Raw genomic sequence first — 281,118 nt, forward strand, 5'->3', positions numbered from 1 at the left:
GCCCCTTTGGGCCCTGCAAGGGGCTCTGAGCTCTCCCTGGATCCTTCTCCAGGTGAGCACCCCCAGCTCTCCCAGCCTGGCTCCATGGCAGAGGGGCTCCAGCCCTGGAGCAGCTCCGGGGCCTCCTCTGGGCTCTCTCCAGCAGCTCCAGGTGCTGCTGATGTTCAGCCCTGTTAAGACCCAATTAGTGGGAGATGCTTCTGCCTGAATTAAGCTGCAAATGAGACCCTATGCCAAAGCCAACAGTATGGATATTACTTAATGAATGTGAGCTAGAGAGATAAAGAAATAGAAAAGTGGAGAGAGGGGGAGAAAGAGAGAGAGAGAGTCCCACCTGTGGATCCAGCAGTGCCCCCTTGCTCCTTCTTCACCCCGGGCTCCTCAGTGCTGGGCTGGGGGGCCTGGTTTGTAGTTCTGCACAGAAAGGGGGCTGGCTGGCAAATCCTCAAAGCCCTGTCCCCACTGTCAAATCTTTTCCCTATTTAAACATTCTAGCCAACAAAGGAATTGGTGTCATTGGCTGCAAGTTACACAGTTCTCTTGTTAATTAGTGGTCTACCTTCCATTGGTTAAAGATGTTCCCTGCTTCTCATGCTAATTAATCCCCTGCTCAGTATTACTCTCCTTTTGCATCGGGGGTTTTTGGGTGTCTGGGCTGTGAGTCAGTGGTCACCATCTGCCCCTGCTGGAGTTACCCCTTCTGCTGCTGGGGCAGAGGCAGCTCAGCTCCCCAGCTGGTGTTACTGGTTTCTTCCTTCTCTCGGGGTTTCTGCTCAATGAACTCACCAGTGGCTGGTGAGTTCTTCATTCTTGCTATCCACCGCCAGGGGCACATCCTTCTTCCCAAGCTTTGTTAGCCCACCCTAGGTACAAGACCACTGAATTTATCTTCCTCACACCTGGGCACCAGTTCATCCAGTGCCCAGTTCCAGGTATCCACAGGGCGTATTTGGGAGTTTTGGGTGGCCATTGGTGGTCACAGCTGCCTTCTGTCCATAGCTGGGGCAGTGTTTGGCTGTGACTCGTGTTTGACACTTGCTTCTCTCCACACACTGCCGCACTGGGGATGTTTTGTCTGGACACGTTAAACCAGGATGTGCCAATCTCGACTCCTCCAGGCCTGGAATTGGCACCTTCCTGACACAAACTCCTCCCTTCTGTGGCCCTAATGGTGTTGGACACAGACACTTGTGCTCTTTAGCTCTGAACAGCCCCAGGGCTGGGGCAGCTCCGGGGTGGGGTCTCAGCAGAGCAGGGCAGAGGGGCACAGTCCCCCCCTTCCAGCTGCCCCGCCGGGGGATCGGCAGCACCGCGGCTCTGGGAGCCGTGTCCAGCCTCTGCCACCACGCTCTCCTCTGCCACCACGCTCTTCTCCTCTGCCACCACGCTCTCCTCTGCCACCACGCTCTCCTCTGCCACCACGCTCTTCTCCTCTGCCACCACGCTCTCCTCTGCCACCATGGTCTTCTCCTCTGCCACCATGCTCTTCTCCTCTGCCACCATGGTCTTCTCCTCTTCCACCATGGTCTTCTCTTCCACCACACTCTTCTCTGCCACCACGCTCTTCTCCTCTTCCACCACGCTCTTCTCCCAGGACTGCTCTTGAGCCCGCTCATGCCCAGCCTGGACTGACCCCGGGGTTTGTCCCAGCCCAGGTGCAGCACCAGCACTCGGCCTTTTTGTCCCTGTGAGGTCACCCTGGCCCTCAGCAGCACCCAGGTCCCCGAGCTGTCACCTGTCACAGCCACTGCTTGCCCACCCCATGTCCACCCACCAGCCCAGCGTGCCCTGGACCATGCTCCAGGCAATGGGGGAGCCCCAGGAGTCTCACCTGGTACCGCTCAGCTGGAGGGGAAACTGAGGCAGGAGCTATGCTGGGCAGTTACCTGACCCAGGGCTCACATGGCACAAATGGGGGGTCCCCGCCCACAGGAGCTGGGCTCATCCCACCAGCCCCCACACCTGGGACTGGGACCCCCTGGCACCCCGTTACTCATTGGGAGCCCGATCACCTCAGGGCTGGGACCCCACCACCCACAGGGACCCTGGTCCTCTCCAGGACTCCAGGATCACCTGAACTCCACCTGCCAGGGCCCCACCGTCACCAGGACCCCACCAACACCCGGATCTCGCCGCCCCCCAGGCCCCCACCACGACAAACAGACCACACAACCACACAGAGGGATTTTTTTTTTTTTCCTCTCTTTTTTTTTTTCCTCTTTTTTTCTCTTTTTTTTTTTTTGCACAAAACAGGACATTTATTCAAGTGTTCTCCAGCACAAGTACATTAGAAAGGAGCTCGTCTGTATTATATTCTTCTGGGCACCAAAGAAAAAGAAAAGGAGGATGGGATGGAAGCGGGACGGACAGACTTTCTACATCTGCTGCACGCATTGACCTTTATTAGTTCAGAACAGCTATGTCACGAGCAATACTCACACAGATACAACAGCGCCGGGCGCCCGCGGCACCTCCGGCCGTGAAATGCACAGTTCAGCGGCAATAAATAGAGAAGCGACCCTAAAAAAACAAACCAACAAAAAACAGGGGCAACGAACCGAGAGAGAAGTAGAAAATAAACCGGGGGGTTGGGGCTGGGAAAAGGGGAGGGAGAGCAGCCGGGGCGGCCGCGGCGGCGCCGGGAATGAGGCGGCGGAGCCAAATCAAAGGGAGGAAGGAGGGTACCAGCTCTACGCGCGTATTCCTCGGGATGATGAGTACATGATTCCCACAAATAGTTAAGCGTCAGCTACTTCAATGTCTAGGCTAAAACACATGAAATCTCTCGTTTAGTTTTCAAGTACAAAGTTAAAATGCCTTTTTCTTTTTTGTTTTTTTTTTTTAATAATAATATATAAGAGTAAAATAATAGTGCTCTTTGAAACTCCACTACGAGAAACAAAACAGTCATTGTCCAGACAGCAGACTTAATTTAACAATATATATTTTTAATAAAATGTTTTAGCACCGTGTTTGTCCCCACTCCCTCGGCGGATCTTAAGGAATTTAGGCCTTGCTGTGTTGTTTTGAGTTTTCATCTAGGGCTGTGCAACAGAATTTGTCTGGTTGTTTTTAAAAAAAGACGTGAGTCGGGTAGGTTAAAAACTGAACTCTTGCCCCAGGCATCCCCACGGTCCCCACCGCCGCCGGCACCTGTTCCCAGCAGGACCCTGCTCCCCTTCGGCCCGCGCCACAGCACCTGCTGGGACCCAGCCCCCAAAGGTGCGGCGGGGCCGAGGGGTCCCAGGAAGCGCTGCAGGGCTGGGCTGAGCCGGGGCGGCCCCCGGGGTCCGCTGGGACCCCCAAAGCCAGCGCGTGGCCGTGCAGAACCCGCCGGCAGTGCCGCGGGATGGGGCAGCACCGGCACCCGGAGCTGCAGGGCCACGCAGGGGCAGCACCCAGAGCCCATGGGGCTGTGCAGGACCAGCACCCAGAGCTGCAGGACCGAGCAGGGTCAGCACCCAGAGCCGCAGGACCGAGCAGGGTCAGCACCCAGAGCTGCAGGACCGAGCAGGGTCAGCACCCAGAGCTGCAGGACCGAGCAGGGTCAGCACCCAGAGCTGCAGGACCAAGCAGGGTCAGCACCCAGTGCCACAGAGCCATGCAGGACCTGCCAACAACGTTGCAGGGCCGTGCAGGACCAGCACCCAGCACCTCAAGGCCATGCAGGATCAGCACCCAGTGCCACAGGGCCGTGCAGGACCCACAGATGATGCTGTGGGACCATGCAGGACCCACATTTGCCACGGTGGGGCCACGTGGGGCCTGCAATCAGCACTGCAGGGCCACGCAGCGCTTGCACCCGGGTCCGTGGGGCCGTGCAGGACCCACAGCCAGAGCTGCAGAGCCCTGCCGGACCCACAGCCAGTGGCATGGAGCCATGCAGGACCTGCAGCAGTGCTGCAAGGCCATGCAGGACCCACAGTGCCCACCGTGCCCCACACAGGATGCCCAGGGCCACGCCAGCCCCACAGACGGGGTCGTGGGGCCAGGTGGGCTCAGACAGCAGCAGGCAGGACCTGCGCCTGGTGCAGCTGTCCCGTGCCATCCCGTGCCATCCCGTGCCACCCGGCCCCGGGAGCGAGCAGGAGCACCGGGGCCGGTGCCCTCCCGCCCGCCACCTTCACTCCCCGGCAACGCCAGGCCCCGCGGTGCCCCCACCGCGGCCGCCCGTGCTGGCTCAGCTCCCCATGCCCCCCGCGCCCAGAGGGGCCCCCAAGCCCCCAGTAGCACCAGGAGGGAGGGCAGGTGGGGGCCCCGTGGCCGCCCCTCGCCAGCCCCGCCGCCGTCGGTCCCAGCAGCTGAGAGCGCACGGGCCGCGGCTCGCTGCCATTAGCCAGCACCCCGCAGCGAGCGCGGCCCCGGAGCCCGCACCTTTCACAGTTAGAGAAGAGACGGCGACGGGCCCGGGCCCTCCGGGAGCCTCCCCGCGCCCTAGCACCATCCCTGCCCCACCGGCTCCGGCCGCCCCGCGGGCACCGCGGCCGCCACACCGGTAGCACCATCCACCGCACCTGCCCGCGCTCCGCTCGCACCGCGGCTCCCGGCACCTGCCGTGTCCCCGCGGGCACCGTCACCCCCGGCGGGGCACCGAGGGGACACGCTCGCTCCAAACCGCGCACGGGCAGGGGAGCGACGGCCCGGCAGCCGCGGTGACACTGCCAGGGTCCCGTCCCGGCTCACCGGAGCGTCGCCCTCCTGCCGCCAGCCCGGCCCCGCGGATGTAGCACCAGGGTCCGGGACCCGCAGCCATCCCCGTGCCATGCCGGAAGCGCCCCGGCCGCGCTCCGGCACCGGTGCCCCCCTGCCCTGCTGGCGTCCCTGCCACCGCCCTCGGCGAGAGCCTGTCCGCGGCACCGTGCCCCGCGCCGCCCCGGCGGGCAACGCCCGCGGCGAGGGGCACGGCCGGGGGCAGGAGCCCCCCGCCGCTGCCGGGGCACCGGGGCACACCCGGCACCGGCCCTGCCGGACGCCACGTACGCAGAAGAGCACCAGTACGCTGTGGGGTGGCGCCGGCCGGGCAGGGGGGCACCGCCGAGGCGCTTCCGTTCGGGACAGAAAAAGGTTATTGCATGACTCGGGATGGAGACGCTTCCGCCCGGCCGCCCCGGCCCTGCCGCTCGCTCGGAAAGGCCCGGCACGTAAGGCAACGTGGAAGCTGATGTCTCGACTCACCCCGCTGTGTAAAGCACCATTATGAAGTCAGGTTGTACAGTAGTAACAGTACCTTTTATATATATATATATCTATATCTCATATCTATCATATATATATAAACTGTAAACAAGAGGTAACAGCGGCTTCTAGGATCTGCTCTCTTCAAGGTTTCCGTGTGGTAGGCACCCAAAATACTGTAGAAAAGGTGTGTGTGTGGTGTGTGTGTTCCCGGCCTCCCTGCCGGGTTGGCTCCATGTCACCGGAGAGCGGTGCTGGTGGAACAGAGCGAGGCTCAGCCGCCGGGCGCTGGAGCCGCCGAGCGCTGCCGGAGCTGGGGCCGGGCCGGCCGGGCGCGAGCGCGGACGGAGCGGAGCGGTCTCGGAGCGGGTCTCGGAGCAGAGCGGGTCTCCTTTGCCTCCGCCTCCCTCCCGACTGGGCTTTCCCGCTGCCGTTTCCCCCTCTCCGAGAGCGGCACTGGCGACGGCATCTCGTCTCGCCCGCTGCTCCGAGAAGCGGAAACCAAACCGACAGGAAAACCCAGCCAGAAAAGAGCGGAAAATTAAAAGGTTACCCAAAAAAAAATGGTTTTGGTTTCTTTTTCTTTTTTTTTTTTTTTCTGTTTCGTCATCGTTTGTTTGCTTTCGCCGTCTTCGTCGTTTGTTTGCTTCTTGTGGTTTTTGTTTGTTTTTAAATAGCTAAAGCTGATCCTGGGAAATTCCGGAGAGGACACCGACCCCTTTCGCTCAGGGAGACGTGTGCTGGGTTCCCGTCGGGCTGCGAAATCCCGTCTCTCTTCTGGGTGCTGACTCTTCTCTCATTCCGTGTGTTCACTTCTCTTGGCGTGGATGGGTTTGTTACCGACTCGCTCCGTGTGACCAGTTCTGCCCATCTCTAAACGCAGGCAAAGTATTCCTTCAGGGGCGCGAAGAGGTGGCGGATCACCGGCACGCTCCAGGACCTGCCGAGCAGTCTCTGCCGGGCCAGGCGGCTCATGTTGGACACGTCCGTGTAGTGCACGGGGAAGCCAAAGACCCTGCGGGACGGACGGGGAGGGGTCAGGGGCGCGGCGCGGGCGGGACCCAGCGCGGCGCCCCGGCCCCGCCGCCGTACCTCTCCATCTCCGTGCACCACAGGATGTCCTCCTTCTCGTTCATGAACACGGGGAAGTGCTGGTCCTTGCCCTGCTTGATGGAGTTGGAGCGAGTGGTGATGGTTCGCACTTTGCTGAACTGCAGGAGGCACAGGCTGGTCAGGCTGGGGCGCGATGGAGCCCCCGACACACCGGGCGGGCGACTCCCGCCCTGGGAACCCCCACCCTGCACCCCTGGGACTGCTGGTGACAGCACTGGGACCCCCCTCCTGTCCCTTCAGGCACCCCCTCAGCCCCCAGCCCTGGCTGACCTTTGCTATCCTGCCGTGCTCCAGGCACTCCTGCAGCTCCAGCTTATCATTGACGGTGGACGCGAGTGGCCTGGGGGGAGAGGGGGAGAGATGGTGGGCAGGGGGTGGCAGCGCTGTGTCCCAGCTGGGCAGGTCTCCAGCTGGGGTTTGTGGGGGTCACAAGGCGGGCATGGCTCTTTTGGGGGTCTGTGGCAGGTGATGGGCAAGAAACAGCCAATTCCTGTGGGAGCCCATCTGTGGCCACTGGCTGTGGGCCACCGCAGCCTACATCCAAGAGGGACACAAAGGACATCTTAGTGCCACCCCTGCAGCACGAGGGAGCCAGGACAGGACCAGCTACCCCTGGACCACCATAGGTTTCCAGGGTGTGCCACCACCTCCTTGTGAGATTCCTGCTCTTGCCCAGCACTGAGCAGGATCAGGGGACCCCCGGAGCCACATCTGGGCTGAGGGAGGACCCAGAGGTGCAGCCCACCCTCCCAGAGCCAGGCCAGGGGCTCAGCCAGGGGCTGCTCTCACCAACCTGTTCATGCCGGGCAGGTTCCCCCAGAAGTAGCGAGCCCGGTGCGCTGCAGACACTTCTTTGGCATCAATCATGACGGGATTGGACTGAGGGAGGGAGAGAGGGAAAGGTCAGTGGGGCTGGGGAACCCCTCACTGTGGGGGTGGGAGCTGGGGGTCCCGGGGCCGGAGGGGGGTGACCCCAGGTGGGCACTGACCTCCAGGAAGCGCGAGATGTCCCTCTTGTCGCTCACCCCCATGGCCACCACGTTCTCAAAGAGCCAGAAGAAGGGCCGGTCGTCACCCTCCTTGGGCCGGGCTTCGTGGAGCAGGCGGTAGAACTCAAAGAAGAGGCGTCCAGTGCCCTCTGGGAGGGGAGAGGAGGGGCTGGGGTAAGGGCTGGGGGTCTCTGGCAGCCCTGGGGGGGCCCAGCCCCAACCCAGTGGAGCCCCAGCCCTCTCCTACCGTAGAGACCCTTCCTGGCCGGGTTGACGATGGACAGGTCGTTGCAGGGGCTCCCCCCAATCACCAGATCAAAGGGGCCCCACTCTTGTATCTGCAAAGGGAGAGGTGAGCTGGGGTGAGCCAGGGGTGCCACAGCCTGGGGACAGGGGGCACGGCGCTGGCCGAGCTCCCAGAGGAGGGAAGGGACCCTCCAGGACCACCGAGTCCTACTGGCTGTGCCCAGGACACCCCGGCACTCCCAGCCTGGGCCCGAGCGCTGTCCCAGAGCTCCTGGAGCTCTGGCAGCCGGGGCTGGGGGTGCTGTGGCCGCAGGGAGGGGGCCGGGAGCGGCGGGACGGGACGTACGTGTTTCTGGGTGACGTTGCGGACGTCCCCGACGTACATGATCTTGCCCTGGTGCCTCACCATGCCCACGGTGATGGAGTCCTCGCACACCTCGGAGGCGATGTACCTGTCCACCTGGATGCCCAGGTCCTTCAGCACCAGCAAGCCTGCGGGGAGCCGTGGGGAGTGGGCCCTGCGCACGCACAACGGGCCCCCAGCACCGTCCCTGCCTGTCCCGTGCCCCAGGGCTGGCCCCCTTCCTGCTCCCCCTAAGTGTGGGAGCCCCGGGGTGGACACGACAATGGGGGCTGCCCACGGGAACAGCCACACATCTGTCCACATCCTGAGACCACCGGCTGCTCTCCCCCAGCAATCCAATCCCACACGCACCCTGGGGGGCCCTGCAGGGGCCATGGGGCCAGGGACCCCCACCCACCTGTGGCAATGCCATCAAAGAGTGACAGCACCCGGATGGGCTTCCTCTTCTCAGCGGGCACCGGCGGGTACACCTTCGGTGGGTCCTGGAAGCCACAGCGTCAGCAGGGAAGGGATGGGGGTCAGCAGGGAGGGGATGGGGTCAGCAGGGAGGGGATGGGGGTCAGCAGGGAGGGGATGGGGTCAGCAGGGAGGGGATGGGGTCAGCAGGGAGGGGATGGGGGTCAGCGGTGAGGGGATGGGGTCAGCAGGGAGGGGATGGGGTCAGCAGGGAGGGGATGGGGGGATGGGGGTCAGCAGTGAGGGGATGGGGGTCAGCAGGGAGGGGATGAGTCAGCAGGGAGGGACACTCACAAACTCCTGGTCGTGGTTGTTGGCGAAGAACATCTGCAGGCGCGAGGGCCAGTCCTCCCGCCGCCGCAGCAGCCCGTAGACGCCCTTGTGGCCACACATGTAGCAGTTCCAGGGGTCCTCCTTGATGGCCGCCTGCGCCGCCCCCGGGCCCACCAGCAGGTCCACGCACTCCACACAGAAGCACCTGGCACAGGTGGGAGCCAGGGTCAGCAGTGGGGCTCGTGCCAGGGCGGTGACACCACCAGAACCCAGCAGCTGCACAGCACGCCTGGGGGGCAGCACCCACGGGGTCCCACAGACCTGTCCCCACGCAGCCGTGGCCCGAGACCACCGGCATCGCCCCGCTCCGTGCCAGGACCGGCGCGGTGCCAAAGCCTGCCCCAGCCCTACGGCAGGACCGTGGCATCACCAAAAACCTCAACATGAAAACCTCAGTCCCACAGCAGACCTGGGACATCACTGCAACTCCTGAGCTCCACAGCGGTACTGGAGCAGCGGCAGAACCTCCCCCAGCCCTGCAGGACCTCGTCACTCCCAAAACCTCCACACCTGGACTGGCATCATCCAAAACTCCATAGCACAACCATCCCATCTCCAGTCTGGGGCATTACCAAAACTTCCCCCAACCCCACAAACCAGGACCAAGGCACCACCAAAACCTCAAACCACGACTGGCATCACGCAATCCCTATGCCAGGACTGGCATCACAGGACCCCCAGCTCGATCCAGGTAGGACCAGGGCATTGCCAAAACTCCCACAGTCCCACACCTGGACCAGAACATTACCAAAACCTCCCAACCCTACACACAGGGACTGCAGCATCATTAAAACCTCCCAGTCCCAAACCAGGACTGGCATCATCAACAGCCCATGGCAGGAATGTGGCACTAGGAAAATCTTTCCAGTCCTGCACTGGGACATCAGAAATCCTCCCAGCCCCAAAGCAGGACTGGCATCACTGAATTCCTACACCAGGACTGAAGCATCATCAGAACTTCCCATGCTGGGACTGTGGCATCACCAAAACCTTCCCAAGCTCCACACCAGGACTGGCAGCACCCAATTTCCATGCCAGATCTGTTGCACTACCAAAACCTCTCTAGCTCCACAAAAGGACTGAGGTGTCACAAAATATCCCAGACTGGTGTTGAGGTGCATAAATCTGCTCCAGGTAGTGGGTCTGAGATGCAGCCTGAGCTGCAAAAGTTGAGCTCTGGGTGGAACTGCTGAGCTTTGGAATAACAAAGAGGATGAGAAAGGGTGACCCAGGCAGGTGAATGGACAGAGACACAGCAGGAGTCAGGCTAACATAACAAAGGAGATAAAGAGAGCTGCCTGCCAGCCAGGTGGATGGACAGGAGCTGAGCACTCTGGATGAACAGAGAGTGAGACTTGTAGAGGGGAACACTGAGGGGATAAAACTGAGGGGTTCTTTTGTTTGGATCCCTCTTTGGAGGCACCAGCTCAGGCTGTGTTTGTATTTCTGTGCCATAAATAAACGGCTTTACTGAACAAGACATCTGAGACTGCCACTGGAAACCTGGGCTGGAACACCAGGAATCCTGGTGAGGAAACAGGGTCTGACTGGCCGTGGGGAGCTCAGCAGGGCCAGGTCACTGGAGCTGCCACTGCCAAGGGGGGCCCTGCCCACAGCAGTGACAGTCTCAGGAGGCTCAGGAATGCTCAGACTGGGAAGTGTCCTTAATGACACCATCAAATTCCCATGCCAGGACTCTGCATCACCAGAACCTCCCTGTATCACACAGGACCAGCATCACTGACCATGGTGGGACTGTGACATCACCACAGCCTCTGGCATCACCAGAGCCTACCCAGACTCGTGTCAGGACTGGGACATCAAAGCCTGACGTGGGGACAGTGGCACCACCAGAACCTCCCAGAACCATGCCAGCTCTGGCATCACCATACTGCCTGCTCCACAGGCCCCTGTGCCACATCCCACAGCACTGCCAAAACATCCCAGCCCCAAACCAGGACCAGCACTGCCAAAACATCCCAGCCCCAAACCAGGACCAGCACTGCCAAAACTTCCCAGCCCCAAACCAGGACCAGCACTGCCAAAACATCCCAGCCCCAAACCAGGACCAGCACTGCCAAAACATCCCAGCCCCAAACCAGGACCAGCACTGCTCAATTCCTATCCCAGCCCCAAACCAGGACCAGCACTACTCAATTCCTACGCCAAGACTGCGGCATCACCAAAACCGTGTGGCAGGAACGTGTCAGCCTCATGCCAGGCAAGAGTGAGGCCCCAGCAGCAAAAGCTGCACGGTTCCACCCCAGCCCCGTGGCATCCCCAGCCCCACACCTGCAGCCCCCCAGCCCCATGGCACCCCCAGCCCCATGGCACCCCCAGCCCCATGGCATCCCCAGCCCCACACCTGCAGCCCCCCAGCCCCATACCTGCAGCAGTTGTTGTTGCCACACATGAGCACCTCGCGGCCGCCGCAGCAGATGGTGCAGTAGGACTGGTACCCATCGTCGTCGTACTGGTACGCACACTCCAGAAAGCAGTTCTGGGGACAGCCAGGGTGTCACTGCAGGCCTGGGGACACTGGGGACCCTGAGAGCCCCAGGCCGTGGCCCCTGGCCCGGTATCACCCCTTACCTTGCAGTTTTGGCACATCCCCCCGATGAACAGAGGGTGCTCCAGGGTCACGTTGAGGCTCCCGCAGGAGATGCAGATGTCTGGCAGAGAAGGGGAAACATCGCTCTGGCACCCCAGCCCAGTGTGGGGACACCCCGAGCCCTGTCCTGCAGTCCCCCAGGACACACTCACCCCATGCTGGGGTCACAGCAGAGCTGGGGACCAACCCTGGGAGAAGCAGGCAAGACTCCCACTGCCCTCCAGCCCCACATCCCAGAAGCCCTGGGCAGTGTCCTGAGGGCTCCTGCCACCATCCAGGGTGGGCCACTGCTGTCCCTGCTGCCAGCCAGGCTGAGGGATGGGACAAGCCTGGCCTTCTTTCCTTGAGCTGCCCCCACACTCCTGTGTCCCTGAGATGCCCAGACAGGGCAGGACAGACCCCCCAGCCCAGCCCTTCCACACGTGCAGGATGTGCCCCAGCGCTGCACTCACCCTCGATGTTCCTGCACTTCTGCCGGACCTCGTACACCAGCCGCTCTGGGGGAACAGGGCAGTCAGGGGGCCTGGCCCCAGCCAAGCCCCCTCGGGACTGGGGGAAGGGAGGGACTCCCCGGGAGGGAAGGACCCCAGGAGAGAAGGGGGCCTGGCCTGGAGCAGCTCTTGTCCCCCCTCTCCCCAGTGAGCATGGCCAAAGCAACCCCCCGAGAGAGGAGCGGTGGGCATGGGGGCACCTGCAGCCCCCCGGTACCTCGGGTGCGCTCGTCGATGATCTCCTTGACCTTGGGCTTCTCCTGGGTTGTGCTTTTGCGGGGTTTTTTGGCGGGAGGGGGCGGTGCGTAGGCAGCTGCTTCGGGCTCGACCCACATCTCTGTGTAAACTTCTTTGTAGGGGTTCCGCTCCTCTGCGGGACCAGGCGGCGTCAGCAGAGTCCCCCCATGGTGTCCCATCACCAGGGTCCCAGCCCCACAGCGCCTCCCTGCCCCGGCCTGTCCCACGCTGGTGACACCAGAGCTGGCAGCGAGAGACCCCCAGAACCCCGGGCACGTGTCCCCAGTGCCTCACCCCTCACAGGGCCTGCAGCCCCGCTCACCTTCGGGGGGCTCCAGCCCCTTGGGGCCGGAGGGCTGGAAGCCACCCAGGGCCCACTCGATCATCTGCTTGTTCTGGATCTCCACCACCTTGGACGTGTCCGTCTCGTCGTTCTCGGGACACGCGGGGAAGATCTTCCCAGCCCGGCTGCTGGCCACCTGTGGAGGTGCAGGTGTCACCCAGCCCCACAAGGGGGTCCCCATCCTCGGCCCGGGGGACTGCTCCTGCAGCGCCCATCCTCGGGGGGACCAACACGGTCAGGAACCTCCATGAGAGACCCCCAGCACTGTTGAGAACCCCCAAAGCCAGGATGTCCCCAGAAGAGACCCTCCCAGCAGCGCTGAGCAATGCCCTGAAACGCCTGAGCCCCAGAGACCCCCAGAGTCCCTGACCTCCTCCCCAGTCCCCCCACAGCCCTGCTGGGACAGGGGATTCCCAGACACCCCCAAAGCCTCCTTAGCGAGCACACGTGTCCTTAGGGGATCCCCCAGATCCCTCTGCCTTTTCAGAGACCTCCAGGTGGGGCAGGAGGGGAGGCAGGGCCGGGTCCTGGCAGGGTGGAGAAGCCCCTGCCCCGGGATGTCCCCCCTCACCTGCAGCACCTCGTAGATGGCCTTGCGGTACATGGGCTGCTTGTTGTAGGTGGCCTGGTGGAAGGCGCTGGCAAAGGAGCTCAGGGGCAGCAGCTTCTCCACGCACACCTGGGGACAGGAGCGGCCATGGGGACACCCGGAGCAGGGCTCCTGCCCCCCGGGCCCCCGCGCCACTTACCACCGAGAACTTGCCGTCCCCGAACCACATCACCCAGCGGGTGCCCTCGGCCGCGCGGCTCCGGCCCGTCATCCACCAGGACACGATGCGGCCGGGCCACCAGGAGAAGCCGCGCAGTTTGCCCCACACCAGCTCCCCGATGCCGAACCCGCGCCCGTCCTGCCGGGGGAACACGGGGGTCGTGGGGGGGTCACACGAGGGCCTGGCCCCGCAGCGGCCCCGCTCCGCCCGGCCCTGCCCTCACCTCGTACTCGGGCTCGTCGTCGGCGGATTTGGAGGCGTTCTTGTCTCCGGCGTCGGCCACGGCGGGCTCGGGTGTGGTGGCCACGCTGGGCGAGGCGGGGTCGGTGGGCTGCTGCGGGGCGGGCGGGGGGCTCGCCTCCTCCTCCTTCTGCGCCTCGGCCCGCGCCGGCTCCTCCACCACGTTCATCACGGCGATCACCTTGGCCTTCTTCTCCGCCTGCGGGGACGGGGCAGGGCATGGCCGCCGGCCCCCACCGCGGGGACACAGCGGGGCACGGCCCGGGCCCCGGGGGAACCCCCGGCCCGGCCGCCGGCACCCACCGCGGGGCCTGCGGGCGAGCTCCCCTGCCTCACTTTCCCCCTCCTGTCCCCCGGGACCCCCAGAACTTATCCCGGGAGCCCCGGGGCCCATCCCGGGACCCCCCGCACTCATCCCGTGACCCCCGGAGCCCGTCCGGTACCCTCTGTACTTATCCCGGGACCGTCGGAGCTCATCCCGGTTCATGTCACCCTCTCCGGGTACCCCCATCGGGCCGCCCCCGTCCCGATCTACCCGCGCGGCCCGGGCGCTCCCGGCCCGCGGTGGTCCCGGTCCCGGTCACGTACCCGCGGGGACCGGCCGGGCCCGGGCCGGGGCGGAACGCACGGAGCCGGAACGCGCGGAGCCGGCCGGGCCGGTGCGGGTCAGCCCGGCGGCCCTTTGTCTGGGCTCCGGGTCACGTGGTGCCTCCCGGCCCGGCTGGTTGGCTGCGGAGGGGGGGGAGGGGGGGGGCGCGCGGGGGGCACGGGCCGGACCGGAACCGAAGGGGAACCGAAGGGGCCCGAGTGGAACCGAACGGAACCGAAAAGATCCGAACACAATCGGAGTAACCGAGAGGAGCCGAAGAGACCCGAACGGCGGCCGGGCCGGTCCCGAAGGGAACGGAGGGACCCGAAGGGACCGGGCAGAACCGAAAGGACCGAGAAGAACCGAACGAAGCCGAGAAGCACGAAGGCAGCCGAGCGGTCTGCGGGACGGAACCGAGCGGTCCCGAGTGGAACCGAACGGTTCCGAGCAGAACCGAACGGAACTGAGCGGACTCCGGGCACAGAACCCAACGGAGCCGAACGGCCCCGAGCGGTCCGGCCCGGTCCCGGTCCCGGTCCCGCTTGCCCGGTGTCGTCCCGGTCTCGGCCCCAGTCCCGGTCCCGGTGCTTCTCGTCCCAGCCCCGCTGTGCCGCCGGTGCCTCGGTCCCGGCCCGTTCCTCCCGGTACTCACGGCCGTGTTCCGGTCCGGGCTGGGCTGCGCCTCACGCCGCGGGGCCGCTCCCGCCGCCTTTTGTCCCGGGGCCGCGGCCCCCCGGCCTTTGTGCGGAGCGCCGGGACGGGGCGGGGGCGGCGGCGCCCCGGGGGCCTCGCCCCGCACGGCTGGAGCCGCCCCCGCCCCCGCACCGGTGTCCCCAGTGCCACCAGCTGGGGATGGACCCCGGCCACACTGCCCCGGTCAGCCCGCTGCGGACACCCCCCCGCTACCGCATGGCCCGCTGCGGCCCGGTACGGACACCGGTGCGGGGCCGGTACCGGCCGGGCTGGCCCTGTTCGGCCCGGTACAGACACCGGTGCGGGGCCGGTACCGGCCGGGCTGGCCCAGTTCGGCCCGGTACGGACACTGGCGAGGAGCCGGTACCGGCCGGGCTGGCCCAGTTCGGCCCGGTACGGACACTGCCGTGGGGCCGGTACCGGCCGGGCTGGCCCTGTTCGGCCCGGTACAGACACTGGCGAGGAGCCGGTACCGGCCGGGCTGGCCCTGTTCGGCCCGGTACGGACACCGGTGCGGGGCCGGTACCGGCCGGGCTGGCCCTGTTCGGCCCGGTACAGACACCGGTGCGGGGCCGGTACCGGCCGGGCTGGCCCTGTTCGGCCCGGTACGGACACTGGCTAGAAGCCGGTACCGGCCGGGCTGGCCCAGTTCGGCCCGGTACGGACACTGGCTAGAAGCCGGTACCGGCCGGGCTGGCCCAGTTCGGCCCGGTACGGACACTGCCGTGGGGCCGGTACCGGCCGGGCTGGCCCTGTTCGGCCCGGTACGGACACTGGCTAGAAGCCGGTACCGGCCGGGCTGGCCCTGTTCGGCCCGGTACGGACACTGGCTAGAAGCCGGTACCGGCCGGGCTGGCCCAGTTCGGCCCGGTACGGACGGGACACGCCCGGGGGCCCTGCACAGCCCCTGCCCCCCCCCCAGCCCGGCGGGCCCGGGGGTCCCACGGCGCGGTGGCTCCGGGACCCCTCCGTGTGCAGGGGGGACAAAGGGCGCTGGTGTCACCCCGGGGGGGACCCCTGCCCTGCCACCCCCTGCTCGGGGGTCCTCGGGCCACCACCTCATCCCGGGACCCGGAGGGACCCCAATGCCACCCTCTGGGTGCTCCCCGGGTGACAGTGAGGTGACATCACCCGGTCCGTGCTCCCCCGGGTGACGCTGGGGTGACAGCGGGGACAGCTGGGGACACCCGCTTCCTCCAGCCCAGCTCGGGCTTTGGGGACACGAGTGGCGCTGGGCCAAAGGACACGGGGTGGGTGACCCCCGGAGTGTCCTGGGGCAGGGTGACAGCAGGGCCTCGTGTCCCTCCCCCAGCCAGTGCTGGTCCCACCGGCCCCGCTCTGCCCGGGGGGGACAGGAAATGTCCCATCGCCGGTCGTTAAGGGACATCGTCTGGATATCCCCGCTGGACAATTGTCCCAACCGATCCTTGCCCTGGGGCCACCGGCAGCTCTGCCAGCCCCGTCCACCCCCACCCTCATCCTCAGCTCCATCCCCAATCCCTGTCCCTGCCTCACCCCCACCTCATCTCCATTCCACCTGCATTCCCACCCCCATCCCCTTCCCCATTCCATCCCCATTCCCTGTCCTTGCCCCACCCCCAACCTCATCTCTGTCTGCATCTTCCTCCCATCCTCATCTCCATCTTCATCCCATCCTCATCTCCCTCTTCCTCCCATCCTCATCTCCATCTTCATCCCATCCTCATCTCCATCTTCCTCCCACCTCATCTCCATCCTTCTCCCATCCTCATCTCCATCTTCCTCCCATCCTCATCTCCCTCTTCCTCCCATCCTCATCTCCCTCTTCCTCCCATCCTCATCTCCATCCTTCTCCCATCCTCATCTCCCTCTTCCTCCCATCCTCATCTCCCTCTTCCTCCCATCCTCATCTCCATCCTTCTCCCATCCTCATCTCCCTCTTCCTCCCATCCTCATCTCCATCTTCCTCTCATCCTCATCTCCATCTTCCTCCCATCCTCATCTCCATCTTCCTCCCATCCTCATCTCCATCCTTCTCCCATCCTCATCTCCATCCTTCTCCCATCCTCATCTCCATCTTCCTCCCATCCTCATCTCCATCTTCATCCCATCCTCATCTCCCTCTTCCTCCCATCCTCATCTCCCTCTTCATCCCATCCTCATCTCCATCTTCATCCCATCCTCATCTCCATCTTCCTCCCATCCTCATCTCCATCTTCCTCCCATCCTCATCTCCATCTTCCTCCCATCCTCATCTCCCTCTTCCTCCCATCCTCATCTCCCTCTTCCTCCCATCCTCATCTCCCTCTTCCTCCCATCCTCATCTCCCTCTTCCTCCCATCCTCATCTCCATCCCATCCTCATCTCCCTCTTCCTCCCATCCTCATCTCCATCTTCCTCCCATCCTCATCTCCATCTTTATCGTCTTCCTCATCCCACCTCCATTCCATCCTCAGCCACTGTTCTTGCCTCATCCCCATCCCACTCCCACCTTCATCCTTTGCCATCCCCATCGTCCCCATCTCCCTCATCTTCATCCCAATGCCACGCCTGTCTCCATCCCCATCTCCACAGCTGGCACAGGGTGGCCACAGAGCTGCCACAGGACAGCACCTGTCCTGGATGTCCCTGTCACCGTGCTGTCCCCAGGTGTCCCTGTCACCGTGCCAGCTGCGCCCCTCAGAGGCTGAGGGGATGAGGAAGAGGAGGGCAGTCTGGAGGGGCTGGGTTGTCCCTGTGCCCACGTTAGGGGGGCCGGTGACCCCAGCTGGGACAGACAGTGGGGAGTGTCCCCAGACTGGGACATGGGCAGTGGGTGGCACAAAGGGGGTGGCCCCAGCAGCAGCCAGGGATGGGGGCAGCTGTGAATGGTCACTGGGCCAGCAGCCAGCTCTGCTCCCCAAAACCATGGCCCAGAAGTGACCAGTGACAGGTTTGGAGGTGCTCACGGCCCGGGGACCTGCACGGTTTGAGGAGTTCCAAGAGGAACCTGCCCGTGCCGAAGGCTCCGGTCTGGCGAGATGAGGCTGGACACGGGGGCTGTGCCTGGGGACCCCTTCCAGGAGGAGGGAGGGGGTCACACCCTGTGGGACAGCGTGAGTGTACCAGCTGTGCCCAGTGTCCCGTGGGGACGCTGCAGCCGTGTCAGCCGTGCCCTGTGCCCCATGGCACGGCCTGGCCACGCCAGCCATGCCCCGTGGGATGCCCTGGCTGTGCCGGGCTCCACGGTCCCTGTGGATGCCAGCAGCAGGGTGCCTGGCAGCAGGGTTGTAAGCAGTGCCAAGGAGGTGGCACAAGGGGACACGCTGCCAGGGAGACGCGCTGGCAGCGGGGGACAGTGCTGAGAAGGGGGTGAGGGGGGTGTGACCCCGGGGCACCCGCAGAGCCCCTGTCCCTGCTGGCCACGAGCGGCCGCCGGCACCGCGGCCTCCCCGTGCCTACGCCAGGCTCCCGCCGCGAGCCCGGCTGCGTCACGCGCCGGTTCCCCGGGAAAGCGGCAGGAACGGGCGGCACATCCCGCGGGAGCAGGAGCAGGACGGGCCCGCCGCCCGCGGCTGCGCACACCGGGGCACAGGGGCGAGGAGCGGAGCCAGACTCGGGTGCCAGGGACCCCGTGCGCCCACCCGAGCCCCCCGTGCGCACCGGCCGTGCCTCGTGTGCCCGCTCAGCCCCGGCCCCGCGCCACCGACGCCCCTGCACGGCCGTGGCAGCCTCGGCGGTGCCCTCACCTCCCGCTTCCAGCGTGCCAGCCACTCGTCCCGCTTCCTCTTGCTGATGTAGTAGGGGTCCCCGGCCTGGAAGGTGTGCCGCTGCATCGGCCGCTGCCGCAGGCTCGACTCCCAGCCCAGCCCGCCGCGGAGCCGCCCGCGCGAGCCCTGCGCCGACACAGAGAGAGGGGTCAGGGCACCGCCGTGGCAGCGTGGGGCGAGCCGTGGGGACAGCACAGGGGACACGGCAGCTGCCCGCTCCTGCCTGGCAAGGGGGCACCGCCTGCCTGGGCACACGTGCACACGGACGTGGCCTGGCCCGTGTGTGCACCAGGAGCTGGTGTCCAGAGATTCTGGGGAGAAATTCTTCCCTGTGGGGAGGCGATGCCCTGGCACGGGGTGCCCAGAGATGCTGTGGCCGCCACATCCCCGGGAGTGTTCCAGGGCAGACTGGATGTGCCTTGGAGCAGCCTGGGACAGTGGAAGGTGTCCCTGCCCGTGCGTGAACTTTGAGGTCCCTTCCAGCCCAAAGCAGCCCGGGATTCAATGACCTGGATGCCGTGGCATCACACCACACCCAGCTGCACCTTGGTGGGCACCACCGGCACCGTGCAGGCACAGATCCACCCCAAACAGATCTGAAACGCTGCCCAGAGGGCTGAGGGAACTGAGGGGAGGCAGGGGAGGGCTCAGCCTGGGCAGGCACTATCCCATGCAGGGCTGCAGCAGGGTCACTGACCCAGCACATCCCGGTGCCACCCCGTCCCCAGCACAGTGACAAGCGCTGCCCGGTGTCTGGCTGTGCCGTGGCATGGGAGCCCAGGGCCCCCATCCTGTGGGAATGTGGGCCCTGCTGCTCCCCCAGTGCCGAGGGAGCAGGGAGCGATGGTGCCCGTGGGCACGAGGAGCACTGCATCGGCTGTGGGGCTGTGCCCATCTCCTGGGCACAGCCTTGCAGGGTCCAGCCCCAGGCCATACTTGCCTCCATTTTCAGGGTGTCGAAGTTGTTTTCCTCCTTCTCGTCCTTGCCTGCACATGGAACAGAGAGCGGCCGTCAGCCGGCGGCGGTGCGGGGCCGCGGGGCCGGGACCCCGCAGGGCGATGGGGCCCACCCAGGAGCCACGGGGGACACAGAGCCCACCCAGGAGCCACGGGGGACACAGAGCCCACCCAGGAGCCACGGGGGACACAGAGCCCACCCAGGAGCCACGGGGGACACAGAGCCCACCCAGGAGCCACGGGGGACACAGAGCCCACCCAGGAGCCACGGGGGACACAGAGCCCACCCAGGAGCCACGGGGGACACAGACCCCACCCAGGAGCCACGGGGGACACAGAGCCCACCCAGGAGCCACGGGGGACACAGAGCCCACCCAGGAGCCACGGGGGACACAGAGCCCACCCAGGAGCCACGGGGGACACAGAGCCCACCCAGGAGCCACGGGGGACACAGAGCCCACCCAGGAGCCACGGGGGACACAGACCCCACCCAGGAGCCACGGGGGACACAGAGCCCACCCAGGAGCCACGGGGGACACAGAGCCCACCCAGGAGCCACGGGGGACACAGAGCCCACCCAGGAGCCACGGGGGACACAGAGCCCACCCAGCCCATCCAGGGGGGCCACCCTGTGCCGGCCGGGGTCTGCGGCGCTCCCGGGTGGGTGCTGCTCCTGGGACACGGTTTGGGGTCCGGGGCAGGGACCCCCCCGGCGGGCAGGGGAAGCGGAGCAGCCCCGCTGCTTCCTGTGCTCTCGGCACATCCGCGCCGCAGGTCGTGCCGAGGCGCTGCCAGGAAAGCGGCTAAAAATAACCCCGAGTGTTTCGGGGGCTGAGAACCGCCGGGGGCCGGGGGAGCGGGGGCACTGCCGGCTGCAGAGGGGGCTCCCAGCCGCTGCTGCCATCCCTCAGCACCTCACCCTGCCTGCTGGGCACTGGCCACCCTGGCACAGAGCCTGGGGTGGCCCCAGCCCTGCGTGACACCGGGACGGCACCCCCAGCCGGCACATGGGCACCCAGCCCCCCAGGGCAGTCGGAGCCCCCCAGAGCAGCAAGGCCAGAGAAGGAGAGCGGCCCAGAGCTCTGCTCTGAGTGCTGGGGGACAGCAGGGGAACCAGGGAGGCTCTGGGAGACAAGGGGGCACTCTGCAGGACACTGGGAACCTCGGGACACTGGGGAACAGGAGTGTGTGTGTGCTCCAGGTACGCCCAGGCATCCCATCCTCCCAGGGCTGCCCGCAGCCACGGGCATCTCAGGTGGGGAAACTGAGGCACGGCAGAGGGGGCCGTTCTGAGATGCTGGTCCCCTCTGTCTCCGGGACTGGTTAAACCGGGGGCACTGGCCGAAGTGGGGATTCGTCCCAGGAGCCCCGTGGAGCCCCGGGCCGGCCGGGAGGAGCAGGGGAGGGTCGGGCAGGAGCCGAGCCCGGCGCTGGAAACGGCTCCTTGCTGGGGGGAGCGAGCTCCCGGCGGTTTCACAGCTGCCCCGGCCCTCCCGGGGCTCACGGAGCCGCTGCGACACCGTCCCCAGCCGGCAGCGGCTGCGGCTGCCCCGCCGGGGCGGCCCCCGGCCCTCCCCGCTCCCCCCGAGCGCGGCTGCGGCGCTCCCGCGGCTGAGCCTCGTGACTGCGGCAGCATCTGCAGCGTGCAGCTCATCCATCCAGCCATCCAGCCATGCCTGCCTCTTCCTGCTCCATCCCTGCCTCTCCAGCTCCATCCCTGCCTCTCCAGATCCATCCCTGCCTGTCCAGATCCATCCCTGCCTCTCCAGCTCCATCCCTGCCTCTTCCTGCTCCATCCCTGCCTCTCCAGATCCATCCCTGCCTCTCCATCCCTGCCTCTCCAGCTCCATCCCTGCCTCTCCAGATCCATCCCTGCCTCTCCAGATCCATCCCTGCCTCTTCCTGCTCCATCCCTGCCTCTCCAGCTCCATCCCTGCCTCTCCAGATCCATCCCTGCCTCTCCAGCTCCATCCCTGCCTCTCCAGATCCATCCCTGCCTCTTCCTGCTCCATCCCTGCCTCTCCAGCTCCATCCCTGCCTCTCCAGCTCCATCCCTGCCTCTCCAGCTCCATCCCTGCCTCTTCCAACTGCATCCCTGCCTCTCCAGCTCCATCCCTGCCTCTTCATCCCTGCCTCTGCATCCCTGCCTGTCCAGCTCCATCCCTGCCTCTCCAGCTCCATCCCTGCCTCTCCAGCTCCATCCCTGCCTCTCCAGCTCCATCCCTGCCTCTCCAGATCCATCCCTGCCTCTCCAGCTCCATCCCTGCCTCTCCAGATCCATCCCTGCCTCTCCAGCTCCATCCCTGCCTGTCCAGATCCATCCCTGCCTCTCCAGCTCCATCCCTGCCTCTCCAGCTCCATCCCTGCCTGTCCAGATCCATCCCTGCCTCTCCAGCTCCATCCCTGCCTCTCCAGATCCATCCCTGCCTCTCCAGCTCCATCCCTGCCTCTTCCAACTGCATCCCTGCCTGTCCAGCTCCATTCCTGCCTCTCCAGCTCCATCCCTGCCTCTCCAGCTCCATCCCTGCCTGTCCAGATCCATCCCTGCCTCTCCAGATCCATCCCTGCCTGTCCAGCTCCATCCCTGCCTCTCCAGATCCATCCCTGCCTCTCCAGCTCCATCCCTGCCTCTCCAGCTCCATCCCTGCCTCTTCCAACTGCATCCCTGCCTGTCCAGCTCCATTCCTGCCTCTCCAGCTCCATCCCTGCCTCTCCAGCTCCATCCCTGCCTGTCCAGATCCATCCCTGCCTCTCCAGATCCATCCCTGCCTGTCCAGCTCCATCCCTGCCTCTCCAGATCCATCCCTGCCTCTCCAGCTCCATCCCTGCCTCTCCAGCTCCATCCCTGCCTCTTCCAACTGCATCCCTGCCCCTTCATCCCTGCCCCTTCATCCCTGCCTCTTCATCCCTGCCTCTTCCAGATCCATCCCTGCCTCTCCAGCTCCATCCCTGCCTCTTCCAACTGCATCCCTGCCTCTCCATCCCTGCCCCTTCATCCCTGCCTCTCCAGCTCCATCCCTGCCTCTCCAGATCCATCCCTGCCTCTTCCAACTGCATCCCTGCCTCTCCATCCCTGCCTCTCCATCCCTGCCCCTTCATCCCTGCCTCTTCATCACTGCTTCTTCCAGCTCCATCCCTGCCTCTTCATCCTGCCTCTTCATCCCTGCCTCTTCCAACTGCATCCCTGCCTCTCCATCCCTGCCTCTCCAGCTCCATCCCTGCCTCTTCCAACTGCATCCCTGCCCCTTCATCCTGCCTCTTCATCCCTGCCTCTTCATCCCTGCCTCTCCAGATCCATCCCTGCCTCTTCATCCCTGCCTCTTCATCCCTGCCTCTTCATCCCTGCCTCTTCCAGCTCCATCCCTGCCTCTTCATCCCTGCCTCTTCCTGCTCCATCCCTGACTCTCCAGCCCCACCCCAGCCTCTTCCAGCCCCCTCCCAGCTCTCCCCTGTCCCTCCCGGACCCTCCCTGGCACCAGCTCGCCATGGCCAGCCAGTCAGTCTGTGATGATTCCAGGCAGGCAGTGCCAGAGCTGGGAATGCTGAGAAGGGTGTCCCGAGGTCCAGAGGGACCCTCTAGGGTCCAGCCCGTGCCGTGGCCTCTGGTGCTGTCCCCCGGCAGCCCCGAGCGCTGGGCTCACCTGCAGACGCCTCCCTAGAGGTGTCACAGCCAGGGATCCCCGGGGCTCTGCAGCTCCCTCAGCCTTATCCCGGCAGAGCCGCTCCAGCCCTGCAGCATCACAGGCTGCTCGGCGGGCTCTCCCCAGCCTGTCTTGTCCCGCGTGTGCTGGGGAGCCAGCGCTGGGCCATGATCTACAGGGTGGCTGCACTACCTGGGCACCTCCTGACACTGCCCAGAAATGTCCTGGGACCCCTGGGACCCCCAGTGCTGAGCTGTGCCCAGCCGGTTTCTGGAACTGACCCCTCAGGGCGCTGGTTCCTCAGCCCTGCCCCGGCACCAGAGCCGGCTCCTCCTGGGCACCGTGCGCCCCCGGCAAGGGCAGGGCTGCCACAGGGGGCACACGGGCCAGGGAGCTCTCACAGGTGGCCAGGGAGCTCTCACAGTGGCCAGGGAGCTCTCACAGTGGCCAGGGAGCTCTCAGAGGTGGCCAGGGAGCTCTCAGAGGTGGCCAGGGAGGTCTCAGAGGTGGCCAGGGAGGTCTCAGAGGTGGCCAGGGAGCTCTCAGAGGTGGCCAGGGAGGTCTCAGAGGTGGCCAGGGAGGTCTCACAGTGGCCAGGGAGGTCTCAGAGGTGGCCAGGGAGCTCTCAGAGGTGGCCAGGGAGGTCTCAGAGGTGGCCAGGGAGGTCTCAGAGGTGGCCAGGGAGCTCTCAGAGGTGGCCAGGGAGGTCTCAGAGGTGGCCAGGGAGCTCTCAGAGGTGGCCAGGGAGGTCTCACAGTGGCCAGGGAGGTCTCAGAGGTGGCCAGGGAGCTCTCAGAGGTGGCCAGGGAGGTCTCACAGGTGACCAGGGAGCTCTCACAGTGGCCAGGGAGCTCTCACAGGTGACCGGGGAGGTCTCACAGTGGCCAGGGAGGTCTCAGAGGTGGCCAGGGAGGTCTCACAGGTGGCCAGGGAGGTCTCACAGGTGACCGGGGAGGTCTCACAGTGGCCAGGGAGGTCTCAGAGGTGACCAGGGAGCTCTCACAGGTGGCCAGGGAGGTCTCACAGGTGACCGGGGAGGTCTCACAGTGGCCAGGGAGGTCTCAGAGGTGGCCAGGGAGCTCTCAGAGGTGGCCAGGGAGGTCTCACAGTGGCCAGGGAGGTCTCAGAGGTGACCAGGGAGCTCTCACAGGTGGCCAGGGAGGTCTCACAGTGGCCAGGGAGCTCTCACAGTGGCCAGGGAGCTCTCACAGGTGGCCAGGGAGCTCTCAGAGGTGGCCAGGGAGGTCTCAGAGGTGGCCAGGGAGCTCTTAGAGGTGGCCAGGGAGGTCTCACAGGTGACCGGGGAGGTCTCACAGTGGCCAGGGAGGTCTCAGAGGTGGCCAGGGAGGTCTCACAGGTGGCCAGGGAGCTCTCACAGGTGGCCAGGGAGGTCTCACAGGTGACCGGGGAGGTCTCACAGTGGCCAGGGAGGTCTCAGAGGTGGCCAGGGAGGTCTCACAGGTGGCCAGGGAGCTCTCACAGGTGGCCAGGGAGCTCTCAGAGGTGGCCAGGGAGGTCTCAGAGGTGGCCAGGGAGCTCTCACAGGTGGCCAGGGAGCTCTCAGAGGTGGCCAGGGATGTGCTGGCAGCACTGAGCACAAGAACCGGTGCCCCTGCTCCTGCCGTCGGCAAAGGCGGTGACGGGGGCCGGGATGAGCGCGCGGGCGCAGCCCCCCACTCCGACCTGCTGCCCCCACCCCAAATCCCGCATGGCACCGAGGGGCTCAGCCCTTCCTCCTCCTCCTCCTCGTGCAGCAGCACTGCCCAGCCCGGAGCCCTCGGGGACCCCGGGGCTGGGCCCTGCAGCGGGGAGCCCCCAACGCTGAGCTCTTACTTTTCTCTGTGGCTTCCAGGAGTTTCCTCCTCCCGCGTTTCTTCTGGGGGTCGGAAGGGGCCAGCTCACCCTCATCGGCCGGGGCGTCCAGGCCCTCCTTGGGGGTGCAGCGGCCGTTCTCCAGCGCCCGGCCCGTCTCTCCGTCCGCCAGACTCTCCGTCTCGTCCTCCTCGGGCCGGCCGCCCTTGGGGCTCCTGGCCTCCTCCGCGTCCCCCTCCACGTCCCCGTTGGGCAGCGGCTCGGCGGGACTGGCCTCCGGACAGGGCGGGGGGCACTTGGGGACGGCCGCGGTGTCTTTGGGGGTGTCACTGCTTTCCGCCTGCTGAGAGATGGGGAGGGAGCTGCGGTCGGTGCTGGCAGGGGGGACAACGGCACTGAAAAGTCCCAGTCCCACCTCCTGCATCCCAGCCCTGACAGCCGCCGCTGCCTGCTGAGGGGAGCCTTGGGACCAGGGCACGGTGTCACAGCATCTTCAGGGCCAGGACACGTGGATGTGACACCCTCACGAGCAGGACACGCTGCTGTGTCACCCCGAGCACCGGGACACGGCACCACGGCACTCTCAGAACCAGAACAGCCAGGTGTGTGTGACAGCCTCGTGGACCAGGACACACTTCCACGAGCTGCTCAGGGCCAGGACACGTTACCACAACAGCCTCAGACCACGACACAACGGCACGGCACCCCCAGGACAGGGACAGAGTGACAAGGTACCTTTGGGACAATGACAAAAGGCCCTGACATCCTCAGGACCGTAACAAAAGGCGACACACCGCGAGGATCAGGACATGGAGCCACAACACGAGGACAGGACAGCACAGGACATGCTGCTGTGACACCCTCAGGACCGGACACAGGGACATGACCCTGCAGGAGAACCACACCGGGCCACCACACCTGCAGAGCAAGGTGCCACAACACTCTGGGCACCGGGCAGAGGGGACACTGGCACTGCCCAGCCTGCCTGGCACACCTGTGCCACCACCCTGGGCTGAGAGGACAGCGAGGGGACAGCAAGGGGGCCACCCCCACTGGCATGGGCACGTGGCACAGGCAGAGCCAGGCCCTGTGATAACATCATGGCACACATGTGAGCAGGTGTGGGTGTGTGACAGCTGGGGGTGTGGGGGTGTGTTTGTGTGTGTGTGTGTGTGTGTCACAGGTGTGTGTGTGATATGTGTGTGTGTGACACGTTTGTCACAGGTGTGTGTGTGTGTGTGACAGGTGTGTGTGACAGGTGTGTGTGACAGGCCACGGGCCCAGGATGGCATTGTGGCACCACACCATGCAGCCAGCTGTGTATGGCACAGCTCAGCACATCCTGGCACAGCTCAGCACAGCCTGGCACAGCTCAGCACAGCCTGGCACTGCTCAGATCAGCACATCCTGGCACAGCCTGGCACGGCTCAGCACAGCCTGGCACAGCCTGGCACAGCCTAGCACAGCTCTGCACATCCTGGCACAGCTCAGCACAGCCTGGCACTGCTCAGATCAGCACATCCTGGTACAACCTGACACAGCCTGGCACGGCTCGGTACAGCCTGGCACAGCCTGGCACAGCCTGGCACAGCTCAGCACATCCTGGCACAGCCTGGCACAGCTCAGCACAGCCTGGCACTGCTCAGATCAGCACATCCTGGCACAGCCTGGCACAGCTCTGCACAGCTTGGCACTGCTCAGATCAGCACAGCCTGGCACGGCTCAGCACAGCCTGGCACAGCCTGGCACAGCTCTGCACAGCTTGGCACAGCCTGGCACAGCTCAGCACAGCCTGGCACGACTCGGCACCGGGAGCAGGAGTGCGAGCGAGAGGCGCAGCGTGGCCCAGCCCAGCGGTTCCCAGGCAGAGTGGAGGTGCCGCTGTGGCACCGCGGAGCTGGTGCTGGCACAGCCCTGGCAGGGCGGCACAGCCACCACCGCCCGGCCAGCCCCGCTGGCACTGCCCCCGTGCCCTCCTGGGGGTGCCCTCGTGCCGGGACACCCGCTGGCACTGCCCCAGCGCCCTCCTGGGGGTGCCCTCGTGCCGGGACACCCGCTGGCACTGGCCCTCACCACTCCAGGCACCGGCAGCGGCCTCCTCAGGTGTCCTGCACACACACAGGGTGCCCACCCTGCTGGCACCCCAGCACTGGCACTGAGCAGCCCCAGACAGACACCCAGAGGTGCCACCGGGGTGGCACGGGGTGGAGCCAGGGCAGGGTGACAGGGTGGATCCAGGGCAGGGTGACAGGGTGGATCCAGGGCAGGGTGGCACAGTGTAGAGCCAGGGCAGGGTGACAGGGTGGCACAGGGTGGATCCAGGGCAGGGTGACAGGGTGGATCCAGGGCAGGGTGACACAGGGTGGCACAGTGTGATGCCAGGGCAGGGTGATAGGGTGACAGGGAGGCACAGTGTGGAGCCAGGGCAGGGTGACAGGGTGGATCCAGGGCAGGGTGACAGGGAGGCACAGTGTGGAGCCAGGGCAGGGTGACAGGGTGGATCCAGGGCAGGGTGACAGGGTGGCACAGTGTGGAGCCAGGGCAGGGTGGCACAGGGTGGCACGGTGTGATGCCAGGGCAGGGTGGCACAGGGTGGCACAGTGTGATGCCAGGGCAGCATGGTGGGTGGTTGGCACAGGGACCCTCCTGCCTGTCCCCAGTGAGCTGCAGGTCACACAACACCTGTTTGGTGACAGGGTCTGTGAGGGGACACGGCACTGAGGCACCCTCGAGGGGGAGGGCAGGTGCCAGGCAGTGTTTGCTCCCCGAGGTCCCTGATCCATGCCCCAGGGCACAGGACCCCCATCCCCGGCCTGGCACACGCCCCTGGCCCACGCTGCCGCTTCTCCGGAGCTGGGAAGGAAGGGATGAGAAGGCACCGAGAGGGGGTGGTGGGGTTCAGGGGGGTCTGGTGGCACTGCTGTGGCCTCCTCCCATCCTGGCTGCATCAGACCCGCCCCCGGGGAGGGCACGGTGCCCCGAGAGGCGCCGGTGCCATCGGGAGCGCTGTGCCGGTCCATGAACCGGGCACACCTGGGCTTCCAGGCCCCAAGGCCAGACCTTGGTGTGCCCGGCCAAGGGATGCTGCAGCTCCGGGAGCGCCACCGCGGGCAGGGGTGGCAGCGGGGACACGGCAGCGAGGCCTGGGAGCAGCGCAGGGAGCCGGGAGCAGGGCAGGACGGATGCCAGGGAGCGAAGTGTCTCCAGTCCCACGGCCAGCGGGACGGGTCCTGCTCCCGCTGCAGCCCCCAGAGCTCTCGGGGGGCCCGGGGCCGCATCCGCGCAGAGAACAATCGCAGGGGCCGTGAGGCTTCCCGGGAGGAAACGGGAAGGCCGGAGATGTGCTCCGGAGCAGAAGCAGAGGCCTCGGGGGCCGCGGGACGCTCGGGGCGGCCGCTGGGCTTTGGGGTGGCCGTGGGGCTCAGGGAGGCTGCGGAACTCAGCCCAACTCCCGGCCAGGATAGGCCCTGGGGGGCTCAGCTGCCGTGGGGGCACCGGGAACACGGAGGCACGGGCTCCCTTTGGTGCTGCCAGGCCTCGGCAGCGGCACCGGGGCTGACGCGGCCGCCGGGCCTGCAGCGCAGCCGGACGAGGCCAAGGAGCCCGGCAGGAGCGTCCCGGGGTGCTGGGCCCCTCACACGGTGTCCTGGCGGGACAGGGACACGCAGCACCACGGCCGCTGTGCCCTGCACGGCCCCATCCGTCCCACCCAGCCCCTCCAGGCTGCCCTGGCCAAACGTGGCGCCCCAGCTTCCCTACCTGGGCCAGGAGCGGAGCCCAGCTCGCCGGGCCCCCGTGCCAGTCCCGGTGCTGCCCAGACTGGGCCGGGGAGGTGCTGGGGACGGGGACAGCGGGACCCACCCCGGTGCCCGTCCCCGTCCCTGAGAAGGGCCGGCGGCGGAGCCTTCCTGCCCACCCACCCACCCGCTTCCTCTGGCCGCCGGGCCCTGGGAACAAGTGCTGCCTTTCTCCCGCTCCCTCCCCTCCGCTGGGCCCCCGCCAAGGACGCTGCTCTGCCGGGAGCCACGGGGCTGAGCGGCCCCGGGCCCCCCGCGCCGCCCCGGGGTGACACCGGGGACGCCTCCCTCAGGACGGGGGTCGCCACTTGGGGACTCTCGTGCCCACCCCAGCCCGGGGAAAGTGCCCCTGTCACCCATGGCACCACCCTCAGAGCCACCCCGCTGAGGGCTGTCCCTCTGCCAGGCACAGCTGGGGACACTGGGCTTGGCACCGCATGGTTCAGCGTGGCACAGCACACCTCAGGACAGCCCAGCACAGCCCAGCACAGCTCACTGATTCCGTGACACCGTCCCCACGGGGCTGTGCCCAGCCAGCCCCCTGCCAGCTCCCGCTCCGGCACCCTGTGCCCCCCCACTCTGCTACCCAGCCCCTCTGGCCACGTGTGCCCACCGGGACCCCGGGCACGGCGTGCTGGGGGTCCCCAGCCGGCACCCACAGAGCCAGCCTGGTGCCCCTGGCACGTGCCAGCTCCCCTCAGCCTGTCCCGGTGCCCCGGCAAGGCGGGCTCCCCTCAGGGAGGATATTTTTAGTAGCTCACGTCCAAAGGGGGTTCCCTGGCCTCCTGGCACTGCCCGGGGCTGGCCACGCCAGCTCTGCTCTCCTGGCACTGGGAGCTGCCGGCCAAAGGGCCAGCTCTGGCACCAGCTCTGGCACCAGCTCTGGCACCAGCTCTGGCACCAGCTCTGGCACAGTGCGGGTGTGTTGGAGCGCACAGGGACGGGCACCCACCCCGGCTCCAGGACAGGAGGTACCCGGTGCCCTGGCATTGCTGCCGTTCCTTTGCGGTGCCGGGGGGTTCCTGGGGCCGCCGGCTCCGCTGGCCGGAGCCCTCCTGGCTCCCAGGCCCCGGCTGTTCCTGAGAGTTCTCCGCTTGCTCCCGTGCCAGCATTGTTCTTGCAGCGCAGCCGCTCCCCCGCCCCGGCACGTTGCTCCCGCCGCCGGGGCCGCAGCCAGCGCAGCCCGGCCACCCCGCACACCCGGCTGCCACTGCCCGGCTTCCCGGTGCCCCTGGCAGCAGCTTGGCACGGATCAGGGACCATCGGGACAGGCAGCTCGGACCTGAAACGTCCCAGCACAGCTTTAACCCTTTCGGTTGCCAAAAACTTTTCCAAAAAGGATTTGCAGCCTTCTAAGAGTGAAGGTGCCTCAGCTGCGTTTGTCTCCCAGGCCCTGCTCTTTCCTGTGGCCCACTCATCACCCTGGGCCCCTTTGTCACCCCTCTGTCCCCTCCTGCAGGAATGAGGACTGGGGACGCTGTCTGAGCCTGGGAGACGTAAGGGCACCTTCCCTCTGGGCCTTCAGCAGCCAGAGGAACTCACACCTCCGCTCACACCGAACTGGGGGCAGCAGCCAGGTGTCACCCGGCCACCCTGCAAGGAGGGAGCCACTGTGGCTCCCCACTGGCACTGGGACACAGCATGGCTCAGAGCCAAGGGTGTCCTCAGTGCCCGGTGCCGGGTCCCAGCGAGCCCCCCACGGCCCCGAGCACGCCGTGACTCCCCAGCTGACCCCGGCGGGCACGGTGCCCGTGGTGCAGCGAGAGCTGAGCGAGCCCGGACTGCTGGGTGGGCACTGCCTGTGGGCAGGAGCTGGGGAGGCTCCCAGAGCCTCGGGGGCTCTGCACCCTGGGCCCAGCAGCCCCAGCATGAGGGACCAGGGCCCCAGCTGCCCAGGCAGGGAGCGAATGCACGGTGGGGCCTCGAACGGAGCCCCATGGAGCGGGACGGTGCCACCGGGCACAGGAGGGCTCGCTGGGGGCCAGGGGGGGACAGTCCCTCCGGCTGCTCTGGGAGCTCCTCTGGCTCAGCACCCTGGCACACAGGGCAGGACAGCCCCACGGGGGGACACCCACCGCCACCCACCTGGCCCTGGCGCCCGCTGGCTCACCTGGGCATGCTTGCGCTTCCGCCCGGGCCGCCCGGCTTTCCTCATGGGCGTCCCCGGCTCCTGCTTCTCCTCCTTGCTCGGGTTCTCCTCGGGCTCCTCTTCCCCCTGCGAGCCGGACACAGAGAGCGCGGTTACGCCGCCGGGCAGCCGGGGATGGGCACGGCTCCGCAGCCGCTCGGCGCTGGCACTGCCGGCACCGCGGGCACCGCAGGGACAGGCGCCTGCCCGGCCGGGTGGGACCACTGTGGCATCGTCGGGCCAGCGGCACCAGGACACTTAGAAGGGTGACAGTGGCTCCTGCCACACCTGGGCTGTGGCACGGGCCGCCGTGGTGCCACATGCCATGTGCCAGCTCGGGACACGCGCCCGCTGCTGCCACCCGGCAAACCCCGCACACGCAGGGCTGGGGGCTCCTGCACCCCACAGCACAGCGAGGCCGCGTGGACACAGCACAGCGCGGGCCTGCGGGCGGCCGTCAGGCTCCCTGGGACAAGGGCCGGCAGCAGCTGCCCGCTTTGGGGACCCCGCCGTGTCCCCGTGCCCTGTCCCTGGCGCTGGCAGCTCGTGTGTGCCAGCACGGCGGCGCGGCACGAACGCGGCTCCGGGAAATGAACCGGCTCCCGTGCCGAGGCCACCGCGGGGCGCTGGGGGCCCCGTCCCCGCTCGGGGGTCCCGCGCCCGGCACCGGGGGGGACGCGGCGGGCGCGGGGTCCCTTTCACCTGAGCCCCAGAAGATCCCGGCGGCGGCAGCCAAGCAGGAAGAGGCCGCGGAGGGGGAGCGGGGAAGGAGGAGAGGCCGGTGGGGGGCTGGTGAGGGAGAGGCCAGGGAGGGGATGGGGCTGGCAGCCAGACAGCGCCGGCATCCAGCTGCAGCCGTGCGGCCCCGCACCCCGGCGGGCGCCGGCACCGACCGCATTCCTGCCCTGCGCCCCCCTGGGCCGGGCGGCCGCACCATCGGGGTGCGGCTGGAACATCCCCGCGGGGCCAGCACGAAGATCCCACGCCACTGGGACACTCTGTGCTCCGGTGCCCCCTCCCGTGGTCCCCAGAGCAGCTTCCTCCGCGCCACCCAGCCCAGCCCCAGCTGCATCCCCCCCCTGTCCCCGCTGCTGCCCGCCTCCCCTGCCTGCTCTTGCTGCACGTGGGATGCACGGAGACACGGGTAGGTCTGACCCGGCCCCCGCCGTGTCCCCCTGGAACCGAGCTTGTCCCAGCCCCTCTGGCCTGCCTGTGGGGCCGGGCAGCCTCCATCCCCCTGCACAGACACCCCCAGCCCTGCAAGGACCCCCAGCCCCCTGCACAGACCCCCCCAGCCCTGCAAGGACCCCCAGCCCTGCAGGGACCCCCAGCCCTGGCACCTGCTGGCACCACCAGGGCTGAATGAGGACAGGAGACACCACAGCTTGCAGAGGCACTGCCAGGGCCGGGCCCCACTCCCCGTGCCATGCCGGCTGGAAAGTTTTGGGACAGGTCCAAGGGCGATGTCAGGATCCCAGATCCAGCACCATCCTGATGCAGAAGTCCCTGAGGGGGGTTCTGGGGGTCCCTGCCCCACAGGCCCCCTGTGCCTTGCTGTGCTGCAGGCAGCACCAGGAGCCCAGGGGTCCGGGCCAGCCCCGGGGAGACCCCAGCACCTGTCCCTTTGCCCCAGTGCCACCCTGGCTGCTGGCACTGCCCCAGCCACTCGTCCCTCACCGCAGTTCAGCTCATCCCGGTCCCGGCAGCATTTACAGCGGATGGACATGAAAGGTTTGGGGGTGTCACGCGCACCAGGTGGCAGCCAGGCCTCCCGTGGGCAGGAGAAGATGCAGCTGGCACGGACCCAGTGGGTGCCAGAGAGGCCAGGGGGGCAGAGCTGGAGGGACAGGGGGACAGAGGGAGGCTCTGGAGGGACAGAGCTGGCTCGAGGGCTGCCATGGTGGCGGGGTGCCAGGGAGATGCCCCCGGCACACATCGGGACAGGGAACCCAGCCCGGGGCACCCCAAAAGCAGGGCAGGAGCGGGGGTGCAGCCCGGGCACGGGCAGGGCTGAGCAAAGGGCTCCGCGGGGGCTCTGCTCCCCCCAGCCGGGCAGGGGGGCCGGTGCCGCAGCCCCTCGCCGCATCCCGCCGGGAGCTGACTCATCCCCATCCATCACCCCGTGCCCGCCGCCCGGAGCTCCGCGGCACGTCCCCGGTGCCGCTCCCGCGCCGCTGCCAAGCAACAGCGCGGAGGGAACGGCGGCGGAGCGCGGCGGGCCGAGCTGCGGCTGCCGCAGTGCCGGGCGCTCCGCCGCACCGCCAGCACGGCCCGGGAGAACCGGCCCCGGGCACCTGGCACGGGTGGCAGCGGGGCTCGGCGCCGCCGGGACCGTGCCGGGAGCCGCCGGTACCGGCCCGGCCCGCGGTGCCGGAGGCGTCGGGGCGCTCCTCCCTGGCGGCCCCGCGGGCAGCGGCCGCCCTCGGCGGGGTGACCTCGGCGCGTGGCCGCGGGGGAGGCGACGCCGCGTCCCGAGGGGTCAGCCCAGGACAGCGCTCGGCGGCCGCGCTGCTGCCAGCACAGCCCGGGCACCGCCGGGCACTGCCCCGCTCCCGGGGCTCCCGGGGCTCCCGGGGCTCCCGGGCACCGCCGGGCACTGCCCCGCTCCCGGGGCTCCCGGGATCCCGGGCACTGCCCCGCTCCCGGGGCTCCCGGGCACCGCCGGGCACTGCCCCGCTCCCGGGGCTCCCGGGATCCCGGGCACTGCCCTGTGCCCTGCATGTGCCCAGAAGCGCCCCAAAGCACGGGGGCTGCGCATCCACCCCGCTCCCAGCTCCTGCCGGCACACTGCGGGGCAAGGAAAGACCGAGCCGCCCCCGGGTGCCCGTGCCCACAGCTGTGCCGAGAACCCGGGTACGTCCCGGGGGACACGGGGACACATCCCAGCGGACACACCGGCCGCCGAGAGCAATGGCTGGAGGATGGGGAGCCCCAGTGTGCGAGCACAGTGTGACCCAGCCGGCTGGGAGGAACCGGGATGACCCCGACCTGGCGGTGCCCGCAGTGGGACGGTGTCCAGCCGGCCGCAGCCCCGCTGCCCACGCCTTGCCCAGCCCTGCCCTGCGCTGCTGGACACTCCGCCCCACAGGAACAGCAATGGCTTTGCCAGCCCTGGCACTGGGAGCGGCCACCCCGGCCCAGCACGAGGTGTCCCTCCTGAGCCTGGTGTCACACGCGGAGGAGGTGCGGGGACCCCCTGAACAGGCGGGACCCCCACGAGCGGGGAGCAGGGCTGGCACGGGGCTTACAGGGCCACCACGCGTCCCGAACAGCGCAGGGCACCAACCCAGCACACCCTCCAGGGCCAGGACATCCCCCATCCTGGGGGGCACAGCCCCCCTGGGGTCACCCCCACCCTGCCAGCCGCCTCGCCCGAGCTCTGCCCGCAGCCGGGAGGTGACAGCAGGTCTCTGTCCCCGTCCACTCCCCACGCTCCCAGCTCCAGGAATAGCTCAATCCCCGCTAATCCCGGCCGCGGCTCAGGCCTCTCCCTGCGCCCCCGGCCCCCCCGCCCGGCCCCGCGCTCCCCTCCGCCGCAGGGCCGGGCCGTGGCACGGGGGGCCCGCACCCCCTTCTCCTGCCAGCGGCAGCGGGAGCCGAGCCCCGGAGCCCCTCAGGGGCCCGTACCTTGTGCGTGTCGAGCGCCTCGCGGCTGGGCGCGGGGCTGCCGGCGTCCAGGGTCCCGCTGGACGGCATCGTGGGCCACGGGGGCGGGCGGCCGCCGCCTCTTCAGCGCCTGAGCGGACCCCGCTGCGCCGAGGAGGGGTCCGGGAGCCGTCCTCTGCCGCCTGCCTGGATCCTCCTGCCCCTGCGGGAAGGGACAGGGACGGGGGTGAGGGGGTGCTCCCGGCCCGCCGCCCCCCGGCCCGGCCCCAGCCCCGGCAATTATTAACACGCCACAGCCTTGACTCGGCCGGGCTGGGCTCCCCCTCCCCGCCATCGGCCCGGCAGGTGCCCGAGCCCGGGCCACGGTGTGGGGTGCACGGTGTGGGGTGCAGTCAGTGCAGGGCGCACGGTGTGGGGTGCACAGTGTGGGGTGCATGGTGAGGGGTGCACGGTGTGGGGCACACAGAGTGGGTACAGGGTGCACGGCACGGGGTGATTGATGGGTGCACAGTGTGATGTGGGGCACCCAGCACACGATGCTCAGTGTGGGGTGCCCTTTGCACGGGGTGATGGGTGCACAGTGTGGTGTGGGGCACCCAGCACACGATGCTCAGTGTGGGGTGCCCTTTGCACAGCGCAGTGCCCAGTGCATGTTTTGGGGTGCATCGTGCACCTTGTGAGGTGCGTGGAGGAGTGTGCAGTGTGGGCTGGGAGGGGTACAGGGTGCATTCTGTGGGGTGCAGGGTGCTGGGTACAAGGTGTGGGGCATGCAGGGTGCAGCACAGGGGCTGCGGGAGGTGCCCGGTGCAGGGGGCACAGGGCAGGGTTTGGGGCGCAGGGTGTGTGGGGTGCCCGGTGCAGGGGGCACAGGGCAGGGTTTGGGGTGCAGGGTGTGCGGGGTGCCCGGTGCAGGGGGCACAGGGCAGGGTTTGGGGCGCAGGGTGTGCGTGGTGCAGGGGGCACAGGGCAGGGTTTGGGGTGCAGGGTGTGTGGGGTACCCGGTGTGGGGTACAGGGCAGGGTTTGGGGCGCAGGGTGTGTGGGGTGCCCGGTGTGGGGTACAGGGCAGGGTTTGGGGTGCAGGGTGTGCGGGGTGCCCGGTGCAGGGGGCACAGGGCAGGGTTTGGGGTGCAGGGTGTGTGGGGTACCCGGTGTGGGGTACAGGGCAGGGTTTGGGGCACAGGGTGTGTGGGGTGCGCAGTGTGGGGTACAGGGCAGGGTTTGGGGTGCAGGGTGTGCGGGGTCCGGGTGCAGGGGGCACAGGGCAGGGTTTGGGGCGCAGGGTGTGTGGGGTGCACGGTGTGGGGTACAGGGCAGGGTTTGGGGTGCAGGGTGTGCGGGGTGCACAGTGCAGGGGGCACAGGGCAGGGTTTGGGGTGCAGGGTGTGTGGGGTGCGCGGTGCAGGGGGCACAGGGCAGGGTTTGGGGTGCAGGGTGTGCGGGGTACCCGGTGTGGGGTACAGGGCAGGGTTTGGGGTGCAGGGTGTGCGGGGTCCGGGTGCAGGGGGCACAGGGCAGGGTTTGGGGTGCAGGGTGTGCGGGGTCCGGGTGCAGGGGGCACAGGGCAGGGTTTGGGGTGCAGGGTGTGCGGGGTGCCCGGTGCAGGGGGCACAGGGCAGGGTTTGGGGTGCAGGGTGTGTGGGGTGCGCAGTGTGGGGTACAGGGCAGGGTTTGGGGCACAGGGTGTGTGGGGTGCGCAGTGTGGGGTACAGGGCAGGGTTTGGGGTGCAGGGTGTGCGGGGTGCACGGTGCAGGGGGCACAGGGCAGGGTTTGGGGCGCAGGGTGTGTGGGGTGCACGGTGTGGGGTACAGGGCAGGGTTTGGGGTGCGGGGTGTGCGGGGTGCGCGGTGTGGGGCACAGGGCAGGGTTTGGGGTGCAGGGTGTGCGGGGTCCGGGTGCAGGGGGCACAGGGCAGGGTTTGGGGTGCAGGGTGTGCGGGGTGCGCGGTTTGTGGTACAGGGCAGGGTTTGGGGCGCAGGGTTTGGGGCGCAGGGTGTGCGGGGTCCGGGTGCAGGGGGCACAGGGCAGGGTTTGGGGTGCAGGGTGTGTGGGGTGCCCGGTGTGGGGTACAGGGCAGGGTTTGGGGCGCAGGGTTTGGGGTGCAGGGTGTGCGGGGTGCGCGGTTTGGGGTACAGGGCAGGGTTTGGGGCGCAGGGTGTGCGGGGTGCCCGGTGTGGGGTACAGGCACGGGGTCTGCACGCTGTGGGATGTGTGGGGTGCTGGGTGCGGGACCGGGGGGGCCGGGGGATGCTGGCTGTGGGTGCTGGCTGCAGGGAACCGGGGGACGCTGGCTGTGGGGTCTGGGGGGCGCAGGGTGCGGGGTCCGGGTGCGGGGTGCTGGCTGCGGGGGGCCGGGGGCCGCTTGCGGGGGGCCGGGGGGGAGGCGCCAGCCGGCACCTGTTGCTATGGCAAACGCTGCATTCGCCATGGCCGGGGCTGCTGTTGCCTTTGGCACCGGAGCTGCAATTTGTTTCTAGAGCTTTCCAGCCGCAGCCGTTCCCAGCGGCGGGCGGGGGGCTCGGGGGGGCCGGGGCGGGCAGGATGCCGCTCTCAGCACCTCTCCCACCCCGACACATCCCCCCGGGCCGCGGCCGGTGCGGCGGGGGCTGCCGGGGGGCCGGGGGGGCTGCAGCCGCCCCCCGACGCGGGCACGGGGACCGCCGGGGTTTGGGGGGCCGGGGACAGGTGGGGGGGCTCAGCCCGCCCTGCCCCACTGCCCCTGTCGCAGGCTGGGCTGCGGGGAAGGTGCGGGCAGGGGGGCGGGGGCGCGGGTGCAGGCTGGGGATGGAGGGTTGGGGTGCGGGACCCGGGGGTGCAGGACACCAGACGGGGGTGTGGGGTGCAGGCTGTACCCCCAGGCACAGCCCTGTGCCGGACACCGGTCCCTCAGCAGCTCGGGGAGCCCCCGGGGAAGCCCCGGCCCCATCCTGTCCCTGTCCCCGTCCCCTTGGTGGCACAGGGGTGTCCGGGCCAGCCCCCCGCGGGCACACGCGGCCCCGACCCGGCACTTGGCCCCTGGGCACCGCGATGCCCGTGAGATGAGGGGCCAGGGCCGGCACCCCGCACCCCCCGCACCCCCCGGCCACGGCTCTCGGCCCCTCTGTCAGCGGTTCTGCCACCAGCCCACGGCACGGCACGGCACGGCACGGCACGGCTCGGTTCGGCACCGCTCGGCACAGCGCCCCGGCCCCACGTTCCCCTCCCGGGGTGCCGCTGGCGGAGCCCCCCACCATGGCAGAAGCCCCCCGGGACCCCGCGCCTCGGCACGGCCCCGGGACGGGCACGGCACGGCACGGCACGGCACGGCACGGCACGGCACGGCACGGCACGGCACGGCACGGCACGGCACGGCCGGACACGAGCGGCCGGGAAGCACCGGGGACACCGCGGCTGCACCGGGGACACCGCGGCTGCACCGGGGACGCCGCGGCTGCACCGGGGTCCCGCTGCCGGGGGTCTCTGCCGTGCCGCCGGCACCCCCTGGGCAGCGGGGTCCCTCCGGCAGCCCCGGGGAGCGGCTGAGCCCCCCCCGGCCCGCCCGGTGCGGCGGCGGCCGAGCCCGCTTGGCGCTGCCGAAGAGGAAGGGACAGCTCGCGGCTTTGATTCGCTTCCAGCCAACATGGTCTCCAAATGCTCTAAAAATAGTTGTTCTGCGCACAAACCCCGCGGCGGCTCCGGCCGCCGAACAAAGCCGGGGAGCCGCGGCGGCCCGGCCGCCTCCCGCTGCCCGCCCCGCGGGGCCCCGCCGGAGGGGCCGTGCGGGACCCGCCGGCGCTCCCGGCCCCGCTCCCCGCGCTCTTACCGGGCTGCGCTCGCCCGCCGCGGCGCTGCGGGACGGCCGGGACGGGGGTTCGGCCCCGAGCCCTCGCCTTAGGCCGGCGGGAGCGTCCTCGGCGGCATCCCCCGGCCGCCGCTCGGCTCGGCGGCGGTGACGGAGCCGCGCCCGGCGCTCCGGCGGGGAAGGAGCGGCCCCCGCGGCCGGCGCTGTCCCCGGAGGCGCTGACCCTGCGGCCGGGCGAGCGGGGGCCCCGGGCCGGCTGGCGCTGCCGCTCCCGCACGGCAGGACCGGCGAGTCACGCTCGCCGCGGCGGCAGAGGCGTTCCGAAGTGGGTTACCTGCGCCGGCTGGGCGAGACACGCGGCAGCCACCGGCACGAAAATGGAAAACCCACCCGAAATCCCGCCTTTTTTATATATTTAGGGACCTCGGCGGTGCCGTGCCGCAGCCGGGAGCCTGCAGGGACCTAACCGGCCATTTTAGGTGACGGCGAGCGGGGTCCCCCGCAGCCCCCCGTGCCGGTGGCGAGCGGGGGACACCGTCCCCGCAGTCCCCCCCTCCCGTCCCGAGGTGACCCCGCGTGCGGCGGTGACACCCCCGCCTTGGCCGGGGTCCCTCGTGCGCCGGCGGCGGTGGGGACGCACGAGGGACCCCGGCCAAGCGCCTCTCCCGTGACAAGTGCCGCAGCGTATTATTATTGTTGTTGTCACTTTGAGTCACTGCCACCACCGCGCTCCTCCTCCTCCTCCTCCTCCTTCTCCTCCTCCTCCCTCCCAGCGCCAGGGAACAACTCCGGGATTGACTCAGAGGGGACAGGAGCGGCGGCCGTGAGTCACCCCCACCCTCTGCGCCCCCCACCCCTGACTCACGGCGGGGGTGCCCCCCGGCCCCCCCAGCGTGGGTGCTGCTGCCGAGGGGGGGGTGCCGGGAACAGGGTGGGCGTCCCCGGGCTACGCAATTTCGGCTCCGACAGATGGTGATGCCGAAAGCACCGTGGCCTTGACCTCATCTCGGGAGTTGTAATTTAGGGGTGAAATATTTGGCCTCTGCGGGAGGAGCGCCCGGCCACACGTGCCTCGGCTCTGGGAGCCACCGCCACCGGGATCTGGGGGACTGGAGGGGACAGAGTGCCAGGGAGAGCCGGGGTGATCCTAAAAATAGACCTGGCCTGGAGGGGGGACCCTGCGGTGCTCAGCAGCACTGAGCCAGCCCCGTGGTGCACCCCAAGGATGGAGACACTGCACCCCACAGCGCCCCGGGGAGCGACTCACCGCACCCCATGGCATCACAGCACCCTGAGGAGCGATTCACTGCACCCCATGGCACCCCAGGGAGCAATTCACTGCACCCCATGGCACCACTGCACCCCATGGAACCCCAGGGAGCGACTCACTGCACCCCATGGCACCCTAGGGAGTGACTCACTGCACCCCATGGCACCACTGCACCCCATGGCACCCCAGGGAGTGATTCACCGCACCCCATGGCATCACAGCACCCTGAGGAGCGACTCACTGCACCCCATGGCACCCCAGGGAGTGATTCACTGCACCCCATGGCACCCCAGGGAGCGATTCACTGCACCCCATGGCACCCTAGGGAGTGACTCACTGCACCCCATGGCACCACTGCACCCCATGGCACCCCAGGGAGTGATTCACTGCACCCCATGGCATCACAGCACCCTGAGGAGCGATTCACTGCACCCCATGGCACCCCAGGGAGCGATTCACCGCACCCCATGGCACCACTGCACCCCATGGCACCCCAGGGAGTGATTCACTGCACCCCATGGAACCCCAGGGAGTGACTCACTGCACCCCATGGCACCACTGCACCCCATGGCACCCCAGGGAGCAATTCACTGCACCCCATGGCACCCCAGAGAGCGATTCACTGCACCCCATGGCACCACTGCACCCCATGGCACCCCAGGGAGCGATTCACTGCACCCCATGGCACCACTGCACCCCATGGCACCCCAGGGAGCAACACATGGCACCCCACAGCACCCCTGAGAGTGATGCATGGCACCCCACAGCACCCCATGGCACCCGAGGGAGTGATTTCCTGCACTCCAGGGCACCACAGCACCTCAGGGCACCCCGAGGAGCAAAGCACAGCACCCCATGAACGATACACGGCACCCCAGGGACCAACACGGGGCTGCACAGCACAGCCCACGCCAGGCACCCACTGCAGCCCCACAGCTGCATCTGTCCCAGCAGGAGCACTGGCAGGGCCAGGGCAAAAACCCAACTGCCCACGGGATGGGGTGGGATGGGGTGGGATGGGGTGGGATGGGATCCATGGGATGGGATGGGATCCATGGGATGGGGTGGGATCCATGGGATGGGATGGGGTGGGATGGGATGGGATGGGATGGGATGGGGTGGGATGGGGTGGGATGGGGTGGGATCCATGGAATGGCATGGCATGGGAGGGACAGTGATGTGTGTGTGAGTGAGACCCCAGCAGCAGGCTGTGGTGCAGCTCTGCAGGTGGGACAGTGTGGATGGACCCAGCAGGACAATGGGGAGGCTGCTGGAGCATTGGGAATGTCCCACCAGGAGCAGCCAGGAGCTCCACACGCTCAGTTCCTGGGGAGAGGACTCCAGGAGATGATCCTGGATCATCATCTGATCCCAGTGAGCAGAGCCCAGAGCCCCCAGGGACCCTCGGGCTGGTGGGAGCAGGGCAGGGAGCTGTGCCGGGGCAGGAGCCGAGCTGGAGCGATCCAAACCAGGATCGGGGATGGGCCGGGAGCTGGGAACGGCGGTTAACCGCGGGAACAGGCCCAACACCGCCGGCACGCGCCGAGCCCCGCGGCAGGGCAGCGGGATGGCAGCAGGGCACGGGTGCCAGGTGAGCGGAGTCTGCCGCCGGTTCCTCCCGCGCCGGGAGCCCAAACCGACCCGCGGCCTCGAGGCGAGCGGGACCCGGAGCCATCCCAGCAAACGTCGTGTGCCAGCGCCGCCGGCTCTTCCCTGGCGCAGCTGGCACAGCTGGCACAGCTGGCACAGCTGGCGCACCTGGCGCACGCGTGTCCCCGGCACGCGCCGGCCGCACCTGCCAGGCCCACGCGCTTCCCTCGGGGCACCGCGCCTCGCCTCGCCGGGCCACGGCCGTGGGAAGGCGTGGGGCAGGGATGTGCCAAAATAAAACTCCCTGCACGAAAAGCGCTGCCTGAGGGGCTCCGAGCGGCTGCCACGGTGTGGTGTGGCACAGCCTGGCACGGCACAGCTCGGCACAGCCTGGCACGGCTCGGCACAGCCTGGCACGGCATGGCACAGCACGGCTCGGCTCGGCACAGCCTGGCACGGCTCGGCAGAGCCTGGCACGGCTCGGCCCGGGGCTCCGGGGACAGAGCAGCCGCTGCCGCCGGATTTCAGGGGCACGGCCCGCCAGGGTCACCGGGGGACACCGGGCCACACCGGGCCTGCGGCCTCGCCACAGAGGCTGCTCCGCTGGGAAGTTTGGAGCTGACTCAGCACGAGGGGCCCGAGCCGGAGCTGCCGGAGCGGCGGGGCCGGTCCCACGCTCCGCCGGTGCCGGGGGGCTCCGGGGCTCACCGGCACCACGGCAGGCGGGTGCCCGGAGCGGCGGCGGGCACGGGACTCGGCCGGTCCCGCCGTGACACCGGCGACGTCACACAAAGGGCAGAAACACAGAAAGAGGAACTGAGCGAGGAGGAAAATCTCATTTGCCCACAGGTTTGCGCAGGCGAAACACCCCGGAAAGCGGGGGGAGGAAAGAGCGGTGGGAGGGAAAGGGGAGCGAGGGGGAAGGAGAAGGGAGGGGAGAGGGGAAGTGAGGGGGAAGGGAGACAGCAGCGGGAAGTGAATCGGAAGTGGGGAGCGAGGGGGAAGGGGGAAGTGAGTGGGAAGGGGGAGAAGCAAAAAGGAAAGGGAAATGATGGGGAAGGTGGAAGGAAGAGCGAGATAAGAAAGCAGAGGGACAGGAGAGTGAGAGGGTGGTGGGAAGTGAGCAGGAAGGGGGAAGTGAGAGGGAAAGGGAAGGGGGAAGGAAGGGGGAGGTGATGAGGGAAAGGGAAGGGGGAAGGAAGGGGAGGTGATGAGGGAAAGGGAAGGGGGAAGGAAGGGGGAAGTGAGAGGGAAAGGGAAGGGGGAAGTGAGAGGGAAAGGGAAGGGGGAAGGAAGGGGGAAAGGGAAGGGGGAAGGAAGGGGGAGGTGAGAGGGAAAGGGAAGGAGGAAGGAAGGGGAAGTGAGAGGGAAAGGGAAGGGGGAAGGAAGGGGAGGTGATGAGGAAGCGGGCAGTGAGCGGGAAGGGGGAGCACAGGTAGGGGTAGCAGAGCGTGAAGGGGGCAGCGAGCGGCAGGGGGAGGAGGAGAGAGAAGGGGGAAGAAGCCGTGGCCCAGCGGGCAGGATGGGCAGCACGGGCAGTCCCCCGCGCCCCGCCAGGCCCGTGCCCGCCCGGCCCCCGCTGCCCCGGGGGGATTTTTGCTGCAAAAGCCCCGAAGTTTGGGCAGGGCCGTCCCGGCCGCTCCCCCGGGCGGCCCCGCCGCGGGCAGGGCAGGGCCGGCCGCGGGCCCGCGTCTCCCCGGGGGGCACACGGCGGTGACACCGCGGGCCGGGAGGGGACCGGGGGGACACCCGGCGGTGCCACCGGGCCCCGCTGCCCTTCAGCCGCCCGCGCCGCGCTCAAGGACACGGCGGCGCCGCGGGGGCCGGGCCGGCCGGGCCGCGCAGCCACCCCCGCCCGCACGGCCGGGCCGAGCGGGCCCGGGTCGGGCGGGGGCGGCGCGAGGCCGGGGGGGCCCGCCGGGCCCGGCCCTGCCGTGTTTTCCTGCCGCGGGCCCGGGACGGCGGAGACACCGGGGCCGCGCCGGCCCGGGCCGAGTCGCGCCGAACCCCGCCGGAGGGAGCCGAAGTCCGCCGGAGGGACCCGAACCTCGGCCGTAGGGACCCGAACCTCAGCCGCAGGGACCCGAACCCCTGCGGAGGAACCCGAACCCCCTCCGGATGGGCCCGAGCCCTTCCGAAGGCACCACCCGAACCGAACCGGACGGAGCAGAACCGAACCGAACCGAACGGAGCCGAACCCCGCCGAATGCATCAGCTGAACAGAACCGAACGGAGCCGAGCGGACGCGAGTGTGCCCGAGCGGAGTCGAGCGCTCCCGAGCCAGGCCGGCGGTGCCGGTGCCGGTGTCCCGGCGGTGCCGGTGTCCCGCTGTCCCGGTTACCTGGGCCGGTGCGGGCCCGGCGCAGAGCCCCGCCGAGCCGTGCCGAGCCCCGCCGAGCCGCCGCCGCCGCTGCGCTGCCCGGCCAGGCCTCCTCCCGCAGCGCCGCCGCCTCCACTGCAGCACCGAGCCCGCCGCGCGGTCCTAGAGCCCGCCGGCAGCGCGCACCGGCACCGCCAGCCCGGCTCGGCTCGGCACGGCTCGGCTCGGCACCGCCAGCCCGGCTCGGCTCGGCTCGGCTCGGCACCGCCGGCCCGGCTCGGCTCGGCTCGGCACCGCCGGCCCGGCTCGGCTCGGCTCGGCACCGCCGGCCCGGCTCGGCTCGGCACGGCTCTGCACCGCCGGCCCGGCTCGGCACGGCACCGCCGGCCCGGCTCGGCTCGGCACGGCTCGGCACCACCGGCCCGGCTCGGCTCAGCTCGGCACAGCTCAGCTCAGCTCGGCACCGCCAGACCGGCCCGGCTCGGCTCGGCACAGCTCAGCTCAGCTCGGCACCGCTGGCACGGCTCGGCTCGGCTCGGCACCGGGGCACAGCTCGGCACTGCTGGCACAGCACAGCTCGGCTCAGACACGGAACTGAGCTCCTGCACCAGGGCTGGCACAGGGAGAGAGCCCGGTGCTAACACATGGTGTGCCGTGCCAAACCCTGCCGTGCCAAACCCTGCCGTGCCAAACCCTGCCATGCAATCCCAAACCCTGCCGTGCCAAACCTTGCATTGCCAAGCCGTGCCAGGGCATTCCATGCTGTGCCATGCCAGGCTGGGCCGAGCCAAGTGTGGCCAAAGGCTGTGCCATGTCAAGCCAAGCTGTGCCAAGCTGAGCTGTGCCAGTCCAGGCCAGGCTGGGCCGAGCCAAGCCGGGCTCAGTAAGGAGCTGTGCAGTGCCGTGCCAAGCCGTGCCAAGCTGTGCCATGCTAAAACCAAGCCAAGCCATTCCATGCTGGGCCAAGCCAGGCAGGGTCAAGCCAAACACAGTCAAGGCCTGTACCATGTCAAGCTAAGCCACGCCGTGCTGTGCCATGCCAAGCCAGGACAGGCTGGTCTGAGCCAAGCCATGCCAAGCTGTGCCATGCCAAGCCACACCGTACCAGATCAAGCCAAGCCAAGTGCAGTCAAGGGCTGTCCAGTGTCATGCCAAGACATGCCAAGCCTTGCCAAGCTGTGCTGTGCCAAGCCAGGCTGTGCCATACCAAGCCAAGCCAAGCCGAGCCGAGCCGAGCCGAGCCGAGCCGAGCCGAGCCGAGCCGGGCCGTCCCTTCTTGTCCCATCCCTCCTCCCCACACTTGTGCCAGCCGTGTCCCCCTTCTCCTGCTGCCAGCAGGTCTCTGGGCACTGGCAGGACATTTCTGAGGGTGCTGCCCAGCGGTTTCCCCACACATGGGGCCCCTGGACCCTCCCTGGGTGGGGGATGCCAGGCTGAGGGGCAGAGTGTCCCCAGTGCCATCCCTGGCTAGGGGATGCCAGGCTGAGGGACAGAGTGTCCCCAGTGCCATCCCTGGGAGGGGATGCCAGGCTGAGGGACAGAGTGTCCCCAGTGCCATCCCTGGGAGGGGATGCCAGGCTGAGGGGCAGAGTGTCCCCAGTGCCATCCCTGGGAGGGGGATGCCAGGCTGAGGGACAGAGTGTCCCCAGTGCCATCCCTGGGAGGGGATGCCAGGCTGAGGGGCAGAGTGTCCCCAGTGCCATCCCTGGCTAGGGGATGCCAGGCTGAGGGGCAGAGTGTCCCCAGTGCCATCCCTGGGAGGGGGATGCCAGGCTGAGGGACAGTGTCCCCAGTGCCATCCCTGGGAGGCTCAGCTCCTGGGGGAGCTCAGGGCTGGCTGGTGGGCACGGACAGCCGGGAATTTCAGCAGGCAGAGATCCCCAGCAGCGCATCCCAGGCCTTGGGAGCCGGGGGGGCTTTGGGGAAGGGGGTTTGTGGTTCCCTCTGACGGCTCTGCTGTGGTCGGGCGGAGCGGCGGGAGCTGGGCTGAGCCGGGCGCTGCCAGGACAACCCAGGGCTGCCGGGACGGGCTCGGAGCCGGGGGCTCAGGGCTGCACCTGGGGCACTCCGGAGGAGCCGGGGGGGCTGTGGGGAGCTCACGCTGCCGCTCCCAACACCTGGCACAGCTGCTGCTTTCGGTCCACACAAACCTGGCCTTGATCCAGGCCACGGCCAGCGCTGGCAGGTGCTGAGGATGGGGTGACTTTGGGAGGACCCTTGGAGCCTCCAGCACCACCTGGACACTGTGTGGGGTTCCAGGGCTGTGCCACAGACCCTGGCACGGGCATGGAAGGGCCCAGAACCGCCTGGCTGTGCTTTGGCAGCCCCATTCCTGCCTGGCTGTGCCAGGATTGCAGCCCCAGGAGGGGCCCCCTGGGCAGAGCTCTCCTCACCCTCAGTGCTGGAAGGCTCCTGGTGCACAGGGGGGCACTGCAAAATAACCCATTAATTAACAATGCTAATTAATGGCTGTCCCCTGGTGGGATAGGCCCTGCTCACTCCCATGTGTGTCCTGCAGGAGCCTCCTGTGGGTGCTGGGATCCTGGCTGGAAAGGGGCAGGTGCTCCTGGACCAGAGCAGAGGACTGGGATTGATCCCCCAAATCAGGGTCCTGCTGCGCTGAGATTAAACCCTCAAATCCCATGGGCAGGGTTGTGATGGGCTGAGACTGGGATTTACCCCCAGATCCCATGGGCAGGGTTGTGATGGGCTGAGACTGGGATTTACCCTCAAATCCCATGGGCAGGGTTGTGATGGGTTGGGATTGGGATTTACCCCCAGATCCCATGGGCAGGGTTGTGCTGGGCTGAGACTGGGATTTACCCCCAGATCCCATGGGCAGGGTCCTGCTGGGTTGGGATTGGGATTTACCCCCAGATCCCATGCTGGGGAACAGCCCCATGCTTGGCTGGGCTGAGCAGAGGAGGAGGAGGAGGAGGAAGGCCATGGGTCATCCATCTCCCACACCAGGTCCTGGTGTCCCCGTGCTCCTGCACAGCCGTCCTGCCCCATGGGAGCTGGCAGCTTCCATCCCTGCATGCTCCAAAGAGCCCCGCAGGGCTGAGGAGCCCCATGGCTGTGTCCCCGAGAAACCTCCGCGGCCTCGGAGCGGATCAGCCTGCAGCGCTCGGCTCTCTCAGCCCTGTCACCATGTCCCAGGGCCGGCTGTGTCCCCTGGAGCCCCCCTCAGCCCGGCAGAGCTGGGGGTCCCGGGGTCCCCCGACGCGGGGCACCCCCGGCAGCTCCGAGAGCGAGCGGCAGCACGGCCCGGGGACACGGGGACACGGGGACACGGGGACACGGGGACACGGGGACACGGGGACACGGGGACACGGGGACAGCTGCCAGGGCACAGGCAGGTCCCTGGCGGGGGGATCGCGTTAATTAATCTCGCCTGGAGGGCGGGCACCGCACGGAGCCGGCGCTGGTGACACGGCCCGGGCAGAGCCGGTGTCGCACGCCGGGCAGTGTCACCGTCCCCTCCCCGGGGACCTGTGCCAGGCCCTGGGGACACGGGGTGTGGGGCACGGGACGCTGCCAGGCCCTGGGTGACACGGGGCAATGACGGTGGCAGCGGTGCTGGCCAAGGTGACCAAGGCCGGATGGTGACCCGAGGGACGCGGGTGTGATGGCACCGCGATCTGAGGGACCCCGAGGGACCCGGGCACGGTGCCACCACGGCTCAGGTGACCCAGGGGACGCAGGTGCGATGGTCCCACAGCCGGAGGGACCCCGGGAGACGCAGATGTGGCGGCACGGTGGCCCGAGGGACGCCCCAGCTGCTGGCACTGCCACTGCCGGGCAAGGTCGTGGTGTCGCGTCCCGGTGCCACTCCCGGCGTGCGGCTCCCGCTGCCTCAGCCCGGGGAGGGAGAGCAGCTGCGGCCGCTCCCGCTGTCCCCGCTGTCCCCGCTGTCCCCGCTCCCCCCGCTCCAGCCTGACCTCGTTTCCAGCTCCGAGGGCTCCTCGTTATGCAACCACCGCCGAATTCCTGCACCAGCAGAAATGGCGACAGCCCCGGTACCCCGGGCCCGGCCGCGGGAGGAGCTGCTGCAAGGGGCTGGGGTCGCGTCCCCGAGAGCCCCCGGGGCTTGTGCCAGCCCTGCGGGAGCGCCGCTGCCACCGGGAGCGGCTGGCTCGTCCCTGGGGACGCAGCGTGTGTCACACGCGGGCCCGTGGGCACGGGGGACCCCCGGGGGGCGCATTCGGGCCACCCTGCTCGTGGCACCTGTGGCCACACCGTGGGGTCCCCCGGGGGTCGCGTCTGCCACTGCTGGGCGCGCTCGGTGGGGCAGGAGGAGGAGGAGGAGGAGGAGGAGGGCTGGGATGAAGGGCAGGGGGGTCAGCCAGAAAGGGATTGATCCGGGCTCGGGGGGAGCCGCAGCGGCCGGGGGGCCCGGGCAGGGGGACATTGGGTGGCCCCAGCTGTGCCGGGTGATGGAGCCGCACACGGGGCCAGCTGGGGCCGCCCTTCTCCCCAGAGCTGGGGCAGCCCTGGGGCACAGGGGGTCCCTGGGGACGCCTTGGGGTGCACAGAGATCCTGGGGTATCCATGAGGTGTTTGGGGTCCCTGGGGACGCCTTGGGGTGCACAGAGATCCTGGGGTATCCATGAGGTGTTTGGGGTCCCTGGGGTCTCCTTGGGGCGCACGAGTTCTCGGGCTCTGCACGGGGCTCCTGGGGTCTCCATGGGGCTCCTGGGGTCTCCATGGGGCTCCTGGGGTCTCCGTGGGGCTCCTGGGGTCTCCGTGGGGCTGAGCCCACCTGCTGCCCCCCACTCTGAGCGGGAGCTGCCCCTCCCCCGGCAGCTGGGAATAATCGGGATTAATTACGGCTCTAATGAGGTGTGAAAGGGTTGCGGCCTGTGGGATGAGCAGCGGGACAGGGACAGGGACAGGGACAGGACAGGGACAGGACAGGGACAGGGACAGGAGCAGGGACAGGGACAGGACAGGGACAGGACAGGGACAGGGACAGGAGCAGGGACAGGGACAGGACAGGGACAGGACAGGGACAGGGACAGGGACAGGGACAGGACAGGGGACAGGGACAGGGGACAGGGACAGGGACAGGACAGGGACAGGGCAGGGACAGGACAGGGACAGGGACAGGACAGGGACAGGGGACAGGGACAGGGACAGGGACAGGGACAGGACAGGGACAGGACAGGGACAGGAGCAGGGACAGGGACAGGACAGGGACAGGACAGGGACAGGGCAGGGACAGGGACAGGACAGGGACAGGACAGGGACAGGGACAGGGACAGGGACAGGGACATCGCTGTCATTGGGCCTGGCCGAGCCTGCACAGCACCCACGGCCCCGTGGGGGTCCCTCACCATGGGAGGGGGCCCCGGGTTGGGGCTGTGCCCACCGTGTCCCCAATCGGAGCCTGGCGGGGACCCGGGTGGGGACAGAGGGGACAGGGCAGGCGGTGCTGCGGGGCTGGCACGGGCGGGCAGAGCCGGGCACGGGTGGGCACAGCGGGGCAGAGCCGGGCAGAGCCGGGCACGGGTGGGCAGAGCCGGGCACGGGTGGGCACAGCAGGGCAGAGCCGGGCAGAGCCGGGCACGGCCGGGCAGAGCCGGGCAGAGCCGGGCACAGCGGGGCAGAGCCGGGCACAGCCGGGCACCGGTGGGCACACCGCACCGCTCAGCCGCCCCTGCGCTGCCCGGGCTCCCCCGCTCTCCTCTCTCCCTGCCGGGGGGAGCAGCTCCAGGCTCCGGGAAGGGTCTGGACCTTCCCACCGGGATGCCTAATCCAAACAGCCGAGGGGCGCCGGGAAAGCTGTGCCAGGCTGGGGCTGGGGAGCGGGGAGGACGCGGCCGTGCCCGGCTCCCCGCGGGTCCCGGGGATGAGGCTTCTGCCGGGTCCCTGACAGCGGTTCGGGACGGTCCGGTGCCCGGTGTCGCTGCTGGGCCTGGCGGCGGTGCCGGGCATCCCCCGGAGCCGGGGCCGGCTCTGAGCCAGTGCCGGGGGCCCGAGGCGAGCCCAGGGAGGCTCCAGCAGGGACCGGGGCTTCTGCTGCGGGTGTCACCACCTTGGTGCCCCCGAGCCCGCTGTCCCCCGGCAGATGTGCGGGCCGTGCGGTGCGGACACATCTGGCGGGGGGCAGCTGTGCCGAGGCCGAACACTGGCAGCTCTGTCAGCTCCCCCGAGCCGCGGCCGTGACCAATGCGGGGATCTCCGGCCCAGCCTCGGCAGCTGCTCCCGCCCCCAGCAGCCGCTGCCGAGGAAAACCCTTCTTCCCTTTTTTCATGAAATCCCTGCCTTTTCCACATGGCGAAGGGACAAGACACCCCGCAGGGAGGAGATGGATTTATTAAATATTTGGCGGATGACAGAACATGTCTCCCTGCTCGCAGGCTGCTGCTGGAAGCGTTCCCCGTGCGGCTTTGCCAGCATCCCCTGGGCCCGCAGGAGCGGGGAATTCACCGGGGCTCGGTGTGGCCCCCAGGGCACCCCCGGGACTCGGGGAGCCTGCGGTGGCCTCGGCCACCTCTGTCCTTGTGTCACCCGCAGGGCGGCCGTGGGGGCCCGCGGGGCTCCCGTGCCCGTTCCCTGCCCGTGGCAATTGGGATTTCCCTCTCCTGCCATTAACCCTGCCCGGGGATGCCCACGGCATAAACCCTTTTAGGGTCCTTCCCCTTTGGGTCGGTTTTGCCCTGGGGAATTGCAGATGTTAATCCCGATCTGGGGGTGCAGATGGCCTGAGCCCCGTGGCTCTGCCCCAGCCTGTGTTCGGCCCAGGGGACAATTAAAAAGGGGGTTAATTACCTCCCGAGTGACACCCTTGGGTGACGTGTCACAACAGCCTTCCCTGGGAGCCCCGGCCCCGCTCTGGGTGCTGGGGGGGCCCTGCAGCATCCTTCCCTTCTCCTGCAGGCGATGGATTTCCCCCACAGAGCCCAGGTGCCCCAGCTCTGCTGTGTCCCTGTCCCTGTCCCTGTCCCTGTCCCTGTCCCTGTCCCTGTCCTGGCAGTGCCACCGGCTGACCCCGGCAGGGCTCGGGTGTCACCCTGACACCCCCAGCCTCCCGCCTGCAGGAGCTGCTGGGAGAGCCCCCAGCCCCTCTCAGCTCTGCCTGGGGGCAAAGACCCCGACCCCTGTGACAGCCCCAGCTCCTGGTGGCCACCACCACCCCAGCCAGGCCATCGGGAAACCATCCCCATTTTCTGTGCTTGGAGCCACAACACAGCCAAGGATGCTGCACTCCTGAATGCAGCAAATTCAGCTGAAAACCCACAGAACATTGTCTCTATCTCTGTCCTGGTGCCCATCTCCCCATCCTCATCCCCATCTCCATTCCTATTCCTGTCTGCATCCCTCTCCCCATCCCCACCCTTATCTCCATTCCCATCTTCCATCACTGTCCCCATCCCTGTCCTTGTCCCCATCTCCCATTCCCCTATTCCCATCCCTGTCCCCTATTCCCATCCCTGTCCTCATCCCTGTCCCCATCCCTGTCCCTGTCCCCATCCCTGTCCTTATCCCTGTCCCTGTCCTTGTCCCCATCTCCCATTCCCCTATTCCCATCCCTGTCCTTGTCCCCATCTCCCATTCCCCTATTCCCATCCCTGTCCTTATCCCTGTCCCTGTCCTTGTCCCCACCTCCCATTCCCCTATTCCCATCCCTGTCCTTATCCCTGTCCCCATCCCTGTCCTTGTCCCCATCTCCCATTCCCCTATTCCCATCCCTGTCCCCTATTCCCATCCCTGTCCCCATCCCTGTCCCCATCCCTGTCCCTGTCCCCATCCCTGTCCTTATCCCCGTCCCTGTCCCTGTCCCCATCTCCCATTCCCCTATTCCCATCCCTGTCCCTGTCCCCATCCCTGTCCCTGTCCCCATCCCTGTCCCTGTCCCCATCTCCCATTCCCCTATTCCCATCCCTGTCCCCTATTCCCATCCCTATTCCCATCCCTGTCCCCATCCCTGTCCCCATCCCTGTCCCTGTCCCCATCCCTGTCTCCTTTCCCAGCTGCTGTTGGCTCCAGGTTCCCCTCGCTGCCCTCCCTTCCCGACATTCACATCCAGCCGAGCCTGTGGCCACCAGGTTTTTATTGTCCCTGTCCCGGGCAGGGTGAGCGCGCTCCCGGGGCAGGGCCGGGGGGGCTCGCAGGGTTCCTGCTCCTTTCATCCCTCACCCTCCATCAATATTTACAGATGCAGCAGGGCCCTCGGCTCCCTCCACTAAGAGGAACATTCCCGAGCAGCGCTGGGGAGAAGTGCCGGAACCACCGTGGCTGTTTTTGGGGTGCTGATGGAGCCCAGCGCGGGCCGGGGGCAGCTGCCATCCCCTGCTCCCTTTTTTCCCTCATTTCCACCAAAACCGAGCCCAGCTCCTGCTGCTCCTCACCTGGCCGCGCTCCTCCCTCAATTCCTGCCTCGGGACCTCTCCAAGGGCAGGGCTGGGAGCTCCGGAGCCCCCCAGCATCACCCCCGGGAGGCCGGGACCTCGCAGCCGGCTCCGGGTGGGGTTCTGAGAGCGGAATCCCCCCGGAGGGGCCGCAGCCCCTTTTTGTTCCATGCACAGAGGGACAGCGGTGGCAGTGAGCGGCACACAGAGCGGGGACAGCCACCGGCAGGCTCCTGCCAGCTTGGCATGTTTTCTTTTTGAAGCCTCCCGAGGCGGGCGGGACACGGGGGGTCCCGGCAGGAATCACACCGAGGGTGCATGCAATGGCCCGAGGGGCAGAGAGCGCTCGGTGCCGGCAGCAGGTGCTGGAGATCGGTCACAGTTCACGATGGTGATGGATGGGCTGGAACTGCCTCTTCCGAACGGGGGGAGACGTCCCTCGATCGCAACCTCCGAGCCTGCGGCACCAGGAACCCGGTCAGGACCCCCAGAGATCCCCAAGAGATCCCCCGGAGATCCCCCAGAGATCCCCCGGAGATCCCCGGAGATCCCCCAGAGATCCCCCGGAGATCCCCAGAGATCCCCCGGAGATCCCCAGAGATCCCCGGAGATCCCCCAGAGATCCCCAAGAGATCCCCCGGAGATCCCCCAGAGATCCCCCGGAGATCCCCAGAGATCCCCGGAGATCCCCCAGAGATCCCCCAGAGATCCCCCGGAGATCCCCAGAGATCCCCCAGAGATCCCCCGGAGATCCCCCAGAGATCCCCCAGAGATCCCCAGAGATCCCCCAGAGATCCCCAGAGATCCCCAGAGATCCCCCAGAGATCCCCCGGAGATCCCCAGAGATCCCCCAGAGATCCCCCAGAGATCCCCCAGAGATCCCCCCAGAGATCCCCGGAGATCCCCCAGAGATCCCCAGAGATCCCCCGGAGATCCTGCCCGGCCCCACAGCCACCAGTGCTGGGAGCTGGGAAGGGGCTGGAGCGTGTCCAGGGCAGGGAACGGAGCTGGGAAGGGGCTGGAGCCCCAGGAGAGGCTGAGGGAGCTGGGAAAGGGGCTCAGCCTGGAGAAAAGGAGGCTCTGGGGGCACCTTGTGGCTCTGCTCAAGTCCCTGCCAGGAGGGGACAGCCAGGAGGGCTCGGGCTCTGCTCCCAGGGAACAGGGACAGGACAAGGGGAAATGGCCTCAGGCTGGGCCAGGGCAGGCTCAGGCTGGATATTGGGAACAATTCCTGCATGGAAAGGGCTCTCCAGCCCTGGCACAGCTGCCCAGGGCAGGGGTCCCCATCCCTGCAGGGGTTCAAAGCCCTGTGGTTGTGGCACTTGGGGACAGGGACAGGGGTGGCCCGGGCAGGGCTGGGGGTGGTTGGGCTCGAGGGTTCCGAGGGCTTTTCCAGCCTCGGTGGCTCGGTGGCTCCGTGACCCCCCTGAGGCTCCTGGCTGGGGCTGGGCACCCCTGGGGCCACCCCTGGCCAGCTGAGGCCAGAGCCCAGGTGTGGCACCCAGCAGAGTGTCCTGCTGAGCCCACAGCTCCTCCCTGGGAGCCCAGGGAACCGGGAAACTCCCCAGGGTGACTCTGCAAGCCCAGGTGAGGTCGGGGCTGGGGATTTTGTCCCCCAGGCAGGATCTGCTGCCTGAAAGCCCCTGGTGCTGCTGCCCAGCTCCCCCATCACTGCTGGACACCAGCACCAGGCTGGATCAGTCCTGGCACCACACTCGGGCTTGGGAGGAACCTGAGGATCCACAGAATCACTGAGGTTACAAAAGAGCTCCGAGGTCACCGGGTCCAGTCCCCAGCCAGAGCCCAAGTGCCACCTCCAGGCCTTCCCTGGACACCTCCAAACCTCCCTGAGCAGCCCTGCCAGCGCCTGACCCCCCCTCCCACGTGCTGGAAGAGCCACCGCAGTGTCAAGGATTATTTTTGCTTTTCTTTTTGTCTTTCCCCATTCTTTCTGTGGGATCAGGAACCCTGACTGGTTCCTCTCTCGTTTTCTCAGCGCTCCTCAGCTGCTCCTTGCTGGTGCTGGAGGCCCTGCTGGGCTCCTCCTGTCCCGTCCAGCGCTGAGGGTGGCAGGGTCACACACACGTGTCCCCTCCCCAGAGCCAGCAGGGTCCCAGGGTCTGGGGAGAGGCCTCGCTCTGCAGGGCCAGCTGCCCCTGCTGCTCCCTCTCCAACGCTGCAATTTCACTCCTTCTTCAGTTACCAGATTGTTTCCCAGATGAGGCAGGACTTGAATTTCTAATGTAAAAAGTGTCAGAAAGGCTCCTGAGCCCCTCTGGGGTTCTCTCCTTCCGCTGCTGGGGCGGTGGGGAGGGCAAATCCCCTTTATCTCCTTTGAGGACGCGGGGTGGGAGCTGGGGCTGTGATCCCACAGGAGCGAGGTTTGGATCCAGCCCTAACCCTGATCCTCCTGGCCCCTGAGCACCCCGGGCTGGGGCTCAGCTGGAGGTGAAGCGCTTTCTCCTGCCTGGTCCCTGCGGTGAGAGGGAAGAGCCCCAGGGCAGGTCCCTCCTGTCCCCATCCCCTGCTGGGCCAGGCTGGCTGCAGCCACGGGAGGTTTTTCTGCTCCTTCCCCCGGGAACGGGCAGTGATGGGCACGATGGCAAACTTCCAGAGCGTGGGGAAACCCGAGCGGCTCCTCCTCGCAGCTTTTCAGGTGGGGGAGATAAAGATCTCCCTGGAGCCACTCCAGGCTCCAGCCCTGCCCCTCCTGCTCTCGGCTACACCTGTCTGTCTGTCTGTCCATCTGTTGTGCCTTGTTATCAACTTCAACCCCGGCTTCCTGGGGGGCAGAGTTGGATTTTTGGTTTGTCTGGACAGTGTCCATCACCACGGGCTCCCATCTCCTGGCTGAGGCCTCTCCTTACACAGGTGACAATAAAACGGGAGATGAGGCTGGGAGAGCTGAAGGGGACGGTGTTTTCCCAGTCTGGGGAGAGCTCAGAGCCCCTTGCAGGGCCCAAAGGGGCTCCAGGAGAGCTGGAGAGGGACTGGGGACAAGGGCTGGAGGGCCAGGAGCCAGGGAATGGCTGCCAGTGGCAGAGGGCAGGGCTGGATGGGATTTGGGGCAGGAATTGTTCCCTGGCAGGGTGGGCAGGCCCTGGCACAGGGTGCCCAGAGCAGCTGGGGCTGCCCCTGGACCCCTGGCAGTGCCCAAGGCCAGGCTGGACCCTGGGACAGTGGGAGGTGTCCCTGCCATGGCAGGGGTGACACTGGAGGGGCTCTGGGGTCCCTCCCCACCCAAGCCAGTCCATAATCTGTGGAAAACATCCTCTGGAACACAGCAGAGGGATGGGCAGCTGGGGACCCTCCTGGTGCAGAAACAGGACAGGGCAGGAGGTGACAGGAGCTGCTGGAGGTGGGACGTGTGTCCATCCTTACCTGAGCTGCTGTCCAGCCTGCGGCCTCTCCTAACCTGCGAACAGGGAAGAGCAGCTTGGTCAGGGGAACGTTTTATTTCCCTGCACATGAAGGGTGTGCCCCCATCCCTCAGTGCTGCAGTGGGAATGCCCCAGGACTGCACACCTGGACGTGCACAGCGAGTCCTCTGGAAATCCAGGCAGGCAGGAAAGTGCTCCTGACCCCCAAAGCTCAGGAATCCCGGCTGGGCTGGGCTGGGGCTGCCCAGACCGAGCTCCCAGGGCAGGGCAGCTCCCCAGGACCTTCCCCGTGAGCTCCGAGGGGCTCCCAGGGTGGACGTCCCACAGCCTCCAGGGTCAGCCTGGGCTTGGGGTAAAAACGTGGTTTTTATGTCCAAAGAGAATTTCCTTTATTCCAGCATGGGTCCCTCGTCCCCTCCCCAGGCACCACAGAGGAGATCCTGCCTCAGTTTCCCCGAGTCTGGCCCAGGAGTTATTCACTTGCTGTGACCCCTCAGCCTTTCCAGGTGTCACCTTTGTCCCTGCCAGGGTCCCCCCCTGTCCCTCGTGTCCTGGGGAGCTCCAGGGTGGCCTCGGTGGTGCCAGGCAGGGGGGGCAGCCCCGTGCCCTCCTCGCCAGGAAAGCTGTGCCAGCCCAGGAATGGCTGAGCCCGCAGGGACACGTGGCTGCCACCGGGTCACCGAGGTGTCCCCGGTCCCAGACTGGCCCTGCCAGGCCTGGGGTGGCCCCCAGCCTGTCCTGGACGTGTTCCCAGGACTTGGTCCTTTCCTGTCTGAGCTGCAGGAGCTTCTCCCAGGGCATTTCTGCAGCCTGGGGGGGTTCCAGGGGCACGGCCACCACTCCCAGCCTGGTGTCACCCAAACCTGCACCTCTGGGGACAGGGGGCTGCAGCACCTGGCCAGGATGGGCAGCTGCATTCCATGGAATCCCAGGATGGTTTGGGGTGTGAGGGACCCCAGAGCCCCTCCAGTGTCACCCCTGCCACGGCAGGGACACCTCCCACTGTCCCAGTGTCCAGCCTGGCCTTGGGCACTGCCAGGGATCCAGGGGCAGCCCCAGCTGCTCTGGGCACCCTGTGCCAGTGCTGGAATCCCACCTCAGATTGGATATTTTTGTCCAGGAAATGCAGTGGGTCAGAAAAGTGCATTTCCAGCAGTTTGAGCAGAACCCAGGTCTTCAGTCCCTCCTGAAGGGGTTTGAGGGTCAGAAAATGCAAATGGTCGGTGCAGGAAGGGACAAGGACACGGGGGGTCTCGGGTGGCACCGTCCTGGTTCACGTCCAGCCCAGCAAGAGGAAGGTGGTGCCTGGGGGAGGAGCAGCAGGACCTCACAAACAGGGACTGCAGAGCTGGAACATCACCTGGCAGAGGGGAGGGTGTGGATCCACAGGTTCCACAGGATGGCTGCAGGAGGCTCTGCCAGCTCCAGCCGTGCCCTGGGGACCTCGGGGACACCTCTGGAGGTGCTGCTGTGATCCCAAGCACGAGGGGTGCAGCTGACTGGGAACCTCCTGGGGGATTTCATCCCCCCAGAGCCACCCCTGCTCCATGGAAGGTCAGCCTCCCCAGCAGGGAGGGAGTGCTGGGGTTCATCAACTGGGAATAAGGTAAATAAATAGCAGGGAAATAGGAAATAACTACAGGAAGAAACTTGTGAGGAAGCCCAAGGATGGTTTTGTCCCTGTGCGTGGCTTTAAGTCAAAAGAAAGTCAATTTGGAATGGATTTTGGGGCAGGAATTGTTCCCTGGCAGGGTGGGCAGGCCCTGGCACAGGGTGCCCAGAGCAGCTGGGGCTGCCCCTGGATCCCTGGCAGTGCCCAAGGCCAGGCTGGACATTGGGACAGTGGGAGGTGTCCCTGCCATGGCAGGGGTGACACTGGAGGGGCTCTGGGGTCCCTCCCAGCCCATTCCAGGGTGATTCTCTGAATCCCTGGCAGGGCAGTCCCGGTGGGGAGCAGCCTCTCCCTCCCTGTGCAGGAGCTGGGGAACAGCTGAGCTGCTTTTTGCTCCGGTTCATCCGGGAGGAAAGCTCTGGGAGATGGGATGGGAGAGCTCTGCTGGGCTGGGGCTGCCCCCAGAGCTGAGCCCAGGGCAGGCAGAGCTCGCTGGGGTGGGGTCCCCACCCCTGGAGCCCCCTGGCCACCTCAGGGAACCTGGCCTTTGGTGCTGCCCATCCCTGATGTCCCCTGGAGCAGCTCCCCCAGGTCCCTGCAGGCTGCACTTCCACACTGATCATTCCTCCACCTCCCTGCCAGTGCTTCCCTCACCGGCTCTGGGACTGCAAGGAACCGCTTTTTCCCTGGCAGGGACAATATTTACATTCCACACGGAGCCTCTTGGACCCAGTTGTGCTCTTGGACACGTCTGGGCCGTCCCTTCCCAGCTGCTGTGATGAGTAACGGGAGAGTTTGTGTTCCATCTCTGCTCCCAGCATCGTATTCCAGCGCCTCGGGTCCCCCTTTCCCTGTTTCCCAGGCGAGACACAATGCATATTTGGAAAAAGCCACGAGGGTCATCTGGTAAGCATCTGAAATATTCCAGTGATGAGGAATGTTCTGGGCCAAAGAGGGTCCTGGGACTCGGAGCCAGGGCTGCTCCGAAAGCTCCCGTTCCAGCCAAAATCAAACTTGCCACGCTCCTTCCCACCAAGTTCAAACACTGGTGGGCAAAGGAACAGAGCAGTTGCAAACACCTGGATGCTCTGCAGGAGCCACTGGATGGGAAAACTCAGGGAAATGAGCTCTTCTGAGAGAAAGAGTGCAGCAGCTGAGCCAGCAGGAAATGTGTGTGTAACAAAAGCAGGCTCAGAAGTCCTGGTTTGTTGATGCTGGAATTGGGTTTGGCTCAAGCGAGACAAATGCCGGGGCTGATTCACACCCAGCCAAGGCTGTTCCTCGTGTTTGGGTTTGGAACATGGAAAGCAGAAGCCAAGAGAGCCCTGAGTGAGGTCCTGGTGGCTCCTGGAACGCGAGGTGAGGAGCAGATCCCTCCCTCGCTCCTGCTCCCGAGCCTGAAAATCCTGGGGGCACCAGGGTCCCTTCCAGCTCTGGGATGGCTCCAGTGGAATGTGCCAGGGATTCACCAGCACAGAGAGAAAGCCTGGGAGGGACCAGAGACACAGGGATGGGAGGGACACTCTGGTGACACTGATGGCACTGCCTGTGGGATCCCATCAGCACAGGGACACAGGGACACGAGTCCAGCTGAGGTCACCATGGGATCCCATCAGCACACCTGGTCCAGAGCCACCCACCTGGTCCAGAGCCATCTGATCCAGAGGCACCCAGAGGCAGCCACCTGCACCCAGAGGCCCTGGTGGGGCTGCAAAGGGAGCCAGAGAACCCTGAGTGAGTCAGGAAATGCTGCAGAGCTCTCAGACAGCTTTGTCCCCTCACCTCGGTCCTTCCCGTTCTGCAGCTTCTCTGTTTCTTCTTCGTCTTCTTCCTCTGCTTCAGAAAAAGAACAAAAAGAGAAAAAGCAGACATGAGACAGGTGGGTGAGAGAAGAGAGTAAACCATGGAATTGTTTGGGTTGGAAAATCCCTCGGAGCCCATCGGTTCCAGCTGTTCCCCCAGGACATCCAAGGCCACCAGTGCCCCGTGTCCCCAGGTGCCACATCCACACAGCTCTCAAAGCCCTCCAGGGGTGGGGATTCCATCACCTCCCCGGGCAGCCCCTTCCATGCCTGGCAGCCCTTCCCATGGGGAAATTCCTCCTGGCTTTCAGCTGTTTTCTGCTGAGAGCTGTGGCTTTGCTCTGTTAACCCAGGCCAAGCCCGGTGAGTTTATGGCAGGGTGTTTACACGGTGGGAGCAGAAGGTCACGGTCTGCAGGTGGTGGCTCTTATCCCATCCCAAACCTCAGTGAGAGCTGTGCAAACAGCTGCTGCTCATCCTGAGGCTGGTGTGAGCCCTGCCTCCTGCACGGGGTGTGAGAGCACAGCTGGAGAGCCAGAGGTGCTCAGAGGGACCCGGCACACGCTTTGGGAGCAGGGCGGTGACACACGGGGGTCACAGCTCTGGTGCATCCATGAAGCTGAGGGAGCTGAGCAGATCAGGGACAAAACCAGACACCTTTGGGATGAGCAGAATGGTGACCTGGAGCTCAGCTCTGGAACAAGCAGTACTGCCTCGGTTCCCTCCTGAAGCGCATCCTTTTGAGCTCAGACCGAGTGAAAATGGGAGCATTGTGGGATGGTGTGGGTGTGGCACCTGGGGACAGGGGCAGTGCTGGCCTTGGCAGTGCTGGGGGAACAGCTGCTCTCAGTGGTCTTGGAGCTCTTTTCCAACCTCGGTGATTCTGTGATTCTGTGACTCCAGCACAGGATTGTGGAATACCCTGAGTTGGAAGGGCCCACCAAGATCACCCAGTCCCACCCTGCCCTGCCCAGACCCCCCAGCAATCCCAGCCTGGGCATCCCAGAGTGTCCAAAGGCTCCTGGAGCTCTGGCAGCCTCGGGGCTGGGGCCATTCCCTGGGGAGCCTGGGAAGAACCTGGAATGCACCCAGCCCTCCCTGGCAGGGGAAGGTGGATGGGGCCACCAGGGCAGGCCTGTGAGGACGGGCTGGTGCTGCCCCAGGATTCCCTTCCCGGGAATCCTCTCTCCAGGCAGGGCAGGGCAGGGTGGGAGCTGCATCCCAGCCCTCCCTCCCGCGGCTGCAGGAGGTGTCTGTTCCCACAGCTCCCCTGGGACATGAGGTGTGAAATCCTGCTGGCTCCCATCAGCTGAGGATAACTCATGCTCTTCCCAATTTACACAAACGACACCATTTCAGACACTCTGGGGGAGCCTTCCTTGGTCTCTGCATCTCCTCCAGCAGGAGCCTGTCAGCAGCAGCTCCATTTTCCTCTCACTGCCTGCTGCTCCGTGTGGCCCTGCAGATCCCTGACACGGCTGGGGGCCAGGGATGGGCCCTGGCTGGAGCTGAGTCAGGGGATTTTGGGATGGAGATCAGGGAATGAGGGTGCTGGCACTGCCCAGGCTCCCCAGGGATGGTCCCAGCCCCGCGGCTGCCGGAGCTCCGGGAGTTTGGAGAACGTCCCCAGGTAGGGGCTGGGGTTGTTGGGGTGTCCTGGGCAGGACCAGCAATCCCTGTGGGTCTGGCTCAGGTCCTTCCACAATTCCATGGTTCTACAACACTTTTCTGCTCTGGAAGGCAGGCAGGAGTGAGTGCAGAGGTTTGTTCTGTGTGCTTGAGGCTCAGGGACAGAGCTGAGGTGATTTATGGGGGAGCTGATGGCCCTGCCCGGGCTGTGTCACCATCCATGGACAACTTCATTAACTCCCAGCTGCCTCTGCTGCCAGCCCACGGGCTGGGGGGGATTTACTGCTGGGGACTGGAACACCCACCCAGACCATCCCTGGGGTGGGGTGGGATGGGGTGGGATCAGTGGGATGGGATCAGTGGGATGGGATGGGATGGGATGGGGTGGGATGGGATCAGTGGGATGGGATCAGTGGGATGGGATCAGTGGGATGGGATCAGTGGGATGGGATGGGGTGGGATGGGGTGGGATGGGATCAGTGGGATGGGATCAGTGGGATGGGATGGGATCAGTGGGATGGGATCAGTGGGATGGGATCAGTGGGATGGGATGGGGTGGGATGGGGTGGGGTGGGGTGGGATGGGGTGGGATGGGATCAGTGGGATGGGATGGGGTGGGATCAGTGGGATGGGATGGGATGGGGTGGGATGGGATCAGTGGGATGGGATCAGTGGGATGGGATCAGTGGGATGGGATGGGATGGGATCAGTGGGATGGGATCAGTGGGATGGGATGGGATGGCAGAGCCTCGTGGGCCCTGTCACCAAGGGACAGACCTTTGTGGGGGATTTGTGCCACAGCTGCTGGGTCCAGCAGGGACCAGGAACGGACACAGGACACTTCCCTTTCCTCAGCAGCAAAGGCAACCCAGAAACAGAATCACAGAATCCTTCACCTTGTAACAGGGCACCGAGTCCAGCCTGTGACCGGTCCCCTCTTTGTCACCAGCCCAGAGCACTGAGCTCAGTCTTTCCTTGGGCCCCACCCTGGAGAGCCTTCACTGCCTGACAAGCTTTTCCATGAGGGAATGCTCCTGAGGGCGGGCTGCTGGAGCACTGCACGTCCCAGCCCTGCCAAGGGCCACGGGACACTTCCCTGGCTGCTGCAGGACCTGCTCCAGCCCCAGCGGGGTGCTCAGCTCCCCTGGCACAGGGAACAGGCACAGAGGGAGTCATTACCTGTTTTCCCCATTACTGTTTAACAACAAGGGATGAATGGGCCTCCTGTACAGTTATTGATACACATTGCATCATCTGCTGGAAAGTCACGGCAGAGGCTGCCCAGGTATTGCAGGACCCAGCAGGGATTTGGGGACACACTCCAAAAGCCCACTCTGCCTTGTGACTGTGGCATCAAGATCATCCCCAGCATTGCCCAGACCAGGGATGTTTGCCATAAAAATGATTTTGCATTGAGAACGTGGACGTATAACCTCACATCAGGCTTTAGCTTTAGCAAGAAATAGATCTGAGGACAAATCTTCAACCCGTGGTGTCCAGTTCTCCTTCTCGGGTGCCCTGAGCCAGCTCTTACCCGAGTGCAGCTCCTTCACCAGGGAGGACATGGTGTTGGTGATGGAATCAGCTGCCACCAGCAGGTCATTGCGGAGGTTCCTCCTCGTACCTGGGTGGGGCAGACACACAGGAATCAGGAAGGGCAGCCCTGCCAGCTCTGTGTGTGCCCCGTGTCCCCATGCTCAGCCTCGCTGTGCCCACCCGGGATGGCACCTGGGCACTCCCGGTGCCACCAGAGCAGGGGACAGGGAGTGACCCTGGCACAGCCCCGTGGCACCGGGGCACTGAGACCCCCCTGGCCCCCGTCCCCATCAGCAGAGCCGCTCCCAGGGCTGCTGGGGTGGGATAAAGGCTGCTGGAATTGTCACCCCCCTGCAGGCTGGACAAGGGAATCCCCAGGGCTGTGTGCTGGCCCCTGAGCTGCCTGGACACTCCCTGGTGAGCCAGGGCCAGGCACCATCACCAGTGACCACCAACAGCCCCAGCATGGCCACAGCTGTGCCAGAGCAGCCAGGAGAGCACAGGGACACACCTGGCACAGGGATCATCCCACAGGAACACACCTGGCACAGGGATCATCCCACAGGGAACAGGACTGGCACAGGGAACATCCCACAGGAACACACCTGGCACAGGGATCATCCCACAGGGACACACCTGGCACAGGGATTATCCCACAGGAACACACCTGGCACAGGGATCATCCCACAGGAACACACCTGGCACAGGGATCATCCCACAGGGAACACACCTGGCACAGGGATCATCCCACAGGAACACACCTGGCACAGGGATCATCCCACAGGGAACAGGATTGGCACAGGGATCATCCCACAGGAACACCTGGCACAGGGATCATCCCACAGGAACACACCTGGCACAGGGATCATCCCACAGGGAACAGGACTGGCACAGGGAACATCCCACAGGGAACACACCTGGCACAGGGATCATCCCACAGGAACACACCTGGCACAGGGATCATCCCACAGGGAACACACCTGGCACAGGGATCATCCCACAGGGAACAGGACTGGCACAGGGATCATCCCACAGGGACACACCTGGCACAGGGATCATCCCACAGGAACACACCTGGCACAGGGAACATCCCACAGGGACACACCTGGCACAGGGATCATCCCACAGGGAACACACCTGGCACAGGGATCATCCCACAGGGAACACACCTGGCACAGGGATCATCCCACAGGGAACAGGACTGGCACAGGGATCATCCCACAGGGACACACCTGGCACAGGGATCATCCCACAGGGACACACCTGGCACAGGGATCATCCCACAGGAACACACCTGGCACAGGGAACATCCCACAGGGACACCTGGCACAGGGATCATCCCACAGGGAACAGGACTGGCACAGGGAACATCCCACAGGAACACACCTGGCACAGGGAACATCCCACAGGAACACACCTGGCACAGGGATCATCCCACAGGAACACACCTGGCACAGGGATCATCCCACAGGAACACACCTGGCACAGGGAACATCCCACAGGGACACACCTGGCACAGGGATCATCCCACAGGAACACACCTGGCACAGGGAACATCCCACAGGGACACCTGGCACAGGGATCATCCCACAGGAACACCTGGCACAGGGATTATCCCACAGGGACACCTGGCACAGGGATCATCCCACAGGGAACAGGACTGGCACAGGGATTATCCCACAGGGACACCTGGCACAGGCATTATCCCACAGGGACACCTGGCACAGGGATCATCCCACAGGAACACACCTGGCACAGGGATCATCCCACAGGGAACAGGACTGGCACAGGGATCATCCCACAGGGACACCTGGCACAGGGATTATCCCAGAGGGTGAAGGACGATGCTGGTGGCCCCATCCTCTTGGATCATGGACATTTCCCGTTCCTGGAGGGTTCAAGGCCAGGTTGGAGGAGGTTTGGAGGAATCTGGGGTGGTGTCCCTGCTGTGGAACAGCTGGATAACGGCACCAAGCCCACCCAGACATCTCCTGGCTGAGATGCTCAGTTATTATATTAAGTGATAAAAATCGACATTTGATTCTGTTTCCTGTGTTCTCCACCGGCCTCGGCTCTGCCTGATTTCGTGTGATTAATATCAAATAGCACTAATTGTGCAGATTGCCTTTCCGGAAGGATCATGCCAGGGAAATGATTTCAGAGTCTGGTCACCACTTGGTTTGATCCTTGCAGGAGTTTCTCTGGTGGTTGAATCAGCCCCACCGTGGTTGTCACGAGAGGAACATTCCCCTTTCTGCTGGCACTGGTGGATCCGAGGATTCCCGAGGATTTCTTCTCTTTCACGATGGTCAACAGCAGAATTGATTTTCTGATCAGCTGATGGTTGTTTCACCCAGAAACCATCAGGGTGTTTTATTCTAAACCTGTCATGCCTGCTCATCATCCAGGTGCCAATCTGGGAAATCCTTCACTGAGTGGAAGATGAAGAGATCATCTAAGGAGGAAACTTTTCTAATCTCCAGGCTGTAAGGCCCAGATCTCTGGGATTCAGTTCTTCAAAGCTTCCCTGCTCCAGAGCTTCCCCCCGTGATGGGGCAGCTCGGGGAGGATTCATGCACTGGGAGGCAAAACTGGGTGTCCCTGCCCTCCCTGAGCCCCCCACAGCAGAGCTGGGGCCATCACATTTCTCAGCAGAAGCTAACTGAGATGTTTGTGGTAGGAATCCGTGTCCTGAGGGGTGTCTGTGGCTTTGTTTTGGTCCCCACCGGAACAGCGCTGCCGGGACAAGCCCTCCACCAACCCTCCACCAACCCTCCACCAACCCTCCACCAACCCTCCACCAACCCTCCACCAACCCTCCACCAACCCTCCACCAACCCTCCACCAACCCTCCACCAACCCTCCACCTCCTCCACCAACCCTCCACCAACCCTCCACCAACCCTCCACCAACCCTCCACCAACCCTCCACCTCCTCCACCTCCTCCACCTCCACCTGCCCTGAACGCTTTCCTGCAACACCTGGCTCCCTGCACCACGAATTTGAGGCGCTGTCAGGTGTTAAACACCCAGGAAAAACACAAGTTTTCCCTTTGGGCGATCTCAGCAGGTCCTGAGGAAGGGGCAGTCCTTGGGGAGAGGCAGCAAGGAGCCCTGGGTTGATTGAGGAAGAGCTGCTGTGGGTTCGCCTTGCCGTGGGTCTCCCCAGGAAATGCCAGATGGGCACACAGCAAACTGGAAGATGAAGAACGACCCAGCACCTTCGTGTCCTGCCATCAGCACGTGCTCCAAGCAGCAGGAACACCGTTCCCTCTCTTCTCCTCAGGAGCGGAGGGAAGGGGCAGCGATGGAACGGATCCCGTGGATCCCCCGGGGGCTGGCCGGGCTCAGGGTGCTGCTGTCCCAGGGAAGGGCAGGGAAGGGGATCCTGCCCAGGGGGAAGGAGAGGCAGCTGCCAGGGAAATCAGCGGAGAGCTGTGGCTGCAGCACCAAACTCGCTGTGGAGATGAAGAGGAGGCGACTGGACCACCCACAGCAACAGATGGAGCGCTCGCCTCTGGTTCTTGGCACCGTGCCTCCCCGGAATGCGGCTCTGCTCCGGGCCCTGGCAGGGTGCAGGCACGAGGGGCTCGCTCCCACCCTCGCCATGAGGAGAAGACATCCCCCAGCCCAGAGCAGGGCTCAGAGGGGCCGTCCCACGGCGTTCCCTGTGCTGAGGATGCTGAGGCCAAGCGCTCCTGGTCCTGCTGCAGCACCAAACCCCAGCCAAAGGCGCTGACGGGCACCAGCTGAGCGTTCACTGGCACTGCTGCTCCTCTGCTGCCGTTTCACAGCCTCTTCCCTCTCCTCCTTCTGGCAGCAGCTCCTTTAGGCAAGGGCAAAGATCATTCCAGAAGGACAGACCCACTGAGCACTGATAAACACAAACTGTTACCCAAAACCTGTTTGGTTGGGAGGAGCAGTGTCGGCTCTGGGAGGTTCCCTTTGTTTGGAGAGGGAACCTGGCCATCTGACAAAGGGATCTGATGCTCCTGTTCACAGTCTGCCCTCCCTGGAAGGAGAAAGCACCTGAGACTCCACCTGGGGTGACCTGCCAGCTGCTAAAGGAACCTCTGCATCAGCTGAGGGCTCCTGCCCTCTGCCCACACCGGCCACGGCACGTGATTCCCGCCGTGATTTCCCAGGGAGCACCACCAGGTCCACAGGGACAATCACAGAAATATTCCAGTTGGAAAAGCCCTCCAAGACCGTCAGGTCTGACCTTTGTGGATTGGTGTCCATCCCTTGGCTCTGCCCACACGGCTGAGTCCTCACCTGGGGCTCAGGAGGGTTTCCTGTCCTTTCTCTCACCGGCAGAGAGAGGAGCACAGGTGGATGTGCAGCTTCCAAGAGGTGATGTCCAGGAAGAACCTCCAAGTGTGCCAGAGACTGGCAAGACCAGGCCCTGCTGCTGTTCTGCTCCCAGCTCCACATTCCAGGATTCTCCTGGAGCACTAAGAATGAAAAGCTCCGGACCGAGATGGGCCAACAGGGAGAAAAGGGCGTTGAAATCCCTTCTGTTTTCCCTTGCAGTTCAACCACCAGGTTTGGAAACACGGCTGGTTTGTAAGGTGCTATTCTTGAATTATTTGTGGGCATGACTTCCCTTCAGGAAAGATCATCTTCACAGAAATGAACTTCATTAAGTTCAAAAGATTCCAAATGTGCCCCCAGATCTGGTCCAGGGCGCAGGAAAGGGGTTTGTAGTGATTGCCTTGACGTGGTGAGATACGTGTGTCCTGTACAGGGGATCAGGGAAGGGTTTGGGTGGGAAGGACCTGAAAGATCAAAACCTTCAGGGTCACCTCCCACTGTCCCAGTGTCCAGCCTGGCCTTGGGCACTGCCAGGGATCCAGGGATCTGCTCTGGGCACCTGTGCCAGGGCCTGCCCACCCTGCAGGGAACAATTCCCATCCCGTATCCTCTCCCCTCGCGTGGTGGCAACGCCCCACGGGTCCCACCTTGCGTGAAGGCGTCGTGCACGTCTCCCCCGAGCGCGGCCAGCGAGTCCTGGGCTCCGTGGGTGGGCGTGGAACCGGCCGAGGCCGAGCGCACGGGCACGGCCGGGGGGCGGCCGTGGGTGGGCGAGGGCTGGGCAGAGCCCCCGGCCTGAGCCTGTGGAGACACAGAGAGCCCTTGGCCAGCGGCTCCGGGCTCGGGGCCACGGCCAGAGCTGGGTCTGGGGAACAAACACAGACACAGCGGGGATTGAGCAGGAACAGATCCCCAGAGGGATGGGCAGGAACAGATCCCCAGAGGGGATTGAGCAGGAACAGATCCCCAGAGGGATGGGCAGGAACAGATCCCCAGAGGGATGGGCAGGAACAGATCCCCAGAGGGATGGGCAGGAACAGATCCCCAGAGGGGATGGGAGGAGCAGATCCCCACAGGGATGGGCAGGAACAGATCCCCAGAGGGATGGGCAGGAACAGATCCCCAGAGGGATGGGCAGGAACAGATCCCCAGAGGGGATGGGCAGGAACAGATCCCCAGAGGGATGGGCAGGAGCAGATCCCCAGAGGGATCGGGCAGGAACAGATCCCCAGAGGGGATGGGCAGGAACAGATCCCCAGAGGGGATGGGCAGGAACAGATCCCCAGAGGGATGGGCAGGAACAGATCCCCAGAGGGATGGGCAGGAACAGATCCCCAGAGGGGATGGGCAGGAACAGATCCCCAGAGGGGATCGAGCAGGAACAGATCCCCAGAGGGGATGGGAGGAGCAGATCCCCACAGGGATGGGCAGGAACAGATCCCCAGAGGGATGGGCAGGAGCAGATCCCCACAGGGATGGGCAGGAACAGATCCCCAGAGGGGATTGAGCAGGAACAGATCCCCAGAGGGGATGGGCAGGAACAGATCCCCAGAGGGGATTGAGCAGGAACAGATCCCCAGAGGGGATTGAGCAGGAACAGATCCCCAGAGGGGATTGAGCAGGAACAGATCCCCAGAGGGATGGGCAGGAACAGATCCCCACAGGGATGGGCAGGAGCAGATCCCCAGAGGGGATGGGCAGGAGCAGATCCCCAGAGGGGATTGAGCAGGAACAGATCCCCAGAGGGGATGGGCAGGAACAGATCCCCAGAGGGGATTGAGCAGGAACAGATCCCCAGAGGGGATGGGCAGGAACAGATCCCCAGAGGGATGGGCAGGAACAGATCCCCAGAGGGGATTGAGCAGGAACAGATCCCCAGAGGGGATGGGCAGGAACAGATCCCCAGAGGGATGGGCAGGAACAGATCCCCAGAGGGGATTGAGCAGGAACAGATCCCCAGAGGGGATGGGCAGGAACAGATCCCCACAGGGATGGGCAGGAACAGATCCCCAGAGGGGATGGGCAGGAGCAGATCCCCAGAGGGATGGGGTAGCAGAAGCTCCCCAGAACGATTCTCCCAGATCCTCACATCTGCGAGCTGGGGCTGCTGTGGGAGCTGCTGCCACAACGGGCAAAGAACTTAATTAACTTCTTTTAAACTTTTATCTACTTTTATCTCTTTGCATCTCTTTTTATCTCTTTTGATCTATTTTTTTTTATTTTTTTCTATTTTGACATGTTTTTATAAAACCACCCGCAAACATTTATAAATCCATATATTACATCGATATTGATACATTTATTGATATATCTATTGATATATTTATTGATTTATCTATTTATATATTTCTATATATTTATTTATATATTTATATATTATATGTTTTTATATTCTATTTTTTATATTATATATTTATTTCTATATGATATATTTCTATATTACCTATTTTATTATATATTTTATATCATATATGACATATTATTATATTATATAATATTATATTATATTATATTATATTATATTATATTATATTATATTATATTATATTATATATATGATACAGGAGATATGATATATGATACATTATACATTATATATTATATATTATATTTAATAATAAATATTAAATTATGTAATATATAATAGTATAAAAATGATATATAATATATAATAAAATTAATTTATATTTATATTATACATTTTATATTTATGTACATATGTATACATTGCATTATTTTCTATATATGTAATATGTACATATGTACATATGTACATATGACACATGTATATATTTATACTTTACATAATTATTTATATATATATTTTATTTTTATTTTTTATATTTTTATATAAAATATTTTTATATTTTTATTTTATGTATTTATATAAAATAAATTTATGTACTTTCTATATTACATATCTTTATACCTAAATTTTCATATATATTTATATGGCATGCATATTTATATATTTATATCCTACATGTGTAGATATTTAATGAGTTACATATCTAGGTATTTTAGGTGTTTTAAGATATTTATTATAATTTTGAGACTTGTATGTTTTAGATATATTCATCATTTGACTTATTGCTGAAAGAGGGAATTTTTACATCTCCTTTTACATTTTCTTCCAGTGTAACCCCGCCTGTTCTGGCTGTGCCATCACAGAGGTGACAGTGCTGTCCCCGTTCCTGCTCTGCCATCACAGAGGTGACAGTGCTGTCCCCAGCCCGTTCCTGCTCTGCCATCACAGAGGTGACAGTGCTGTCCCCAGCCCAGCTGTGCCATCACAGAGGTGACAGTGCTGTCCCCAGCCTGTTCTGGCTGTGCCATCACAGAGGTGACAGTGCTGTCCCCAGCCCAGCTGTGCCATCACAGAGGTGGCAGTGCTGTCCCCAGCCTGTTCCTGCTGTGCCATCACAGAGGTGACAGTGCTGTCCCCAGCCTGTTCCTGCTCTGCCATCACAGAGGTGACAGTGCTGTCCCCAGCCTGGCTGTGCCATCACAGAGGTGACAGTGCTGTCCCCAGCCTGGCTGTGCCATCACAGAGGTGACAGTGCTGTCCCCAGCCTGGCTGTGCCATCACAGAGGTGGCAGTGCTGTCCCCAGCCTGTTCCTGCTGTGCCATCACAGAGGTGACAGTGCTGTCCCCAGCCTGTTCCTGCTCTGCCATCACAGAGGTGACAGTGCTGTCCCCAGCCTGGCTGTGCCATCACAGAGGTGACAGTGCTGTCCCCAGCCTGTTCCTGCTCTGCCATCACAGAGGTGACAGTGCTGTCCCCAGCCTGGCTGTGCCATCACAGAGGTGACAGTGCTGTCCCCAGCCCGTTCTGGCTGTGCCATCACAGAGGTGACAGTGCTGTCCCCAGCCCATTCTGGCTGTGCCATCACAGAGGTGGCAGTGCTGTCCCCAGCCCGTTCTGGCTGTGCCATCACAGAGGTGACAGTGCTGTCCCCAGCCCGTTCTGGCTGTGCCATCACAGAGGTGACAGTGCTGTCCCCAGCCTGTTCTAGCTGTGCCATCACAGAGGTGGGAGTGCTGTCCCCAGCCCGGCTGTGCCATCACAGAGGTGGCAGTGCTGTCCCCAGCCCGTTCCTGCTGTGCCATCACAGAGGTGGCAGTGCTGTCCCCAGCCCGTTCCTGCTGTGCCATCACAGAGGTGACAGTGCTGTCCCCAGCCTGTTCTAGCTGTGCCATCACAGAGGTGACAGTGCTGTCCCCAGCCTGTTCTGGCTGTGCCATCACAGAGGTGACAGTGCTGTCCCTGTTCCTGCTGTGCCATCAGAGAGGTGACAGTGCTGTCCCCAGCCCGGCTGTGCCATCACAGAGGTGACAGTGCTGTCCCCAGCCTGGCTGTGCCATCACAGAGGTGACAGTGCTGTCCCCAGCCCGTTCCTGCTGTGCCGTCACAGAGGTGGCAGTGCTGTCCCCAGCTCAGGGACACTGCAGGTGCTGCTCTGTCCCCAGATCCCGCTGCCTTTCCCAGCAAACCCCAAACCCGGCCGGGTCCTGCAGGGCTCCCCTGGCCGAGCCCCCTCGGGGTCCCCGGGGGCTGGGGCCGGGTCTGGGCAGGGCAAGGACAGGACAGGGCTGGAGCTGTGGGCTCTGTGCTCCCAAAATAACGAGCCCTGCTCTGTTCCCGCTGTGTGCTGCCCACGGGCCCTGGCAGGGCTGAAAGGGCAAAGAATCCCAGACTGGGCTGGGAGGGACCCCAGAGCCCCTCCAGTGGCACCCCTGCCATGGCAGGGACACCTCCCACTGTCCCAGTGTCCAGCCTGGCCTTGGGCACTGCCAGGGATCCAGGGGCAGCCCCAGCTGCTCTGGGCACCCTGTGCCAGGGCCTGCCCACCCTGCCAGGGAACAATTCCTGCCCCAAATCCCATCCAGCCCTGCCCTCTGCCCCTGGCAGCCATTCCCTGGCTCCTGGCCCTCCAGCCCTTGTCCCCAGTCCCTCTCCAGCTCTCCTGGAGCCCCTTTGGGCCCTGCAAGGGGCTCTGAGCTCTCCCTGGATCCTTCTCCAGGTGAGCACCCCCAGCTCTCCCAGCCTGGCCCCCTCTCCCTGTCCCTGTCCCTGTCCTGTCCCTGCCCCTGTCCCTGTCCCTGCAGTCACATTTCAGGGATGTTTCAGTGTTTGGGGACTCCAGCCTGGAGCTGCCCGGCCCCGGAGCCACTCCCGGCTTGTGCCTTTGGTTTGTGGCCTTTTCCTGAGCGCCTTGTGCTGTGCTCCGGGTGACACCGCCAGGACCTGGGCCTGGTGACACTGCTGTGACCCTGTGCATGGTGACACTGCCAGGACCTGTGCATGGTGACACTGCCAGGACCTGGGCCTGGTGACACTGCTGTGACCCTGGGCATGGTGACACTGCCAGCCCCCTGTGCATGGTGACACTGCTGTGACCCTGTGCATGGTGACACTGCCAGGACCCTGGGCATGGTGACACTGCCAGGACCTGTGCATGGTGACACTGCTGTGACCCTGTGCATGGTGACACTGCTGTGACCCTGTGCATGGTGACACTGCCAGCCCCGTGGCGGTCCCACAGGAGCTCCAGGAGCAGGGTGCTGCTCGGGGTGGCCGTGGCTCCCCCTCTCCCCAGCCCCACGCTGATGTTTTGTATTAACACGAGAACGCAGCCGTGCGGAAAATTGTCATTTGGAAAGTGCATTAATAACCAGGGACTGAGGCAGGGCAGGGACACGGCAGGGACACGGCAGGGACAGGGCAGGGACAGGGCAGGGACACGGCAGGGACACAGCAGGGACAGGGCAGGGACACAGCAGGGACACAGCAGGGACACGGCAGGGACACAGCATGGACACAGCAGGGACACAGCAGGGACAGGGCAGGGACACAGCAGGGACAGGGCAGGGACAGGGCAGGGACACAGCAGGGACACAACAGGGACACAGCAGGGACACAGCAGGGACAGGGCAGGGACAGGGCAGGGACACAGCAGGGACACAGCAGGGACAGGGCAGGGACACAGCAGGGACAGGGCAGGGACACGGCAGGGACACAGCAGGGACACAACAGGGACACGGCAGGGACACAGCAGGGACACAGCAGGGACAGGGCAGGGACAGGGCAGGGACACAGCAGGGACAGGGCAGGGACACGGCAGGGACAGGGCAGGGACACAGAGGGGACACAACAGGGACACAATAGGGACACAGCAGGGACAGGGCAGGGACACGGCAGGGACACAGCAGGGACACAGCAGGGACACGGCAGGGACACAGCAGTCACCTGTGGCTGGACCTCGGAGGGGAGCGGCTTTCCCGAGGAAATGTCACCCCAAGGTGCGTGTGCCGCGGCAGCAGCTCCCCTTCCCTGCCCCCAGAGTGCAGATGACAGGCTGAGCACCCACCCCAAAGCACCCACACCGGGCCAGGCTCCGAGCACACCCAGCCAGGCTCCGAGCACACCCAGCCAGGCTCCGAGCACACCCAGCCAGGCTCCGAGCACACCCAGCCAGGCTCCGAGCACACCGAGCCAGGCTCCGAGCACACCGGGCCGGGCTCCGAGCACACCGGGCCAGGCTCCGAGCACACCGGGCCAGGCTCCGAGCACACCCAGCCAGGCTCCGAGCACACCGGGCCAGGCTCCGAGCACACCCAGCCAGGCTCCGAGCACACCCAGCCAGGCTCCGAGCACACCCAGCCAGGCTCCGAGCACACCCGGCCAGGCTCCGAGCACACCCAGCCAGGCTCCGAGCACACCGGGCCAGGCTCCGAGCACACCCAGCCAGGCTCCGAGCACACCGAGCCGGGCTCCGAGCACACCGGGCCGGGCTCCGAGCACACCCAGCCAGGCTCCGAGCACACCCAGCCAGGCTCCGAGCACACCGGGCCGGGCTCCGAGCACACCGGGCCAGGCTCTGAGCACACCCAGCCAGGCTCCGAGCACACCGGGCCAGGCTCCGAGCACACCGGGCCAGGCTCCGAGCACACCGGGCCGGGCTCCGAGCACACCGGGCCAGGCTCCGAGCACACCCAGCCAGGCTCCGAGCACACCGGGCCAGGCTCCGAGCACACCCAGCCAGGCTCCGAGCACACCCAGCCGGGCTCCGAGCACACCGGGCCAGGCTCCGAGCACACCGGGCCAGGCTCCGAGCACACCCAGCCAGGCTCCGAGCACACCCAGCCAGGCTCCGAGCACACCGGGCCAGGCTCCGAGCACACCGGGCCAGGCTCCGAGCACACCGAGCCGGGCTCCGAGCACACCGGGCCAGGCTCTGAGCACACCCAGCCAGGCTCCGAGCACACCCAGCCGGGCTCCGAGCACACCGGGCCAGGCTCCGAGCACACCGGGCCAGGCTCCGAGCACACCGGGCCAGGCTCCGAGCACACCGGGCCAGGCTCCGAGCACACTGAGCCAGGCTCCGAGCACACCGGGCCAGGCTCTGAGCACACCGGGCCAGGCTCCGAGCACACCCAGCCAGGCTCCGAGCACACCCAGCCAGGCTCCGAGCACACCCAGCCAGGCTCCGAGCACACCGGGCCAGGCTCCGAGCACACCGAGCCAGGCTCCGAGCACACCGGGCCAGGCTCTGAGCACACCCAGCCGGGCTCCGAGCACACCCAGCCAGGCTCCGAGCACACCGGGCCAGGCTCCGAGCACACCCAGCCAGGCTCCGAGCACACCGGGCCAGGCTCTGGGCACACCGGGCCAGGCTCCGAGCACACCCAGCCAGGCTCCGAGCACACCCAGCCAGGCTCCAAGCACACCGGGCCAGGCTCCGAGCACACTGGGCCGGGCTCCGAGCACACCCAGCCAGGCTCCGAGCACACCGGGCCACGGCTGCCTCCGTCTGCATCACTTGTGGCAAAAGGTGCCCACGCCCGGAGCGCTCCCACTGCAGCCCATGGGACACGGACGGGGACAAGGGCAGCTGTCACCTGTCCCATGGCTCTGCTGTGCAGGATCCAGCTCTGTCCTCCTCCTCCTCCTCCTCGTCCTGACTGAGCCTCAGCAGCCACTCAGGGGAGGGAGAACAGCCCGTGGAGATGGAAAAGAGGAGGAACCCCGGCCCTAACTCCTGCAGCAGAGATGGGCCAGGACCAGAGGTGTCCCTTCCCCAGGAGGGAGCCAGAGGTGGGGATGGCAATATTTTCTGTTTTGAAGCTCGTCCCCCAGGTTTCATCCCGTGTCCTGGGACCTTAGCACGTGCTGCTGTTACCCCCAGAGACTGTGGATGGTGGCAGGTGTGAGGAAAGGAAAAGTCCCAGAGCTTTTGTTGTTTTGAATCCCAGAATCACTGAGGGTGGGAAAGATCATCCAGTCCCAGTTGTGCCTGATCCCCACCTTGTCCCCAGCCCAGAGCTCTGAGTGCCACATCCAGGAATTCCCTGCACACCTCCAGGGATGGGGATTCCAAACCTCCCTGGGCAGCCCCTGCCAAGGCCTGAGCACGCTCCAGGTGGTGAGAGCTCAGTTCCTGGAGCCAGATCTCCGTGCTGACTCTGAGCCCCAAAACACGTCTGCCTAAACTGGGAGGGGACAAAGTTCTGACAAGCTCAGCCCAGCTCACGTGTCCCCACCTTGGCCACAGAACTTGGGCTTTGCAGAACATTGAATCCCAGACTGGTTTGGGGTGTGAGGGACCCCAGAGCCCCTCCAGTGTCACCCCTGCCATGGCAGGGACACCTCCCACTGTCCCAGTGTCCAGCCTGGCCTTGGGCACTGCCAGGGATCCAGGGGCAGCCCCAGCTGCACTGGGCACCCTGTGCCAGGGCCTGCCCACCCTGCCAGGGAACAATTCCTGCCCAAATCCCATCCAGCCCTGCCCTCATCCTCCTGTCCCATCACTCCTGGGACCAAGGGACACCGGGACCCCCAGACCCGCCCGGGCTGGCAGTGCCCGCTCCCCTCGATCCAGGCAAGAGGAAATCCTTGTCAGCATCATTCCTCTTGGAGACACGCTGCCTGCACTGACATTCTCAGAGAAAGTGCCCGAACGCCTGAACTCTTCATTTGAATGTTTTTAAGTGCCTGGCAGCAGCTGGCTGCGCTGATTTGCATGGCAGGGCCAGCGGAGCGCAGGGTTCCTGGAAATCCCAGAGCTGGTGAGAGCAGCCCCGAGGTCACAGCACATCCTGGGGGGCTGGGGCAGCACAGGGCTCCAGGGGATGCGAAAGCTGCGTGGGTGCAGCGGAGCCTGGCGCATCACCTTCCTCTTCCTCTTCCTCGAAACACGGAACACCAAACACAGAACACGGAACACGTGCTGGCCCCGGCAGCCCCTCGCTCCCCACCCACAGCTCCTGGCCAGGCCAGCCCTGGGCAAACACAGCAGCACTGAGCTTCCCCAGGACAGGCTGGAGCTGCAGAGCCACCCAGGCTGGAAAAGCCCTCGGAGTCCATCGAGCCCAACCATCCCCAGCCCTGCCCGGGCCACCCCTGTCCTGTCCCCAAATGCCACATCCACAGGGCTTTGAACCCCTGCAGGGATGGGGACCCCTGCCCTGGGCAGCTGTGCTGGGGCTGGAGATCCCTTTCCATGCAGGAATTGTTCCCAATATCCAGCCTGAGCCTGCCCTGGCCCAGCCTGAGGCTGTTTTGGGCTCAGTAACCCCTGGAGCTGAGGTGTCCCTGTGGCTCTGGGGCTGCTGGAGCCTGTCCAGGGCTCTTGGCTCAGTGTCCCGGGTCCCTGGCACAGCTGTGCTCGGCTCTGCTCCTCCAGGAGCTCCCAGCCTGGGAAACTCCAGGATTCCCAGAGCTGAGGTAGAGCTGAACAAGTTTGAAAACTCCTCTCTGACTCTGTTTTGGAGCTGCAGCCCCAGAAATGCAGGAATTACTGGCCCATTGCACGTCCTTCCTGGAAGCTGCACCGGGGAGGACACAGAAGATGGATTTCAATTTAGAAAAACCACGAAGGAAACCTCTGACCTGACTCCTGAAATGTTTGGGAGCCAACTTGGATTTATTGTCCCTGGCTTATCGAGTCTTGTATACAAGAGCTGTGAGGTTTAACCTGGAACACCATTTCCAGAGAAAAGAGGCTGAGCTGTGCCCTGAGCACGGGTCAGCTCCAGGGGAAGGGTTGGATGGAAGGGAAGCAGCACCCAGAAGAGCTTTCAGCAGCTCTCCAGGTTCAGCATCACCCCCCTCACCCCAGCAGTTTAGCTGGAGCCCCCCACCCTCTGGGGAGCTGCTGCCAAATTTCCTACAAGCACTGTGGCACAGGAAAGCTTTAAAGGAGAACGGGATGAAAAAAACCTTCAAAAATTTGGGTTGGAAGAAGCCTTGAAGGGGTTTTGCAGCAGCTTTTTGGAGCAAGGTCACCTCCACGGTGCTGCTCAGGCTGCTCTTCACCCCTCTGGGCAGCCTGCTCCAGAGTTCAGCCTCTCCCATGGGAACCCCTGCCCCAAATCCAGCCAGAAGCCCAAACGTGTGACCATGCACCTCTGGCAGGGGCTGGCTCTGCCTCCTCCTGCCTCAGGAGACACACGGGCACAGCTGCCCTTCCCTTGGTTTTCTCTTGGACTTCCCTTGGTTTTCTCTTGGACTTCCCTTGGTTTTCTCTTGGATTTCCCCTGGATTTCCCCTGGATTTCCCTTGGATTTCCCCTGGATTTCCCTTGCATTTCCCTTGGATTTCCCTTCCATTTCCCTTGGATTTCCCCTGGATTTCCCTTGGATTTCCCCTGGATTTCCCTTGGATTTCCCTTGGATTTCCCTTAGTGGATTTCCCCTGGATTTCCCTTGGATTTCCCCTGGATTTCCCCTGGATTTCCCTTGCATTTCCCCTGGATTTCCCTTGGATTTCCCCTGGATTTCCCCTGGATTTCCCATGCATTTCCCTTGCATTTCCCTTGCATTTCCCTTGCATTTCTCTTGCATTTCCCCTGGATTTCCCTTTTGCCTTCTCCAACAGCTCCTGCATCACCTTTAACACGGGTCTGTGGGACATGGACCCTGCAAAAGCTGCCCCAGAGAGGGACAGGACCCCCAGCCCTTAGAGGTTTCCAAAGCTACGTGAAGCCAGAACTAACCTGATCTAGTGCTAGTCCTGCTTGGAAGCATGGAATCATGGAATTGTTTAGGTTGGAGGAGACCTTTAGCTGAGCCAAATCATGAAGTTCATCTGCTTCAAGTGGAACGTTGAACCAAGGACCCCCAGAAGCCCCTGAGCCTGCAGATGCTCACTGAGAAATCCATGGATACTGATTTTATCACAAAAACGTCCCAGACTGGTTTGGGTGGGAAAAGACCTTAAAGCCCGTCCAGTTCCACCCCCTGCCATGGCAGGGACACCTCCCACTGTCCCAGGTGTGTCCAAACCCCAGTGTCCAGCCTGGCCTTGGGCACTGCCAGGGACCCAGGGGCAGCCCCAGCTGCTCTGTTCCATTGGAATATGGAGCTTCTTCCTAGGGAGAGATTAAAGTAAAAGGGATCTTGCACACACAATAACCCAAGAGCCAGCAGGATTCAGATAAGCAATTTAGACAAGTAAACATCTCATCATGCCCCAAATACTGCAGAAAATACAGCACAAGCAGAGCAAAGAGGAGAACACGAACACGTGGCCTGTGCCTCTCAGCTGTGGCCGTGTCCCTGCTGCGGGAGGGAGCAGCAGAGGCTTCCTGGCAGCTCAGGAAACCAGAGGTCCCCAGCAGAAAGGGCAGAGCCCTGGGCTCCTCACCCACACCTCAGTCTGTGCCTGCCTCCCCTCTCCTGCTCTCCTTCCGAAGGAGGGACCGGGCTGGTGAAGAGCTTTCATCCCATTCCCTGTCAGTGAATATTCCAGGGCTTTCCTCAGGAAACACAGCATCTTCTGGCCAGGTGCTGTCCCCATTGCCCAGGGGACACACCCTGAGCCCAGCCCCACACCCAGCACTGCCCTTGGCTTCCTGCAGCTCCTCTCGCTCAGCCCTGGGGCTCTCCAGGAGGGAAAAGCCTTCCCTGGCAGGGTGGGCAGGCTCAGGGAGCTGGGGCTGCCCCGGGCCCCTGGCACTGCCCACGGCCAGGGCTTGGAGCAGCCTGGGACACTGGGAATTGGGAATCAGATGAGAATTAATATCCCTTCCCACCCAAACCACTCCAGGATTCGCTGGCTCTATGACTATCACAGAAAACACAGTTCCAGCCACTGAAATAACACCAAGACTTGTGTTTTCTGCCGTTCCAGGAGTGGTTGTGCAGAGCTGCCCGAGCTGCTGTTCAGGAAAGAACAGAGCCACGGAGAACACGGCTGTAAGGAAACTCCTCATCCCCCAGCAGGGCCTGCTCTTCACAATCCCCTCTGGGAGATGTTCACAGACAGCTCTGAGGAACCTGCCCAGCCTGGGTGTCCCCAGCTCTGCACTGGGGCTGGTGGCTCTGCAGGGCTCTGCCCTCCTCTGCCTCCACCTTCACCTGAGCCTGGAGATGCCCAAACCTGCTCCAGGTCCTTCAGCACTGCTGCCTGAGCTTCCTCACCAGCCTCTTTGGGACTCCACAGAACCAAAAGGCTGGGCTGGGAAGGGACCTGAAAGCTCAGCCTGTCCCAAGCCGTGCCAGGGACACCTCTGAGCCCGGCCCAGCTGGCCCTGGACACTTCCAGGGCTGCAGCACCCCCAGCTTCTCCAAACATCCCTGCCATTTCTCACACAACCTCGCACTAGTTCAGGCTGGAAAACACCTCAGCTTTCAGTTCTCATCTCCAAAGGCCCAGCAATCTCCTCCTGCCTGATGCCAACAGCAAACCCAAGTCCCTCGCAGGAAGGCTGAATAGTAATTAATTCAGGACAGAAATAATGAACTACAGAGGAATTTCAATTTACACGTCTTTCTATTTTAACAGAAAACCCTTGACAACTGATTTTGGGGGAAAAAAAAAACTTCTCCAAGCACATTTAAAGCTGCTTTGCATGAGGCTGCTGCAGCCCACGCCGCACGGGAGGGAGCAGGAGTTTGCTGGGAGTGTCTGCACTGGGGATGCTCCGGGAAAAGCTGGAATGCTGCTGGGCCGGTCGGTGCAGGACGTGCCTCTTGTCCTCTCTGGAGGCTCCGGGTGGTGCTGGAAGCCCGGTGACATGGGAAAATCCCATTTCTGGGAGCCGTGTCCCAGCCGCTCCCGCAGCCCGAGTGCGCTCCGGGGCCACAATCTCCCTGCAGGGATTTCTCCAGCATCTGGGGCTGCCTTGCCTTTTGCCTTTTTTTTGTTGTTTTTTTTTTCCCCCCAGTAATTTAACAATTATTTACGTTAACCAGGAAGGGAGGAGAAGCCCTTCCAGAGCCGCACATGAAACTGCTGCTGCTGCTGCTGCCTGAATAATTCCAGCTCGATCGAAGCCTGCGCTAAAAATAATCCAACCCCCTCCCTGCGAACACTCTTTGAGGGAAATATTTAAACCAGAAAACAAGGCCCCTAAATCAGCCCCCCCAGCCGGGGCTGTTAACCCGATTGTTGCAGGGAAATTGAATTTCCCCGTCCTCCGCGGGCTCTGGGCTCCAGCCGCCTCCCGGAGCGAGCACGCCAAGGAATACATGAAAGGCTCATTAGTGGGGAAGGCTAATAACCTTTCTGAGGCATTAATAAAATCCCTGGCTGGAGCCGAGCGCAGGGACAGTCTCATGGCAACAGAGGCGCAGGGCAGGGTGTCCTCTCCCCTCCCCGATCCCCTGCCCTGCCCATCCTGCCTGCTCCCGGCTCCTTCCCCGCTGCACTGGCACGGGATGGGCACGGGATGGGCACGGGATTGGCAGGGATGGGCAGGGATGGGCAGGGGATGGGCAGGGCACGGGATGGGCACGGGATGGGCACGGGATGGGCACGGGATGGGCACGGGATGGGCACGGGATGGGCAGGGATGGGCAGGGATGGGCAGGGATGGGCAGGGATGGGCAGGGATGGGCAGGGATGGGCAGGGCACGGGATGGGCAGGGCAGGGGATGGGCAGGGATGGGCAGGGATGGGCAGGGATGGGCAGGGATGGGCAGGGCACGGGATGGGCAGGGATGGGCAGGGATGGGCAGGGATGGGCAGGGATGGGCAGGGCACGGGATGGGCAGGGATGGGCAGGGCAGGGGATGGGCAGGGATGGGCAGGGATGGGCAGGGCACGGGATGGGCACGGGATGGGCAGGGCAGGGGATGGGCAGGGCAGGGGATGGGCAGGGATGGGCAGGGATGGGCAGGGCACGGGATGGGCAGGGCACGGGATGGGCACGGGATGGGCACGGGATGGGCACGGGATGGGCAGGGCACGGGATGGGCAGGGATGGGGATGGGCAGGGATGGGCAGGGCAGGGGATGGGCAGGGCAGGGATGAGCAGGGCACGGGATGGGCAGGGCTGAGTGTGCCGGGAGCTCCCCGGACACACCAACCTGGGCACAAAAACTGCAGCTGGAGACGGGCTGGGGGCCTGGGGGACGCGCTGCAAACACCAACAGCGGCTCTGCACCACGCCTGCTTGGATCCAGCAGGAATTCCTGCCTGGAAAGGGAGCTCAGGCCCTGGCAGGGGCTGCCCAGGGAGGTTTGGGGTCCCCATCCCCAGGGAATTCCTGGATGTGGCACTCGGTGCCCTGGGGACAGGGTGGGGATCAGGCACGGCTGGGGCTCCATGGGCTGGGAGGGATTTTCCCCCCTGAATGGTTCTGGGATTCTGTGCTGTGCTTTGGATCCTGGCAGCTCCCCAGCGATGCCAGCCAGGGATCTCATGAGCCCAGACGGGTGACGGGATCATTGCATGGCCCATCCCACCAGAAATGCCACCCTGAGCTGTCCAGAGCAGATGATGAAGCCGGGCTGGCACCGGGGGGACACCCTGGCCCTCCGTGGTGTGAGTGGCTCTCCTGGGGACAGGAGGGAGCCGGGGGCCGGAGCTGGCCAGGGGCTGCCACCCCCCGAGGCTCCGTCTGCCCCGACACCAGGGTCAGTGAAAGGACAGGTTCCTGTGCCTGGCCATCCCCCCCAGGCACAGCCTCTGAGCATCCTCTGAGCAACCTCTGAGCATCCTCTGAGTAACCTCCGAGTAACCTCTGAGCATCCTCTGAGTAACTTCTGAGCATCATCTGAACATCCTCTGAGCATCCTCTGAGCATCCTCTGAGTAACCTCTGAGCATCATCTGAACATCCTCTGAGCATCCTCTGAGCATCCTCTGAGTAACCTCTGAGCATCCTCTGAGCATCATCTGAGCATCCTCTAAGCAACCTCTGAGTATCCTCTGAGCATCCTCTGAGTAACCTCTGAGTATCCTCTGATCATCCTCTGAGCATTTGAACAGGAGCTGGACAGGGGTTGGACAGGAGCTGGACAGGGGTTGGACAGGGGTTGGACAGGGGTTGGACAGGGGTTGGACAGGAACTGGACAGGGGTTGGACAGGGGTTGGACAGGGGTTGGACAGGGGTTGGACAGGGGTTGGACAGGAGCTGGACAGGAACTGGACAGGGGTTGGACAGGAGCTGGACAGGTTGGGCAGGGGTTGGACAGGTTGGACAGGGGTTGGACAGGGGTTGGACAGGGGTTGGACAGGGGTTGGACAGGGGTTGGACAGGAACTGGACAGGAAGGAACTGGACAGGAACTGGACAGGATCCAGCTCTCCCCTCCAGGCTCTGGGCACATCCCCGGGCTGCGCTGGCAGCTGCGGGCATTACTCAGCTCTTTCTGCAATTCCCTTTTTCAGCTGGAATTCCAACAGGGATAAACCCGGCCCTGCAGGACAGCTGTGCCTGCAGGCCTGGGCTGCCAGCCCTGTCCCCAGGGAGGGTGGGGACAGCAGTGTGTCCCCAGGGAGGGTGGGGACAGCAGTGTGTCCCCAGGGAGGGTGAGGGGACAGCAGTGTGTCCCCAGGGAGAGGACAGCAGTGTGTCCCCAGGGATGGTGGGGACAGCAGTGTGTCCCCAGGGAGGGTGAGGACAGCAGTGTGTCCCCAGGGGTGGGGACAGCAGTGTGTCCCCAGGGAGAGGACAGCAGTGTGTCCCCAGGGATGGTGGGGACAGCAGTGTGTCCCCTGGGAGGGTGAAGGGACAGCAATGTGTCCCCAGGGAGGGACAGCAGTGTGTCCCCAGGGATGGTGAGGACAGCAGTGTGTCCCCAGGGAGGGACAGCAGTGTGTCCCCAGGGAGGGACAGCAGTGTGTCCCCAGGGATGGTGAGGACAGCAGTGTGTCCCCAGGGAGGGACAGCAGTGTGTCCCCAGGGAGGGACAGCAGTGTGTCCCCAGGGAGGGTGGGGACAGCAGTGTGTCCCCAGGGGTGAGGACAGCAGTGTGTCCCCAGGGAGGGTGGGGACAGCAGTGTGTCCCCAGGGAGAGGACAGCAGTGTGTCCCCAGGGAGGGTGAGGACAGCAGTGTGTCCCCAGGGAGGGTGGGGACAGCAGTGTGTCCCCAGGGATGGTGGGGACAGCAGTGTGTCCCCAGGGAGGGTGAGGACAGCAGTGTGTCCCCAGGGAGGGTGGGGACAGCAGTGTGTCCCCAGGGAGGGACAGCAGTGTGTCCCCAGGGAGGGACAGCAGTGTGTCCCCAGGGATGGTGAGGACAGCAGTGTGTCCCCAGGGAGGGACAGCAGTGTGTCCCCAGGGGTGAGGACAGCAGTGTGTCCCCAGGGAGGGTGGGGACAGCAGTGTGTCCCCTGGGAGGGTGAAGGGACAGCAGTGTGTCCCCAGGGAGGGACAGCAGTGTGTCCCCAGGCAGGGTGAGGACAGCAGTGTGTCCCCAGGGAGGGTGGGGACAGCAGTGTGTCCCCAGGGAGGGTGGGGACAGCAGTGTGTCCCCAGGGATGGACAGCAGTGTGTCCCCAGGGAGGGTGAGGACAGCAGTGTGTCCCCTGGGAGGGTGAAGGGACAGCAGTGTGTCCCCAGGGAGGGTGGGGACAGCAGTGTGTCCCCAGGGAGGGTGAGGACAGCAGTGTGTCCCCAGGCAGGGTGAGGACAGCAGTGTGTCCCCAGGGAGGGTGAGGACAGCAGTGTGTCCCCTGGGAGGGTGAAGGGACAGCAGTGTGTCCCCAGGGAGGGTGAGGACAGCAGTGTGTCCCCAGGGAGGGACAGCAGTGTGTCCCCAGGGAGGGTGAGGACAGCAGTGTGTCCCCAGGGAGGGACAGCAGTGTGTCCCCAGGGATGGTGGGGACAGCAGTGTGTCCCCAGGGATGGTGGGGACAGCAGTGTGTCCCCAGGGAGGGACAGCAGTGTGTCCCCAGGGATGGTGGGGACAGCAGTGTGTCCCCAGGGATGGTGGGGACAGCAGTGTGTCCCCAGGGAGGGACAGCAGTGTGTCCCCAGGGAGGGACAGCAGTGTGTCCCCAGGGAGGGTGAGGACAGCAGTGTGTCCCCAGGGATGGACAGCAGTGTGTCCCCAGGGAGGGTGGGGACAGCAGTGTGTCCCCAGGGGTGGGGACAGCAGTGTGTCCCCAGGGAGGGTGAGGACAGCAGTGTGTCCCCAGGGATGGGGACAGCAGTGTGTCCCCAGGGATGGTGAGGACAGCAGTGTGTCCCCAGGGGTGGGGACAGCAGTGTGTCCCCAGGGGTGGGGACAGCAGTGTGTCCCCAGGGAGGGACAGCAGTGTGTCCCCAGGGGTGGGGACAGCAGTGTGTCCCCAGGGAGGGACAGCAGTGTGTCCCCAGGGGTGGGGACAGCAGTGTGTCCCCAGGGAGGGACAGCAGTGTGTCCCCAGGGGTGGGGACAGCTCCCAGCTGTGCTGCCAGCGCTGTCTCCCGTCCCCTTCCCCTCACATCTGGCACAAATCCCGTTCCCTTTCCAGAGCTGCTCCCTGCGGGGCTCCACAGCGATCCAGCCTGGATGAGGACAGGGAGAAGGGGGAGAGGGCCGGGAGAGCAGCCCTTGGCTTTTCCCTGGCTCCCAGCAGGGAGGATCCGTGTTCTCGGCGGTTCCCAGCGAGCAGCCCAGCTTTCCTCGGCCCAGGGCTGTGCTGCCCATGGCAGCTCCTGCCTTTCCCCGGCTGTGCTTTGCCATGGCTCGGCTTTTCCAGCCCCCCGTGCCCCCGGAGCTGTTTGAACTCCTCATTCACGGAACGCTGTTTGTTTTCATTCCTCTCTCTCCCCCCAGCTGCGGCACCGAGAGCAGGGATCAGGAAACAATAAAATCTCGGTTACCACACAGAATGCCGCCTTTTCCCTGGCTCCTTTCAAAGCCTGACATTTTTGCTTTCATCCGCCATCTCCCCAGTTCTGGGCCATGTGCTCCCCCCTGGAGCAGCGGGGCCTCGCCTGGGGGTCCCGGAGCTGCGCTCAAGATGGACCAGATTGTTCCATGGGCATCGCCTTCCCGGGGCTGCCACGGCCCCAGGCCCACCCTGCTCCAACAGCGCCCTGGGGAGCGAGGGCTGAGACACAGCCTCATCCTCCCCACTTATTCCGCTTTTGATTTCAGGCTTCTCTCTTGGCACTTCCCTGGGAAAAGCTCCAGAGTCACTGGAGGGGCTGCAGGAGCAAAACCTCCTGTTCTGGGAGCACCCAGGAGCAGAGGATTTCTCTCTGTGAGTGAAAAGCTGCAGCTCCCATTTCCCTGTCCTTAAAAAAGCAGCCTGGGAACTTCATCCAGGCTGAGGGGCAGCAGGGTGGGGAGAGTGTCCCCATTCCTGCTCTTCAGACAGGGCAGAGAGGCCATCTCCTCACCCAGAAAACATCATCAAAAGCTTGTATTCATGGAATGGGTTGGGCTGGGAGGGACCCCAGAGCCCCTCCAGTGGCACCCCTGCCATGGCAGGGACACCTCCCACTGTCCCAGTGCCCAGCCTGGCCTTGGGCACTGCCAGGGATCCAGGGGCAGCCCCAGCTGCTCTGGGCACCCTGTGCCAGGGCCTGCCCACCCTGCAGGGAACAATTCCTGCCCAAATGCCACCTGTCCCTGTGGGAATGGCTGTGGAAGCCACTGCCTGTCCCCCAGCCCGTGTGACAGCACAGGGGCTCCATGCCCACGCTGGGTGTGCCCATGCAGGCCAAGGAGCTGCTCCTGCTCCAGCCTTTCCAGGAAAACTGCGGAAAGAGCTGGGGACGGCGATGCTGGGCAGCGGTGAGGGAGGAGGAGCTGCTCAGCACCGGCCTGGTGACACAGGACGCGGGTGACAATGGCCAGCTGAGCCCCGGGATTATTTCCACCATCACCTTTTCCCCGCGGTGCTGAGGAGCAGAACTGCGGCTGTTCCGGGCAGCACTCGGGTCCCGTGGGCACATCCCATCAAAGAGCCTCGGGGATAAGGGCCAGGACGAAGGGCTTTGGGCAGAGGCAGCTCTCTGAAAGGCGCCGGTGGAGCTGTGGCGGGTGACGGGAGCTCGGGGCAGGCCGCGGCCTGCGGCTCCCCGGCAGGCCCAGCCCGGGGAACAGCGACAGAGCCACAACAAAGCAGAACCTCGGTAATCCGGGATGAGCCGTGCTGCCTTTTCACAGCGTGCAAAAAGAGCCCCAGGCTTCTGGGGGCCGGGGGAGACAAAAACACACACATCCAGGAGCCCCCGGTTAAACAGCGTGAAGGGCTGGGGACAGCCACGGCCAGGGACACACACGGGGACGCTGCTGGGGGACAGCAGGCCTGAAAGGACGGGCTGTCTGAAAGGATCACTGTGAGCAGGACACACAGGCGTGAAATCCCCCAGGCACCACGCAGAGCCACAGCCCCCGAGGACAGCCCTGTCCCGGGCACCCCGAGCCGGGCTCTGCTCCCTCAGGGGCTCTCAGCACAGGCCAGGGTGTGATGTGTGGCTCTGCATCCTCCTGCCAGCCAGCAGAAAACGGCTTCTGCTGGAAGAGAACCTTCCAGGAGGAATTCCTCAGGGATCCGGATTGTAATGAGGTGCACAAAAATAGCGGCGCTCTGGTGACACTTCCTGATGACATAAAGGTTGGGATGAGTCAGTGGCACGGAGCAGCCTCGCACACGCTCCGGAGGCTGGGCTGGCGTGGGGAGCTCACGAGCCGGAGCGGGGCCGGTGCCCACGGCCTGGCAGGGAGCCCAGCTCGGCTCCAGGGCGCTCTGCAGGCCCTGCCACGGATCCATCCTCAGCCCAAACCCCTGCAGAGCCTGCCTGCTCTGTCCATCCACACAGCAGCCTCAAATGGAAAAGGAGAATTCGGCGTGCTGGGGACACACAAACTCTTCTCTGTCTCAGCAGAAGTGAAACCAGGATCTCACAAGGAGTGGATCCCTGGAATAAAAGGTTTGTACAGAGGTTGCCAACGGGATGAAGCAGCACAGCAAGAGAAGGAGCCCCTGTTCAGGCACAAACTCCAAGGTGCAAAGTGAAGCTCAGCATTTCTGGAGGATTTCAGCTCAAGCTGGGTTTGCAAGAGCTCCCCAGGGAATTCTGCAAGTGCTTTCTCCTACCAGACCCCAGTCAGGATCAGCCCCTGCACGGGGACAAGGATGGAGTCAGAGCTGCTGGGGTAACTCATCATCACCCAGGGAGCAGCACTTCTGCCCCCTCAGAACCCCAGCACCAACACGCTGTCCCCTGCAGACATTCCCAAAGGCAGCAGCCTGGCCAGCGTGGGCCTGAGAGCCCCCAGGGAGTCCCTTGAAGAGTTTTTTGGCTCATTGATACCCATTTGTAATAAATCTTGATGTAACAGGGAAATTCCAGTGGCATAACAGCATTTTCTGGGGTAATCATAAAAGGAGAAGCGGAATGACTGGGAAGCTCACATCAGTCAGAAACAGGAAAAAGAAGAGAAGAGCTTGGAGAGAGGAGATTGGAACAGCAAAAAATGCCAGGATTGTGACTGAGGATGGGTATCAGGAGCTTCTGGTGGCTGTGGCAAAGGGAAGTGGAGCTGGGAATACCGAGAGGGAGAGGGGAACACCAGAGCCAAACACTTCTGGAGATCCAGGGTGAACACAGGCAGGCAGGAGAAGGTGCTCAGGAGGGAGGAACAGCCAAGCAGAGACAGCAGCTAAAGACTGGAACCGAGCTGGGGACATCGCCCCTCCCAGGCACCCGGAGGCTGGATGTGCTCACAGAACACAGAGATGGGCAAGGAAAGGTAAAATCAAACCCAGCTGGGGCCAGACATGAACAGCCTGGGCTGGAGACAACGTGTTCCTCAACAGCCTGGGACGCAGCAGAAACGGGAGTCAAACAGATGGATCCATTTCTCACGATGGCAGCAGGGATATTCCTGCTTCAAACAATGAATACAGAATGGAGCTCTACTGGATTCAAACCTCAGCTGGGGAATTGGCTTGGGCAAGTTTTTATACAAAAGCCCCATTTCCCACATTTAGAAACTTCCAATTTCTACACAAAACTGGAGAAGTGCATAAAAAGCAGCGGTAGTGGAGCAGTTGTCTTCCCGAGGAATGGAAATGTTTCAGACACTTTGAAAAGGCTGCTTTGAGGAAAAACCACCTGATTGATGGCAAGGAAGGTGACAAAACTACACATTATTGTTCCTTTCAAGAGAGAAGAGGCTGTGCACAGTAACACCCAATTACTGCACAGTCTGAACTCGGAGCTCGCAGCTCCCGTGTTGCTCCCGAAGCTGGAAGGAAACCACCCAGGAAAGGGCTGGGCAGGGAAGGAATCACCGGGGCTGGGAAATCCCTCCCAGAGCATCCAGTCCAACCGTGCCCAATGTCCCCAGCCCAGGGCACTCAGTGGCACCTCCAGGGGTGTTCAGGTCTCCAGAGACCCGTCCCACCTGCAGGAGAATCGCCCAGAGGGGCTCTCCAGCTCAGGAGGGGCCAGGACAGTTTGGGATGCTCCCCGCTCCTGAAGGGACCCACGGTGGCAGCTGGGGCGGGGAGGGAGGGAGGGAAGAGTAATTCTGGTTCCAAATCGAGCCCCCGGGACTCCTCTGACGTGTGCGGAGGAAAAAAGGTGTGGAGTCATCCTGGGGGAGAGCGCTGTGGGGTGGTGATGGAAACAACCGCTAACGAGGATTAATCATTAATTAACGATGTGGCTTCAGCTGCTGGAAGGGAGAAAACACTGGCTGGATTCACAGCGTTGCTCATCTGTTGTTCAAAGCAGGGCTGACACTGCAGGGAGGAAGTGTGAAAGCAGCTCCAGGGTGCTGCAGGACCTTGAGAACTGCAGCTCGAGGTTTGAGCCGGCTGGAAAAGAGGAGAGGAGGGAGCCAGCGAAGACAGAATGTGGGCGAGGACAGAAAACTCGGGAAAATATTTAAATTCCTCGTGGCTTCCATCATTTCCTGGAACACTTTCCCAATATTTTATGCAGTCCTCGAGGACGCTGGGGACTGTGCTTGGGAAGCTGTGTGCTGGAGATGAACAGTGCCAAGGCAGGTGCTGCTGCAGGCCAAGCTGATGCAGGGCTGTGCCGTGCCGGGCGTGATTCCCACGGGAACGCGGCTCTGGCTGCTCACGGGGGCTGGCCTGGGATGGGGGCCCTCAGAGCACACCAAGGCTCCAGGAAATGGCACCTGCAGGGAGCTGCTGGGATGGGCAAAACCCTGGGAAGATCCTGCATTATCCATGAGGGATGGGAGCCCTGCTGGCCCCGGCAGTGCTGGCACAGGCACCTGCAGCTGCAGAGAGAAGGGCACCGGCTCCTGGAGTCAGGACACGGAATTACCAAGTGTGGTCACCCCATTCCTCAGCCAAATCCATCAGCAGGCCTCAAACCCTCCCTGCTGGGGCTTTATGGGAGGCTTTGAGCAATGAAAACTGCGGGGAGTGAGCTCTGGTGGAGAGGAGGCACGGAACAATCCCAGCATGGCTGGGTGGGAAGGGACCTGAAAGCTCCTTCCATCCCAGCCCTGCCATGGCAGGGACATCTCCCACTGTCCCAGGAGCTCCCAGCCCCATCCAGCCCGGCCTTGGGCACTGCCAGGATCCAGGGGCAGCCCCAGATGTGCCCAGTGCTGGTGACACCAGTGGCTGTGAGCTGCTGGCTCAGGTTGTTCAGCCCCAGGAGAGGGATGGCCGGCAGCCCCAGCACCTCCCTGAGCAGCTGGAAATGCAGCTCCTGCTCCTCGAGAAGCTCTGCCAGCACAACTGAGAGAAGTGTGGGCACCCAGCTTTGGTTCCAGGGGTTGTGCTGCACCTCCTCACCCCGAGCCTCCCCCAGACTAAAGACCTAAATCCACAGAGAGTCACACTCAGGGGTTTCCAGTTGTGAAAATGGGCACAGAAGGCAAAATGCTCTTCCCTCTCCCAGCTGAAATGGGTCAGACCTGGAAGGGATCAGCTCTTCTCCCTGGCTGGAGAATCTGTGAGGAGCACCCGGCTCTTCTCCAGAGTGGGTGGGGAAGAGACTGCCCTGGGACCAAACTGCAGATCCTGCAAGGGAGAGAAGGGCCTGGGAATCGCCAGATCCGTGTCAGTCCTGAGCTCTGCAATGCCCTGAGCCTGAGAACATCCCGAGAACATCCTGAAAACATCCTGAGAGCATCCTGAAAACATCCTGAAAACATCCCGAGAACATCCTGAGAGCATCCTGAAAGCATCCTGAAAACATCCTGAGAACAACCCGAGAACATCCCATCCCGAAAACATCCCGAGAACATCCCGAGAGCATCACAAGGACATCCTGGGAACATCCCAAGAGCGTCCTGAGAGTGTCCCGAGTACATCCCAAGGGCATCACGAGAACATCCTGAGGACATCCCAAAAACATCCTGAAAACATCCCGAAAACATCCCGAGGACATCCCGAGAGCATCCTGAGGACATCCCGAAAACATCCTGAGGACATTCCGAAAACATCCTGAAAACATCCTGAAAACATCCTGAGAACATCCCGAGAGCATCCTGAGGACATCCTGAGGACATCCCGAGAGCATCCTGAGGACATCCCGAGGACATCCTGAAAGCATCCTGAGAACATCCCGAGAGCATCCCGAGAGCATCCTGAGGACATCCCAAGAACATCCCGAGAAGATCCCGAGGACATCCCGAGGACATCCCGAGGACATCCCGAGAGCATCCTGAGGACATCCCGAGGACATCCCGAGGACATCCCGAGGACATCCTGAGAAGATCCCGAGGACATCCCGAGGACATCCTGAGGACATCCTGAGGACATCCCGAGAAGATCCCGAGAACATCCTGAGGACATCCCGAGGACATCCCAAAGACATCCTGAGGACATCCCGAGAACATCCCGAGAGCATCCTGAGGATATCCTGAGGACATCCTGAGGACATCCCAAGAACATCCCGAGAAGATCCCGAGGACATCCCGAGGACATCCCGGACACCGCGGGTGATGTGGGGTCCAGCACAGGGCTGAAGGACAGAAGGAAACCTCTCTGGCCACAAACACTCTCAGCAATCGTTGCTCCCATGAAGATAAAATGTCAGAAGGTGAAGGAGGCAGAGCCCTGGAGGTGGGCCCTGGGCAGCAGCACGGAGCCCAGGAGCTCCACTGCTCCAGTCTCCTCCCAGACGAGGAACCCTGTCAGAGCTGGGATGTTCATCCACAGCCACAGCACCAAAAGCAGATCTCCAGCAAGATGGATCAGTCCCTGGCCGCGGCCTGGCATGATAAATGCAGTCCTAACAGGATCCAGAAATGGCATTTTTCTCTCAATAAACGCAAACCTAACACTGAATGATGAAACACGTGCACAGTTTGATTTCTGGAGCTACAAATTTCCTCAGAATAAAGCGGTTAAAAGAGATTAAATGAGAAATGAGGAGTGTGATGAGCAGGGCACGGCACAGGAGGAGCACAGCTGAAGGGAAGCATCTCTCAGTGCTGATGTAAAACCATCAGTCTCCCAAATACAGCTTTGAAAGCCTTTCCAGGGCAGGCTGTAACGAGTCTGACTGTAGGGCACTGATGGATGACATTTGTGGCTCTGAGGGTGGGTCTGTGCTCCAGGCCGACACCGAGGGCTCGCTGCCCTCGGCTCTCACTCCCAGCTCGGGGAGTCACGGGCTCACATTTCCATGGCTGAGGAGCAGCCTGGGCCTAGCAACATTCCCTAAAAATCCGAAAGATGTGTCATCCTTGTTTTGCCATTCTGGGCTCGTCAGCAGTGGCAGCACGAGCTGCAGATGAGCCGAGCTGCCCGCCAGCTCGTCACGCAGGGACCCCAACCCTTCCCAAGTGACATCCTCGGGAATCATCCCCAGCCACTCTGGCTGTGCCTCCACAGCCTGCGCCCACGGAGCGCGGAAACGTGAGGGGATGGCACAGGCACAGGCAGCAGAGCTGCTTCGTCACGGTGCAAACCTCACCCTCCTCCTCCTCCTCCTCCTCCTGCTCCTCCTCGTCCTCCTCCTCCTTCTGCTCCTCGTCCTCCTCCTCCTCCCTGCTCAGCGCTTGCAGTGATGCTCAGAGCTCTGTACACACACATTGTGTTCCCAGAGGAACCCCAGGATCCCTGAGGCTGGAAAATCCCTCCCAGCCCATGGAGCCCCAGCTGTGCCTGATCCCCACCCTGTCCCCAGCCCAGAGCTCTGAGTGCCACATCCAGGAATTCCCTGCACACCTCCAGGGATGAGACTGCAGCAGCTCCCTGGGCAGCCCCTGCCAAGGCCTGAGCTCCCTTTCCAGGCAGAAATTCCTGCTGCTGGCCAAGAAGAAGAAGAAGAAGAAGAAGAAGAATCAGGAGAGGCTGCCCCTCACCCTGCAGCAGAGCCAGGGCACGGGCTGGCCTTTGGGGTGGGAGCTGTTCCTCTGGGGAGGAACCCCCTGGTCCCCAGGACTGGGGGAGCCCCTTGGCTCCCACCCCACTCCCAGCACTCCTTTTCCCGGCTGTGGCTTTGGGTTTGGGGCTCAGCAGCCCCGGGGAGGGCAGACCGAGCCCAGCTCCCCCCGGCAGCCTGAATCCCACGAGCACAGCCCAAGAGCCAGCTCACACCTTCAGGAGGAGCTGTGAGCTTCAGCAGAGCTCGCAGCAGCCTGAGGAAGCGGGATCCACAGGAGGGACAGGCTGACACACGGGGTGGGGGGCACAGGGGGGTGCTGTGCCCCACAGCAAGATGCCCGTGCTGTGGGGCTGCCCCACAGCGCTCTGTAGAGGCAGCTCCTCGTGTCCCAGCACTGCAGCTCTGGTATCTGATCCAGCTAACGCAGAACACTCGGCCACGGAGCGTGACGGGCACCCAGAGCCCCTCCTGCCAGCCCAGCTCTGCCCGGGCTGCAGCAGCCCTGAGCAGGGCACCGAGCTGAGAGCTCCGTCCAGCCCCTGGCACAGAGCCCAGGGCACGGCCACGGCTGCTGGGACCCTCTGCAAAGGCCTGGGGATCACCCTGAGCTGCTGCTGCACCACCCAGAACCTGCAACCCACGGACCACAGCCCACGGCTCATGGACCAGAACCTGCAGCCCACGGACCACAGCCCATGGCTCATGGACCACAGCCCATGGCTCATGGACCACAGCCCATGGCTCATGGACCAGAACCTGCAGCCCATGGACCACAGCCCATGGCTCATGGACCAGAACCTGCAGCCCACGGACCACAGCCCATGGCTCATGGACCAGAGCTCATGGACCACAGCCCATGGCTCATGGACCAGAGCTCATGGCTCATGGACCAGAACCTGCAGCCCATGGACCAGGATTAGAGCTGGGCCTGGAGGAGACGGCGCTGGCTGAGAGTGCACACACACACACACACACACACACACACACACAGTGCACACACACAGTGCACACACACACAGTGCACACACACACACACACACACACACAGTGCACACACACACAGTGCGCACACACACACACACAGTGCACACACACACACAGAGTGCACACACACACACACACACAGTGCACACACACACACACAGTGCACACACACACACAGTGCACACACACGCACACAGTGCACACACACACACACACACACACACACACAGTGCACACACACACACACAGTGCACACACACACACACACACACACACACACACAGTGCACACACACACACACACAGTGCACACACACACACACAGTGCACACACACACACACACACACACAGTGCACACACAGTGCACACACACACACACACACACAGTGCACACACACACACACACACACAGTGCACACACACACACACAGAGCACACACACACACACACACACAGTGCACACACACAGACACACACACACACACACAGTGCACACACACACAGTGCACACACACACACGCACACACACACACACAGAGCACACACACACACACACACACACACAGTGCACACACACACACACACACACACACACAGTGCACACACACACACACACAGAGCACACACACACACACACACACACACAGTGCACACACACACACACACACACACACACAGTGCACACACACACACACACAGTGCACACACACACACAGTGCACACACACACACACAGTGCACACACACACACACACAGTGCACACACACACACAGTGCACACACACACACACAGTGCACACACACACACACACACACACACACAGTGCACACACACACACACACACAGTGCACACACACACACACAGTGCACACACACACACAGTGCACACACACACACACAGTGCACACACACACACACAGTGCACACACACACACACACACACACAGTGCACACACACACACACACACGGTGCACACACACACACACACAGTGCACACACACACACACAGAGTGCACACACACACACAGTGCACACACACACACAGTGCACGCACACACACACAGTGCACACACACACACACACACGGTGCACACACACACACACACAGTGCACACACACACACACAGAGTGCACACACACACACAGTGCACACACACACACAGTGCACACACACACACACACACACACAGTGCACACACAGTGCACACACACACACAGTGCACACACACACACACAGTGCACACACACACACACACACACACAGTGCACACACAGTGCACACACACACACAGTGCACACACACACACACACACACACAGTGCACACACACACACAGTGCACACACACACACAGTGCACACACACACACACACACACACACACAGTGCACACACACACACACACACACACACAGTGCACACACACACACACAGTGCACACACACACACACACAGTGCACACACACACACACACACACAGTGCACACACACACACAGTGCACACACACACACACACAGAGCACACACACACACACACACACACACAGTGCACACACACACACACACAGTGCACACACAGACACACACACAGTGCACACACACACACACACACACAGTGCACACACACACACACACACAGTGCACACACACACAGTGCGCACACACACACACACAGTGCACACACACACACACACACACACACACAGTGCACACACACACAGTGCGCACACACACACACACAGTGCACACACACACACACACACACACACACAGTGCACACACACACACACACACAGTGCACACACACACACAGTGCACACACACACACAGTGCACACACACACACACACACAGACACAGTGCACACAGTGCACACACACACACAGTGCACACACACACACACACACAGTGCACACACACACACAGTGCACACACACACACAGTGCACACACACACACACAGTGCACACACACACACAGTGCACACACACACACACAGAGCACACACACACACACACACACAGTGCACACACACACACAGTGCACACACACACACACACACACACACAGTGCGCACACACACACACACACACACACACACAGTGCACACACACACACACACACACACACACAGTGCACACACACACACACACACACACACACACAGTGCACACACACACACACACACACAGTGCACACACACACACACACACACACACACAGAGCACACACACACACACACACACACACACAGTGCACACACACACACACACACACACACACAGTGCACACACACACACACACAGTGCACACACAGACACACACACAGTGCACACACACACAGTGCGCACACACACACACACAGTGCACACACACACACAGTGCACACACACACACAGTGCACACACACACACAGTGCACACACACACACACACACAGTGCAGACAGTGCACACACACACACAGTGCACACACACACACAGTGCACACACACACACACACACAGACACAGTGCACACACAGTGCACACACACACACACACACCCACACACACCCCACAGTGACACTGAAACACTTTGGATTGAGTGTCAGGAAAAAGCAGATTTTCCTCTTTGAGATAAAAAAGCCGCTGGGAATGGAAGCTGTGGCTCAGCTCCGCTCCCAGCAACAGGCACTGCAGGCTGGGCCAGGTTACACCATCAGGGAATGGTTTGGGTGTGAGGGACCCCAGGTGTCCCTGTCCCATGGCAGGGACACCTCCCACTGTCCCAGTGCCCAGCCTGGCCTTGGGCACTGCCAGGATCCAGGGATGTGCTCTGGGCACCCTCAGGTGCCAGGGCCTGCCCACCCTCAGACTCTGCTCCCTCATTTCCCAGTCACAGATTCTCCCCCACCTCATCCTCAGGACAGGGCCCCAAGCTGAGAGCAACACAGCTGCCACATTCCTGAGATTTGGAACCTCTGGCATCCAGGTGGAACAGTCTGCTGAACACAAATGCTCTCCTTGAAGAGTGAAGTTCCCAGGCTTGGGGAAGTTTTTATACAAAACCCGAATTTCCTACATTTATTTTGAGGCATGGTGAGATGTTTACTTGTCTAAATTGCTTATCTGAATCCTGCTGGCTCTTGGGTTGTTGTGTGTGCCAGATCCCTTTCACTGTCCCTAGGAAGAAGCTCCATATTCCAATGGAACAGAGGGACCTGGACAATTCCTGGAGCAGTGACCTCCCATGGCAGTGCCATCCTGGAGGGAGATGGGGCTGGGGTCAGGTTCTGCCACCCTGGGCTCCCCTGGGCAGCCCTGGGAACGTGGGTGGCCTCAAGGCCAGCACGGCAGAACCTCCCCCAGAGCCTCCCACCTTCAGGGGGCTCGTGGATCACCAGCAGGGAGTCTGGAATCCAGGGATTCTCCCAAAACCCTGCAGTCACCTCCAGCTGTTAGGGCAGCACAGAGCTGGGAGGGACCTGGACACGGGGCCTGATCTCCTGTCACGTACAGCCACACCAAGCCATCGTGCCTCGTCCTGCCTGAGCTTCCCTGGGTGGCATTTGGGGCAGGAATTGTTCCCTGGCAGGGTGGGCAGGCCCTGGCACAGGGTGCCCAGAGCAGCTGGGGCTGCCCCTGGATCCCTGGCAGTGCCCAAGGCCAGGCTGGGCACTGGGACAGGGGGAGGTGTCCCTGGGTGGGATTTAAGGTCCATTCCCAGCCAGAGCAGTGGTGCCATGGTCCTGCTCCCGATGCACAGCCCGACACAGCTCAGCCCCTGTGCTGATCTCCTGGGTGCAGATCTCCTGGAATTCTGTCCCTCAGCTCTCGGATGGACTCGCTAATGCCGTCAGCAAGGCGGGATCAGGCTGCCAATGATGCGGGGAATGGAAGAGAACCTGGGATGCTTCCAAATGAGCCCCACGCTGGGAGGGGCAATGCTGACTCTGCTTTTCCAGGCCCAGGAATCCTGAGCTCTTTTAAAGCACCTCCCTCAGCCACACTCGGTGAAATTCAACAGAGCAAGGGGCAGAGAAAAGATAAAAACTGATAAAGGCACAGAAAACTGATATCCACCCGAGCAGGGTCTGCGTGGAATCATCCACTCCTGGAAGGGTTTGGGTGGGAAGGGAGCACAAAGCCCACCCTGTGCCAGGGCAGGGACAGCTCCCACTGCCCCAGGGCCCAGCCTGGCCTCAATGCTTCCCCTGAACTCCACCAGCTGGAAAACCCAGATTTTCTATTGCTCCCTGCTTTAATTCTTTGTGGATTTAAGCACATCTGCTTCAGGCTGGTGAAACTGGAGGGATATTTACAGCAGTAAATCACAGCTAAGTCACAAATACAATACCAGCACTTCTCTGTAAACCCAATTTGGATTACACGACGATTTGGGTCGTTGGAACAACTTCCATTTCACTTTGATAAATAAAAAACCCCAAGAGGTTTCAGGCTGAAAGCATCACGTGAGGCCAGAGCTGCAGCTGGAACTGATGTTCCACAGAGCCAGGCTCTTGGGTAGGACTGTTTTGGTGCAGCACTGTGGATAAATGGGTTCCAGGTACAGGATTTTCCCCTTCCTGGGGCACGGTGTGGTATTTCACCGGTGTCTGACAGTGGGGTTTTGTGATAGCAGGCTGTAAATCCGTGATGCCGCAGTGCAGGAGCCACCACGCACACGGGGAAGTGAGCCCTGTCCAACCTCAGCATTCCCAATCCATCTATCCATGGTATTTCTCTAATGCTGCTGTAGTTCCTGGGTTTATCTTGCTTCCAGCCTGCTTCAAATCAGCTTTAACTACCAAAAACCCCCCAGGAGAAAGGTTTTACTCTTCCAGCAGAGTAATTGTCCCATTTGTCACGGAGATCCTGGGCCAGAGAGGAGACACCCGAACCTTCAGCCACCGTCCCAAGGGGCACAGAGATCTCCTGGCTCTGCCAGGAGATGTGGGATGTGCCAGTGGATAACTGAGCAGGAACTGGGAACAATTCCTTCACGGAATTCTTCACCCCAGAGCCCCTCCAGTGTCACCCCTGCCATGGCAGGGACACCTCCCACTGTCCCAGTGCCCAGCCTGGCCTTGGCCACTGCCAGGGATCACAGCCCACCCTGCCAGGGAAGAATCCTTTTGCAATATGGAATCCAAATTTCCCTTCTTTCCGTGTGAACCCTCACCTCCTGCCCTGTCAGTGCAGCCCCCAGTGAATGGTCCCCGCAGAGCCCCCTCCCCTCCTGCTGAGCAGCCCCCACCTTCCCAGCCCACTGTGGCTCCCTGCAGCTCTTCCCCCTGCCCCAAGCCCCAGTGCCAAAGTGTTTTTGTGAGCTGGGGAGGTAAAGAACAAACTGGAGAGGGGCCAAGAGCGCTGAGGAAAGCACCGACTTCAAAAAGACAAAAGTTTACACGGCAGCGAGTAAAAGAGTGATTTATGCTCCACAGGATGGTTTGGTTGTGTCGGGCCCTACCTAAACCCTGCTGCTGCACAGAACATGCTTTAACAAGATGTTTCAGGGCTCCCTTTGAAAAAGACATCCCTTACAAAGAGATGAGGTGGAGAAAGGGATGGTTCCAGCAGAGGAAAGGGCCAAAGCAGAGCGATAAAGTCTGTGCAACAGATGATCATCGGAGCCCCAAATCGCTGCCATCTGTTCGCAACCTTTGCCCAGAGAAATGAATTTCATGTGAGGTCAAGAAATCCCAAACTGCCATTTCCTCATTACTATTAATAAGGGCCAGGTGCCACATAAAGCAGCAGTGGATCCAGATGTCCCTCACGTGGCTGTGATTACCCTTGCAGGCTGGGCAGTGATCCCAGGGAAAGTTCTGCACCCAGAGAAACGCGGGCACTGTTCGTTCCTCTGCCATTGAATTAGTGGCATTAGGGGCGTTCTCCACCCTCAGCCCACGGGGTCAGCTCCAGGGATGTTCTCCTGCAAGGAGAACGTGAAGATCTGTTGGCTTCTGCTTCCCATGACTGTTCACAGAAGGGTTTTTGTGAACTTCTTCCAAAGTCCACAAAAAGAGAAGTTTTTGAGGCTGCCCCTGGATCCCTGGCAGTGGCCAAGGCCAGGCTGGGCACTGGGACAGTGGGAGGTGTCCCTGCCATGGCAGGGGTGACACTGGAGGGGCTCTGGGGTCCCTCCCAGCCCAGTCTGTGACTAAAGCAATCCCTTCTGCAGGTGACAGCCCAGACACCAGCAGCATCTCACCTGAATTTCATCAGCACCTCCTGGACACTCCTGAGCAGCTAAACAAGCCCCAGCTCCCCCTGTCTCTGAACAGGACACGGCCCCTCCGAGCAGAGAAAACCTTCAGCTCTGCCCTTTGACAAAGCTGCTGAGACCTGGAACTGCTCTGTAAAAGGGCACACACTGAGTGTCTCACTCCAGCAGGAGCCACTTTTGATGGTGCCAGGCTGGAGGCTGGGGCCAGCAGCAGGAGCTGGGGCTGCAGGGGGCTCGGTGACGCTGGGTCCGTCCCCAGCAGCAGCGCTCGGCACCCCCAGCTCAGTTTCGTGCTGCAGCGCTTGACTGCGGGGTGAAGAAAGCATTGTTTCAGGAGAGTCAGCATGGCTATGAAATTCAGCAGGGAAGCAATAAATATTTCACATCCTGGACTGCACAAGGACGCTCATTTAACCACTTGCAGCCCATGCCCGAAGGAAACACGAGGGAGGAGATGATTCCAGAACGCTGTCGTGGCTCCTGCCAAACTCCTCGGCAGCGTCGCGTTTCCCAGGGACCAAACAAACAGCAAGGGAAGTCAGATCTTGCCAAAACAAATGCAAATCCTTGTGGAACATCTCTCCAGTCACCTCCCCACGACAGAAACACAACCGGGACGGGCTCAGGAATATCTGTCCCCAAGTGTGGCAACAAAGGATTGCTGGAAACGTCGAAGGGAAATGAGAAACGCCACCAACACATCCCAGGATGGCACCAGGAGCAGGGGACAAAGGGTGGGAACACCCAGCGAGGGGGAGAGTATCTCCAATAAAAATCCCACTCTGATCTCGCCAGTGAGAGCTTCAATGGGATCAGTGAAATGTCCCAGGCCAGGCTGGACACTGGGACAGGGGGAGGTGTCCCTGTCCTGGCAGGGCTGGCACTGCAGGGGCTCTGGGGACCCTCACACCCAAACCATTCCATCCTCCTGTGATTCCAGACCTGCCAGAGCCCTGTCCAGCCTGGCCTTGGGCACTGCCAGGGATCCAGGGGCAGCCCCAGCTGCTCTGGGCACCCTGTGCCAGGGCCTGCCCACCCTGCCAGGGAACAATTCCTGCCCAATATCCCATCCAGCCCTGCCCTCTGCCACTGGCAGCCATTCCCTGGCTCCTGGCCCTCCAGTCCTTGTCCCCAGTCCCTCTCCAGCTCTCCTGGAGCCCCTTTGGGCCCTGCAAGGGGCCCTGGAGATGCCAAAGGAGCCCCTGGCCTGCCTGGGGACCAGGGGAGGCTGGCACGGTGTGGGACACCCGGCTGTCCTGTGCCCCCCTCCCATGGCCCTGCCTGGGCTCTGCTGCTGCCAGGGCCTGAAATGAGGGAGAGCTGCGTGTGTGGAACCATCCTGGAGCCCCCCAGCACAGGCACTGCCCCCTCCATCCCCCACTGCCCCCACACATCCCAACACAAACCCCAGGGCATTCTGTCCTTCCCAGCCAGTGGGGAATGCACTGAGCACATCCCCAAACCTCCTATCCATCCCCAGTGAGCCCCCAGTGCGCCCCAGTCCTGCTGGAAACGCTCCCACCCTGCTCCCTTTCCCATCCTCGTTCCACAAACAACGCGCCTTCGAACAAAACAATACAAAAATTATCAGAAAGCTGTCTCCAGAGGTGAAAGTGGAGCCATTTCCAGGCAGGGAAGCCGCTCAGGAAATGGAGCCCACCCTGGGAGCTCCCCCAGGGCACCCCCTGCCCCTCGGGACAGCGGCTCCGGGAGCTGGCAGGGCTGGGAGGATGAGGAAGGGAACAAACTCCTGCCTGTCTGCAGCCCAGGGATCCAAAGGGTGATTAAGGGCAGAGGAATGTGATTGAGGGAAGGCATGAATGGAGCAGAGGCCTGGCTGCTCCCCAGCCCAGGAGAAACCACAGGGCCCTGACAGCGCTCCCCGGGCTGGAAAACACCTCTGGCTCCTCCAGAGCAGGACCAGAGCCAGCCCGGGGCTCTCTGCTGCTGTCCCCGTGTGCCAGCAGGGTCACACAGGCCAGCACACCCCGCTGCTGACAGCAGCAATGGGGCACGAGACCCCTGCACCCACAGGGACCCCCTCCCAGCCCTCCCAGCCCCTGCTGTGCCCACCCTGTCCCCAGCCTGGAGCTCTGAGTGCCACCTCCAGCCCTCCTTGGCCACCTCCAGGCTCTCCTTGGCCACCTCCAGCCCTCCTTGGCCACCTCCAGCCCTCCTTGGCCACCTCCAGGCTCTCCTTGGCCACCTCCAGGCTCTCCTTGGCCACCTCCAGCCCTCCTTGGCCACCTCCAGGCCTCCTGGGGCACCTCCAGGCTCTCCTTGGCCACCTCCAGCCCTCCTGGGGCACCTCCAGCCCTCCTTGGCCACCTCCAGGCTCTCCTTGGCCACCTCCAGTCACTCCCTGGCCACCTCCAGGCCCTCCTGGGGCACCTCCAGTCACTCCCTGGCCACCTCCAGGCTCTCCTTGGCCACCTCCAGCCCCTCCTTGGCCACCTCCAGCCCTCCTTGGCCACCTCCAGGCCTCCTTGGCCACCTCCAGCCCTCCTGGGGCACCTCCAGTCACTCCTTGGCCACCTCCAGGCTCTCCTTGGCCACCTCCAGCCCAGGGATGCTCCTGATGCTGCTCTGGGGCTGTTGTGGGGCCGTGGGACAGCCCAAGGACACCATCCCTGTGCTGCACATCCTCGGGAATCCCTGCGAGCTCCCAGCACGGAACACAGAGGGTTAAATGCACATTATCCAGGCTCCCCAGCAGCTGGGCCATGGAGAGATTTCCTGCTGGAAATTTGGGTTTCACTGGGACACAGCAATCCCAGCCCTGCTGGAAATTTGGGTTTTATTGGGACACAGCAGTCCCAGCCCTGCTGGAAATTTGGGTTTCACTGGGACACAGCAGTCCCAGCCCTGCTGGAAATTTGGGTTTTATTGGCTGGGACACAGCAATCCCAGCCCTGCTGGAAATTTGGGTTTCACTGGACACAGCAATCCCAGCCCTGCTGGAAATTTGGGGTTTGCAGGGACACAGCAATCCCAGCCCTGCTGGAAATTTGGGTTTCACTGGGACACAGCAATCCCAGCCCTGGGGGAAATTTGGGTTTTATTGGGACACAGCAATCCCAGCCCTGCTGGAAATTTGGGTTTTATTGGGACACAGCAATCCCAGCCCTGCTGGAAATCAGGGTTTTATTGGGACACAGCAATCCCAGCCCTGCTGGAAATTTGGGTTTCACTGGACACAGCAATCCCAGCCCTGCTGGAAATTTGGGTTTTATTGGGACACAGCAATCCCAGCCCTGCTGGAAATTTGGGTTTTATTGGCTGGGACACAGCAATCCCAGCCCTGCTGGAAATTTGGGTTTTGCAGGGACACAGCAATCCCAGCCCTGCTGGAAATTTGGGTTTCACTGGACACAGCAATCCCAGCCCTGCTGGAAATTTGGGTTTCACTGGGACACAGCAGTCCCAGCCCTGCTGGAAATTTGGGTTTTGCAGGGACACAGCAATCCCAGCCCTGCTGGAAATTTGGGTTTCACTGGACACAGCAATCCCAGCCCTGCTGGAAATTTGGGTTTCACTGGACACAGCAATCCCAGCCCTGCTGGAAATTTGGGTTTTATTGGCTGGGACACAGCAATCCCAGCCCTGCTGGAAATTTGGGTTTCACTGGACACAGCAATCCCAGCCCTGGGGGAAATTTGGGTTTCACTGGACACAGCAATCCCAGCCCTGCTGGAAATTTGGGTTTCACTGGACACAGCAGTCCCAGCCCTGCTGGAAATTTGGGTTTCACTGGACACAGCAATCCCAGCCCTGCTGGAAATTTGGGTTTCACTGGACACAGCAATCCCAGCCCTGCTGGAAATTTGGGTTTTATTGGCTGGGACACAGCAATCCCAGCCCTGCTGGAAATTTGGGTTTCACTGGACACAGCAGTCCCAGCGTGGCTCCAGGCTCCAGAATGACATCCATCTCCTCACGGGGCTCTGCTCCTGCCCAGCTCTCAGCAGAACTGCCCAGCCTGGCTGGAGAGCAGCTCTGAGCACAGGACCTGCTGCAGCACAGGGGATGGGAGAGTGGCCCTCTCCTGACAGGAATGAGGAGGCAGGGAGGGACCTGCAGCCCCAGGGGGAGGAAGAGCAGAGATTCCCAAAGTGAAGCCAGCATTGTGCTGCTGGTGCTGATCCACGGCTGCTCTGCTCATCCACCTTCACCCCACACTGCCACCCCTGGCCTGGGACAGCCTGGGACAGCCTGGGACAGCCTGGGACAGCTCCAGGGACAGCCTGGGATATCCTGCGATATCCTGGGACAGCCAGGGACAGCCTGGGGACAGCCTGGGATATCCTGGAACAGCCTGGGACAGCTCCAGGGACAGCCTGGGATATCCTGGAACAGCCAGGGACAGCCTGGAACAGCCAGGGACAGCCTGGGATATCCTGGAACAGCCAGGGACAGCCTGGGACAGCTCCAGGGACAGCCTGGGACAGCCTGGGACAGCCTGGGATATCCTGGAACAGCCAGGGACAGCCTGGGACAGCCTGGGACAGCTCCAGGGACAGCCTGGGACAGCCTGGGACAGCCTGGGACAGCCTGGGATATCCTGGAACAGCCAGGGACAGCCTGGGACAGCCTGGGACAGCTCCAGGGACAGCCTGGGACAGCCTGGGATATCCTGGAACAGCCAGGGACAGCCTGGGACAGCTCCAGGGACAGCCTGGGGACAGCCAGGGACAGCCTGGGATATCCTGGGACAGCCTGGGACAGCCTGGGGACAGCTCCAGGGACAGCTCCAGGGACAGCCTGGGATAGCCTGGGATATCCTGGGACAGCCTGGGACAGCTCCAGGGACAGCCTGGACAGCCTGGGACAGCCTGGGACAGCTTGGGATATCCTGGAACAGCCTGGGACAGCCTGGGACAGCTCCAGGGACAGCCTGGGACAGCCTGGGACAGCTCCAGGGACAGCTCCAGGGACAGCCTGGGACAGCCTGGGATATCCTGGGACAGCCTGGGACAGCCTGGGATATCCTGGGACATCCTGGGACAGCGGGAGGTGTCCCTGCCAGGGCTGGGGATGGAACACCATGGGCTCCAAGCCCCTTCCCAGCCGGAGCAGAGTGGGCTTGGCTGTTTCCATGGCGCTGGACCGAGCCCAGCAGCCTGTTCTGACCAGCAGGGTGCTCCCAGTGCTCTCCAGAGCTGCCTTTCCATCCCAGCCAGGTGCTCTCAGTGCTCTCCAGAGCTGCCTTTCCACCCCAGCCAGGTGCTCCCAGTGCTCTCCAGAGCTGCCTTTCCACCCCAGCCAGCCTCAGCCAAGGGCTCAGCCTGCCCTGGCATGTCTGGCTGCACCTTCACAGCAGCTCCAGCCACTGCAGGCCATGCAAAGGAAGGATGCAAAGCTTCAGTTCCTACAATGTCTCCTTCAGTAGGTCAAAACCTGCCTTTCTTGAGCTTCAAATCAATTGTGGCTCCTCCATCCCTGGTTCCAAAGGAATGGGCCCGGATGGAATGGCACTGCACTGATGTTATTTTAGTTTTGGCTCTTTCTCCTCCTCCTGGCACAGTGTTCCAGGGAAAAAAGGGACACAAAACTCATCAGCTCCTTCCCTGATCTGATATTCTCCCTTTTTCTGTCTGCACAATCAAAATGGAGCTCACAAAAGCACAGCCTTTCCCTGCAGAGGATTGCTGTGGGGAGGAGAAGGACACCCTGAGTGCCATGGAGAGCAGGGCTGGCCGTGTCCTGGGGCTTCTCCCTCCCCCAGGACACCCCTGAAGCTCCTGCTTCCTTCAATGAACCAAACCCCTCCCTGGCAGGCTGGGGAGGGGCTGGGCTGCCATTCCTGGCTCCTGCCCTGGTCCCTGGCAGTGCCCCAGGCCAGGGATGTGTCCCAGCCTGGGACACTGAGAGGTGTCCTGTGCTGTAACAGTGCCAACGCGACAATCACAATTACAGCACGTGGCATCCACGGCTTTGGTGTCCCTGGCAGCACCGGCAGGGGTTTAAGGTCCCTTCCCCCCCAAATCCAGGATTCTGTGGCCACCTGGGGGTGAGCTGGGCTCCAGTGGAAGGTGCCCCCTCACCCAGACTGGGTTAAAGCAGCCAAACCCAGCCAGGAGGCACCAGCACACGCCAAACTGAAATGTTCCCAGCAGCAGAGGCCACCCCAGGATGTGTTTCCCTGCAGCAAACAGGGGCTGCTGAGCGTGCCCAGCATCCAGAGGAGCAGAGGGTGCCACCCACCCTCGCTGGGCACCGGCACCGGGGTGCCAGGGAGCCACGTTCTGCTGGGGAGCAGCTGCTCAACATCTGGCTGCTGCCGAGGGAAGGAGAAGGGCTCCCTCTGGAGTGGATCCCGACACCCACACAGGCTGTGAGCAGGGAAAACGGGAATGGAGAGCAGCCAAGGGCAGGTGTCCTGTCCTCAGGGAATGGAGAGCAGCCCCAAGGGCAGGTGTCCTGTCAGGGAATGGAGAGCAGCCCCAAGGGCAGGTGTCCTGCACTCAGGGAATGGAGAGCAGCCCCAAGGGCAGGTGTCCTGCACTCAGGGAATGGAGAGCAGCCCCAAGGGCAGGTGTCCTGCACTCAGGGAATGGAGAGCAGCCAAGGGCAGGTGTCCTGCACTCAGGGAATGGACAGCAGCCCCAAGGGCAGGTGTCCTGGTGTCCTGCACTCAGGGAATGGAGAGCAGCCCCAAGGGCAGGTGTCCTGCACTCAGGGAATGGAGAGCAGCCCCAAGGGCAGGTGTTCTGGTGTCCTGCACTCAGGGAATGGAGAGCAGCCCCAAGGGCAGGTGTCCTGCACTCAGGGAATGGAGAGCAGCCAAGGGCAGGTGTTCTGGTGTCCTGCCCTCAGGGAATGGAGAGCAGGTGTTCTGGTGTGTCCTGCACTCAGGGAATGGAGAGCAGGTGTTCTGGTGTGTCCTGCACTCAGGGAATGGAGAGCAGGTGTTCTGGTGTCCTGCCCTCAGGGAATGGAGAGCAGGTGTTCTGGTGTCCTGCTCCTGTCCTGCCCTCAGTGCCCCGGGACTGCCCGGGAGCCCCGGCAGCACCGCAGGATGCGCAGCCATGCCCACAGTGTTAAATCATTCCTTGCTTTTCATGCGCAGCAAGGAGGCGAAAGAGAGGATTCCTGAAGGGACAAGGAAGCCCCCTCAGGCCGTGGAACCCCCGGGGATCTCCCACAGGAGGGGTGTGAGGCCAGCTGAGCATCCCCAGGCTCCTGGCCGTGCAGGATCCCACAGCAGCCCATGGCAGGGTTAACACCTCCCTGCACAAACCCTGCTCTGTGGCACCTCACACCGGCTGTGCTCCAGCTCCCAGGCACAAAAACCCCCCACCATTCCCAGCGTTCATTTGCATACAAGCCAATTAACAGAAAATGGATTTCATGCAGCAAGGAAATAAAAAAGAGAAGTCAGATCACCTACAAAGTGAAGTCAACTTACTGCCTGCTTTTGCTCTTCTTCCTGGAGACGTGGGCAAAAGGTGGAGAGAGAGAGAGGAAAGGTTATTTATGGTGTGAAAATGACAATTCTCCCCCAAAGCACACACTGAGGGGACAGCACGTGGTGCCAGGACACAGGGCTGGCTGGGGGTGACATTTGTCCCATTGTCACCTCATAGGGTGGTGGCCCCAGGCGCTCAGGTGGGATGGGGATCACAGTGGGGATCCCTGGCAGACAGGGCAGGATGTCCAGGGGTGTCTGCTCCTCCAGGAGCTGTCCCTGCCCACGCTGGGGGGAACTGGGGGGGCTCTGTGCTCCCTCCCAACCCAGCCTGTGACCCTGGCACACAGCAGAGCCATCCCCTGGCACTGCCAGACACAGGAATGTGCCAGCACAGAGCCCCAGCAGCAGCAGCAGCAGCAGCAGCAGCAGCAGCAGCAGCAGCAGCAGTCATCCCCTGGGCACTGCAGGACCCTGGGCACTGCAGGACCCTGGGCACTGCAGGACCCCTGGGCACTGCAGGACCCTGGGCACTGCAGGACCCCTGGGCACTGCAGGACCCTGCCCGGGGAACACTGCAGGGCAGAGCAGCCACGGCTGGGAGGGGACACGACACCAGAGATGAGGAGAGAGGCACAGACAGCAGCTCCTGGGCTGCAGTGTCCCAGCACAGACCCCTCCTGACTTGGAGGACAAAAAAAGGTGAAATATGGGTGGATTCCTCCCTGTTTGAAGCAGGGAAATGTCCCCTGTGAGTGGGCCTGGTGGAGGCACATCCTGCCTGCACTGCAGGAGGATTGCTGGGACTGTCACCAGGCCAGAGTCTCCTTGGTAATTCACACATTTCCATGGATTTTGTCCTCTCACAATTTTTGGGGGGAAATTTTTGAGCCTGTGTGTGACACAGGGCGCTGCTGAGCCTCGTGTGTCCCAAAGCAGCAATGCCAGCACGTCCAGGTGACCCCCTGCACACGGAGGGGGCAGCAGCAGCACGGCCCCCCAGAAATTCAGGTCATGGAATTAAAAATCCGTGGGATGAAAGCTCCTTCTGGCCTGGAAATCCATGAACCCGTTTATCAACCTCCCCTGGCTGATCTCCCGTCTGAGCAGGATTAACCAGAACCTTTCCCTTCATTTAAAGCAGCTTCTTCTCTCTGACCACTGGGAGCTGCTTTCCCACCACAGCCCGGGGGTTTGGGGGAGAATCCCACACTTTTGGGCAGATATTTTGGGGTTTGGGGGAGAATCCCACACTTCTGGGCAGATATTTTGGGGTTTGGGGGAGAATCCCACACTTTTGGGCAGATATTTTTGGGTTTGGGGGAGAATCCCACACTTTTGGGCAGATATTTTTGGGTTTGGGGGAGAATCCCACACTTTTGGGCAGATATTTTTGGGTTTGGGGGAGAATCCCACACTTTTGGGCAGATATTTTTAGGGTTTGGGGGAGAATCCCACACTTTTGGGCAGATATTTTGGGGTTTGGGGGAGAATCACACACTTTTGGGCAGATATTTTTGGGGTTTGGGGGAGAATCCCACACTTTTGGGCAGATATTTTGGGGTTTTCTCCCAGGACTCAGGGTTCCTTCGGGTGTGCCTTTGGTGCTGTTTGGCAGATTTCCCCACATCCCAAATCCCACACGTTTCCCACCAGGACTCACAGCACCAGATGGGGACCCAGGCCAGGGGAAAGATCTTAAATGATCTCCAATCCACAAAAAGAAGTTGTTAGTTTGAAAAAGAGGCCCTGGCATCAAGCCCAGATGTGCCTGAGCCCTGTCAGGAGGGACGGAGGGGGATAAATCACCAGAGCAGCCCCAGGAAATTCCCGTGGAGGAAATGGAAGCAGAGAAATGGGATGTGTCTGCTGCCTTTCCCTGGAGCCTGGGAGGAGCAGGCAGAGCTCCAGGGAGGGCTCATCAGAGCCACAGCACGGCCTGGGCGGGCAGGGACCCCAAATCCCAGCCTGCACCCACAGCTCCTCCATCCCAGGGGGCTCCAGGGGCTGAAAAACCTGGAAACTTCCAGGGATGGGGCAGCCACAGCCCCTCTGCCCTCCCTCCCTCCCTTCCCTCCCTTCCTGCCAGCCCAGCCTGTGACTCCATGAAATTCCCGTGTCTGGAACACAATTCCTGGGGAGGATTTGTGGGAACACTGGAAAACCCCAGAGCTGAATCTCAACAGCCTGGGGAGAGCCCTGTGAGAACAGCAGGGCAGGACCCCAGGGGGCAATTAACTCAATTAACAAATTACATCAATGGTCAGGAATCACAGGATGGGGATGGTCAGGAATCACAGAGCTGGAATGGTCAGGAATCACAGGAGGGAATGGTCAGGAATCAGAACTGGAATGGTCAGGAATCACAGGAGGGAATGGTCAGGAATCACAGGATGGGGATGGTCAGGAATCACAGGATGGGAATGGTCAGGAATCACAGGATGGGGATGGTCAGGAATCACAGGATGGAATGGTCAGGAATCACAGGATGGAATGGTCAGGAATCACAGAGCTGGAATGGTCAGGAATCACAGAGTGGGAATGGTCAGGAATCACAGGATGGGAATGGTCAGGAATCAGAACTGGAATGGTCAGGAATCACAGGATGGAATGGTCAGGAATCAGAACTGGAATGGTCAGGAATCACAGGAGGGAATGGTCAGGAATCACAGGATGGGAATGGTCAGGAATCACAGGATGGGAATCACAGGATGGGAATGGTCAGGAATCACAGGATGGAATGGTCAGGAATCACAGGATGGAATGGTCAGGAATCACAGAGCTGGAATGGTCAGGAATCACAGAGTGGGAATGGTCAGGAATCACAGGATGGGAATGGTCAGGAATCAGAACTGGAATGGTCAGGAATCACAGGAGGGAATGGTCAGGAATCACAGGATGGAATGGTCAGGAATCACAGGATGGGAATGGTCAGGAATCACAGGATGGGAATGGTCAGGAATCACAGAGCTGGAATGGTCAGGAATCACAGGATGGAATGGTCAGGAATCACAGGATGGGAATGGTCAGGAATCACAGAACTGGAATGGTCAGGAATCACAGGATGGAATGGTCAGGAATCACAGGATGGGAATGGTCAGGAATCACAGAACTGGAATGGTCAGGAATCACAGGATGGGAATGGTCAGGAATCAGAGGATGGGAATGGTCAGGAATCACAGAACTGGAATGGTCAGGAATCACAGGAGGGAATGGTCAGGAATCACAGAGCTGGAATGGTCAGGAATCACAGGATGGGAATGGTCAGGAATCACAGAGTGGGAATGGTCAGGAATCACAGAAGGGAATGGTCAGGAATCAGAACTGGGATAGTCAGGAATCACAGAGTGGGAATGGTCAGGAATCACAGGATGGGAATGGTCAGGAATCACAGGATGGAATGGTCAGGAATCACAGAAGGGAATGGTCAGGAATCACAGAGCTGGAATGGTCAGGAATCACAGAAGGGAATGGTCAGGAATCACAGGATGGGAATGGTCAGGAATCACAGGATGGGAATGGTCAGGAATCACAGGATGGGAATGGTCAGGAATCACAGAGCTGGAATGGTCAGGAATCACAGAGCTGGAATGGTCAGGAATCACAGGATGGAATGGTCAGGAATCACAGGATGGGAATGGTCAGGAATCACAGAGCTGGAATGGTCAGGAATCACAGGATGGGAATGGTCAGGAATCACAGAGCTGGAATGGTCAGGAATCACAGGATGGGAATGGTCAGGAATCACAGGATGGAATGGCCAGGAATCACAGGATGGGAATGGTCAGGAATCACAGGATGGAATGGTCAGGAATCACAGGATGGGAATGGTCAGGAATCACAGAACTGGAATGGTCAGGAATCACAGGATGGAATGGTCAGGAATCACAGGATGGGAATGGTCAGGAATCACAGGATGGGAATGGTCAGGAATCACAGGATGGAATGGTCAGGAATCACAGGATGGAATGATCAGGAATCACAGGATGGGGATGGTCAGGAATCACAGGATGGGAATGGTCAGGAATCACAGGATGGAATGATCAGGAATCACAGAACTGGGAATCACAGAGCTGGAATGGTCAGGAATCACAGATCTGGAATGGTTTGGCTGTTCCAGGGACCTTTGGCTGTCCCAGGCCCTTTCCCAGCTCTGACCCCAAGCACCACAGCGTGGGGAGAAGGGATGAACCTGCAGGGGACACCTAAGGATGGCCTTCCCCAGCTGGGCTTTCCTGGAGTCACGGAATGTCCTGAGCTGGGAGGGACCCACCAGGCCCATCCAGGGCAGCTCCTGCAGCTCTGGCAGCCTCGGGGCTGGGAGCATTCCCTGGGGAGCCTGGGCAGTGCCAGCACCTCTGGGGAAGAGCCTGTCCCTGATCCCCATCCCAAATCCCCTGGCTGTTCCCTGGCTCCTTCCCACAGATCAGAGCTGGAGCTGCCCCTCAGGGGAAGCTGCTGACACCTACAGGATCTTTCCTCACTCTCATTTTGAGAGGGATTTGAGGCCCCAAAAATCCCAGGCAAGAAGAGCTGGGTGAGCTGAATCCAGCCCTAAATGGGGAAATGAAGGCAGCATTAAAAATGTAAAAAAATACTGCATAAGAAAATGGAAAAAACCCATAAAAGCTTAACAGCTGATGTAAATTATACATGAGCAGTTCTGAAGAGCTCCAAGTGATGAGAGAAGCTAAAACCTGGCGGGGAAAAATCGTGTCTGGCAGGGCTAAAACCACTGAAAATGAGAGCTGGAAATAAACACCAACATCAGGAACAAACCAGAGCCTGGGGCTGGGGGTGAAATCCCGAGCAGGGGAGGAGGGAGGGAGGGATCCTGTGTCTGCCTCATCCCTTCCCCTGGAGTCTGCACCGGCAGACAGGGAGGCTCTGACACCAATAATGAGAAAAGGTGTCAGAAGTATCTACAAGAAATGATATTTTTAGCTCAGCAGGCTGGGGAATTTGCAGCTTAAAATAATTACCTGAGCCAGGAGCTACCTGGGGCAGGGCAGGGAGGTTGTGATGGATCTTGGAGTGCCCAGGGCTGGGGGTGGATATTCAAATAGGGAGGGGAGACAACTTAAACCAGAGAAGTTTATTGGGGTGACCTAAAAGGGACCTTGCAGGGCCCAAAGGGGCTCCAGGAGAGTGGAGAGAAGGATTTTGGACAAGGGCTGGAGGGCCAGGAGCCAGGGAATGGCTGCCAGTGGCAGAGGGCAGGGCTGGATGGGATTTGGGGCAGGAATTGTTCCCTGGCAGGGTGGGCAGGCCCTGGCACAGGGTGCCCAGAGCAGCTGGGGCTGCCCCTGGATCCCTGGCAGTGCCCAAGGCCAGGCTGGACACTGGGACAGTGGGAGGTGTCCCTGCCATGGCAGGGGTGACACTGGAGGGGCTCTGGGGTCCCTCCCAGCCCAAACCCCTCTGGGATTCTGGGATTCCTGGGATTTTAGAAGTCAGACATTGATGAGCTGAGCAGGAAAAACACAGAGCAGAACCAGTGGCTTCAGGAAAAGCAGAATTCCCAAACAGGGCCAGTGTGTGGTGCTCAGGGAATAAACCAGGCCCTGCTGAGGGGTGTTGGATCATCACCCCCTGTAAGGACAGCCCTGCCCCAGGATGAAGGGCAGGGGCTGGAATTCTGCCCCAGGATGAAGGGCAGGGGCTGGAATTCTGCCCCAGGATGAAGGGAAGGGGCTGGAATTCTGCCCCAGGATGAAGGGAAGAGGCTGGAATTCCAGCCCAGGATGAAGGGAAGGGGCTGGAATTCTGCCCCAGGATGAAGGGAAGGGGCTGGAATTCTGCCCCAGGATGAAGCCCAAGCTGAGGAGTGATGGCACTTGTGAGTTCCAGGGAATTCATTGTTCCCTCTGAGTGTAGAGAGGCTCTGAATTTCCCTGGAACCATCCAGATGTGCCTACAGCTGATCTGTCACCCCCTGTGCCACTGTCACCCCCCTGTGCCACTGTCACCCCCTGTGCCACTGTCACCCTGCCAGGTCTCTCCCTCCTGCCCCTCCCACAGCACCTCTGGGGCTCCTGGCCTTGCCCCAAAGGCTCTCCAAGGCTTTGCCCCTCGCTGCACAAACTCTTGTTTGATTTGGAGCAGACAGAACAAAGGTGTGACAGAATTTCCCAGCCCAGTCTCCAGCTGGGAGCTCGGCCCAGGGGGGACTCCAGGAAAAGAGTGAAGGAGCTTCCTGAGAAACCCAGCAAAGATGTTCTGTTGGAGCTCAGAGCCAGCACCAGAACCCCCAAACAAACCCCAGATGTGGCAGGGGCTGTGCAGGGTCACCAGAACCCCACACAAACCCCAGATGTGGCAGGGTCAGAACCCCAAACAAACCCCAGATGTGGCAGGGTCAGAACCCCAAACAAACCCCAGATGTGGCAGGGTCATTTCCTCACACAAACCCCAGATGTGGCAGGGGCTGTGCAGGGTCACCAGAACCCCACACAAACCCCAGATGTGGCAGGGCCAGAACCCCACACAAACCCCAGATGTGGCAGGGGCTGTGCAGGGTCACCAGAACCCCACACAAACCCCAGATGTGGCAGGGTCATTCCCTCACACAAACCCCAGATGTGGCAGGGTCATTTCCTCACACAAACCCCAGATGTGGCAGGGTCATTCCCTCACACAAACCCCAGATGTGGCAGGGTCATTTCCTCACACAAACCCCAGATGTGGCAGGGTCAGAACCCCAAACAAACCCCAGATGTGGCAGGGGCTGTGCAGGGTCATTCCCTCACACAAACCCCAGATGTGGCAGGGGCTGTGCAGAGTCATTTCCTCACACAAACCCCAGATGTGGCAGGGTCAGAACCCCAAACAAACCCCAGATGTGGCAGGGGCTGTGCAGGGTCACCAGAACCCCAAACAAACCCCAGATGTGGCAGGGTCACCAGAACCCCAAACAAACCCCAGATGTGGCAGGGGCTGTGCAGGGCCAGCTCCTCATCCCTGGCACTCTCATCCTGCCCTGCTCCCAGTTTGTTTCCCAGGGGGAGTGGGAATTATTCAGCCCCAGTTACCAAATCAAACTTTGTTAAACCACTCCAAATCTCAGTGTTTTACCCCCACAAACCTGGAAAAGCATGAACCCCCTGCACCCCACACAGAGCTGGGCTGGAGATGGCTCCTGGCAAACTTGTCCTGCTCCTCAGGAAGGGTTTTAGGGGAGCCCAGAGCAGCCGGGGAAGGGAGGGATTTGCTGCCTTTCCAACAGCAGATTCCTTACTTTGAGCAGCTTCATCAGCCCCTCCAGCTGCACCATCAGCTCTCTCCTGCTCTCCTGCAGCGCTGACATCCTCTGCTCCAGCTCATCCTTCCTCTGCCTGTGCCAGGGAGAAAGGCACAAAATAAACCCAGGGGTCTCCATGTTCCCAGGGAGTTCTGTGTCCAAGTGCCCCTGGGTCCCACCGCGGTCCTGCTCCCCACCAGAACACCTGGAGTGAGGCTCAGGGACACAGAGGGGACAATTCCCACTGGAACACCTGGAGTGAGGCTCAGGGACATGGAGGGGACAATTCCCACCAGAACACCTGGAGTGAGGCTCAGGGACATGGAGGGGACAATTCCCAGTGGAACACCTGGAGTGAGGCTCAGGGACATGGAGGGGACAATTCCCACCAGAACACCTGGAGTGAGGCTCTGGGACACAGAGGGGACAATTCCCACCAGAACACCTGGAGTGAGGCTCAGGGACATGGAGGGGACAATTCCCACCAGAACACCTGGAGTGAGGCTCAGGGACATGGAGGGGACAATTCCCACCACAACACCTGGAGTGAGGCTCAGCACCAGGGACATGGAGGGGACAATTCCCACCAGAACACCTGGAGTGAGGCTCAGGGACACAGAGGGGACAATTCCCACCAGAACACCTGGAGTGAGGCTCAGGGACATGGAGGGGACAATTCCCACCAGAACACCTGGAGTGAGGCTCAGGGACATGGAAGGGACAATTCCCACTGGAACACCTGGAGTGAGGCTCAGGGACATGGAGGGGACAATTCCTCTGAGCCAGGCCAGCTCCAGCTGCAGGCACAGGGAGGCCCTGCTGAGCAGCAGAGCAGGCAGGAAAAAGCTCTTTTGGTGTCTCTGAGCAGCAGAGCAGGCAGGACAAAGCTCTTTTGGTGTTTCTGAGCAGCAGAGCAGGCAGGAAAAAGCTCTTTTGGTGTCTCTGAGCAGCAGAGCAGGCAGGAAAAAGCTCTTTTGGTGTCTCTGAGCAGCAGAGCCCAGCATCCCGTGGAGCTCAGGCACAGCAGGGTGAGCTCAGGGAGCAAAGAGAGGCAGTGAGGAGGGAAAGCTGCAGGTGCTCGAGGAGAGCTCCAGTGCCCCTGGGGGAGCCAGAGCTGCTCCTGCTGCCCAGGAACAGCAGCAGAGCCCCAGTGAGCTCCCCCTGCCCTCCCTTCCCTCCCCTGGCTGCAGGAGCCAGGCTGGGCTGTGCTCACAGCCAGCAGGGAGCAATAAAGGAGCTGCAAGGCAGATGTGTCCCCACAGAGCCCAGCCTGGCTGGGAGGAATGAGCCAGGGAAAAGCAGGGAAGGTGGAAGGGATGGTTTATTCCTCTGCAGGGGTTCTGGGGGACACCAGAGTGTCTCAGCCCCGCTGAAACATCACCTGTTGGAACCCTCGAATGCCCTGGTGCTGCCACCCTGGATAACCCACCCTGGGAATTCCAGCAAGAGCTCTCTTTAAAGGGATAAGAAAAGCTCTGGGATATCAAACATTAACCACACTGGGGGTTTCTCTCTGTGTCTTTTTGTGTGACAGCTGCAGACTGTGGCTCTTAAATTAAGGATCTGGAGAGGCCTACAGGGAAACTGAAGTGGGAATCTTCACCAGGACCTGCAGGGCCAGGAGCCAGGGAATGGCTGCCAGTGGCAGAGGGCAGGGCTGGATGGGATTTGGGGCAGGAATTGTTCCCTGGCAGGGTGGGCAGGCCCTGGCACAGGGTGCCCAGAGCAGCTGGGGCTGCCCCTGGATCCCTGGCAGTGCCCAAGGCCAGGCTGGACACTGGGACAGTGGGAGGTGTCCCTGCCATGGCAGGGGTGACACTGGAGGGGCTCTGGGGTCCCTTCCCACCCAAACCCCTGTGGGATTCCAGGTTCCCGTGGTCCTGCAGGCAGGAGGAGGCAGGCAGAGCTGCTCTGCCAGGCAGGGATCTGCCAGGACACGGATCCAGGGCCTCTCCAAGGTCAGCAGAGCTGGAGCTGACTCATCCCCACGGGCTCCCTGCAGAGCTCCAGCCCCGGGACAGGATTTTCCATGGATTGTCATTGCCCTGCTTTCCCAGCCTGGCTTCTGTGCAGCACTGAGATCAGGTGCTGGCTGCTGCTCACAGACCATCCCATGTCCTGGTGCCATCCCACACAACCTGCAGCTCCTCAAGGAGCGAGGGCCTGGGCTGTTTGCTGTGCTCACGGGGGGACAGCCCAGGCAGGGACCCTGCAAAGTGCCTGCAGGACCCCCCAGTGCCGCTGACTCCCCCTTCCCACCCCCCTGAGCTCTGCCACCAGCATTCCCTTCAGGGGAGCCTCTTCCTTCCTCCTCAGCCCCCCAGCAAAGCTCAAGGTGCTGCCCCAGCCCCGGTGTGAGATGGCCCTGCCAGGAGCTGCCCCAGCCCAGCCCAGCTCATCAGCCCACCTGCCCAGCCCAGTAGCCCAGTAGCCCACCCCAGTGGCCCAGTGGCACTCACCGCAGCAGCCCCAGTAGCCCATCCCAGCAGCCCATCCCAGTAGCCCAGTAGGCCATCCCAGTAGCCCACCCCAGTATCCCACCCCAGTAGCCCAGTAGCCCACCCCAGTAGCCCACCCCAGTAGCCCAGTATCCCACCCCAGTAGCCCACCCCAGTAGCCCATCCCAGTAGCCCACCCCAGTAGCCCAGTAGCCCATCCCAGTAGCCCCAGTAGCCCCAGTAGCCCATCCCAGTAGCCCCACAGCCCATCCCAGTAGCCCATCCCAGTAGCCCATCCCAGTAGCCCAGTAGCCCATCCCAGTAGCCCAGTAGCCCACCCCAGTAGCCCATCCCAGTAGCCCAGTAGCCCATCCCAGTAGCCCAGTAGCCCACCCCAGTAGCCCATCCCAGTAGCCCAGTAGCCCATCCCAGTAGCCCACCCCAGTAGCCCAGTAGCCCAGTAGCCCACCCCAGTGGCCCAGTGGCGCTCACCGCAGCAGCCCCAGTAGCCCACCCCAGTAGCCCACCCCAGTAGCCCAGTAGCCCACCCCAGTAGCCCACCCCAGTATCCCACCCCAGTAGCCCAGTAGCCCACCCCAGTAGCCCATCCCAGTAGCCCACCCCAGTAGCCCACCCCAGTATCCCATCCCAGTAGCCCACCCCAGTAGCCCACCCCAGTAGCCCAGTAGCCCACCCCAGTAGCCCAGTAGCCCAGTAGCCCAGTAGCCCACCCCAGTAGGCCAGTAGCCCATCCCAGTAGCCCAGTAGCCCATCCCAGTAGGCTAGCCCAGTAGCCCACCCCAGTAGGCCAGTAGCCCATCCCAGTAGCCCAGTAGCCCATCCCAGTAGGCTAGCCCAGTATCCCACCCCAGTAGCCCAGTAGCCCATCCCAGTAGCCCAGTATCCCACCCCAGTAGCCCAGTAGCCCATCCCAGTAGCCCACCCCAGTAGCCCATCCCAGTGGCCCGGTGGCGCTCACCGCAGCAGCCCCAGTAGCCCACCCCAGTATCCCACCCCAGTAGCCCAGTAGCCCATCCCAGTAGCCCATTCCAGTAGGCTAGCCCAGTAGCCCACCCCAGTAGGCCAGTAGCCCATCCCAGTAGCCCAGTAGCCCATCCCAGTAGGCTAGCCCAGTATCCCACCCCAGTAGCCCAGTAGCCCACCCCAGTAGCCCAGTAGCCCATCCCAGTAGCCCAGTATCCCACCCCAGTAGCCCACCCCAGTAGCCCACCCCAGTAGCCCAGTAGCCCACCCCAGTAGCCCACGCCAGTGGCCCGGTGGCGCTCACCGCAGCAGCCGCAGCTCGGCCAGCAGTGTCGGGTTCTGCTGCGCTTTCTCCGGCGTGGGCTGCGAGGCCTGCTCGTGCTCCAGCCGCAGCCGCTGGATCTCCTGCAGGATCTCCCTGGCCGGGGAGGAACCGGCTCAGCCCGGGGGCACCGGCAGCACCGGCAGCACCGGGAGAGCACCGGGAGCACCGGGAGAGAACCGGGAGAGCACCGGGAGAGCACCGGGAGAGCAACGGGAGAGCACCGGGAGAGAACCGGGAGAGAACCGGGAGGGCACCGGGAGGGCACCGGGAGAGAACCGGGAGGGCACCGGGAGCACCGGGAGAGCACCGGGAGAGAACTGGGAGAGCACCGGGAGAGAACCGGGAGCACCGGGAGAGAACCGGGAGAGAACCGGGAGAGCACCGGGAGCACCGGGAGGGCACCGGGAGCGCACCGGGAGAGCACCGGGAGAGCACCGGGAGCACCGGGAGAGCACCGGGAGGGCACCGGGAGAGAACCGGGAGGGCACCGGGAGGGCACCGGGAGAGAACCGGGAGCACCGGGAGAGAACCGGGAGCACCGGGAGAGCACCGGGAGAGCACCGGGAGAGAACCGGGAGCACCGGGAGAGAACCGGGAGAGAACCGGGAGAGCACCGGGAGAGCACCGGGAGAGCACCGGGAGGGCACCGGGAGAGCACCGGGAGAGCACCGGGAGAGAACCGGGAGAGCACCGGGAGAGCACCGGGAGAGCACCGGGAGAGCACCGGGAGCACCGGCAGCACCGGGAGAGAACCGGGAGCACCGGGAGAGCACCGGGAGAGCACCGGGAGAGCACCGGGAGAGAACCGGGAGGGCACCGGGAGCACCGGGAGAGAACCGGGAGGGCACCGGGAGAGCACCGGGAGCACCGGGAGCACCGGGAGAGCACCGGGAGCACCGGGAGAGCACCGGGAGAGCACCGGGAGAGCACCGGGAGAGAACCGGGAGGGCACCGGGAGCACCGGGAGAGCACCGGGAGAGCACCGGGAGAGCACCGGGAGAGCACCGGGAGAGCACCGGGAGGGCACCGGGAGAGCACCGGGAGAGCACCGGGAGCACCGGGAGAGCACCGGGAGCACCGGGAGCACCGGGAGAGAACCGGGAGAGCACCGGGAGAGAACCGGGAGAGAACCGGGAGCACCGGGAGAGCACCGGGAGCACCGGGAGAGAACCGGGAGAGAACCGGGAGCACCGGGAGAGAACCGGGAGAGAACCGGGAGCACCGGCAGCACCGGGAGAGAACCGGGAGAGCACCGGGAGAGCACCGGGAGAGCACCGGGAGAGCACCGGGAGAGAACCGGGAGGGCACCGGGAGCACCGGGAGAGAACCGGGAGGGCACCGGGAGAGCACCGGGAGCACCGGGAGAGCACCGGGAGGGCACCGGGAGCACCGGGAGAGCACCGGGAGAGCACCGGGAGAGCACCGGGAGAGCACCGGGAGAGCACCGGGAGAGCACTGGGAGAGCACCGGGAGGGCACCGGGAGAGCACCGGGAGCACCGGGAGAGCACCGGGAGAGCACCGGGAGAGCACCGGGAGAGCACCGGGAGCACCGGGAGAGCACCGGGAGAGCACCGGGAGAGCACCGGGAGGGCACCGGGAGGGCACCGGGAGAGCACCGGGAGGGCACCGGGAGCACCGGGAGGGCACCGGGAGGGCACCGGGAGGCTCCAGCTCAGCGCTGCTGCCCTGCAGGAAGGGCTGCAGGGGGGGCTGCAGGGGGGGCTGCAGGGGGGGATGCAGGGGGGCTGGGACACGCTCCCCTCCCCTCCCCTCCCCTCCCCTCCCCTCCCCTCCCCTCCCCTCCCCTCCCCTCCCCTCCCCTCCCCTCCCCTCCCCAGCAGGCCCGGCTGCAGCAGCAGCAAAGCCCCGGCTCTCCCCAGGGCAGGGTTCGGCTCCCTGGGGTGGCCAAGGACGCGGTGCAGCGGGGCTGAAACCCTCCCAAGGGCACAGTGTCACCTCCAGCCTGGGCACTGCCAGGGGTCCAGGGACAGCCCCAGCTGCTCTGGGCACCCTGTGCCAGGGCCTGCCCACCCTGCCAGGGAACAATTCCTGCCCCAAATCCCATCCAGCCCTGCCCTCTGCCACTGGCAGCCATTCCCTGGCTCCTGGCCCTCCAGCCCTTGTCCCCAGTCCCTCTCCAGCTCTCCTGGAGCCCCTTTGGGCCCTGCAAGGGGCTCTGGGCTCTCCCTGGATCCTTCTCCAGGTGAGCACCCCCAGCTCTCCCAGCCTGGCTCCATGGCAGAGGGGCTCCAGCCCTGGAGCAGCTCCGGGGCCTCCTCTGGGCTCTCTCCAGCAGCTCCAGCTCCTTGTGCTGTTGGGATCCCCAGGGCTGGGGTCTCACCTGAGCACAGGGGCAGGGTCCCCCAGGAGGACTGGGGATTTCAGGGATCTCTGGGATTTCTTGGATTTCTGGGATTTCAGGGATTTCAGGCATTTCTGGGATTTTTTCAGGGATTTCAGGGATTTCAGGAATTTTTTGGGATTCCTGGGATTTCTGGGATTTCAGGGATTTCAGGGATTTTTTCAGGGATTTCAGGGATTTTTTGGGATTTCAGGGATTTCTGGGATTTCAGGGATTTCTGGGATTTTTTCAGGGATTTCTGGGATTTCAGGGATTTCTGGGATTTCTGGGATTCCAGGGATTTTAGGGATTTTTTCAGGGATTTCAGGGATTTCAGGGATTTCAGGGATTTCTGGGATTTTTTCAGGGATTTCAGGGATTCCTGGGATTTCTGGGATTATTTCAGGGATTTCAGGGATTTCTGGGATTTCTGGGATTTCAGGGATTTCTGGGATTTCTGGGATTTTTGGGATTTCAGGGATTTCTGGGATTCCTGGGATTTCAGGGATTTCTGGGATTTTTTTAGGGATTTCTGGGATTTCAGGGATTCCTGGGGTTTCTGGGATTTTTTCAGGGATTTCAGGGATTTCAGGGATTTCTGGGATTTTTTCAGGGATTCCTGGGATTTCAGGGATTCCTGGGATTTTTTCAGGGATTTTAGGGATTTCTGGGATTTCAGGGATTTTTGGGATTCCTGGGATTCCTGGGATTTCAGGGATTTCAGGGATTTTTTGGGATTTTTGGGATTTCAGGGATTCCTGGGATTTTTTCAGGGATTTCAGGGATTTCAGGGATTCCTGGGATTTCAGGGATTCCTGGGATTTCTGGGATTATTTCAGGGATTTCAGGGATTTCTGGGATTTCTGGGATTTCAGGGATTTCAGGGATTTCAGGGATTTCTGGGATTTCTGGGATTTCAGGGATTCCTGGGATTTCTGGGATTCCTGGGATTCCTGGGATTTCAGGGATTTCTGGGATTTCAGGGATTTCAGGGATTTCTGGGATTCCTGGGATTTTTTCAGGGATTTCAGGGATTCCTTGGATTTTTTCAGGGATTTCAGGGATTCCTGGGATTTCTGGGATTCCTGGGATTTCAGGGATTTCAGGGATTCCTGGGATTTCAGGGATTCCTGGGGTTTCTGGGATTTTTTCAGGGATTTTTTCAGGGATTTTAGGGATTTCAGGGATTTTTTCAGGGATTTCAGGGATTTCTGCGATTTCTGGGATTTCAGGGATCTCTGGGATTTCAGGGATTCCTGGGATTTCGGGAATTTCAGGGATTTCTGGGATTTTTTCAGGGATTCCTGGGATTCCTGGGGTTTCAGGGATTTTTTGGGATTTTTTGGGATTTCAGGGATTTCAGGGATTTTTTCAGGGATTTCAGGGATTCCTGGGATTCCTGGGATTTCAGGGATTCCTGGGATTCCTGGGATTTCAGGGATTTCTGGGATTCCTGGGATTTCAGGGATTTTTTCAGGGATTCCTGGGATTTCAGGGATTCCTGGGATTCCAGGGATTTCAGGGATTTTTTCAGGGATTTCAGGGATTTCAGGGATTTTTTCAGGGATTTCAGGGATTCCTGGGATTCCTGGGATTCCAGGGATTTCTGGGATTCCTGGGATCAGAGCCCAGCTCCCAGCTTTGCTGGCTGTGCTGATAACCCCGGGCTCCGGGGCTGGTGCAGGTGATTTGGAGATTAGAGAAGGTCAGCCCCTGGCCAGGATAATTAAGTGCCGTTAATGACCGATGGCTGAGCTGATGAGGGAGCTGCAGCCCGGCAGGAGCTGTGGGAAGGATGTGACCCGGGACAGCCCGGGCTGTAGCGCTCTGTACCTGTTCTTGTTCTCCAGCTCCGCGATCAGCTGCCGCTGCTGCCGGTTGGCATCGACACCGAACGGCAGGTCCGGCGGCGGGCGGGGCTGGGGACACAGGGACATGGTGACACGGGGACACTGGGGACACTGGGACACGGGGACACAGGGACATGGTGACACGGGGACACTGGGGACACGGTGACACGGGGACAGCAGGGACACGGGGACAGCAGGGACACAGAGGGACACAGAGGGACACGGGGACAGCAGGGACACAGAGGGACACGGGGACAGCAGGGACACGGGGACATCAGGGACACTGGGGACACGGGGACACAGAGGGACACGGGGACATCAGGGACACGGGGACATCAGGGACACGGGGACAGCAGGGACACTGGGGACACTGGGACACGGGGACAGCAGGGACACGGGTACAGCAGGGACACGGGGACAGCAGGGACACTGGGGACACTGGGACACGGGGACAGCAGGGACACGGGTACAGCAGGGACACAGGGGACACTGGGACACAGAGGGACACGGGGACAGCAGGGACACAGAGGGACACTGGGACACAGAGGGACACGGGGACAGCAGGGACACAGAGGGACACTGGGACACAGAGGGACACGGGGACAGCAGGGACACTGGGGACAGCAGGGACACAGAGGGACACGGGTACAGCAGGGACACAGGGGACACTGGGACACAGAGGGACACGGGGACACAGGGAGAGCAGGGACACAGAGGGACACGGGGACAGCAGGGACACGGGGACAGCAGGGACACAGAGGGACACAGGGACACGGGGACATCAGGGACACTGGGGACATCAGGGACACAGAGGGACACAGGGACACGGGGACAGCAGGGACACAGAGGGACACAGGGACACGGGGACATCAGGGACACTGGGGACACGGGGACACTGGGGACATCAGGGACACTGGGGACACTGGGACACACAGGGACACAGGGACACAGAGGGACACGGGGACAGCAGGGACACGGGGACAGCAGGGACACAGAGGGACACGGGGACAGCAGGGACACGGGGACAGCAGGGACACACACCAGTGACACCGACCCCTCACTGCATGCAGGGTTTGGAGCCAGCCCCAGAGCTCCCACCCAGGGGTCCCAGGGACTCCAGCCCTGTCCATGTCCCCAGTGCCCTGCCCATGTCCCCAGTGCCCTGCCCATGTCCCCAGTGTCACACAGGCTCCAGCCCTGCCCATGTCCCCAGTGCCCTGCCCATGTCCCCAGTGTCACACAGGCTCTCAGCCCTGCCCATGTCCCCAGTGTCACACAGGCTCCAGCCCTGCCCATGTCCCCAGTGCCCTGCCCATGTCCCCAGTGCCCTGCCCATGTCCCCAGTGTCACACAGGCTCCAGCCCTGCCCATGTCCCCAGTGCCCTGCCCATGTTCCCAGGTGTCACACAGGCTCCAGCCCTGCCCATGTCCCCCAGTGTCACACAAGCCCCAGCCCTGCCAGGCCAGGACAAACTGCAGCCACCTCATCCTCACTGGCCTCACCCTGGGAGAATTTGGGGTTCCTGGGACTGTGATGGTGAATCCCATCCTTGTCATAAACACAGGGATGGAATCCATCCCCACATTCCCAGGGTGCTGCTTGTCCTGAGGGGACCTCCTGTCCCTGTCTGTCCTGTCCCTGTCCCTTCCTGTCCTGTCCTGTCCCATTCTGTCCTGTCCTGTCCTGAGGGGACCTCCTGTCCCTGTCTGTCCTGTCCCTGCTGTCCCATCCTGTCCTGTCCTGAGGGGACCTCCTGTCCCTGTCTGTCCTGTCCCTGTCCCTTCCTGTCCTGTCCTGTCCCATTCTGTCCTGTCCTGTCCTGTCCTGTCCTGAGGGGAGCTCCTGTCCTGTCCTGTCCCTGCTGTCCCATCCTGTCCTGTCCTGTCCTGTCCCTGTCTGTCCTGTCCCTGTCCCTTCCTGTCCTGTCCTGTCCTGAGGGGAGCTCCTGTCCTGTCCTGTCCCTGCTGTCCCATCCCATCCCATCCTGTCCTGGAGTTGTGTGTCTGTTCCCTCCCCTGGCAGCATTCCCGTGCCAGGACCCTCGTGCCAGGCTGGGATTCCCATGCCAGGACCCTCGTGCCAGGCTGGGATTCCCATGCCAGGACCCTCGTGCCAGGCTGGGATTCCCGTGCCAGGACCCTCGTGCCAGGCTGGGATTCCCTGTGGGTTCAGCTCCCTGCCTGCCCTGCAGCTCCAGGGATTCACCCCCTGCTCCATCCCTGCCCCAGCATCTCCTCCAGCTCCAGCTGGGAGCACCAGCCACAATCACTAAAAACCCCAAACAACCCAACCTCTGCAAGGCCCAGCTCTCTCCCAGCAGGAAAATCATAGAATGGATTTAAATCTAAATTTAATCTTAAATTTAAGGCGTCCTGAACACCCCACAGGAGCAGTGGGAGCTGCCAGCACTGCAGTGGATTCCCCAGGACGGGCCTGGGTGATCCACACCTGAACCTCCAATTATTATCAATAATTCCATGAACTGGCCTTCACTACGATGTATTAACCTTTGCAAATGATTATTCGTCACAACTTTGAATTTGTACAATTTGTAATCACGTTTAAGTGCTCTTGACAGAGAGTGGTCAGTATATCAGAGTTCAGGCTTACACAAAATATTGAAATAGAGTTAATAATGGTAACTTTTGCAGGATGTTTTTGTGTTTGTGACTACAAACAGAAATTCTGAGAATTCTGACAATTATGAGAAGAACTCTATCAGTTTGTGGAAAGAGCTGAAGCTGTCTGGATGACTGGGTGACAATATTGAGGGACACAGGTGACGTGCAGAGAAAAGGGGCACAAAGGACTGCATTCCCTGGTAATTCCCTGGTGGTTGTGGGGAAATGGCACACACAGCTCCCCAAAATCAAATCTGCACTCCTGCATGAGCAGTCAGGGGTCAAAGCAAGCTCCAGGATTCCCAGAAGGAGTAAAAGAGCTCCAAGGAATGTTTGAATATGTATGACCTTCATGAATGTGCATTGAGCAAAGCAAGGAGAGGTGTGCAGGGGGGGTTGTTGAGGCTCTGGGGTTCACCAAACACCCCCACACTGGCTCCTGCCCCTTCTGCCCCTCACTGAAGCTCTTCAAGGGTGAGCCTTGCTCCTCTGCACACCAAGGATCACAGACTGGGGATTCCAGGATCCCCAGAGCAGGAGCAGAGCTCCCACAGAGCATCCAGGGATGAGTCTGAGCCACTCTGCCCCTCCCAGCCCTGCTCTGGGGGGCTCTGGCCAAGCCTGGGGGTCCTGGCAGCACATCCCAGATGCCAGGAGGAGCTGTGTCCCTGTCACCTGTGCCACAGCTCCTGGGGGCTGCAGGCAGAGGAAACAAGGGACAGCAAGGGCTCAGAGACCTCCTGCAGGAGAGGAGGGAGCCAAGGAGCAGAGTGCAGGTGGATCTAACGGGAGACCTGCATTACTCAGTCTTTGTTTTAAAGTGTTCTATCAAATCACGCCCAGAACCCGAAGGGAGGGAATGTCCCAGCCCTTCTTTAGGTGTGGGCAGCACTGGGGAGATGCCGAAGGGATGTGAGCAGTGCCCGGTGCTGAGGGAGGAGCAGCCCAGAGCAGCGTGGGGTCACACCTGGCTGCTGTGGCTCCTCCACAAACCTCCCCTCCATCACCTGTCTTCATCATCAGAGCCCCCGTCCAGCAGCTGCTCCTGCACTTCTGCACAGCTCGGGACAGCCCTGGGGGTCCCTGGGGCTGCCTCGCTCCCCCAGAGCTGTGGGGAGCACCAGGAACATCTGGCTCAGGATGGGGCTGGGCTTTCCGAGGAGAAAGCCTGAGGCTGTGGGAGCAAAGCTGGAGCTGGTGGCAGAGGGATGCAGGAGGCAGAAATGTTTGCAAAACAAACCAGAGTCAGCCCTGGGCTGTCCTGGACACTGCAAAACAAACCAGAGTGCTGACAGGGGTTCCTTTCTCCTGGAAATCTTGTCCTGAAGCACACAGAAGCCTTCTGTGGGTGTGCCAGGGGGAATCCTGCAGCTCTGCCCTGCTTGTGTCAGGACACAGCACCTGATGGCAACAGGAGATTGTTCCTCAGCTCAGGCCGAGCAGAGCAGCAGAGGGAGACAAACAGATGAAGCTGTGATTTAATCTAAGTTTGGATTGTTCTCTGGGGGTTTGCTGGGTGTATCCGTGCCCCAGCAGAACCAGCACTGCCCCAACAGAACCAGCACTGCCCCAGAACCAGCACTGCCCCAGCAGAACCAGCACTGCCCCAACAGAACCAGCACTGCCCCAACAGAACCAGCACTGCCCCAGCAGAACCAGCACTGCCTCAGAACCAGCACTGCCCCAGCAGAACCAGCACTGCCCCAGCAGAACCAGCACTGCCCCAGCAGAACCAGCACTGCCCCAGAACCAGCACTGCCCCAGAACCAGCACTGCCCCAGCAGAACCAGCACTGCCCCAGAACCAGCACTGCCCCAGAACCAGCACTGCCCCAGAACCAGCACTGCCCCAGCAGAACCAGCACTGCCCCAACAGAACCAGCACTGCCCCAGCAGAACCAGCACTGCCCCAGAACCAGCACTGCTCCAGCAGAACCAGCACTGCCCCAGAACCAGCACTGCCCCAACAGAACCAGCACTGCCTCAGCAGAGCCAGCACTGCCCCAACAGAACCAGCACTGCCCCAGCAGAACCAGCACTGCCCCAGCAGAACCAGCACTGCCCCAGAACCAGCACTGCCCCAGAACCAGCACTGCCCCAGAACCAGCACTGCCCCAGCAGAACCAGCACTGCCCCAGAACCAGCACTGCCCCAGCAGAACCAGCACTGCCTCAGCAGAGCCAGCACTGCCCCAACAGAACCAGCACTGCCCCAGCAGAACCAGCACTGCCCCAGAACCAGCACTGCCCCAGCAGAACCAGCACTGCCCCAGCAGAACCAGCACTGCCCCAGCAGAACCAGCACTGCCCCAACAGAACCAGCACTGCCCCAGCAGAACCAGCACTGCCCCAACAGAACCAGCACTGCCCCAGCAGAACCAGCACTGCCCCAGAACCAGCACTGCCCCAGAACCAGCACTGCCCCAACAGAACCAGCACTGCCCCAGAACCAGCACTGCCCCAGAGCCAGCACTGCCCCAGCAGAACCAGCACTGCCCCAGAACCAGCACTGCCCCAGCAGAACCAGCACTGCCCCAGCAGAACCAGCACTGCCCCAACAGAACCAGCACTGCCCCAGAACCAGCACTGCCCCAGAACCAGCACTGCCCCAGAACCAGCACTGCCCCTGCAGAACCAGCACTGCCCCAGCAGAACCAGCACTGTCCCAGCAGAACCAGCACTGCTCCAGCAGAACCAGCACTGCCCCAGAACCAGCACTGCCCCAGAACCAGCACTGCCCCAGAACCAGCACTGCCCCAACAGAACCAGCACTGCCCCAACAGAACCAGCTCTGCCCCAGAACCAGCACTGCCCCAGCAGAACCAGCACTGCCCCAGAACCAGCACTGCCCCAACAGAACCAGCACTGCCCCAGCTGAACCAGCACTGCCCCAGAACCAGCACTGCCCCAGAACCAGCACTGCCCCAACAGAACCAGCACTGCCCCAGCAGAACCAGCACTGCCCCAGAGCCAGCACTGCCCCAGCAGAACCAGCACTGCCCCAGCAGAACCAGCACTGCCCCAACAGAACCAGCACTGCCCCAGCAGAACCAGCACTGCCCCAGCAGAACCAGCACTGCCCCAGAACCAGCACTGCCCCAGAACCACCAGCACTGCCCCAGAACCAGCACTGCCCCAGCTGAACCAGCACTGCCCCAGAACCAGCACTGCCCCAACAGAACCAGCACTGCCCCAACAGAACCAGCACTGCCCCAGCAGAACCAGCACTGCCCCAGCAGAACCAGCACTGCCCCAGCTGAACCAGCACTGCCCCAGAACCAGCACTGCCCCAGCAGAACCAGCACTGCCCCAGAGCCAGCACTGCCCCAGCAGAACCAGCACTGCCCCAGCAGAACCAGCACTGCCCCTGCAGAACCAGCACTGCCCCAGAACCAGCACTGCTCCAGAACCAGCACTGCCCCAGAACCAGCACTGCCCCAGAACCAGCACTGCCCCAGCAGAACCAGCACTGCCCCTGCAGAACCAGCACTGCCCCAGAACCAGCACTGCCCCAGCAGAACCAGCACTGCCCCAGCAGAACCAGCTCTGCCCCAGAACCAGCACTGCCCCAGCAGAACCAGCACTGCCCCAGCAGAACCAGCACTGTCCCAGCAGAACCAGCACTGCCCCAGCAGAACCAGCACTGCTCCAGAACCAGCACTGCCCCTGCAGAACCAGCACTGCCCCAGAACCAGCACTGCCCCAGCAGAACCAGCACTGCCCCAGCAGAACCAGCACTGCCCCAGAACCAGCACTGCCCCAGCAGAACCAGCACTGCCCCAGCAGAACCAGCACTGCCCCAGCAGAACCAGCACTGCCCCAACAGAACCAGCACTGCCCCAGCAGAACCAGCACTGCCACAGCAGAACCAGCACTGCCCCAGAACCAGCACTGCCCCTGCAGAACCAGCACTGCCCCAGCAGAACCAGCACTGCCCCAACAGAACCAGCACTGCCCCAGCAGAACCAGCACTGCCCCAGAACCAGCACTGCCCCAGCAGAACCAGCTCTGCCCCAGAACCAGCACTGCCCCAGCAGAACCAGCACTGCCCCAGCAGAACCAGCACTGCCCCAGCAGAACCAGCACTGCCCCAGAACCAGCACTGCCCCAGCAGAACCAGCACTGCCCCAGCAGAACCAGCACTGCCCCAGAACCACCAGCACTGCCCCAGAACCAGCACTGCCCCAGCAGAACCAGCACTGCCCCAGCAGAACCAGCACTGCCCCAGAACCAGCACTGCCCCAGCAGAACCAGCACTGCCCCAGCAGAACCAGCACTGCCCCAGAACCACCAGCACTGCCCCAGAACCAGCACTGCCCCAGCAGAACCAGCACTGCCCCAGCAGAACCAGCACTGCCCCAGCAGCTCCCACTCCTCCCTGGGGAGGTTCTGGCTCCAGGGGACACGGGCAGAGCAGCCAGAGCTCCTTCAGGGGACACAGCCGGGTGCCAGGGGTGTCACTCCTGCGGGGAGGGGACATCTCCTCCAGCAGAGCCCTGCAGGAACAGCTCCAGGCTCTTATCCCACCCAGGAGGACACAGCTTTGCCCCAGGCTGCTGGAGCTGGGCAGTGTTTCAGGGATTCTCTGCACTCCCAGCAGCCAGAACACGTTCAGGAAATCATTCTGCTCACACCAACCCCTCTCAGCACACACTGCTCCTCCTTGGACAAATATTCCATAAGTCTTTATGATGTTTTTTCCCATTCCCCACTTCCATCAATGCCCAGATTGACAGAAAATCGCAGCTGGGACGTTTCCAGTCCATGCAGAGCAGGGCCAAGGCACAGAAAACGCTCAGGAACTGGTCTTGTGGAGCTCTGAACACCTCCAAGGAGGGAGATCCCAGTTCTCTGGCCAAACCTCGGAGAACAGCATCTGACCATTATCGTGGTGAGAACAGTCATTTCACAGCCCACAGACACCCCTGTCCCCATGGGTGTCACCCTGGCCCAGAGCCCGGCCTGGCCCAGGCAGGAGAGCTGTCCTTGGCAGGGAATAACGAGGAGCTGCCAGGAACCAAAGCCCTCAGAGCTGAGATCCCTCCAGAACGGGAGAAATCCTCCTGTTCCAGCTGCTGGCACTTCTGGGTAGGTGCTGGAGCCAGTCAGGAACTCCAGACTCCCATGGCTGAGCTCTGGCCACAACAGAAACCCCCCCTTGTTCCCCTGTGTGCCCCACAGCAGCCCCCGGCACTGCTCCAGCCCCTGCCCTGGATGGGGCTCAGGGAAGGAGCAGGAATTGCCCCCAGGGCCTTGGGGAGCCTCAGCAAAGCCCAGCTGCTGCTCCCTGGAGCCCCAGAGCTGCTCCAGCCCTGGCCACACCAGGCTGGGCTGATTCCAGCCTCTGGAACCTGCAGCTCCCCAAGTTCTCCACCTGCACAAGTCAAGCCATGACTAAGAGCTCTCCCAGCACCTTCCAGCGTGACAGTGACTCAGCACTCGGATTTTACAGGATTGCATGGAAATTTCCTCCTTTTCCACCTAAACCCAAGTTGGTGCTGTGTCCCCTCGATGGCTCAGCCCTGCTGGAGCACAGAGCAGCTCTGGAGCTGCAGCCCTGGGCACGGGGAACTGGCACTTGGAAATGTTCCAGCAGCAGCATCTCATCAGGGTTTGACACACAGAGCTGCCCAGGGAAACTGGGGAATGATCCCTGCTCTCCTTCCCTAGGGATAAAGACAGGGAGCCACCGTCCAGCTCGCCTGCAAATGTTCTGTGGGGTCCCAGAGCCTCTCCCTGAGCTCCTGCAGTTCTGTCAGGGCTTTTAGCAGCTGGAAACGTGTGGGCTTTCCTTTATTTCCTGCTGTAAGGAGCTGCAGACTCAAAGCCACCTTTCCCTCTGGAACAAAGCCACCCCCAGCACTCTGCCACGGTTTGTTGTGCTCACATTTATCTCCTGCAGCCTGAGCAGGGCTGAGCTGATTCCCACCCTGAGCTGACTGCCAGCACGCTGCAGGGGCACAAATGGGGATTGAGGGTGGTCTGGGAGCCTGTGGGGGCTGCAGGGGCACAAATGGGGGATCCCAGGCAGGTTTGGGGGCCCATGGGGCTGCACACACACAGATTGGTGACCCCAGGCAGGTTTTAGGGAGCCCATGGGGCTGCACACACACAGATTGGTGACCCCAGGCAGGTTTGGGAGCCCATGGGGCTGCACACACACAGATTGGTGACCCCAGGCAGGTTTTAGGGAGCCTGTGCTGCACACACACAGATTGGTGACCCCAGGCAGGTTTTAGGGAGCCCATGGGGCTGCACACACACAGATTGGTGATCCCAGGCAGGTTTTAGGGAGCCCATGGGGCTGCACACACAGATTGGTGACCCCAGACAGGTTTTAGGGAGCCCATGAGGCTGCACACACACAGATTGGTGACCCCAGGCAGGTTTTAGGGAGCCTGTGCTGCTGCACACACACAGATTGGTGACCCCAGGCAGGTTTGGGAGCCCATGGGGCTGCACACACAGATTGGTGACCCCAGGCAGGTTTTAGGGAGCCCATGGGGCTGCACACACACAGATTGGTGACCCCAGGCAGGTTTGGGAGCCTGTGCTGCTGCACACACACAGATTGGTGACCCCAGGCAGGTTTGGGAGCCCATGGGGCTGCACACACACAGATTGGTGACCCCAGGCAGGTTTTAGGGAATCCATGGGGCTGCACACACAGATTGGTGACCCCAGGCAGGTTTGGGAGCCTGTGCTGCTGCACACACACAGATTGGTGACCCCAGGCAGGTTTTAGGGAGCCCATGGGGCTGCACACACACAGATTGGTGACCCCAGGCAGGTTTTAGGGAGCCCATGAGGCTGCACACACAGATTGGTGACCCCAGGCAGGTTTTAGGGAGCCTGTGCTGCTGCACACACACAGATTGGTGACCCCAGGCAGGTTAGGGAGCCTGTGCTGCTGCACACACAGATTGGTGACCCCAGGCAGGTTTTAGGGAGCCCATGGGGCTGCACACACACAGATTGGTGACCCCAGGCAGGTTTTAGGGAGCCCATGGGGCTGCACACACACAGATTGGTGACCCCAGGCAGGTTTTAGGGAGCCTGTGCTGCACACACACAGATTGGTGACCCCAGGCAGGTTTTAGGGAGCCCATGAGGCTGCACACACACAGATTGGTGACCCCAGGCAGGTTTGGGAGCCCATGGGGCTGCACACACAGATTGGTGACCCCAGGCAGGTTTTAGGGAACCCATGGGGCTGCACACACAGATTGGTGACCCCAGGCAGGTTTTAGGGAGCCCATGGGGCTGCACACACAGATTGGTGACCCCAGGCAGGTTTTAGGGAGCCCATGGGGCTGCACACACAGATTGGTGACCCCAGGCAGGTTTGGGAGCCCATGGGGCTGCACACACACAGATTGGTGACCCCAGGCAGGTTTGGGAGCCTGTGCTGCACACACACAGATTGGTGACCCCAGGCAGGTTTTAGGGAGCCCATGGGGCTGCACACACAGATTGGTGACCCCAGGCAGGTTTTAGGGAGCCCATGGGGCTGCACACACAGATTGGTGACCCCAGACAGGTTTTAGGGAGCCTGTGCTGCACACACACAGATTGGTGACCCCAGGCAGGTTAGGGAGCCTGTGCTGCTGCACACACAGATTGGTGACCCCAGGCAGGTTTTAGGGAGCCCATGGGGCTGCACACACAGATTGGTGACCCCAGGCAGGTTTTAGGGAGCCCATGGGGCTGCACACACACAGATTGGTGACCCCAGGCAGGTTAGGGAGCCTGTGCTGCTGCACACACAGATTGGTGACCCCAGGCAGGTTTTAGGGAGCCCATGGGGCTGCACACACAGATTGGTGACCCCAGGCAGGTTTTAGGGAGCCCATGGGGCTGCACACACACAGATTGGTGACCCCAGGCAGGTTTGGGAGCCCATGGGGCTGCACACACACAGATTGGTGACCCCAGGCAGGTTTTAGGGAGCCCATGGGGCTGCACACACAGATTGGTGACCCCAGGCAGGTTTTAGGGAGCCTGTGCTGCTGCACACACACAGATTGGTGACCCCAGGCAGGTTCTGGGTCCCCACCCCCCCTGGTGCCCCCCAGGCCCCGGGGCTGGCAGGGATGGGTCACTCACAGCGTTGCCAGCCTCGGCAGCCAGGCGTGCGGCGTAGCGAGCGATGAGCCGGTGCTCCTCATCCAGCCGGCCTGGGCTGTCCAGGACACTGCAAAACAAACCAGAGTCACCCTGGGCTGTCCAGGACACTGCAAAACAAACCAGAGTCACCCTGGGCTGTCCAGGACACTGCAAAACAAACCAGAGTCACCCTGGGCTGTCCAGGACACTGCAAAACAAACCAGAGTCACCCTGGGCTGTCCAGAACCAAACCAGAGTCACCCTGGGCTGTCCAGGACACTGCAAAACAAACCAGAGTCAGCCCTGTGTCCCCAGGAGATGTCCCTGAGCCCCAGGAGATGTCCCTGTGTCCCCAGGAGATGTCCCTGAGTGCCCAGGAGATGTCCCTCAGCCCCAGGAGATGTCCCTGAGCCCCAGGAGATGTCCCTGAACCCCTGGGAGATGTCCCTGTGTCCCCAGGAGATGTCCCTGTGTCCCCAGGAGATGTCCCTCAGCCCCAGGAGATGTCCCTGTGTCCCCAGGAGATGTCCCTGAGCCCCAGGAGATGTCCCTGTGTCCCCAGGAGATGTCCCTGAGTGCCCAGGAGATGTCCCTGAGTGCCCAGGAGATGTCCCTGTGTCCCCAGGAGATGTCCCTGTGTCCCCAGGAGACGTCCCTGTGTCCCCAGGAGATGTCCCTGAGTGCCCAGGAGATGTCCCTGTGTCCCCAGGAGATGTCCCTGAGCCCCAGGAGATGTCCCTGAGCCCCAGGAGATGTCCCTGTGTCCCCAGGAGATGTCCCTGTGTCCCCAGGAGATGTCCCTGAGTGCCCAGGAGATGTCTCTGTGTCCCCAGGAGATGTCCCTGTGTCCCAAGGAGATGTCCCTGTGTCCCCAGGAGATGTCCCTGAGCCCCAGGAGATGTCCCTCAGCCCCAAGGAGATGTCCCTGTGTCCCCAGGAGATGTCCCTGAGTGCCCAGGAGATGTCCCTGTGTCCCCAGGAGATGTCCCTGTGTCCCCAGCAGATGTCCCTGGCGGGAGGGGATCCTCCTGCAGGCACTGGCAGCTCCTGCTGCCCCTGGAGATCTCCCTCCTCCTCCTCAGGGACAGGGGACAAGGACAGGGACAGGGACAGGGACAGGCCCCAGGACTGGGACTGGGACAGGGACAGGGACAGGGACAGGGACAGGGACAAGGACAGGGACAGGGACAGGGACAGGGACAAGGACAAGGACAGGGACAGGGACAGGGGACAGGAACAAGGACAGGGACAGGGACAGGCCCCAGGACTGGGACTGGGACAGGGACAGGGACAGGGACAGGGACAGGGACAAGGACAGGGACAGGGACAGGGACAGGGACAAGGACAAGGACAGGGACAGGGACAGGGGACAGGAACAAGGACAGGGACAGGGACAAGGACAGGGACAGGGACAAGGACAGGGACAGGGACAGGCCCCAGGGCAGGGACAGGGACAGGGACAGGGACAGGGACATTTCTCTGTCTATTCACTTCTTTAAAAAATACATCAATCATATGTCATATTGACAGAAAAGCTTCCAAACATCCCTGAGCAAGGCAGAGTTTGTAAGAAATGAAACAGGAAATAGAAAATTGTTTCTTTTGGCACTGAGGTGAAAATACAGATTTTAAGAGGGTTTCACACGTGGAGTAAAGATGGAGGAAAGAAGGTGTAGTTTTTAATCCTTCTTCTCCCTTCTTCTCCATGCTTCTGCAGTTTTTAGAAGCACAAAGAATGATTGGTTTAGAGTTGCATTTTTAATTATGTGAGTAAATATAGAAAACTTATTTGTAGAGATCTAATAACAATACACGTGCCTGTAGTTAATGGGGTAAAAATTGGTATAATTTTTATTATGTAAAAATATAATAAAACTATATTATTATATAAAATATAATAATATGTTATTATATAAATATTTTATATATTTATATTATTTTATGATATAAATTATTTTATTATATTATAATAATATAATAAAGTATAATTATTATATTATAATAATTGTAATATTATAACAATATAATAAAATATAATTATTATATTATAATAATTGTAATATTATAATAATATAATAAAATATCGTTATTATATTATAATATTTGTAATATTATAACAATATAATAGAATATAATTATTATATTATAATAGTTGTAATATTATAATAATATAATAAAATATAATTATTATATTATAATAATTGTAATATTATAACAATATAATAAAATATAATTATTATATTATAATAATTGTAATATTATAACAATATAATAAAATAAAATTATTATATTATACTAATTGTAATATTATAATAATATAATAAAATATAATTATTATATTATAATAATTATAATATTATAACAATATAATAAATTATAATTATTATATTATAATAATAATTTCTATTATTTTATTATATAAAATATTTTGTTATATAAAAATGATATATTATATTAGAATTATTATATTAAACCACGTGGTTTGGGGTTGATTTGTATCATCAGGACGGGATGAGCCAGGCTGTGGTGATTTAGGCTTGTGCCAAGTTTTGTAAGGATCCTTCAATAAACACCAGAAAACAGATTTTAATGAACCTGGGAGTTTTCATCCAATAATGAGTGAGATAAGTGGGACTCCCCACGAGGGAGGATCCCAGGGGAATTCAGCCCAAAGGAGGCTGAGAGAGGGGGAAAAGTGATATCCACAGGGAATTCAGCCCAAAGGAGGCTGAGAGAGAGACAAAAGTGATATCCACAGGGAATTCAGCCCAAAGGAGGCTGAGAGAGGGGGAAAAGTGATATCCACAGGGAATTGAGCCCAAAGGAGGCTGAGAGAGGGGAAAAAGTGATATCCACAGGGAATTGAGCCCAAAGGAGGCTGAGAGAGGGGGAAAAGTGATATCCACAGGGAATTGAGCCCAAAGGAGGCAGAAAGAGAGAGACAAAAGTGATATCCACAGGGAATTCAGCCCAAAGGAGGCTGAGAGAGAGACAAAAGTGATATCCACAGAGAGTTCAGCCCAAAAGAGGTTGAGAGAGAGACAAAAGTGATATCCACAGGGAATTGAGCCCAAAGGAGGCTGAGAGAGGGAAGTTACAGAAAGGAGAGAGGACTCAGGGGAGAGCAGGAACCAGAGCGGGTTTGGGGAGCTGCAGACCCCTCACACTGATTTATGCTGCAGTTTTGTGGTTAAACCTCCCCCAGCCCCACTGGTGCTGCTCTGCTGCTCTGCTGTGGGGTCTGCAGCAGCTGCCTCTGCTCTCCCCAAGCCTCCCACCCTTCCCATGCTCTCCACAACATCTCCCACTCCTGCCAGCTCTCCTCAGCACAGGGGATTACAGAATACCTGTTGGCAATCGCTGCCTTTCCTGGAAACAACCTGCAGCTTAGGGAACAACAATCCTTTGGGGTTTGCTTTTAGGAGGAGCTGGCAGCTGACAAGGAACGAGCTCAAGTTCATCTCCTGGCCAGGCTGCTCCATCCCCAGTGCCCAGCCTGGCCTTGGGCACTGCCAGGGATCCAGGGGCAGCCCCAGCTGCTCTGGGCACCCTGTGCCAGGGCCTGCCCACCCTGCCAGGGAACAATTCCTGCCCCAAATCCCATCCAGCCCTGCCCTCTGCCACTGGGAGCCATTCCCTGGCTCCTGGCCCTCCAGCCCTTGTCCAAAATCCTTCTCTCCACTCTCCTGGAGCCCCTTTGGGCCCTGCAAGGGGCTCTGAGCTCTCCCTGGACCCTTCTCCAGGTGAGCACCCCCAGGTGTGAGGAAAGGAGAGGGAGGAAAGGGGAAGAACAAAGCCAGAGCTCGGATGGGAGGAGGGTCAGGAGATTCTCTGGAGGGAATCCAGAGGGTTCCACAGCAGCAGAGGTTTGGAGAGGGCTGACACAGAATTCAAAACACAGTTCCAGGTGATGTGACAATGTTCTGCTCCTTCCACACTCGGTGCCTGGGCCCTCCCAGCCACCCTGGGAGCTCAGGGAACCGGGAATTGTGGAATGCTTCGGGTGGGAAGGGACATCAGAGCCCTTGGACACCTCCCAGCGCCCCAGGGGCTCCAGGACAGCCCTGGGGGGAGCTCTGAGCAGGGCAGGGCTCCACAGCTGGGCCTGCTGGCTGGGTGACAGTGACACTGAGGGGACACTGGAGCCACAGCTGGGCCTGCTGGCTGGGTGACAGTGACATTGAGGGGACACTGGAGCCACAGCTGGGCCTGCTGGCTCAGTGACAGTGACACTGAGGGGACACTGGAGCCACAGCCGGGCCTGCTGGCTGGGTGACAGTGACACTGAGGGGACACTGGAGCCACAGCTGGGCCTGCTGGCTGGGTGACAGTGACACTGAGGGGACACTGGAGCCACAGCTGGGCCTGCTGGCTCAGTGACAGTGACACTGAGGGGACACTGGAGCCACAGCTGGGCCTGCTGGCTGGGTGACAGTGACACTGAGGGGACACTGGAGCCACAGCTGGGCCTGCTGGCTGGGTGACAGTGACACTGAGGGGGACACTGGAGCCACAGCTGGGCCTGCTGGCTCGGTGACAGTGACACTGAGGGGACACTGGAGCCACAGCTGGGCCTGCTGGCTGGGTGACAGTGACACTGAGGGGACACTGGAGCCACAGCTGGGCCTGCTGGCTCAGTGACAGTGACACTGAGGGGACACTGGAGCCACAGCTGGGCCTGCTGGCTGGGTGACAGTGACACTGAGGGGACACTGGAGCCACAGCTGGGCCTGCTGGCTGGGTGACAGTGACACTGAGGGGACACTGGAGCCACAGCTGGGCCTGCTGGCTGGGTGACAGTGACACTGAGGGGACACTGGAGCCACAGCTGGGCCTGCTGGCTGGGTGACAGTGACACTGAGGGGACACTGGAGCCACAGCTGGGCCTGCTGGCTGGGTGACAGTGACACTGAAGGGGACACTGGAGCCACAGCTGGGCCTGCTGGCTCGGTGACAGTGACACTGAGGGGACAGGGGACACCCAGCCCCATCTGGCCCTGGCTGGGGGCTCTGCTGGAAGCACATCCTGCCCTGAAAGCCCGGCAGAGACCCCGGCTGGGGCAGCAGAGAGGAGACACCGCCGGATCCTGGAACAGCTCCCAGGGCCAGAGGGCAGGGCTGGATGGGATTTGGGGCAGGAATTGTTCCCTGGCAGGGTGGGCAGGCCCTGGCACAGGGTGCCCAGAGCAGCTGGGGCTGCCCCTGGATCCCTGGCAGTGCCCCAGGCCAGGCTGGGCACTGGGACAGTGGGAGGTGTCCCTGCCATGGCAGGGGTGACACTGGAGGGGCTCTGGGGTCCCTCCCAACCCAAACCCCTGTGGGATTCTCTGAGAAGACAGGACAGGACAGGACAGGACAGGACAGGACAGGACAGGACAGGACAGACTGTTCCAGGGACAGGACAGGACAGACTGTTCCAGGGACAGGACAGGACAGACTGTTCCAGGGACAGGACAGGACAGGACAGGACAGGACAAGACAGACTGTTCCAGGGACAGGACAGGACAGGACGGGACAGGACAGGACAGGACGGGACAGGACAGGACAGACTGTTCCAGGGACAGGACAGGACAGGACAGGACAGGACAGGACAGGACAGACTGTTCCAGGGACAGGAAGGGACAGGACAGGACAGGACAGGACAGGACAGACTGTTCCAGGGACAGAGGCCATCAGCACCATCAGGGATCCCCCAGCCCACACAGACGCTCTGTGTGAGATTTTGGAGATTGTGAAGACCCCGAGAAGTGACAGAGGATGTCCCCACAGATGTCCCCACAGATGTCCCCAGCCTCTCCCCTTGGGGGACACTGCCGTGCCTGGTGACAGGAGGACTGAAGGATTCCCTCCCTCTGGAAGTGCCAGGAACCGCTCTTGCTCCAGCAACAGCACCAAGAGACTTCGTTAAAGGAAAGGCCTGAAGCTTCTGGAAGCTTCTCTGGTGTCAGCTCTGAGCTCTGCCGTGTCCCAGGAACACCCGGAGGGGTCACCCGGAGCTCCAGGTGACAGTCACCCGGAGGATCAGTCACAGGATGGACACCACGGCCCCGGGGCCTTTCCCAAGGCAGGCACTGCGGGATCCTGGGACAGCCAGAGCAGCTCACCCTGCCCCACGCTCCCAGGAGAAACTGCTGAGTATCTGCTGAGTATCTGCTGAGTATCTGCTGAGTGTCTGCTGTGTAACTGCTGAGTATCTGCTGAGTATCTGCTGAGTATCTGCTGAGTAACTGCTGAGTATCTGCTGAGTAACTGCTGAGTATCTGCTGAGTATCTGCTGAGTATCTGCTGAGTATCTGCTGAGTATCTGCTGTGTAACTGCTGAGTATCTGCTGAGTATCTGCTGAGTATCTGCTGTGTAACTGCTGAGTATCTGCTGAGTATCTGCTGAGTATCTGCTGAGTAACTGCTGAGTATCTGCTGAGTAACTGCTGAGTATCTGCTGAGTATCTGCTGAGTGTCTGCTGAGTATGTGCTGTGTATGTGCTGTGTATGTGCTGTGTATCCGCTGTGTATCTGCTGTGTATCCTCTGTATCCGCTGTGTATCCTCTGTGTATCCGCTGTGTATCTGCAGAGTATCCGCTGTGTATCTGCTGTGTATCCTCTGTATCCGCTGTGTATGTGCTGTGTATCCTCTGTGTATCCACTGTGTATCCGCTGTGTATCCGCTGTGTATCCGCTGTGTATCCACTGTGTATGTGCTGTGTATCCGCTGTGTATCTGTGGTGTATCTGCTGTGTATCTGCAGAGTATCTGCGGTGTATCTGCTGTGTATCTGCAGAGTATCCTCTGTGTATCTGCTGTGTATCTGCAGAGTATCCTCTGTGTATCCGCTGTGTATCTGCAGAGTATCCGCTGTGTATCCACTGTGTATCCGCTGTGTATCTGTGGTGTATCCGCTGTGTATCCACGGTGTATCCGCTGTGTATCCACTGTGTATCCTCTGTGTATCCACTGTGTATCTGCAGAGTATCCTCTGTGTATCCTCTGTGTATCCACTGTGTATCCTCTGTGTATCCGCTGTGTATCCTCTGTGTATCCACTGTGTATCCTCTGTGTATCCACTGTGTATCCTCTGTGTATCCGCTGTGTATCCTCTGTGTATCCGCTGTGTATCTGCTGTGTATCCGCTGTGTATGTGCAGAGATTGCAGTAATGAAGGCGAGTGTGCCATTCCTGGGGGTTCAGGGTCTTGCTGAAGATGTTTTGGGCTCAGAGGGGCTGCAGGGGAGAGCGATTCAGCGCCCCAGGACCTGCCCTTCCTCCTCGGAGCAGCCAGCCCGGATCTCTGCTGGGACAGGGCTCCCCAAATCCTGTCTGGAGGGTGGAGGCACGGCCAGGGGGCAACAGCCGGAGCACGGCTGTGTCCATGGGACAGGAGAGCTGCTCCAGGGGAACCTCCCCTGCACAGACACAGCCCCAAACCATAAATGTGCAGAAGGAACAAGGCCAGGCAGGAGGAAGGGATTGTTCACAGTGTGCAGAAATGAGCCCAGGCAGAAGGAAGGGATTGTTCACAGTGTGCAGAAGGAACAAGGACAGGCAGGAGGAAGGGATTGTTCACAGTGTGCAGAAATGAGCCCAGGCAGAAGGAAGGGATTGTTCACAGTGTGCAGAAATGAGCCCAGGCAGGAGGAAGGGATTGTTCACAGTGTGCAGGAATGAGCCCAGGCAGAAGGAAGGGATTGTTCACAGTGTGCAGAAATGAGCCCAGGCAGAAGGAAGGGATTGTTCACAGTGTGCAGGAATGAGCCCAGGCAGAAGGAAGGGATTGTTCACAGTGTGCAGAAATGAGCCCAGGCAGAAGGAAGGGATTGTTCACAGTGTGCAGAAATGAGCCCAGGCAGAAGGAAGGGATTGTTCACAGTGTGCAGAAGGAGCCCAGGCAGAAGGAAGGGATTGTTCACAGTGTGCAGAAGGAGCCCAGGCAGAAGGAAGGGATTGCTCACAGTGTGCAGAAGGAGAGAGCCCAGGCAGAAGGAAGGGATTGTTCACAGTGTGCAGAAGGAGAGAGCCCAGGCAGGAGGAAGGGATTGTTCACAGTGTGCAGAAGGAGCCCAGGCAGAAGGAAGGGATTGTTCACAGTGTGGATGGTGCTCTGGGGAAGGGCAGAGCCACAGGGGCTGCACAGATCAGGGCAGGGCCAGCCTGGGGCTGCCCTTGGGCTGGGGAAGGAAAGAGAAGAGCAGGGACCGGTTACAGGACAGGGCTGGGAAAGAAATTCCGGGGGAAATCGTTCCCTAGAGGTGGAAGATGAGATTCCAGCACGGAGAGAGAAGGAAGGAAGGAAGGTGAGGGATTGAGCAGGGCTGTGTGAGGACAGCCCTGGGGAGATGGGCACTGACCGTGCCCCGCTGCGCAGGCGGCTGACGAGGGTGGCAATCAGGGCGTGCTCCTCTCGGGAGGGCTCGGGGCTGCTGTGCTGGCACCTGGGGCAGGGAGAGCAAACACAGACACCTGAGCCACAGTGACTGTACAAACTGTACAAACTGAGCCACAGAAACTGTACAAACTGAGCCACAGAAACTGTACAGACTGCACAAACTGAGCCACAGAAACTGCACAAACTGTACAAACTGTACAAACTGAGCCACAGAAACTGCACAAACTGTACAAACTGTACAAACTGAGCCACAGAAACTGTACAAACTGTACAAACTGTACAAACTGAGTCACAGAAACTGTACAAACTGAGCCACAAAAACTGCACAAACTGTACAAACTGTACAAACTGAGCCACAGAAACTGTACAAACTGTACAAACTGAGCCACAGAAACTGCACAAACTGTACAAACTGTACAAACTGAGCCACAGAAACTGCACAAACTGCACAAACTGTACAAACTGAGCCACAGAAACTGCACAAACTGTACAAACTGAGCCAGATAAATTACATAAATTACACAAACTACACAAACCATACAAACTGAGCAACATAAACTACACAAACTGAGCCACATAGACTGCACAATCTACACAAACTGTACAAACTGAGCCACATCAACTACACCATACAAACTATGCAATACAAACTACACAAACAACTGAGCAACAAAAACTACACAAACTATACAAAGTACACAAACTGAGCCACATAAACTACACAACATAAATTACACAAACTACACAAACCATACAAACTGAGCCACATAAACAACACAAACTACAGAACATAAACTACACAAACAACTGAGCAACAAAAACTACACAAACTATACAAACAACACAATACAAACTACACAAACAACACAAACAACACAAACTACACAACACAAACAATACAAACCACAACCTATACAACACAAACTACACAAACTGAGTGACAAAAACAACACAAACAACACAAACTACACAACACAAGCAAAAGCAGCACCAGGGACACAGAACAGAGCCCCAGGGCCAGGGGGTCCCAGGGACAAACCCAGGGAGGGGACAGTGGGGACAGCCCCGGCGCAGCTCCCAGGGGGGTTTGGGGTCTGGGGAAGGGCTGCAGGAGGCACTCAGTGCCCTGGGCTGGGGACAAGGTGGGCTCAATGATCCTGGAGAGCTTTTCCAGCCTCAGGGATTCTGGGATTCCATATATAAATAAATATAAATATTCATAATAATAATAAATATAAATATTCGGTGAGTGCAGCCTCCCAGAACTCCCAGCAGCATCTTTAGGGAAGAGACTCCTGGGCACAGCTGGGCACTGGAGACTCCCACAGCATTCCCTGCTCTCACAATCCCAGAATCCACAAGCAGGAAGGCTGGAAAAGCCCCCAGCCCACGGATCCCACCTGTCCCCATCCCCACCTTGTCCCAGCCCAGGACACCGAGTGCCACCTCCAGGGAAGGGGACTCCGTTGGATGGATGCTTTGGTTTGGTTTGAGGACTCATAAAAATAAAACTGCTGCACTTTGGAGTATTCCTACGAACAGAGATTGACTGCAGGAAATATTTGTGAGAACTAATCCGGAACCAGAAGCAGATCAGTAATAAATGACTGTGTTTCTGTGTTATCCTGGTGACAGCTCTCTGCAGCAGGATCCCAGGGAACGGAACAAAACCCCAGGAAAATGCAGCAAAATGTTCTTTTCTTAGCCCAGACACTGCACAACCCTTCCCTTCCCCAAAGGGACACAGCCAGGGCAGAGGGAAACCCTGAGCAGGTGGGATCACAGCTGGGCAGGGGGCACTGGGGCACCATTCCATGTGCCATTCCTGCCTGGAATTCCATCCCTCCCTCCCTCCCTCCATCCCCTGCACTCAATCCTGCACAACAGGACATTTAATTGGAGGCAAACAGAATCCCCCTTCTCACACACACACTCTGCTGATGTGCAGGGACACGTCGGGGACACAGCTTGGAAAAAAACCAGATTAAAAAAGGGAATTATCCACGTGGAGCCCCCCGGGCAAGGAGCAGCCTGTGGAATGAGGGGTTTGAACATTCCCCACCACGCCTGAAAAGCTCATTTGAGGTGTGTTTGTAGCTGTGGCACGGCAGATTCCAGGCTTTTCCCAGCTCCCTGCGAGGGCTCATTAAAAGCCCATCAGAAATGAGCAATTAGCAGCATTCCTGGGCTCGGGAGGGAAGGCAGAGCCCGCTCAATCAACGGGAGTGAGGCTGTCCCAGCCCGGAGCCCCTTCCCCATTTCTGCTTCTCCGTGCCCGGGGGTACCAGACCCCTCCAGAGCTGCCCCCAAAATACCGGGAATGATGGAATGGGCCAGGAGGATCTTCAGAACCAGCCCCTTCCCCTGTCCCACCCAGGGACACCTCCCACTGTCCCAGGGTCCAGCCTGGCCTTGGGCACTGCCAGGGATCCAGGGGCAGCCCCAGCTGCTCTGGGCACCCTGTGCCAGGGCCTGCCCACCCTGCCAGGGAACAATTCCTGCCCCAAATCCCATCCAGCCCTGCCCTCTGGCACTGGCAGCCATTCCCTGGCTCCTGTCCCTACAGCTCTTGTCCCCAGTCCCTCTCCAGCTCTCCTGGAGCCCCTTTGGGCCCTGCAAGGGGCTCTGAGCTCTCCCTGGATCCTTCTCCAGGTGAGCACCCCCAGCTCTGCCAGCCTGGCTCCGGAGCCTGAGATGGTTCCCAGGAGAAGTCCCCACCTCCTCCCCACTGCTGGAGCTGAATTCTGCATTAAAGCCTGGTTTTGAGGGATAATTTCCATATCTCAGCAGCCACTGAACACAAAGCCAGGGATCCAGCAGAGGGATCCAAGGGAGAGCAGGGAACCCACGGTGCCCTGGGGGGAGAGGGAGGAGAGAATCGGGGTCACAGAGCCTGCCCAGGGCCCTGGGACTCTCCTGGCTCTGCTGCTCAGCCTGGGCTGGAACAGGAACACACACACCTGGAACAGGCACTGGGACCTTCCCTGGGGCTGGAACAGGAACACACACACCTGGAACAGGCACTGGGACCTTCCCTGGGGCTGGAACAGGAACACACACACCTGGAACAGGCACTGGGACCTTCCCTGGGGCTGGAACAGGAGCACACACACCTGGAACAGGCACTGGGACCTTCCCTGGGGCTGGAACAGGAGCACACACACCTGGAACAGGCACTGGGACCTTCCCTGGGGCTGGAACAGGAACACACACACCTGGAACAGGCACTGGGACCTTCCCTGGCTCTGCCCCAAAGCTCAGCCCCAGACTGGGCTCTGCTGCTCCACAGCAGCTCAATAAATTACAGATATTTAAATGGTGCTTTTGGTGCCTTAAATCCATTCCTGTTCTGCAAATCTACCAGGAAAGCCAAGCCAGAGAGACAATTTAATTTAAATCCTGTCATTTCCACCAAGAAATCCCTGGAAATGTCTCTTCTGCTGGCTCACACCTTGGGAGATCCTCACAGGACTCACGGTGCTGCTCTGGCTCCCGGGAAGGGAAGAGCTTTGGGAAGGGAAGAGCTTTGGGAAGGGAGAAGCTTTGGGAAGGGAAGAGCTTTGGGAAGGGAGAAGCTTTGGGAAGGGAAGAGCTTTGGGAAGAGCTTTGGGAAGGGAAGAGCTTTGGGAAGGGAGCAGCTTTGGGAGGAGCTTTGGGAAGGGAAGAGCTTTGGGAAGGGAGAAGCTTTGGGAAGGGAGAAGCTTTGGGAAGGGAGAAGCTCTGGGAAGGGAGAAGCTTTGGGAAGGGAGAAGCTTTGGGAAGGGAGAAGCTCTGGGAAGGGAAGAGCTTTGGGAAGAGCTGCCAGGATGGAGCCCAGAGGGGTCCCTGGTGCTGCCCTGCTGCTTTCCTGTGGGATTTCAGGAGAAGCAGAGGCCACAGAGGACAGACACCCCTGGCATGAGACCAGGACAGGAATTACCGGGTCACTGGGAGTCATTGGGAGTCATTGGGAGTCATTTGGAGTCACTGGGAGTCACTGGGAGTCACTGGGAGTCATTGGGAGTCATTGGGAGTCATTGGGAGTCATTGGGAGTCACTGGGAGTCATTGGGAGTCACTGGGAGTCACTGGGAGTCATTGGGAGTCACTGGGAGTCACTGGGAGTCACTGGGAGTCACTGGGAGTCATTGGGAGTCTTTGGGAGTCTTTGGGAGTCTTTGGGAGTCATTTCAGAACCAGGGCTGTGGCAGCAGCTGGCCTGAGGGCTGGGTCCCAGGGAAGCAGCACATCCCTTGGGATCACAGTGGATCCCAGGGCAGCAGCACATCCTTTGGGATCACAGCAGCACATCCCTTGGGATCACAGCAGCACATCCCTTGGGATCACAGCAGCACATCCCTTGGGATCTCACAGGGTCCCAGAGCCACCGAGGCTGGGAGAGCCCCCCGAGGTCACCGAGTGCCACCTTTGATCCCCTCGGGGCCCTGGGCAGGGACAAGGGGGGGATCAGGCACAGCTGGGACCCCACAGTCCTGGAGGGATTTTCCAGCCTCAGGGATCCCGGGATCCTGGGAACGAGGGAGATCAGCCCGGGGACAGCAGCTGGGAAAACGGGAGAGGGAGAGGGAGAGGGAGAGGAAAAAGGGAAAGGGAAAAGGGAAAAGGGAAAAGGGAAAGGGAAAAGGGAAAAGGGAAAAGGGAAAAGGGAAAAGGGAAAAGGGAAAAGGGAAAGGGAAAGGGAAAGGGAAAAGGGAAAGGGAAAGGGAAAGGGAAAGGGAAAGGGAAAGGGAAAGGGAAAGGGAAAGGGAAAAGGGAAAAGGGAAAAGGGAAAAGGGAAAGGGAAAAGGGAAAAGGGAAAGGGAAAGGGAAAGGGAAAGGGAAAGGGAAAGGGAAAGGGAAAGGGAAAGGGAAAGGGGGAGCCACAGGAGAGGGGCAGGAGCTGGGCAGGGGCAGAGAGAGCAGGGAGGGTCAAGGGTGTCCCCAGAGCACCCTCGGGATGAGCAGTGACTGTCCCCACACAGTGACCCTGTCCCCATCACAGTGACTGTCCCCACACAGTGACCCTGTCCCCTCACAGTGACCCTGTCCCCACACAGTGACTGTCCCCACACAGTGACTGTCCCCACACAGTGACTGTCCCCTCACAGTGACCCTGTCCCCACACAGTGACCCTGTCCCCACACAGTGACCCTGTCCCCATCACAGTGACTGTCCCCTCACAGTGACCCTGTCCCCACACAGTGACCCTGTCCCCACACAGTGACCCTGTCCCCTCACAGTGACTGTCCCCAACACAGTGACCCTGTCCCCACACAGTGACCCTGTCCCCATCACAGTGACCCTGTCCCCACACAGTGACTGTCCCCTCACAGTGACCCTGTCCCCACACAGTGACTGTCCCCACACAGTGACTGTCCCCATCACAGTGACTGTCCCCACACAGTGACTGTCCCCATCACAGTGACTGTCCCCACAGAGTGACCCTGTCCCCACACAGTGACCCTGTCCCCACACAGTGACTGTCCCCACACAGTGACCCTGTCCCCAACACAGTGACTGTCCCCTCACAGTGACCCTGTCCCCAGCACAGTGACTGTCCCCACACAGTGACCCTGTCCCCATCACAGTGACCCTGTCCCCACACAGTGACCCTGTCCCCACACAGTGACCCTGTCCCCAACACAGTGACTGTCCCCTCACAGTGACCCTGTCCCCACACAGTGACCCTGTCCCCATCACAGTGACTGTCCCCACACAGTGACTGTCCCCATCACAGTGACTGTCCCCACAGAGTGACCCTGTCCCCACACAGTGACCCTGTCCCCACACAGTGACTGTCCCCTCACAGTGACCCTGTCCCCAGCACAGTGACTGTCCCCACACAGTGACTGTCCCCATCACAGTGACTGTCCCCACACAGTGACCCTGTCCCCACACAGTGACCCTGTCCCCAACACAGTGACTGTCCCCACACAGTGACCCTGTCCCCAGCACAGTGACCCTGTCCCCATCACAGTGACCCTGTCCCCACACAGTGACTGTCCCCACACAGTGACTGTCCCCATCACAGTGACCCTGTCCCCACACAGTGACCCTGTCCCCTCACAGTGACTGTCCCCACAGAGTGACCCTGTCCCCACACAGTGACCCTGTCCCCTCACAGTGACTGTCCCCACAGAGTGACCCTGTCCCCACACAGTGACCCTGTCCCCACACAGTGACTGTCCCCACACAGTGACCCTGTCCCCACACAGTGACTGTCCCCACACAGTGACCCTGTCCCCACACAGTGACTGTCCCCATCACAGTGACCCTGTCCTCAGCACAGTGACCCTGTCCCCACACAGTGACCCTGTCCCCTCACAGTGACCCTGTCCCCAGCACAGTGACCCTGTCCCCTCACAGTGACCCTGTCCCCTCACAGTGACCCTGTCCCCAGCACAGTGACCCTGTCCCCACACAGTGACCCTGTCCCCAGTGACCTGCCCGTGGCTCTGGCTCTGTCCCCAGCCCCAGGGCTGTCCCCAGCACAGTGACCCTGTCCCCAGTGACCTGCCCGTGGCTCTGGCTCTGTCCCCAGCCCCAGGGCTGTCCCCAGCACAGTCTGAGCTCAGCCTCATCCCCACCCCAGCGTTTCTGCTCTTTCTCCCCACATTTCCCCTGATCCCCTGTTGGAGGTACTGGGACGCTCCCCTGCCACCCTCCCCTGTCCTGGCCTGTCCCTCTGTCACCTGGGACCTCTCCTGTCTCCACAAAGAGGGATTTGTGTCCCTTTTCTGACAATAAAGCCCGTTTTGCTGTTAGGAAGGGCTGTCCTGGCCCCTGTGGGGTGCAGGATGGCTGATGGCACAAAGCTGCCTACACCCCTGCACCCAAACCCTCTGCCCCAAAACCCCGGAGCTGAAAGGATGGCTAAACAGGACCTGGGATCTCCAGGGGTCCCAGAGGCTGAGGAAGCTGAGTAAAAGGGATTTTCCCCACCTGTGTCCATGGAAAAAGGCAGTGCCAGGAGTGCAGCCCCCTCAGGGGAGGTCAGTGTGGACGAGGGAAGGCAGGGAAGGCACACTGGAACCTGCCACAAGCACAACTGAGCTGCCAAGCAAACCAAAACCACTCTGGGGGACACAAATCAACCCAAGGGACAGCCTCAGTGGCACTGAGAGGGGGGAGCCAGGTTCTGGGGGTGCTGCTCCAAAGGCCTGCAGACCCCCAGGGCTGCAGGACAAAGCAGATAAAGAGCAGCAGAGCATCAGGGAGTGCAAATAACCCCAGGCAGGGTGAGTGGCAGGGGAATCTCTGCAGGCAGGGGGCTGTGGAGAGGTGTCCAGGCAGGTGCCATCACATCCCCCCATCTGGGGCTGCAGCCCCCAGGCACGGCCTGAGCTCTCCAGGCTCCTGGGAAAGCAGGGAAAGGAATGCAGCCTTTGTTGTGCCACAGGCAGCCCCTGGGGACAGCTTTTGTGGCTTGGGGCTGAGCAGGAGCTGTGGGTGCAGACCCTGCCCCGGCCAGGGAGGGGAGGGGGCCCTGCAGGGCTGGCCCAGAGGGGACACGGGGGTCCCTGTGCTCTGTCACCCTGGCAGGGCCCTGTCCTGGAGCAGGGACATGGCTGGGATGGGATCGATCCCACACATTCATGGGGCCCACAGAGAGCACAGAGCTCCCTGGGAGCACCGTGGGATGGTCCATGGGGTCACAGACTGGGCTGGGAGGGACCCCAGAGCCCCTCCAGTGCCACCCCTGCCATGGCAGGGACACCTCCCACTGTCCCAGTGCCCAGCCTGGCCTTGGGCACTGCCAGGGATCCAGGGGCAGCCCCAGCTGCTCTGGGCACCCTGTGCCAGGGCCTGCCCACCCTGCCAGGGAACAATTCCTGCCCCAAATCCCATCCAGCCCTGCCCTCTGCCACTGGCAGCCATTCCCTGGCTCCTGGCCCTCCAGCCCTTGTCCCCAGTCCCTCCCCAGCTCTCCTGGAGCCCCTTTGGGCCCTGCAAGGGGCTCTGAGCTCTCCTGGATCCCTCTCCAGGGACCCTCCTCCACTTCCCAGCAGATTGCAGGAGCAGTTCTCCGTCCCAAGGAATTCCCAAGGTGCCCTTTTACTCCTAATTCCAAAACTCCCTTCAAACAAACTGATGCACATTTGCTCCACATTTTGGGGAAATCCTCCTGGATTTCCTGGTGTCCTGCTGGGAGCTGGAGGAGCTCTGATGGAGCCACAGACAGTTCAGGATGCCCTCGGGATGGGAAGGCTTTCGGCAGGACGTGAGCTCCGGCTCCCAGTGTGAACCAGAGAGATCCAGGAGGTTTCTGGGAGTCTCTGCTGAGCTTTTCTGATGCCCTGTCAGTGTTTCTCAGGGCTGAGGGGGCTCAGGGATGGCTGCAGCTCGCTCCTCCAGGTGAGCATCCCTCTCTGTGCGTGTGGCTCCATCGCTCACGGAGCAGCAGCTGCATCCCAGCCGTGCACCCAAGCTCCCTTTCCAGCAGAATCCAGGGCAAGTGGCTGCTGGGAGCAGCTCCAGACACAGAAATGCAGCTCCCAGCCCCCTCCAGCTGCAATTGCAGGTGCCAGGATGTGCCAAACCCTTTCATTTCAGTCAGTGCTGAGCCCCTGCAGCAGGGGCAGGAGGAGCTGCAGTAAATCCTGGGGCCAGCTCCGTGCTCAGGCCGGGCTGTGGGACACGGGGACACACGGCAAGGAGTGTGTCCCCTCCCTCAGCTCTGTCCTGCCCCGGGCTGCAAGGGAGGGGGATGCCGGGGACAGAGCCAGTGCAGTGATGGATGATCCCAAACCCGGGAAATTCCACCCCAAAAAGCGGGTGGGGATGTGCTGAGACACCCCTGGAGCCTCCTGCAGGCTGGGCAGGAGTCAGGGACTGCAATTCCCTGGCACTGCCGGCTCCCCAGGGCTGCTCCCACCCGCCTGGGGGACATGGAGGGCCAGAGGGAGTCCCTGAGCCTGGGAATGGCACAGCCAGGGATCCAGGGCACCCTCAGCAGCCAGAATCCCTGAATCCCAGAATCCCTGAATCCCTGAATCCCATAGTCCCTGAATCCCTGATTCCCTGAATCCCTGAATCCCAGGATCCCTGAGTCCCTGAATCCCTGAATACATGAATCCCTGAATCCCAGAATACATGAATCCCTGATTCCCTGAATCCCTGAATACATGAATCCCTGAATCCCAGAATCCCTGAATACCAGAATCCCTGAATCCCAGGATCCCTGAGTCCCTGAATCCCTGAATACATGAATCCCAGAATCCCTGAATCCCAGGATCCCTGAGTCCCTGAATCCCTGAATACATGAATCCCTGAATCCCTGAATACATGAATCCCTGATTCCCTGAATCCCTGAGTCCCTGAATCCCAGGATCCCTGAATCCCAGGATCCCTGAGTCCCTGAATCCCTGAATACATGAATCCCTGAATCCATGAATCCCTGATTCCCTGAATCCCTAAATCCCAGAATCCCAGAATCCCAGAATCCCAGAATCCCTGAATCCCTGAAGCCCTGAATCCCAGGATCCCTGAATCCCAGGATCCCTGAATCCCAGGATCCCTGAATCCCTGAGGCTGGAAAAGCTGGAAAATCCCTCCCAGCCCATGGAGCCCCAGCTGTGCCTGATCCCCACCTTGTCCCCAGCCCAGAGCTCTGAGTGCCACATCCAGGAATTCCCTGCACACCTCCAGGGATGAGACTGCAGCAGCTCCCTGGGCAGCCCCTGCCAAGGCCTGAGCTCCCTTTCCAGGCAGGAATTCCTGCTGGATCCCAGCACAGCCGGGCTGGCAGGGAGCTCCCAGGGCTGGCTGTTCCCACTTCCCACGGGGAAGCTCAGGCTCCGTGTCCAGGAGCACCCCAAGAGTCCCCAGGGACCCCCAGAGCCAGGGCACAAACCCCATGGAAGGATTTACAGGCAGCCTGGGGAGAATTTCAGTGCAGGATCTTTGGAGCCCCAGATGGGACTCGTTTTATCAAGGAGAGCAGAAGGAAAACCCAGGAATCTCAGTTCTGCCTGGAGCTGCTGGAAATGTGGGCTCTGAGCACCCCTGGGCACTGGAAGGGCCGGCTCAGCTCCCCATTCCCTGCAGGAATGTTTATTTACTCCTCCCCAGCTCTGCCAAGCTGCTCCCCTTGGATCTGTTCCTTAGGAGAGGAAAGTGGAATTCAGCATTCAGGGCTTTTCCTGCTCACTCACACACCTGATCCACACAAAATGCAATCCCAGCTCAGCCCCAGCCCAGGCAGGGCAGGGCCACCGTGAGAGGTGACACAGCAGGACAGCCTGGGACACAGAGCCAACCTCTCCCAGCTCGGGGAGTCAATCCCAGTTCGAGGAAAGCCAAAATCCATCCGGGCATTTCCTCCCCCACAGCCATGTGCCATCAGCTCAGTCAGCAGAAAGCACTCCTTGGAGAGAACACAGCAACTCCTGCACAGGATCCTCCCTCAGGAGAGCTGGAGCAGCAGGAATTCCATCCCTTCCCAGGAATAACCCCAGCCTGAGGCTCCCCTACCTTTTGGTTGGCGTGGGCGCTCCGGAGGAGACGTGGGTCACCATGGCCTCGTTCATGTTACTCACGGGCCTGGGGGGGCTGCAAGAGACAGACACCCTGTCAGGGGGCAGAAAAACAATGGGAACAGTCCAAAAGTGACAGGGATCCTGTCAGGGGGCAGAAAAACAATGGGAACAACCCAAAAGTGACAGACACCCTGTCAGGGGGCAGAAAAACAATGGGAACAGTCCAAAAGTGACAGACACCCTGTCAGGGGGCAGAAAAACAATGGGAACAGTCCAAAAGTGACAGACACCCTGTCAGGGGGCAGAAAAACAATGGGAACAGTCCAAAAGTGACAGACACCCTGTCAGGGGGCAGAAAAACAATGGGAACAACCAAAAACTGACAGGGATCCTGTCAGGGGGCAGAAAAACAATGGGAACAACCCAAAAGTGACAGACACCCTGTCAGGGGGCAGAAAAACAATGGGAACAACCCAAAAGTGACAGGGATCCTGTCAGGGGGCAGAAAAACAATGGGAACAACCAAAAACTGACAGACACCCTGTCAGGGGGCAGAAAAACAATGGGAACAACCCAAAAGTGACAGACACCCTGTCAGGGGGCAGAAAAACAATGGGAACAACCAAAAACTGACAGGGATCCTGTCAGGGGGCAGAAAAACAATGGGAACAACCAAAAACTGACAGACACCCTGTCAGGGGGCAGAAAAACAATGGGAACAACCCAAAAGTGACAGGGATCCTGTCAGGGGGCAGAAAAACAATGGGAACAACCAAAAACTGACAGGGATCCTGTCAGGGGGCAGAAAAACAATGGGAACAGTCCAAAAGTGACAGACACCCTGTCAGGGGGCAGAAAAACAATGGGAACAACCAAAAACTGACAGACACCCTGTCAGGGGGCAGAAAAACAATGGGAACAACCAAAAACTGACAGACACCCTGTCAGGGGGCAGAAAAACAATGGGAACAACCCAAAAGTGACAGGGATCCTGTCAGGGGGCAGAAAAACAATGGGAACAACCAAAAACTGACAGACACCCTGTCAGGGGGCAGAAAAACAATGGGAACAACCAAAAACTGACAGGGATCCTGTCAGGGGGCAGAAAAACAATGGGAACAACCAAAAACTGACAGACACCCTGTCAGGGGGCAGAAAAACAATGGGAACAACCCAAAAGTGACAGAGACCATGTCAGGGGGCAGGAAAACAATGGGAACAACCCAAAAGTGACAGGGATCCTGTCAGGGAACACAAAAACAAATGGGAACAGTCCAAAAGTGACAGAGACCATGTCAGGGAGCAGAAAAACAATGGGAACAACCAAAAACTGACAGGGATCCTGTCAGGGGGCAGAAAAACAATGGGAACAACCAAAAACTGACAGACACCCTGTCAGGGGGCAGAAAAACAATGGGAACAACCCAAAAGTGACAGACACCCTGTCAGGGGGTAGGAAAACAATGGGAACAACCCAAAAGTGACAGAGACCATGTCAGGGAGCAGAAAAACCAATGGAAACAGTCCAGCACACACAGGGATCCTGTCAGGGAACAGAAAAACAATGGGAACAACCCAAAAGTGACAGGGATCCTGTCAGGGGGCAGAAAAACAATGGGAACAGTCCAAAAGTGACAGGGATCCTGTCACGGGGCAGAAAAACAATGGGAACAACCAAAAACTGACAGGGATCCTGTCAGGGAACAGAAAAACAATGGGAACAGTCCAAAAGTGACAGGGATCCTGTCAGGGAACACAAAAACCAATGGGAACAATCCATTATTGAGAGGGATCCTGTCAGGGAACAGAAAAGGGAAAGGAAACTGCCCTGCACACACAGGGATCCTGTCAGGGAACAGGAAAACAATGGGAACAATCCATTATTGAGAGGGATCCTGTCAGGGAACAGAAAATCCAAAGGAATCTGCCCAGCACTCGGGAAAAGCCCATCCCTGTGTCCCCTGGCAGTGCCAGGAAGGAGCAGCAGCAGGAGCTGCTTCCAGGACTCCTGGGGAGGGCCTGAGCACTCCCAGCCTTTATCCCCTGATATTCCTGGTGCAGCCACAGGGATCCTGCTCCTCCTTCCTGCAGAGCCCAGCTCAGCTCTCCCCACACCTTCAGAGCCCAGGCATGCACAGACACACCAGCACAGCAGGGAACAGCCCCTGGATGTCACACACCCCGGATCTCAGAGCATCTCTGCCCTGCAGCAACTCCTGCGCCTTCTCCAGCCAGGATTTCAGGGAAAAACCACTTCCCATCCTGACTCAGGGCAGGTTTGCCCTGGAACAGTTACACTGCACGTTCCATGCTCCTCCAAACACAGCCTGCCTCCACCAAATGGATCTTCCTGTCCCATTAGGCTGGGATGTTCCTCCAGAAGAGATCCACGATTTCCCTGGACGCAGAAACAGCTCCTCAGTATTTGTGAGACAATGGATGCAATTCCCTGTTTGCTTTTATTGGACATTTCCACAGCTGCTCCTGGCCCTGAGCCCCCAGTGTCCCCGCTTCTCCAGCTCAGTCCTTCCCAGCAGGGATAAAGGCACAGGGAAAACCCCTGGAACATCTGGTTAAAGGAGTCCAAGATGAAGATCAAAGGTTTGACTGGACCTTGGAGGCCTTTTCCAGCTTTTATATTAATAATAATATAATATTATTAATATAATATTATAATATTATAAAATATCACTGATAATTAATAATTATTTAATATTATTTTAAGTAATAATTATGCACTATTATTAATATTTAATAATTATTTAATATTATTTAATATTAAATAATATTAATTTTATATTGTTGGCTTTTTGCAAATATTAAAATGAATGTTATCTGTATAAGAATGGGAAATTTTGTTGTATTAATATAGTTTTCTTTATTTCTGTTACTGATGAAACTTAGAAATAGTGGTATAATACATGTATGTTAGGTTATGGCATAGTATTAAAATAAAAACTGCTTTTGTTTGTGTAACCCAAAGACTGAGAAACAAAAAACAGCTGGAGAACTCCTGCATCTGTAAACTCTCTGATCCAGATGAAGCCAGCAGTGCCCAGAACTCGGGGGGGAGGAATTTATTGCATTTCTGCTATCAGGGAATGTAAATCTCAATGGCACCAAGAAGATTGATCTATTGGGAAGGGGGCAAGAGAAAACTGAACAGAAGAACCCCAAAGATCCTGAGAAGGATGTCTGAATATGTGTGAGAATTTATGGATATTTAGTAGGGTTCTGTTTTTAAGGGACAATCCTTTCTTAGTGCAGAGACACTTGGCCAAATTTGTATACTTTACTTTATTTTTTTCTCCTAATTGTTTTTTTATTAAACTTTTAAATTGTATAGAAATGATGTGAACCTCGTTTTTCACACAGCTGAGGCAATTCTGCAGCTGCACGTTCTGACTGTCCCAGCCCCCCCAGGCCTGGGCATCTCCTGAGGCCATTGATCCATTTTTGGGGAATATCTTCTGGAAACACCTGGGTTTGCTGGGATGAGCAGGACAGCAGGGAATGGGCAGCAGGGAATGGTCAGCAGGGAATGACCAGCAGGAGAGTGACCAGCAGGGAATGGTCAGCAGGGAATGGTCAGCAGGGAATGGTCAGCAGGGAATGACCAGCAGGGAATGGTCAGCAGGGAATGACCAGCAGGGAATGGTCAGCAGGGAATGGGCAGCAGGGAATGGTCAGCAGGGAATGGTCAGCAGGGGAGTGACCAGCAGGGAATGGTCAGCAGGAGGGTGACCAGCAGGAGAGTGACCAGCAGGGAATGGTCAGCAGGAGAGTGACCAGCAGGAGAACAGGGAGCAGAGAGCTGCCATGTGAAGGGTGATTTCACAGGTGATATTTCACAGGGTGATTATACAGGGTGATTTCACAGGGTGATATTTCACAGGGTGATATTTCACAGGGTGATTTCACAGGTGATATTTCACAGGGTGATATTTCACAGGGTGATATTTCACAGGGTGATATTTCACAGGTGATATTTCACAGGGTGATATTTCACAGGGTGATTTCACAGGGTGATATTTCACAGGTGATATTTCACAGGGTGATTTCACAGGGTGATTTCACAGGGTGATATTTCACAGGGTGATATTTCACAGGTGATATTTCACAGGTTGATTTCACAGGTTGATTTCACAGGGTGATTTCACAGGGTGATATTTCACAGGGTGATATTTCACAGGGTGATATTTCACAGGGTGATATTTCACAGGGTGATTTCACAGGGTGATATTTCACAGGGTGATATTTCACAGGGTGATTTCACAGGGTGATATTTCACAGGGTGATATTTCACAGGGTGATATTTCACAGGGTGATATTTCACAGGTGATATTTCACAGGGTGATTTCACAGGGTGATTTCACAGGGTGATTTCACAGGGTGATTTCACAGGTGATATTTCACAGGTGATATTTCACAGGGTGATTTCACAGGTGATATTTCACAGGGTGATATTTCACAGGTGATATTTCACAGGTGATATTTCACAGGTGATATTTCACAGGGTGATATTTCACAGGTGATATTTCACAGGTGATATTTCACAGGGTGATATTTCACAGGGTGATATTTCACAGGTGATATTTCACAGGTGATGTTTCACAGGGTGATATTTCACAGGGTGATATTTCACAGGGTGATATTTCACAGGTGATATTTCACAGGTGATATTTCACAGGGTGATTTCACAGGGTGATATTTCACAGGGTGATATTTCACAGGGTGATTTCACAGGGTGATATTTCACAGGGTGATATTTCACAGGGTGATATTTCACAGGTGATATTTCACAGGTGATATTTCACAGGGTGATTTCACAGGGTGATATTTCACAGGGTGATATTTCACAGGGTGATATTTCACAGGGTGATTTCACAGGGTGATATTTCACAGGTGATATTTCACAGGGTGATTTCACAGGTGATATTTCACAAGGTGATATTTCACAGGGTGATATTTCACAGGGTGATATTTCACAGGGTGATATTTCACAGGTGATATTTCACAGGTGATATTTCACAGGGTGATTTCACAGGGTGATATTTCACAGGGTGATATTTCACAGGGTGATATTTCACAGGGTGATATTTCACAGGTGATATTTCACAGGTGATATTTCACAGGGTGATATTTCACAGGTGAGATTTCACAGGGTGATATTTCACAGGTGATATTTCACAGGGGGATATTTCACAGGGTGATATTTCACAGGGTGATTTCACAGGTGATATTTCACAGGGTGATTTCACAGGGTGATTCCACAGGTGATATTTCACAGGGTGATTTCACAGGGTGATATTTCACAGGTGATATTTCACAGGGTGATTTCACAGGTGATATTTCACAGGGTGATATTTCACAGGTGATATTTCACAGGTGATATTTCACAGGTGATATTTCACAGGGTGATTTCACAGGGTGATATTTCACAGGTGATATTTCACAGGGTGATTTCACAGGGTGATTTCACAGGGTGATATTTCACAGGGTGATTTCACAGGGTGATATTTCACAGGGTGATATTTCACAGGGTGATATTTCACAGGGTGATTTCACAGGGTGATATTTCACAGGTGATATTTCACAGGGTGATTTCACAGGTGATATTTCACAAGGTGATATTTCACAGGGTGATATTTCACAGGGTGATTTCACAGGGTGATATTTCACAGATGATATTTCACAGGTGATATTTCACAGGTGATTTCACAGGGTGATTTCACAGGGTGATATTTCACAGGGTGATTTCACAGGTGATATTTCACAGGGTGATATTTCACAGGGTGATTTCACAGGGTGAGATTTCACAGGGTGATATTTCACAGGGTGATTTCACAGGGTGATATTTCACACGGTGATATTTCACAGGGTGATATTTCACAGGGTGATTTCACAGGTGATATTTCACAGGTGATATTTCACAGGGTGATTTCACAGGTGATATTTCACAGGGTGATATTTCACAGGTGATATTTCACAGGGTGATTTCACAGGCTGATATTTCACAGGTGATATTTCACAGGTGATATTTCACAGGCTGATATTTCACAGGGTGATTTCACAGGGTGATTTCCCAGGCTGATATTTCACAGGGTGATATTTCACAGGGTGATATTTCACAGGGTGATATTTCACAGGGTGATTTCACAGGGTGATATTTCACAGGGTGATATTTCACAGGGTGATTTCACAGGGTGATTTCACAGGGTGATTTCACAGGGTGATTTCACAGGTGATATTTCACAGGGTGATATTTCACAGGGTGATATTTCACAGGTGATATTTCACAGGTTGATATTTCACAGGGTGATATTTCACAGGGTGATATTTCACAGGTGATATTTCACAGGTGATGTTTCACAGGTGATATTTCACATGGTGATTTCACAGGGTGATATTTCACAGGGGGATATTTCACAGGGTGATATTTCACAGGTGATATTTCACAGGGTGATATTTCACAGGTGATATTTCACAGGGTGATATTTCACAGGTGATATTTCACAGGGTGATATTTCACAGGTGATATTTCACAGGGTGATATTTCACAGGGTGATATTTCACAGGGTGATATTTCACAGGTGATATTTCACAGGTGATGTTTCACAGGTGATATTTCACAGGGGGATATTTCACAGGGTGATATTTCACAGGGTGATTTCACAGGGTGATATTTCACAGGGTGATATTTCACAGTTGGGAATTGCGGGTGATGGAATCCTGGGGCAGCTCAGCCAGAGCAGGAGCCCAGCCAGGATCCTCCTGTCTCTGGAAACTCCTCCAGGAGGGCTGAAGTGCCCCAGAACCACAAAATCATGGAATCATGGAAAGATTTGGGTGTGAGGGTCCCCAGAGCCCCTCCAGTGCCACCCCTGCCATGGCAGGGACACCTCCCACTGTCCCAGTGCCCAGCCTGGCCTTGGGCACTGCCAGGGATCCAGGGGCAGCCCCAGCTGCTCTGGGCACCCTGTGCCAGGGCCTGCCCACCCTGCCAGGGAACAATTCCTGCCCCAAATCCCATCCAAATGCAATCCCTGCAGAGCTCAGCAGTTCCCTGGGCACTGGATGTGCTCGGTCCCAGCAGCTTTGGGACCTGCACCGATCCCTCCCTGCCCTGCTCCCCTCCTGAACAAATCCCTGCTCTCCTCCAGGAACATTCCCTGGCTTTTGCTGGATCAGCCCTTGTCCTCCCAGCACTCACACACCTCATGCAGCAGGTGGAAATGAAGGCACAGCTCCTTTTGTGTGGGGAATATTACAGAACAAAGCCTTTTTTTTGTTTGTTATCCCAATCTAAGGAACATCTCCCGCTGCCTCTGCCTGTCCTGCGCTCCAGGATAAGGATCAACACCAACAGGAGGAGACCAGGACAGGACAGGAAAAACCTTCTGAGAGGTGCAAGAGCTGAAAATGAGCAATAAAATTCACACCAGAAAGGGGAGAAGCAGGGCTGGAACAAATCCTTCCCAAAAAGTGAACAATTTCCAGAACCTGGACTTGGGAAAAGCGAGTGGGGCTGGAGCTGCTGTGGGGCAGGGCCCAGGGAAGGGTGCCCAGAGCAGCTGGGGCTGCCCCTGGATCCCTGGCAGTGCCCAAGGCCAGGCTGGGCACTGGGACAGTGGGAGGTGTCCCTGCCATGGCAGGGGTGACACTGGAGGGGCTCTGGGGTCCCTCCCAGCCCAGTCTGGGGTTCAGGAGCTCTCCCAGCTGAGGGAGGAGAGGATCCAGCAGCAGGGACAGAGCACACAGATCCAGCTGTGCCAGCTGTGCCAGCCTGGGACAGGGACCCAGAGCACGGCTGGGAGTGCCCAGAGCCTGCAGCCAGACCTGGGAACAGCAGCAACAGCCCCTGCTCTGGAATTCAGGCGTTTCAAAGTGCCACAAATCCACCCCAAGGGAATTTGCTGCTGCTGGAGCAGCTGGACTTCCCCTGGGACAAGGGATGTGGCTTTCTGGCTGTGCCACAGGGGAAACGTCCCTGGAACTGCAGGAGCTGTGCCTGGAAGGGACCCTGGCCTGGGGAGCAGTGCCAGGAGCTGCATTCCAGGGAAAACCTCCTGACACTGACAGGGCAACCAGGAATTCCTGACCTCTCCCCTCCTCTCTGCTGTGCACAAGGGCTGGGATCCAGGGAGCCACCTCTGAGACCCCACAGCAAAATCCCCCAAAAAGCTCCAGCACAAAGGGGGATTGCCTGTCTGTTATTGCTCCTGCTCAATGAAGAGAGGCTGTTTAAGGTCCAGCACAGAGCAGCTCTGGGCTGCTGGGACTGCCTCAGTTTCTTTTCTGAGCCAGGAACAAAATCCTCCCCGAAAATGGGGGTAACCTGAATTTCCAGGCTGTGCAAACCAATTAATTCTGCACATGGAATTAACTTGCGGAGGGAAGGGTGTTCGTGGTGCCCCTGGAGGGCAGAGGGTGGCCAAAGCCCTGCAGCCCCCACCTGTTCCTTCAGCCCATCCTGCAGAAGTTCTGCGTCCAGCCCTGTCCCCACTGTGCTGGAGTTGGAATATTCCCTAGGGATGCTGGATTGCAGCTGGAGTGAGGGGTGGGAGCGGCTCCAGGAGGGCACTGAGCGCTCCCCTCTGTGCCATTCCCAGCACAAACACCTGCCTGCAGCTCCTCCTGGAACTCACTGCTTCCTGACAGAGCATTTGGGAGGAAAAATCAGGGATTGTTTAAAAATAGCACCCAGCACTCCTGCAATGAGAGCACCAAGGGCAAACACATCCCTGGGCATGCTGAGCCAGCAGCACATTCCCTGTAAATGGGAATACAGCTCTGGTACTGGTCTGGATCTCATCACCTCATCCCAGTGCAAATCGTGGGGGAAACCTCCAGGAAAGCCCCCCTGGAAAGATGGAAATGCTGCAGATTCTGCCCTGCTCTGTTCAGCTGTGGAAATCAGACAGTTCTGGGACTGAGAAACATCTCTGCTTCCCTGGACAACCCCAGAACCCCAGGATCCCTGAGGCTGGAAAATCCCTCCCAGCCCATGGAGTCCCAGCTGTGCCTGATCCCCACCCTGTCCCCAGCCCAGAGCTCTGAGTGCCACATCCAGGAATTCCCTGCACACCTCCAGGGATGAGACTGCAGCAGCTCCCTGGGCAGCCCCTGCCAAGGCCTGAGCTCCCTTTCCAGGCAGAAATTCCTGCTGCTGGCCAAGCTGAGCCTGCCCTGGCCCAGCCTGAGGCCATTTCCCCTTGTCCTGTCCCTGTGCCCTGGGAGCAGAGCCCGAGCCCTCCTGGCTGTCCCCTCCTGGCAGGGACTTGTGCAGAGCCACAAGGTCCCACCGGAGCCTCCTTTTCTCCAGGCTGAGCCCCTTTCCCAGCTCCCTCAGCCTCTCCTGGGGCTCCAGCCCCTTCCCAGCTCCGTTCCCTGCCCTGGACACGCTCCAGCCCCTCCAGGGCTCTCCTGGCAGGAGGGGCCCAGAGCTGCCCCCAGCACTGGAGGTGCCCCAGCAGTGCCAGCACAGGGGACGGGCACTGCCCTGGCCCTGCTGCCACCCCAGAGCTGGCACAGCCCAGGGCCAGTGGCCTCTTGGCCACCTGGGCACTCCTGGGTCATTCTGAGCTCCCCAAGTGCCCCCACAGAGCTGCTCCAGCTGCGTTTTCCCGGTGCTCCCGCTGCCTCTCGGCAGAGCCCAAAGCCATCCCGACAAAGGAGACACAGAAAATCACAAACAACTTCTAATCCACCAACAATGTAGATTAAAAACGTCTAATCCAAAAATAGCAGCCCAAATTTTTGCCAAAGGGAAAGATTTCAAACATGTTGGGATCTGACAGTGCCTCTCTACCTGCCTGTTCCACGTGCCTGGGCAGGAGACTCAGGGATTGATCTCTGTCCTCTGGAAAACTGCAAATTGAGGGGATTTTAGCAGCAGGAATGACAAATTTCAATGTTAATTTTACAGGGTTTGCAGTAATTTTAAAAAGGAGTTGAAAGTGATTCTGTTCAGGCAGTCAGAAATAAATTAAAGAGAAGCTAAAGAACAATCACAAAGCTGAGAATATAAACAGGTAATTGGGGTTTTACAGATGAGGACTGAGGAAAATCAACCCCTGAGGAGTACAGCTACACCTGCTGATGATCAATACAATGCTCTGCACAGACTGGCGAGTTTCTGAGCACTTTTAGCACCAAAGCTGTGCTGGTTTTTATCAAACAGCCAATTCCTGTGAGTGCCGCATCCCCAGCAGGGCAGGGAGCAGCTGTGCCAGCCCAGGGGTTCCCGTGTCCCCATCCCCTTCCTGTGTCCCCATCCCCTGTTCCTGTGTCCCCATCCCCTGTTCCCGTGTCCCCATCCCCTGTTCCCGTGTCCCCATCCATCCCCTGTTCCCGTGTCCCCATCCATCCCCTGTTCCCGTGTCCCCATCCCCTGTTCCCGTGTCCCCATCCCCTGTTCCTGTGTCCCCATCCCCTGTTCCCGTGTCCCCATCCCCTGTTCCCGTGTCCCCATCCATCCCCTGTTCCCGTGTCCCCATCCATCCCCTGTTCCCGTGTCCCCATCCCCTGTTCCCGTGTCCCCATCCCCTCTTCCTGTGTCCCCATCCCCTGTTCCCGTGTCCCCATCCCCTGTTCCCGTGTCCCCATCCCCTCTGCCCTGTGCCCATGTGGCTGGGAAAGCCCAGGGCAAAGCCAGGGGGGATTGGGGATGGAGCCGGCAGAACCCGCAGCAGCCTCGGGCTCCTGGGGCGATCCCTGCCCGGGACCCCGCTCTGTCCTGCCCTGCCCATCCCTGCCCCGCTCTGCCCATCCCTGTCCTGTCCTGCCCTGCCCATCCCTGTCCCGCTCTGCCCATCCCTGCCCCGCTCTGCCCATCCCTGTCCTGTCCTGCCCAGCCCATCCCTGTCCCGCTCTGCCCATCCCTGCCCCGCTCTGCCCATCCCTGTCCTGTCCTGCCCAGCCCATCCCTGCCCTGCCCATCCCTGCCCCGCTCTGCCCATCCCTGCCCTGCCCGGGACCCCGCTCTGTCCTGCCCTGCCCATCCCTGCCCCGCTCTGCCCATCCCTGTCCTGTCCTGCCCAGCCCATCCCTGCCCTGCCCATCCCTGCCCCGCTCTGCCCATCCCTGCCCTGCCCGGGACCCCGCTCTGTCCTGCCCTGCCCATCCCTGCCCCGCTCTGCCCATCCCTGCCCTGCCCATCCCATCCCTGTCCTGCCCTGCCCATCCCTGCCCCGCTCTGTCCATCCCTGTCCTGTCCTGCCCATCCCTGCTCTGCCCATCCCTGCCCCGCTCTGCCCATCCCTGCCTTGCCCTGCCCCGCTCTGCCCATCCCTGCCCATCCCAGCCCTGCCCCGCTCTGCCCATCCCTGCCCATCCCAGCCCTGCCCCGCTCTGCCCATCCCAGCCCTGCCCCGCTCTGCCCATCCCATCCCTGCCCTGCCCATCCCAGCCCTGCCCATCCCTGCCCCGCTCTGCCCTCGGCTGCCTCGGGGGAACGGGAACGCTCGGGGTGTTCCCGGTGCGGGGCTGCCCAGAGACCCCGAATCCATCCTGATCCCATCCCGAGTTCATCCTGATCCCATCCTGATCCCATCCTGAGCTGATCCCGAGTTCATCCTGATCCCATCCCGAGCTGATCCCGAGTTCATCCCGAGCTGATCCCGATCCCATCCCGAGCTGATCCCGATCCCATCCCGAGCTGATCCCGAGTTCATCCTGAGCTGATCCCAATCCCATCCCGATCCCATCCCGATCCCATCTCGAGCTGATCCCGAGCCCGTCCCGATCCCATCCCGAGCTGATCCCGAATCCATCCTGATCCCATCCTGAGCTGATCCCGAGTTCATCCTGATCCCATCCCGAGCTGATCCCGATCCCATGCTGACCTGATCCCGAGCTCATCCCGAGCTCATCCCGATTCCATCCCGAGCTGATCCCGAGTTCATCCCGAGCTGATCCCAATCCCATCCCGAGCTGATCCCGATCCCATCCCGAGCTGATCCTGAGTTCATCCCGAGGTGATCCCGAATCCATCCCGATCACATCCCGAGTTCATCCCGATCCCATCCCGACCTGATCCCGAGTTCATCCTGATCCCATCCTGAGCTGATCCCGAGCTGATCCTGATCCCATCCTGATCCCATCCTGAGCTGATCCCGAGTTCATCCCAAGCTGATCCCAATCCCATCCCGAGCCCGTCCCTGTCCGAGCGGACCCTTCACCCCCCGAGCAGCCCCTCCACCCCTCTCCAGCTCTCCTGCATCCCTTTCCGGGTGGCCCCTCCATCCCTCCAAGCTGGTCCTGCATTCCCGTCCCAGGTGATCCTCCTGCATCTCCCGGAACCGACCCTACAGAGCTGGGGGAGCTGATCCTACAGAGCTCGGGGAACTGATCCTACAGAGCTGGGGGAACTGACCCTACAGAGCTGGGGGAACTGACCCTACAGAGCTCGGGGAACTGATCCTACAGAGCTCAGGGAACTGATCCTACAGAGCTCAGGGAACTGATCCTACAGAGCTGGGGGAACTGACCCTACAGAGCTGGGGGAACTGACCCTACAGAGCTGGGGGAACTGACCCTACAGAGCTGGGGGAACTGATCCTACAGAGCTGGGGGAACTGACCCTACAGAGCTGGGGGAAATGACCCTACAGAGCTCGGGGAACTGATCCTACAGAGCTGGGGGAACTGATCCTACAGAGCTGGGGGAACTGACCCTACAGAGCTGGGGGAACTGACCCTACAGAGCTCGGGGAACTGATCCTACAGAGCTCAGGGAACTGATCCTACAGAGCTGGGGGAACTGATCCTACAGAGCTCAGGGAACTGATCCTACAGAGCTCAGGGAACTGATCCTACAGAGCTGGGGGAACTGATCCTACAGAGCTGGGGGAACTGACCCTACAGAGCTCGGGGAACTGATCCTACAGAGCTGGGGGAACTGATCCTACAGAGCTCGGGGAACTGATCCTACAGAGCTGGGGGAACTGACCCTACAGAGCTCGGGGAACTGATCCTACAGAGCTGGGGGAACTGACCCTACAGAGCTCGGGGAACTGATCCTACAGAGCTCGGGGAACTGATCCTACAGAGCTGGGGGAACTGACCCTACAGAGCTGGGGGAACTGATCCTACAGAGCTGGGGGAACTGATCCTACAGAGCTCGGGGAACTGACCCTACAGAGCTCGGGGAACTGATCCTACAGAGCTGGGGGAACTGACCCTACAGAGCTCGGGGAACTGATCCTACAGAGCTCGGGGAACTGATCCTACAGAGCTCGGGGAACTGATCCTACAGAGCTGGGGGAACTGACCCTACAGAGCTCGGGGAACTGATCCTACAGAGCTCGGGGAACTGATCCTACAGAGCTCGGGGAACTGACCCTACAGAGCTGGGGGAACTGACCCTACAGAGCTCGGGGAACTGATCCTACAGAGCTCGGGGAACTGATCCTACAGAGCTCGGGGGCTGCCCAGGGCTCCGGGAGCTGTTCCAGGGCTGTTCCCACTCCCGCATCCCCTCGCCGGTCCCGCCGCTCCCACAGCCCGACCCCGAGCGGGACGGAGCGGAGGGACCCCGGGCCCCCCGGGAGGGGACAGGAGGGGACAGGGAGGGGACAGGGAGGGGCCCCGGGACCGGCAGCACCAACCTGCGCGGCGGAGCCCGCCCGGTGCCCGCTCCCGCTCCCGCTCATGCCGGCCCGCGGCTCCATCCCGCAGGATGCGGCTCCATCCCGGGGGATGCGGCTCCATCCCGGAGGATCCGGCTCCATCCCGGAGGATGCGGCTCCATCCCGGGGGATGCGGCTCCATCCCGCAGGATGCGGCTCCATCCCGAAGGATGCGGCTCCATCCCGGGGGATGCGGCTCCATCCCGGGGGATGCGGCTCCATCCCGGGGGATGCGGCTCCATCCCGGAGGATGCGGCTCCATCCCGGGGGATGCGGCTCCATCCCGGGGGATGCGGCTCCATCCCGAAGGATGCGGCTCCATCCCGGGGGATGCGGCTCCATCCCGGGGGATGCGGCTCCATCCCGGGGGATGCGGCTCCATCCCGGGGGATGCGCCCCTCGCTGTCTCCATGGCAACGCGGCCGCCGCGTGACCGCGCATCTCCCGGGCACCGGGAGCGCATCCCAAAAAATCCCCGCGTTCAGGCGGCTCCGGCCGGCAGCGACAGCCTGAGGGGCTCTTAAATACCTTTTTAATGTTATTATCGTTTAAATTGGTTTTTCAACCTTTTTTTGGTTGGTTGGTTTTGGTTTGGTTTGGTTTTTTGGGGTTTTTTCTTAGTTTTAATTTTTATGCTTTTTAAGTTTTGATTTCTTAAAGATATTTTATAAATGTACCCCACGTTGCTCTGTTGGAGGGAGGAGTTCTTTAACAAATAAACAAAGAAAAAAAGGATCACAGAATGACTTAGCTTGGAAAAGAGCTCATAGAGTCCAACCTGTGAGTGCCCACTCCATCCTTCCCCTTGAACGAGTTCACAGAGAATAAATTAATATAAAAGTACAAAACTTACTCTTCTAAAGCCAACGTTCATCAAGAGAAACGTGAGAAACATGAGCACACCAAAGAGAGCTGGGAAAGCAGCTGGGCTTTAGGGGAGGAACGTCGTGGTTCTCTTGAGCCCATCCATCCCAGCCCTGCCAACCCTCCCAGTGTCCAGCCTGGCCTTGGGCACTGCCAGGGATCCAGGGGCAGCTCTGGGAATTCTGTGCCAGGCCCACAGGGAAGGATTCCTTCCAGCAAATTAATGATCCATAAACTGCCAGGATAACAGAGATTATTACTGCACCATCAAACGTGGCCTCTGGCACCACAAACCAAGCAAATGAAAACCTGAACCCCACCCACTGCCTCCAGCTGGGAGAAGCTCTTCAGGTTTGTCCAAAGCCCAGATTTGAGAATAACATTTAATAACAATAACAATTTAATAACAATCATTTGAGATTTGGGGTACCAGAAGCACCAGGTCCCACAAAGGGCTGGGCTGGAGGGGACCCTGGAGACCCCTCTAGCTCAAACCCCCTTCCATGGGCAGGGAATTTCCAGTGGATTTATGGCACTAAAGAGGAGAAGTTACAACTTCCCTCGGTTGTTTATTCCATCTCTGTCTTGATCAGGAGATTCCAGACTGGAATTTGTCTGGCTTCAGCCTAAGGATGAAGGCAGGGCTGGGTTTCTTTTGAAGGAGAAAAGGTTTCTGTGCAGTGCTCCGTGCTGTGGCCCTGGGAAACAGGGATACTGCATCCCATGGCTGAGGGTGAGCATGGAAATTGAACTGATATTGGCCACTTCACACAGCACTGCCAGGGAAGTGGCACCAGGGAAGGATCGTGGCGAGAGTCAAAATAAATCTGAAATAAACCCCCTGGGAATGAAACCCCAGCACTGGGGGTCTCTGTTCCTCCTCCTGGGGATATCCCAATAAATAGCCCAATAAATAAATAGCCCAATAAATAAATATCCCAATAAATACCCTGATAAATATCCCAATAAATATCCTAATAAACATCCCAATAAATACCCCAATAAATACCCCAATAAATAAATATCCCAATAAATAGCCCAATAAATAAATATCCCAATAAATATCCCAATAAATACCCCAATAAATAAATACCCCAATAAATAGCCCCCTGTTAAGCCCATCTGCCCAAGTTCCAGGATCATGTTTAATTTCTCTAGGATTGGGATTTTCAGAGTTATCCAACCATTCCTTAGCCCCTGGGGGTGTCCCCTGCATTCCCTGAGTGCCTGGCTGGACAGCTGCCCACACCCCCAAACGTGTTTCCAGCCCCTGAACCATCTCCAGTGACCTCAGGCCCTTTGGTTCTTCCAAATCACCATCCTTGGTTACAAAACCCCCCTGAAATGCACCTTCAGCCACCTGCAGACCATGACCTCCAGTATCTGCTCAGCACATTTCCCCTTCAGTTGGCTTCATTCCCAGTATTTCCTCACTCCCTCTGTTTTATTCCTTCTCCTGCTGGTGGAAAGGAGTGTTAATGGCACAGAACTCTGCCTGAAAGCTCCTTCCTCCTGCAGCTCCACTGGGGCCAAGGGGATAAACAATTTCCATGGAATCATGGAATCCCAGAATGGACTGGCCTGGAAGGGACCTTAGAGCTGACCTTGTTCCAAACTCCCATTCCTCCCCATCTCCTGTCTGGGTGGGGTTTGTTTATTGTCTTCTCAATCTTCCAGTGCTCATAATTAACACAACAACCCACCAGAATTCATTTGCATTTCATTAATCAGGAAGGGCCCTGGGGGCTGAGGGGGGCTGCAGGTGCCCCGTTCCTGCCAGCCCAGCCAGGCAGCTCTCCCTGCCCACCAGCCCTGTCCCAGTGGGTCCCAGTGAGCTCCTGGCCTGTCCCCAGGGGGTGACATCACCTGGATCTGCTGCCAGGGACCTCTCCAGTGCTCCCAGCAGAGCCCAGACTGGGAAATGACCTCACAGTGCAGCTGGGACTGAAACCACACAGAGCAATGCAGCATCCTGCTGGGTCACAGAACCCCAAAATCACCGGGGATGGAAAATCCCCCCCAGCCCATGGAGCCCAACCTTCCCTGCACACCTCCAGGGATGAGACTGCAGCAGCTCCCTGGGCAGCCCCTGCCAAGGCCTGAGCTCCCTTTCCAGGCAGAAATTCCTGCTGCTGGCCAAGCTGAGCCTGCCCTGGCCCAGCCTGAGGCCATTTCCCCTTGTCCTGTCCCTGTGCCCTGGGAGCAGAGCCCGAGCCCTCCAGGCTGTCCCCTCCTGGCAGGGACTTGTGCAGAGCCACAAGGTGCCCCCGGAGCCTCCTTTTCTCCAGGCTGAGCCCCTTTCCCAGCTCCCTCAGCCTCTCCTGGGGCTCCAGCCCCTTCCCAGCTCCGTTCCCTGCCCTGGACACGCTCCAGCCCCTGGGAAGGTGAGTCCTGCTCCTGGCACCATCGCTGCTCCTGTGCCAAGTCACAGCCTGGAAACGACAGCACCAACTTCCAACTCCTGGTTCGCATTCCTTGCTCCCCATTTTTGTGTTTCCTGTCCCCGGCAAAGAGCACAGCTGGGATTTTTTCCCTTCCAAGCCTTGTTTTCCCTGGAACTTTTGGCCAAGTATTGTTAAACTGCCCCTAGTTATTAAGATTTTCATTCTTTATTTACTCAGCTGGAGCAGGTCTCTTCCAGAGTCTCTCCCCCAGGATTTATCTGTAGGTGCTGATTCCTTTACACGAATCAAATACAATCAAGCCCTGGTCCCTGACACCCCAGGAGTGTCAGGAGGGGCCTGGAGCGATTTCTGTTTGTTCCATCAGAAAATCCCCACTGGCTACAGCCCCTCTCACACCCCAAAACCACGGGAGGGGGTTCATTGTCATTTTTGCTGCTTCAGGGGTACCACAGAACCCCAATGTCCCTTCCATAAACCCCAGTGGCTCCTCTTTGTCGGTGTCCCTGTGATTTCCATGGGATCTGGTGCTGGATATAAATCCCCTGCTTCCAGAATTTCTGCACCAGCTGAGTGGCTGCTGTTCCCAGAGCTGTCCTTGGACCACCAGGGCCTCCTTCCCAACCCTGGCGCTTTTTAGGGCGTTGTTTTTTACATTTAATTAAAGTTGTCAGCACAGAGCAGATGTCCCTGAGCTGCCAAACTGCTGCCAGGAGTGTCTGGGCAACTGTCCCAGTCCCTGCAGGAGGTGTGACATGTCCCCATGTCCCTGCAGGGGGTGTGACAGGTCCCCATGTCCCTGCAGGGGGTGTGACAGGTCCCCATGTCCCTGCAGAGGGTGTGACATGTCCCCATGTCCCTGCAGAGGGTGTGACAGGTCCCCATGTCCCTGCAGGAGCTGTCCAGCCCTGTCCCCATGTCCCTGCAGGGGGTGTCCAGCCCTGTCCCCATGTCCCTGCAGAGGGTGTGACATGTCCCCATGTCCCTGCAGAAGCTGTCCAGCCCTGTCCCCATGTCCCTGCAGGAGGTGTGACATGTCCCCATGTCCCTGCAGGGGGTGTCCAGCCCTGTCCCCATGTCCCTGCAGGGGGTGTCCAGCCCTGTCCCCATGTCCCTGCAGGGGGTGTCCAGCCCTGTCCCCATGTCCCTGCAGGAGCTGTCCAGCCCTGTCCCCATGTCCCTGCAGGGGGTGTCCAGCCCTGTCCCCATGTCCCTGCAGGGGGTGTCCAGCCCTGTCCCCATGTCCCTGCAGGGGGTGTCCAGCCCTGTCCCCATGTCCCTGCAGGAGGTGTGACATGTCCCCATGTCCCTGCAGGAGGTGTGACATGTCCCCATGTCCCTGCAGGGGGTGTCCAGCCCTGTCCCCATGTCCCTGCAGGGGGTGTCCAGCCCTGTCCCCATGTCCTCATGTCCCTGCAGGGGGTGTCCAGCCCTGTCCCCATGTCCCTGCAGGGGGTGTCCAGCCCTGTCCCCACCTGCACATTCCCAGGGCCATCCAGTCCTGCCGTGCTCCCGGGATCCTGCCCTGAGCATTCCCCAGCTCCTGCCCAGCTGCTCCCTCCATCCAACAGCCCCTGGGAAAGGAACAGTGCCAGGCTGGGAAGGGAAAGGGATGGGAAAGGATGGAGGATTGGGAAAGGATGGAGGATTGGGAAAGGGATGGAGGATTGGGAAAGGGATGGAGGATTGGGAAAGGGATGGAGGATTGGGAAAGGGATGGAGGATTGGGAAAGGGATGGAGGATTGGGAAAGGGATGGAGGACTGGGAAAGGGATGGAGGATTGGGAAGGGAAAGGGATGGAGGACTGGGAAAGGGATGGAGGATTGGGAAGGGAAAGGGATGGAGGACTGGGAAAGGGATGGTGGAATGGGGAGGGAAAGGGATGGTGGATTGGGAAAGGTGATGAAGTGTTGGGAAAGGAACACTGGCAGGCTGGGAAGGGAAAGGCCAGGAAGTGCTGGGAAGGAACAGGCAATGCTGTGGCCAGCCCTGCCCTCGGGGTGTGATGAGCCATTGGTTTGGAGAAGGGGATGAATTCCTGAGAGCTCCAGCTCTGAACTGAGCAGCAGCAGCAGGCCTGACCCCTGAGCTCTTCCCAGCCTGGGTGCAACTGCCCCAAGGAAAGCAGGGCAGGATTTATATTCCATGGAACCAGAGCAATCCCTGCACAGCACCAAAGCCAGCCTGGGAGAGGTGGGGACTCCTCAGGGAGGCAGGAACTGGAGGGAACAAGCACAGAGCAAAGCAGGAATCAGCTCCAAGCTGGGCTGGGACGAGCCTGGAGCAGCAGGTACCGCTGCAGGTCTGGAGCTCTACGCTGCTCACACCAGGAAGCCACACTACAGAAAGCTCTGCAGGTCTCACCTGTCCAGCACTTTGGCAATTTAGCCTCCAGCTGTTCCTTAAGGAATGGCACACTGTTAAAGGAGCGAGCAGAAGAGGCAGTCAATGGAACCATCGGGATCTGACCCCAGAGCAGCACAGCCTGGCCGGGGTGGGCAGAGGGCGAGGGACAGCCACGTCCTGACTGGGACACAGAAACCACTCCCAGGAGAATCTGCTACTCAGGATGCCAAATAAAACCAGAGCAGTGACTCCCTCACCCTCAGACTGCAAATGCTCCACGCTGATGGAAATGGGAGTGCTCCATGTTCCTGGAATTAGATCCCAGTGCTGCTGCTCCTCACTCTCTCCCACAGGTGTGAAGAGCTTTCCTCCAGCCTCTGCAGGACACTAGGATTTACTGGAGACTAACCTCAGATTGTTTGGGTCTTTTCCCCTCAGTTTTCACTCTGGAGGTGAAAACTGACAAAGTGGGGAAGCAGAGTGACCTCAGGCTGCTCAAACCAACCCCAGTGCAGCGGTTTTCTGTCCAAACCATCCCAGCAGGTGCACAGGGAGGTCCCAAGAGCAGGGTGACAGCAGTGCCATGGAGAGAGGACAGGGATGTGAAGCCAAGGCCCCAGGCAGCAGCAGGAGCTGACCCCTGCGATGGGCCTGACACATTTCTATCATTTAATTAACCAGGAATGAGAGAACAGAGCCTGACCCGAGGCAGGGACACATGGGAGGTGCCACTGGTGGGGACAGGGAGGTGCCAGAGCTGCAGGCAGGACACAGCCAGGCATGGCTGCAGCTGCACCAAACACCTCCTGCAGCTGAGACTCCTCTCACAACCACAGCAGCTGATGATTCCCAGAGAAACATTTATATCACAGCACTGAAAACCATCACACCCAGCCCAGGGCTGCTCCCTGCCCTGAGCCCAGGGCACAGCAGGGGCTCAGGGGGTACTCACACCATGGGGCAGTGCCCAGGGGGGATGAGATCAGGCTCAGGGGTACTCACACCATGGGGCAGTGCCCAGGGGGGATGAGGAACAGCCTCAGGGGTACTCACACCATGGGGCAGTGCCCAGGGGGGATGAGGAACAGGTTCAGGGGTACTCACACCATGGGGCAGTGCCCAGGGGGGATGAGGAACAGCCTCAGGGGTACTCACACCATGGGGCAGTGCCCAGGGGGGATGAGGAGGGGCTCAGGGGTACTCACACCATGGGGCAGTGCCCAGGGGGGATGAGGAACAGGCTCAGGGGTACTCACACGATGTGGGCGAGGTCCAGGGGCTTCTCAGGCTGCTCTGGGAACAGCGGCCGGGGCGGGTCCCTGCTGGGCACGCAGCCCAGGGATTTGCTGATGGCGTGGCTCAGCTTCTTGGCCGGGGATTTCTGGAGAGGGGAACAAGGACAGGAGGCAGGTGAGGCTGGGGAAGGGCAGGGTGCAGCCAGAGAGAGCTGGGAAATACAACAGTGAGGTGGAAAAGGGCAGAACATGCAGAAATCCCTGGTCCTGTTACAGCATTCCTGGGAAATCAGCGCAGACACTGCACTGGGAACAAGTTCTGGGAGGCTTTTAAGTGATCTGATACTGACAATTGAAAGTTTTAACAAAATTATGTAAGATTAGGAAATAAACCAATTACCTGGGGGTTCTGTCAGGAATTAAGCCCGGGGCAATCCCCTCCCATTAAGGGATTTTTACACTCACTCTCTGAACACATCTTGAGGGCAGGAACAGTCACATCCCCATTTTCTGTCCTTTCCAGGCAAAGCCAAGGTGCTGGGACAGGCAGGAGTGACTTTATCCCCTTCCACTTGTGCCCTCACTTGTGCTAAATCAGTGATCAGTGATGCTGGAGCCTTGGGAATGCTGCTGGCAAGCGCTGCCACACCCACAGGAATGGGGACCTGCCCCAAGTCATGACCAGAAAATGGGGTTTAAACCCATATTGACTTCCAAAATTAAGTCTGGAAATGATGCTGCACCCACCGAGTTCCCATGGGAGCCCGTGGTCTTTTCCATTCCATGATTCCATGGCCAGGGGAGCTCAGCTCCTTTGACCTGGCAGCTCCTTGTGCTGCTCTGCCTCACTGACATCCCAGCAAAGTGTAACCCTGGCTAATGACTCCTGGGGAATTCCCTGCTGCTCCTGCACACCATTCCAAACTGGAGCTGCACCAGGTCTCAAGGGACGCTCAAACTAAAATTCAGGTTAACGCTGGTTCAAACAGGAGCCCTGGACAGGAGTTACAGCCAATTACCAGGCAATTACTGCCAATTAGCACCACTGACTACCAGTGCAATCAATTCCTGCTGATGTCCAACCTGCCCCTGCCCTGGAGGTGCAGCCTCACTCCCATCAGGTGCTGCAATTTTTATTTATCAGCAACAGCTCCATCCTGGAAAGCAGCAGGATTGTGGGAAGGCCCTGGAGGACACCTCATCCAGCAGCCTCTGGATCCCAGAGAATGGGCACCTGGTCCTCCCGGTGTCACCAAATCCTGAAATGGTTTGTGTTGGAAGGAGCCTTAAAGCTCATTCCAACCCCCCTTAAATTGCTTTGAAATCCTATGAAAATCACAATTTTACTCTGTACCACTTACTGACCCCACAGAGAATTTAAATCATGCACACAGAAGTGACTATTCCAAACTCAAAGTTTCCCTAAATTCTTCACGTGCTGAAAATGTCCACGTTTATTTCTCTCTGAATTTGTTCATTCCCACAGATCTGAGGGACCCAGCAGGACCTGCAGGGCCAGGAGCCAGGGAATGGCTGCCAGTGGCAGAGGGCAGGGCTGGATGGGATTTGGGGCAGGAATTGTTCCCTGGCAGGGTGGGTAGGCCCTGGCACAGGGTGCCCAGAGCAGCTGGGGCTGCCCCTGGATCCCTGGCAGTGCCCAAGGCCAGGCTGGGCACTGGGACAGTGGGAGGTGTCCCTGCCATGGCAGGGGTGACACTGGAGGGGCTCTGGGGTCCCTCCCAGCCCAGTGTGGCATGCCACAATTAAACACTAATTAGCAATCAGGAACAGCTCTGGGATGAACCCGTGGCTGCTGAGCCCAAGGAAGTCAGGCACAGAAATGAAAAATGGACACGAGGCCTCCCTGCCCCTCCTGGAACTGTTCTGCCTCCAGGATGTTCACAGAGCAGCCCCCTCCCCTCCCCTGCCCGTGCCAGGGCAGCAGTGCAGCAGGGCAGCAGTGCAGCAGTGCAGCAGAGTGCAGCAGAGTGCAGCAGTGCAGCAGGGCAGCAGTGCCAGGGCAGCAGTGCCAGGGCAGCAGTGCAGCAGGGCAGCAGTGCAGCAGGACAGCAGTGCAGCAGGGCAGCAGTGCAGCAGGGCAGCAGTGCAGCAGAGTGCAGCAGAGTGCAGCAGAGTGCAGCAGAGTGCAGCAGGGCAGCAGGGCAGCAGTGCAGCAGAGTGCAGCAGAGTGCAGCAGTGCCAGGGCAGCAGTGCAGCAGTGCAGCAGAGTGCAGCAGAGTGCAGCAGAGTGCCAGGGCAGCAGTGCCAGGGCAGCAGTGCCAGGGCAGCAGTGCCAGGGCAGCAGTGCCGGGGCAGCAGTGCCGGGGCAGCAGAGTGCAGCAGTGCAGCAGGGCAGCAGTGCAGCGGTGCCGGGGCAGCAGTGCCGGGGCAGCAGTGCCAGGGCAGCAGTGCCAGGCTGCTCCTCACCACGTCCCCAGGGCTCTGGGGCACCCCTGGGTCACCCTGGCCCAGTAGGACCCGGCAGTGCTGGGGACAGGGGCACAGCCCCAGCTCCCTGCAGCTGCACCAGGGCAGGGAAGGGCTGGATTTTGGGAACAATTCCCACCTGGAAAGGGCTCTCCAGGGCAGGGAAGGGCTGGATTTTGGGAACAATTCCTGCATGGAAAGGGCTCTCCAGGGCACAGAAGGGCAGGATTTTGGGAACAATTCCCACCTGGAAAGGGCTCTCCAGCCCCAGAACAGGCTGTCCAGGGCAAGGGTGGGGTCCCCATCCCCAGAGGGATTTCAAAGCCCTGAGGATGTGACACTTGGGGCCATGGGTCAGTGGTGGCCTGGGCAGTGCCGGGGAAGGGTTGGACTCAATTGTCTCACAGGGCTTTTCCAACCCAAGTGAATCTGGGGTTCTGTGACTTTTATAAATTTTACAAAAATCATACAATCAGCTTTCTGAGATCCCTTCTTCAGCAAACTCACGGTCTTTTCCATAATAAAACTCATGGCAAAGGTTTGCCACTTGTTATTGTAAGGGTTCAGGGAATCAAGAATTCTTCTAAACCTTTCCAGACTGCAGCAGCTCCCTGGGCAGCCCCTGCCAAGGCCTGAGCTCCCTTTCCAGGCAGAAATTCCTGCTGCTGGCCAAGCTGAGCCTGCCCTGGCCCAGCCTGAGGCCATTTCCCCTTGTCCTGTCCCTGTTCCCTGGCAGCAGAGCCCGAGCCCTCCTGGCTGTCCCCTCCTGGCAGGGACTTGTGCAGAGCCACAAGGTGCCCCCGGAGCCTCCTTTTCTCCAGGCTGAGCCCCTTTCCCAGCTCCCTCAGCCTCTCCTGGGGCTCCAGCCCCATCCCAGCTCCGTTCCCTGCCCTGGACACGCTCCAGCCCCTCCAGGGCTCTCGTGTCAGGAGGGGCCCAGAGCTGCCCCCAGCACTGGAGGTGCCCCAGCAGTGCCAGCACAGGGGACGGGCACTGCCCTGGCCCTGCTGCCACCCCAGAGCTGGCACAGCCCAAGGCCAGTGGCCTCTTGCCCACCTGGGCACACCTGGGCACACCTGGGCTCCTGTCCAGCTGCTGGCACAGCACCCCCAGGCCCTTCCCAGGCTGCTGGGGCTGTGGATCCCCTCCCTGGGATGGCATTTCCAGGGCTCCTGGTGAGGATCCCGTGGCTGCTGGGGCTGGGCAGGGCTCAGCCCTGGGGCCACCGAGGGGAGATGGAACCAGGCAGGGCCCTGTGAGTGAAACCCCCCAGCTGGGGATACCAGACCCTGTTCTCTTCCAGGGGAACCCTTCCCACCCTAAACCCTCAGATCCCAGCCCAGGGATGGGTACCCAAGCCTGGAATTTTGGGTGACAGACTGTTGAGTGTCACAGAGCAGCCAGAGCCTGGATAATCCTCAGGCTCCAGCAGGAACCACCCAGCTCTGGCTCCTGTGACCAGCCCTGGAACCAAAACTGAATCAGCCCAGAAATGAAAAACCGGGAAAGCTTTCAAGGTTTTCACCCCTCCAAACGAGCAGTGGGTTCAGGCAGCAAAAACACTCCTTCAAAAATAGGTTTTCACCTATTATTTATCCACATAAAATCACTGTGGTTACAGATTTTAATGTATTTCATCACTATGCTAAAGATACAGATATAAATCAAATATCTCAATACTACATGGATCAAAAATTTATCAAAGGTACCTCAGAATTTCAGGGAAAAGAAGCTGTAAGTATGTAAATAATAATATATTATATTATAAATATAAATATATAAATAATATATTATTATTATTAATAATATATAAATAATAATATATTATATTATAAATATAAATAATGTATTTATAGACACAATACTGTTATCAACAAGTATATTGATCATATTTATCATAACTATGGAGATATCTATTATTAAGCTCATTCTGGGTCGTAGGGCTCTTTGAAAATACACCAGGCAAGAGTGAATTAGACTGAAACTGCCCCTGGGGTTTCACCCCAGCAGTTATTGCAGGGTGAACTCCCTGAACCACCAACGCAGGCCAAACACAAAAAAAAGAATTTTTTCTTTTAACTAAGACTCAATATTCATAAAATTAACATGAAAGATGTGGGGAAGTTGAAAAAAAAAATAAAATAAAAGATGAAAAGGATGGCACTGGATGAGCTTTAATGTCTCTTCCCACCCAAAGCATTCCATGTTTCCATCACTTAGACCTCTCTTTGTACTAAAAATCCCAGCCTGGATTTATATGCATTTAAGGGAATAATCAGCTACTCTTAGCTGGGATTAAACATTCCAGAAGTTTATTACCCACAGAGTTATAAAAAGGACAATTGCATTTTCCTTTGCCTCCCAACTCCTGCCTGGTATTCAGCCCAATTCTCTAAATTAAACCTTAATGCTTTAATGGCTCTTCCTTATGAAGATAACTATTAATTATAATCCTATCATCAGCTGAACTTCTCTCTGAGTAAGTGAAAGGTTGGGCTTAATCTTTTGCCATAAAATAGGTTTTCCCCATAAAATTGTCTATTACTGCTGGAGCTGTGATGATCCCCCTGCTCAGATATTTCTGTAAGCTCCTGAACTCCGAGTTTTCCAGGCATTTACAGCTGGCAGGAGGAGAGGAATGCAGTGTTTGTCACAGTAATGCTTTACAGGTGTCACTGCACAAGGGTCCTGCTCACTGCTTTGGCTCTCTGGGGAGATTAGGAATTACAAAAACCAGCATCAGGTGTAATTCCAGACTCACTGAGGCTGGAAAAGCTCTCCAGGATCACAGAGTCCAACCTGTGCCTGATCCCCAGCTTGTTCCCAGCCCAGGGCACTGAGTGCCACCTCCAGGGACTCCAAACCTCCCTGGGGGCTGTGCCAGGGCCCTCTGGCCCAGCCTGGAACATTCCAGGGGCTTGTGGAGAGCCAGGGGCTGGACCTGGCCCTTGGCCTTGCTGGTCGTCAGCCCATGGATCCATCCAGCCTGTGCTGAGCCCTCTGCAGATCCACATCCCACCCCCCTGGGGCTGTCCATGAGCTGGGCCAGGGTGGTGCCCTCCATCCCCGTGTCCAGAGCATCCATGGAGGTGCTGAGCAGGCCTGAGGCAGCCCTGAGCCCACTGGTGCCCGTTCCCAGCTGGATGTGCCTCCATCCCCGGGTTTATCCCAGCTTTGTCCCCGTCAGGAATGAACAATAAACCCAGTCCAATTCCCCTTTTATACCCTCTGGTGTTTGCAGAACTGGGAAAGCCCCAGGGAGCAGTTCTGCTCCAGACCCTGAACGCTGCTGAGGGAGCCCAGAGAGGCTGCTCCAGATCCAGTCACCCAGCAGGAACACCCCTCACCCAGGAATAACACCCCTCACCCAGGAATAACACCCCTCACCCAGGAATAACACCCCTCACCCAGGAATAACACCCCTCACCCAGCAGGAACACCCCTCACCCAGCAGGAACACCCCTCACCCAGCTGGAACACCCCTCACCCAGCTGGAACACCCCTCACCCAGGAATAACACCCCTCACCCAGAAATAACACCCCTCACCCAGCTGGAACACCCCTCACCCAGCTGGAACACCCCTCACCCAGAAATAACACCCCTCACCCAGAAATAACACCCCTCATCCAGCTGGAACACCCCTCACCCAGCTGGAACACCCCTCACCCAGCTGGAACACCCCTCACCCAGCTGGAACACCCCTCACCCAGGAATAACACCCCTCACCCAGGAATAACACCCCTCACCCAGCTGGAACACCCCTCACCCAGCTGGAACACCCCTTACCCAAGATCAGTGCCCTTTCCCAGGAGGATGAATGCCCTTTCCCAGGAGGATGAATGCCCTTTCCCAGGAGGATGAATGCCCTTTCCCAGGATGAATGCCCTTACCCATATCAGTGTCCCTGCCCAGGATCAGTGTCCCTTTCCCAGATCAATGCCCTTTCCCAGGATGAATGTCCTTACCCAGGATCAGTGTCCCTGTCCCAGATCATTGTCCTTTCCCAGGAGGATGAATCCCCTTTCCCAAGATCAATCCCCTTTCCCAGGAGGATGAATGCCCTTTCCCAGGAGGATGAATGCCCTTTCCCAGGAGGATGAATGCCCTTTCCCAGGAGGATGAATGCCCTTACCCACGAGGAGTGCTCCTTCATCTGGTGCTGGTTGCTGTGGGTGCCGCTGGCGTGGCCCCTCCAGAAGCAGCTCTGGCACAGCTGGTAGTTGTGGCACTGCTGGCACCGGTACCGGAAGCCCATCATGCTCTCACAGTGGCAGTACGAGCACTCCACGGGGTGGAAGACTGGCAGATAGGGAAAAAAAACCCAAATAAATGAAAGGTTTCAGTGAATTTTAGGTAAAGCTGGAACATCCCGTTTCTCTGGAGTGTGCAGACCACCCCCAGGTCCCTCAGTGCTCCGTCTTTGGGCAGGATTTTGAGGGCAGAACAGGGAATTTTGGTATCATTAACCCTCAGATGAAGTTGATGATAACAGCAGTTCTACCTGACAGGTTCCCACAATATTCCTTCAGATGTCTCCCTCCCTGGGCACACTCAGTTCCCCAGGGAAATCCAACAGAGCACAGGGGGAGCGGCAGGGAAGCAGCAAAGCTGCATCTCACCGGGAGGATTTGGCTGGATTCTGCCTCAGGAGATCCCTGGGGCCCTGTCACCTCTTCAGAAAGGCCAATTCCTGGTCCAAACCCCCTCTCACCCCTCCCTCCTGCACCTCCACAGCTCCCAGTGTCCCTCTGAATGTGAACATCCAGAGAACTGCAGAGCTGAACCCAGTTCACACCCTCAGGGGTGGGCTAAAACAAACAGCAACAAATGCTCCTGCCCTGTCCTCCCCAGGGATGGACAATCCTGCTCCACTCCAGTCTGGAAGAAACCAAGGAGGAAAGTGAGCATGAGGGGAAGGAGATGAGACCTCCCCATGGGAAATGCACCCTGAAACACGAGGGACAAAACACAACCGGGGCCTCCCCATCCTCATCAGCAGGAATTCCTTCCCAATATCCCTAAATATCTATATCTATTAATATCTATCAATATCTAAATCTACCCTTTTCCAGCTTAAAGCCATTCCCTGGCTCCTGGCCCTCCAGCCCTTGTCCCCAGTCCCTCCCCAGCTGTCCTGGAGCCCCTTTGGGCCCTGGAGAGGCTCTGAGCTCTCCCTGGATCCTTCTCCCAGCCTGGCTCCATGAGAAGTCCTCCCCCAGCTTGTCAGAGCTGTCCCTTCTCCTCCCTGGCTGGTGCAGGAGCAGAGATTGCAGCTGATAGAAGGGAACAGAAGCAGCAGAGAGTGCAAACCCTGATATCCTGATGGGGGAAGCAAGAACAGATAACAAAGCACGAGGCACGGCAGGGACAGCACTCAGTGTCCTGCACGGCCTCAGAAGGATGGATAAGACTGGAGCAGCCAGGATCAGGGATTATTAAATCAGGCACCAGGAAGATGGCAACAAAAGAGGTGGGAATTGTTCTGGTTACCTGCAGGGTTGTTTTTTCTTGTTTTGGGTTTTTTGTCTGTTTCAGTTTCTGGTTGTTTTGTTGGTTTTTTTCCTTGTGGTTTTTATTTTCTGTTGTTTTTTTTCTTGGGTTTTCTTTGTTCAGGTTTTTGTGGGGGTTGTTTGTTTAGGTTTTTTTTTGTGGGGTTTATTTGTTTACATTTTTGTTTCTGGGGTTTTTTTGTGGTATTTTTTTTGTTTGTTTTCATTTTTCTGCAAAGGCCAAAGTTCAACACTGGATGGGAAAGACCCAAGTGAAGAGGAGCAGCCAAGCTGGTCCCACCCTGCTCCTGGCTGCTGCCAGGGAATGCCAGCCTCAAATCAGGATCCCCTTTTCCCTGGAGTTCATTTTAACATTTCCACCAGACCAACCTCCTCACCTTCTGGGCACCATTTCCCATAGGGCCTGACACGAGAAAATTGCCACCATCAAAATTCATTTAAAAATTCCAGGATCCCTGAGGTTGGAAAATCCCTCCCAGCCCATGGAGCCCCAGCTGTGCCTGATCCCCACCTTGTCCCCAGCCCAGAGCTCTGAGTGCCACATCCAGGAATTCCCTGCACACCTCCAGGGATGAGACTGCAGCAGCTCCCTGGGCAGCCCCTGCCAAGGCCTGAGCTCCCTTTCCAGGCAGAAATTCCTGCTGCTGGCCAAGCTGAGCCTGCCCTGGCCCAGCCTGAGGCCATTTCCCCTTGTCCTGTCCCTGTTCCCTGGGAGCAGAGCCCGAGCCCTCCTGGCTGTCCCCTCCTGGCAGGGACTTGAGCAGAGCCACAAGGTGCCCCCGGAGCCTCCTTTTCTCCAGGCTGAGCCCCTTTCCCAGCTCCCTCAGCCTCTCCTGGGGCTCCAGCCCCTTCCCAGCTCCCTCAGCCTCTCCTGGGGCTCCAGCCCCTTCCCAGCTCCCTCAGCCTCTCCTGGGCTCAGGAGCATTCAGAGAATGTGGATTTTCTTCCACTGGCTGCTGTAACACTGAAACCCATCAGGTTTCACCCCCAGGCAGAGCCCATCCCTGAGCTCTGAGCCCAGCCAGCTCTGGGATGCTGTGGGACAGCACAGGGGGAGGCAGGAGGTGCTGGGGACATGAGCAGGGACAGAGCATTCCCATGTGTGAGCAGAGCACACACACACACACACACAGAGCTAATAACAACACAAATATTCCACGTACCATTCTCAACGTGGGCGAGTCTGTGCATGAGGGGCAGCCACACAAGGCACTGGGGAGGAGGGTCAGCCATCAGCGTGTCCAGGAACATGTTCAGCATCACCTTCTTCTGCAGGGGGAACACAGGCAGCACTGCAGTGCAGACAGCAACATCCATTTCCTACTGCAAGGGCTTCTCCAGCCTTAAAACTTCTCTGGGACACAAACTCTGCCCGCCAGGAATATTTCCTGTATTGTCATAGTCACGGAATCAGGGAATGGGTTGGGTGTGAGGGAACCCAGAGCCCCTCCAGTGTCACCCCTGCCATGGCAGGGACACCTCCCACTGTCCCAGTGTCCAGCCTGGCCTTGGGCACTGCCAGGGATCCAGGGCCTGCCCACCCTCCCAGCCAGGAATTCCTTCCCAATATCAAATGTAAACCTGGAGCCTCATTGATTCTGAAATCAAAGGCTGCTTCCTACTGTGTCATATTCCAAACATGCTAATTGCTAATTAACTTATATTTAGTCACTATAAATTTTACATCAAATGCTACAGAAATGATTCTTCTGGAGCATCATCATGCCCAGAGTCTAAACATTTAATTTTAGGCCTAAGATCAATCAAGTTCATGTTTACAGTTGATTGAAGGATTAGTTATGTTATTTACATTACCTCAAACGAGAAACAAATCATTGAACAATTAAAATACAACTGCAATGGATTTAAAAACTAACTGCTGCACAGAAGGTGTTTATTTTGAACAGATCCTGGAAGTGACTTGTTGAAACTAATTGTCTTAACACAGTGAAAAAGCTTTGAAAAATCAAGGGGAAATAGTAAAAATGGCATATTTTATGTTTTGGAAAAGAAATGAGTCATTCCTGCTCTTCTGGTGGGGAACAGGGGTGGCCCTTCAAGGAGGGGAATCAACTGAAATGCCAGAAAACCCTTGAACTGCTTATTCTGGACTGTTTCAAAGTGCTGGGGTGGTACAGGGGACCTCAGTGACCCCCAGCCCCAATGCCCTGGGAATCCCAAACCTCAAATCCCAAATCCCAGATTCCAAACCCAAAGCCCCAAACCCCCAGTCCCAAACTCCAAACCCCAGTCCCCAAGCCCCAAACCCCCAGTCCCAAACCCCAAACCCTCAGTCCCAAACCCCAAACCCTCAGTCCCAAACCCCAAACCCTCAGTCCCAAACCCCAAACCCCAAACCCCAGACCCCAAGCCCCCAGTCCTGACCTGCTGGGGGAAGCAGGTGCGCACCGAGTGCTCCGTGTAGCCGAAGGAGGGGCCCTCGAACACGGCCGTGGGCAGCTTCAGCACTTCCCTCAGGAACTGGTCAAACTTGGTGAAAATCATCAGCCCGTTGGAATCTGAGATCTGAGAGAAAATATCTGTAAGAAAATACAATAAAACCCCCCAGTAAATTTGGGTTCGCTGTGGGAAAACGCCCCTCCCTCTGCACCCCGAGCTGTTCCTTTGTGCTTGACTCTCACCAGTCTCTGATCACTGCCAGCAAGGATTTACCCAGGTCAGTATTCCCAAAATTCCCCAATTCCTCCATCCCATCAGGGCCAGAGGAAAGCTCCTGCCATGAACTGGGACAGTGAGGGAGCAGGAGAATTCCACAGGAGCACACCTGGACCCCAAAACTACAGAAACCCCTCAGAGGGGGCTCCCAGAATGAAAACCAGAGACAGAGCCAAAGCTGGCACAGCTCCTGGGAAATGTGTGCACCAAGGGCATGGGGGATGGCAGGAGCCAACATTCCAGGATCCCTGAGGCTGGAAAATCCCTCCCAGCCCATGGAGCCCCAGCTGTGCCTGATCCCCACCCTGTCCCCAGCCCAGAGCTCTGAGTGCCACATCCAGGAATTCCCTGCACACCTCCAGGGATGAGACTGCAGCAGCTCCCTGGGCAGCCCCTGCCAAGGCCTGAGCTCCCTTTCCAGGCAGAAATTCCTGCTGCTGGCCAAGCTGAGCCTGCCCTGGCCCAGCCTGAGGCCATTTCCCCTTGTCCTGTCCCTGTGCCCTGGGAGCAGAGCCCGAGCCCTCCTGGCTGTCCCCTCCTGGCAGGGACTTGAGCAGAGCCACAAGGTGCCCCCGGAGCCTCCTTTTCTCCAGGCTGAGCCCCTTTCCCAGCTCCCTCAGCCTCTCCTGGGGCTCCAGCCCCTTCCCAGCTCCGTTCCCTGCCCTGGACACGCTCCAGCCCCTTCCCAGCTTTACCAGGAACCTTTGGAAGCCAAAGGCACTGACCTCAGGCCCAGGCACTGCACAGCTGGGCAGTGGGAAGGGGAATTGGATCCCATTTTGGATCTGAGGTTTGATCAGGAATTGTTCCCTGGCAGGGTGGGCAGGCCCTGGCACAGGGTGCCCAGAGCAGCTGGGGCTGCCCCTGGATCCCTGGCAGTGCCCAAGGCCAGGCTGGACTCTGGGACAGTGGGAGGTGTCCCTGCCATGGCAGGGGTGGGATTTAAGGTCCTTTCCAGCCCAACCCACTCTGGGATTCTGAGAACGTTTGTGATGAGAGGAGTTTACACTTTTTAAGCAGCTCTGAAGGGACAAATGTGCTCCTGGAAGCAAAAAGGGGCTGAGCAGATGTTCCCTGATGTTTGTAAGGACAGAGGGAGAGGAGGGAGGTGCTGCAGGTGTCCCAGTCCCTGTCCCTGCTCCTCTCTCTGAAGGACAAAGCCTCCCAAACCCCTGATCCCCAGAGCTGCCCTGCCCCAGCCCCAGCTCTGGTGGCCCAGCCTGACAGGAGAACGATGTCCCAGGAAACAGAACTGCCCTGGCATCCCAGGAAAGATCTCTCAGACAGCCAGGGGGGCCCTGCTGCACCCCCAGAGCTCTGAAGGGAGGTTCCACCAATGGTAACAAGACCTAGAATTCCCCAGGATGTGACAGATCCCAGAACTCCTCGGTAGCACTGAACCCTCTCTGCTGTTATTTCAGGCACCATCAGTAATTAAACATCAAAAAGCTCATGCTGGCAGAAAACAACCTTCATTTCAGTGATCAAAACCAGCTTCAGAAAAAAAAAGACACTTTTGGAAAGGCATGTTTCCAGTAAACTGCAGAAATTATCCCAATTTCCTGAAAGAATGAGCTCAGGAAGAAGCCTGCAATGCCTCAGAAAAGAGGGACAAAGCTACCTGGAATTTGTATCACTGATTAAACAGAGCAGCTTCAACTGAAGGTCTCTTGAGCAATGTTATAAAATAAAACATATTAGGAGAAATGGGGGGGAAGAAAAATATATTTTAAATGGTGCATTTCTATATTTCAGAAAAATACAGAAGCCAGAAAAATTAGACTTAACCTGGAAACAGAATATGGGAAAAAAAAAGTCAGGATGAAAATGCCCACAAAATGAAACCAATGTGAAGAACTTGATTAGAAAGGTAAAAATCCAGAACCCTAATGCAGAATCCCTGCAGAAGTGACCCCTGCAATGGACCTGGCAAGGAGGGATGGGTAGGACACAATAATTGCATTTAAAACGGGCTGGAAACTCCTGGGTGTGCTCAGAACCTTCATCTGAGCTGAGCAGGCAGCAGGAGTCAAGTGATCCTAACGAGAGAGAAATGAAAGGTATGGAAATCTGCATATGCAAATGAGAGAGAACAGCCCAGGCTGTGCCAAGGGTAAATGAAGATTCCCTCCAAACCAACGTTTGTGCTGCAGGTAAAATATTGGGTTTCTTGTCAAAGTGGGAAACTTCCACATGGGGAATTAGCTGGGAAATTGGACAGGATAAAAAGCAGGATATAATTCCATCCTTTCAAGGGAAACTGGTGACAGGAGGAGGGGGAACTCAGGCTGGGCCAGGGCAGGGCCAGGCTGGAGATCAGGAGGAATTTCTGCATGGCAAGGGCACTCAGGAGGTTTGGAGTCTCATCCCTGGAGGTGCCCCAGGAAGGCCTGGACAGGTGGGCACTGGGCACAGCCTGCACTCCATGGGCTGGCAGGGACTGTCCCACCTCAGAGATCCTGCACAAGGAGCTGCTCTGCACGGAGAGCACACCCCAGGAAATTCCAGAGGCTGGGAAGGGCCCCACTGAGCCCCCCAGTCCATCAGGGACACTGCCACAACATCATCCTGCCCCAGCAAGGGCACAGACCCAGCTCCCATCACTCACAGGGACCGTGGGATGAGAGAACAGCAAAAATACAACTCCAGCATTTCCAGAGAGCTCCAGCCTGCTCAGGGAAGGGAGGCTGGGCTGGGATCCTCCTGGACAAGGAGATTCTGGGGGTGAAGTGTGTCAGTAATCAGGGAGACACGCAGGGAAGGAAGGGAGAACCCAGAGCAGCACAATGAGAAGGCTCAGAAGGAATCAGGGAAGAGCTGAGGCAGGGAGATGAGGAGCCTGTTCCTCCCTGGAGCAGATGGCTGGGGCAGGCACATCCCTTCCTCCCTGGGATCCCTGGGCACTCAGCAGCCTTTCATGGATCTGCCTTCAGTGGAAGTGGCTGCAGGAGCAGCCGGGGGCTGAGGGTGTTTGATACCCACCACATCCTCTGGGAAAGTTAAAGCAGAATTGCTCTCTGCTTCTCCATCTGTCACTGCTCATTCCAGTGGCTGCCCCGGGGTTCCTGTCCTGGAAGGGGAAGGGAGCAGCTGGAAGGGAAGGAGCAGCTGTTTGCAATTCCCCATCTTGCTCAGGATTTTACAGAACCTTCTTCCACCACCAGTTTTCTCTCCAGCTTGAGGAACCCTGCTCTGTGTCCTGGCCCAGCAGGATTTGGGGTTTGGATCCTGGGTCAGTTCCATCAGCCCAGAGCTGCTGGAGACAGGTGGGAACCTGCTCAGAGGGGACAGGGACTGAGCCCAGGAGGGCTCAGGGGAAGGGACAGGGTTTGGAGCAGCCTGGGACAGTGGGAGGTGTCCCTGCCCATGGCAGGGGGGACATTGGATGGGCTTGAAGGTCCCTTCCAACCCAAACTATCCTGGATTCCACCTCAGAAGCTGGAATTACAGAGTGAGAAGGTGCAGAGAGTCTCAGGGGAAGCACAAGATTCACAGGATCCTCAAAGCAGTGACATGGTGACAGCTGGGACATTCCTATTGGAAAATCACCCCTCAAGTTCTCCATTTCAAGAAGTGCCCAAGAGCTTAACCTAAAGAAATGGGCTTGGGGAGCCTCCTGAGTCTGGGCTGGGGATAACCAGGAGCTGGAACATGGAACAAAACGACCCTGGAGGTGTCCAGGAAGGCCTGGACGTGGCACTCAGGGCTCTGGGGACAAGCTGGGGATTGGGCACAGCCTGGACTCGATGGACTGGGAGGGATTGTCCCACCTTAATGACCCTGGGATTCTGGGGTTTGCAGCACAGCTCCAGGTCAGTTTAAAGATCCCAGAATCAATAAAAAACAAAGCAAAACGCCTCCAGAACTCAATACAACGAGCACAGGAGAGGAAACAGTCCACAAACACTGGGATTGCTTGGGAGTACTCACATCTGAGCTTGTCCAGGATCTTCCCCCCACACATGGTGGCCAGCATGGCTTTCACCGAGAACACCGTCAGCTTCCCGCGGCCCTCGCTGCAGGGAAGAGCAGCCGTGAGCAACTCCCCAGGGAAGGGAGCAATTCCAACACCCCAGAGCGACCCAGGAACAATGGGAATAGCAACAATCACCCCCACTAACTGCCAGTGCTTCAAGGAACTGAAACCAAACGTGCTGGACAGGGAATTTGTAGTGGCATGGAAAACACAGCGATGGGGAAAGCACAGGGTGGGTGTGGGCAGAGCTGGAAAAGCAGAATTCTCCTGAAGGGAGGCTCTGAGAGAGCTGGAGAGGGGCTTTGGACAAGGGCCTGGAGGGACAGGAAATGGTTTGGGTGGGAAGGGACCCCAGAGCCCCTCCAGTGGCACCCCTGCCATGGCAGGGACACCTCCCACTGTCCCAGGGTCCAGCCTGGCCTTGGGCACTGCCAGGGATCCAGGGACAGCCCCAGCTGCTCTGGGCACCCTGTGCCAGGGCCTGCCCACCCTGCCAGGGAACAATTCCTGCCCCAAATCCCATCCAGCCCTGCCCTCTTGCCACTGGCAGCCATTCCCTGGCTCCTGGCCCTCCAGCCCTTGTCCCCAGTCCCTCTCCAGCTCTCCTGGAGCCCCTTGGGGCCCTGCAAGGGGCTCTGAGCTCTCGCCACACTCAGAGTGAGACCTGTGTGACACTGCAGCAGCACAGGGATGCAGTTCCAGCGTGGATGGGCAGAGTTTACAGAAGGCTGCCTGCCTGCCGTGCTGCTGAGCTCCTGGAGAGGGAGCCTGAGCCCAGGGCACAGGGAGGCAGAGCAGCTGCTGCCCCTGCTGGGATCCAGGAGCTGCTCCCACATGAGGCACAACTCCAGGGCTGGGGGACAGTGGGGAACAAAACCCTGCCTCTGTCTAAAGCCTCCATCCTCTGGGGCAGCTCCTCCAAACACGCCCATTCCTGGGGCTAAATCCTGTGTTCTTCGGTGTGAGCTGTCTCAGAGGGAACAAACTTGTCTCAACTAACATTAAAGCAGCACTGAATGGAACTCCCCTGGGTTCTGCTGGCACAGAACCTGCTCTGAGCCCCGTGCTGGTTTTATTTGTCCTCAGTGAGACAGGGACTGCCCTCAGCTCTGGGCTCTCTGAGGGACACACTCAGTGTCTGTGAGGTGACAAAAACAAATTGTCCCATCAGGAGAGCATCAAAGTCTGGACATGACAAACAGAACATCTCTTGGGCACACTCAGGGCTGGGTAAATCCGGGGTAGAAGCAGAAACCAAGGTGGAAAAAAAGCTGATTTGGAGAAAGGCAAGAGTAAAAGTAAGAAATGGCAACCACAGCAAAGGACCTGCAGCTGCTGCTCAGAGAACACTAAGGGCACAGCTACTCAGGATCAGCTGCAGGGAGGGCCTGTGAGAGAAATGCAGAAAGCTGGACACGAGGAAATGCCCAGACAGAACCCTGAGCAAGAAACGAGCTCATTTTCCAGCCAGGAAATGAGAATCAGCTCTATGGGGTCACAGCACACTGGAGGGGGCTGCAAACAGGGCTGAGTTTAAAAAGGGTCTCTCTGAGCAAGAGCCAACAAAACACGCTGGCTTCCCAAGCCCTGAGCCCCCAGGGTGTGCCAGGCCCAGCAGAGAACAGGGCTCCCAGCAGAGCCAGAGGCTGCAGCTCCCCCAGAGCAGCCCAGGGGTGCAGCAGGAGCAGGAGGCAGTACTGGCCTGTCGTAGGCTGCTACCATGAAGTTGAGGAGGAGGCTGATGGACTGCTCCACGCTGATCTGGTGTGTGGAGGGCAGGCGCTTGTTGAGCTGGTAGTAGATGGAGGAGATGATGGTTTCCAGGCGGGACACGTTGATCTCAGCCCCGTGATCCAAGGTGTTAAGGCCGTTGTCTCGGAAGGCTTCGATCATATTCCAGATATCAACCAGGTGAACTGAAAAGGAAGGGAAAACAATTTACTGCTGCTCTGCAAGGCTGCGAGCCCGCTGTGCTGGCACTGCCTGTGAACAGGGTCAGCTCCCCTCGGGCAGGAGCGGCTGCTGGGCACAGTGAGACACTCAGCTCGTCCCCACAGCTCCTCAAGGGACACTGCAGGGCTCAGACGTGGCTTTTATTCCACCCTTCCACACCTGGGTCTCTGTCAGAAACAGTTCCTGAAGGAGCAGAGCCCTCTCCCCTGAGCATGCAGTGGTTTAGGCACCAGAATTGTTCCCTGGCAGGGTGGCAGGCCCTGGCACAGGGTGCCCAGAGCAGCTGGGGCTGCCCCTGGATCCCTGGCAGTGCCCAAGGCCAGGCTGGACACTGGGACAGTGGGAGGTGTCCCTGCCATGGCAGGGGTGCCACTGGAGGGGCTCTGAGGTCCCTCCCCAAACCCAAACCAGTCTGGGATCTGATGACACTCTAAATCCACTACAAACTGTTGACAGTTTTGTTGGATAAATTTTGAACACCCTCGTGCTGACTCGCAGAGTACTGAAGGAGGAACTTGATGTTCCAGTTAAACTCTGGGTGTTTCCAGCTGATCCAGTTCCCAAACCCAGAGTATAATGTTTGTTAAACACAGGTCTGGGGCTCCAAAGCGTTCCCCCAAATTTCCCTGCTGGATCTAAGGAGTGTTAACAACGTGGAGAAAACCTTTTCCAAACCACAGTAAGTGATCTGCAGAACCACATTAAACAGTATTTCGAAATGTTTCCAAGCTTTAAGGTTTGCAGGAGGGTGGAGAAGACACCTGAGGATCAGCAGCCACCCAAACCGACCCTGATCCAGCACCCAGAGAAGGGTGAATTCATGGTGAATTCACGGTGAATTCACTGCTCACCTCCCCCCAGGAGGGTCTGCAGTGAAACTCGTGCCTTTCTTACACTGATCTCGTTTTGTATTTCTCCCAGAAAACCTCCCCAAGGAGCAAAGCCAGGCTGTCCCCACCCCCTGGAGCAGCCTGTGAGCAGAGAGAGCCCTGAGCTGTACCCCAGGCCAGGGTGGCAAAGGGCCCAGGGCTGGTGTACAGAGCTTGGGGGCTGGCACTGCTTTGTGCTCCCTGCTGGAAAACAGAGATTTCATCCAAAACCTGCAAGTGCAGCCAGCAGCTGACACTGTGCCCAGGCTGAGCAAAGGCAGCTGGCCATGGCCACCACAGCCCAGGGACACGTGTCCCCCTGGCCACCTCCCCAGCCCTTCTGCTGACCTCCTCCTCCTCAACTCTTCTGCTGGCCTCCTCTTCCTCCCCAGCCCTTCTCCTGGCCTCCTCTTCCTCCTCCCCAGCCCTTCTCCTGGCCTCCTCTTCCTCTTCCTCCTCCCCAGCCCTTCTCCTGGCCTCCTCTTCCTCCCCAGCCCTTCTCCTGGCCTCCTCTTCCCCCTCCCCAGCCCTTCTGCTGGCCTCCTCTTCCTCCTCCCCAGCCCTTTAGCTGGCCTCCTCTTCCTCCTCCCCAGCCCTTTAGCTGGCCTCCTCTTCCTCCTCCCCAGCCCTTCTCCTGGCCTCCTCTTCCTCTTCCTCCTCCCCAGCCCTTCTCCTGGCCTCCTCTTCCTCCTCCCCAGCCCTTCTCCTGGCCTCCTCTTCCTCTTCCTCCTCCCCAGCCCTTCTCCTGGCTTCCTCTTCCTCCTCCCCAGCCCTTCTCCTGGCCTCCTCTTCCTCTTCCTCCTCCCCAGCCCTTCTCCTGGCCTCCTCTTCCTCAACTCTCCTGGCCTCCTCTTCCTCCCCAGCCCTTCTGCTGGCCTCCTCCCCCTCCTCCCCAGCGCAGGCACAGTTGCTGTGCCCTGGATTAGGGATCTCCTCCCACACCTGTCCTGCTGGGCTCCTTGCTGTGTCCAGCCCAGCAGGACAGGGCACCAAGTGCATCCTGCTCCCCTGGGATCCAGCAGTGCCCTGGAGCTGTCCCGGCCCAGGGCAGAGAGGGGACAGCCTGCAGTGCCCAGAGCTCTGCATGGCACACGTGTCCCCTGTGCTCCCTGGGGTGCTCTGGGTTCCCTGCCAGGAGACAGCCCTCTCACAGCTCGAGACAGCTACACCCAGCTCTGAGGGCAGCCAAACACCACAGCTGCCCTTGGACTTCACATCTCCTGAAGAGCAAACGTGAAGATACCACAGAGGCTCGGGCCAGGATCGCTGCCCCTTTTTAATTCCACATTTAATTGTGTGTTAGACCTCTGCTGAAGGCAGAGCTGGCAGGGCCTGACCCCAGTGCAGAGGGGCTGGGGCAGCACTGCAGCAGCCCTGCAGGCAGGAGCAGGGTGTGAGCAGGAGCCTGGACACCACTCACGGTTGCACCTCTTCTGCACGAAGCGCAGCTTGCAGGCGGTTCTGTACGTGGAGAGCCGGATCACGTCGAAGTTCTGGGCTCCTGCAACAAACCACAGGTTTGGAGCTTTGCTTCCCTCTGCAACACCCAGCAAACCTGATGCTGCTGAGAGGAGGACTTGGAAAAAGGCTCGAGGGTCTCCTGTGACACCTCCCCAGCCACAGCACACACCAGGGACCCTGTGCTCAGGTGAGACCCCAGCCCTGGGGATCCCAACAGCACAAGGAGCTGGAGCTGCTGGAGAGAGCCCAGAGGCTCCAAGGTGATCAGAGGGATGGAGCAGCTCTGCTGTAAGGAAAGGCTGAGAGAACTGGGATTGTTCAGCCTGGAGGGGAGAAGGCTCTGGGGTGACCAAACTGCAGCCCTGCAGTACCTGGAGGGCTGGAGAGGGACTGGGGACAAGGGCTGGAGGGACAGGACACGGGGGCAGGGCTGGATAGGATTTGGGGCAGGAATTGTTCCCTGGCAGGGTGGGCAGGCCCTGGCACAGGGTGCCCAGAGCAGCTGGGGCTGCCCCTGGATCCCTGGCAGTGCCCAAGGCCAGGCTGGACACTGGGACAGTGGGAGGTGTCCCTGCCATGGCAGGGGGGGAATGGGGTGGGATTTAAGGCCTTTTTCCACTCAGACCACCCCACGATTCCACAACAACGCCACTCTGGAAACAAACCAGTACAAATATGCAGTTTTAAACTGGAGCTCCCTCAGTCTGGGACTGGAATTTAGGACATGTTGGCCTAATCCAGAAACTCCCTTCAGCCCCTTGCAGGACAGCAGGATAATGTGATGTCACACAAACACTAATTCTTAACTCTTCCAGAGTTGGATCCTGCACAAATCAGCCCCCACACCATTTCTCAAGTCACACCAGCATTGCAGGGCCATCTTTTATCTTTTTTTAAGGCCCAGGGTGCTCTGTCTGTTGTCACTATTCATTTAAATAGTTGCCCACAGACCTCAGGCATTGGCACCGACGAGAGATGTGACCATTCCCTCAGGAAGGAGCTTCCCAAAACCTAGGGATAATAATGACCTTCCCAGGCAGCTGGGACTGCCCTTGGGCATCTCCTGATTTTCCCTGCATGGGGCTTGTGGGACAGGGCAGGGATGATCTGGTGCAGCTGTCACAGGGAAGCTCTCAGTGAAGAATAAATGACATTATGTCTTCAGATTTCCTACTTACTCATTTCCATGAACAGCTGCCTCTTCTCTGCCATGGTCCTCCTCCTCTTCCCACTCTCCTCAATCATTCTGGAGACAAAAATGGCAAAAAACGCTGTTTGTGTTAGAATTGCTGTCACAAGAGCGACTTGCTGTGAACAGCAGGATTCTGTCCCTCAGCAGGAACAGTCTGCTTCTGTTTGGGAATTCCAGGACACACACAGACACCTCTCAGCATTATCCCATTCCACACACACACACCTCAGGCTTGTTAACACCTTCCAAGGCACAGGAAACATCAATTCTCAACACCTGAATTTAGTCTGAAAAGCTCAGAGCTGCGTTAATACAGCAGAAATATTCCAGAAGGAATTCCTTTGTGTTCCAAGGGACTTTGTTTGCAAAACACAGAGGGAGTCAGGAGCAGGGGAGATGTTGGAGACCTTGGCCAGGAGGAACAAGCTGATCCCATTCCCTGCCTGGCTGACAGGGGCCAGTGACCCCTCTTTTCTGCAGGATCACAGAATCCTTTAGCTGGGAAAAATCCCAGGATTTGTGGGGATGCTGGGTTTGGGCTTTAAACAGAACTTCTTAAAATTCATTTAACTTTGAGCCCAAACACCTGAGGTCAAATGGGATTTGTCAGGGAAGTAAAGAACTTCCAGCTAATTAAGCTGGAAATAAAAACAGTTTGGTGACAGAGGCCTCCCTTTGCCAGGAAACCAGATTAAAAGAGGAACAGGAGCAGGGAAGAGCTTGTACTCCAAGGTAAGGGGGCACAGGGACAATTCAGTAGCTCTCAGGGCTTATTTCACTACACAGTCCTAAAAGATGCCAAATTTCAGTCCCCTGCAGCAAAAAAAAGCCCAGTTAATTCAGCATCAGTGTAAAATCTAATTTATATTTCAGTTAATGATTACATTATTCTCTGTTTACCAGATTCACCAACTCAAAATCCAGTAAGTATAGGTTTAATGTGTCTAACCCCCAAAACAGACAAAAATCCCAAACAATCCTTCTCCAGTTCCATCCAGACCTACAGGAGGCAGCTGGCTCAGCCTCCCCAGCCCAGCCTGCAGCAGGAGCAGCAGCAAAGTCGTGCCTTGGCCCTGGCACACGTCCCTGAGGAGCAGCCTTGGCACAGCTCTGGCACTTCCACATTTCCTGCTGGAACCCCACAGCCTGCAAACCACCAAAGGCTTTTTGCTTTTCAGAAAGGAAAGCAAGCACATGGGCTCTGACCTGAAAATACACTGCATTTCCTTGGCTTTTCCTGCTTCAGAAAGCCATAGCCCCAGAACCAATGTGCTGCTGTGTTCTTATTGGGTTTATTTAACACAAAAAAGGATCAGTGGTGCTTTTTATGACTTGTAAAGTTGGGAGTTTTGGGCACACAAGCTTCCAGTCCCATCTCATTCTGCACAAAGCACCTGACAGCACCATGACTTCTGTCCCCAGAGATTCCTCACTCATGGAATCCCAGGATGGTTTGGGTTGGAGGGACCCCAGAGCCCCTCCAGTGTCACCCCTACCATGGCAGGGACACCTCCCACTGTCCCACTGTCCAGCCTGGCCTTGGGCACTGCCAGGGATGGATCAGCCCCAGCTGCTGTGCTCAGGCTGGCACAGAGGCACCTGCACGTGCCAGGACAGGAGTTCCAGGGATCATTCCCAGAGCCAACGCTGCCACACACAATTCCTGGATAATGAGCTCAGCGTGACCGAGACAGACCCAATTCCATTCCAGAGGAGCTGAGGCTCACCCTCTGTGCCCTCTGCAAGGAAAAGGAGGGACTCAGCTCCTGCCTGAAATGAGACCTGAATGAGGGATCTGCTCTCTCCATGATCCCAGAATCCTTCAGCAGGAAAATCCCTCCCAGCCCATGGAGCCCCAGCTGTGCCTGATCCCCACCCTGTCCCCAGCCCAGAGCTCTGAGTGCCACATCCAGGAATTCCCTGCACACCTCCAGGGATGAGACTGCAGCAGCTCCCTGGGCAGCCCCTGCCAAGGCCTGAGCTCCCTTTCCAGGCAGAAGTTCCTGCTGCTGGCCAAGCTGAGCCTGCCCTGGCCCAGCCTGAGGCCATTTCCCCTTGTCCTGTCCCTGTGCCCTGGGAGCAGAGCCCAACTCCCACATTACCGCCAAATACTTGGAAAAGTGGTGGAAATTAGGTTCTATCAGAATAATTGACAAACCTGTTTTTAATCCCTGAACCATCAGATCCAGAAGGATCCCTCGGTGATGAGGCTGGGAAGAAGGAAGATGGGGAGTCTTTCTCGAGTTCAAAACAGGAATGAACCAAACCCACAAGAACTGCAACTATGTTTGGGATGCAAATTACAGTGCTCAGCTCCCAAAACAGGGAAGGGAAACAGCAGCTTGGCCTGAGCTGGTTTGGTTTGTTAGGTTGGGTTCTTTGAAGGGGCTGGGGAGGCAGGGTTTGGGGTTTGGTGAGGATTTTTGGGGTGGGTTTTGCCTCCTTGTTTGCAGGTTCCTTGCTTTTTAAAAAATTGAAGCAAAATCCATGAGCAAAGTGCCAGGAAACACAACAGGGCTGGGATGATGTGGCAGCCAAGAATTCCTGAGGTGGCTGCTCACATTCCATGGGCACATGGAGGGGAAACCACTCCAATACAGAATCCCAGGATGGGTTGGAGGGACCTCAGAGCCCATCCAGGGCCACCAGGACACCTCCCACTGTCCCAGGCTGCTCCCAGCTGAGTGTCCAGCCTGGCCTTGGGCACTGCCAGGGATAGGAGGTCCAGTTCTTTGGAAATCCCTATTGAAAAGCAAAGTTCAGCTAAAAGCAGAAAGCAATGCAGCACCTTAGAAAACTGCAGCTGACTGTGCCTGATGTGAACTTCCAAGATTTTCTAGTTTCCCTTCATACTCCCACCTCTCCCCCCTTCAACAGGTCCAACACTTGTTTGGCCTCAGGAGCACCCTGTGACAGAGTGAACAGCAAAGTCAATTTATAAACTCCACACCAACTACTGTGGGAAATCCTGCACTCAGCCACCACCTAAAATCCCTTTAATATCCTGACATTTTTCTTGTTTCCCTTGGTTGACACCTTTTTTCTCTCCCTGTTTCTGCCCCACTGCTCTGTGCCAGGGCTGTCCCTGTCAGAGCTGTGCCCAGGTGAGATTGGTACCCCCCTGGCTGTGCTGTGCTGGCTGTGCCCCCTGGCTCCCTGCAGGTGCCCCCAGCTTCAGGCCAATACTACAGGACCTTGCTTAGCAGGTTTCGCTCTTCTTGGAGCTCATCAGCTGTAGGTAACGGCCCAGGGACGGCTCCACAGGCACAGCTGTGCCACATGGCCTCCTCAGCCACACTGCTGCTGCCTCCCCTTCTTCTGCTTCATTCTGGAATTCCACCTACAAGGAACACTCCAAAGGAGCTGCTGACCTTTAGGGCTTGAGAGCCACTTCCAGACCTTGCTTTGCACCGAGCCGCAGCCTCGTCAGCAGGAACAGAGAGAGAAAAGTTCATTTACCACTTATTAAATCTGACTTGCTTCAGCTTCTTGGTGTTGCATGTCATTAGAGAAAAAGTATTTGATGTCACTGATTAAACTGCAGTTGCTGCACGAGGATAAAACTGTGCCCACACCTATTTATGGTCAGAAATAACTTGTCATTAAAATAAACCAGAAAACCGGTTTGGGGCATGGGCTGATCTGAGCCGTGTTTGACACATGGAACGAGGTTCAGTGACTTTCTGTCATTTTCCTGATCAGAAGAAACAACTATTCCTGGTGTTTCAAGGAAATGCTTTCCTCCTTTGTCACTTCATTCACTCCTGAAAATGTAACTTTAATAAATAACATAACTGGGATGAAGATGCTGAATAAAAATTGAGGGCATACCTGTGCTGGCAGAAAAAGTTACTGGTGTCCATTGGCCTTGGCACTTCCTTGCTTTGGGCTTCTCAACTCATCTGGCTTCAACTGACATTTGATTGAAATCATCTAAAATAATTTCTGAACTGTCATAAATGTTTTGTTAAAGTATAAATTTAAACTTACTCATAACATAGAAGTGCTTATATTTGCTCAACTCAGATTTCAATAAAAACATGAAGTATTTTTCCTTTTTTTTCCTAACTTGAACAAGGGCCCCACAATGACTGATTGAATCCCCTCCTCTCCCTCTGTCTATCCAAAATATCTGATGCTCTTACTCATTTCTGTGTTCTCCTGCTTCATATTCTGGATCCCTCTCCTCAGCAGTCAAACATAATTAATCAGAAATACTCCTTTGTTCCCCTGTGCCTTTTCCTAGGAAGAGGAGTGACCTAGAAGTGATTTCAGGGGGACACACCTGACCCCTGGAAGAGAAAAGACAAACTTTTCATGCTTACTCAGACTGGCAACATCTTTTAAAGCACATTTTAACCACTTCTGACAATTCTTCTAATTTATCTTTACCATTTTAAACCCTGTTCTCATCATTTATAGGATAAGTAACCGAAGCAAAAGCAACTGTGCACAAAAAATACCCTAAAATGTTATTTCTGTATCTCCAGCAAGTCCAGGAAGATCTTTGGGAAGCACCATGCACCTTCCAGCAGCAGCTTCCCCAAAACCCAGAGGTTTGGATCTCTCACTGATGTTTGTACATGTCCTGCACTCAGATGATTGTGCAAGATCTTTACAAACCAAAACTGACTCCAGCCTCGGAGGGTGGAAGGAAAAACCCACTTGGCTAAGAGCCAGGACATGGACTGTAACTTCCCAGTGATTACAGCTCTGCAGGGAAATTCTAAACAAGTCAATGGTTCCTTTTTTTATCTCCAGAAATCCAGTGGATCCAAAGCTGCTCTGGAAGATTCTGCAAAAACCTGCCCAAATAATGCAGTTTCATTAAAAATTAATCCAATAGTTTAGGAAAACAAATAGTATTGAAGCATAAAGCTTTCCCTCCTGCAGGCCTTGCCATTTCTGCTGGAACTGCGAGGTTCTTCCAAGGCACAAGAAGCCATCTGGTTTGTTCATGCAGGACACAGCATTTGGCAGCACAGCCCCACAGAGCCCTGAGTTACTGGGCTGGAAAATCCCTGATGGACAGGGACACTCCTGGCTGGGATAAACCCGGGGATGGGGGCACATCCAGCTGGGAACGGGCACCAGTGGGCTCAGGGCTGCCTCAGGCCTGCTCAGCACCTCCATGGATGCTCTGGACACGGGGATGGAGGGCACCACCCTGGCCCAGCTCATGGACAGCCCCAGGGGGGTGGGATGTGGATCTGCAGAGGGCTCAGCACAGGCTGGAGCCATGGAGGGTCAACAAGGCCAAGAGCTGGGTCCTGCACTGGGGTCACACCAACCCCATGGAATGCTGCAGGATGGGAAGGGAACGGAGCTGGGAAGGGGCTGGAGCGTGTCCAGGGCAGGGAACGGAGCTGGGAAGGGGCTGGAGCCCCAGGAGAGGCTGAGGGAGCTGGGAAAGGGGCTCAGCCTGGAGAAAAGGAGGCTCCGGGGGCACCTTGTGGCTCTGCACAAGTCCCTGCCAGGAGGGGACAGCCAGGAGGGCTCGGGCTCTGCTCCCAGGGCACAGGGACAGGACAAGGGGAAATGGCCTCAGGCTGGGCCAGGGCAGGCTCAGCTTGGCCAGCAGCAGGAATTTCTGCCTGGAAAGGGAGCTCAGGCCTTGGCAGGGGCTGCCCAGGGAGCTGCTGCAGTCTCATCCCTGGAGGTGTGCAGGGAATTCCTGGATGTGTGTCCTGGGGTGACACTGTGATCCTGGTATCCCAAATCACCTGGTTTATGTTACATATTAAGTTCTGCACCTTTAAGCCTGGCTCTGAGAGTGAGGTGGGGGAAGAAGCAGCTGCAGTTTGTGTTCAGAAGGAGCCCTCACTCCCCCACATCCTGCTCCTGCTCCTGGACTGCAGCACGGACAGACAGCAGGACAGAGCTCTCCTTTGCTGTTAGTCTTTAGCTGGCTGAGCTTGGGGCTCAGAGTTCCCTGGGCACAGGTTGCACTTAAGAGGATTTTTACAATGGAAATAAATCATTCTGTGATTCCAGAAAAAGCCCCTGGTCTAAGGCCCAGGGTGAGCCAAACAATCTCACCTGCCCACCTGGTCAGAAACTGATAAAGATTGAACTGGATTCAAGTTAAACAAAGATGGAACAAGTAACAATATTTAATCAGAGGTTTCTTTGAAAGCCTTCCAAAACTTTGAACACAGGTTCCCTCCAGACAAAACAGAACAAATTCAAAGCCAGGAGAGTTCCAAAGCACCTGAGTTTCTGTGACTTCACATCTCTCTCAGTCAGCTGAGTGCCCAGAACAGAGAGATGTCCCAGCCCTGAGGAACCTGCAGGTCAGGGTAAGAATGCTGAGGGTGACAGTGGCACTGCAAGTCCCAGCCCCGATGCCAAGGTGTTGTTTTAAGCTCACAGCTCCATAGATCCATTTTCAGTCCCCAGGGAATCACTCAGGCTGGGCCAGGAGCTCTGCAGGCTCTTGGGGACAGCACTGAGTGTCTCAGCACAGATTCTGGCACTGGTCAGGTCTGTTCTCCAGCAAACACACCAGGGTGCAGAGCAGGCAGGACACTCAGTGCCCACAGCACTCAAATGCTCTTCTGGAGTATCCAAACTCTCATCTTCCTTTACTGCCCCAAAGCCTGAGGAGTAGAAATGGGATTTTACAACCTGCCTGCTGCTCTGCAGGCTGAAGTTAATGTCTGTCTGTGGGATTTGCCATGGGCCTGCAAACAAGAGCAAATCCAGCAGCTGAAATCATTTCCTTGAAATAAAGCAGTGCTCCTGTTGGATGAGAGGAATTAAATATTTTACAGGAGGATTTTTGAGCAGCAAGAAGCTGGAAATGGTCTAATTAAGAGCTTACCCCCATCTCAGGTAGGGAAGATTCTTTTTTGTGGAGGGGATTTCTGAGCTCTCAGTGCTTCCAAGAGAAGCTGGCAAAGCCTTCCCTCTCCATCTCACCCTGCAGGCCCCAGCACTGCCTACAGAGCACAGGAGAGAGCTCTGGAACTGCCTCTGCAGCTGAATACAATATCCATTATTAGCAAGAGCTCCGAGCTGCATTCTTGCCCTTTTCCCCATTAAGCAGCCTGGGAGATGGAGCAGGAGCAGGTACCACACACCTGGCAGCACTGGCAGGAGCAGCCCCAGAGAGCTCAGAGCTCTCACAGCCCTCCTGGCACACCTGGGGAGGAGGGAAACTCCAGCAGGGGCAGTGAGAAACACCTGGAAACAGGAGCTGCTTTCCCCAGCACAACTGACTTCAGGATAAAACATTTTTTAATTCATTAACTTCCCCTCCTACATTAACTTACAATATGAAATCTTCCTCACCAGCTTCACAGGTCTAAACTAAAATAATTCTAAGTTTGTGAAGTGTTGGATATTACTGAAAGGGAACAGGAGTACCGAGGCAGGAATTGCCATTAATCTGCATTTAAAAGTCTCTCTGCCACTGCCCCAGGCAATGGGAACTGAACACCTACACAGGGCTAGTAATTTTAACTTTGAGCTGCCAGACACACACAGCACCTTCTTCAAAAGCCTGGCTGCACCCAAGCTACTCCTCACTACTCCAACTGTGGCCACAAACAAAGGGGTTTCTTTCTACAATAACATCATGAGCCTGAACTCAAAGCCCAACTGATGGCACTTGCCATTCTGTAAAACTAAGAGCTTTTACCCCTTAGTTTTTTCACTTTCTCTTTTAAAAAATAAATTTTAAAAAAAGTGAGGGCCTCAGCTCCTTCCCTGTTTGCTTTATGCCAGAACACCCCTTTGCTCCCCAGCTCTTAAAGCACAGAACCACTGAGGCTTTTGGTCACCCAAGATAAATAAAGGTAAAAGCTGCACTGAAGAAGACTGAAAAATACCTCACCTTGCAGTCAGTCAGTAACCAGTTACTAAGATTTCAAGTGTTTTGTAGCCACAACACATCCTTTAGACATCCAGCTCTTCAAACTTAGTGATGAATTGGCACCTGCTGTAATAATTCCATTTGTTCCACGGGAACACCTGGCCAAATATAATGTGTTCCCTGCTGTGGAATTTTTAGGTCTCCTACTGTTTCTTCTGGATCCAGGCTGCCTAAAACTCTTCATTACATCAGTTTTTAAATAAATCTGTATTACTTAAGCACAGCTGAGAAGTTAAAGCACTTCAGTCCTTAAAGCCCAGAGGACTGGGAAAGGCCCGTGAAACAATTTAAGTATAGGTACAGTTTATCAACAGAAATCTGTTTAAACACTAAACCAGAGACAACAAAATCACAGTTTCTTCTCCCTGGTACCAAGGGGAAAACAATTAACCTAATAAAAATATTATGAATTCAAATCCTTATCACCTGAATCACCTTATGTGATTCCTTCTTTAGGCTCTCTAAAGCTCCCCCAGAGCAGCCCACGCAGCCAGGCTGAGCGTGGAGCTCACGGCAGCTCAGGCACCAACCCAGCCCAAGGCCTCAACTTCCAGCAGCGTCCTCCTTCCTTCTTCAGAAATGTCACAGCTTCCACAACCCACAGCTGCAACACCCACCCTGGGCTGCACAGCTGCACCCTGAACTGCACAGCTGCAACACTCACCCAGGGCTGCACAGCTGCAACACCCACCCTGGGCTGCACAGCTGCAACACCCACCCTAAACTGCACAGCTGCAACACCCACCCTAAACTGCACAGCTGCACCCTGAACTGCACAGCTGCACCCTGAACTGCACAGCTGCACCCTGAACTGCACAGCTGCAACACTCACCCAGGGCTGCACAGCTGCAACACCCACCCTGAACTGCACAGCTGCAACACCCAACCAGGGCTGCACAGCTGCACCCTGAACTGCACAGCTGCAACACCCACCCAGGGCTGCACAGGACTGGAAGTTCTCATTCCCACCTCACCTGTGCTGTGTGTGATGCAATTGAACTGCTGGAAAAGTGATGTTTTTGTGCTGCTGCAAAAGCCCTTTTTCTTGCATTATGGCAATAATGCAAGCCCCCTCCACCAGCCAGCACTCCCTAAAACATGTACTGCTGTTGGGTCCTGGAATGAACCACAGGCCTGACTGCATCAGCTGCAACACAGCCAACAAGTAAAGCCATTTACTGCTCCAAACACCCCCAGCCTGCTCCAAACCCAGGGAGTTTGGGACAATGCTGGCAGGGCTGCTGCATTCACCACCACAGGAACTGCAGTGAACAATGAGGGTGTCCCATGGAGCTCACAGGAGGTCCTGGATGTGTCCCCTGAAATACAGGATTCTGGAACTGGTAGGAACCAACTCTGGCAGCCCAGCCTGGGAGCAGGGAGCTGCTCCCTTGGGACTGACTGGGACCCCAGCAGCAGATCTGGGATGTCCCAAAGCCCCCCCAGAACAAGAATCCTGTGTGTGATGATGGCAACAAGAGAAACACAAAGAGGATTTAACAGGATAACATGGTCAAGGAAAAGGGTTAAGGCTGACACCTCTGGAGCAGCATCCCACACACAGAGAAGCATTTAAAGGTCAAAGGAAACTGGAACTGAAACTTGTGACCTTTTGAACCACTGGATCAGGCACCTGGAATGGTCTGTCACTGGGCAGCTGCAGCAGACAGAGCAGAGAATGAACAAAGCTTTGAGTGGGAAGGGACCTTAAAGCTCATCCAATGCCACCCCTGGATCCCTGGCAGTGCCCAAGGCCAGGCTGGACAGGGCTTGGAACACCCTGGGATAGTGGAAGGTGTCCCTAACCATAGAAGGGGGTGGAATTAAATGTTTGAAGTTCTTTCCCACCCAAAGCATTCCGTAATTCTATGATTCACCTTCCCCAGACGAGGGATGTGTTGCACAACAAACATAATTCTGAAGGAATTTTAAACAGTGGATTCCAGCTTTTTACATGATTCCATATTTTTTCATGTCCAACACATAAAACGCAAAAATCACTGCTACACGACACAAGTTTGTCATAAATGAAAAATGTCAGTATTGGTTTGTGAGTGTAAAAAACAGGCAACAGGACATACAAAACCCAAGATTTTAAGGTCAACACCACAGTAAATGGCAACAGATCCCGTTACCTGAATCACACTGAGAAGTCTCTCAGGGCAACTTCCACTTTCCTGAGCTCCCTTCCTTCTTCAGACATTTAAACGACAACCTAAAGAGAAGCGAAAAACACCGAGTGAGCTTTTTCTCCAGGAAAACAGCTGGTTTTCCACTGAAAAATTACACTGCCTTATTCCACAACACGCTGCTGCTTCTGCTCCCGGTAATTCCAAAGCAAGACCCGCACATTCCGGCTCTCCCGTTAACTCCAAAGCAATGGAGCCCGCACAATCCGGCTCCCTGCCAGCAGCTGTTCTGCGGCCGGGAGGAACACCGGGCCACGGCCGAAGCAGCGGTCTCAGCCGCAGCCCGGTGGTCCCGGCCCCGCTGGGCGCTCCCCCTGTACCTGCGCCGGTGCCGGGGCTCCCGGGGCTCCAGGGGCGGCCGGGCCGCCTCAGCCGCCGCCGCCGCCGCCGCGCTCCAACGGTCCCGGCCGCCGCCGCGCGGGGCCCCGGCCAATCAGGGCCCGCCTCCGCCGGGGGCGCGCGCCCCCCCGCCAATCCGCGCCCGCCCGGCCCCGCCCGCTCGCCACCCTCAGCCAATCGGCGGCCGGCACCGCCTGGCGCGCTCCCGCCTCCGCCCCAGCGCGCGCGCGCCGCGCGGCGCTCACCCCGGGGCGCGGCGGGACTGCGCAGGCGCAGCGCGAGCCGCCAGGGGGCGGCACCGGCCCCGGCCCCGGCCCGCCCTGAGGGGCTGGGGCTGCCTGGGGGAGCGGGGCGGGCGGAGAGAGCGGAGCGGCAGTGCTGGGGGCTCTGTCTGCTATGGCTGTCCCCTCAGAGTCATCTGTAAGCACCGGGTCAGCTATTGCTGTCCCTTCACAGCCATCCCGTGACAGCTATGGCTGTCCCCTCAGAGCTATCCCGTGTTAGCCATGGCTGTCCCCTCAGAGCCATCTCTAAGTACCGGGTCAGCTGTTGCTGTCCCCTCACAGCCATCCCTTGACAAGCTATGGCTGTCCCCTCAGAGTCATCTGTAAGCACCGGGTCAGCTATTGCTGTCCCCTCACAGCCATCCCGTGACAGCCATGGCTGTCCCCTCACAAGCATCCCGTGACAGCTATGGCTGTCCCCTCACAGCCATCCCGGGTCAGCAGCCATTGCTGTCCCCTCACAGCCATCCCGTATCTACCATGGCTGTCCCCTCAGAGCTATCCCGTGTCAGCCATGGCTGTCCCCTCAGAGCCATCTCTAAGTACCGGGTCAGCTATTGCTGTCCCCTCACAGCCATCCCGTGACAGCCATGGCTGTCCCTTCACAGCCATCCTGTGGCAGCCATGGCTGTCCCCTCACAGCCATCCCAGGTCAGCAGCCACAGCTGTCCCCTCACAGCCATCCCTCAGCACCGTGTCAGCCACAACCATTCCCCTCCCAGTTGTGAACAACAGCCATTCTTCAGAACAGTCCCCTGACAGCTGTGGGCCACTGCTGTCCCCTCGGCACCAGCTACAGCCATTGCTCAGCTCCATCCCCTCAGCTGCCAGGGCTGCGGTTCCTCTGCTCTGGAGCCAGGCCTGGAGAGCTGGGAATGCTCAGGCTGGAGAAGAGAAGGGTCAGGGGAGAGCTCAGAGCCCCTCCAGGGCCTGAGAGGGCTCCAGGAAAGTGGAGAGAAGGATTTTGGACAAGGGCTGGAGGGCCAGGAGCCAGGGAATGGCTGCCAGTGGCAGAGGGCAGGGCTGGATGGGATTTGGGGCAGGAATTGTTCCCTGGCAGGGTGGGCAGGCCCTGGCACAGGGTGCCCAGAGCAGCTGGGGCTGCCCCTGGATCCCTGGCAGTGCCCAAGGCCAGGCTGGGCACTGGGACAGTGGGAGGTGTCCCTGCCATGGCAGGGGTGACACTGGAGGGGCTCTGGGGTCCCTTCCCACCCAAGCTATTCCATGGATCGCTGTTTTGAGGGGCTGGGAGTTCAGCTTAGGCTCGCAAGGACCGTGCCCTGCTGCAGGGGAGGCTCTCACAGCTCCTGCCGTGTCCCGCAGCTGCCCTGCGGCAGCCACAGCTGCTGTGACAGTGACAGTGACAGTGTCCCCTGCCCCACTGCGTGACCGTCCGCGTGGACAGAGCCCTCCGTGGGCACCGGGGCTGTCCCCGCTCGCTCGCCGCCGGCCACCGGCAGCACCAAGAGCATGGGCAGTGCTTCCTGAGGAGGAGCCGGCAGCACGGGCTGGGCTCCGGGCTCCTCTGCCCCTCTGGAAATGTCCCAGCGCTCCTGCACAGCAGCGGGGCAGAATTCCCCAGCGAGTGCGGGGCGCAGGGAGCGCTCCCGGTTTGCACGGGGCAGGGAATGGCCGGTCAGGAAACGGGAGATGAGAGGGGACGGTGCTGCTGGGACCGCGCTGTGGCGGTGCTGTCTGCGAGCTGTGTGTGCCAGGGACGCTGCTCCGTGTGTCCCGGAACCTCCTCGGGGTGTCCCGGAACCTCCTCGGGGTGTCCCGGAGCCTCCTCGGGGTGTCCCGGAGCCTCCTCGGGGTGTCCCGGAGCCGCCTCCGTGTGTCCCGGGGCCTCCTCGGGGTGTCCCGGCGCCTCCTCGGGGTGTCCCGGAGCCGCCTCGGGGTGTCCCGGAGCCTCCTCGGGGTGTCCCGGAGCCTCCTCGGGGTGTCCCGGGGCCGCCTCGGGGTGTCCCGGGGCCTCCTCGGGGTGTCCCGGAGCCGCCTCCGTGTGTCCCGGAATCTCGGGGTGTCCCGGAATTCCGCAGCCAAGCCCCCGGCCGGCAGTGGGACCGAGTCAGGGAGGTGATTCCTCTGATTCCTCTGGAGGTGATTCCTCTGGAGGTGATTCCTCTGGAGATGATTCCTCTGGAGATGATTCCTCTGGAGGTGATGCCTCTGGAGGTGATGCCTCTGATTCCTGTGGAGGTGATTCCTCTGGAGGTGATTCCTCTGGAGGTGATTGCTCTGGAGGTGACTCCTCTGGAGGTGATTCCTCTGGAGGTGATTGCTCTGGAGGTGATTCCTCTGGAGGTGATTGCTCTGGAGGTGATTGCTCTGGAGGTGATTGCTCTGGAGGTGACTCCTCTGGAGGTGACTCCTCTGGAGGTGACTCCTCTGATTCCTCTGGAGGTGATTCCTCTGGAGGTGACTCCTCTGGAGCCGATTGCTCTGGAGCCGATTGCTCTGGAGCCGATTGCTCTGGAGGTGACTCCTCTGGAGGTGATTGCTCTGGAGGTGATTGCCCTGGAGGTGATTCCTCTGGAGGTGACTCCTCTGGAGGTGACTCCTCTGGAGGTGACTCCTCTGGAGGTGATTCCTCTGGAGGTGATTGCTCTGGAGGTGATTGCTCTGGAGATGATTCCTCTGGAGGTGATTGCTCTGGAGATGATTCCTCTGGCTGCATTTCCACCCTAACGCAGCCAAAGGGGCATTTGGAAAATCCGTCTGCCGTGGGCTGCAGGGACAAGTGCTGGAACCTGGAGAAACACCAGATGGTGCCATGGCTTTACTTATTTCTTTATGGCTCTGGGAGCTCAGGCTTCCCTCTCCTCTGTGGGCTGTGCCCATCCTCCTTCTTCCCAAGGGAATTCGGCCTTGCTAGGGGAAAAAAGAGTTTTACTTATTGAATGAGACAGAGCCATTAATTAGTCACACGGATTAAAAAGGAGAATGAATTAAAGTCTAGTGATGCCACCAAGATGCCGCCTGAGGGCTGGGGTGGATTATTCCCACTGGCAGGTCTCCAGCCCCTTCCATACTCAAAATACAGAATTGGTGATACTTTTAATGCATTCAGGGAAAAGAAATCCCAGGCTCTTCCAGGATGAGCTGATTTTATCGAGCTGTTAAGTGCATTCAGAGTTTTCCTGTCAGAAATCAGGTGAATTGGTTACACACCTGTTTCTGTGAATCTCTGCACTTTAAGGAAAATCAAGTTCCTGACACTTGATACAGATTTCTTCCTGTTTCTTTCTTTCCCCACATTTACAGTTCCATACTCCTCAAGTGTCTTGGGACCCCAAGAAGTGAGGGAACTGCAGAATTTATTAAGGCTAAGTAACAAACCAACTTTTTCCCCTTCAAATGTGCCAAAAGAAAATTTAACAGATGTCCACAGCTTGTAAAGCCAGGGAAGTGCAGTTCCCTGTCAGGGGAGGGCAGAAGGAAATCCCTGAAAGCCTCCCTGAGACCACCCCAGACGGTTCCAGTGAGCAGGAGATGGACCATGGCCATGGAGCACACGTGTGTGCAGGGCTGAGGAACCACAGCATCCTGAATTCCCTTCCAAACGGGGCCTGGGGCAGGAGGAGGAACAGAGTCTGGGGTAGGACATGAGCCACAGGGAAGGGTTTTGTGTCCTGAGGGCACAGATATTCCAGTGCCAGGTCGAGAATGGGCTGTTGGGAGCAGCCCTCGGTTCCCCCTCTGAGACATTGAGGTGGAATTTTATACACATATATATAAAAAAATAATCAATATATATATATATATATCTCCATGTGTGTCCCCCAGGCATTGCTGCTGGGCTGCTTTAAATGCCCAGGAATCAGCTCACTGAGCTGAAGGTGATCCACAGCCCAGCCCTTTCCTGCTTTCAGTGGGGCAGGCCGGGGGCTGGCAGTGACCCAGGGGTCCCACGGAGTCGTTCTGTGGGCTCATCCTCGATTAAATGTGTCTGTGAGGCTGCAGGAAGCAGCCATGCCAAAGGGACAGGTGGATCCATCCTGCAGGGAAGCAGCCCTGCAGGAGCTGCAGCACATGCATTATCCCTGGATCACATCTCTGGGTCTGGGCTGGAGCAGGATCCTCCAGAGGTGAAACTCTCAGCCCAGCTCTGCCACTGTAAAATCCAAAATCGGCATCAGAGGAGCCTGAACTGAAAGGGACAGGAGAGCAGTTTGGTTCAGTTTTGAGCTGGGAGGGAAGGGCTGGGAGATGCAGCAGCAGCACTGGAATGAGGAATGTTTGTTTGGAAGTGCAGCAGCTCCAACACTTTACCATTTCATATTTCATCTCACCCACGTACCTTAAATCAACTCCCAAGGCTGTTGTTCCCTCTCAGGTGCGAGGTGGCTTTGCAGGAGGGGAGAGAGCAGGGATGGTGAGGCCTGGGATGAAGGACAGGGAGCCGAGGCCCAGCAGGAACTGCCCTCCACAGCCTGTGCTCAGCCCCAGCGGGGCCCTCTCAGTGCAGGGGTGGTTAAAGCCCATCCTGTCCCAGCAGCTCTCAGCTGCTGCCAGTTTGGCTGTGCAGGGTGCACATTCACAGTGCCAGTTTGGCTGTGCAGGGTGCACATTCACAGTGCCAGTTTGGCTGTACAGGGTGCACATTCAGGCTGCCAGTTTGGCTGTACAGGGTGCACATTCACAGTGCCAGTTTGGCTGTGCAGGGTGCACATTCAGGGTGCCAGTTTGGCTGTGCAGGGTGCACATTCAGGGTGCCAGTTTGGCTGTACAGGGTGCACATTCAGGGTGCCAGTTTGGCTGTACAGGGTGCACATTCACAGTGCCAGTTTGGCTGTGCAGGGTGCACATTCAGGGTGCACATTCAGGGTGCCAGTTTGGCTGTACAGGGTGCATATTCACAGTGCCAGTTTGGCTGTGCAGGGTGCATATTCACAGTGCCAGTTTGGCTGTGCAGGGTGCAAATTCAGGGTGCACATTCACAGTGCCAGTTCGGCTGTACAGGGTGCACATTCAGGGTGCCAGTTTGGCTGTGCAGGGTGCACATTCACAGTGCCAGTTTGGCTGTGCAGGGTGCACATTCAGGGTGCCAGTTTGGCTGTGCAGGACATCCCAGTAACCACCAAGGACAGAAGCTCCAGTTCTGTGTCTTCCCAGGGTTTGTTTTTGTACCTTTAACCCCGACATGTTCACGCTGCTCCTTTTCCCACCTCACTTCCTCCCCTGCACGTCCCAGGGACAGAACTGCTGACCGCAGCTCTGGGTTACAGAGGGATCACAGGAGCAGTTTTCAATGGAAAACTCACTGGATTCAATGGAATAAAAGTGATTTGGGATTCACCTGAGCCAAGAAGGGCAGCGCAGAGCAGGGCACGAGGCTGCTGCAGCCACCTCAGGGCTCCAGCCTGCTCCCAGCAGGAGCTGTGGCTGCAGCCTGGGGCCAGGCACTCCGGGGCTGCAGCTCTCCTCCTGCTTCCCAAAGGGGCACCCCAGTGCTGCAGGGCCCAAGGGAGAGCTCCAGGAGCTGGGATTTACAGCCCACGGAGCTGTGTCTGCTCAGCCCCCTGAGCTGCTCTCAGTGTCCCCCTGGGACCCCCCTCCTGACAGGAATTCCCTCCAGTGCCAAGAGCTGCACAGATGGATCCACATCTGCAGGGAGATTTGCACAAAAAGCCCTGCAGGGTAAAAAATTCCCCTGTTTGGGGTTCCCTTGGAAGCACTGACCGAGGTTTGGTGTCTGAATCCCCCGTGGCACCGTGAGAGGCTCCCGCAGGGCCCTGTCAAAGTTTGGATTCCATGAGCTGGGAGGTCTTTTCCAGCCTAAATGATTCTGTGGAGAACCAGCCCATTTATTCCCACCCCAGGGCTGGAGCAAACCTCGGGCTTTGGTTTGGTTGGGTTGGGTTTGGTTTGGTTTGGTCGGGTTTGGTTTGGTTTGGTCTGGTCTGGTCTGGTCTGGTTTGGTTGGGCAGGTTTGGTTTGGTTTGGTTTGGTTGGGTTTGGTTTGGTTTAGTTTGGTTTGGTTGGGTTGGGTTTGGTTTGGATTGGTCTGGTCTGGTTTGGTTTGGTTTGGTCTGGTCTGGTCTGGTTTGGTTTGCTTTGGTTTGGTTTGGTTTGCTTTGGTTTGGTTTGGTTTGGTTTGCTTTGCTTTGCTTTGCTTTGGCTGTGTGGGTTGTGGCTGTGGGGTGGATCCATCCCAGCTCCATCCTGGGCAGTCACGAGGAAAACAGAACAATTTATGGCTCTCAAAGTGCTGAAGCCTTCCCAAACCCTCTGCTCTGGGCTTGTGCTTCCCTGAGCAGCTCCCACCCCCTCTCCCCCAGGCTCCTTTCCCTCGTTTTTGTGTTTTCAAACATTGTTGCATCTCAGATCCAACCAGCTCAAATACTTTTTAATACATTGAAAATGTAAAATAAAGCATATACGAAGTACATACAGTATATATATATACACATATTTCAAATACTTAAAATTCTTATGTAAAATATGATTTTTTTTCTATATTATTTGTGTAAAAATACATTTTCAAATGGTGTCACCTCGATTTTGCTGTACAGACCCTCAAGCCCAATCGAAGTCCCTTTTAAAAAGGCAAAAGACAAAGGTTTAGGATTTTTGGAACTGTGTTTACAGGCCTGTTGTCCACACAGGAAAAGCCTCTGGGAAACAGTATTGGATTGCTTCTTTATGAGAATTCCCATTTTTATTGCATTAATGGCAGGAAACCTTTTCAGTTGTGCTGCAGTAATCCCGCTGGCCTGGCCGAGGAACTGTCCCCGGTACCCTGTCACCAAGCTGGGAACCCCTCCTCTGTCCCCTCTTCTCAGCTACTAAAATATATATTACTGTAAATATATTACTGTAAAGATATTCCTGTAAAGATATTCCTGTAAAGATATTCCACTCGCTCGGCACCAACAGCAAACAGAAACATTAAAAACAGCCCAGGGCCAAGAGCCCACAGGGCCACTCCTGCTCCTGGCCTGGGGACACACGGGGGACACACGGGTGACACACAGGTGACACATGAGTGACACATGAGTGACACACGAGTGACACACAGGTGACACCAGGTGTGCTCATCACAGGGACCCTCCCACATTCCCGCTGTGGGAACCCCGGCACCTGAACCATCGGACGGAGCCCCCTGGACGAGAGAAGCCCCAAAGCTGCTCTGATCCACCCTCCTGCCCCGGATGGTCTCTGCTGCCTCCCCCTGAGGATCCCCCCCAGGATCCCCCCGAGGATCCCCTGAAGATCCCCCCAGGATCCCCTGAGGATCCCCCTGAGGATCCCCCTGAGGATTCCCCCAGGATCCCCTGAGGATTCCCCCAGGATCTCCTGAAGATCCCCCCAGGATCCCCTGAGGATCCCCCCAGGATCCCCCCCATAAGGACCTGACCAGGAACTGCTGCTCCAGCAGCTGTTTTGTGCAACCAGAAAAAAAAATAAAAATCCAACTCCCCAAACCAGTGCAACTGCTTGGAACCTCCTCTTTCCTGTAAATTCCAGGAGGGAAAGTAAAATTCCACACCAAATTCCTTCCCTTGCTGCCCACCTGGCTCAAATCCCGCGCCCCCAGAGCCACAGCCTGTCCGTGGGGTTTGGGGCTGGGAGGTGAATTCCAGTTCTGTGTCCTGGAAAGGGAAACTGAAGCCTCCTCCCTCCCCGGGTTCCTTTCCCTGCCACAAACACTGACATCAGGCTTTGGAAATCCTGCATTTCTGACGCCGCCGTTCCCTGCTGTGCTGCTCAGCTCATTCCTGGGGGAGCCAAGTCGAAGGGATCACGGCACCCCCTCGGCTGGATCCTGTCTGGAGGTGGATTCACTGTCTGTGGGAAGGATCCTCTGCAGTGGGACGGGCTGATCCCACCCCGAGAACGCCACAGGATTCCCCTTCTGGAACCATCATCCCACACCCAGCTGCAGCACACACCAACCTTCCAGGGCTTTATCCCTGCTCCAGGGAGTGCTTGCAGGGATTGTCACACCCAGCCCGTTATCCTGAACCATTTCCTCACGCTCGGAGATGCTCCCCAGGCTGCACCTCAGAGCACGCCAAGAACTCATTTCCTTAAAAAGAAACGATAAGAGAAGTAGCCCAAGCCAAGTGTTGATCCATGAAATGGAACTAAGGCACTGACAGGTGTAAAGTCCCGAGCCAGCAGCACAATCCCACCCTGGCCAGCCCGGGGTCGCTCCGTGTCCAGCGTCCCCGGCTGTGCCAGCCCCTCCTGGGCCACTCGGGGCCGTGGGATGGCTCCAGAACAGCAAACCCAGGCCGTGCTCCACAGGAACAGCCGGCAAATCCCGCAGGAGGCACCGGCTGCGGCCACAGCCGGCCGCCGACACTTCGGGAAGGGCCGGGGAGCTCTGAGAGAGCCTTTGGGAAGGGCTGGGGAGCTCTGAGAGAGCCTTTGGGAAGGGCTGGGGAGCTCTGAGAGAGCCTTTGGGAAGGGCTGGGGAGCTCTGTGAGAGCCTTTGGGAGGGCCAGGGAGCTCTGTGAGAGCCTTTGGGAAGGGCTGGGGAGCTCTGTGAGAGCCTTTGGGAAGGGCTGGGGAGCTCTGTGAGAGCCTTTGGGAAGGGCAGGGGAGCTCTGAGAGAGCCTTTGGGAAGGGCAGGGGAGCTCTGAGAGAGCCTTTGGGAAGGGCCAGGGAGCTCTGAGAGAGCCTTTGGGAAGGGCCAGGGAGCTCTGTGAGAGCCTTTGGGAAGGGCCAGGGAGCTCTGTGAGAGCCTTTCCAGCAGCAGCTGCAGCAGCCAAACCCTCCCAGTGCTCGGGGTCACAGCTCCCTCCTCATCCTCTGCCTCCCCCTCTCCAGCAGCCTGGAACAACACCCTGAGAGGAGCCCAGGAGAGGCAGAACTGTCCCAAGGGTGCAGTGAAAGCTCTGGCTCCTCTCAAGCCTCTGGCCGTGTTGTGCACCCAGAGCTGCCCTCGGCCTCTCCCGGGCTGCCCCAGCCAGGAATGGAAGTTCTGCCAGGACCGGGGGAAGGAATTTCTCTCCTGTTTAGGTGAGGCCTGAGGGAGAAAGGGACAGATCCTGCTCTCAGCTCCAAACCAGCCCACGCTGCCTCCCCAGCTTTACAGAAATGCGGGATCTCCTCTTCCTGAACAAGAGGGAATGGCAGGAACAGGCACAGCCCGGGGGTTCTTGGGCTACCACCACCAGTACGGGTGTGAGACGCTCGTAGGGACAATTTTGTGCAACTTCTTAGATTTAAAAACTGGAGTGAATTTCTAATCCCTAATTTCTAATCCCTAAATCACCACGGGATGCTGGAGCAGCGATGTGGAATCCCGGCAGTGGGGGTCACTGCTCTGCAGCAGATCTGAGATGACACCACCCAGATGCCGCAGCTCCTGCTGCTCCCTGGGCAGGGAAGGAAACGCTCCCTGCTCCCACAGGATCAAGTCTGCAACTCCCTTTTCCTTGTCATCACCAACTAAATCATGGAATATCCTGTGCTGGAAAGGATCCACAGGGCTCATCCAGTCCAGCTCCCGACCCTGCACAGAAACCCCAGCAATCCCACCTGTGCCTGAGAGCGCTGTCCAAACGCTCCTGGAGCTCCGGCAGCCTCGGAAAATCACCCAGGGAATTATTTCTGCTCCTCGCCACCAGTGCCGGGCTCCCGGGGAGAAGGGGAGGGGAGCAGTAGTACAAAGGAGAGGGGAAGGGAAGGCTGAGGACCCCGTGCACCACTCAGCTCTGGGAATATTGCTTCAGCTTAAAAAGGCCTTTGGATTAAAAGTGAATTCAGTGCTTTTCCATCAAAAAACATACATAGCTCTGTTCCCTGAGCAGGATGCAGCACGGCCCCCGCCCCAGGAGGGGAACAGCCCTCGAGTGACTCTGCTCCATCAGCCCAGGAACATGGGGCCACTGTGCTTTGATTTCCTGCAGCCCAAGGGAAGGAACCCAGGAACTGTCAGAGAACACAGGTGCCACCAGCTGTCCCCAGCCAGCTCTGAGGGGCTGTCCCAGCACCCCTCCCTCAGCTGAGCTGAGCTCAGCCCAATTTGGTACTTCAAACACAAAGAGCCACCCAGCAAGGCCCAGGCAGACACTCATTTGCCTTTCCCTACACCCAGGAAATAGAAAATCTTGGATAGAAAGTGGAGATGTCTGACCATGGGGGCGTTTGGATGAGCACAAAACGCTTCCCAGAGCGCGGCAGGACCTGGGGTGACGCTCCGTGCCCTTCACCCGTCCCCGTGTGCCGAGAGCAGCCGGCTCTGGGCCGTGGGATGGCAGCTCCCAGCTCCTGGGGATGGCCAGGAGCAGATCCCTGCGGAGCTGTGTGAGCCCTGCTCCCGCTGGCACTGCCATGCTCAGCACAGCTCCTCAGTTCCACGGCCGGACACCTCCCCCGGCTCCGGGACAGGGGGATCTGCAGGGCACAGCCCTGGAGCCTTCTGCAGCGGGCAGCTCACCGGGAAAGGCAGCGGAGCATCGCCAGAGCCTCCCAGTTCCCAGGGATCTGAACTGGGAGCAGCCGAGGGAGGAGCTCAGGGCTCCTGGCTCGGTGCTCCATCACCACACACGGCTGGACTCGGATTATCCCGCTCCCTCTGCCAGGAGAACGGGCTATGGGCTGGATCCCCCCGGCACAGCAGAGCTCAGCAAACGTGCTCAGAGCAGGCTGGGGTCACTGGAACTGCGGTACAAGTCAAACACTATCTCCTAAAAGACTGAAAAAATATCTTTAAACAAAATATTGTGGCATATTTACATAATTCCTTAAGTGCAAACTCTTGTCACAATTCACGTAGTCGAGCGCGATTTCGACTCCCTGTACAAGAAGGTGCTCTTTCGTTAATGAAAGAAGGACTCTAACTCTGTATTCCTGATTCAGTAACGTGTCTCTTGTGCAAGGCAGTAAAATTCCTGTTTCTTCCCAAGATACTTCTGAGAGCGGCCCCCGGCGGGAGCCGTGCTGCGCCCCCGTTACCGCACCACGAGGCAGGAGACGCACAGCTTGGAGGGGCCGATGCAGTCGTCGTGGCAGAAGGCGCCGCAGCCCTTGCACATGATCATGGCTTTCAACCTGCAGTAACATTTGGAAGGGGGATCCTCCATGCCGCCGTCCTCGGCGAACGCCTGCACCGGGAGGCTCTGCCCGTGGCCGCCGGAGCTCACGGCCTGCCCGGCGGGGATGGTGGTGACGGTGACGGAGAAGGACATGACGTTGCCCATGGAGCTGGCCAGCTGGTTGCAGTCGGACAGCCCGGTGACGAGCGAGCCCTGGCCCACGTCGGGCGAGGTGGAGACGTTGATGGTGCCGCTGTAGCTGGGCCCCAGGAGCTGCGGCCCGGAGCTCCCCGGCAGCTTCGGGGGGTGCGGGGCGGGGAGCAGCGGCGGCTGCGCCGAGTCCGGGGACGGGGCCCCGAAGAGCTCCGTGCTGCCGTGGCCCTTGCCCCTGATGGCGTGGGCCATCTGCTCCTGCGCCGCCTGCAGCAGGTCCCGGGCCAGCGCGCTGCCGTCCAGCGCCGGCGCCTTCTCCTTGGGGCCGGCCGCCGGCGGCACCGGGAGCCCCTCGGCCGTCGCCCCCGGGGAGCCGGGGTCCGTGGGGCCGTGCGAGCCCCGCTCCTTCTCCCCCTGCCCCGCCCGCGGCTCCCCCTCGGCGCCGATGCGCTCCCGCTCGTCCCCGGAGCTCTCGTCGTCCGCGTCCTCCTCGCTGCTGCTGCTGCTGCTGTCCCGGTCCATCATCTCCTCGGGCTCTGCCCTGGCGCCCTCGGGCAGCCCCAGGCGGGGCTCGGCGCTCAGCGAGAAGCCTCTCCTCAAGCTCTCGGAGCCGCGGCCGTAGGTGGAAATGTTGAGCAGGTAGTGCCCGGACATGGCAGGCTTGGACGTCCTCCTGCCCGTGAAGCCCAGCATGAATCTCTGGCTGGTGGAGCTGTTTTCCACCGGGAAACCTGAGTGTGGGAGGTTCAGCTGCGAGGGCTGAAGGACGGGCAGCAGGTTCTGCCTCTGCACCCTCTTGATGAGAGTCTGCAGGATCTGCTCCTGGGTGGACTTGCTCAGCGCCTCGTGGCACTGCTGCTGCTCAGGAGCGGGCTCCTTTCCCGAGGGGAGCGGGAAGGTCCTTGCAGTGTGAGGCAGGGGCCTGTTCTGGCAGAAGATCTTCCCGAGCTGCTGCGGGGGCAAACTCGACGCTCTGTCCCCCGCCTCGGCGCCGTTCCCCGCTGCACCGGGGGCTGCTGCCCCCTTCTCTTCCTGAGGAGCCACCGGGACACTTCTCATTTCTGCTTTGGTGAGCGGCTTGGGCAGGATCTGCTCCAGAGGGACGCTCTTGCCCTGGAGCAGCTGGGTGACCAAAGGGTTGTTGGCAGGAATGCTGGAGCTGGCTCTGGGCAGGGCCCCGGTGGGAGCAGGTTTAAGGCTGGGTGCTGCTGAGGAGCTGCTGCTCGGTGGGACGGGCACGGCTCCGGGGCCCGTGGCTGGCAGCGGGGACAGCAGCGGGGAAGGAGATTGGCTTTTGGAGGGGTCACAGCCGGTGCCTCCCGGGGTTCCGCTGCCGGAGGCCGTGCCCCCCGTGCCCCCCGTGCCCCCCGTGGCCGTCCCTAGCGCCGGGGCTGCCGCCCGGGGCCCTGGCTGTAGCTGTGCTCCAGGAGGATGGCGAGCAGCTCCCGGCTCCGCCTGCCTCTCCACCTGGGCACGGGGCCCCGGGCAATGGGGAAGAAACCTTCTCGAACCTCCCCCGCTTCCAGTTCCTGCCAGTTCCAGTGCGTTTGCTCCAGTTGTGCTTTGGGGGGCTCCGCCGGGGTCTCCCCCCCTGCCCGGGGGTCTCCCCCCGCCCGGGCCGGGCCCCGGCACGGCTCCCCCGGCCGAGGCGGCGGCGGCGGCGGCCGCTGCCCTCTGAGCCTTGGCCTGCTGCGCTCTTGCCTTGATGTCGGCCAAGGTCCTGGCCCCTGTCCTGCCCGGACTGCTGAGGGACAGGGGGAAGCGTGCCCTGGGAGAGACCTGGCCCGCAGGAAATGGCATCGGGGAGATTCTGGACACGGGAATCTGCAACAGAGCAGGAGAAAAGCGCAGCTGAGACACGGAGAACGCTCCACCCACAGCTGGGAGTGTTTGCAGCTTCCACTTGGAGAGCTGCTTGTGGCTGGGGATTAGAAATTCCCCTGCAGAAACCCCTCCTGTCCCTGCCTTGAGACCCTCGGCCGCCTCCCGGGCGGTTTTAGGGTGGTACAAACCCTGTGGAGCTCATCCCTCACAGTGAGACCCACTGACACCATCACCCCAGAGCCCCCAGGCTCCCTCCCTGAAGGGCTGATCCAGCCCCCAGCCCTGTCAGCCCCTGTTCCTCTGTTTCACATGATTCAGCTGTGATTTCTGTCCTTTGAAAGGTGTCACCACCCTGCTGGACTCAGCCTTGCTCCTCCCCCCTGCTCACCCATCATTTGTCTCCTCAGTGCCTTTGTACAAAGCCATAGTGATCCACTGAGCTGGAGACAAAATGCTGATAATTTACTCTTTCCTTCTAAAACATTTCCCCCAATGTTCCAGCTGACTTTCCCCATGTTTGCTCTTCCCAACATAAGTTCTGAGCCCTGCACTGAGCCTGCTGCTGCCCTGTTTCCCTGCAGACATCTCAAGGAGTTGATTGGAGGTTACATTTATTTTCTGTATCCATAAAATCCTCACTGGATCCCACTGAACTCTGCTCAACCACTTCAGCGCTTCATTTTTGGGGAATGACACATCTTGGGGACATGTCTGTCCCCATTTTTTCCTGGTTTGGTGGGGAAACTCTTCACCATCACCTGCAACTCACTCTGCTGTTAAATTAAATCCCACCTTTACTGCCCTGGCAGGCCAGCCCTCCCTCCTGGTATTCCACACCCCTTTTATGGACAATTTCCCCAGTTCTGTGTCACTGACAATTTCACTGATGCTCTCCTGCCTTCGTGCTGTTCTTATTAACACGGTGACAATGATGAGCTGCTTTTAAAGTCTGGAGTTCGCAGCCTTTTAGTACAAAAGGATATGAGCAGGGGAGCAGAATTCCTGGGACATACAGGAATTAAGCTTCTGTCTAAGGCCCCAGAGCAGCAGGTGCAGCAGCAGCTGCCTGGTCCTGACCTGGCTCTCAAACATTCCTGCAAAGCCTGGATTGTTTCTGTCCTGCTGCCTCCCCCTGCCCATCCCAGCAGGGCCCAGTTCCCCTTTCCCTTTCCCTCCCCTTCCCCTTCCCCTTCCCCTCCCCTTCCCCTTCCCCTTCCCCTTCCCCTTCCCCTTCCCTTCCCTTCCCTTCCCTTCCCTTCCCTTCCCTTCCCTTCCCTTCCCTTCCCTTCCCTTCCCTTCCCTTCCCTTCCCTTCCCTTCCCTTCCCTTCCCTTCCCTTCCCTTCCCTTCCCTTCCCTTCCCTTCCCTTCCCTTCCCTTCCCTTCCCTTTCCCTTTCCCTTTCCCTTTCCCTTTCCCTTTCCCTTTCCCTTTCCCTTCCCTTCCCTTCCCCGGGCTCAGCAGTGTCTGCTCCCGAGGCCTGCAGCGCTGCCAGGGGCTCTCAGCAGTGTCAGGGCTGCAGTGCTGCCATCTGCTCCTCTGCCCTGCTGTGCCGCTGCACCTGTGTCCCCCCAGCCCTGCAGAGCCCTGCAGCTCTCCCTGTCCCACGGGACGGGCTCTGGGGACCCTTCTGACCCAACCCCTGGGGTTCGGTGGCCGTGGCTGTGTCCCCGCCCTGCTCACCTTGAGCGGGGGCACCCGCGGCACCGTGCCGGGAAAGGGCTGCTTCCGAAAGGCCTCCTGCTGCTGCTGGCAGGGCTCGGCCACGCGGGGCTTCTTCTCCGGGGAGCCCGGAGCTCCGTCCCCGCTCTCCGATTTCCTCTTGTGGGGCTCCGCACCGACCTCCATGGCCTCGCTCCCGGGGCCCTTCGCGTCCGGGGCTGCCGCGGGGCTTTGTGGCTTGGCTGCTTCGGCCGCCTCGGGGCTCTTTGGTTTGCCGGGGGTCCCCGGAGCCTCCTTCCCCTCCCCGGGTTTCCCCTGCTCGTGTGTCCCGTGGCCGGTGGCTCCGCGGGGAGGCTCGGGCAGGGTGTCCCCTCGGGCTCCGTCCCGGCCGGGCGCGCAGCGCTCCCCGGCTCTGGCCGCCCGTCGCTCCGGGGATGCTCCGGCTGCCTTGGGCTGCGGGACCTCTCCTCCCTCCTGCGCTGCTCCTGTTCCAGCTCCTGCCCCGGGGCCCGGCCGCGCTGCGGGCTCCGCCGGGGACCAGCCCTGCTCCCGCTGCGGGCCCGGGGGGCTGCGGGGCCGGGCGGGCTCTGCCTCCGTCAGCCGCTCCGACTCCTCGGGGCTCAGCCCGGAACTGCCAAGGAAAACAGAGGCTTTGCTTTGGAAAACATCCCTGCTAAACCGTCCCGGCGAGGGAAACGGAGGCAGGAGTCTCTAGATAAACTCCCCAAATAAACGTCTCACACACCCGATTCTGAGAACCTTCCCTGCCGATAATCCTCCCCCAGGAAACAGAAAGCAGCGTCAGAGATTAAAACCAGCTAAATGCAATACGTGGAACACTGGGTAGCTGCAGGCCTTTTCCAGACACCGGTTTTCCAAGGGTTTCCAAAGGGTTTGGCCAGCAGTGAGGATCTCCTGTGTGAGCCCCAGAGCCCCTCTGCAGCACGGGACAGCCCCGGCTCACACGGTGACACTGGCAGGGAGGGACACTGCCAGGGCTCCCACCACCTCTTCAAGAGGAACATGGAATCTAATTCCCAGAGCGATGTCTGGGAAAAGTTACTCCAAAGCTGGCACAGCACAGGATTAGAAATTCCTGTTCAGTTATTTACACGTGTGTGCTCCTGTCCAGGTGTCTCAGTAACTCACACAGAAACCCCAAAGGATGGGGAAATCCTGAAGCAGGAGGAGGCACAGAATAAAAGCTTTGCAGATCTGGGGGTTTACCCAGGTGCTGTGGGATTGGAGATGTGGGAAGGCAGGTCCTGACCCTGAGGTGGGACACGCAGCTCCAGAGCCCCAGCTCCAGGAGAATCCAGGGGGTGGCTCCAAGCAAGGAGGGGGAAGAGGTGTGGAAGCCCTGGACACACTGCACTGGATGGAGGGTGAGGCAAACACCTCACACCCGACCTGGATCCCGCTGGCATTTCCCCGTTTCCTGGAACCAGCTGAAGCCAGGAACCTTCAGCTTCCAGGGCTGATGAAACCCAGTGTTCATGGATGGAGAAGCCCAGAAGGCAGCTGAGCTCTCACCTCTGCCCGTAGTAGCTCTCAAAGAAGTGCTCCTTCCACAGCTCCACCTTCTTTTCCTTCTCGATTTCTTGCCGGATCCGGAGCTGCATTTCCGGGGTGAACTCTCCTGTGGGATGCAAAAGGGATTTGAGCCAGGAAAGGGCTGGGTAACGGGGCACAGGCCCAGCTGGGTGTCCCAGGAGCTCTGGATGCTGCACCTGCCCTCAGCCCCGAGCTGAGCCCCAGGGGCTGCTCCAGTGGGATGGGGCAGCCAAGGGAACGGAGCTGGGAAGGGCTGGAGCGTGTCCAGGGCTGGGAACGGAGCTGGGAAGGGGCTGGAGCCCCAGGAGAGGCTGAGGGAGCTGGGAAAGGGGCTCAGCCTGGAGAAAAGGAGGCTCCGGGGGCACCTTGTGGCTCTGCACAAGTCCCTGCCAGGAGGGGACAGCCAGGAGGGCTCGGGCTCTGCTCCCAGGGAACAGGGACAGGAGGAGAGGGAACAGCCTGGCCAGACTTGTAAGGGCCTCACCACCCTGACAGGGAAGAATTTTCCCCCAATATCCCACCTAAACATCCCAAGGGATGGCTCAAAGGACTGAGCACCCTGTGCTGGTGACACCGTGCTCTGCCCTGGAACAGAATTTCCCTTCTCTGTCCCCTCAGCAGTGTCTGTGTTTAGGTGCCAAAACTCCAGAATGCCCCAGCTCTGCTGCCAGTTCAGGAGATTTGAAACACATTTTTCCTTCTTTCCTCATCTCTTCCAGAGATTTGCTTTGTCATTTCAACACAGAACTCCTCCTGCAGCCCCCTCCAGCCTGGAGCCCCCCGGTTCTGGGCTCCCGTGCCTGCAGTGAGGCCCTGCAGAGCTCCAGCTCCTCCAGGAACATCCCCCAGGCTTCCCCAGGCGCTCCCCGGCCGTGGGGACACGTGGGGAGCCTTTACCTTCCGACAGCCTCTCCTTCCAGCCCTGGGCAGCCGAGGTGAAGAACTCGTTGTTGAGCGCGGAGCTGCTGAGCCTCATCAGCCCGTCGGCCCCGACCTGTGAGAGACACAGCCCCTGGTCACCTGCTGGCCACAGCCCCTGCTCACCTGCTGGCCACAGCCCCTGCTCACCTGCTGGCCACAGCCCCTGGTCACAGCCCCTGGTCACAGCCCCTGGTCACCTGCTGGCCACAGCCCCTGCTCACCTGCTGGCCACAGCCTCTGGTCACCTGCTGGCCACAGCCCCTGGTCACAGCCCCTGGTCACAGCCCCTGGCCACTGCTGGCCCCAGCCCCAGCCCCAGCCCCAGGCCACTGCTGCGGGGCCGGTGTCCCCAGGCCCAGCTGGAGCACAGCCTGGGCTCACCCAGGACCAACACAGCAGCCCCAGCCTGGCTCTGCTGGGCCCTGTTTGTACCCTGCTCAGTGGGGCTGACATTTGATCACACAACTGACCAGAACAAAGCAATGCCTCGGTGGGTGACACTAAAACACAGTGCTGGGGGGTTATTTCTCCAGTTCTGGAGGATTTGGGAACACTCCCACCATCCCAGGCTGCTCCCAGCCCAGCCCAGCCTGGCCTTGGGCACTGCCAGGGATCCAGGGGCAGCCCCAGCTGCTCTGGGCACCCTGTGCCAGGGCCTGCCCACCCTGCCAAGGAACAATTCCTGCCCCAAATCCCATCTGGCAGAGGGAACCATTCCCTGGCTCCTGTCCCTCAGGCCCTTGTCTCCCTTCAGGTCCTGGAAGGCCACGAGGAGCTCCCCCAGGGCTGGGTTCTCTCTCGCCGGGCTCGCGGGGGCCCTGCAGCGCTCACCTGTCGGTCGACGTCGGGCAGCAGCAGCAGCAGGCGCTGCTGGCACTCGGCAGGCAGCAGGGAGAAGGTGTGTTTGTTGATCAGAGCCCGCAGGTTGGTGTTCACCAGGATGGAGTCCGGGGTCTCCACGTCGATGTCGGCGCAGCGCGCTCTCTTCAGCTGCCCTGCGGGGAGCACACCCCGCTCACTCCCTGGGCTCAGAGCGAGCCCTGAGCTCCTGCTGCTGCACCAGGGAGCCCACCAGGCCCGGGCACAGGGCACCCCCTCCCCACCCAGCCCCCTCCCTCGCCACCCTGCCAAGGAGGGCTCGCAGGAGCCTTCCTACAACCCCCGCTGGCCACGGCAATTTGCTGCTTTAGGTCTCCAGCTAAGGTGAGTTTGTTGCTGGGGGTTTCTTTTGGAGATTCCTGCCCTCTGGAAGTGCCTGTTTTCCACACTGACAGTCTGGGATAGACACCTCAGAAGGAGGGAGCACCTGGATCTCAGGAAAGGTTCTTCCCCAGAGGTTCCCAGGCTCCCCAGGGAATGGCCCCAGCCCCGAGGCTGCCAGAGCCCCAGGAGCCTTTGGACACTCTGGGATGCCAGGCTGGGATTGCTGGGGTATCCTGGCCAGCACCAGGAGCTGGATTCCATGATCCTCGTGGGTTTCTTCCCCCCCAGGACATTCCAGGACTTTGTAAGAATATCCTTAAATTCACCATGGTCAATCCCACCCTTGGAGAACGTAAAAGGAACCAGGAAGGTCGGGAGGGCTGAGCAAGCCCCAGCTCCAGCAAAGCCTGGGAGCCAAATCCAGCGGGGTCTGAGGGACAGAGATCCAGGGAGGAACTTCTTTTCCTTTTTCATGTTATTGGAGCGTGTAAGTACATTAAAAACCCATAAATAATGCAGGTCCTTTTGTGCTCTCCAAGAGCTGGGAATCCCCAGGAGAGGCCCAGCTGACGAGGCCTGGGAAGGGCTGATCTGAACATGGCACTATGAATTATTTATCCCAATTCCCAGCAGGCTGGCAGCACCTTCCAGGGTCCCTCAGCAATGGAATTAGCACACTTCACTCCATTTTTGCTGTTTTAGGCTTCTGTCCTGGCACTGGAGCAGCCAAACCCTGGGAAAGCAGGGAAATCCATCTCTTACGTGCGTGGAGCCTGTCGGATCTCGGGAAGGGTTTCTTGCCCAGCCCTGGCAGGGAGTTCTCCAGCTTCACCGAGGGCGAGGAGCTGGACGTGGAGTTTGGGGGGCTGCTGGAATGTCCATCCTGCTTCCCTTCCCAGCCTGCAGGAGAGGGAGACACTGCAACACGGGCATGCACAGAGGGATCCTGCACCAGGATATCCCTGCAGGGAATGGAGGGTCTCCCACACCCAGAGCCACCCCTGCAGCTCCAGCAATTCCAGGACAGACATTCCTGTGCTCCTGGAGTGCCTCCTGCCCAGCAGCTGAATGTGGGACATCCCTTGGAGCCAGCAGGGCATCCCAAAACAAAGGCATGGACAGGCACATCCATTTCCCAGTTAATCCCCATTTATTTCCCACCTAATCCGGCCCAGGCATGGTCCCATGAACACTTCCAGGGCTGACAGAGCTCCTGGCAGAGCTCCTGACAGGGAAATCTCTCCACACCTCTCATGTCCTTGCTGAACTTCTCCCTCTACTGCAGCTTTTGTCCTTGCCCACCCTGGGGAATTCCTCCTCCTCTTCCCAGCGCTCAGTCTCCCGTCCTGGCTCCCCTCCCTCCCTTCCCTTCCTCACACAAGCTGTTCCAGCTCTGAATCAATCCCTGAAATTGTGGAATCTGTGCCTTTGCTTTCCACTAAACGTTGTTCCCTCCCCATGCCCATTTCATTTCCTGCTCTCTGCCCACACCTGCAGCTGCCCCTGCTGGGAGCTGTCCCTGTGCAGCAGCTCAGGGATGGGGAAAGGGATTTCCTGGAGAAACACAGCCACGAGGAGCCTTCCAGGCTTGGCAGGGAGGGATTTACAGCCTGAGGGGCTCCTGAACTCGCTGATCCCACCTGGAAGCAGGAAAAGATCCTGGCCTGAGCCTAAGGAAAGCATCCTGAGGCTGGGGTTCCATGGCAAGACCTGCTGGTCTCTGCTCACTGCAGGGAGGAGGGAATTCACCGGGAATGAATCCCAGATCCTGCCCCAGGACAGGCTGGGGGCCAGGACAGCTCCCAGGCACTCCCAGCTTCTCAAGGCTCCTGGAAAATCCTGCTGTGAATTTCCGTGGGGCATTCCCACAGTTCTCCCCAGATGTGCCAATGCAGATGTTTGAAATGCTGACCCCGGGAATGGGAACACCGGGAATTTCCCTGGCACAAGCTGGCCCTGCTCCACATCCCAACTGCCTGCAGGGACTGAGGGGGGGATGCTGAGCCCTGCCAGGGATTGTCTGGGACACTGAGCCAAGCCAGAATTCAGCAGGTGCCAGGGAACTGGGCAGCAGGGACTGCCCGAGTCCCAGCTCCCGTGCCCGCTGCTTTGGCAGGGAATAACCAGAGGCAGATGCAGAATTCCTGACTCCACAGGCAGCTGTCCCTGCTCCCAGCACAGCTCCTCAGCTGAAGGACTGACAGCTTGCAAGGGAAGGCGTTTTGGGACTGGGATGGGGTCAATAATTAATATTAATGAATTACCCACAGCACCAGGCTTTACTGGAGAGCTCGATGGCTGAAAAACCCTTGGGATTTGGGACTGGAGATGCAGTTTTGTTGGGATCTGGATCAGGGCTGGGAGCAGCCTAGACAGGGGGAGGTGTCCCTGCCATGGCAGGGGTGGCACTGGAGGGGCTCTGGGGTCCCTTCCCACCCAAGCACTTTGGAATTTGATGGTTCTGTGGCTCAGAACCTGCACCTTGGCAAGGCACTCAGTTACTCTGGAATGAGATCAGGGAAAACTGGCTGGAAATAACCACCAAGAATTTGGGATACCATGGAAAATCTGGTGCTGGCAGGGGAGCTCCTGCCCTGCTGCAGCAGCCAGAGCACAGCAGTGACCTCACTGATTTCTGACAAATTCTGGAAACCCCTCAGGGATCTTCCAGATCAGAACAGGGCATGGAACCCACCCTGCAGGATGAGGAGCCACATTGGAAAACATAGATAGCAGGAGAAATCACTAAACATAAACATCAGGAGAAATCACTAAACATAAACACCAGGAGAAATCACTAAACATAAACACCAGGAGAACCCCAAACAGGAATAACCCGGAGAAACCCCCACACATAAACACCAGGAGAAACCCCCACACAGAAACACCAGGAGAAGGTTCCTGCATGGGGTGCAGGTGACTGGGAAAGTCACTGAGCACTGGGAGCAGCTTTTCCAGCCAAAGGCACGGTCAGATCTATCCCAGATGCCCCTGAGGTGTGTCCCAGCTCTGTCCTGAGCTGGTGCATCCCTACCAGAGCCAAGCCCTGAGGCAGAGCCCCAGGGAAGCTGCAGGCAGGAGGTTTCCCAGCCCTGTCCCAGGATCAGATCCCACTCCTGTCCTCACGTACCCGACTTCCCGGGCGCGGCGCCCTTGGCCTTGAGCAGGACGTGCTGGCTGGAGGGCAGCGCCATTCCCGGCCCCATTCCCGGAGCCATTCCTGCCCGGCACTGCTGCTGCTGCTGCTGCTGCTGCTTCTGCTGCTGCTGCTTCAGGGCCTGTGGGGACAGGAGCACCGGGATCAGCCCCCCAGAGCCTGCGGACACGGCCCCGGCTCGGGAACGCCACCGCGACCGAACCAATCCCCTGCTGGAGCAGCTCCAGCTCCCTGCAGCATCCTGGGCATCCCCTCCTGTGCTGCCTCAGGGACAGGGTCTCTGAGAGGAGCAGGGAAAGGATCCTGGGGCTGGAGCTGGCTCCAGAAGTGACTGCACACGGAGCTGTGAGGTGAAAGCGGCGCCCTGGAGCTCATCCCTTCTCCTGGAGGGAGCAGCGCCCCAGGGCCCGCCAGGGAAGGGCTGGGACCAGCAGAGTAACAAAGATCTGAACGCTGAACAGAACAAAACTAAAACCTTTGGTTCAGGAAAGACTCAAAGCAGCACCAGGGGCTCCCACTGGAGGGTTCAGTGGAGCTGCAAACCAAAGGTTGTGTTTGCAAAAACCAAAATCCAAACCCAGCTGACCTCAACGGCAGAAAAATGGCAACAGATGAAGGATCCCATGGGATTTCAGAACAGGAGTAACAGGGTGTCTTGTGCTGCATGGACACAAAGGAGGGGCACTGTTAACTAGGGATCATCCCTGCCCTAAATAATAATATTAATAATATTAATGATAACAATAACAGCAAGGACAGCAATAATAATGCAGCCAGAACTGGGAGAGGGAATGAATCCGTGGAGGAAGGTGCAGGAGCTGCTCCTGGGGAAGGCATAGCCCAGCTGAAAGTCAGAGTGCAAGGCAGACTGACAGACTGGGATATCCAAGGGACCCCCTTTGGATCCTGTTTTCCTTTAAATGAACAGTTCCTATGCATCCCCTTCCCCCAGAGCTTGGAGAAGTGTTCAGCGAGATGGAAACACGGCAAAATTGAACTGACCTCTTGTTATTGAGGTCAAAAGCTTTCTAAGGAGAGAGATAGAAAGAGCTCTGGCAGCCACAGAATCAGCAAAATGCAGCAGCAAGGTCAGGAAAGGCTTTCAGAGGCTGCTGGTGAAGCCCAGGGAGCAGAGAGCACCAGGGAGGTGCTGGCACTGCCTGCTGTGCCCAGCTGAATGCCACTCTGCCACCTCAGGCTTTTCCTGCCTGAGGGAACACAATTCCAGCTGTGCTCCCTGTGTCCCCTCAGCTCCTGGAGGTGAGGAGGAAGCTCCTTGGATGGATCTTTAAATTCAGTGTCATCCTGATCTCTGTTAAAAACATCTGGGGGTTCTTTGAATCGAAATTATACCGAGTCCTGTCACAACAGGGGGATGGAGCACTCTCCTCTGGGAAAAGGCTGAGAAAACTGGGATTGTCCAGCCTGAAGAAGTGAAGGCTCTGGGGTGACCTAACTGTGACCTCCCAGGACCTGGAGGAGCTCCAGGAGAGCTGGGGAGGGACTGGGGACAAGGGCTGGAGGGCCAGGAGCCAGGGAATGGCTGCCAGTGGCAGAGGGCAGGGCTGGATGGGATTTGGGGCAGGAATTGTTCCCTGGCAGGGTGGGCAGGCCCTGGCACAGGGTGCCCAGAGCAGCTGGGGCTGCCCCTGGATCCCTGGCAGTGCCCAAGGCCAGGCTGATGGGGCTGGAGCAGCTGGGACAGCGGGAGGAGTCCCTGGAATGGGATGAGCTTTCAGCTCCCATCCCACCAAAACCATTCCATGGATCTGTGACAGACACAGAATAATTCTGGTGGGAGAGAACCTCGGGAGTCTCCAAGTCCTGCTCAGCCAGGGCCTCCCTCAGGTCTGGAAAGCTCCAAGGATGGAGGGGACACAACTCTCGTGTCCTGATCCACTGCTGGGCTGTTCCCAGGGGGAGGAACCTGAGCTTTAACTTGTGTTCTGACCCCCTCAGCACCAAAGGGACGTGAAATCCTCAGGATTCAGAATCCCTGTGGATGTGGCACTTGGGGATGTGGCCAGTGGGACTTGGCAGTGCTGGCAAGGGTTGGACTCCATGGGCTCTGAGGGCTTTTCCAAAACAAACCATCTGGGAATTGTGGAACCTCCAGCAGGATGAGCCAATTCAGTTCTGACCCTGCAAACCTCCAGGTCAGGATTTCTCCAGAGGATTTAAGGAATGCAGGGGAGGTGGGCATGGCACAGGCCCTGCCCAGCTGCACTGCCCAGGCTGAACCAAGTCCTGGTTTCTGGAAGAGCCCCATCCACACTCCCAGCCCAGCAGCAGGTGGATTCTCCCTCAGGAATCCACTCCCTCTTCCCTCAGGGAATGTTGTCATTCCTGGAGAGGGGAGGGCTGAGCCCAAGCAGCCCCCAGCAATAATCCAGGGCACAGACAGGATTAAGGCCATGGGAGTTCCTTTAATTCCCCTTTCACTCACAGTGTGGAGTTTTCCAGCCCTGTCTCTCCTTCCCACCATCCCAATTTCCTCTTTTTAGCTACTTTTTATAAGTTCCTGCCATGGCAGGGACACCTCCCACTGTCCCAGGCTGCTCCAAGCCCCATCCAGCCTGGCTGGGGCTTCCCTGGGCACCTGGAGCAGCCTGATCCCCCTGGCAAGGGAAGAGCCTGTGGGGATGCTGGGGAATGTTTGCCAGCCAGGATTAACGAGGGCTGGGGAATGCAGAGATAATTAATATCCTGCTCAATTAGTGGGAAGCAATTTTCTGGGGATCCAGATGGAAGTGGGAGCTGGGAAGTTCAGAGGAAAGCCTGGCTGCAGTGCCAGCCCCAGCACACACCGAGCTCCTGGTGGGGAATCAGCCCCAGGGAACAGAAAATTCCCAGGAGCTGGCACCTCCCTTGGCACCAGCTCAGCTCCCGTTCATCCTTCCCTTCCCTTCTGCTCCCCTCAGGAACAGCCCAGAACCAGCGACTGCTCCCTCCCTGCAGATCCCTTCCCCATCCCGAGTGTCAGGGAATCAGGCTGGGCTGGGAGAGCACCCCGTGATCCCACTGTACCTGATCCATGATTCCTCCCACACCTTCCCTCTCCCAGGGAGGAAATCCAGCCCTGATCCAGCAATTCCTTCCCAAGGATCCCGGGAGCCTGAGCAGAGCAGCCAGGGGAACTCCACACTCGGGAATAATTCAGCTGGAATTCCTCGGCAGGAGGAGCAAAGCTGAGGCACAGACAGCTCCACTCCCTGCTGGGCACACAGGGAACAGGATCCACTGCAGGCATGGAAAAGTCACTCCTGCTCACAGAACCCGGGACAGGGGAGAGACAGTGTTCTCCTTCCTTCTCCATGGAATTCCTGTCCTTCCTTCTCCATGGAATTCCTGTTCTTCTTCCTTCTCCATGGAATTCCTGTTCTCCTTCCTCCTTCTCCATGGAATTCCTGTTCTTCCTCCTTCTCCATGGAATTCCTGCTCTCCTTCCTTCTCCATGGAATTCCTGCTCTCCCTTCTCCATGGAATTCCTGTTCTCCTTCCTCCTTCTCCATGGAATTCCTGCTCTCCTTCCTTCTCCATGGAATTCCTGCTCTCCTTCCTTCTCCATGGAATTCCTGTTCTCCTTCCTCCTTCTCCATGGAATTCCTGTTCTCCTTCCTCCTTCACCATGGAATTCCTGTTCTCCTTCCTCCTGTTCTCCTTCCTCCTTCTCCATGGAATTCCTGTTCTCCTTCCTTCTCCATGGAATTCCTGCTCTTCCTTCTCCATGGAATTCCTGTTCTTCCTTCTCCATGGAATTCTTGTTCTTCTTCCTCCTTCTCCATGGAATTCCTGTTCTTCTTCCTTCTCCATGGAATTCCTGTTCTTCCTCCTTCTCCCTGGAATTCCTGTTCTTCTTCCTTCTCCATGGAATTCCTGTCCTTCCTTCTCCATGGAATTCCTGTTCTTCTTCCTTCTCCATGGAATTCCTGTTCTTCTTCCCTCTCCATGGAATTCCTGTTCTTCTTCCTTCTCCATGGAATTCCTGTTCTTCCTTCTCCATGGAATTCCTGCTCTCCTTCTTCCTTCTCCAGACCCTGCCCATGGAATTCCTGTTCTCCTCCTCCAGACCTTGCCCATGGAATTCCTGCTCTCCTCCTCCAGACCCTGCCCATGGAATTCCTGCTCTCCTCCTCCAGACCCTGCCCATGGAATTCCTGCTCTTCCCTTCCCCTTCCCTGCATGTGGACATGCAGCAGCCATGGAATTCCCTGGGAGGGAACTGCTGCCCACCAGAGGAGCAGTTTCAGTGCGTTTTCCCCCAAAGAGTGAATTTCCCAATCCCATTTCCCGGGAATGCAGGAAGCTACGGGATCTCATCAGAGAACTGGGGATGAGAAATGACTTTCACAGTGATTTTCACAGATTTTCTTTCACAGCCTTCCTGTAAAAGAAACACTCTGGAAGTGCAGATGGTTTTTGGGGCAGAAGGAAAGAACTGAAGAGCACACTGCTGCCATCAGCCCCAGGAGCTCTGGGATTCCATCCTGGGATTCCATCCAGGGATTGCATCCTGGGATTGCATCCTGGGATCACATCCTGGGATTGCATCCTGGGATTCCACCCTGGGATTCCATCCAGGGATCCCATCCTGGGATTCCATCCAGGGATTGCATCCTGGGATTCCATCCTGGGATTCCATCCAGGGATTGCATCCTGGGATTGCATCCTGGGATTCCATCCTGGGATTCCACCCTGGGATTCCATCCAGGGATCCCATCCTGGGATTCCATCCTGGGATTGCATCCTGGGATTCCATCCAGGGATTGCATCCTGGGATTGCATCCAGGGATTGCATCCTGGGATTGCATCCTGGGATTCCATCCTGGGATTCCATCCTGGGATTCCATCCTGGGATTCCACCCTGGGATCCCATCCTGGGATTCCATCCTGGGATTCCATCCTGGGATTCCATCCTGGGATTGCATCCAGGGATTGCATCCTGGGATTGCATCCTGGGATTGCATCCAGGGATTGCATCCTGGGATTGCATCCTGGGATTCCATCCTGGGATTCCATCCTGGGATTGCATCCAGGGATTCCATCCTGGGATTGCATCCTGGGATTCCACCCTGGGATTCCACCCTGGGATTGCATCCTGGGATTCCATCCTGGGATTCCATCCAGGGATTCCATCCTGGGATTCCATCCTGGGATTCCACCCTGGGATTCCATCCTGGGATTCCACCCTGGGATTGCATCCTGGGATTCTCTCCTGGGATTCCACCCTGGGATTCCACCCTGGGATTGCATCCTGGGATTCCACCCTGGGATTCTCTCCTGGGATTCCACCCTGGGATTCCACCCTGGGATTGCATCCTGGGATTCCATTCCATTCAAACGCTGGTGTTGGAGTCAAACACAGAGTGTGTGCCCTTGTTTCTGATACTTAGTTCTAAGATCCAGAAGAACACTGAATTTCATATAACATGAAATTCACGAGCATGTTTTCATGGTGATACATGAAAACAACTGTTAAAGTTAGATAGAAAAAGCTAAAAGTGTGAGTGTGTAGATTAGAAAGTTTTCTTAAGTCATTGGGTGAAAAAGTTAGTTTAAAGAACAGGAGACAAGATTGAGGATTTAGGGCGTTGTCTCTTGTCCCTTCTTCTTTCTTCATCTTCTTCTCCTGGAGGTTTTTGGGTGATAGTGAGTGATTGGTCAGAAAATGCCGCAGTGCAGCACAGAGGTGATGGGTCATTGGGTCATTAAGAAAAATAATATACGTGTCTATTGTTAATTGGGTAAAAATAGGTATAAAGATAAAAGAGCGGAGTTAGGGTTTTCCTTTTATTAAATAGTTCCTATGCATCCCCTCCCCCCAGAGCTTGGAGGAGTGTCCAGTGAGATGGAAACACGGCAAAATTGAACTGACCTCTTGTTCAAAGGTCAAAAGCTTTCTAAGAAGAGAGACAGAAAGAGTTGTTCAGAGCTATTTTGTGCTATCAAACATGAAGTGAGGCACAAGGCCTTGTTTGTACCATCAGAAGAAAGAAATGTACCAGATTGCAGTGATTTAAATTGTGCAGTCAGTCTGGAGAGACCTGCCAGGTTTGTGATCACCTTCTAACAAACATGAGAAACAAGATTCTAACGAGCTCAGGAGTTTTCTTCAAACCTAAAGAACTGAGAGAGGCAGGGCTCCCCATGAGGGAGGATCCCAAAGGAATCCAAAGGAGACTGAGAAAGGCAGGAGAATTCACTGACCTGTTTGAGAGCCTTCTTGCTGTGTTTCTGAGAGGAGGAGAGGCCCTTGGCAGGGATGGATGGCGAGGGGCAGCCGGGCTGGGCGGGGGCTGCCGGCGCCAGGCGGGACGAAACTGCAGAGAGCACACGGGAAAATCAAATTAACACAGGGCAAACCTCGACAGGAACACAGCACAGATGGAAATGGAATAGAAATTCAATTAAAATAAAATAGAAAATGAAATAAATATAAAATAAATATGAATAGAAATATAATAAATATATAAATAACAATATATAAATAATAGATAATGCTATAAATTAATGAAAATAATATACAGTATTATTTTCATAATACATATTATAAATATAATATAATATAATATAATATAATATAATATAATATAATATAATATAATATAATATAATATAATATATAATACAATAATAAATTATTATATATAATACCATGAATATTACATATTATATATTTTACTTTATATATTATTATACATAATGTATAATGTATAATATATGTGAAATATGTATTAAAGATATAATATAATATGATATAATATAAATTATAATATATAATACCATGCATATTATATTATATATTATATATAATACATTATATATTAATATACATAATGTATAATGTATAATATGAAATATTTATTATATAATATATATTACCTAATATATATTATATTACATTACATAGTATATATAATAATTAATATATTGTATATAATATATAATAAATATATATAGATATAGTTAGGAATATATATATTTTTATATCTTTATATATATTTAATATATATTTCTATACATCTATCAATTTATATAAATCTAAAATCTAACTATAGATATCTATATATATATAATATATATAGATATATAATACAGACATATAAAAACATATATAGATATAAATATAGGCACAGGATGCCAGCTTGCCCATGCCATGTCAGAGCAGCTCAGGAGCCTCCTGGGAGCAGCAGCTCCAGCAGGTGTGGAGATTCCCTCCTGTGCCAGGAGCTGTTCCCAGCCTGGCCCCTGGCCCCTGGCCCCTGGCCCCTGGCCCCTGTCCCCTCCCCTCCCCTCCCCTCCCCTCCCCTCCCCTCCCCTCCCCTCCCCTCCCCTCCCCTCCCCTCCCCTCCCCTCCTCTCCTCTCCTCTCCTCTCCTCTCCTCTCCTCTCCTCTCCTCTCCTCTCCTCTCCTCTCCTCTCCTCTCCTCTCCTCTCCTCTCCTCTCCTCTCCCCCTGCAGAGGCAGGAAAGGCTCCAGGGCCGCCCTGCAGCCGGGGCTGTGCCTGGCTCTGTCCCTCTGCAATCCCAGAGCCTGGAGCAGCTCCAAATCCACACCGGGAATGTGCACAAGGGGCACAGCAAGAGGAGAGCACCGCCACTGGCTCCTCTGCCAAAGGAAACACGGGCGCACACAGGATATCCCAGGAAATTAAAGTGTATTCCCAGCGGGTGAGACGTGGAACGAGTCCAGTCCAAGCCAGACAGAGTCCCTGGAGCACAGCCTCCAGCTCCAGGTGATTTCATCTTTGACAGCCTCACTACCAACAGCTAATTGGGGATGGGAATTCACCAGCAGCAGCTTGAGTCGCTTGAATGAACCTGCTTGGGACAGGACACCCTAAATCTCGGGATCTGGGGTCACCTCCCACTGTCCCAGTGTCTAGCCTGGCCTTGGGCACTGCCAGGGATCCAGGGGCAGCCCCAGCTGCTCTGGGCACCCTGTGCCAGGGCCTGCCCACCCTGCCAGGGAACAATTCCTGCCCCAAATCCCATCCAGCCCTGCCCTCTGCCACTGGCAGCCATTCCCTGGCTCCTGGCCCTCCAGCCCTTGTCCCCAGTCCCTCTCCAGCTCTCCTGGAGCCCCTTTGGACCCCAGAGGGGCTCTGGGCTCTCCCTGGTGCTCTCTCTCAAAGAGAAAATTCAGAGAAGTCAGCAAATTCCTGAATGTCTCAGGCCAGGAGTTCAGGAGGTGACAAAACCCCCATGGGATCAGGGGAACCAAATGAGGAAGGTCTGGTGGTGGGGTGGCCCTGCACAACCAAGAGTCCCACATATGGCAATTATTAAAAATAAAAAACCACTTCCTGAGCAATCAGCTCCCAGCACAGCAGCACAAGGCAGGGAAGGAGCCAGGAGATAAGGAGGCAGCTCCTCATTAACTGCAGCCAGCAGGATCCTCTCAGTGCCCAAGGAGAGGGGAACCTCCCCAGAATAATGCAGCATCCCAGTGAAACACACGGGATAAGAAGGAATTCCAAGCCCCAAAGCTCTCCGGTGTGCCTGGAGAACACATCCTGGGAACAGCAGGATCTGGGGGCACACACAGCACAGAGGAGGCGATTCCAGCCCCTGAAATGCCAAATGACACAGTCTGGGGCAGAAATGGCTCATTCCCTGCCCATGGAAAAGGTGCCAGAGCACAGGATCACCACTTTGAGGGCCCCAAAGGCTGTGTCCCTGCTTGGAAGGGAAGGTTTCTAAACCAGATCTGGCTCCTGCTCTGGGGGGAAGTGAAGGTCAATAAAATGCTGGAAAAGTTCAGGGTCTGAGCAGCACCTGGAGAGGTAAAGCAGGTCCCAAACTCCCTGGGATTCTCTGGACATTGAATAAAGAGAAAAGAAAATCTGCTGTTAAAAGAGTTCCCTCACAGTTCCCTAGAATTTCAACAAAAGGCTGCTAAAAACTGTTTGGCTATTGTTTAAAAACAAAGATGCTGGCAAAGAGAGACCTCAGAGCCCTTTCCAGGACAGATGTGCAAACCCAAAAGCACTGCTCACACAATTCTCCCCAGTGCAGAGATGAAGAATCCGGGCAGGAGGGGCAGCAGCAGGATCCATTTCCTGAGAGTTCACTCAGGAGGATGATGAGTGGATAATTCCTGCAGGGAGCTGCTGCAAGGAGCAAACCCAGGATGGATCCAGGGATGCCTCGGACCTGGGGAGGTCAGATCTGCTCCCAGGAACAGGGACAGGGTGACAGGGAATGGCCTCAGGCTGGGCCAGCTGGGATTTGGGGGAAAATAAAAATCCCTGGGGTGAGTCCAGAGGCAGAGGAAGAGCAGAGCTGTGCCCACGCTGGGTCTGTGGATCCTGGCAGGCTGTGACTGAGCTGCAGTGCTCACACTGTGCTCCTGCAGATCCTGCATCTCCTGGGTGTCTCCTGTGCTGAGAGATGGACCTGGGGTCAGCCCCTCCTGCAAATCATCAGATCATTGGAACCACAGAGCCCTGGAATGGGCTGGCAGTGTCACCCCTGCCACGGCAGGGACACCTCCCACTGTCCCAGTGTCCAGCCTGGCCTTGGGCACTGCCAGGGATCCAGGGACAGCCTGTCCTGAGCTGCTCCAGGGCTGTGTTCATGGCCATGGGTTCATCTGCTTGACCTCTGCAGCTCCAGATGGAAAAGCTGCACTTTACTCATTTGGGCTCAAAATAAAATCAAGCTGAGCTAAAAATATAAAATCCCCCCTCAACTGCGCAGTCATGAGCTTAAAATATCCTAATTTTAAACAGCTAATGGGATCCAGATGTGTGACATGAAAAACTTGGAGGGAAGTCATTAAAACACACTTTGAGGAGCACGGAAATAAAATAAAATAGTCTCTGGTTAATCACAGAATCCTGGAATGGTTTGGGATGGAAGAGACCTTAAAACCCCTCCAGTGGCACCCCTGCCATGGCAGGGACACCTCCCACTGCCCCAGTGTCCTTGGGCACTGCCAGGGATCCAGGGGCAGCCCCAGCTGCTCTGGGCAGGGCCTCCCTTCTCTCTCAGGGAAGAATGAGTCAATGTCCAATGAATTATTCATTAGCTGAAAAATTAGCTAATAGTTAAAGAATGAGTTAATAGTTAATCCTCCCCTCTCCTGACCTGCAGAGGAATCCCAGCTCCTGCAGGTGCTCAGGGAAGGTGTTGGGGGCTGATGGCTCTGGGACTTTCCCAATCCCTGATATTCCCACAGCCAGGTGACATTGGTGCTGCTGGCTCAGAGCGGAGGGAGGGCAGGGCTGTGTGTCCCTGCCTGTCCCTCTGCTCTGTCCCTGTCCCAGCAGTGCTGGTGGCAGCCCCAGGGCACACAGAGACTTCCCCTTGGTTCCCCAGCAGCACATCCATGGGGGTGGGAGTGCCTGGAACACCCATGGGGGTGGGAGTGCCTGGACACATCCATGGGGGTGGGAGTGCCTGGAACACCCATGGGGGTGGGAGTGCCTGGAGCCCAGCTCTGAGAGCCCTTCCTCTCCTGGCCAGCTCCACTTCCAGCTCCTGGCTCCTCTCAGCAGCCACTGCAGAGAGCAGAGGGGAAGGGGTGGGTTTGGGCTGTTCCCAGCTGTGCTTTCCCAGAGCTGGACACTGCCATGGGCATGGCCAGGACTGGACTCTGACTGTTTGGGGCTCTTTGGCTGTGTCATGTCCAGCTCCAGGGGACAGCTCTGGGGCTTCCCAGATGCCTCAGATCCATGGAAATCAGTCTGGGCTGTGAGCAGGAATCGCTGCTGGCAGCCAATTCCACGTGCAGACCTTGCTGTTCCTGAGAGGATCAGGAAGAGTTAATTCCCAACTGGGGGAGGAAGAGCTGGAACAGCTCCCTTGGACGGGCTTTGACAGTGGCAGCTCCAAACTGGTCCCTCAGTGGCAAAGAAAAACCTGAATTTAGTCTCAGCTGATCCCTGGCAGTGCCCAAGGCCAGGCTGGACACTGGGACAGTGGGAGGTGTCCCTGCCATGGCAGGGGTGACACTGGAGGGGCTTCAGGCCCCTCCCAACCCAAACCACCCCAAAACTCTCTGAACTCCTGTCCTGGAGATGCCAAATCCTGAGGGCACAGGGACTGTCCCAAGGCTGTCAGTAAGGGCAGAGGTGTTTGGAACATTAATTCCTGCTCTCCACTTCAGAAGATTTCATTTCCCACAAGTGATGGGAACACAGACAAATCTGTCTGGAAGGAAAGCCTTGCCAAGAAGCCCAAGTGAAAAGTGCAGCTCCCTAGGAGAGCTGCTCAGAGCATCAGGGATCTCAGGGAATGACATCACCTGGAGGCACAGAGTGGGAGGAGAACCAGAGGAAGAAGTTAGAATAAAAACTGGGTTAGGTGTTGCTCAGAGTCCCTCAGAGGGGAAGGTGTCTGGGCTGGGAGTGTCACTGCAGGTCAGGACTCTGCTGCTCCTGAGGCTGCTTGGAGCAGCCAGAAATGCCAGAAATCCCAGGATCCCTGAGGCTGGAAAAGCCCTCCCAGCCCATGGAGCCCCAGCTGTGCCTGATCCCCACCTTGTCCCCAGCCCAGAGCTCTGAGTGCCACATCCAGGAATTCCCTGCACACCTCCAGGGATGAGACTGCAGCAGCTCCCTGGGCAGCCCCTGCCAAGGCCTGAGCTCCCTTTCCAGGCAGAAATTCCTGCTGCTGGCCAAGCTGAGCCTGCCCTGGCCCAGCCTGAGGCCATTTCCCCTTGTCCTGTCCCTGTGCCCTGGGAGCAGAGCCCGAGCCCTCCTGGCTGTCCCCTCCTGGCAGGGACTTGTGCAGAGCCACAAGGTGCCCCCGGAGCCTCCTTTTCTCCAGGCTGAGCCCCTTTCCCAGCTCCCTCAGCCTCTCCTGGGGCTCCAGCCCCTTCCCAGCTCCGTTCCCTGCCCTGGACACGCTCCAGCCCCTCCAGGGCTCTCGTGTCAGGAGGGGCCCAGAGCTGCCCCCAGCACTGGAGGTGCCCCAGCAGTGCCAGCACAGGGGACAGGTACTGCCCTGGCCCTGCTGCCACCCCAGAGCTGGCACAGCCCAGGGCCAGTGGCCTCTTGGCCAATTCCCTGTGCCTTGTGCTGAGCTGTACCACTGGCTGGGGTTTGGGACAGAACCTGCCACCTTTGCTAGCTGTTCCTTTGGAGCAGGAGTGTTTGGGCAGCTGGCAGAGCTTGTGTCACACTGAGCTGCCACCAACACGTCACACACCAGTGGTGACACCAGCTCCATGCAAATCGTGTCTCTGATGGGACTTGAGTGTCATAAGTGCTCTGAATTTGACTGAATTTCCTGCTAAGCAGTTATTTAAAGTAGAAGTTTGATGTATAAACTACATTATATAAATACACAGAGAAATGCAGAGTGTGGGACATGAGGAGTCCTCAGAGCCATGGGTGGGGGTTGCAGGATTTTCCCTGAGTGACCCAAAATACCTGGGAGGGCTTGGGCTATGCTGCCAGGGAACAGGGGACAGGACAAGGGGAAATGGCCTCAGGCTGGGCCAGGGCAGGCTCAGCTTGGCCAGCAGCAGGAATTTCTGCCTGGAAAGGGAGCTCAGGCCTTGGCAGGGGCTGCCCAGGGAGCTGCTGCAGTCTCATCCCTGGAGGTGTGCAGGGAATTCCTGGATGTGGCACTCAGAGCTCTGGGCTGGGGACAGGGTGGGGATCAGGAACAGGTTGGACTCCATGGGCTGAAGAGAAGCTCCACTGATCCAAAAGCAGAGGATGAAGCCGTTCCTGTGAGTGCAGATCCTGGGTGGATTGCACCAGGGGATCCTCAGGAAGCTTCCCCTGAAGGAATTGTGCAGGAATTCCTGCATTTAGAAATGCTGATATTTCTACCCAGTCTTCAGCAGGAAGAAACAAAGTGCCAGAACCAAACCAGAATCATTTTCACCTCCTGTTGCTGGCAGCTGCTCTGGGCAGGGCCTGGCCCTCAGAGGACACGAAGCTGCTCCAGTAAAGCAGCTGCCACCCTCCAGCCGTGACCTGGCACTTCCCTGGCTCCCAGGGCTTCCTCTGTGCCAAAGGATAATGCAAAAATCTCCAGTTCAGGAGGGTGTTTTATCCCTTATTCCTGCTTTGCCAAGCACAGGGCACTGGCAGCACAGAGCAGCCTTTAACCACTGCAGGTGCTTCACTTCTCTGCCCCAGGAGCTCTTGCTCGGATCCATTTTAACCTTGCCCAAACCTTCCAGTCTGTTTTCGGTACCTGACTTTTTACAGATGCCAAATACAGAGACTTTGACCACCCAGCTGGCCAAACAGAACTCTGGGAGCCAGGAGGGACTCCTCAGTTGTACAAAGACTCAAGCCAAGCTGATCACTGGCTAATGGAGAAGGATTATCCATAATCTGCCCTAGCTCATTTTTCCCTTTTCCCTGAAGGTTGGCTTTACAACCTCTTTTTTCCCTTTCCTTTTTATTTAACATGGAAACTCGTTCTGCTGGATGAGCCCCATGACTGCAGCTGTGCTTCATCACCAGCACAAACCTCCTGCAGCTGCTCCCACACAGCCCTGGAGCCAGGTGAAGGAGGCTTCTGCACACTTCAACCTCCAGGATGGCTTAAAACACCCCAGAACGCCACGAGTCCCCCCAGCACCCTTTGAGAATCATGGAATTGTTTGGGTTGGAAGAGCCCAACCATCCCCAGCAGTGCCCAGGCCAGCACTGAGCCCTGTCCCCAGTGCCACATCCACAGGGTTCCACATTCCTGCAGGGATGGGCACTCCATCCCTGCCCTGGGCAGCTGTGCCAGGCTTTGGGCAGCTTTTCCATGCAGGGATTGTTCCCCATCTCCACCCTGTGGTGCTCTGGGCTGGCTCCACCAGCACAGTTTGGTGAGGAGCTGGAGCTGCTCCACCTCCAGAGCCAAGGCACGGGGTCAGTCTCACCCCAATGGGCACAGGGAGGCCCCAAAAGGCCGTGCCAGGGGAGCTGTGCCCCAGCTCTGCCCTTACCTGCACGGGGCACGGCCCGGAGCCGCTCCCTGAGCGTTCCCGCTGCTCCCGGCCCCTCTCGGGGCCCATGTGGCTCTGCAGAGGCTCCCAGGGCTCCGTTCTCCCTCCCAAAATCCAGGAGTTGCTTTGTGCTGCCAGAGCACTTTGTTTTTGCTCATATAAGGAAGTGGCTGCCGATGTTATCCGGACACGCTTCCTGTTTTATTGGGGATGAGCGCAGCCCTCCTGCCACGGAGGGCTCGGGGCAGCTCCTGCCTGCCCCACTCTGCCTCCAGCCCCCATCCCCTCCTCTCACAGCCTGACCCTGCTCCCCAGAGCAGGAACAAACAGCTGTGCCCTGTCTGAGCACTGCTTCCCACCAACCCTCGGGATGGGCCAGGTCCCAAAGGCTGGGGGATGCTGCTGCCCCACGCTCACAGCCCAGGCTGCCTTTGGGATGTTCTCCGCTTCAACCCCCAGATTCAGGATTTTGCTCATGAGGAAGGAGGTTTTGGTGTGTTCCATGTGCCTGGAGGTGGCCCTGGAGGAGAGCTGCACTCCAGGCAGGGCTGATGCTCCAGGGATCCTCCTCACTGGAATGGAGCGCCCTGCTGGTTAAAACCAGTGAACAAACGGAGCGAGAGAAAATAAAAGCAGCAAGAAAAGGCTGAGGGGAACCCTGAGCATCTCTGTCAGCACCAGCCCTGCCTCTCCTGGTGCCCCAAAGCCAGGATGGAAGTTGGGATGGGCACTGCCAGGGGCTCCCAGGTACCTGACTTTTTACAGATGCCAAATAGAGAGACTTTCCTCTCATTTCCACTTCCCTCACCCCTGACTGCAGCACAGGGTGATGAACCATGGCTGGGATGGAGCTGAGCCCATTTTCTGCTTCAATTCTGCTCTTCCTGGCAACTTCCTGGACACTGAATGTTGATTTTTGTATGGAGCAAGATCGTGAAGCTGCAGTGTTTGCTGGAGGAAATGGAAAGAACTCTTCCAGATGGATAAAGGAAATGAAATAGTGAAACCAAAACAAAATCTTCCCTGCAGATTTTACAGACCTTTACAAACTTGTGCTGGTTTGAGATGGAGGGGCCTTAAAACCCACCCAGTGCCACCCTCAGCCATGGCCAGGGACACCTTCCATGGTCCCAGGTGGCTCCAAGCCCTGTCCAGGCTGGCCTTGGGCACTGCCAGCACAGCTCTGTGCCCACGCCAGGACCCTGCTCCAAGCACAGCTGCTCCAGTACAGAGCCCTGGGGGCTGCACTTGCTGAAAATGACCCCAAAGTGTCACTGGGTGCCTGAAGAAGGTCATTCATAGCCATCTGAATTTAAAAATGCTTCAGGCACACATTGAACTTCACAAAATCCCAGAACTCCTGATGTTGGAAAATCCCTCCCAGCCCATGGAGCCCCAGCTGTGCCTGATCCCCACCTTGTCCCCAGCCCAGAACTCTGAGTGCCACATCCAGGAATTCCCTGCACACCTCCAGGGATGAGACTGCAGCAGCTCCCTGGGCAGCCCCTGCCAAGGCCTGAGCTCCCTTTCCAGGCAGAAATTCCTGCTGCTGGCCAAGCTGAGCCTGCCCTGGCCCAGCCTGAGGCCATTTCCCCTTGTCCTGTCCCTGTTCCCTGGGAGCAGAGCCCGAGCCCTCCTGGCTGTCCCCTCCTGGCAGGGACTTGTGCAGAGCCACAAGGTGCCCCCGGAGCCTCCTTTTCTCCAGGCTGAGCCCCTTTCCCAGCTCCCTCAGCCTCTCCTGGGGCTCCAGCCCCTTCCCAGCTCCGTTCCCTGCCCTGGACACGCTCCAGCCCCTCCAGGGCTCTCCTGGCAGGAGCTGGACACTGATGACCATTCCCAGCCTCTGCAGGGCTGCTCTCAAACCCCCCCGAGGGGATGGGGGAGGTCAGTGCCTGGGAGGGTAAATCCACATGGAATGCTGTCCCCTGGCTCTGGAAGGGCTGCTCAGGAGAAGAAACACAGGAGACAAACTCCCAGGGGAGGGAGGGAGCTGCAGCTCCAGGAATCCCTGGCCCAGAGCAGCCAGCCCTGCTTTGTTCCACACATTGTTCTCCATGGAATTCTGAGAGGGATCTGGAGGAGAAGGCCAGGGCCAGCTGGGAATTCCTTGGAGTGAGTGGATGTGGGATGTTCATCCAGCCTGCAGAGCTGCTCACACAGGAACCACGCTCAGAAGGGAGAGGAACCCCAGTGACCACAGCTCCTCCTCTGCTTCCCCACCATGTCTAACTCATCCATCACTGGGTGCTCACCCCCTTCAGAGCATTAACCCCCAAAAAACAGGACTTTGTGCCAAAAGCCTAAATGCCAGTCCAGGAAAAACCATCAGAAGCAGAGCTCAGAGAGGAGCAACCCCCCTTTTTTATATTTCTACTTTCACATTGTCTTGTTCTGGGTACTTCTGGCAGCTGCTTCAGGGGAGGATGGAGAGACCATCTCCATTCTTTCTCACCTGGGTTCCTCCTTCCTTTCCAGCCCTTTGGTAATGTGCAATATAAAATGTATATCTCAAATCTCTACATGTATTTCTACATAAAGATCTCTCTAAAATATACATAAATTCCCTCACAAGCTTTTACCTAATATTGGAACATTGGAGATGTAGGAGAAGCAGCCAGAATCCCCCTTATTGACCAAATATTTCGAGAGAATTTGTTAAAAATAAGAATATTTCATCCAGTCTGAAGCTTTCCTGTCAAAGGATGGATTTGGTGTCAAGTTTAATTTCTAAGGGTTTTTTTTTCCCCCATTTTGTACCTTCCTGGTGCTTTCAGTGCTTACAACTCCACATAACACAGTTTGGTGTGGCTGCAGGGCAGCTCTGGGTGGGGCTGGCCCGGGTGACCCCCCTGGGCAGGGTTTGGCAGCTCTGGGACAGCTCTGGGACAGCTCTGGGACCCCTCTGCCCCACCCAGCAGTCCCAGGGCACTGGAAATACTCTTAAAATAATGGAATTTAGCCAAGGAATTCTGTGCCTGAGTGAGGGGAGAAGGAGGCAGGAAGGAGTGGACTGAAGGGTGAACACTGCCAGGATTCAATATCCAAATATTGCCTGGCTCATGAGGGAGAGGAGCCAGCTCGGGCTCAAACCCTCCAGAGGCAGCAGCTCCCCTGCAGGATGCAGGACATGGCAGGGAAAGGCTGGCAGGAGCAGCCTGGCAGCTCCTGGGCAGTGCCAGAGGTCCCTGTCCCCTTCCCTGCACTCCCCAGCTCAGCTGGGGTCGCTCTGGGATGTGCAGAACGATCCCCAGCGAGCCCTTCCCGCGCAGGGAGCAGCTGCAAGCTCCTCTCCCCAGAGGGGAACTCACCTTTCCTTTTCCACCTGCTCTTCCTGCGGTCCTTGGCGCAGCCGTCGCTGCTGGAGCTGCTGTGCTCCGAGCTCTGCGAGTCCGAGTGGCCATCGCTGCTCTCCTCAGAGCCCGACAGCTCCTTCAGCCCGTCCGGGACGTCCTTCTGCCAGGGGACACCACAGAGCCACAGCAGCGTCACCACAGAGACAAAACCCCCAAACTCGGCCGGGGTTTGGTCACCCAGCACCGACTGTGGCCCTGTCAGTGCCCCACAGCCCTCGGGGAGTCCCTGGAAACGCCGAGCGTGGGTGACACGTCCTGAACTCTGTCCCCATTGTCACCTCCCTGTGACTCCTCAGCTGCCCTTCCCCGAGTTCCCCATCCCTGACCAACTCCAGCACAAGGAATGGAGGGCCAGGAGCCAGGGAATGGCTGCCAGTGGCAAGAGGGCAGGGCTGGATGGGATTTGGGGCAGGAATTGTTCCCTGGCAGGGTGGGCAGGCCCTGGCACAGGGTGCCCAGAGCAGCTGGGGCTGCCCCTGGATCCCTGGGACAGTGGGAGGTGTCCCTGCCATGGCAGGGGTGCCACTGGATGGGCTCCAGAGACAAATCCACACCAAATCAGGAATGGTGTGAGCCAGCTCCCCTCCAGTAATTAAAACACAGCTTAATTGTAATGATGCCAATCAGACAATTCCCCATTATTCCCTCTGTGGCTGACACTGAGGACAAGGTGACTTTCCATCTCTAGACACAAGCTGAGAGCAGTGAAATTACCCTTTAAGAGCTGGAGTTTCATTAACATTTTAATGACTTTCACTTCTGGGACAGTAATTGCCATCAACAAACTGCCCTGTGGGTAACGGGGAGCATCTGCAGCTGCACCTTCACAGGCGAGGAGGGAGGGATCCTTTATGGTGCCAGCGAGGAACTGCCCCCTTTTGGGATTATCCTGGATCATCTGGACACCAGGAGCAATTTCTCCATGGAAAGGGTGGGTCTGGAAGGGGAGGTTTGGAGTCCCCACCCCTGGAGATGCCCAAGGAAGGGCTGGGGACAAGGAGGGGATCAGGCACAGCTCGGACTGGACAATCCCACTGGGCTTTTCTGCCCTCAGGGACTCTGGGATCCCGACCCAAGGCTTTTTTTGGCACTCACCTTGAGGGTGTAGACGCCCATGCGGCCCGGGACCTTGTAGAAGATGCCCTCCTCACCACGGGAGTTGGTGTGCAGCATGGCATTCAGGCAGGCCAGGGGGGATGTCCCGCTGCAGAGACACGCTGTGAGAGCCAGCCCAGCCACCCCACAGCACAGCCAGGGCTCCAGAGCCACCTCCAGAGTCACCTCCTGAGCCCCAGGGGACATCCCACTGCAGAGACACGCTGTGACAGCCAGCCCACCCTCCCCACAGCACAGCCAGGGCTCCAGAGTCACCTCCTGAGCCACCTCCTGAGCCCCAGGGACATCCCACTGCAGAGACACGCTGTGAGAGCCTGCCCAGCCACCCCAGCCCACAGCCAGGGCTCCAGAGTCACCTCCAGAGTCACCTCCTGAGCCCCAGGGGGGATGTCCCACTGCAGAGACACGCTGTGAGAGCCAGCCCAGCCACCCCACAGCACAGCCAGGGCTCCAGAGTCACCTCCAGAGTCACCTCCAGAGCCCCAGGGGACATCCCACTGCAGAGACACGCTGTGACAGCCAGCCCAGCCTCCCCAGCCCACAGCCAGGGCTCCAGAGCTCCTGAGCCCGAGGGGAGCTCCACCTGCAGCTGCCATGGAGAGCACCAGGGAAAGCAGCCCCTGGAATCCCAGGAAAAAGCAAACGAGGACGCCCTGGCTGGCCAAGAATGCTCTGATAAATATCAAAGCAGCCCCAGAGCTTGCAGGCTGTGGGTGAGCCCCAGAGCAGGTTTGGGGTCAGTTTGGGCTCCAGAAGGATTCAAAGTTGTGTGGAGGTTTTTTTCCCAAAAAACCCGTGTTGTGCTGGGCTGAGGCCTGTGGGGCAACAAATGGAAATCAATTGTGCAATTCCCCCTGGGAAGGGGGCAGCTCTCCCATCCCAGCCAGGAGTGGGGACAGATCCATCTTTTCACCAGTGTTGGAGGGGTTCTTGTTTGGTTTTTAAGCCCCTCTGCTGCAGACAGGAGCGAGGCCGGGCAGGTGCTGTGTCCCCAGGCAGGGACAGGAGGAGCCTCTGCCACCCTGCTGGGAGTGACACCGGCACCAGCACAGCCCTGGGCAGGAATTCCTCCCCTCCCAAAGCCCAGGTGGGCAAGAGGCCACTGGCCCTGGGCTGTGCCAGCTCTGGGGTGGCAGCAGGGCCAGGGCAGTGTCTGTCCCCTGTGCTGGCACTGCTGGGGCACCTCCAGTGCTGGGGGCAGCTCTGGGCCCCTCCTGCCAGGAGAGCCCTGGAGGGGCTGGAGCGTGTCCAGGGCAGGGAACGGAGCTGGGAAGGGGCTGGAGCCCCAGGAGAGGCTGAGGGAGCTGGGAAAGGGGCTCAGCCTGGAGAAAAGGAGGCTCTGGGGGAGCTCAGAGCCCCTTGCAGGGCCCAAAGGGGCTCCAGGAGAGCTGGAGAGGGACTGGGGACAAGGGCTGGAGGGCCAGGAGCCAGGGAATGGCTGCCAGTGGCAGAGGGCAGGGCTGGATGGGATTTGGGGCAGGAATTGTTCCCTGGCAGGGTGGGCAGGCCCTGGCACAGGGTGCCCAGAGCAGCTGGGGCTGCCCCTGGATCCCTGGCAGTGCCCAAGGCCAGGCTGGACACTGGGACAGTGGGAGGTGTCCCTGCCATGGCAGGGGTGACACTGGAGGGGCTCTGGGGTCCCTCCCAACCCAAACCCCTGTGGGATTTGATGATTTGATGCCCCACAGTCCCTCCCAGCCTGGGAACAGCAGGGATCACACGGAATCCCTCCCATTCCCGGGAAGCCCCAGGGTGGGGAGGAGAGCCCTGCCCAGGCCCTGAGCTGTGCCCACATCCCCAGCAGTGCCCTGACAGGACCCAGAGCTGTGCACACATCCCCAGCAGTGCCCTGACAGGACCCAGAGCTGTGCCCACATCCCCAGCAGTGCCCTGACAGGACCCAGAGCCACACTCTGGAAGCTCCCCCAGGAATGGAGCCCAGGCAGGACCATCTCTACTAAAGCTTTCCACCTCTGCCACCTCCACTGCTCCTACACAACTGATTTAACAGCTTCTCCTGGGTTTTGTTTGTTTTCCTGGCACTGCCCCAGCCTGGCACAGCTCAGCAGAAAATGTCTGTGCTTAAAATCAGCCACCAAATCCCACCCAAGCCCACAGGGAATGGGTCTGGTGTGGGGAGAGCTCGCCCTGTCCCCTGAGAGCTCCCTGAGGAGCCACAGCCTGTTCCAGCCAGCCCTGCCCTGCTGCAGGGGGCAGCTCCACTGACCAGCCTGACCAGCCTGACCTCTCTGACCAGCCTGACCTCTCTGACCAGCCTGACCTCTCTGACCAGCCTGATCTCTGACCAGCCTGACCTCTCTGACCAGTCTGATCTCTGGACAGTCTGACCAGCCTGACCTCTCTGACCAGCCTGACCTCTCTGACCTCTCTGACCAGCCTGATCTCTGACCAGCCTGACCTCCCTGACCAGTCTGACCTCTCTGACCAGCCTGACCTCCCTGACCAGTCTGACCAGTGCCCCCAGCAGCTGCAGGGGCACAGCAGAGGGGCAGCTGCTGCAGGGCCACCAGAGCTGTGCCACCAGCAGCTCCAGCTGAGCTGACCTGATCTCCACGGACACAGGAACCCCAGACTGGACACAGGAACCCCAGACTGGACACAGGAACCCCAGACTGGACACAGGAACCCCAAACTGGACACAGGAGTCCCAAACTGGACACAGGAACCCCAAACTGGACACAGGAACCCCAGACTGGACACAGGAACCTCCAAACTGGACACAGGAACCCCAAACTGGACACAGGAACCTCCAAACTGGACACAGGAACCTCCAAACTGGACACAGGAACCTCCAAACTGGACACAGGAACCCCAGACTGGAAACAGGAACCCCAAACTGGACACAGGAGCCTCAAACTGGACACAGGAACCCCAAACTGGACACAGGAGCCCCAAACTGGACACAGGAGCCCCAAACTGGACACAGGAACCTCCAAACTGGACACAGGAACCTCCAAACTGGAAACAGGAACCCCAAACTGGACACAGGAACCTCCAAACTGGACACAGGAACCCCAGACTGGACACAGGAACCCCAGACTGGAAACAGGAACCCCAGACTGGACACAGGAACCCCAAACTGGACACAGGAGCCCCAAACTGGAAACAGGAACCCCAAACTGGACACAGGAGCCTCAAACTGGACACAGGAGCCCCAGACTGGACACAGGAGTCCCAGACTGGACACAGGAACCCCAGACTGGACACAGGAACCCCAAACTGGACACAGGAGTCCCAGACTGGACACAGGAACCCCAAACTGGACACAGGAGCCTCAAACTGGACACAGGAGCCCCAGCCTGGACACAGGAGCCCCAAGTTTATCCCCCCCTCCCAAAGCAGCCCCAGAAGGAGAGGGGACCAAGGGCAGCTGCTGCCCCAGGGCTGATGATGGTGTTGGGGCCGTGCTGGCCCTGCCTGACCCTGGGAAGGAACTCGGGGTGTTTCCCTCGGCCCTGGCTCTGTGCTCACCCTCAGTCCCACGGGGGGCTGGGATGAGGTTTATCCCTGGATACGGGTTCTCCTGGGATGGGAGGACTGCAGCCCTTGAGCTCAGAATCCCCCAGCCCCAATTCCCTGATTCCCTTCTCCCACTCCCTGTGTTCTGCCTGGAATGCAGCAGCTGCCCAAGCCCAGCCCCAGGAACCAGATCCTGGTTATTTTATTGCCCTTTTTCCTGATTTGACCTGTGAAGGTCATCTCCTCCATCTGCTGGGAACACACACTGCAATTCCCACCATTCCCCCTCAGGAGCAGCCCCTGGAGAAGCAGAGGGTGCAAGGGATGAGCTTCTGCCTGCCCCAGCTCCACCTGCACCCCCTGCTCCCCCTCACTGCCTCCCACCCCTCCCAAATCCACCCTCACTCCAGCACTGCCAATGTGCCAGTCCTGGGGGCAGCTCCCAAACCGGGACCCATCCCTGGGGAGAGCCCCTGGAGCCCAGCAGGAACAGGGCAGGAGCTGCTGGAGCTCAGCAGGAGCAGGGGAGGAGCCCCTGGAGCTCAGCAGGAGCAGGGCAGGGTCAGGAGAGCCCCTGGAGCTCAGCAGGAGCTCCTGGAGCTCAGCACGACCAAGGCAGGGTCAGGAGCTGCTGGAGAGCCCGTGGAGCTCAGCAGGAGCAGGGCAGGAGCTCCTGGAGCTCAGCAGGAGCAGGGCAGGGTCAGGAGAGCCCCTGGAGCTCAGCAGGAACAGGGCAGGAGCTCCTGGAGCTCAGCAGGAGCAGGGCAGGGTCAGGAGCTGCTAGAGAGCTCCTGGAGCTCAGCAGGAGCAGGGCAGGAGCTCCTGGAGCTCAGCAGGAGCAGGACAGGAGCTGCTGGAGCCCCTGGAGCTCAGCAGGAGCTGCTGGAGAGCTCCTGGAGCTCAGCAGGACCAAGGCAGGGTCAGGAGAGCCCCTGGAGCTCAGCAGGAGCAGGGCAGGGTCAGGAGAGCCCCTGGAGCTCAGCAGGAGCAGGGCAGGGTCAGGAGAGCCCCTGGAGCTCAGCAGGAGCAGGGCAGGGTCAGGAGAGCCCCTGGAGCTCAGCAGGAGCTCCTGGAGCCCAGCAGGAGCAGGGCAGGGTCAGGAGAGCCCCTGGAGCTCAGCAGGAACAGGGCAGGGTCAGGAGCTGCTCTGCTCCCCCAGGACCCTCAGTTACTGCCAGAGCTTCTGCCCTGGGATGTTCTCCAGCCTGGGATCTGGGCACGGATCAGCCCTGGGCCCTGGCAGGAGGTGCAGGAGCTCAGCCAGAGGCAGGAACAGCCCCAGGAATGGGATCAGGGTGGGGCTGGGAGCAGCCTGGGATAACGGGAGGTGTCAGGGCTGGGATGAGATGGGCTTTGAGGTCCCTTCCCAGCCAAACCCCTCCAGCATTTCACCATTCTGTGCCTCAGAACGCCAGGAAACGACTGCAGGAAGATTTCCCTGGATCTGCCTGGCCTGGTTCCATCCCAAATCCCACTGGAAAGGGACTCCAGGCACCATCCAGGACAGGGATTTGTCCTGCCCAGGAACAGGAGCCCTTCCCAAAGGGCTCAGCCATCCCAGCAGGATGGAGCTGCCTCTCCAGGCACTGCCCTGCCCACAGGAGCACTTCCCTGGTAAAACCGGGATGAATTCCTGACAGAACACAGCTGGCAGGAACATCCCCCACCTCCACAGGATCACTGGTGTCTCATCCAATGCTTCCAAAAGCCACTTTTGGCCAAGGATTCCTGCTGCAGTCCGTGACAGCGAGGACACTGCTCTGGATCCGGGATATCCGGCACCCACGGCTGCTTTTCCATGCAAATATTGCTCAGGATTTGGCTTTTTGGGGGTGTGCAGGCATGAGCTGGGGCTCTGCTGTGAGCAGAAGCTGGATTTTCATTATGCACTCCCAGCCTGTGCTATCCCAGCTTTATTCCAGGTGGGAATTCCCTGCTGGATTCTGGGCTAAGGAGGGGGATGATCACTCCCCAGAGCCAGGGACACTGACAGTGAAAGGGATCTCTGGAAAATCCAGACAATCCTGCTGTTCTCCCCTGCTCCCATCCTGGGAAGGTCGGGACTGGGACAGGCTGGAAGCCTGAATTCCCAGCTGGCAGAGCTCAGCAGAGCCAGCAGTGACTGGCCAGCCTTCTCCAGGCTCAGCATTCCACGGCATTCCCAGCACACACTGAGCCTCCCTGGCTTTTCCTTCTGCAGGAGCCCAGCCCCAGGCAAGCTCCTGCTCCCAGGGAAACTCCCAATAATCCACTGGCTTTGGGAGCTCCAGGCCACTTCAGTTCCCCAGGACTTGATCCTCACTCCCAGGGCACTGGAGGAAAACCAGGAGGGACAAAGCCAGAGCTTGGAGCTGGCAGAGACCAGAGGGGTTAGGCTGGACTCAACCCAGTGGTGTGAGCTGGAACCAAAAAATGGGTCAGCCTGGAGGGGAGAAGGATCCAGGGAGAGCTCAGAGCCCCTCCAGGGCCCAAAGGGGCTCCAGGAGAGCTGGAGAGTGACTGGGGACAAGGGCTGGAGGGCCAGGAGCCAGGGAATGGCTGCCAGTGGCAGAGGGCAGGGCTGGATGGGATTTGGGGCAGGAATTGTTCCTGGCAGGGTGGGCAGGCCCTGGCACAGGGTGCCCAGAGCAGCTGGGGCTGCCCCTGGATCCCTGGCAGTGCCCAAGGCCAGGCTGGACAGGGCTTGGATCAAGCTGCTGCTGCCTGCCACAGAAAGTGGTGGATTAGCAAAGATTTCCCTCCAATCCAGCTAAAAAAGAGATTTCTGGAATTTACAACCCCATGAATTCCACATAAATTGTATTTTTTTTTTTTTTTACAAGGGGTTTTGATAACTTGTAGATATTTATTCTATTCTGAAAATGACCATTTTCCACATCCACACTTTCCCTAGTGAGTTGCAAACTGCTCCCAAGGGTATCTCCAGCAGGGGACAGCCCCTGTGCTGGCAGGACAGGCACATTCCTTATTTATTGCAGCTGCTGGAAGGGCTAAACCTGGGTTTGGAGGTCTTTGCAGGGAAGAGGCAGCTCTGAGGCCAAGCCAAGGCACAAGGAATTGCTGTCCCCAGCTGAGGATGTCCCTGAAATACCCAACAGCTCAGTCTGACCCACACAGACCAAATTTCAGCCATTTCCACAGGATATTTTAAACTCCACGTTAAATTCAAAGCTTCCTCAGACTGAGCAGGGAAAATGGGTTTGGGTGGAAAATGAAGGTTTTGGTGAAGTGTCTGCTGCTGCTGGGGAAGGGGAGGAAGGAGGTGCAGGATCCCTTCCCCACTGCAATCCCCCTGGATCATCCCTTCCCCCCTGGATCATCCCTTCCCCCCCTGGATCATCCCTTCCCCTCTGGAGCATCCCTTCCCCTCTGGAGCATCCCTTCCCCCCCCAGATCATCCCTTCCCCCCCCAGATCATCCCTTCCCCCCTGGATCATCCCTTCCCCCCTGGATCATCCCTTCCCCACTGCAATCCCCCTGGATCATCCCTTCCCCCCTGGATCATCCCTTCCCCTCTGGATAATCCATTCCCCTCTGGATCATCCCTTCCCCCTGGATCATCCCTTCCCCCCTGGAGCATCCCTTCCCCCCCTGCAATCCCCCTGGATCATCCCTTCCCCCCTGGATCATCCCTTCCCCCCCTGCAATCCCCCTGGATCATCCCTTCCCCTCTGGAGCATCCCTTCCCCTCTGGAGCATCCCTTCCCCCCTGGATCATCCCTTCCCCTCTGGAGCATCCCTTCCCCTCTGGAGCATCCCTTCCCCTCTGGAGCATCCCTTCCCCCCCTGGAGCATCCCTTCCCCCCTGGATCATCCCTTCCCCTCTGGATCATCCCTTCCCCTCTGGAGCATCCCTTCCCCCCTGGATCATCCCTTCCCCTCTGGATCATCCCTTCCCCCCTGGAGCATCCCTTCCCCTCTGGAGCATCCCTTCCCCCCTGCAATCCCTCCTCCCCTGCCCCAAGGCCTCAGGGACCAAGGTGACTTTTGCAATTCCCAAATGGAAGTGGGACCAAGCCCTTCCCTCCTGGCTGCCCCTGGGATGCATTTGGACTCCCCAGCCCTCTCCCAGCTCATCCCAGGGGGATTTCTCTCTCCCAGGGTGGCTTTGTTGTCCAGCTCCAGCTTTCCCTGCTCAGCAGCTCCTGGGATCCTGCAGGCACAGGGAGCTGCTGGGCAGGGAAAAGCCCCAGCTCTGTCCCCAGCTCGGTCACTGGGCCCCAGGGAAGGCCCAGCAGTGCCAAGGGAAGCTCCAGATGCAGCATTCCCCATTTCCCACCCCACTGCCTGGCTCAAGCTGCCACAGGCACCCATTTCCCACCGTTTCCTTCGGAGCATCCCCCTCTCCCGTGAGCCAGGGCCTGTCCCAGGAGCTCCTGGCTGCCGCGGCGGGGACGGGGAAGCAGCTCCGGGTTGGTGTTCCCACCATGCAGCACAAACCCCACATGCAAACCCAGCCCCAAACAGGCAGCAGGGACGGGGACACGGGCGGGAAGCAGCTCCCAAGCCCCGGGGTTCCCAGCTGGAGGCACAGGGAGCGCGGCGTTGGGTTACTCCGGGGTTACTCCGGGGTTACTCCCGGCAGAGGGGCAGGAGCAGGGATTAGGGAATGGCAGGGGGCGTTAGGAGAGGAGCTGGCAACGAGCAGCAGCGCTGGGTCTGGTCTTACCTTCTGCAGGTGGAGTGCAGCCCAAAAAAAGGAGAGAAAGACCCCTTTAACAACTTCAGCAAAACAACAGAGGAGTCAGCAATCCACACCAACCCCCCCTTCCACCACCACACCCCAGGATCGGGCACTCCTGCAGAATTCCTGCTTCCACAACCTTCCCAGCCACCTTCCCCGGGCAGTGGGAGCCAGGTGGGCGCTGGGGATGCTCCCCAGGAGGGGACACTGAGGAATGGGGATCTGCTGGCTCCTTCTCCCCCTCAGCACCGCTCCCAGGGCACACAGCAGCCCTGCACCCCAAACTCCCGCTGGTTTCAGGGAGCTGCCTGGCCCCAGGGCCGTGCCTGGGCTGTCCCAAGAGTGCAGCTCGGTGTGGAGCCCTCCCCACAGCCCCAGGGCACCCACAGCATCCCCCACTCTGCACCGAGCCTGCCCCAGCAGCACCCCGAGGGGAGCTCTGCCTGCACACCGGGGGCTGGGGGCTCCTGGGGCTCCTGCTGGGCGTCCCAGAATGGGGGCACAGCCAGAGATGGAGTTCAGGAGCCACACTTGGGCTCCTGCTGGGTGTCCCAGAATGGGGGCACAGCCAGAGATGGAGTTCAGGAGCCACACCTGGGCTCCTGGGGCTCCTGCTGGGTGTCCCAGAATGGGGGCACAGCCAGAGATGGAGTTCAGGAGCCACACTTGGGCTCCTGGGGCTCCTGCTGGGTGTCCCAGAATGGGGGCACAGCCAGAGATGGAGTCCAGGAGCCACACTTGGGCTCCTGGGGCTCCTGCTGGGTGTCCCAGAATGGGGGCACAGCCAGAGATGGAGTCCAGGAGCCACACTTGGGCTCCTGGAGCTCCTGCTGGGTGTCCCAGAGCAGGAGTGGGGGCACAGCCAGAGATGGAGTTCAGGTGGAGCACTGAGTCTGAGGGCCCCCGAGAAACCTGGGCATGGGGATCAGTCTGGAGGACACCACAAAGCTCTCAGAACCCCCTGAAGCTAATGAAGCTGCACTAATGAACAGCTTGGAGTAAAGGTCTACCACCACTGAGCTGCAGGAACATCAGACTGGGATATGGTGAGTCCTGGCTGGGAACAAAATCCCTTTCCAGCCTTTCCTTGTGTGGCTTTCAGGCAGCAGCCCCAGGATCTCAGCACTGGGGCCCTTCTCATCCTCAGGGAGTGAACCAGCAGCTCCTGATCAAAGGTTCCTGTGGGGCCTGGAGTTCAAATGCCAGTGCTTTTGGGATCCTCTCTGTGCTCCCACACAGAGCCCCAAGGAACTGCAGAGGAACCCCAAGCTCAGGACACTTTTGAGGCCTCATTTTGGTGTTCCCAGCTGAGCTCTGAGGTTCCTCACCACCAGAGGGATCCAGCCCACACCTCTCCCCTCAACAGTGAACATCCCTCTGCACAGCAGGGAAACTTCTCTGCAATTTCATCTCAGGGAAACAGCCAGAACTGCTACAAACAGGCTGGGCTGGGATGAGGGAAGGGGAATATTCTGTCACTTATGGGTTTCATACCTCTGTAAGAGGGATGTGCACAGAGTCACCCCATGAGCTCCTCCTACACACAATAATTGTATTTAATCCTCCCTGCCAGTGGCAGCAGCCCAACCTTTCTGTAGCAATGCTCCTGTTGAACTATTAAACTTCAAACCAGTGTTTTGCCCTACATTTATTATTTATGGATTCCACCAACTCATCTCTGCACATGTTCTCATGCTCTGCACAGCCCTGAGTGCTTCAGAAAACCAGTCCTTGTCCCCAGTCCCTCTCCAGCTCTCCTGGAGCCCCTTTGGGCCCTGCAAGGGGCTCTGAGCTCTCCCTGGATCCTTCTCCAGGTGAGCACCCCCAGCTCTCCCGGCCTGGCTCCATGGCAGAGGGGCTCCAGCCCTGGAGCAGCTCCGGGGCCTCCTCTGGGCTCTCTCCAGCAGCTCCAGGTGCTCCAGAGGAAGCCAAACCCCACTGGGGCCCTCCCAGGAACTCGGAGGCAAACACTGAACCACCCCACAAGGAAAATGCTTCCAACAAATTCCCCTTTGCCACTGGCAAAATGCTGTGGAAGAGCCACAGAACCCCAGCTGGGAGTAGGAAATCCTGCACAGGACAAGCCCAAGAGGCTGGCAGTGTTTTCATGGACATTTTACCAGACCCACATTCCAAAGTCCTCACTCAGGGGGACCTGAGGTAACCCAGGCTGCTGATCCCTCAGGGAGGAGTGTCTGGGAGTCCCTGTCCTACCCCAGACACTCAGCATGAGCAACATCCAACCCCTGGGACAAGATCCCAGGCAGTCCCAGGAGCCAGGGAATGGCTGCCAGTGGCAGAGGGCAGGGCTGGATGGGATTTGGGGCAGGAATTGTTCCCTGGCAGGGTGGGCAGGCCCTGGCACAGGGTGCCCAGAGCAGCTGGGGCTGCCCCTGGATCCCTGGCAGTGCCCAAGCCCAGGCTGGACACTGGGACAGTGGGAGGTGTCCCTGCCATGGCAGGGGATGGGATTTAAGGCCCCTTCCCACCCAAGCCAGTCTGGGATTCTCTGATTCCCTCTGTTCCAAACACCACCAGTCAAAAGGGAAATTTGGCTTCTGTGCCTTTTTTCCCCTCAAAAAGTGGCTCAAGAGTCAGTTTGGGTTTATGGCAGAAATTCCAGGGGTATTTGAAGTGAAGCAGGCAGAGCACACTGTCTGCTCTCATTTCAGACATGGGGTCAGTGCAGGTTATCTCCTTGTTTAACCATTATTTGGGCAGAACCTGCTCCTGTGTTTGGCCAAAGCTCCCAGGATGGTGCTTGACAAAAAATCCAAGGAAAAAATGGAGTGGTATTGGCTACTGAGAGGAAAAGCCAGCAGAGATACCTTCCAAAAAACTCATTTCCATTAGATACTCTTACACTGATCCAACAGCCCCCAGGGAGACCAAGGAAATCCAACAAAAACTCCAATTTTTGATTTAAAAAGTGACTCCTCATCAGGCAGAAGTGATTTCCTGCTGCTGGCTCGGTGCCCATCAGCTCCAGAGCAGGGAGCATTCCCAGCTGGGAATGTGCTGTCCTCCCCTGGCAGTGCCACAACACGCCCAGGCTTCCCCAAGCCTCGATGCCAGCGCAGATAAAGCCAAAATCTGGGATGTGGGGCAGGTCCTGGAGCCACCCATGGGCGTTTTTCCACGGATTTCAGGCTGCAAGCAGCAGCCTGCAGGCTCCCCAGGGAGCAGCCTGTCCCAGCAGGAAAACTGGGAAAAGGTGGGGGGACAGATCCCACAAAAAAGGGGAGTTTTATCTTTGGGATGTCTGAGGAATCCAGCCTCAACTCCTCCAAGTCCTGGGCTCACCTTTACAAAGATCACTGCTAAAATCCCCTGAGGAACGGGGTAAAATCCTGAATCCAGCTGAGGTCAGCCAGGATCCCCCTGGCTTCTGCACTGCTACAGAACAATCTTGTGAGAGCCCGGCTCTTGTCCAAAACATCCCCAAATTGTCCTGCACCAGGCAGAAATGCCCCATTCCCTGATTTTATTCCACATTCCACTGCAATTCCAAACCCTCCCCACCGGACCTGGTGCCTCCAATTCCTCTGAGCTCTCCCCCCACGCCCTGGAGCTCCTGCCCTGGCTCATCCCAGGGAGATTTGTTTCCTGGCCAACAGGAAAACCACCCCAGCTGGGCTCCCCACTCCCAGGCTCTGGGAAAGCCACTTGTCACTTCCAAAGCTGCTCTCAGCTCCCTGCATCTGGGATTTCCAAAAGCCTGATGTGAAAGGTGATGTTAACTCATCACCTCCAAGCACCGGAGGCTGCAGAATGGGGAGTTAAACCCACAACAAACACACCCCAAAGTCAAAGCTGGCTGGGTTTAAGGATGAGCTGCTCTGTGGGAATCCTTTGCTCCCAAATAAACCTCACCTGGCAGCTTTTATTCCCTCCCTGGCAGGAATTTTCCTTTCAGAAAAGCTGGTTTGTGTTAAACCCATCTATCTTGTCACAGGCTGTGACTGACCAGAAACCCAACCCAGCACAAATCCTGGCACTGACTGCAATTTAATTGCTTCAAACGTGACAGTCCCTCAGCTTTGAACCCAAAGAAAGCTTTATTACACCAAAATAAAGCTTTGCTACATCAAAGTAATGTTTAAAAGCAAAGATCCCTGCCCAGCATCCAGTGTGGCCAAGGGGAAGAGCCCAAATTTGAGTTTCCCACCTGGCTGCTCCCACAAACACCTCTGGGACTGGAGATCCTGGTGCTCAAGGCAGCTCCTTTAGAGAGGAAAACAACTCCCAGAGCTCAGGCTCAGCCCCAGATCAGCTCTAAAAGGAGGAGGTTGAGAAGGATGAAAGGCACAGCTGCATTTCTGCTCTGCTTTTTTTGGCTGTTTGGTTCAAAATCTGCCCTGACCAGGCACCCACTGGACCTTCTGGGTCCCCCCTGGGCTCCTGCCTGAGGCTCTGCCCAAAAACCACTGAATTTTGCTAAAAAGGTTCATCAGTGTCAATACTGGGTGTGTGCTGTCCCTGTGTTCTGCCACCAGCCCTGACCAGTGAGCTCCAGCCCTGACCAGTGAGCTCCAGCCCTGACCAGTGAGCTCCAGCCCTGACCAGTGAGCTCCAGCCCTGACCAGTGAGCTCCAGCCCTGACCAGTGCCCCTACAGCCCTGACCAGTGCCCCTACAGCCCTGACCAGTGAGCTCCAGCCCTGCCCAGTGAGCTCCAGCCCTGACCAGTGAGCTCCAGCCCTGACCAGTGAGCTCCAGCCCTGACCAGTGCCCCTCCAGGCTGACCAGTGAGCTCCAGCCCTGACCAGTGAGCTCCAGCCCTGACCAGTGAGCTCCAGCCCTGACCAGTGAGCTCCAGCCCTGACCAGTGAGCTCCAGGCCTGACCAGTGAGCTCCAGCCCTGACCAGTGAGCTCCAGGCTGACCAGTGAGCTCCAGGCCTGACCAGTGCCCCTCCAGCCCTGACCAGTGAGCTCCAGGCTGACCAGTGAGCTCCAGCCCTGACCAGTGAGCTCCAGCCCTGACCAGTGAGCTCCAGGCCTGACCAGTGCCCCTCCAGCCCTGACCAGTGTCCCTCCAGGCTGACTCTGAGCTGCAGTTCATGAATTTGGACAAACAATATTTAGTTTAACAATGTTTAGCACAGAGCTGCAGCTGTCCCAGGCTGGCAAAGCTGTCCCACCCTCAGGGGAACCTCCCTTTGGTCACTGGAGCTGGGTGAGGTCATTTGGAGTCCCTGTGAAGGGATAAATCCCTCATTTCCCAGAGCAATGTGCCATCCTCAGCTCAAGTGGGAGATGCTGCTGGGCCAGCACAATTCCTGCACTTGGCCCTTGGCTATTTCCTGCAAAGCAAATGGATTGCTGGATCCAGCTGGCAGAGGGGAGTGGAAAACACAATTAGGACAAATTTAGGATGGCTGCTTAATTCCAGAATAGATAAGCAGGCCCAGCCCATCCTCCCTATGGCCCTCTCCCTTTTTCTTTGCTCTTAGAAAGCAGAAGAAATACTTTGTACTTTGCATGGATCCTTGTTCCTCACTCATCCCTGGGAGAGCTGGCTCCCATCTCTCATCCCTGGCAGAGATCTCTCATCCTGGAGAGCCAGGACTCTGGAATTCAGCTGAGCAGCTCAGGAGCTGCCCTGGAGTTGCTCCATGCCCAGACTGATGGATACCATGGGGCTGGCCCCAGGAATGTCCCTAGGGAATAATCACAACCCCTGCAGGCAGCACAAAGGAGAACAGCACCAGGGATCAAGCTCTCTACATAAGAACCTTTAACTGAGGCTGCTCTGCTACTCCCTGGGTAACTCTGAGTTTTGCTTAGGTCAAACTCACCTTTCACTTATATTTTTTAAAGAAGAAAATAAAATTTCTCCCTTTTCCTCAGTCCCTGGAGCCCCTGACCAGGGCTGGGTTATCCTACAAGAGAGCTGCAGCCAAATCCTGCACATGTGGGAATCAGGGATGAGCTTACCCAGCTCACTGGGGAGCTGGTGCTTGGGATCCACACCCCAAACCTGCAACATTTCAGTCCCAGAACTCCTCAGCAGCTGGGGAAAACAGCAAACTGAACTGAACCAGAGCATCAGTGGGTTTTCCTGGTCCACTCAACTCACCTGATTTCCTTAAGTCCTTCTTTCTGGATAACTTGAAGGATCTCTTTATGGCTCATGGGCGTGTTGGGATATTTCTCCAGGACCTGGTGAGCAAGAGCAGATGGAGAGGGAGTTACTCCTTTGCACTGTGAATTTACATTCAGCTGCACCAAAAGCTCCATTGAATGGCTGGGACTTCTCCAAGGACACAACCCAGGGAGAACTGCAGACCCTCCCCACCACCCCCTGAAGGAGCAGAGAGGTTCCAGAGATTGGCTAAAGGACTTCTCTCAGTGCAATTCCCAATTTTACTTCCAGTGTGTTGCCTCAGACAGCACTCCCTGGAGAATGAAATGCTCCCAGCCAGGAACCCCTCTGGGAATGCTGCAGGAACTGTCCAAAACCCCAAATCTTCAGGCTGACACAGCTACAGGGGAGTGTGGTGGAAGTGTTAAAGCTGAAGGAAATGGGGTTTGACACTGCTGGGGCTGTCTGAAACTCTCTGCACACACAAAGTTCCTGACTGTGGCCCATGAAAAGGGATCTTTTGTGGAAGTGCCACATTGCCAGCCCTTCCCTGGCTGCCTGGGCTGGCCGTGCTCCCTTCCAGGCACAGGCAGGCAGGAGTGCAGCTGCAGCAGGGCCCAGGGAGATGCAGATGCCACTCACCCCACGTCACTGGGATATTTCAGGCCAGTGTGTGCTGGCCAGGGGGATGGGCAGGAAATGCCTCCTTTCCGTCTTAATCATCAGCTTTTGACCCCAGCCCAGCACATCAAAGGCCAGGCCTGGCTTAGGCTCAGCACAAAGCCCACAGTGACTGTGCACAAGGACAGGAGCACTCTCCATTCCTCTCTTGAGCAGCTGTGCACAACCTGCTGGGCCCTGCCCCTCATTCCCCAGGGAACACCACTCATCCCAACCCCTGGAAAGGGCTCTGCTGAGCATCTCCCTGCTCCCAGAACAAATCCCTACCTTCAGCCCCATCTGCAGCCCTGGAAGCTCCAACTGATGGCCCCATCCCGGAAAATCTCTTGTTAAGTCATGTTAAAGCCTGACTTTCACAGAGTCATGGAATGGTTTGGGTGGGAAGGGGCCTTAAAGCCCCTCCAGTGGCACCCCTGCCATGGCAGGGACACCTCCCACTGTCCCAGTGTCCAGGCTGGCCTGGGGCACTGCCAGGGATCCAGATGTGAGTGGGATTTGTTTGCACTGCTGCAGCTGCAGGGGCAAATCCCACCTCACTTCCAGCTCTACTGCCACTTCAGACCCCACAGAAGGATCCAGGACTGAGGTGTTTGCAGAGTGATCTCAGCCAGGTTTGGGTTTCCATCACCCCCTAACTTGTGTTCATTCACACAGCCCTGCCCAGGGGACAGCTCACCCTGTACCACCAGCCTGGAGCTGGATCCCAAAGCTGGGAGCCCAGGGAAGGGCAGAAATTAAGGATATCTCCATTCCATCTGTGCTTTCAACCTTTTCACTGCAGGAGGCAAAATCAGGAGAAGTGAGATCCACAGGGAGCTCAGGCCACTTCTACCACACCAAACTCCAACTGTGCATCTTCCTCGTGGGCACTGTGCTGTCCCTGCCTTTCCCTCCCTGGAGGTGCTCCTGATGAGCCCCAAGTGGCTCAGGCTGAATCCATGAATTTGTCACCCCCAGAGTGCCAGGGAAGGCCACACTCCACAGGACACCTCAGCAGCCAAGGCAGAGGGGAGAAAAGCTGCTCCAGTTCTGTCCCTGCCTGTCCCAGGACACCCAGCACCTCTCCCAGGTAACCCTTCCCAGTGCTCCTGGCACGGGGCTCTGTCCTGTGCCTGAGCCCAGCAGGATGGGCTGGACAGCTCTGGCCTCCTGCCACCCCTGCCTGGCTCCTGCCAGTCCTGCTGGGCTGCTCTGGGAAGATCAACCAGCTCTGCCAGGTGTCTCTGCTCTCCAGGAGATTCCTAGAACCACAGAATTATTTAGATTGGAAAAGCCCTTGGAGATCGCCAAGCCCAACCCATCCCCCAGCACTGCCAAAGCCACCGCTGATTGTCCCCAAGTGTCACATCCACAGGGCTTCTAAATCCTTCCAGGAATGGGGACCCTTGCCCTGCCCTGGGCAGCTGTGCCAGGGCTGCAGAGCCCTTTCCATGCAGGAATGATTCCCAATATCCAGCCTGAGCCTGCCCTGGCCCAGCCTGAGGCCATTTCCCCTTGTCCTGTCCCTGTTCCCTGGGAGCAGAGCCCGAGCCCTCCTGGCTGTCCCCTCCTGGCAGGGACTTGAGCAGAGCCACAAGGTGCCCCCGGAGCCTCCTTTTCTCCAGGCTGAGCCCCTTTCCCAGCTCCCTCAGCCTCTCCTGGGGCTCCAGCCCCTTCCCAGCTCCGTTCCCTGCCCTGGACACGCTCCAGCCCCTCCAGGGCTCTCCTGTCTCCCCCATGCTGGACACAGGACTTTTCCAGAAGTGCCAGAATCCCCCAAGCACACGGAGAACGAGGCACAGAGCCCAGCATCAGGCTGCACTCCCTGATCCTGCAGCTCTTTCCCACCCTAAAATGATCTGTGCTAACCCAGCTGCTGCCCCACGTGTGTCCTGCCTCAGCGGGGCTTTGCTAAGCCAGGATCAAACGCCAGCCCTGGGCACAGGCAGGTCCCAGCCCCGAGATCAGCTGCACTCCCCTGTACCAGCCTCACCTCCTGCTCTTCAGGAAATGTTTCATATTGCCTCTCCTGAGATAAGCACATCAGTTCACACCTCCAGCTGCAGCTCCTGCTGCCAGACAAGCTGATCCAGAAGAACCAGGAATGAGGATTAAAGAGACTCTTAACAAAACAGATAAGCCTTTAAAGAATAGATACACCTTAAGTATCTTCTCCCCTCTCCTCTGCCCTTTTAATCCCATATCAGATCTTTCACTTGAGTCATTTTTAGTCACTGTGTGTAAATAAATAAAATCCTACTGTGTCACAGGACAGTCTGAGAGGCAACAGAGCTCTGACCAACTGAGCCAAGCTCACAAAACATCAATCCCAGAATGGTTTGGGTGGGATGGGACTCTAAAACTCATCCCATTCCACCCCTGCCATGTCAGGGACACCTCCCACTGTCCCAGGCTGCTCCCAGCCCCGATGTCCAGCCTGGCCTGGGATATTTCCAGGGATCCAGGGGCAGCCCCAGCTGCTCTGGGCACCCTGTGCCAGTGGAGCTCTCCCTACAAATCTCCTGGTTGACAGCACTCATCCCTGTGCTCCTGGAGACTGTCCTGGTGCAGGAATCACAGCACGGTTTGGGCTGGAAAGGACCCCAAAAAATCCATCTCAATCCAGGCCCTGCTGCCCCTGTCTTGTGGTTCCAAACATTGTCGGGAGAAAATCCATTTCCTCACTTCATGTTCAGCTGGGCTCCATGGGCTGGGGGAGCTTTCCCAAACTCAATGACTCTTCCATCTCTTTTAATTATGGTTTTGCTGAACTCAAAGTTTGCTCCCAGGTCTGTGCCAGGCTTGTATCACAGCCCAGAGGAACCCTCCTGCTCGGGCCGTGCTGCCCACCGGCATTTCCAAATTCTGGAACAGAACATAAGGACCCAAGAGCCCCCCTAGGGAAAAATCTGCACTTCCAGCAGCTCCCTGTGGAACAAGGATTGACCCAACCTGAGTGTCCTCTCAACCCTGAAGGAAAATACCTGCACCACCAGTCTGAGCTGGCTGCTGGAGACAGTGAGGGGGACAAGCAGGAACGGGGAAGGGAATGGGGAAGGGAACGGGGCTGGGAAGGGAACGGGGAAGGGAAGGGAACGGGGAAGGGAAGGGAACGGGGAAGGGAAGGGAACGGGGAAGGGAAGGGGGCTGGGAAGGGAATGGAACATGTCCAGGGATGGGAACAAGCTCCTTCCCCTCACTTTCAATGCTGGGGCTTCAGGAACTTCAGTAACAGCTGAACAAAACCCAACATCCAGTGCTGACTCCTGGGCTAAGAGGGATGAAATGTGACAGGGATTCCTTTGCACTTCCCGTGGGGAATGAATCCAGCCCCCAGCCCACACACTGAGCTTCAGGGCTGGGCAAGAGCTGCAGAGCAGGCACAGGACGCCACTGGGACAGCCAGGACACCATGGGGACACACAGGACACCATGGGGACAGCCAGGACACCATGGGGACAGCCAGGACACCATGGGACACACAGGACACCATGGGGACACACAGGACACCACTGGGACAGCCAGGACACCATGGGGACACACAGGACACCATGGGACACACAGGACACCATGGGGACACACAGGACACCATGGGGACACACAGGACACCACTGGGGACAGCCAGGACACCACTGGGGACAGCCAGGACACCATGGGGACACACAGGACACCATGGGGACACACAGGACACCACTGGGGACACACAGGACACCACTGGGGACACACAGGACACCCCACTGATGACACCAGGGCAAGGACTCAGTCATGGAGCGGTGCCTGCAAGCCTCAGTGTGGCATTCCCACCCTGCCCTGCCCTCGCCCAGCACAGCCCCACCTGCCTGGGCAGCCCCCAGCACAGCCCCCCTGCCTGGGCAGCCCCCAGCACAGCCCCCCCTGCCTGGGCAGCCCCCAGCCCCCCCTGCCTGGGCAGCCCCCAGCACAGCCCCCCTGCCTGGGCAGCCCCCAGCACAGCCCCCCTGCCTGGGCAGCCCCCAGCCCCCCTGCCCGGGCAGCCCCCAGCCCCCCCTGCCTGGGCAGCCCCCAGCACAGCCCCCCCTGCCTGGACAGCCCCCAGCCCCCCCTGCCTGGGCAGCCCCCAGCACAGCCCCCCTGCCTGGGCAGCCCCCAGCACAGCCCCCCTGCCTGGGCAGCCCCCAGCACAGCCCCCCCTGCCTGGGCAGCCCCCAGCCCCCCTGCCTGGGCAGCCCCCAGCACAGCCCCCCTGCCTGGGCAGCCCCCAGCCCCCCTGCCTGGGCAGCCCCCAGCCCCCCTGCCTGGGCAGCCCCCAGCCCCCCCTGCTTGCAGGACGAGCTGCCCAGGCTGCTGCATTCAGGGAAGCTCTGAGTGACCCAAGCTCTGCCCAGGTAAATGGGACAGTGGATCATGGCAGGGCTCAGAATTCAAAGGTGTGATTGAAATATCTGGGGTTGTTTTCACCAAGGTTTAATCCAGAGAGCCTCCAAGACTGGATATGAAGGAGCACCTCAGACCAGGAATGCTTTCAGCAAGCTTTGGCAAAAATGCACTTTGGAATTCCTCCTGTTGGTTATTCCCTTATGCAAAGTCGGATTTAAAACTGGACCCTAATGTTATAAACACAGTCAGCACTCACACTCGGGTTCCTCCCTGGAAACAGAACTTAAAATTTCCTAAATCCACAAATCCACAGCAGCTGAGGAGCTTCCAGCTGGAGTAGCACAAGCTCTGGAGAGACAGGCAGCAAAACCTGCACATCTGGTTACACCTCAGCTCCCAGCCATTCCCTCCCAGGGGGACAATTCCAGCTGCAGCTACAGACACCAGCAAAAGCTGCACATCTCCTGCCAGCAGGGAATCATCCCCTGCAATGCAAACCTGGAGGAGAAGTGGGTCAGCTATAAAAAGCCCCGAGTGGATGTGAAATTCCTGCTCAGTCACCCTGGAGCAGCAGAGAAAACACTGCAGGAGCCCCGGGGGGATGAAGGACTTGACCCAGATTGCAGGATCTGCTCCACTCATCCAATTAGCCAAATGCTGCCCGAGGTTTGAGGCAGGAACGGGGTCAGGGAGGAATGGACAATCCCATGTCATCAGCAGGCAGGTGACACTAAAGGCCACAATTCACCCTGAGCTGTCACACTGCTCCTAAGAGGGTGGAGCAGGGCAGGGGAGATCCCAGAGCCACCTCCCTCCTTGGGGACCTGGACCCTGCCCAACTGGGACAGCAGCAAGGGCCTGGGCAGGACACACAGGACTCCAGGCACTCCTGTTCCTGCTGAGACCCAGCCTGGGAAGGTGGGGCAGGACAGGGACACGGGGCTGGGGCTGGATCCAGCACTCAGCAAGGGCAGGAACCAACACTGCGATCCCAGACTGGGCTGGGAGGGACCCCAGAGCCCCTCCAGTGCCACCCCTGCCATGGCAGGGACACCTCCCACTGTCCCAGTGCCCAGCCTGGCCTTGGCCACTGCCCCAGCTGCTCTGGCAATTCCATCCCAGCCCCTGCCCACCCTGCCAGGGAACAATTCCTGCCCAAAATCCCACCCAGCCCTGCACTCACAACTGCCTCTGTTTGTGATGTTTCATTTCAAGTATCTCTCCAGAAGAGCACTGAAGTGCTTCTTCAAATCCAGAAAATTTCTGGATCAGTGGAAAGCTTGTCCAACCAAAAGACACCATGACCACTCTGAACCTGCCCTGAGCTCCCACCAATTTCCAAACCTCCCACCCAGTTCCTCAACAAGCCCAGCTCCAAGTGGAGAATAAACAGTTCCAGAGAATCACAGGATATCCTGAGCTGGAAGAGACCCACAGCAATGTCCAGCTCCTCGGTCTGAATGAAGCCCAGCAGGATTATACCAACCCCGAGGGCCAGGAGAGGTTTGCTCTCTAGGATGGAGTTTTGTGGGGAAAACCAGGAGTGACCCCCTGCAAAATAACTCAAAGCTTGTGGCCTGGGAGCTCACATCCCTAAATCTGGACCAGCAGATGAACTGCAATAGCAGCTCTGAGGTGGGTACAACACCCTTCAGGAATAGCCTGGGGGTGAGGGGGGAGAGGGGCACGTGGCTGTTGGTGGGGACTAACAGGGTGGCCTTTTCCAAAAAACCCCTCTGTATTATCCCTGAAGGTTTGAGGGGCTGTACACGGGATCCCAAAGTGACACTGGAAGGTCCCAGTTATCAGCAAGAGATAATGATGAATTATAATTATTGATTCCTAAGACAGACTTGCTGCACCACTCCTGGCTGTCCTTTCAGGCTCCCCCACACAGCACAAGAATTCAGGATCCACACACAAAGCAGACCAAGCTGAAGCATTTTTCTGCACACTGAGCTGTCAAACCTTCAGCTCCCAACAGGTATTTTTGGAATTAAATTCATGTTTGAGTTCAAGCCCTGCAGCAGCACCTGCCTTTAGCCAGAGGAGCTGGCACAGGGCTGGAACCCATCACCGTTTCCCAACTCAAATTCCTGGGAAAGCAGCTGGAAAGCAGACAGGGAAGAGGTCAGAGTCCCACAGGGAAGTCCCCAAAACCGTGCCCAGCCCTCCTGGCCGGGCAGGGAGCCAGCCCAGGCAGGCAGCACAGCAGGGCCCCGGAGCAGCTTCCAGGATTTCTGCAGGAAAGCCTGGGAATGGCAAAGGCAGCAGTGCTGCTGCTACATGGAGACACATTGCTTCCCTCAATTCCTGCCAGGAGTTTGTCCCAAATGCCTGAATGTCCCCCCAGGCACGGAGTGTCCGGGATGGGCTGGAGGGGGATCCCACAGCCCTGGCACGGCTCCTTCCCCAGGCTGCAGCACCACGTGTGCCAGCAGAGTGGGAAGTGGGATCAGGGACCTAATCCCTGCTAAAAATAGCATCACCTCCTATTTTAATTAAGGATAGAAAAGCTTCATGGTGGAGTTTGCCAAGAGCTTCACACCCTCGTGGGCGCTGGAGACGGAGAGCAAGGGCAGGGCTGGCACAATCCCGGGATCCCTGAGGCTGGAAAAGCCCTCTGGAACCATCCAGCCCAACCTGTGAGCAATCCCCACCTTGTCCCAGAGCACTGAGTGCCTCCTCCAGTCCTTCCCTGAAGATAAAGGTGACCCCAAACCTGGAGCCTCTGCACTCCCAGGCTCAGGTGCCCGTGGAGGACACAGGAGCCAACCTGGCAGCTCTTCTGGAGGGCACTGCTCTGCCACATTCCCTCCCCTCTGGAGCAGAGGGGAAACCTCGGCACTCAGCCCTTCCTCTTGAGGCCTCAGCTGTCCCCAGGCCTGGAGGAAACAGCTCTGGGACGGACAGGATGCTCAGCAGCCTGAACTGTCACAATAAATGGCACTTGAAGCACCCTGGCTGCCCAGCTAAGGGAAGTGCTCCGTGTGTGGAGACTGGCAATAGAACCAGCTTGGCGATGAAGTGCTCATCTACAGCCCAAACCTTGAACTGAAGAAACCTTCCTTGCAGAGTTTCTATCTGACAGCAAGTGAAGGAAGGGAAGGGAAGCCCCTCCAACCCTCCCAGCACAAGGAAATAGGGAAAAGCAAACACTTGCAGCACTTCAGGCCTGTTAGAGCCAGGGCACTGCTGTGCCTCCCCAGTGAGCTGTGGATCCCTGAGTGTCCCCAAGGTCACACACTCACAGGGGTACCTCAGCTGCCTCTCCAAAAGGAGTTTATTGAGGAGAGGAAAAACCATCCCAGCTCAGGCAGGAATGAAAATATCCCTGCTTGAAGGATAAACTCAGCACTGTCACAACACTGCTGAGCTGGGACAACTCTCTCAGCTGCCTTCTGAACAAGGCAGTTCAGGAACTGGGATGTGCAGGTTCAGACAGAAAGAGCTGCAGGAGGGGAGCAGAGAGACTGTGAACTCCTGTCCCTGCCTTTGGAAGATCCTACACGAGAGGGAAGCAGGCTTTGCCAGTGATGGGGTGAGTTAATGCTTTAAAACTGAGATTACTGAGCTCAGGGAGACTTTAATCCTCAGTGAATCCTTCACTCCACAATGTCCTAACAGCAGTTCCTTGGAGCAGCCTGGAATAGTGGAAGGTGCCCCATGGCAGGGCTTGGAATGGGATCAGCTTTATGGTCAAAGGCTCCAAGCCCCAGTGTCCAGCCTGGCCTTGGGCACTGCCAGGGATCCAGGGGCAGCCCCAGCTGCTCTGGGCACCCTGTGCCAGGGCCTGCCCACCCTGCCAGGGAACAATTCCTGCCCCAAATCCCATCCAGCCCTGCCCTCTGCCACTGGCAGCCATTCCCTGGCTCCTGGCCCTCCAGCCCTTGTCCCCAGTCCCTCTCCAGCTCTCCTGGAGCCCCTTTGGGCCCTGCAAGGGGCTCTGAGCTCTCCCTGGATCCTTCTCCAGGTGAGCACCCCCAGCTCTCCCAGCCTGGCTCCATGGCAGAGGGGCTCCAGCCCTGGAGCAGCTCCGGGGCCTCCTCTGGGCTCTCTCCAGCAGCTCCAGCTCCTTGTGCTGTTGGGATCCCCAGGGCTGGGGTCTCACCTGAGCACAGGGGCTTCCATTGGACCCTCTCCAGTAGCCCCCAGAACTGACCACAAGCCTGAACACAAACCAGGTTTGTGCATCCCATGCCAGCAAGCACAGGGGGAAAGTGGAACTGGGCTCTGTTGTCCCAGGGGATGCTCCACTGGGACATCATGGACTGAGCTCAGGAAAAGCTGGGAGGGATAATATTTATTGTTGCTTCTTGCAAGAGGTTGGAGAGCTAATTCCAACTTCCTCACAAGAAAAAGGAGGAAAGAAAGAAGACAAACTGCAGGACTGGTCAGAAGAAGGAATAGGATGATTTTTACCAAGCGATCTTAGGAAATCAATTTTGAATTCAGGATGCAGTGAAACACAAGGAACTTGTGCACTCGTGATCAGAATATCCCTGACATGGATACCAAGTCATCAGAGTATCAAAAACATGGATGTTCTGCCCAATATCCATGAGGGCCCTGAGAACAGCTCCAGGAGAACACACAGTTCCCAGGTGTGCTTCTGAAAATAAAGTTTTCATGTGCCCCAAAGTTCACAAGTTCAGATCCTGCCCCAAAGCTGCATCCAGGGACTCCTGTGAGCAGCAGCCACCCCAGCCTGGCCCAGGAGGAACAAAAGTGCCTTTAAAGCAGGATTGCTTTGGATGCTCTTACACAGAACTGCTGCAGAGCCAGGAACCATCAGGGTGTCCATGTGACACCCCAAAGGGTCAGGAGCAGCTCCAGCTGCTGCCCTGGGGTTGCTCCATGGTGTTTCCAGTTAAATCCACCTGGACATTTAAATCCTCCTGTCCCAAGAGCACAGGGACACCCCAGAGCTGGTCAGGAGCCCCAGCCCTGGTGCCACCCAATTGTTTGATTGACTTCAGTTAAAAATCAAATTACTGTAATTAAAACTAAACTCGTGTAAGTGTAACCCACGTGCCTGGATAATCCCAGGATCCCTGAGGCTGGAAAATCCCTCCCAGCCCATGGAGCCCCAGCTGTGCCTGATCCCCACCTTGTCCCCAGCCCAGAGCTCTGAGTGCCACATCCAGGAATTCCCTGCACACCTCCAGGGATGAGACTGCAGCAGCTCCCTGGGCAGCCCCTGCCAAGGCCTGAGCTCCCTTTCCAGGCAGAAATTCCTGCTGCTGGCCAAGCTGAGCCTGCCCTGGCCCAGCCTGAGGCCATTTCCCCTTGTCCTGTCCCCTGGGAGCAGAGGCTTGGACCAGCCTGGTCTGGGGAAGGTGTCCCTGCCCATGGCAGGATGAGCCTTAGGGTCCCTCCCAGCACAAATCATTCTGGGATCCCCTTACTCCTCCCAATTTTCATCTCTCCTCAGCTCCACAGCAGCTGCACTGCTCTGCTCCCCTGCAAAGCAGAGTTTTGGAGCACCCACAGAATGCAAGCAAAGGGCACAATAACCCAAGGCTCCCATTCCATCTGGGCTGCCCAGCAGGGCTGTCCCTCTGTGTCCCACTGAGGCTGCTCCCTGGGCTGTGTGTTTGGGAGCATCCCACCTCCAGAGGCAGCAGAGGTGTTTCAGAGACACACCAGCAACAGGACAATGTCCCAGCTGCTCTTGGCACCCTGTTCTTACTCCTCCAAACAGACCCACAGACCCTGGCAATGACAGAAAAAGCGAATCTGAATCTCGAGCATTGGGTCCTGGAGTGTTTGACACGTGCTGGGAGCAGCTGCAGCTCAGGATTGAACCCCAAAGCCCCAGTTTGGTGTTCAGCCAGCCCTGCTCAGCCTGGGCAATAACTCACACCTCGGTTATTGTGTCTGCACTCACACAAACCACACTTGGTGCACAACATCTCAGCCTGTGCCGCACGGGGAGTTCTGCACAATTTCAATTTCCCCTTTTCAAAACAAAAAACCACCCAGAGCACATCCAGGCAGCTTTAACAGAAGCTGATCCATCTCTCTCAAACACCCAAGTGTTGTTCCTGCAGTGACCACGTCCATGTGCACCTCCTGCAGGTGCTGTGCTGGGGGTGGGACACGGAGATCTCCAAGGTCCCTCCCAACAAAAACCAATCCTGGGATTTTACACCAGGAAAAACCACTGCCTTTGGGTCTCCAGCATTTCACCTGCAAAAGCCTTGCCCTGCAATGCTCAGCCAGCCTTGTACAGGTGCAGGTTTGAGCTGCCTGGGGAGCCCCCCCAGGCCTCCAGACCCCTCTTGATAAAATTAAATGAAAAGACAGACCAAGCACAAGTGTGGCTGAGCTCCGTGGTAAAATCCACACCTACAGCACTTTTATGGCTTTAAAGAAGGGCAGAAATTGCTCCCTGTGCAGGTGGGGAGAGGCTGGGATGGAATTCCCAGAGCAGCTGGGGCTGCCCCTGGATCCCTGGCAGTGCCCAAGGCCAGGCTGGACCCTGGGACAGTGGGAGGTGTCCCTGCCATGGCAGGGGGGGAATGAGATCAGATTTAAGATCCTTTCCAACCCAAACTGTTTGTGACTCTATGAAATACAGAGAATGTCTCTGGAATCCTTCATCAGCACTGAATTTTCCTCCTGGAACACGGCAGTGATGAAGAGCTGCCCACACTTCCACCTGGGATGCTGCTGGGAGAGGCACTCAGGGCATTCCCCCTGGCACAGCCACTGCTCCCTCTTCCCCCGGGTTCTCACACACAGGGAAACATCCCAGAGCTCTTCCAGCTGCACTGACACTCTGGGACAGGTGGCTCCACTGCCAAGCCAAGAGCCAGGCCCTGGGACAGCTTTTAAAGCAGCTGTACTGCTGATTGTAATTGTAATAACAACCAAATGAGCCCCACCTTAACCAGCACTGCAGTGCCAGCCCCAAAATGGGAAATGGACTTCACTGAGCTCCAGCCAGAGCAATCACCTCCACACCCACAGCTGCAGGGATGGCATCTGCAGCAACTCAGAGCCCTTCAAGAGGTTCAAATGCCCAGCAGGAGAAAAGGAACTTGGAAATTAGTGTTTAAAACGGCAGCCCAATAATTGGATTATTGTGACTGGAAGGAGGATTTTGTAGTCTGCTGGTTTGCTCCAGCCATTAGAGGGGATTACACTTCCACCTCATCCTTCACAAGTTCTGTTTCCACACAGGAACCATTTTAAGCCTCCATTTGTCTGTTAGAGATGCTCAGGATGAGCTTAAAGCAGATTTCAGCTCGCTACAGCAGGGAGCAGAAGTGCAGGTGTGAGAGGATCAAGCTGAGCTCACACCTGTAATCACTGGCTTTACTGGGAAGTCACAAAATTCCAGGATCCCTGAGGCTGGAAAATCCCTCCCAGCCCATGGAGCCCCAGCTGTGCCTGATCCCCACCCTGTCCCCAGCCCAGAGCTCTGAGTGCCACATCCAGGAATTCCCTGCACACCTCCAGGGATGAGACTGCAGCAGCTCCCTGGGCAGCCCCTGCCAAGGCCTGAGCTCCCTTTCCAGGCAGAAATTCCTGCTGCTGGCCAAGCTGAGCCTGCCCTGGCCCAGCCTGAGGCCATTTCCCCTTGTCCTGTCCCTGTTCCCTGGGAGCAGAGCCCGAGCCCTCCTGGCTGTCCCCTCCTGGCAGGGACTTGTGCAGAGCCACAAGGTGCCCCCGGAGCCTCCTTTTCTCCAGGCTGAGCCCCTTTCCCAGCTCCCTCAGCCTCTCCTGGGGCTCCAGCCCCTTCCCAGCTCCGTTCCCTGCCCTGGACACGCTCCAGCCCCTCCAGGGCTCTCCTGGCAGGAGGGGCCCAGAGCTGCCCCCAGCACTGGAGGTGCCCCTGAACAGAAATCCTTCAGGAAAAACTTGAAAAAATTCAGCAAAAATACAGCCAAGAGCTGCAGCTGCTCAGGGATGTGTGAGTGAGGAGTGAAGCAAAGTGCCCTTCTCCATGAACATGTGACACAGTCTGTGCCAAGTCCTGCTCAATCTCAGTTTCCCTGGAAGCGGTGCCAGGGTAATTCCCGGGCCAGGGAGCCACGTCACGGGACGGGAGGACACCAGACAGTGGCTCAGTCCCCTGAGCTGTGGCCACCACCTGCCCTGTTCCTGTCCTTCAGAAAGCTCTGCAAAGGCATTTTACAGCTGTGACAGGCCAGCCCTCACCACAGCTCTGTGCCTGCCTTGGAAAGTTGTCCCTGGCCACAGCCTGGGAACAGGGAAGGAGCCTTGACAATCCCCAGGGCCTTCAAAACAACACAAAACACCACCAAAAAGCCCAACAGAACAACAAACAATCCCATCCAGAAAAAAAAAAAATCCAGGAAACCTTTCCCAGCTCCAGCTATCAGCTCATTCCACAAGCTGGGATTAACCCCTGAATCTTCTGCAGCACCACCTTTGTCAACACCTCCCTGGGAAGTGAAAAACCCATTCCAGGTTCCCCAGGAAGAGCCCCCTGTGCTCCACAGCAGCCTCCAGACTTTTCCCATGGAATTATCAGGGAGCAGTGACCTGTTGGAGCAGGTCCAGAGGAGACACCAAGGTGACCAGAGGGATGGAGCAGCTCTGTTGTGAGGAAAGGCTGAGGGAGCTGGCATTGTCCAGCCTGGAGAAGGGAAGCTCCAGGGTGACCCAGCTGTGGCCTTGCAGTGCCCAAAGGGGCGAACAAGAAAGCTGGAGAGAGACAATGGACAAGGGATGGAGCAGGAGGAGAAGGGGGAATGGCTCCCAGGGCCAGAGGGCAGGGCTGGATGGGATTTGGGGCAGGAATTGTTCCCTGGCAGGGTGGGCAGGCCCTGGCACAGGGTGCCCAGAGCAGCTGGGGCTGCCCCTGGATCCCTGGCAGTGCCCAAGGCCAGGCTGGACACTGGGACAGTGGGAGGTGTCCCTGCCATGGCAGGGGTGCCACTGGATGAGGTTTAGGGCCCCTTTCCCCCAGACCATCGTGGCATTTCAAGGACACGGCTGCAGCGGCTGCCCCTCCCCAAGGGTCACCTCAGCCCCGTGTCCCTGCGTGTCCCAGCCAAGGAACCTCTCCAGAGCCCCCCACAGCCCCGGCTCCTCGGCACTGCAGCAGCAAATCCTTTCCTCAGCTCACCCACGGGGACTGCCCTGAGCAACCAACAGCAAATCCCTTCAGCCTCAGCCCGTCCCAGCTCACACTTCCACCCACAAGCACCACAACAGCCTGCCTGGGGCTTGCAGCCAGGAACAGGACAGCTGCTGGGGACAGGGACAGGAACCTGTGCCACCACCACCACAGAGCCACCAGGGCACGGAGCACTCGGCTCTGCCCCTCGCTCCTTTGAGGAAGCTGCATCCTGAGGGCTGTGGTGAACACAGGGAGAGGAAAAGCAGCAACTGCAGGACCTGAGCAGTCAGGACATCCCACAGCAGCCAGGACATCCCAGAGCAGTCAGGACATCCCAGAGCAGCCAGGACATCCCAGAGCAGCCAGGACATCCCAGAGCAGCCAGGACATCCCAGAGCAGCCAGGACATCCCAGAGCAGCCAGGACATCCCACAGCAGCCAGGACATCCCACAGCAGCCAGGACATCCCACAGCAGCTCTCTGCTGCACAGCCTGAGTGCTGTCAGCAGGGGAACACCAGGGCACCTCCAACCTCAGCCCTGGGAGCACCCACTGGACACTACAGTGGTGACCATGGAACCATGGAATGCTTTGGGTGGAAAGCAACGTTACAGCTCACCCAGTTCCATGGCAGGGACACCTCCCACTGTCCCAGTGTCCAGCCTGGCCTTGGGCACTGCCAGGGATCCAGGGGCAGCCCCAGCTGCTCTGGGCACCCTGTGCCAGGGCCTGCCCACCCTGCCAGGGAACAATTCCTGCCCCAAATCCCATCCAGCCCGGCCCTCTGCCACTGGCAGCCATTCCCTGGCTCCTGGCCCTCCAGCCCTTGTCCCCAGTCCCTCCCCAGCTCTCCTGGAGCCCCTTTGGGCCCTGCAAGGGGCTCTGAGCTCTCCCTGGATCCTTCTCCAGGTGAGCACCCCCAGCTCTCCCAGCCTGGCTCCATGGCAGAGGGGCTCCAGCCCTGGAGCAGCTCCGGGGCCTCCTCTGGGCTCTCTCCAGCAGCTCCAGCTCCTTGTGCTGTTGGGATCCCCAGGGCTGGGGTCTCACCTGAGCACAGGGGCAGAATTCCCCTCCCTGCTGCCCACCCTGGGTGTGTGGGATGCAGCAGGAGAACACATCCCAGCCAAGACTAGGCCAGTCCTAGCCCAGCCTTGCTCTCCCTGCCAGCACTGGCTGAACAGGCAGCAGTTCCAGATGTCTGATAACCCTGGGCTGCCAGAGGCACAGCCCTGAGCTCAGGCACCCCCCTGGCTGTGCACACACAGCCTGCACAGCTCTGGATGCGTGACCACAAGGCAGCAGCTCCAGGTGCAGCTGGAGCAGTGCCACAGGCCAGGGGCAGCCTAAACACGGCACCTGCAGCCTGGGTGCTGCTCACCCCTGTGCTCCCAGCTCCTCCTCCCTCCCCTCCTGCAGGTGGCTTTGGAGCTGCAGGGACCCCAGGCCCGTCCCCAGCCCAGGCAGCTGCACAGGCAGCGAGCGAGGCAGGAAATGAGAAAAGGCTGTTTATCAACAGTGACTTCCTGCCCTCACAGGGACCCTGCTCTCACCTCACGCTGCTCTGCTGCCCCAGTTTCCAGCCCCACACACCTCCCCAGAGCAGCACAGCTGGAGTCCCATGGAATTCCCTCATCCCTACAGCTCCCCCAGGTCCTGCCAGCACGGCCTCACTGCCACGTCTCACCTCTGAGCTGCTCCAAGGGATTCACTTAACTCAAGAATAAACTACCTCTGCATTCCCATGACCTCCCCAGAACTGGGGGACACCTAATCCCAAACTCCTGGCCAGGAGGACTAAAGTGGAACACAAACGTATCAGCACCACAAATCAATTACAAAAAACAGTGTTTTTGCTGGTTTAGCTGCCTCAACCACCTGTGAGCACCAGTGCAGAGGTGACAGAGCAAGAGGGGAGGCAGAGCAGGGGCAGACTTGTCCCAGAAAATCCAGCTGGGATGACCTGAGGCTGCTCTGCAGGGAGCTGGGGAGTTTCTCAGGAGAAACTTGCCTGGAGAGTCAGGTCTGTGAGGAGCAGCTGAGGGAGCTGGGAAGGGGCTGGAGCCCCAGGAGAGGCTGAGGGAGCTGGGAAAGGGGCTCAGCCTGGAGAAAAGGAGGCTCCGGGGGCACCTTGTGGCTCTGCACAAGTCCCTGCCAGGAGGGGACAGCCAGGAGGGCTCGGGCTCTGCTCCCAGGGAACAGGGACAGGACAAGGGGAAATGGCCTCAGGCTGGGCCAGGGCAGGCTCAGCTTGGCCAGCAGCAGGAATTTCTGCCTGGAAAGGGAGCTCAGGCCTTGGCAGGGGCTGCCCAGGGAGCTGCTGCAGTCTCATCCCTGGAGGTGTGCAGGGAATTCCTGGATGTGGCACTCAGAGCTCTGGGCTGGGGACAAGGTGGGGATCAGGCACAGCTGGGGCTCCATGGGCTGGGAGGGATTTTCTAAGCTGGATGACTCTGATCCCATGACAAGCAGAGCCCCAGGCCCATCCCCTGCAGCCCAGTGACTCCTGGGGTCACCCCAGAGCCAGCTCAGAGCTCACTGAGGGAGCCTCCACACACAGGGGACACCTGGAGACAAAAGGGGACATTCCTGAGCTTGGGGACAGTCTTATGTCACCTTCCAAAAGCAGAACAAGACACCTGAGAGCTTTTCCATTCCTTAGCATGGTTTTACAATTTTCCCTCCAAACCCCAAGCAGCAGCTGAGAGCCAAGCCCAGCACACAGCCCAGGACAAGAACCACAGCCACCATTTCAACCCCAAAGCACACGAAAACCTCAGGGAGACTGAGCTGGAGTTTGACCAGAGTCCTTCAGCATTCCTGCTGAGCACACAGATTTGCCAGAGCTGGGGTTTGGCAGGGATTTACTCATCTTTCCCTCCTTTTGCCTGCCTGTGCCCTGGCTCTGGGCAATGTGTAACCTGCAGTGCTGACAGCTCTCGGTGCAGCTTCGCTAAATACATGGTTTAGCCCTTAAGTGGATTCTGGAAAGGATCAATGGATGGAGAGCACAGAGGCTGGAAAGGAGCTGATCCCACTTCTCCCCTCCACTGAAGATCCTGCCACTGCTCAAGACACTGTTAAACATTTTATACAAAAACATATGCAAAGCAACACCAAAGTGTTTGCCTGCCAGCCAGTAAATTATTTCTTAAAAATCTCTACCTGCGCTGCATCTCCTGGACACAGCAGCTATTCTGATGCCTCTCAAGCTGTAAACACGAGGTCCAAATGAATTTATTTATTAAAACATCCCTTGCAAGTCTCAGCCGCAGGTTTCTATTTACATTTGCTTCCCAGCCAGACTTTTCAAGTCTTGTTTGAACAGATCCCTTTTCCAGTAGGGTTCTCAGAAGCCCAGCTCCTCCCCCTCTCCATGAGAGGGATTTATCCCGATCTGGGAAGTGTGAGCTGAGCTTTCACAACTCAGCGTTTCAGCCCAGCAGGTCGCACTTGTGGAGTTTCCTCTCTCATTCCCGTCCCACTGCTGAACTTCCCTTTTCTCCACCCTCTGTGCCCGGCCCTCACAGGGAGCGCAGCGAGGCGACAGGACAGCAATAAACCCTGCCACGAGGGGAAGCGGCTGATAAAAATTCAGCTTTTAGGATTTGCAGCTCTCCCTGACCTGGGGCAGCCCAGCGGCTCCCACCTGCTCGGAGGGCACACGCCTGTGCTCGCACCGCAAACCCCCCGTGCCTGTCACTTGTTCGCGGATGTGACTTCCACCCTCGCTCGCCAGGGCGAACCCAAGCGGCAATCCCTCCCCCACGCCGCTTCCCAGGGAAATTCCTGCCGGGAAGCACGGAGCAACTGGAGAACAGGTCAAAATCAAGCGGCTGGCCGTGCAGGCGCGGTTGGAGGAGCGGAGCGGCGGCAGAGCCGGGCGGGCCCCGCCGCAGGTCCCGTCCCCCCCCGCCCCGAGCCCCGCCGGGAGCGCCCCGACCCGCCCCGCGGCCTCCGGCCCGCCCCGCCGCCCCCCCGCGCACCGTCCGGGCGGCCTCTGCCCAGGTCCTGCCCTTCTTCCTGCGGCCCTTCTCCCTCATGTCGGACGCGGCGGGGCTCGGGGCGCTCGGGGGGTGTCCGGCGGGCGCGGGGGCGGCGGGGCCGGGGCGGCGGCCCCTAAAGGCGGGCAGCGCCGAGCGCGGCGGCCCCTGCGCCCGCCGCCGCCGCCATGTTGGCTCCGGCTGCGCACGGGCCGCGGTCATGTGACCCCGCCCGCCGGGCCCGCCCACAGCGAGGGGCGGGGCCCGGGAGCCACGCCCACCCCGCCCGCGTTCCCGCCTCTCGCAGCGACAAGCAAAGATGGCGGCGGCGCCTGAGGGGCGGCAAAGATGGCGGCGGGGCCGGCTCAGGCGGTGCTGGTGTTCCGCCGCGGCGTTCCCCGTGTGATGGCGGCCTGGCTGCCATCGCCGACTGCTCCCCTGTCCCGCCGCCACCAAGTGCCACCGGCAGTCTCTGCTCCCTCCTCCGCCCTCGCTGGCGGGTCCCGGCGCTGGCGCGGTGGCTGAGGGGGAAAGATGGCGGCAGCTCCCTCACGGCCCGGTGCCCATCACCTCCGCAGTGACAGCGATGGCGACGTCTCTGGAGTGAGAAACAGTGAACAATTCGCCCAGGGAAATATGGAGAACAGGCAGGAATTGTGAAACAGGCTCTTGGCTATGGTTGAAACAGCCTCAAAGGAGGAGCCTGAGCTCCCTCCAAGGGCCTTTATCGCATAGTTGGGGGTCTTGAGGAGTGTTGACTCCTGGTGTGCCACCTGCCGTGTCTCCTGTCACCTGCCACGTCTCCTGGGTGTAAATGAAAGAGTCATGTGTGAAAAACGGGGTTCACATATTTTTTAATATTATGTAAAAGTTTAATAAAAATACAATTAGGAGATACAATAAAGTATACAGATACGGCTGGGTGCCTCTGTGTTCAACCAAGAGAGCACACCTTACTAACAAAGGATTGTCGCTTAAAAACAGAATCCTACTACATATCCATAAATTCTCATACATGTTCAGACATTCTTCTTAGGATTTTTGGTGTTCCTCTGTTTAGTTTTGCCTTTCCTTGGTCAGTCTTCTTGGTGCCACTAGGTTTTATGTCCTTCGATAACGGGTGCCATAAATTTTTCCTTTGGAGGGCTTGGAGGACTGCTTGTCTTCATCTGGACAAGATAATCTTAGGATGAAAGGGGGTCTCTGACTATTTTCTTTTTTAGTCTCTGGGTTATATAAACAAAAAAGTAGTTTGTGCTTAAATATCATGTTACAGCCTAACTTACATGTATTATAGCACTATTTCTAAGTTTCATCAGTAACAGAAATAAAGGAAACTATATTAATACAACAAAATTTTCTAATCTTATACATATAATATTTGCAAAAAGCCAATAATATGATATGCTTTTATAACAGGTGTAAATAGAAGCATGGATGTGTTCCCAAGTTGTGGCCCAGGGCAGCAGACACGTCCTGCTTGGCAAGAAAGCCCAAGAAAGAAAGCAAGAAAGCTTTCTATTTGTTTAAAATAGAAAGGGGGCACCTGCCCAGAGCCCCACAAAAGAACCCAGGCAGACACAGCAAAAAGATAAAAAATAGAGGCAAAGATAGAGGGAATAAATCTTCCTTGGATGCTTATTCTCTGTTTTTTGTCACTGTTAGCACTTGGAGAGGATAGTCTGTAGATGGAATTGCTTTTAATAATAATTGCTTTTAATAATAGTTTAATAATTTAATAATAATTGCTTTACACCATTCTCTGAGTTAGATACATGGAAGTATTTTAGTCTCTATTTTAGTATTTTGTGAAATATTAAATTAATTTAAATTTTTAATTAATTAAATTAATGTAATTAATTAAATATTTTGTGTAATATTAATATATTACTAATAATATTATAATATATATTATGTATATTAATATATAATGTATATATTTATTGTACATATTTATATAATGTATATTATTCTATTAATATACACTATATTATATAGTATATATTATTTTAATATTATATATTATAATATATTATATAATATATTATATAATATATTATATTATTTTTAATATTATATATAATACTTAGTATATTAAATAATATCTATTATAATGTCTAATAGAATATTTACTATTATTATTAATTAATAATATTAAGGAAATAATAATAATAATATTGAGGAAAGGAACTCAAAGCCCATGCAGTTGCACCCCCTGCCCTGGGCAGGAACACTTTTCACTACCCCAGAGTGCTCCAAGCATGGCCTGTTCCAGGCTCAGCTCTGAATCTCCTCATGCTCCCCGACAGTTGTGTTATTAAAGCTGACATTGAACATAGAGTAAGTCAGATATTTAATGTCTGGTTGGTTCTGTGGTTCCAGGTTGATTCTGGCCTGGGGCCCAGGAAGAAATGTGAGGGAGGAAGCAAGGAAAGCACACGGAAGGCCACAGTTCCAGGACACAGCGGGAGGACACTGCAACTTGGAGCCAAAGGAGGTACCTCTGACAGGTCAGTGCTGTGGGGATAAGCCATGCAGAAATGATTGACAGCAAATTCAACAGTGTGGAGCAACAGCAAACGACAGTGAATGGAAAAAGGGAAATTCCCTGAGTCAAGGCTGTTTCACCAATGACAACCCAAGGACATCTGCTCCCTCCAAGGGGATTTATCTTCCCTTCACTGGGGGTGGTTTTGTCTATTCCCAGTGTCAAGGATCTTCACAGAAGTCATGGAATTGACTGTGACCTAATCAAGAATTGGGAATTGATGATTCCCATCGGGAAGGGCAACAGATGAGCACAGTGCCCTCCCCTCAGCAGATGTGTGGGGACTCCCCTGCAGTGTGAAATCCCAATTCCTTCCCTCAGACACATCTTCCCAGCTGCTGTTCTGGATCCACCCTGGCATTCTGCTGTTGCAGTCGTGGTTCCACGTCTGTTTGAAATCACGACTCAGTGCACCTAGGGATGGGAGCAATCCAGCACTCAAATGATGGGAGAAGGGTCAGGGAAGGAGCACCGGGGCTTGGAACCCCAGGGAAGGAAGGAGCAGCTGCACCCCAAGGTGATCCCAGCAGGGAGCTGGAACAGGGGGTGGGATGGGATGGCTCCAGTGGGCTCCCGTGACCCGTACTGACAGCGGGGGCGGTTCCAGCACTCAGGTGTGAGGCATTGCCAGGGCTGCTGATCTCAGCTGGCCTGGGAAGTGCAGCAGCCCTGGGAGCTCCGGGAGCGGCTCTGGCCGCTGCCCTGCCCGGAGGTGTCAGACACGATTGCAAACAGTGACATCACTCTGCTTTGTCCTCGAAAGGATGCAGACTCCACTTCCCTTTCCCTGGGAAGTGATGCACTGAGCACCAGCTGGGGATTTCTGCAGCTGGAAGCCGGGACATGCCGGCGGGTGGGACATTCCTTGCAGCTGGGTTCCAGTCCTGGCTGCTGGAGCTGGAGGTTTCCTGTCCACCCTCACCGTGCACAGCGAGAGGAAGGGCAGCCTTCGAGGCCAGGATCCACGGGTTTCCCAGGGGAGCAGGAAGTCCATGGATGTCTTTTCCCACATGGCAAAGTGTGCCCAGTTCCTTGAGATGGGCTGGGATCACCAGAGCTGCCAGGAAGCTCAGCCAGGCTCAGCTCAGCTCAACCCAGCTCAGCTCAGCCCAACCCAGCTCTGCTCTGCTCAGCTACACTCAGCCCAACCCAGCTCAGCTCAGCTCTTGCAGCTCAGCTCAGCTCCACTCAGCCCAACCCAGCCCAGCTCAGCTCAGCTCTGCTCAGCTGAGCTCAGCTCAGCACTCCCAGCCCAGCTCAGTCCAACCCAGCTCAGCTCAGCCCAGTCCAGCCCAGCTTAGTTCAGCACTCCCAGTCCAGCTCAGTCCAACCCAGCCCAGCTCAGCCCAGCCCAGCCCAGCTCAGCCCAGCCCAGCCCAGCCCAGCTCAGCACTCCCAGCCCAGCTCAGCTCAGCTCAGGACACTCTCCTGATGGCTCACAGGAGGGTACCACCTGCTCTTCCTTGCAGAAAACATTCTAGTGGACACCTAACCAGAGGGTTAATTTAGGTAAGTAATAAATTTAATAGTAAATAATTCTGATCTTAGGAGCAGTTGTTCCCTGGCAGGGTGGGCAGAGGGTGCCCAGAGCCCCTGGATCCCTGGCAGTGCCCAAGGCCAGGCTGGACACTGGGACAGTGGGAGGTGTCCCTGCCATGGCAGGGGTGACACTGGAGGGGCTCTGGGGTCCCTTCCAATCCAACCCATTCCACAGTTGTATGCCATTCCATGTCTCTGTGATTCCCTGAGAAATATCCACCCTGGAGGCCTCCATTGGATTTATTCCCCCCAACACTTGAAGGCCCTGCTGGGTCTGGAGCACTCAGGGCCTTCACCAGCCCCTGGCAGGGACATTGCTCTCCTTCTCCCACCCTTGTAAGTTTGCTATTCCTTCAAAGGCTTCCCCTCACTCCACACAGAATTCCCTGGGCACGTGAGCCTCATTTCCCAGTGGAGCTCTCAGGATGTGCCTCTGCACTGTCTCACCTTGCACAGAACCACAGAACCGGGTCTGGCACCACTGCTGAGCTGCAGGAATGAGCAGATCCCTAGGATTGACTCCGCTGCTGCTGCTGTTCTCATCTGGGAAAATATCCCCCATGAAATTCAGCCTCAGTTTTCATCCGAGGTTCAGTCTGAATCTCAGCTTGGCAGAGCACTGACTGTTCTTTTCGTAGGAGCTCAGAGTCCTGGAATGGTTTGGGTGGGAAGGGACCCCAGAGCCCCTCCAGTGTCACCCCTGCCATGGCAGGGACACCTCCCACTGTCCCAGTGCCCAGCCTGGCCTTGGGCACTGCCAGGGATCCAGGGGCAGCCACAAGAGTCCCTTGCTGAAAGCATTAAAGACTGGGCTACGGCCTGGAGGAAAAGTCTCTGAGGAAAATGCAGGGACAGAAGTGAGGAGCCATTGGGGAGGAAAAGACGGGAATTGTTGGAATTGTGCAGCTGCAGTAGTACAGGGGGACGCCCACAGGGTGTCATGAGAGCTTCAGGGAACAACAGAACACCCCAAAATAATGCCCAAACCCTCTCTGCACCAAAGGCTTCCCACACAGCTTCTCTCTTGGGAAGTGCACATGGAACATTCCTGGGGGCTGTGGCTCCCTTCCTGCTTTGAAATCTACTCGGGAGTGAAAACATTTGGCCCTTTAGGAATTCTGTATAACCAATAAATCCCAGAGCTCTTTGCAATGATGATAACAAGCTTTAGCACTGCTTTAGCAACAGGAAATATCATGGAATATCCTGAGCTGGAAGGGACCCAAAGGGATCACCCAGTTCAGCTCCTGGCCCTGCCCAGACCCCCAGCAATCCCAGCCTGGGCATCCCAGAGTGTCCAAAGGCTCCTGGCAGCCTCGGGGCCGGGACCATTCCCTGGGGAGCCTTGCCCAAAATCCAGCCTAAGCCAAGCTTCATCCAGGCTGCCCATGGACACTTCCAGGCACACACAGCTTCTCTGGGCAGCCTAAGGTATAAATCTGAGACTCAGAAAAGCTACTATGAATTGTACTAAGAAACAAGAATTGTTGTAGTGAATTTATCTTAAGTTTTCTAATTTCAATAAAAAACTACTTTTTTTTTTTTTTTTTCCTGAACTGTCAGCAGATGGGACATAACCCTTCAAATCATTTTCCTATAACCTGGTTCAATATTCTCATAACCCCTTTGCTGTTCTGTAGGACTGCAAGGGGGGTTCTTCCAGGGAAACAAAGAGCTCTTGGATCTGAGGTGAGAGTCCCCTCCCTGCTGCATCCAGGGACTGTCCCCTGCACTGGCACCCCAGCAGATGTTTGGGAGAAGCCAATGTGGCCCCGAGGAAGGAGCAAACACCACAGACCCCCCTGGGAAGTCCCTGCCTTGCAGATTTTATGAACTGGGGCCATCAATATTCATGGCTGCAGCAGCCAAGGCCATCCAGGCACGCTCCAGGCGCTCCTGCCAGGAGCTGTGGGGGACAGCAGGGACACAGGAGTCACTCCTGCCATTATCCCAGCCCAGCAGCTGAGCTCTGCAGTACTGCAGAATCTGCAAGGGAAGAGGATTGTTGGTGTCTGGAGCATTTTTACCTGCCTGAGCTCACCCTCTATCCCCACGGGATGCACCATGAACTTCGCCCAGAATGCCTTTGGCACCTACAGCTGGTGTGGGAAAATCCTTCCTTGGCTTTCCATGATCTGTGGGGTCCTTTGCACAGAGCTCCTGCCTGGGGCCATGCTTGTGACCTGTCAGTGTCCCTCAGGGACCCATTTCCAATCACAAACCCATGGAAAGGAGGCTTGGGAGCCATGTCCAGGTGTTATCCCACCATCCCCTGCCCTCTGCTGCCACTGATGGGCTTTGGTGCCATCAGTCCCATCCATCCTTAAAAACCTGCCCTGGAACAGCTCTGTGTCCTTCAGGGGGATCCCTCCAGCGCCAGCCTTGGGGAATTTCATCCCAAATTCTCATCTAAATATTCCCTGCTGTGTTTCAAGACCAGGAGTTCTTGTCCTCTCCTCTTGGCAGCAGCAATGGGATAATCCCTTCCTCTTGCAGCTGCCTTTTGGTATTGGCAGAGCATGACTGCTGCTCTCCACAGCGTTCCCAGGTGGAAATCACCCTGTTTCCTCCACGGTTTCACATCATTCCTGTTGATTTTTACAAAACCATCACAAATGGTCCCGTTTCTGGTTGGAAAGGAGGGCTTTCCCCAGCAGGAAAACCCACAGGGATGAAGGAGAACAAATCCCACCTGTCTGTGCCTCCCTCTGAGCTGTTTCTCTTGGAAAACTCCCATGGTTGGCTCCACTTGGCCTCTCCTCAGGGAGGGTGGCAGAGTTTCACCAAAATCCGCGCTTCTGTCCCGGATTGTGCCCCTCACAGCCGCAGGGTCTCGTGCTCCAGCAGAGCACGAAGCTGCTCTGCTGGGATT

General features: G+C 58.9%; 5 protein-coding genes and 1 long non-coding RNA gene across 35 annotated transcripts; 3 read left to right on the forward strand and 3 right to left on the reverse strand.

The window, feature by feature from the left end:
• Nucleotides 1-5,724: 5,724 nt before the first annotated feature.
• On the reverse strand, nucleotides 5,725-43,396 carry DNMT3A (DNA methyltransferase 3 alpha). Of its 6 annotated transcripts, none has more exons than XM_086875306.1 (23): nucleotides 43,302-43,396; nucleotides 34,341-34,521; nucleotides 30,696-30,800; nucleotides 24,879-25,128; nucleotides 19,319-19,365; nucleotides 18,358-18,504; nucleotides 13,352-13,567; nucleotides 13,108-13,266; nucleotides 12,930-13,037; nucleotides 12,338-12,494; nucleotides 11,996-12,148; nucleotides 11,740-11,784; nucleotides 11,269-11,348; nucleotides 11,064-11,176; nucleotides 8,638-8,821; nucleotides 8,285-8,369; nucleotides 7,870-8,015; nucleotides 7,525-7,615; nucleotides 7,278-7,426; nucleotides 7,082-7,167; nucleotides 6,559-6,628; nucleotides 6,268-6,386; nucleotides 5,725-6,190 (listed from the first exon to the last, which is right to left on the reverse strand). In XM_086875306.1, exons 2-23 carry the CDS (start codon nucleotides 34,407-34,409, stop codon nucleotides 6,049-6,051), a joined length of 2,721 nt encoding a protein of 906 aa, XP_086731432.1. In that variant the 5' UTR covers nucleotides 34,410-34,521; nucleotides 43,302-43,396; the 3' UTR covers nucleotides 5,725-6,048. The 6 variants fall into 6 exon arrangements, with proteins under 6 accessions (XP_086731432.1, XP_086731430.1, XP_086731431.1 ...); XM_086875304.1 differs by having other exon boundaries at nucleotides 24,810-25,128; XM_086875305.1 differs by having other exon boundaries at nucleotides 24,879-25,131.
• Nucleotides 43,397-51,319: 7,923 nt separating this feature from the next.
• Nucleotides 51,320-201,773, reverse strand: DTNB (dystrobrevin beta). Of its 24 annotated transcripts, XM_086875315.1 has the most exons (25): nucleotides 201,677-201,765; nucleotides 201,303-201,382; nucleotides 199,129-199,265; nucleotides 195,437-195,583; nucleotides 195,123-195,241; nucleotides 191,278-191,345; nucleotides 190,059-190,139; nucleotides 187,519-187,732; nucleotides 185,771-185,856; nucleotides 181,550-181,704; nucleotides 180,328-180,433; nucleotides 177,787-177,953; nucleotides 171,248-171,372; nucleotides 150,744-150,821; nucleotides 140,255-140,338; nucleotides 131,912-131,999; nucleotides 121,169-121,254; nucleotides 116,973-117,086; nucleotides 113,244-113,340; nucleotides 106,007-106,027; nucleotides 66,554-66,707; nucleotides 61,592-61,681; nucleotides 58,409-58,462; nucleotides 55,016-55,049; nucleotides 51,320-52,092 (listed from the first exon to the last, which is right to left on the reverse strand). In XM_086875315.1, exons 5-24 carry the CDS (start codon nucleotides 195,152-195,154, stop codon nucleotides 55,045-55,047), a joined length of 1,905 nt encoding a protein of 634 aa, XP_086731441.1. In that variant the 5' UTR covers nucleotides 195,155-195,241; nucleotides 195,437-195,583; nucleotides 199,129-199,265; nucleotides 201,303-201,382; nucleotides 201,677-201,765; the 3' UTR covers nucleotides 51,320-52,092; nucleotides 55,016-55,044. The 24 variants fall into 24 exon arrangements, 19 of the variants coding, with proteins under 19 accessions (XP_086731441.1, XP_086731442.1, XP_086731440.1 ...); XM_086875316.1 differs by lacking the exon at nucleotides 199,129-199,265 and having other exon boundaries at nucleotides 58,409-58,459; nucleotides 195,123-195,224; nucleotides 201,677-201,764; XM_086875314.1 differs by lacking the exon at nucleotides 199,129-199,265 and having other exon boundaries at nucleotides 195,123-195,224; nucleotides 201,677-201,764.
• LOC147654535 (uncharacterized) lies at nucleotides 72,105-79,446 on the forward strand. Its single transcript, XM_086875330.1, has 2 exons — nucleotides 72,105-74,005; nucleotides 78,041-79,446. Exon 1 carries the CDS (start codon nucleotides 72,198-72,200, stop codon nucleotides 73,944-73,946), a length of 1,749 nt encoding a protein of 582 aa, XP_086731456.1. The 5' UTR covers nucleotides 72,105-72,197; the 3' UTR covers nucleotides 73,947-74,005; nucleotides 78,041-79,446.
• Nucleotides 90,343-97,065, forward strand: LOC147654536 (uncharacterized). Its single transcript, XM_086879437.1, has 3 exons — nucleotides 90,343-92,142; nucleotides 92,303-92,912; nucleotides 97,035-97,065. Exons 1-3 carry the CDS (start codon nucleotides 91,743-91,745, stop codon nucleotides 97,063-97,065), a joined length of 1,041 nt encoding a protein of 346 aa, XP_086735563.1. The 5' UTR covers nucleotides 90,343-91,742.
• LOC111927335 (uncharacterized) lies at nucleotides 197,563-199,583 on the forward strand. The gene is made up of 3 exons (XR_002863529.2): nucleotides 197,563-197,590; nucleotides 198,065-198,125; nucleotides 198,220-199,583. It is a non-coding gene; the product is annotated as an uncharacterized LOC111927335 (long non-coding RNA).
• A 6,534-nt stretch (nucleotides 201,774-208,307) lies between the features above and the next one.
• Nucleotides 208,308-274,381, reverse strand: ASXL2 (ASXL transcriptional regulator 2). Of its 2 annotated transcripts, none has more exons than XM_086875331.1 (12): nucleotides 274,163-274,381; nucleotides 256,061-256,143; nucleotides 241,797-241,905; nucleotides 240,657-240,801; nucleotides 229,649-229,761; nucleotides 223,415-223,562; nucleotides 221,047-221,184; nucleotides 219,913-220,076; nucleotides 219,058-219,154; nucleotides 218,140-218,245; nucleotides 216,628-217,237; nucleotides 208,308-214,947 (listed from the first exon to the last, which is right to left on the reverse strand). In XM_086875331.1, the coding sequence occupies exons 1-12, from the start codon at nucleotides 274,379-274,381 to the stop codon at nucleotides 212,887-212,889; spliced, it is 3,993 nt and encodes a 1,330-aa protein (XP_086731457.1). In that variant the 3' UTR covers nucleotides 208,308-212,886. The 2 variants fall into 2 exon arrangements, with proteins under 2 accessions (XP_086731457.1, XP_086731458.1); XM_086875332.1 differs by lacking the exon at nucleotides 274,163-274,381 and adding an exon at nucleotides 257,015-257,847.
• Between the last annotated feature and the right edge of the window lie 6,737 nt (nucleotides 274,382-281,118).

Source organism: Cyanistes caeruleus, chromosome 2, assembly GCF_971803275.1.
Source record: "Cyanistes caeruleus chromosome 2, bCyaCae1.hap1.1, whole genome shotgun sequence".
NCBI classification, from domain to species: domain Eukaryota; kingdom Metazoa; phylum Chordata; class Aves; order Passeriformes; family Paridae; genus Cyanistes; species Cyanistes caeruleus.

Excerpts from the sequence above, each read along its gene's own strand:
- DNMT3A (XM_086875303.1), bottom strand. The coding sequence starts at position 34,409 with ATGCCGTCCAGCGGGACCCTGGACGCCGGCAGCCCCGCGCCCAGCCGC. Across the intron at positions 12,149-12,337 it reads GGGGCTGGAGCCCCCCGAAG|AGGAGCGGAACCCCTACAAA; the intron begins GTGAGCGGGGCT and ends CTGGTCCCGCAG. Across the intron at positions 7,427-7,524 it reads GGCCAGGAAGGGTCTCTACG|AGGGCACTGGACGCCTCTTC; the intron begins GTAGGAGAGGGC and ends CTCCCCTCCCAG.
- LOC147654535 (XM_086875330.1), top strand. The coding sequence starts at position 72,198 with ATGTCACCCCAAGGTGCGTGTGCCGCGGCAGCAGCTCCCCTTCCCTGC.
- LOC147654536 (XM_086879437.1), top strand. The coding sequence starts at position 91,743 with ATGCCCGTGCTGTGGGGCTGCCCCACAGCGCTCTGTAGAGGCAGCTCC. Across the intron at positions 92,143-92,302 it reads CCCATGGCTCATGGACCACA|AACCTGCAGCCCATGGACCA; the intron begins GCCCATGGCTCA and ends CTCATGGACCAG. Across the intron at positions 92,913-97,034 it reads CACAGTGCACACACACACAC|TGCAGGAGCCACCACGCACA; the intron begins GCACACACACAC and ends GTGATGCCGCAG.
- DTNB (XM_086875309.1), bottom strand. The coding sequence starts at position 195,154 with ATGGACACCAGTAACTTTTTCTGCCAGCACAG. Across the intron at positions 181,705-185,770 it reads GATCCTGGACAAGCTCAGAT|ATATTTTCTCTCAGATCTCA; the intron begins GTGAGTACTCCC and ends ATTTTCTTACAG. Across the intron at positions 52,093-58,408 it reads GCAGAACGGGAAGGACCGAG|GCTCGGAGGTTGCGATCGAG; the intron begins GTGAGGGGACAA and ends CTGGTGCCGCAG.
- ASXL2 (XM_086875331.1), bottom strand. The coding sequence starts at position 274,381 with ATGACCGCGGCCCGTGCGCAGCCGGAGCCAACATGGCGGCGGCGGCGG. Across the intron at positions 223,563-229,648 it reads GCAAGAAGGCTCTCAAACAG|GCCCTGAAGCAGCAGCAGCA; the intron begins GTCAGTGAATTC and ends CTGTCCCCACAG. Across the intron at positions 219,155-219,912 it reads TGCCCGACGTCGACCGACAG|GTCGGGGCCGACGGGCTGAT; the intron begins GTGAGCGCTGCA and ends TGTCTCTCACAG.